At 43.0% G+C, this 288358-nt stretch overlaps 13 protein-coding genes and 1 long non-coding RNA gene across 27 annotated transcripts; 3 read left to right on the top strand and 11 right to left on the bottom strand.

Annotated features, from left to right (window-relative positions):
• Window positions 1-32386: 32386 nt before the first annotated feature.
• LOC139564314 (blood vessel epicardial substance-like) lies at window positions 32387-45581 on the bottom strand. 2 transcript variants are annotated; one of them, XM_071383737.1, is made up of 9 exons: window positions 45130-45581; window positions 44219-44495; window positions 41000-41124; window positions 40144-40331; window positions 39875-39983; window positions 39475-39642; window positions 35868-36009; window positions 35404-35451; window positions 32387-34605 (listed from the first exon to the last, which is right to left on the bottom strand). In XM_071383737.1, the coding sequence occupies exons 2-8, from the start codon at window positions 44481-44483 to the stop codon at window positions 35411-35413; spliced, it is 1038 nt and encodes a 345-aa protein (XP_071239838.1). In that variant the 5' UTR covers window positions 44484-44495; window positions 45130-45581; the 3' UTR covers window positions 32387-34605; window positions 35404-35410. The 2 variants fall into 2 exon arrangements, with proteins under 2 accessions (XP_071239838.1, XP_071239837.1); XM_071383736.1 differs by lacking the exon at window positions 35404-35451.
• A 98-nt stretch (window positions 45582-45679) lies between these two features.
• Window positions 45680-47800, bottom strand: LOC139564315 (popeye domain-containing protein 3-like). Its single transcript, XM_071383739.1, has 3 exons — window positions 47141-47800; window positions 46938-47046; window positions 45680-46378 (listed from the first exon to the last, which is right to left on the bottom strand). The coding sequence occupies exons 1-3, from the start codon at window positions 47641-47643 to the stop codon at window positions 46049-46051; spliced, it is 942 nt and encodes a 313-aa protein (XP_071239840.1). The 5' UTR covers window positions 47644-47800; the 3' UTR covers window positions 45680-46048.
• A 14637-nt stretch (window positions 47801-62437) lies between these two features.
• Window positions 62438-72788, bottom strand: LOC139564007 (syntaxin-12-like). 4 transcript variants are annotated; one of them, XM_071383129.1, is made up of 10 exons: window positions 71610-72788; window positions 69394-69548; window positions 68882-68951; window positions 66982-67075; window positions 66445-66582; window positions 66237-66283; window positions 65996-66107; window positions 65511-65583; window positions 65272-65354; window positions 62438-63103 (listed from the first exon to the last, which is right to left on the bottom strand). In XM_071383129.1, the coding sequence occupies exons 2-10, from the start codon at window positions 69491-69493 to the stop codon at window positions 63011-63013; spliced, it is 810 nt and encodes a 269-aa protein (XP_071239230.1). In that variant the 5' UTR covers window positions 69494-69548; window positions 71610-72788; the 3' UTR covers window positions 62438-63010. The 4 variants fall into 4 exon arrangements, with proteins under 4 accessions (XP_071239230.1, XP_071239229.1, XP_071239232.1 ...); XM_071383128.1 differs by lacking the exon at window positions 71610-72788 and adding an exon at window positions 70537-70681; XM_071383131.1 differs by lacking the exon at window positions 71610-72788 and adding an exon at window positions 70537-70681 and having other exon boundaries at window positions 66237-66280.
• A 305-nt stretch (window positions 72789-73093) lies between these two features.
• Window positions 73094-75919, bottom strand: LOC139564008 (tRNA selenocysteine 1-associated protein 1-like). 2 transcript variants are annotated; one of them, XM_071383132.1, is made up of 7 exons: window positions 75787-75919; window positions 75267-75364; window positions 74996-75095; window positions 74717-74769; window positions 74335-74491; window positions 74205-74238; window positions 73094-74008 (listed from the first exon to the last, which is right to left on the bottom strand). In XM_071383132.1, exons 1-7 carry the CDS (start codon window positions 75808-75810, stop codon window positions 73863-73865), a joined length of 612 nt encoding a protein of 203 aa, XP_071239233.1. In that variant the 5' UTR covers window positions 75811-75919; the 3' UTR covers window positions 73094-73862. The 2 variants fall into 2 exon arrangements, with proteins under 2 accessions (XP_071239233.1, XP_071239234.1); XM_071383133.1 differs by having other exon boundaries at window positions 75792-75898.
• Window positions 75920-76001: 82 nt separating this feature from the next.
• On the top strand, window positions 76002-84945 carry LOC139564006 (solute carrier family 25 member 32-like). 2 transcript variants are annotated; one of them, XM_071383126.1, is made up of 7 exons: window positions 76002-76651; window positions 76905-77055; window positions 79938-80023; window positions 80675-80829; window positions 82757-82870; window positions 83103-83248; window positions 83533-84945. In XM_071383126.1, the coding sequence occupies exons 1-7, from the start codon at window positions 76432-76434 to the stop codon at window positions 83654-83656; spliced, it is 996 nt and encodes a 331-aa protein (XP_071239227.1). In that variant the 5' UTR covers window positions 76002-76431; the 3' UTR covers window positions 83657-84945. The 2 variants fall into 2 exon arrangements, with proteins under 2 accessions (XP_071239227.1, XP_071239228.1); XM_071383127.1 differs by lacking the exon at window positions 76002-76651 and adding an exon at window positions 78537-78691 and having other exon boundaries at window positions 76906-77055.
• Window positions 84946-86717: 1772 nt separating this feature from the next.
• LOC139564161 (collagen triple helix repeat-containing protein 1-like) lies at window positions 86718-93666 on the bottom strand. 3 transcript variants are annotated; one of them, XM_071383395.1, is made up of 5 exons: window positions 93453-93661; window positions 92213-92296; window positions 88780-88998; window positions 88257-88473; window positions 86718-87229 (listed from the first exon to the last, which is right to left on the bottom strand). In XM_071383395.1, the coding sequence occupies exons 1-5, from the start codon at window positions 93561-93563 to the stop codon at window positions 87087-87089; spliced, it is 774 nt and encodes a 257-aa protein (XP_071239496.1). In that variant the 5' UTR covers window positions 93564-93661; the 3' UTR covers window positions 86718-87086. The 3 variants fall into 3 exon arrangements, with proteins under 3 accessions (XP_071239496.1, XP_071239498.1, XP_071239497.1); XM_071383396.1 differs by lacking the exon at window positions 86718-87229 and adding an exon at window positions 87548-87733 and having other exon boundaries at window positions 93453-93666; XM_071383397.1 differs by lacking the exon at window positions 92213-92296 and having other exon boundaries at window positions 93453-93655.
• Window positions 93667-95460: 1794 nt separating this feature from the next.
• Window positions 95461-108651, bottom strand: fzd6 (frizzled class receptor 6). Its single transcript, XM_071383394.1, has 7 exons — window positions 108505-108651; window positions 105997-106399; window positions 102125-102321; window positions 101418-101826; window positions 98915-99517; window positions 96270-96418; window positions 95461-96054 (listed from the first exon to the last, which is right to left on the bottom strand). Exons 2-7 carry the CDS (start codon window positions 106180-106182, stop codon window positions 95613-95615), a joined length of 1986 nt encoding a protein of 661 aa, XP_071239495.1. The 5' UTR covers window positions 106183-106399; window positions 108505-108651; the 3' UTR covers window positions 95461-95612.
• A 5826-nt stretch (window positions 108652-114477) lies between these two features.
• LOC139564547 (telethonin-like) lies at window positions 114478-115839 on the top strand. The gene is made up of 2 exons (XM_071384152.1): window positions 114478-114749; window positions 114973-115839. The coding sequence occupies exons 1-2, from the start codon at window positions 114598-114600 to the stop codon at window positions 115373-115375; spliced, it is 555 nt and encodes a 184-aa protein (XP_071240253.1). The 5' UTR covers window positions 114478-114597; the 3' UTR covers window positions 115376-115839.
• Window positions 115840-124997: 9158 nt separating this feature from the next.
• On the top strand, window positions 124998-143448 carry LOC139563995 (aldehyde dehydrogenase, mitochondrial-like). Its single transcript, XM_071383104.1, has 13 exons — window positions 124998-125227; window positions 125897-126001; window positions 126630-126770; window positions 136772-136851; window positions 137954-138065; window positions 139601-139729; window positions 139824-139937; window positions 140068-140170; window positions 141011-141195; window positions 141563-141727; window positions 142366-142523; window positions 142674-142788; window positions 142973-143448. Exons 1-13 carry the CDS (start codon window positions 125111-125113, stop codon window positions 143003-143005), a joined length of 1557 nt encoding a protein of 518 aa, XP_071239205.1. The 5' UTR covers window positions 124998-125110; the 3' UTR covers window positions 143006-143448.
• A 206-nt stretch (window positions 143449-143654) lies between these two features.
• LOC139564065 (taste receptor type 1 member 1-like) lies at window positions 143655-146848 on the bottom strand. The gene is made up of 6 exons (XM_071383282.1): window positions 146676-146848; window positions 146265-146565; window positions 145343-146089; window positions 145005-145217; window positions 144750-144870; window positions 143655-144577 (listed from the first exon to the last, which is right to left on the bottom strand). The coding sequence occupies exons 1-6, from the start codon at window positions 146846-146848 to the stop codon at window positions 143655-143657; spliced, it is 2478 nt and encodes an 825-aa protein (XP_071239383.1).
• Window positions 146849-150955: 4107 nt separating this feature from the next.
• LOC139563997 (uncharacterized) lies at window positions 150956-157864 on the bottom strand. The gene is made up of 4 exons (XR_011672681.1): window positions 156807-157864; window positions 156383-156488; window positions 155916-156299; window positions 150956-151121 (listed from the first exon to the last, which is right to left on the bottom strand). It is a non-coding gene; the product is annotated as an uncharacterized lncRNA (long non-coding RNA).
• Window positions 157865-158362: 498 nt separating this feature from the next.
• LOC139563993 (dual specificity tyrosine-phosphorylation-regulated kinase 1B-like) lies at window positions 158363-234248 on the bottom strand. 6 transcript variants are annotated; one of them, XM_071383103.1, is made up of 12 exons: window positions 233437-234248; window positions 230407-230473; window positions 174918-175063; window positions 172068-172187; window positions 168627-168815; window positions 167765-167912; window positions 165332-165618; window positions 164054-164200; window positions 163811-163972; window positions 162320-162638; window positions 161262-161365; window positions 158363-161094 (listed from the first exon to the last, which is right to left on the bottom strand). In XM_071383103.1, the coding sequence occupies exons 3-12, from the start codon at window positions 174978-174980 to the stop codon at window positions 160342-160344; spliced, it is 2292 nt and encodes a 763-aa protein (XP_071239204.1). In that variant the 5' UTR covers window positions 174981-175063; window positions 230407-230473; window positions 233437-234248; the 3' UTR covers window positions 158363-160341. The 6 variants fall into 6 exon arrangements, with proteins under 6 accessions (XP_071239204.1, XP_071239203.1, XP_071239199.1 ...); XM_071383102.1 differs by lacking the exon at window positions 230407-230473 and having other exon boundaries at window positions 233437-234247; XM_071383098.1 differs by lacking the exons at window positions 230407-230473; window positions 233437-234248 and adding an exon at window positions 188135-190404.
• A 1179-nt stretch (window positions 234249-235427) lies between these two features.
• Window positions 235428-239575, bottom strand: LOC139563996 (rRNA 2'-O-methyltransferase fibrillarin-like). The gene is made up of 8 exons (XM_071383105.1): window positions 239300-239575; window positions 238238-238363; window positions 237863-238000; window positions 237419-237684; window positions 237124-237256; window positions 236923-237035; window positions 236554-236699; window positions 235428-235956 (listed from the first exon to the last, which is right to left on the bottom strand). The coding sequence occupies exons 1-8, from the start codon at window positions 239307-239309 to the stop codon at window positions 235932-235934; spliced, it is 957 nt and encodes a 318-aa protein (XP_071239206.1). The 5' UTR covers window positions 239310-239575; the 3' UTR covers window positions 235428-235931.
• A 21279-nt stretch (window positions 239576-260854) lies between these two features.
• Window positions 260855-287831, bottom strand: LOC139563992 (G protein-activated inward rectifier potassium channel 4-like). The gene is made up of 5 exons (XM_071383097.1): window positions 287601-287831; window positions 287323-287455; window positions 268782-268929; window positions 267776-268655; window positions 260855-262471 (listed from the first exon to the last, which is right to left on the bottom strand). The coding sequence occupies exons 3-5, from the start codon at window positions 268869-268871 to the stop codon at window positions 262116-262118; spliced, it is 1326 nt and encodes a 441-aa protein (XP_071239198.1). The 5' UTR covers window positions 268872-268929; window positions 287323-287455; window positions 287601-287831; the 3' UTR covers window positions 260855-262115.
• Between the last annotated feature and the right edge of the window lie 527 nt (window positions 287832-288358).

Raw genomic sequence — 288358 nt, 5'->3', positions numbered from 1 at the left:
AATTGTTAAATCCACTATACGATCACAATGACTTTGATAGACATTTCAATTGTTCTTTTGTTAGTATATTATAGAACAGATCTATGGAGAATTGCTGTGGGAGTGCTATTTATATCCTGTTGACTACTTATCATTCATCCATACTGTGTGGGTCCCATGATTGCAGCTTTGGAAATAAATGAACTATCCATCCATTACTCCTTCCTGTGTTGACTCACTGACTTGAGGGAAGGGACCAGGAAGGTCACCATTGCATTGTTTCGCATAGGCGTCCAGTAATTTAGAGTTTTTTTTTTCAAAATTGACACTGATAGTACAGTGAGTTTTATATATAATGTGTGTATGGTGTATGGTGACTCCACATTTGGATGAACAGACCAACGGGACTGCAATGGGCAATCCCTTGACGGGTACCTGGAATGATGGAAGGACAATCTGAAGGTAATTATCTTTACACACAACACAGCAGTGTCCAGGCCTCCAGAGTAATCTCTCTATAGCCTGCTATATGGTGGGGAGCCGTAGCATTTACCGACGTAAACAATGCACTTGTATATGACATTATTGCATATACTGAAGTATACATTTTTTGATTGACTTTGTGTTTTTCTTTTGCTGTTTTTGTATTATGTACTTTGAGGTCACTGATACTCCACCTGATGTGGTGGAATTTGTCGAACCAGATCAGAACGCCTTCGAAGACCACCTTCAGGCATGGACTGAGAAGAATGTGGACGTTTTTGATCATGTAAAAATGATTGTTCACTGTTAATTTATTTTCTGGCCTTCCAAGAGATACAGTTGAAGTCAGAATTTTACATACACCTTAGCCAAATACATTTAAACATTTCCTGATATTTAATCAGAGTAAAAAGTCCCGGTCTTAGGTCAGTTAGGATCATCACTATATTTTAAGAATGTGAAATGTCAGAATAATAGTAGAGAGAAGGATTTATTTCAGCTTTTATTTCTTTCGTCACAGTCTCAATGGGTCAGAAGTTTACATATACTCAATTAGTATTTGGAGGCATTGAAGTTAAACATTTAAATTGTTTAACTTCTTGACGCTAGGAGGCAGAATTTTTATGTTTGGAAAAATAACGTTCCCAATGTAAACGGCCTATTTTCTCAGGTCCAGATGCTAGAATATGCATATAATTGACAGAGTAGGATAGAAAACACTCTAAAGTTTCCAAAACTGTCAAAATATTGTCTGTGAGTATAACAGAACTGATTTTGCAGGCGAAAACCTGAGGAAATCCAACCCGGAAGTGACTCTTATTTTGAAAAATCACTGTTCCATTGCCAACCAGATTCCTTTTCCTATGGCTTCCTCGGGGTGTGAACAGTCTTTAGACATAGTTTCAAGCTTTTATTCTGAAAAATGAGCGAGATTTATCAAATCGCGTCAGTGGATAGACGGATGTCCTTCCATTAGTTCATGCGCGCGACACTGATAGCTCAACATTTTCTTTCTCTCCTGTATTGAATAGTTTACAGTCCGGTTGAAATATTATCGATTACTAATGTTAAAAACAACCTGAGGATTGATTATTAAAAACGTTTGACATGTTTCTACAAACTTTACGGATACTATTTGGAATTTTCGTCAACCCTTGATGACATGCCTAAGGCTGTGGAATACTGAACATAACGCGCCAAACAAATGGAGGTTTTATGATATAAAAATAATCTTTATCGAACAAAAGGAACATTTATTGTGTAACTGGGAGTCTCGTGAGTGCAAGCATCCGAAGATCATCAAAGGTAAGCAATTAATTTTATTGCTTTTCTGGCTTTCGTGACCAATCTATATTGCTGCTAGCTGTTCGTAATGTTTTGTCTAGTGATCGATAATCTCACAAATGCTTGGATTGCTTTCGCTGTAAAGCATATTTTCAAAATCTGACACGATAGGTGGATTAACAACAAGCAAAGCTGTGTTTTGGTATATTTCACTTGTGATTTCATGAAGATAAATATTTTTAGTAATTATTTTTGAATTTGGCGCTCTGCAATTCCGCGGTTGTTTACGAAAATGATCCCGTTAAAGGGATCCATGCGCCAAGTGGTCAAACGTTTCAGGTAGCCTCCACAAGCTTCCCACAATAAGTTGGGTGAATTTTGGCCTATTCCTCCTGACCTAGCTGCTGTGACTGAGGCAGGTTTGTAGGCCTCCTTGCTCGCACACGCCTTTTCAGTTCTGCCCACAAATTTTCTATAGGATTGAGGTCAGGGTTTTGTGATGGCCACTCCAATACCTTGACTTCGTTGTCCTTAAGCCATTTTGCCACAACTTTGGAAGTATGCTTGGGGTCATTGTCCATTTGGAAGACCTATTTGCGACCAAGCTTAACTTCCTGACTGATGTCTTGAGATGTTGCTTCAATATATCCACATAATTCTCCTCCCTCATGATGCCATCTATTTTGTGAAATGCACCAGTCCCTGCTGCAGCAAAGCACCCCCACAACATGATGCTGCCACCCCCATGCTTCATGGTTGGGATGGTGTTCTACAGCTTGCAAGCCTCCCCCTTTTTCCTCCAAACATAACAATGGTCATTATGGCCAAACAGTTCTATATTTGTTTCATCAGACCAGAGGACATTTCTCCAAAAAGTACGATCTTATGTGCAGTTGCAAACCATAGTCTGGCTTTTTTATGGCGGTTTTGGAGCAGTGGCTTCTTCCTTGCTGAGCGGCCTTTCAGGTTATGTCGATATAGGACTCGTTTTACTGTGGATATAGATACTTTTGTACCTGTTTCCTCCAGCATCTTCACAAGGTCCTTTGCTGTTGTTCTGGGATTGATTTGCACTTTTCGCACCAAAGTACGTTCATCTCTAGGAGACAGAACGCGTGTCCTTCCTGAGCGGTATGATGGCTGCGTGGTCCCATAGTGTTTATACTTGCGTACTATTGTTGGTACAGATGAACGTGGTACCTTCAGGCGATTGGAAATTGCTCCCAAGGATGAATCAGACTTGTGTAGGTCTACAGTTTTTTTCTGAGGTCTTGGCTGATTTCTTTTGATATTCCCATGATGTCACGCAAAGTGGCAGTGAGTTTGAAGTTAGGCCTTGAAATACATCCACAAGTACACCTTCAATTGACTCAAATGATGTCAATTAGCCTATCAGAAGCTTCTAAGCCATGACATAATTTTATGGAATTTTCCAAGCTGTTTAAAGGACCAATCAACTTAGTGTATGTAAACTTCTGAGCCACTAGAATTTGATACAGTGAATTGTGAAATAATCTGTCTGTAAACTATTTTTGGTAAATTACTTTTGTCATGCACACAGTAGATGTTCTAATCGACTTGCCAAAACTGTAGTTAGTTCACAAGAAATTTGTGGAGTGGTTGAAAAACTAGTTTTAATGACTCCAACCTAAGTGTATGTAAACTTCTGACTTCAACTGTATATAAGATGTATTTGTAATATGAAATATAATTGTATTTATTTCTATTATCAATCAAGGTGAGACTGAACATGGACAGGGTGCATGAGAAGGAGAGCCACCTGAGAAGAATCAAGGGGACCTAGTGCTTCGACATCTGGGTGAATAACTTGGCTTGGAAGAAGGACGAAAGGAAGTTGAGACCTGGGAAAGCTTGGTGCTCTTTCGCTCCTAGCTGGGGTCAACATCCGTTAAGGTGAATATAAAAATCTCCAATGATAACTATTTACATTTGCTGCCTAGTGGTGGGCAGCATCACCAGTACCAACACTGGCCCAGGGTTTTCTTTCAATCTCAAGGCTAACCACTGGGTCACGTTAAGTAACCGTCATGTCCAGGTAGGTACTGTTAAGGTGTATGACTCCAGTGGTCATAACACCACCCTGGAGTTTCTCACAACTCATCTTTATCTTTTCCAGGGACCATCCCTTACCAACCCCACTGACATCAAAAAATAGACAGGTATATTTTCTGTCTGGCATTAACATTATTGCATGTCTAATCAAACATTTCATTTAAATCATTCAATCTGTATTTTTACATACCTGATAATCATTTAATCTGTGTGTTTGCTTTTTATGTCTGTTTCCTACCCTTTTCCCTTTACTCTGCTCCTATTCTCCAGGACCTAGGGGTTCTGCCTAACACCCAGACATGGATCCACCTGATGTTCTCCATTATCAACCACCCTCCAACTTTTCATTACATCAACTACTGTTATTGTCAAGTTGTCATTATCTGCTAAAAAAGAGCAAGAAAACTATCATACTGGGCACATAATGTGAGCTGCATAGATTAGCTAAAAACACTGGCACTGCAAACACTCAGAACAAAGATGGCAGCAACGCCTGGACAAAACAAGATTCAACAACTGAGACATAAACTGAACAAGTTCCACAGACATGTGACTAACAGAAATGGAATAATGTGTCCCTGAACAAAGGGGGGGGGGTCAAATTAAAAAATCAAAAGTAACTGTCAGTATCTGGTGTGGCCACCAGCTGCATTAAGTACTGCAGTGCATCTCCTCCTCTTGCACTTCACCAGATTTGACAGTTCTTGCTGTGAGATTTTACCCCACTCTTCCACCAAGGCACCTGCAAGTTCTCTGACATTTCTGGGGGGAATGGCCCTAGCCCTCCGATCCAACAGGTCCCAGACGTGCTCAATGGGATTGAGATCCGGGCTATTCGCTGGCCATGGCAGAACACTGACATTCCTGTCTTGCAGGAAATAACGCACAGAACGAGCAGTATGGCTGGTGACATTGTCATGCTGGAGGGTCTTGTCAGGATGAGCCTGCAGGAAGGGTACCACATGAGGGAGGAGGATGTCTTCCCTGTAAAGCACAGCATTGAGATTGCCTGCATTGACAACAAGTTCAGTCCAACGATGCTGTGACACACCGCCCCAGACCATGACGGACCCTCCACCTCCAAATTGATCCCGCTCCAGAGTACAGGCCTCGGTGTAACGCTCATTCCTTCGATGATAAACGCGAATCCGACCATCACCCCTGGTAAGACAAAACCACGACTCGTCAGTGAAGAGCATTTTTTCCAGTCCTGTCTGGTCCAGCAACGGTGGATTTGTGCACGTAGGCAACGTTGTTGCCGGTGATGTCTGGTGAGGACCTGCCTTACAACAGGCCTACAAGCCCTCAGTCCAGCCTCTCTCAGCCTATTGCGGACAGTCTGAGCACTGATGGAGGGATTGTGCGCTCCTAGTGTAACTCGGGAAGTTGTCGCCATCCTGTACCTGTCCCGCAGGTGTGATGTTCGGATGTACCGATCCTGTGCAGGTGTTGTTACACGTGGTCTGCTACTGCGAGGACGATCAGCTGTCCGTCCTGCCTCCCTGTAGCGCTGTCGTAGGTGTCTCTCAGTACGGACATTGCAATATATTGCCCTGGCCACATCTGCAGTCCTCATGCCTCCTTGCAGCATACCTAAGGCACGTTCACGCAGATGAGCAGGGACCCTGGGCATCTTTCTTTTGGTGTTTTTCCAGAGTCAGCAGAATGGCCTCTTTAGTGTCCTAAGTATTCATAACTGTGACCTTAATTGCCTACCGTCTGTAAGCTGTTAGTATCTTAACAATAATTTTTTCAGAGTTCCCAGTTGTCTTGAACGCACTGAAGTCGGAATATCAGAAATAGCCGACTTCCGAGTTGTTTTGAATGCGCCACTAGAGACCTAGACTACCCCTAACAAAGAAAAGAAAAGGGGGATACCTAGTCAGTTGTACAACAATGCATTCAACTGAAATGTGTCTTCCGCATTTAACCCTACCTCTGAATCAGAGAGGTGTGGGGGGCTGCCTTAATCGAAATCCACGTATTCGTCGCCCGGGGAACAGTGGGTTAACTGCCTTGCTCGGGCAAAATGACAAAAAAAGTTTATCATGTCGGCTTTAGGATTCGGTCTAGCAACCTTACGATTACTGGCCTAACGCTCTAACCACTAGCTTACCAAGAAGCCTATGTGTTTGTATTGATGCGAGAAATAGGCATATCTACACAGTAATGGTGGGTGCGATATCAACTAGCTTAATAATTTTTGCATTGAGAAGATAGGCCTATTTTAGCTAAATCGACAAATTAAATTGATGAACTAAACTGACACTTAAACTAACACATGTAGATGTTTTTAAGGCGTTCATGGTAAGATCATTCATAATAAACTTACATGCAAACTGGCACGTGACAGTGACACGTTACGCGATGTGAACACTGCGTCTACATGACGTGTACGTGTCACGTGACGTGAACGCGTCGGCAGTTTGACGCCTTAGAAACAAACTTGTCTCCATTGACAGTCCATGTAAATTTACATTTACATTTACATATAAGTCATTTAGCAGACGCTCTTATCCAGAGCGACTTACAAATTGGTGCATTCACCTTATGATATCCAGTGGAACAACCACTTTACAATAGTGCATCTAACTCTTTTAAGGGGGGGGGGGGGGTTAGAAGGATTACTTTATCCTATCCTAGGTATTCCTTAAAGAGGTGGGGTTTCAGGTGTCTCCGGAAGGTGGTGATTGACTCCGCTGACCTGGCGTCGTGAGGGAGTTTGTTCCACCATTGGGGTGCCAGAGCAGCGAACAGTTTTGACTGGGCTGAGCGGGAACTGTACTTCCTCAGAGGTAGGGAGGCGAGCAGGCCAGAGGTGGATGAACGCAGTGCCCTTGTTTGGGTGTAGGGCCTGATCAGAGCCTGAAGGTACGGAGGTGCCGTTCCCCTCACAGCTCCGTAGGCAAGCACCATGGTCTTGTAGCGGATGCGAGCTTCAACTGGAAGCCAGTGGAGAGAGCGGAGGAGCGGGGTGACGTGAGAGAACTTGGGAAGGTTGAACACCAGACGGGCTGCGGCGTTCTGGATGAGTTGTAGGGTTTTAATGGCACAGGCAGGGAGCCCAGCCAACAGCGAGTTGCAGTAATCCAGGCGGGAGATGACAAGTGCCTGGATTAGGACCTGCGCCACTTCCTGTGTGAGGCAGGGTCGTACTCTGCGAATGTTGTAGAGCAGGAACCTACAGGAACGGGTCACCGCCTTGATGTTGGTTGAGAACGACAGGGTGTTGTCCAGGATCACGCCAAGGTTCTTAGCACTCTGGGAGGAGGACACAATGGAGTTGTCAACCGTGATGACGAGATCATGGAACGGGCAGTCCTTCCCCGGGAGGAAGAGCAGCTCCGTCTTGCCGAGGTTCAGCTTGAGGTGGTGATCCGTCATCCACACTGATATGTCTGCCAGACATGCAGAGATGCGATTCGCCACCTGGTTATCAGAGGGGGGAAAGGAGAAGATTAATTGTGTGTCGTCTGCATAGCAATGATAGGAGAGACCATGTGAGGATATGACAGAGCCAAGTGACTTGGTGTATAGCGAGAATAGGAGAGGGCCTAGAACAGAGCCCTGGGGGACACCAGTGGTGAGAGCACGTGGTGCGGAGACAGATTCTCGCCACGCCACCTGGTAGGAGCGACCTGTCAGGTAGGACGCAATCCAAGCGTGGGCCGCGCCGGAGATGCCCAGCTCGGAGAGGGTGGAGAGGAGGATCTGATGGTTCACAGTATCAAAGGCAGCCGATAGGTCTAGAAGGATGAGAGCAGAGGCGAGAGAGTTAGCTTTAGCAGTGCGGAGCGCCTCCGTGACACAGAGAAGAGCAGTCTCAGTTGAATGACTAGTCTTGAAACCTGACTGATTTGGATCAAGAAGGTCATTCTGAGAGAGATAGCAGGAGAGCTGGCCAAGGACGGCACGTTCAAGAGTTTTGGAGAGAAAAGAAAGAAGGGATACTGGTCTGTAGTTGTTGACATCGGAGGGATCGAGTGTAGGTCTTTTCAGAAGGGGTGCAACTCTCGCTCTCTTGAAGACGGAAGGGACGTAGCCAGCGGTCAAGGATGAGTTGATGAGCGAGGTGAGGTAAGGGAGAAGGTCTCCGGAAATGGTCTGGAGAAGAGAGGAGGGGATAGGGTCAAGCGGGCAGGTTGTTGGGCGGCCGGCCGTCACAAGACGCGAGATTTCATCTGGAGAGAGAGGGGAGAAAGAGGTCAAAGCACAGGGTAGGGCAGTGTGAGCAGAACCAGCGGTGTCGTTTGACTTAGCAAACGAGGATCGGATGTCGTCGACATTCTTTTCAAAATGGTTGACGAAGTCATCCGCAGAGAGGGAGGAGGGGGGAGGAGGGGGAGGAGGATTCAGGAGGGAGGAGAAGGTGGCAAAGAGCTTCCTAGGGTTAGAGGCAGATGCTTGGAATTTAGAGTGGTAGAAAGTGGCTTTAGCAGCAGAGACAGAAGAGGAGAATGTAGAGAGGAGGGAGTGAAAGGATGCCAGGTCCGCAGGGAGGCGAGTTTTCCTCCATTTCCGCTCGGCTGCCCGGAGCCCTGTTCTGTGAGCTCGCAATGAGACGTCGAGCCACGGAGCAGGAGGGGAGGACCGAGCCGGCCTGGAGGATAGGGGACATAGAGAGTCAAAGGATGCAGAAAGGGAGGAGAGGAGGGTTGAGGAGGCAGAATCAGGAGATAGGTTGGAGAAGGTTTGAGCAGAGGGAAGAGATGATAGGATGGAAGAGGAGAGAGTAGCGGGGGAGAGAGAGCGAAGGTTGGGACGGCGCGATACCATCCGAGTAGGGGCAGTGTGGGAAGTGTTGGATGAGAGCGAGAGGGAAAAGGATACAAGGTAGTGGTCAGAGACTTGGAGGGGAGTTGCAATGAGATTAGTGGAAGAACAGCATCTAGTAAAGATGAGGTCAAGCGTATTGCCTGCCTTGTGAGTAGGAGGGGGAGGTGAGAGGGTGAGGTCAAAAGAGGAGAGGAGTGGAAAGAAGGAGGCAGAGAGGAATGAGTCAAAGGTAGACGTGGGGAGGTTAAAGTCAACCAGAACTGTGAGAGGTGAGCCATCCTCAGGAAAGGAACTTATCAGGGCGTCAAGCTCATTGATGAACTCTCCAAGGGAACCTGGAGGGCGATAAATGATAAGGATGTTAAGCTTGAAAGGGCTGGTAACTGTGACAGCATGGAATTCAAAGGAGGTGATAGACAGATGGGTCAGGGGAGAAAGAGAGAATGTCCACTTGGGAGAGATGAGGATCCCAGTGCCACCACCCCGCTGACCAGAAGCTCTCGGGGTGTGCGAGAACACGTGGGCAGACGAGGAGAGAGCAGTAGGAGTAGCAGTGTTATCAGTGGTAATCCATGTTTCCGTCAGTGCCAAGAAGTCGAGGGACTGGAGGGAAGCATAGGCTGAGATGAACTCTGCCTTGTTGGCCGCAGATCGGCAGTTCCAGAGGCTGCCGGAGACCTGGAACTCCACGTGGGTCGTGCGCGCTGGGACCACCAAATTAGAGTAGCAGCGGCCACGCGGTGTGAAGCGTTTGTATGGTCTGTGCAGAGAGGAGAGAAGAGGGATAGACAGACACATAGTTGACAGGCTACAGAAGAGGCTACGCTAATGCAAAGGAGATTGGAATGACAAGTGGACTACACGTCTCGAATGTTCAGAAAGTTAAGCTTACGTTGCAAAAAAATCTTATTGACTAAAATGATATAGTACTGCTGGCTGGTGAAATAGGCTAGCTAGCAGTGGCTGCGTTGTTGACTTTGTTTGAAAGTGTAGCTGGCTAGGTAACCTCTAACTGGCTAGGTAACCTCGACAATTACTCTAGACTACACAATTATCTTGGATACAAAGACAGCAAAGACAACTATGTAGCTAGCTAACACTACGCTAATCAAGTCGTTCCGTTGTAATGTAATAGTTTCTACAGTGCTACTATTCGGTAGGAGTTGGCTAGCTAACAGTGTTAGCTAGCAGTGTTACCTAAATTCATGCTGTTATTTTATGGAGCTAGGAAGATGTTAGGAAGATGTTAGGTGACTTGGTGAGAGGTATCAGTAGCTTCATGAGGCTTAATTCTGGCTTGAATCACCCCCCATACAGCTGGTAGCTGCAAACAGCTTACCAATAGACAAGTATCGATACAATCTACCTTCTCCATCCTTCCTCAGGAACGGATAGCCTTTCCATCAGTTGCTATATTCTCAGCGGTGAACAATCGGTAAGCTAAATTGCTGCATATGTGTTCCCCACTTCTTCCTATAGCCTAATGTTTTGCAATTAATTAACCATAAACATTATGCAAGTATGCTTTGATTTTGGACCAGGCAATGCAGAGAATTGAGGGGGTCAAATGAGCCAAAGCGGAGATTATGTTACATTAATGAAAAATGTTACATTTATTTCATGTTCTTATAGGCTTTTTAATCAATGCAATTGTTTAGCATCCAAACAATTTGTTACCGTGTGGACATTCTTACCTAAATTCTATTGAAATTCATTAGGCTATACTTTCTAAAAGGCTATATTCCGAAGATGGAGATGGTGAGGCAATAGGCAAAACAGCTGTGAAACCAAAGGCAGTACAGAATGAAAATAGGCTAAAATTGCTTCTCCAATTTAAGCGATGTCATGGCGACGTTGGCTCACCAAGAAACACGTCTAATGGTCGTCTTGAGCCGAACTGCACATGTGCCGGCTGTCAAATCAACAGCACTCCTTCGATATAGGTTGTTTTTGAAGAAAAATTAAATCCTATCAGTTTGTCACTTTCACAAGGTTGGAGTAATGACGTTTGTTTACTGAAAACATTCGCTCGAATCTAGGTTGTACCTTTTTAGATTTCGAGAAAACTAACAACTAAGGAATCATTTTTTACTTTGTTCATTCACTCATTGGCCTGGTCTGTTTGGTCTATTTCGCAAGTGTTCCCAGTAGTCTTGCGATGTTGCGCCTCTGGGTTTAGGAACTCTGTGGCAAAACTCTCCAGTCTCCATTCGCTGAGCTGAGCGGTTAACCCTTGCCAGACCACTACCTCCATAGCTTGATTAAGAGTTTCCGACTCCGGGAACGAGATGGTATCCATCCCTATTGAATTGTACAATATATATTTTTAAATAATGCATGGTCAATTTCCCTAGGTTACCCTTGGGGGAGTAATTTATTATATGCTATAGTTGATATGAATGGGAAATGGTGGACTCTGTATATTTCCACATTTCATACAGTTCATACATTTACTTTCAGTTATCTTGGGCATTCAACAACTGGTTATGAAAGTGCACCCTCTTCAATGATGTCCCAAATGCAGGAGGCTAATGTGTAGTCTAGACGCAAGACATCCTCGATGCATTCTGGGCCTAATTAATAAACATCCCTGCTCTTCTTCACAGATATCCAGGGGTTTGACCTCGCAGGGGACAACCTTAAGTAAGTGCGTCACGGTCACCATGCCTTGGATTATTCTGAAATAGGAAACTGTTAAAATCATTATGCATGCGATAAGTACGTTTTTATATGGGGGAGTGTAACTCAATCCAGTCCAATCCAATAAAAGCTTGTGTGTGTGTGCGTGCGTGCGTGCAACTATACTAAGTCCCCACAAGAATAGTAAACCAACAAAAATTTGACCAACTGTGTACATTTTGTTGGTCCCCTCAAGATAAAATGCTATTTCTAGGGGGTTTAGGGTTAAGGTTAGAGTTAGTGTTGCGGTTATAATTAGGGTTAGGAGCTAGGGTTAGTTTTAGGGTTAGGAGCTAGGGTTAAGGTTAAGGTTAGCTTTTTGGGTTAGGGATGAGGGTTAAAGTCAGGGTTAGCGTAAGAGTACAGGTTAGGGGAAAGAGAAGATAGGATTTTGAATGGGACTGAATTGTATGTCCCCACAAGGTTAGCTGCGCAAGACTATGTGTGTGTGTGTGCGACACATCTCCTTCGTAGAGTTGATCAGGCTGTTGATTGTGGCCTGTTGAATGTGGTCCCACTCCTCTTCAATGGCTCTGCGAAGTTGCTGGATATTAGTGGGAACTGGAACACGCTGTCATACATGTAGATCCAGAGCATCCTAAACATGCTCAATGGGTGACATGTCTGGTGAGTATGCAGGCATTGGAAGAAGTGGGAGATTTTCAGCTTCCAGGAATTGTGTACAGATCCTTGCGACGTGGGGCCGTGCATTATCATTCGGAAACATGAGATGATGGCGGTGGATTAATGGCACGACAATGGGCCTCAGGATCTCGTCACGGTATCTCTGTGCATTCAAATTTCCATCGATAAAATGCAATTGTGTTTGTTGTCCGCAGCTTATGCCTGCCCATACCATAACCCCATTGCCACCATGGGGAACTCTGTTCACAACGTTGACATCAGCAAACCGCTCGCCCACACAACGCCATACACTGCCAGCTGCCCGGTACATTTGAAACCGGGATTCATCTGTGAAGAACACACTTCTCCAGTGTGCCAGTAGCCATCGAAGGTGCGCATTTGCCCACTGAAGTTGGTTACGACGCCGAACTGCAGTCAGGTCAAGACCCTGGTGAGGATGACGAGCACTCAGATGAGATCCCTGAGGTTTCTGACAGTTTGTGCAGAAATTCTTGGTTGTGCAAACCCACAGTTTCATCAGCTGTCCAGGTGGCTGGTCTCATACTATCCTGCTGGTGAAGAAGCTAGATGTGGAGGTCCTGGGCTGGCGTGGTTATACGTGGTCTGCGTTTGTGAAGCCAGTTGGACGTACTGCCAAATTCTCTAAAACGACATTAATTTCTCTGGAAACAGCTCTGGTGGCATTCCAAATGCACGCTCCCTCAAAACTTGAGATATCAGAGGCATTGTGTTGTGTGACAAAACTTCTCATTTTAGAGAGGCCTTTTATTGGCCTCAGTACAAGGTGCACCTGTGTAATGATCATGCTGTTTAATATGCCACACCTGTCAGGTGGATGAATTATCTTGGCAAAAGAGAAATGCTCACTAACAGGACTGTAAACAAATGTGCCAAGAAATGTAGCTAAGTTTTTTGTTCCTATGGAACATTTCTGGGATCTTTTATTTTAGATTATGAAACATGGGACCAACACTTCACATGTTGCGTTTATATTTTTGTTCAGTATGTTTGAGACTTATTCTACCATATGGTTTAAATAGATTCATTGTTCAATATTTAATTTCCCTTTAATGTGTTTCAACATAACGTTTTTAATCTCCATAATCTAATTTATTGGGCACAATTGTGTATTTCAAAATGTGATGGACTAAAGATTTAAAGCCTAAGATATAACCTCGTTGAGCTCAACAGTTTAGCAAAGCGGTAGCCTCAGAGAACGAACAATAGTTTACACATGTACCTAAATAAAAGGTCCACAATCTTAATGTGATTCCAATTGCGCATTTCTTACATTTATTTTAAATCGAATCGTTCGTTCCCCCGTTTCACTATCTCGACCTGCTAAGGCATTGGAAGAGAACAACCCTTTAACGTTCATCTTCGCCTCCCTTCCATCAATCAATGCCCGGGCCCCTCCCAGCCACTCACTTTGCATGGGGGAAAATCCTGATTATCACCATACATCCATCATAAGTACCCCAATATCACTCCGAAAGGATCTCAGATTCTCGGAAAGGGTTACAAGATTAGGCAATACAATCGACATTTGCGCAAAGACTATATGGACGTAGAGCCCATTTTACGCATGGTTTTTCCACAAAGCTGTTCAAAAAAAGAGACATTCGATCTAAATATAATGTGTACAATCTGATTCTGATATATTTACAGTTTACATTGTAGTTTAAACAGTTAAATTGTAGTTTTCTACATTTCTTAGAGTTGTTAATAATAGTAGCAGTCTAATGATTTTTTTAAGCAACATGAACCTTGGTGGCACTCAAAAGCTAGACTGCAAAAAAGTGTTCAATGGTAGAAAATGGAATGAAACCTAATGAACTCGATAAAATGAGAGAAAGGGAGAGAAAGGGAGAGAGAGGGAGGCTCTCTGGTGGACTCGGCATTTCTGGTTGAAAATAGTTAAGAACTGATAAGTACCAATCACATTACCAATTATGCATGGATACTTTCACCTCATAACTGTGACTATACATGGTCTGATTATGTTTTACCCTCTGTCCTCACCTTTAATATCATACACACAACACACAAGGCTGAGTTTTCTGTTTCCAAATCCTCCTCAATCTTCCCAATAGGCGCCGATTCAGTTTGACGCATTTATCCCCTCATTTATGATACCTGAGAAAATAACTGCTTCGGTAACATCTGATACGGCTGCTGCCTGGTCATTCTGGCCCAATGTTCCACGCTGAGCTCCAATTCCTCTCATATTCTGCATCTTCACAAACAATTTGAAGGCGGATTGAAGTGTGAGGTGGGGTCCATCAGAGGATTCCTGCGGGAGTGTGGGCGTGTTTAGATGGTATTGGGAGTATTTCTCCCCCAATCCCCTTCATAAAGAAATCGCCTAACCTTTGCCCTGGTCAGTTTCTTGTGTTTTGAACCCTCTTTCGTTATTTATGCCATAGTCTAATTAACGGGGAATCGTTTTTATTTCAATAATTGGATGATAATATTTAATAAAAACAGGTGTTAATATACACAAATATCCTTTATGTGGCCTGTTAATGTGTACCATGCAAGGAACACATACGCCTATCTGTGAGATATTTCTGCTAACTTGATCTGTACATGGGTTTTGCTAAAAATGATAACCTACGGTAGAGAACAGCACAGGAATGTCAGGTCATGCCTGTATGATCTATGCGTTCATGTTTTGTCCTTAGTTTCCTTTTACGCGTTAGATATATATTTTGGCCAATCTGTTGTTGCCTCATACATGTCAACACAGATGAGCTTTTAAGTAATACGGATTTCCATATTTTGTGATAAATAGCCTAAACTCACTTTACCTGGTGAGTTTCAAGTTTCAACGTTTATTCGCCACTTCGCCACGCGCACATGTGTAAAACAGTAGAGTGACATTCTTAACATGAGAGCTCTTTCCCAATAACACAGTGATAACAATAATAATAATATAGATAATAATACAAATTAAAAGTTAGTTGAGAGTAATGATGGATTGTCTTTGTGAGACAAATGTGATACCTGTGAAAATAGGTTTATTTCATGCCCCAAGCATTGTGGCTGTGGTGCTCATAAATATATATTTTAGGAGTCTGACAAAGTAGTTAGGCTAATGATTTGTCCAACCCCGGAAAGACTGTACCCACCAAATTGGTTCATGTCATGTCTACTCACATAAACATTTCAAGAAGGATAGGCATATGTGTGATATGTCACAGTTACAAAGACATTCATTTTGAACAGATAATAACGAAGTAGCCTAATTCAGTGCAATAGTTACCTTGGAGTTAAATGTGATCACAGTTTTTATTGATATATACAGTACCAGTTAAACGTTTGGACACACCTACTCATTCAAGGGTTTTTCTTTATTTTTACTGTTTTCTACATTTTAGAATAATAATGAGGAAGTCAAAACTATGAAATAACACATATGGAATCATGTAGTAACCAAAAAGTGTTAAACAAATCAAAATGTATTTTATCTTTGAGATTCTTCAAAGTAGCCACCCTTTGCCTTGATGACAGCTTTGCACACTCTTGGCATTCTCTCAACCAGCTTCACCTGGACGTCCATACCCTAAACCCTACCATAATCTTAACCCCTAGCCTTAATCATAACCCTTACTAAACCCTATCCTTAACCATTACCTTAACCATTTTACATGTCAACTTCAATTGGTTAGGGACGACCTAAGGATCCCGGTTTGCACGGACCAAACAAAATATTAGCCAGAAAGCATGTAAATTGACAGAGTCACGTGAACAGAGAACGAGAAATCCATAGAAGAATATGCTGAAAATCTATGGGGGAACGCACGTTGGATTATGCACCCTAAAGTATGGTCGCTCGAATCAGAATATTCGACTGACGCAGAGGAATAAACAATATCAAGACCCGCAGAGTTTATATCAACGAAGTTTGGAGCGGAAACTTGGCAGGGAAACATGGACGAAGGTTATTCTATATTCTATGTAGCTCTGCTTAGATCTCTCTGGCGTCCCTCTTTCCTGGGAAAGGAGAGAGTACTGACTAGCCTCCGAGATGTTGTTGTGTATCTATTTCCAAGATGTTGTGTTATGTAGCCTACCGCCCACGGCGTTTGCGATGTACTTCGAGTTTTTTTGTGCGCTTTTTGCAGAGCTTTATGGGTGACAATGGACACCTGTCCTTTGCGTCAAATACAAAGTTATTTCACCTTTGTTGTTAGAAAATGAAAAGTGACGCACGTGCAGATGGAAGTTCATAGCTGATATATAAACACTTCAATATCCAAGTTGGAGTAGCCTATGATGGCTATTTATCAGATAGCAATCAAAGCAAAGCAACTGCAAGCAAATTCCATCTGCTGGCAAATTATGTAAATAACGTTTTTTTTATATGTTTTTTATGAGTTGGTTTGTTATTCTTCTATGGATTTCTCTTATTGTTATAGTAAAATCATTTTGCATTGTAAAAATGGGTGATTGATAGATGTTACTCGTCATGTTTTATAGACCCAGAAGATGGGGGAAGGGCCTCTATAAGAGGGGGTTTTCTGAGGCCAAAGAAAAGATAGGTGGTGCATGCATGGTGGTGGTCAGGTTAACCATGTGCTTAGAGGCCAACCTCACAACCAGGTTTATATTTTGGACATTATTTCACTCCTGTGTGGGCTTTGGGCTGTGTATGTTAATGCACTGCTTTCCTTCACCATCCCGTGCCATGTTGCAAGATTCCATTGACACTTTACAGACATAGTGACATAGGGACATAGTGTATGATGCGATGGGAGACTGGCTGGAGTGGATCCTTGGTTATGAATGCCCATCAGTCCATCTCATCTCACTGTGTATGGCAGGCTCCTCCTTCCTTCCAGGGCTAGGCTAATACCAGTCTTTGTTTCTTCCTGGTGTTTTTTTTCCCTCAGAAAGGGGAGAAGGAAAAAAAAGATACCTACTTGTGTTCACGTGACTTCCTCCTTACAGCGAGTCATCTATTGATAGAGGGACTGATTATAGAGAAGACTGATTTCTATGGCCAGCTGATCAAATCAAATCAAATTTATTTATATAGCCCTTCTTACATCAGCTGATATCTCAAAGTGCTGTACAGATACCCAGCCTAAAACCCCAAACAGCAAGCAATGCAGGTGTAGAAGCACGGTGGCTAGGAAAAACTCCCTAGAAAGGCCAAAATCTAGGAAGAAACCTAGAGAGGAACCAGGCTATGAGGGGTGGCCAGTCCTCTTCTGGCTGTGCCGGGTGGAGATTTTAACAGAACATGGCCAAGATGTTCAAATGTTCATAAATGACCGGCATTGTCAAATAATAATAATCACAGTAGTTGTCGAGGGTGCAGCAAGTCAGCACCTCAGGAGTAAATGTCAGTTGGCTTTTCATTTTTCATAGCCGATCATTTAGAGCAGGGGTGTCAAACTCATTCCACGGAGGGCCTAGTGTCTGCAGGTTTTTGGTTTTTCCTTTCAATAAAGCCCTAGACAACCAGGTGTGGGGAGTTCCTAACTAATTAGTGATGTTAATTCATTAATCAAGTACAAGGGAGGAGCGAAAACCCGCAGACACTCGGCCCCCCGTGGAATGAGTTTGACACCTGTGATTTAGAGTATCTCTACTGCTCCTGCTCTCTAGAGTGTTGAAAACAGCAGGTCTGGGACAGGTAGCACGTCCGGTGAACAGGTCAGGGTTCCATAGCCGCAGGCAGAACAGTTGAAAATGGAGCAGCAGCACGGCCAGGTGGACTCGGGACAGCAAGGAGTCATCATGCCAGGTAGTCCTGAGGCATGGTCCTAGGGCTCAGGTCCTCCGAAAAGATAATTAGAGAGAGCATACTTAAATTCACACAGGACACCGGATAAGACAGGATAAGTACTCCAGATATAACACACTGACCCTAGCCCCCCGACACATAAACTACTGCAGTATAAATAGTGGAGGCTGAGACAGGAGGGGTCAGGAGACACTGTGGTCCCATCCGATGATACCCCCGGACAGGGCCAAACAGGAAGGATATAACCCCACCCACTTTGCCAAAGCACAGCCCCCACACCACTAGAGGGATATCTTCAACCACCAACTTACCATCCTGAGACAAGGCCGAGTATAGCCCACAAAGATCTCCGCCACGGCACAACCCAAGGGGGGACGCCAACCCAGACAGGAAGACCACGTCAGTGACTCAACCCACTCAAGTGACGCACCCCTCCTAGGGACGGCATGAAAGAGCACCAGTAAGCCAGTGACTCAGCCCCTGTAATAGGGTTAGAGGCAGAGAATCCCAGTGGAGAGAGGGGAACCGGCCATGCAGAGACATGAATGAAATGCATATGACGACAGTGCATCTAACTGCTAACCAACACTGTTGGAGCAATGCAGTTGCAGTATGTTATCTGTCTGCGTGCTTTTGACCACTGCTTGTTTGATGTTGAATCACTGTCTCCACGGGCTTTTGAGACCACTGCAATGAATGATTTACTCACTCTTCAATTACAATTCAGATTCATTTTAACTGGGAAATATTTGGTGCATGAATCTGAGACTGATTTCTGGGAATGTTTCACAAAGTTGCGTGGATTGATATACTGTAGGTTTCCTTGCATAGCTTGAATGTGACTAACAAATGACTAACAGGATGCTTCTGTAGACAGGACTGTGGAGAGACCGCATATGGCTTTGTAGAATGACCTGAATAACTGCTTCAAGCGGGGGAATTTCTCTCTTTACACTGGGAATTTGTTGTGATCTGTTGACGATGAAACAGTTGAAGCTCAACAAACTCCTGAGGTATATTCAGGAGTTAAACTTGCTGAAGCCTGATGCAGCCTGAACTCTAGGGTTTTGTCATTTATTCATCATATCTGGCCTCGCCAACCCTCTCATTCATATCACGTTTCTCTCAATCAAGCCGTCCAGTGGCAAAAGCTTCCTCCACTATTGGAAGAGCTAGTAAACAGACCATGTGCTGGAAAAATGAAATTAAAGTACTGTATATACCCCGTACCCTTCCTCTTTCTCCTTGCTCTCTTTTTCTCTTTCCCTTCTCTTCTATGCCCTTTTTCATTCCCAAATTCTCCAGGCCACTCCCCCAACCGAAAACAGGCAAAATGGCTGCGGTGCTGGGTTGGTCTGTGGTAGCCCAGAGTGGCTCCAGCAGGGCTAACAGAGAGCTGGGCTGAGGGCTGATGGCTCAGATATGTCAGGAGGAGAACGAGGTGTCTGGAGCAGAGAATCCTGAACCTATGCTTTGACTTCTGTTGAAACGCAAATCGGTGACTACGAGTGACTCGTAGAAATATGGGCTAGATTAGTTGTTGGCCTCTGTAAAGGGTTAAGTTTCGTTGCATGTGGTTTCATTAGGATTCATGAGTTATTCAGTTTTTTTTATTCGTTGCTAGATTGAGTTATTCGTTTTTAGGGGAGGGGGTTTGTCACTGCAGTTGTTCAGACATGCAATAATTTACATTACTGTAAACAACTTTCACAGAAGTCAAATAATTCGTTTTAATCAGTAGTATTCCTTTTGTGTATTAGAAAAAAGTTATTATGTACTGTGAACTGGGGGTAAATTGGCTTAATTAAGGCTGTAGTTGAGGTAACAGTTGCTGTAAATGTATGAATTAATTTTGTAAACATTTATTTTGGACAAGATCCATGAAAATGTAATTAGATGTAAAATAGTAAAACGTGTTTATGAAAAGTTGTTTAAGAAAAGGAATAAAGCTCTAATTGAGAGATTATTAGGATATTTTGAATATATTCAAAACCTAAATTATCTGTGTTTAATTTGATAAAACATAAATAGTATTACCATGTATATACTATATATAGCTACTATTTAATGTTTATAATAAAATAATTGTGAAATAGTATTTTCTATTAGGTAATTGTGTATTTCTTTGATGGATGAATTTTCTTTCTTTTTTTTTTACTCATGAACTTCAATCAAGCAATTAATATTATTTGACACATGAATAGATCATACATACAATTATATTTAACAAATAAGGAAAGGGAACCAACTGTTTTAAAGTTTCACAAACAGTAAGATATGATTTAGGTTGTAATACATATTTTATACCTGTAAAAATTATGTTTTTGTATTTTATAATGGGACAATAGTGATGTTAATAGTAGTAATTATAATATATTTGTTATTACAAGATTATATTCAACAAATTCATTTTTTACACCAAAATCCTGTTTCACTTGCCATTAAATCATTTTAGAAACATTTAGTGATCTATATTAGCAACTGAATGCCTAAGATTCCGATGATTGAGTTCACAGATCATCATGTAAGACTGAAACTTGACTTTTCTTACTAGCACTGGCTTTGCTGATAGCTGCTTTACTGAGGAAAGTTTTACTCACTACGACTGTGAGATGTGGTTGTCTCACCCAGCTACGTTAAGATTTACATTTACATTACATTTACATTTAAGTCATTTAGCAGACGCTCTTATCCAGAGCGACTTACAAATTGGTGCATTCACCTTATGATATCCAGTGGAACAACCACTTTACAATAGTGCATCTAACTCTTTTAAGGGGGGGGTTAGAAGGATTACTTTATCCTATCCTAGGTATTCCTTAAAGAGGTGGGGTTTCAGGTGTCTCCGGAAGGTGGTGATTGACTCCGCTGACCTGGCGTCGTGAGGGAGTTTGTTCCACCATTGGGGTGCCAGAGCAGCGAACAGTTTTGACTGGGCTGAGCGGGAACTGTACTTCCTCAGAGGTAGGGAGGCGAGCAGGCCAGAGGTGGATGAACGCAGTGCCCTTGTTTGGGTGTAGGGCCTGATCAGAGCCTGAAGGTACGGAGGTGCCGTTCCCCTCACAGCTCCGTAGGCAAGCACCATGGTCTTGTAGCGGATGCAAGCTTCAACTGGAAGCCAGTGGAGAGAGCGGAGGAGCGGGGTGACGTGAGAGAACTTGGGAAAGTTGAACACCAGACGGGCTGCGGCGTTCTGGATGAGTTGTAGGGGTTTAATGGCACAGGCAGGGAGCCCAGCCAACAGCGAGTTGCAGTAATCCAGACGGGAGATGACAAGTGCCTGGATTAGGACCTGCGCCGCTTCCTGCGTGAGGCAGGGTCGTACTCTGCGAATGTTGTAGAGCATGAACCTACAGGAACGGGTCACCGCCTTGATGTTAGTTGAGAACGACAGGGTGTTGTCCAGGATCACGCCAAGGTTCTTAGCACTCTGGGAGGAGGACACAATGGAGTTGTCAACCGTGATGGCGAGATCATGGAACGGGCAGTCCTTCCCCGGGAGGAAGAGCAGCTCCGTCTTGCCGAGGTTCAGCTTGAGGTGGTGATCCGTCATCCACACTGATATGTCTGCCAGACATGCAGAGATGCGATTCACCACCTGGTTAACATGAAGATGAATGCATTAAGAAAGTATAGTGTTCTGCTGTAGTGTGCTACGGTCCATCTGAATCCTCTGGTATAGGAAGTGAGAGGTGGGTTGATTTAGTTTTACTGTGTGTGAGTAGACCATGAGATCCCTGTGTAACCTGTGTCTTCTTCTCCCTATCCTGCCCCTGTCCTATCCTCCTTCTATCCCAGAGCAAACTGCACATGGAGGGCTTTCGCAGCCTGCGGGAGGGAGAGCCACTAGAGTTTACCTTCCAGTGGTCCCCCAGGGGCCTGGAGTCTGTACAAGTCACGGGCCCCGGGAGAGGCCCCTGCTCGGGCAGTGAGAGGAGACAGAAACCCAAATCCCCGGCCCCGCCGCAGAGATGGAAGCCAAAGGGAGACCGGTGAGTGAACCATAGAATTACTAGCACAGACTTTCCTTTCAAGTCAATGTTCAGTTATGGGTGAATTCAGGGAGGGAATTGAGACTGAGACTGGCAACAGAACAGATGATGTTGGAAGGAACAGGGTAGTACTGCCGTGATCATTAGTGGTGTGTGTTTGTGTGTGCGTACATGCATGTGCGTGTGCCTGTGTATGTGAGCATTGATGTAATATATTTAGCAGTAGCTGCATATTCGTATTTACCTGTGTATGATTCAGAGGTTCTGTGTGGAGTATACCTGCTGCATTATTCACATTATGTCAAACGTTCACATTTGTAGAGGTTCTGTTTTAACAGCTGTTTCCCATCCAGATGCAATGTTTTAATGTATAGCAAATATCACTTTAGACTGAAGAGGAATTCTCAGAAACAGGCTTTCTATTTTTTACAGGATTGCCCTTTTATTCATCATTAGGTGATGTTGTATTGCATCATGTTGCGTTATGGTGGATACTAATTTTATGACCCGAGTTAGGCCTATGCTACATCAATTATCACATTTATTTAACAATGTATACTTATTTTTTGTGTAGACATTTCATCCTAATTTCCCTCCTCATTGTTATAATGTAAGAGGGATCTTTCTTCAAAGGAAGGAATAGAAATATGTTGAGGTCAGTGTGTTGACCTCTAACCCCTGACCTTTCTGGGTCAGTAACAGAGCTGCTGGTTGGATCCAAATTGGCAGATTAAAAACATTTTATTAACACTACATTCCCTTTAGTACATCCACCAGAATTTATTTTTTTATATTCTTTATATTGGTTTATTGTATTTTTTATTTCATGGATTGATGTATTACAGTGTTACACTGTTAAACTCTTGGCTCCCCGATCTTTATAAACATTGACAATATTTGAACATTTTGGAATTTACAAATAAATTGTGCCAACACCTTTCTCTTCACTTGAGTTATTAGTTGACTTGAAAGTCAAAACTCAGCTGATTTGTTGTTCTGTGCAAGTATTAGAAATGATGCAAACATAAACGTTGTGGGAATTATGTAACCATGTGTCTAAACAGTGCCTGCCTATGTGATTGATGTGTTATAAAAACATAGATTCAGCGACACTTGTGAAACCTTTACTACCAACTTGTCTTGTGAAAACTGGTTATTCACTCTTACCAGCTAGAATGGGAGTCTATGTGGTGGGGGTTGGGGAGTGGAGGAGGGGGTATTGGTAGGTAAACTCCCAAGCAAGCGAACTAGCCTGGATGAAACCTAAATTCCAATGCCCTTCCCCCTCTCCTCTCCTTCCCTCTCCCCCCTCGCATGTTCTAATTGAAGATGCCACCGAGAGGGACCCCCTGCAAGCCTCCAGCTCAGTCATGCGAAACTCTTTGTTTCCATCTGAAAGAGTTAAAGCTGCAATATGTAACTTTTTGAGTGACCGACCTGAAATGTAGCCTTATAACATCTGACTGCAAGTTAATAATGTCGTAATGAGCCTATCTGTTTATGACCTGATATCTAATGATCACGTCTATTGCAAATGAATTGGTATGATTTGCTCTTATATTAACCAGTTAATTGAATAGCTTCCTTTTTGATTCAGTAAAACAGACCATGTGACAGCCTGGAGTGACACGCCTTAGTTCCCTGTGTGGAACCCTGCTTTGTTTCGCCTTGTCATCACTGTTTCGCCTTGTCATTGTTTCCGCCTGTGAGCAGCGTCTTGGTTATTTATTGCAGGCCTTAGGCCTGTTGTAGACATACTTAATTTCTATATACATTTGGCAGTAAGCTATACATATCAGCATGTTGGCAACTGTTATTAAAGCGCATTTTAGCAGGGAAAATAATTATCTATTCATCTATTTATTTTATTTGTCATCTCTTGATGAGACCACATATGAGAAGTATTGTATATGCATTGGTCGCTTTAAATGTTTTCTGTTAGGTTCAGTATTGGTGTATTCTGTGGTGTATTCTATGCATATTCTATGGTGTATTCTATGTGAAATGCTGCCATCTAAAGGATACATTTGGACCAACAGATTTTGGGTAAATATAATTAAACCAATCTAGTAAGCATGTTATAATTGGATTTGTACCATAATGCATTACATTCTAGAGAAAATTTAATGATATCCCATATAAGAAGTTCTAGGTTTTATTCTTTGAATTCAGAATAAATACGCCCTGAAGTTGAAAGAAATGTATTGTTTGTGAATTGGAATGTGACAAGGATCTCCACTCTCTGTCTCAGATGCTATAACTGTGGAGGACTAGACCACCATGCCAAAGAGTGTGGCCTACCGCCCCAGCCAAAGAAGTGCCACTACTGCCAGAGCGCGACGCACATGGTGGCCCACTGTCCTCACCGCCCCCCCGGCCCCTTGTCTCCTGGCCCTGCCAAAGCCACTCAGGGAAGACGCACTACTGTGGACCAGTACCCCTCTACCTCCTCCACCACCCCCTACAGCCCCAGTCCCAGGCAGGGAAACAGGCACTCCCAGCCCTCTCAGGACAGTTCCTCCCCCCTCAGCAAGTCCTCCAGAAAGTCCTCCAGCTCTCCGGAAGACCCGGCACAGATCCAGAGGAGATCTGGAGGGCACCACAGGTTGAAACAATCCTGATCCACAACCACCATGGACGGATGCCACCTGTTAGTATTACCTCTGGTCCAATAAAACCCCCTTCCTTCAGTCTGATCAGTCTCCTCCTCACACAGACACATCCTGAGCTACCTCTGGGGCAACCTCAAGCAGATCCACATTTCTAACCAAATGGACAGTAAAGTATCTATTTTACTTCCCCAATCCCTCCCAGACTCTCCCTCTACCAAACGCTGTACATCTTAGCTACCTCCTGGGCCAACTCAATCCATCTCCACATAGATAGACCTATAATCTTAGTTACCTCGTGGGCCAACTCAATCCATCTCCACATAGATAGACCTATAATCTTAGTTACCTCCTGGGCCAACTCAATCCATCTCCACATAGATAGACCTACACTCTTAGTTACCTCGTGGGCCAACTCAATCCATCTCCACATAGATAGACCTACACTCTTAGTTACCTCCTGGGCCAACTCAATCCATCTCCACATAGATAGACCTATAATCTTAGCTACCTCTTGGGACAGATTCAGCCTCATCTACCTCAGATTGGTAGCACAGGAATGGTCAGTCACCCTTGTGTTTCCATTGCTCAGTCAGGTTCATTGACATCCGCTCTACTATCAATTGCAATAAGAAGACAACTGGGAATGGGACTGACACACAAACAGCCAAAGCAATCTTGTTATTTCTTTTTTGATAATTTACCTGATCTGAACCCTATTGTCCCAAAGCTCAGTCTGTTCAAATTCTCTGTGCGTTTTTCATCAGACGGTAGTCAGACACCCAAACCCAATCATACCTCTTAGGCCCGGTTTGCCGAACAAAGATTAAACCTAGTCTTAGACTAAAACGCCCCTTCAATGGAGAATCGTGATCGTCATTGAACTAGCTTTTTAGTCCAGGACTAGACTAGATCTGTCTCTGGGAAACTGTTTCTAACTAAACCAATGCTAATATGATCATTTGTCTGTTAAGGGCAGTGAAGAAGTAGTATACCTGCCTCCATATGGTCTCATTCATCCTCATCAATAAGAATACTCAATGTAAATATTAAGATGTATGTTGAATGCATTTATAAGGAGACATGGTTTATGTTTCTTTTAACTTTACTCACACCATATCATGACCATACAGTACTCTCTCCCACAGGGTACGGCTGCACTGACTGACTGTGAAAGGGAATTCTCAGTGTGTCAGCGGAGCAGTCACTTCTTAATGTGTGTTGACAAATCAAACTTAATCTAATCGAATGACCTTAGTAGGAAGTGTAATATGACAAATAATCAATGGGGTGAAATGTTTGCCTTCAATCTTTTGACTGTGTGACTGAAGGGCATGATACTGCATGAAACAAAGCCCAGATATGTTGTATAATGCAGCTATGAATTAACGTCTAGGCTCTACTATGTTTACTGACAGTGAATACATGTTATACTCATAGATCGTATATATAATCAAACATTAGCACAAACCAAACTAGATCCCTGGAGGACTCAAATGTTATATTTTCTCACAGGAGGAAGAATGTTCAGGGAACTTACCAAAAAGTTTACTTTTCGTTTTGAGGGGAATCATCATTATAGAACTAAATGTGTTTTTGTTTTAAGCAAACCATGTGATATCGATATAGTGTTCAACTCTATAGACTTATGTACTGATATTAGTAACTACCTCTGAGTTCTAGGTATACATACTGTTATTATGTCCATGTTACATTGTAAACAGACATGTCCACACCTGTCTGAACCTGTGTGTTATTGTAAGTGCATACCACCATCTAGTGGTCAGTTCTGGTAATTTATATTCTGTTTACATTATGGTTTCTGTTTGTCTTAGCATTCCTTGGTCACATCACTAAGACAAAGGACCAAACTGAAATCGTACACACAGGCCTATTTCACTGAGTGTACAAAACATTAAGAACACTCTCCTAATATTGAGTTGCACCCCCCTTCCTCCCTTTTGTCCTCAGAACAGCCTCAATTCGTCAGGGCATGGACTCTACAAGGTGTCGAAAGCGTTCCACTGGGATGCTGGCCGATGTTGATGCCGATGTTTCCCACTGTTGTCAAGTGGCTGGGTGTCCTTTTGGTGGTGAACCATTCTTGATACACACGGGAATCTGTTGAGCGTGGGAAACCTAGCAGCGTTGCAGTTCTTGACAGAGGTGCACCTGGCACCTACTACCATACCCCATTTCAAAGGCACTTAACTTTGTCTTGCCCATTCACCCTCTGAATGGCACACATACACAATTTAAAAAATATATATATATATTAAAAAATATATATATATATTTCATCTTTATTTAACCAGGTAGGCTAGTTGAGAACAAGTTCTCATTTGCAACTGCGACCTGGCCAAGATAAAGCATAGCAATTCGACACATACAACACAGTTACACATGGAATAAACAAAACATACAGTCAAATAATACAGTAGAAAAATAAGTATATACAATGTGAGCAAATGAGGTGAGATAAGGGAGGTAAAGGCAAAAAAGGCCATGGTGGCGAGGTAAATAGAATATAGCAAGTAAAACACTGGAATGGTAGATTTGGAATGTGCAAAGTAGAAATAATGGGGTGCAAAGGAGCAAAATAAATAAATAAATACAGTAGGGGAAGAGGTAGTTGTTTGGGCAAAATTATAGATGGGCTATGTACAGGTGCAGTAATCTGTGAGCTGCTCTGACAGCTGGTGCTTAAAGCTAGTGAGGGAGATAAGTGTTTCCAGCTTCAGAGATTTTTGCAGTTCGTTCCAGTCATTGGCAGCAGGGAACTGGAAGGAAAGATGACCAAAGGAGGAATTGGCTTTGGGGGTGACCAGTGAGATATGCGTGCTACGAGTGGGTGCTGCTATAGTGACCAGTGAGCTGAGATAAGGCGGGGCTTTACCTAGCAGAGACTTGTAGATAACCTGTAGCCAGTGGGTTTGGCGACGAGTATGAAGCGAGGGCCAACCAAAGAGAGCATACAGGTCGCAATGGTGGGTAGTGTATGGGGCTTTGGTGACAAAACGGATGGCACTATGATAGACTGCATCCAGTTTGTTGAGTAGAGTGTTGGAGGCTATTTTATAGGTGACATCACCGAAGTCGAGGATCGGTAGGATGGTCAGTTTTACGAGGGTATGTTTGGCAGCATGAGTGAAGGATGCTTTGTTGCGATATAAGACGCCGATTCTAGATGTAATTTTGGATTGGAGATGCTTAATGTGAGTCTGGAAGGAGAGTTTACAGTCTATCCAGACACCTAGGTATTTGTAGGTGTCCACATATTCTAAGTCAGAACCGTCCAGAGTAGTGATGCTGGACGGGCGAGCAGGTGCGGGCAGCGATCGGTTGAATAGCATGCATTTAGTTTTACTTGCGTTTAAGAGCAGTTGGAGGCCACGGAAGGAGAGTTGTATGGCATTGAAGCTCGTCTGGAGGTTAGTTAACACAGTGTCCAAAGAGGGGCTAGAAGTATACAGAATAGTGTCGTCGTGTATCAGAAAATCACCAGCAGCAAGAGCAACATCATTGATGTATACAGAGAAGAGAGTCGGCCCGAGGCTTGAACCCTGTGGCACCCCCATAGAGACTGCCAGAGGTCCGGACAACAGGCCCTCCGATTTGACACACTGAACTCTATCAGAGAAGTAGTTGGTAAACCAGGCAAGGCAATAATTTGAGAAACCAAGGCTGTCGAGTCTGCCAATAAGAATGTGGTGATTGCCAGAGTCAAAAGCCTTGGCCAGGTTGATGAATACGGCTGCGCAGTAATGTCTCTTATCGATGGTGGTTATGTCGTTTAGGACCTTGAGCCTGGCTGAGGTGCACCCATGACCAGCTCTGAAACCAGATTGCATAGCGGAGAAGGTACGGTGGGATTCAAAATGGTCGGTAATCTGTTTGTTAACTTGGCTTTCGAAGACCTTAGAAAGACAGAGTAGGATAGATATAGGTCTGTAGCAGTTTGGGTCTAGAGTGTCACCCCCTTTGAAGAGGGGGATGACCGCGGCAGCTTTCCAATCTTTGGGAATCTCAGACGATTCGAAAGAGAGGTTGAACAGGCTAGTAATAGGGGTTGCAACAATTTCGGCAGATAATTTTAGAAAGAGAGGGTCCAGATTGTCTAGCCCGGCTGATTTGTAGGGGTCCAGATTTTGCAGCTCTTTCAGAACATCAGCTATCTTGATTTGGGTGAAGGAGAAATGGGGAGGCTTGGGCAAATTGCTATGGGGGGGTGCAGGGCTGTTGACCGGGGTAGGGGTAGCCGTAGAGAAATGCTTATTGAAATTCTCAATTATAGTGGATTTATCGGTGGTGACAGTGTTTCCTAGCCTCAGAGCAGTGGGCAGCTGGGAGGAGGTGCTCTTATTCTCCATGGACTTTACAGTGTCCCAGAACTTTTTGGAGTTAGTACTACAGGATGCAAATTTCTGTTTGAAAAAGCTAGCCTTCGCTTTCCTAACTGCCTGTGTATGTTTGTTCCTATCTTCCCTGAAAAGTTGCATATCACGGGGGCTATTCGATGCTAATGCAGAACGCCACAGGATGTTTTTGTGCTGGTCAAGGGCAGACAGATCTGGAGTGAACCAAGGACTATATCTATTCCTAGTTCTACATTTTTTGAATGGGGCATGCTTATTTAAGATGGTGAGGAAGGCACTTTTAAAGAATAGCCAGGCATCATCTACTGACGGGATGAGGTCAATGTCATTCCAGGATACCCCGGCCAGGTCGATTAGAAAGGCCTGCTCGCAGAAGTGTTTTCGGGAGCGTTTGACAGTGATGAGGAGTGGTCGTTTGTTTGCAGACCCATTACGGATGCAGGCAATGAGGCAGTGATCGCTGAGATCTTGATTGAAAACAGCAGAGGTGTATTTGGAGGGCGAGTTAGTTAGGATGACATCTATGAGGGTGCCCGTGTTTACGGATTTGGAGTTGTACCTGGTAGGTTCATTGATAATTTGTGTGAGATTGAGGGCATCGCGCTTAGATTGTAGGATGGCCGGGGTGTTAAGCATGTCCCAGTTTAGGTCACCTAGTAGCACGAGCTCAGAAGATAGATGGGGGGCAATCAATTCACATATGGTATCGAGGGCACAGCTGGGGGCAGAGGGAGGTCTATAGCAAGTGGCAACAGTGAGAGACTTGTTTCTGGAAAGGTGCATTTTTAGAAGTAGAAGCTCGAATTGTTTGGGTACAGACTTGAATAGTAATACAGAACTCTGCAGGCTATCTTTGCAGTAGATTGCAACACCGCCCCCTTTAGCAGTTCTATCTTGGCGGAAAATGTTATAGTTGACGATTTCAGGGTTTTTGGTGGTTTTCCTTAGCTAGGATTCAGACACGGCTAAGACATCCGAGTTGGCAGAGTGTGCTAAAGCAGTGAGTAAAATAAACTTAGGGAGTAGGCTTCTAATGTTGACATGCATGAAACCAAGGCTTTTACGGTTACAGAAGTCAACAAATGAGAGCACCTGGGGAGTGGGGCTAGGCACTGCAGGAAATTGATTAACTTCTACATCACCAGAGGAACAGAGGAGAAGTAGGATAAGGGTACGGCTAAATGTTATACGAACTGACCGTCTAGCACGTTCGGAACAGAGAGTAAAAGGAGCAGGTTTCTGGGCTCGATAGCATATATTCAAGGCATAGTGTACAGACAAAGGTAAGGTAGGATGTGAGTACATTGGAGGTAAACCTAGGCATTGAGTAATGATGAGAGATAGTCTCTAGAGACGTTTAAACCAGGTGATGTCATCGCATATGTAGGAGGCGGAACATGGTTGGTTAAGGCATATTGAGCAGGGCTAGAGGCTACAGTGAAATAAGACAGTAATCACTAACCAGGACAGTAATGGACGAGGCATATTGATATTAGAGAGAGGCATGCGTAGCCAAGTGAACATATGGGTCCAGTGAGTGGTAGGGCTGACTGGGGACACGGCGATTCAGACAGTTAGCAGGCCGATGCTAACAAGCTAACAGTTAGTAGGCCGGGGCTAAACAAGCTAGCAGTTAGCAGACCGGGTTAGCAAGCAAGCCGTTAGAAGGGGCTAGCAGTTAGCAGACCGGGGCAGGCAAGTTAGCCTTTGGGGGACGTCGCGATGGTAACTAGCAGGTTAGCAGAATGGGCCTTCAGCGGGCGTCGCGCCTGAGGGGCCTGTTGGAGTCCTCGGGCAGATTGTCGGTATTCCAGTCGTAGAGGATCGGCGGGGTTCCGTGCCCCGTACCGGCAGTAGAAGGGGTCCGGATATTGTAGCCCAGGAGTGGGCTTCGGTGGTAGCACAGGAGCCCTGGCAGGGCTAGCTTCAGGCTAATTGGTGCTTGCTCCGGGATGGAAACGCTAGCCAGGAGTGGTCACCCGGGATTGCGGTTAGCTAGTTGCGAAGATCCAGATGAAAAATGTTCAGAGTTTGCGGTAGGAATCCGGGCATATGGAGAGAAATAGGTCCGTTATGCTCTGGTTTGTGTCACGTTGTTCGAACTGGCGAGAGCTTTCCGAGCTAAAGGTTAATTACCGCTAGCAATGGTTTACTAACTGTTAGCTGGCTAGCTTCAGTTGAGGGATTCGAGATCCGAAGTAAATATAAATACTTTAGAAAAAATTTGATCCACGCCACATTGGGTGAGGCGGGTTGCAGGAGAGTATTTAGAAGTTGAAGTTTAGGAAAATATTTTTAAAAGATGTAAAAATATATATACAAGGGACAGGACAAAGACGTGTCAATCCATGTCTCAATTGTCTCAAGGCTTAAAAATCCTTATTTAACCTGTCTCCTTCCCTTCATCTACACTGAATGAAGTGGATTTAACAGGTGACATCAATAAGGGATCATAGCTTTCATCTTGATTCACCTGGTCAGTCTATGTCATGGAAAGAACAGGAGTTCCTAATGTTTTGCACACTCAGTGTAGTTGTAATTTCGGCACTATCCTAAATTATGAATTTCTCCTTAGATTCAAACAACGATGGTTATGTAAGAAATGTTCATAATGTTTTTTACTGTCATCAAATCATTGCTGGACATATGGAACTGTGGTTTCTGTCAAACTCATCTGACAACAAAATGTATGATTTAGTCATATTTTTGTTTATATGACAACTTTAACGCCTCAGTGAATTATGTGTTGTATCCTCTCTGTTATGTGTGATCCTCGGAGATTGATGGAACTACTGATATTGTTTTAACCTTGTATGGATCATATCATCTAATCATGTGTATTAATGATCAATTCATAACAGATAAGCAACAGTGAATCACTACCTCATGGTTATGTAACAGGGTAGCAGTCCATTTCAATTCAGTCAAGTCCATTTGGCCCTGTGGATACAGACTGAACCAAAGCACTTATTGTGGAGATAAATGCCTCAAAGACAACGCAGAAAGCACTGTTGTGTAGCCCACATCCAGTACATATTGTGATGTGATGGACTCACGTTTTTGTTAAATTGTATTAAACAATCAAGTGTTCCTCCAAAGCAGAAGATTGTCTTAACGTCTCAAAAGAGCACTGCTATGTTTTATTGTTTTCCTGTTGGCCTGAATGAATGAATTTTATTCAATTCATTCATTGTATTCAACACCTTTTTTTTTTTGTTACATCAATCATGGTTTGTCTGAGATATTCAAAAGGTTTATTTGACTGAAATAATAAAACCTGTTGCTTACATCTTCTTTTGGTCTGGTTGATCTTTCAGGGATGTGATGGTTTTAACCACGTGTCAAACTCATTCCACGGAGGGCCGAGTTTCTGTTTGGCTCCTCGTACTTGATTGATGAATTAAGGTCACTAATTAGTAAAGAACTCCCCTCACTTGGTTGTCTGGGTCTTAATTGGGAGGAAAACCAAAACATGCCCTCCATGGAATGAGTTTGAACATTGACCTGGTTTTAACAGTGACAGTAGTTCAGACTGAGAAAAGAAACCGGTAGTACTCATGATAGCTCCTAGAGGGCGCTATAGGATAAAAAGCAGAGGTCTACGAGCTATCCATCATTCTTTTTCAAGTGTTCCCTTTGAGTAATTAATATAAGGTAACTATCATGGCATAAAAAAGTGATCCCAAACTTGTGTACTTATCACTGTGAAAAAAACAGCACAACAGCCTCAAATGGTTAGCATTGACCAGGAGGTTTAACTTGTTAAATCTTTACATTCATCAAAACACAACACTGCAGAAGCTCAGTGCATAAATAAGAGAATTAATCACACAATATGTCGCACAATGAGTAAAAGGTTTAAAAGAAACCTTCCTCAAAGGTTGTGCTTACACTAAAATGTTTTGGTTGTGACACGTGATACTTTTTGAACACTCATTGAGTATAAGAGCCAAGCAAAGGCATTGTACTACATCCAATCAAACCGGATTTAAAAAAGTACAACAGCTACAAACTCACAATAATACCAAACACTACAAGACAAAGTAAGATGCCAAAATGTACAGTTCTGTTTTCCAGCTACAGTGGAGAGAACAAGTATTTGATACACTGCCGATTTTGCAGGTTTTCCTACTTACAAAGCATGTAGAGGTCTGTAATTTTTATCATAGGTACACTTCAACTATGAGAGATGGAATCTAAAACAAAAATCAAAAAATCACATTGTATGATTTTTAAGTAATTCATTTGCATTTTATTGCATGACAAGTATTTGATACATCAGAAAAGCAGAACTTAATATTTGGTACAGAAACCTTTGTTTGCAATTACAGAGATCATACGTTTCCTGTAGTTCTTGACCAGGTTTGCACACACTGCAGCAGGGATTTTGGCCCACTCCTCCATACAGATCTTCTCCAGATCCTTCAGGTTTCGGGGCTGTCGCTGGGTAATACAGACTTTCAGCTCCCTCCAAAGATTTTCTATTGGGTTCAGGTCTGGAGACTGGCTAGGCCACTCCAGGACCTTGAGATGCTTCTTACGGAGCCACTCCTTAGTTGCCCTGGCTGTGTGTTTCGGGTCGTTGTCATGCTGGAAGACCCAGCCACGACCCATCTTCAATGCTCTTACTGAGGGAAGGAGGTTGTTGGCCAAGATCTCGCGATACATGGCCCCATCCATCCTCCCCTCAATACGGTGCAGTTGTCCTGTCCCCTTTGCAGAAAAGCATCCCCAAAGAATGATGTTTCCACCTCCATGCTTCACGGTTGGGATGGTGTTCTTGGGGTTGTACTCATCCTTCTTCTTCCTCCAAACACGCCGAGTGGAGTTTAGACCAAAAAGCTCTATTTTTGTCTCATCAGACCACACGACCTTCTCCCATTCCTCCTCTGGATCATCCAGATGGTAATTGGCAAACTTCAGACGGGCCTGGACATGCGCTGGCTTGAGCAGGGGGACCTTGCGTGCGCTGCAGGAAATTAATCCATGACGGCGTAGTGTGTTACTAATGGTTTTCTTTGAGACTGTGGTCCCAGCTCTCTTCAGGTCATTGACCAGGTCCTGCCGTGTAGTTCTGGGCTGATCCCTCACCTTCCTCATGATCATTGATGCCCCACGAGGTGAGATCTTGCATGGAGCCCCAGACCGAGGGTGATTGACCGTCATCTTGAACTTCTTCCATTTTCTAATAATTGCGCCAACAGTTGTTGCCTTCTCACCAAGCTACTTGCCTATTGTCCTGTAGCCCATCCCAGCCTTGTGCAGGTCTACAATTTTATCCCTGATGTCCTTACACAGCTCTCTGGTCTTTGCCATTGTGGAGAGGTTGGAGTCTGTTGACAGGTGTCTTTTATACAGGCAACGAGTTCAAACAGGTGCAGTTAATACAGGTAATGAGTGGAGAACAGGAGGGCTTCTTAAAGAAAATCTAACAGGTCTGTGAGAGCCGGAATTCTTACTGGTTGGTAGGTGATCAAATACTTATGTCATGCAATAAAATGCAAATTAATTACTTAAAAATCCTACAATGTGATTTTCAGGATTTTTGTTTTAGATTCCGTCTCACAGTTGAAGTGTACCTATGATAAAAAATTACAGACCTCTACATGCTTTGTAAGTAGGAAAACCTGCAAAATCGGCAGTGTATCAAATACTTGTTCTCCCCACTGTATATGTAGATAGATATTTTGATCATGTAAAAGCCTTTTTCAAGCTATTGTTTAAGTTATTCTACCATAACTAACCAGGGTCTGTATCAGATTACAGGATAGGTCGGTGGTCAGTACTGTTGTTGTAGGATAATGTCACATCTCCTTACACTTCCTCTATGGCTGTCGAGTGGGTGTGGCGTTTCTTAACAGGAGAGTCTGGCTTGGACTCTATAAAGACGTCGTCTTCTATTTTTTCTTCAATGGGCTTCATCGTTTTGGATGTCTTGGAGGCAGGAGATTTTTCTGGAAAGAAGGACACAACGGTTAGCGTGGGAATAGAGGTGTGTGTGTGTGTTTTTATGTAACTGTGTGTGTTTTCATATGGCCACAGACGAACGCACCATAAAGGTGACACAAACAAGGTTATCATAGGTCACAAATTCCACAAGCCTTCATTCTGACTCATATGACAATACTTTAAAAACAAAACAGAATCACAACCACACATTTGACAGAATACACAGATAGGCCCTAATTTCACATACTCTATGTTTGTGTTGGAAACGGGGGGAAGACAGTGTGAAGTTAAATCAACATGGTAAGAAAACAAAATCATTCTGAATCCTTTTCCAGACATATCACTCACATTTGCAATTCAACCCCTACATTTGATATGGACATTACAACAGGATAATGTAGAAGCTATTGAGGTTAAAGAGTGTCTTGTATGTGTAAATACTGAACATGTTCCAGTAGGAGCTGTACAGCAGCACTATTACTACAGGATGGATGATATGAATGAATGCTGTCCTACTCTTAAACACTGAACTTTGAAGATGTTAAAAGGACAAACCAGGTTACCGGGTATCACTCGTTTTAGAACAGGCAACATAGTGCAGAGCTGTAGGGTTAAATATTTAGGGTTGGGTTTGAGGGAATGAACTAGCCCGAGTCCCAGATCTGTTTCAACTGTCTTGCCAACTCCTATGTCATTGTCATGCCAAATGATAGTTGGCAAGACAGCACAAACAGATCTGGGACTCAGGCATTAGGAAGGTGAATTTGAGGGCAGGGGGAGGGAGAGAAAAGAGATAGTCTTACACCCCCTTCAGGGCAAGGTGTGATCTGAGAGAGTGGGTTGATTCACAGCTAGAGGAGGAGGAGGAGGAGGAGGGGGAGGAGGAGGGGACAGGAGAAACAATGTCAGAGAACAACTAACTAGAACACAACACCTAGTAAACAATGTTGTCAGATTGGAGCTAAACCCCTAATAAACCAGGATTTAGTGTCTGTTAACATCATACACCAGAGAGGATATGAGGGCTAAACGACGAAGACGGACTCAACCGCGGATACCCATAATGCCTCATGATTTGAGTAAATTAAGTGACTGTTTAACAGCTACTATTGACCTGGCAAAGATCCACCGTGAATCGAAACTTTGTCACTATTAAAAGGTGGCATGATAGTGTCAGTCCTTTTCAGACTCAATAGCTATTCAGGTTGTTGGACACTGACAGATGGGCCAATAGTATCACAGCTTGATGGGAGGTGGTGAGACTTACGATGTGAGGATCCACTGGAGCCTCCACGGTGGATCTGGTTCAGGATGTCGTCGGTGTCACTGGTGCTGCCCATGCTGTTCCTCATCTGCATCATAGAGACCTGGGAGCACAGGCTGGGCTGACGCTCCATCTTCTTCGCTGCCTGTTCATGTAAACATTGTCATCGTTATCGTCATCATTGTTATCATCGGTGTCACCACCACCATCATCATCATAATCATAATCTATGTTATTTCTGCCCCCAGCTGTACCCTGGACACCATATGTGAATTGATTGCCCTCCATCTATCTTCAGAGCTCGTGCTGTTAGGTTACCTAAACTGGGACATGCTTAACACCTCAGCCATCCTACAATCTAAACTTGATGCCCTCAATCTCACACAAATTATCAATGATCCTACCAGGTACAACCCCAAATCCGTAAGCGCGGGCACCCTCATAGATATCATCCTAACCAACCTGCCCTCCAAATACACCTCTGCTGTCTTCAACCAGGATCTCAGCAATCACTGCCTCATCGCCTGTGTCCGTAATGGGTCTGCGGTCAAACGACCACCCCTCATCACTGTCCCTAAAACACTTCAGCGAGCAGGCCTTTCTAATCGACCTAGCCTGGGTATCCTGGAAGGATATTGACCTCATTCCGTCAGTAGAGGATGCCTGGTTATTCTTTAAAAGTGCTTTCCTCGCCATCTTAACAAAGCATGCCCCATTCAAAAAATGTAGAACCAGGAACATATATAGCCCTTGCTTCACTCCAGACCTGACTGCCCTTGACCAGCACAAAAACATCCTGTGGCGTACTGCATTAGCATCAAATAGCCCCCGTGATATGCAACTTTTCAGTGACGTTAGCAACCAATATACACAGGCAGTTAGGAAAGCAAAGGCTAGCTTTTTCAAACAGAAATGTACATCCTGTAGCATTAACTCCAAAAAGTTCTGGGACACTGTAAAGTCCATGGAGAATAAGAGCACCTCCTCCCAGCTTCCCACTGCACTGAGGCTAGGAAACACTGTCACCACCGATAAATCCACGATAATTGAGAATTTCAATAAGCATTTCTCTACGGCTGGCCATGCTTTCCACCTGGCTACCCCTACCCCGGTCAACAGCCCTGCACCCCCCACAGCAACTTGCCCAAGCCTCCCCATTTCTCCTTCACCCAAATCCAGATAGCTGATGTTCTGAAACATCTGCAAAATCTGGACCCCGACAAATAAGCCGGGCTAGACAATCTGGACCCTCTCTTTCTAAAATTATCCGCCAAAATTGTTGCAACCTCTATTACTAGCCTGTTCAACCTCTCTTTCGAATCGTCTGAGATTCCCAAAGATTGGAAAGCTGCCGCGTTCATCCCCCTCTTCAAAGGGGGTGACACTCTAGACCCAAACTGCTACAGACCTATATCTATCCTACCCTGCCTTCCTAAGGTCTTCGAAAGCCAAGTTAACAAACAGATCACGACCATTTCGAATCCCACCGTACCTTCTCCGCTATGCAATCTGGTTTCCGTGCTGATCATGGGTGCACCTCAGCCACACTCAAGGTCCTAAACGATATCATAACCGCCATCGATAAGAGACAATACTGTGCAGCTATATTCATCGACCTGGCCAAGGCTTTCGACTCTGTCAATCACCACATTCTTATCGGCAGACTCAACAGCCTTGGTTTCTCAAATGACTGCCTCGCCTGCTTCACCAACTACTTCTCAGACAGAGTTCAGTGTGTCAAATTGGATCAAATTGGAAGGCCTGTTGTCCGGGCCTCTGGCAGTCTCTATGGGGGTGCCACAGGGTTCAATTCTCGGGCCGACTCTCTTCTCTGTATACATCAATGATGTCGCTCTTGCTGCTGGTGATTCTCTGATCTAACCTCCAGACGAGCTTCAATGCCATACAACTCTCCTTCTGTGGACTCCAACTGCTCTTAAATGCAAGTAAAACTAAATGCATGCTCTTCAACCGATCGCTGCCCGCACCTGCCCGCCCGTCCAGCATCACTACTCTGGACGGTTCTGACTTAGAATATGTGGACACCTACAAATACCTAGGTGTCTGGATAGACTGTAAACTCTCCTTCCAGACTCACATTAAGCATCTCCAATCCAAAATTAAATCTAGAATCGGCTTCCTATTTCGCAACAAATCATCCTTCACTCATGCTGCCAAACATACCCTCGTAAAACTGACTATCCTACCGATCCCTGACTTCAGCGATGTCCTTTACAAAATAGCCTCCAACACTCTACTCAGCAAATTGGATGCAGTCTATCACAGTGCCATCCGTTTTGTCACCAAAGCCCCATATACTACCCACCACTGTGACCTGTATGCTCTCGTTGGCTGGCCCTCGCTTCCAGGTCATCTATAAGTCTTTGCTAGGTAAAGCCCCGCCTTATCTCAGCTCACTGGTCACCATAGCAGCACCCACCCGTAGCACGCGCTCCAGCAGGTATATTTCACTGGTCACCCCCAAAGCCAATTCCTACATTGGCCACCTTTCCTTCCAGTTTTCTGCTGCCAAATACTGGAACGAACTGCAAAAATCACTGAAGCTGGAGACTCATATCTCCCTCACTAACTTTAAGCATCAGCTGTCAGAGCAGCACACAGATCACCTGTACATAGCCCATCTGTAAATAGCCCATCCAACTACCTCATCCCCATACTGTTATTTATTTTATTTTGCTCCTTTGCACCCCAGTATTTCTACTTGCACATTCATCTTCTGCAAATCTATCACTCCAGTGTTTAATTGCTGTATTGTAATTATTTCGCCACTATGGCCTATTTATTGCCTTACCTCCCTTATCCTACCTCATTTGCACACACTGTATATAGACTGTGTCGCTCTGCTTTGCTTTATCTTGGCCAGGGCGCAGTTGTAAATGAAAACTTGTTCTCAACTTGCCTACCTGGTTAAATAAAGGTGAAAAAATAATAATAATTTAATCTAAGGAGACAATTCTTAATTCTTAACTTAGGAAGGTTAATGACCAAATCACAATTACACTGTGTACAAAGTGTACAAAACATTAGGAACTGCTGCTCTTTCCATAACATAGACTGACCAGGTGAATCCAGGTGAAAGCTATGATCCCTTATTGATGTCACCTGTTAAATCCACTTCAATCATTGTAGATAAAGGGGATACAGGTTAAAGAAGGATTTTTAAGACTTGAGACAGTTGAGACATGTATTGTGTATGTATGCCAGTCAGAGGGTGAATGGACAATACAAAAGATTTAAGTACCTTTGAACAGGGTATGGTGCCAGGTGCACCGGTGTGAAGAATTGCAACGCAGCTGGGTTTTTCACACTCAACAGTTTCCCATGTGTATCAAGAATGGTCCACCACCCAAAGGACATCCAGCCAACTTGACACAACTGTGAGAAGCATTGGAGGCAACATGGGCCAGCATCCCTGTGGAACGCTTTCGACACCTAGAGTCCATGCCCCGACAAATTGAGACTATTCTGAGGGCAAAGGGGGGTGCAACTCAACATTAGGAAGGTGTTCCTAATGTTTTGTACATTACGTGCATGTTTGTAGAAAATAGAAACTACAGTCTCTCAGTTTCTGAACAGTGACTAAACCCACCTTGTCACTGAGAGTGGGGTCGTTGAGCGAGTACAGCTTGTTGGTGATGTCTTTGCCAATGAGGTACCTGAACACCTCGTTCAGGAAGGAGTCAGACTCCAGGAAGTAGGAGAGCCTCTCTCTGGACCAACACAGGAATTTACAATTCTCCTCCGCCATGATGGTCACCTGTAAATTAATCAAGAAGTCACAGGTTGTCATGGTATCAAACCTGCCCTATCATGACCTAATCATGCCAACAGTACTTGTGTTGTTTGGTCTACCCAGTATGGATACACTATGAACTGGAATATGGCTAAGTGGTAAATTGGGTTATATACTGTATATATATATATAAAAGAAATAAAATAAATAAAAAAAATTAAAAATTATACATTCAATAATCTGAGTGTCTAGTTACCTGGAATTTTTCTCCTCTGTTCATCTGGGTTGATCTGAACTCAGGGGAGTCGATGAAGGCGTTCGTGTAGATGTTATGGAGGAAATGACCTCGATATGACACCTTCATTCTGTCGCACAAAAACGTATAGTCAACATGGATGACCATGGACGGATCAAATGCACACAGATAATGTTAAACCTTATTTTCTCAAACACCATTCATGGGAAACCGGGGATGGAATGACATGGTAGATATGTGACAGGGAGATGTCTCAGAGTGATACCTACTTTCCTTTAAGGAGGATACTGAGGCGCTCATCCACAGAGGTCTTGTCCTCGGCAGCATACACCTGTCCCTTCTTCAGGCTCTGGATGGTGCAGAATTGGCCCGTCAGTCTCTGGAACAGGGCCTCGCGCACGTGAAGAGGCTCAAACATCCGCTTGTACACTGACTTCAGCTCCCTGTCAATCTTAATCTGACAGAAGACATAGCACGGTTACAGCTCATTGTCTATAGCTGATAGAGTGGAATATAAAGTGTTATGATGGATGATTGACGTGACTTGAGCTAGGCTCCTGATTCAGGGTGGATAACCACAGGGCGTAACATAAAGGACCAGGCATTAAGTATATTTTAGGGTCTTTAATAAAATATCACCACAGCAGCCATCATAAAGTGAGAGCCACCAAGTTCTACTCATCCTTGATATTGAATTGATAGGACACAATTCACTCATGTATGTCATTCAGTGTTAGTAGATGGAGGGAGGAGTGGAGACATGGGAGTGAAGAGGACAGCAGTATAGATGTAAACATAACTTCCTTTCTTGTTATGAGGAGAGGTGGTCCCATTCTGTCAGTTATGTGAAGGCCCTCTACACACTGGAAGTCCCCTGGTTGCAGCAGTGCATTTGAAAGACCTGCATCTCATTTAGGTAGAGAGAGACAGAGTGGCCCCAACCCCAGGGGGATGTGACTCTGTCTCACCGCTGAGAGACACAATGGAAAACTAATCTCCAAAAGTCCTCATCAAAATAACTGTTCCAGGCAACTTGTATCTACTCTAAGCTGTATGTATGTACTGTATATAAATGGACCACAATCAACCTCTAACTGGACTGTGTTGGGTTGGGGCAGAACTCACAGGTCTGCGTTTGTAGACCAGGTAGAAGAAGTGCATGAAGTTGACCAGCAGGAAGACCACGTTCCACACCATGACATCCAGATTACACCGGTACAGCGTTGCCCAGGTGATGAACAGAGAGCTTCCTGTCAGGGACAGGAACAGGAAGTAATAAAGCACACTTCAGTTGTTATTGGTTGAGTTATATCCTCATATTGCCCTATAACGGTACATTTTTAAACTAGTTTGAGAAAACTCCAGTAGGCAGCTGTACTACCACCAACATAGTGGTCATATGATATGATATCATTCCACTCTACTCAGTCCCTTTCCCAGTTGTACTACCACCAACATAGTGGTCATATGATGTGATATCATTCCACTGTACTCAGTCCCTTTCCCAGTTGTACTACCACCAACATAGTGGTCATATGATGTGATATCATTCCACTCTACTCAGTGTCTTTCCCAGTTGTACTACCACCAACATAGTAGTCATATTATATGATATCATTCCACTCTGCTCAGTCCCTTTCCCAGTTGTACTACCACCAACATAGTGGTCATATGATACGATATCATTCCTCTCTACTCAGTGTCTTCCCCAGTTGTACTACCACCAACATAGTGGTCATATTATATGATATCATTCCACTCTACTCAGTGTCTTTCCCAGTTGTACTACCACCAACATAGTGGTCATATGATATGATTTCATTCCACTCTACTCAGTGTCTTTCCCAGTTGTACTACCACCAACATAGTGGTCATATTATATGATATCATTCCACTCTACTCAGTCCCTTTCCCAGTTGTACTACCACCAACATAGTGGTCATATTATATGATATCATTCCACTCTACTCAGTCCCTTTCCCAGTTGTACTACCACCAACATAGTGGTCATATTATATGATATCATTCCACTCTACTCAGTCCCTTTCCCAGTTGTACTACCACCAACATAGTGGTCATATTATATGATATCATTCCACTCTGCTCAGTGTCTTTCCCAGCTGTACTACCACCAACATAGTGGTCATATTATATGATATCATTCCACTCTACTCAGTGTCTTTCCCAGCTGTACTACCACCAACATAGTGGTCATATGATGTGATATCATTCCACTCTACTCAGTGTCTTTCCCAGTTGTACTACCACCAACATAGTGGTCATATGATATGATATCATTCCACTCTACTCAGTCCCTTTCCCAGTTGTACTACCACCAACATAGTGGTCATATTATATGATATCATTCCACTCTACTCAGTCCCTTTCCCAGTTGTACTACCACCAACATAGTGGTCATATTATATGATATCATTCCACTCTACTCAGTGTCTTCCCCAGTTGTACTACCACCAACATAGTGGTCATATTATATGATATCATTCCACTCTACTCAGTGTCTTCCCCAGTTGTACTACCACCAACATAGTGGTCATATGATATGATATCATTCCACTCTACTCAGTGTCTTTCCCAGTTGTACTACCACCAACATAGTGGTCATATGATGTGATATCATTCCACTGTACTCAGTCCCTTTCCCAGTTGTACTACCACCAACATAGTGGTCATATGATACGATATCATTCCTCTCTACTCAGTGTCTTTCCCAGTTGTACTACCACCAACATAGTGGTCATATTATATGATATCATTCCACTCTACTCAGTGTCTTTCCCAGTTGTACTACCACCAACATAGTGGTCATATTATATGATATCATTCCACTCTACTCAGTGTCTTTCCCAGTTGTACTACCACCAACATAGTGGTCATATTATATGATATCATTCCACTCTACTCAGTGTCTTTCCCAGTTGTACTACCACCAACATAGTGGTCATATTATATGATATCATTCCACTCTACTCAGTGTCTTTCCCAGTTGTACTACCACCAACATAGTGGTCATATTATATGATATCATTCCACTCTACTCAGTGTCTTTCCCAGTTGTACTACCACCAACATAGTGGTCATATTATATGATATCATTCCACTCTACTCAGTGTCTTTCCCAGTTGTACTACCACCAACATAGTGGTCATATGATATGATATCATTCCACTCTACTCAGTGTCTTTCCCAGTTGTACTACCACCAACATAGTGGTCATATGATATGATATCATTCCACTCTACTCAGTGTCTTTCCCAGTTGTACTACCACCAACATAGTGGTCATATTATATGATATCATTCCACTCTACTCAGTGTCTTTCCCAGTTGTACTACCACCAACATAGTGGTCATATTATATGATATCATTCCACTCTACTCAGTGTCTTTCCCAGTTGTACTACCACCAACATAGTGGTCATATTATATGATATCATTCCACTCTACTCAGTGTCTTTCCCAGTTGTACTACCACCAACATAGTGGTCATATGATATGATATCATTCCACTCTACTCAGTGTCTTTCCCAGTTGTACTACCACCAACATAGTGGTCATATGATATGATATCATTCCACTCTACTCAGTCCCTTTCCCAGTTGTACTACCACCAACATAGTGGTCATATGATCTGATATCATTCCACTCTACTCAGTGTCTTTCCCAGTTGTACTACCACCAACATAGTGGTCATATTATATGATATCATTGCACTCTACTCAGTGTCTTTCCCAGTTGTACTACCACCAACATAGTGGTCATATGATATGATATCATTCCTCTCTACTCAGTCCCTTTCCCAGTTGTACTACCACCAACATAGTGGTCATATTATATGATATCATTCCACTCTACTCAGTGTCTTTCCCAGTTGTACTACCACCAACATAGTGGTCATATTATATGATATCATTCCACTCTACTCAGTGTCTTTCCCAGTTGTACTACCACCAACATAGTGGTCATATGATATGATATCATTCCACTCTACTCAGTCCCTTTCCCAGCTGTACTACCACCAACATAGTGGTCATATTATATGATATCATTCCACTGTACTCAGTCCCTTTCCCAGCTGTACTACCACAACAACTCCCCCTTCCCCAGGAAGTGTGGACTCGTACACTCACTATAGTGTTTCTATCATATTTCTAACAGCAATTCAATGCATATGAATCCTTGAGATGGAGTGAACAAGTGGATACTTTGAAGAGAAGGGAGAGATACTGTGGTGGTAGAACTGGTAATGAAACTGAAAAGTGTGTAATGCAATCGTATCATGACCACTGACTGTAATCTGGGCCAGCAGAGGCCAGTATGGACCCACCTGTCATCAGCATGAGGCGCAGCAGGATCATGTGCAGGGTCAGGGTGGTGGGGATGACCAGGCCCAGGAGGAGAGACAGGTTCCCCAGGTGGAAGAGCAGGTGGTGGGCCTCCTCCCACTCCTCACAGGAGGTTATGTTGGGCTCCAGGGTGGTCATCACCGGACCTCCACCTCCAGCCCCGAGTACAGACCCAGGGACTGCCGACCGCAGGGGGGCCAGGGTGGTGTAGAACAGGCTACTGGTCATCTCTGGAGAGGTAGACATCCTGATCCTCACCTAGAGAGAGGTGGGGAGGGTGTTGTGGTTGTTTATGTACTGCTTATGAATGGGGTATGTACATGTTATGAATGTATTATTATGTTGGTACCTTTCAAGTTAAGTGTTACAGGATTGATGGTAGAAACAGCAGTGTACATCAGTTTGTCACTATCACAATCTCAATATCCTCAGGTTTCAATAGATTTTCATAACAGATTACTGTATTTCCAAATGTTTTATTTTATGTAGTAATGCATTAGAATAACTTTTGAGATGCTTATAGGCCTACTGACACTGTCAACATAATACTTGATTCATCAACTAACTGATTTAATACTGTAAATAGCCTGGGAATTCATCATACCGATCATACAGCACTGGAGTGACATTGAAAGGTTTCACTTTAAGGGAAATATCAACCTCAACTGGGTTTTGAGCGGATCTCGTGACTAACGCGCAACAATATTTGATATAGATTGTGAATTGGAAATGGAAAAAGTGCGAAATGAGTCGGCTACAATACTCTGCTTGTAGAAAATTAACGTGACCCACCGGCAGACGTCTTAAGAAATAGCCTCATTTGTTTGAGCGGTAACTTTCCTTTCACCACTCAGTCAGAGTAAGATAACAGAAAATTGGAGATGTAACTTACCAATCTGACAACAATCGATCAAACGCGTCGCTGGACAGGATAATGAATAGAAAACAATGGACACGTAATGAGGAGCTATAAATGTATGTCCTCGCGAGCTGGGGGACTGCACAATGTGAGTCGCGCATTCCAGTGAACTGACAGGCATTGACTAAAATGGGCAAGAGGCGAGGGGGCAGCAGTCAACACTACCCCGCCGCTGCGCACCAGCAAAGTCCGGGCACGCCAACAGGGGGAGGTAAAACGTCCCTTTAACTGAAAATATAGCCTAGCAGCCAGCAACTCCTAGAAAATAATATTATGAAGCCAGTCGAGTGAATCGTGTTGTGTTTCGAGATGTTGGTAAACCTAATTGAACAGTGCTCCTTCCCCCTCCAGAGGTGACATGAGCTGCGTGATGAGGTTGACAAGAGCAGATATTAATGAGATCAGCACCAAGGTCAGCGCGAGAAAGTGATTGACACTCACCTGTAGGCTGCTCTACAGAAATTCACAGTCCCCGAGGAAAATGTTGTAGCAATAATGAAAGTTATTCGAGATACAATACGTATAGGGTTACATTGCATTGTTAATAATTGTTTATGATTAAACACAAATATTGACCAAAAAAACTCAGTAAGGCATTGAACATACAGTCTCAATTTAAGACAGGCAGGTAGTAAAGTGCACTATAAAACATAAGCAGGAATCAGGGGTAACATTTCACTGGTATTTTGATGCAGAGAAAATCTCTCTCACACTCCCACACACATGTCTCGCAAACCAAGTGGAGGGTTACTTGATGTGCTACAATGTATTCTATGTTGATGCGTAAATTACATAGCTTATGCCCCATCTATAGCCTAAGCACTTGAGGATAACAAACAGACAAAAACAACATCCATTAATGAAAAACAAACATTAAAAAGTTCCGTTCCAGTCACGAGACAGTCTCTTTCGGTGCTGTTATAGTTATAGGGACACGGGCACGGTGTCCATGGTCATATTGCGCTGGGACTCGTAGGAACGCATCTGTCCGGTCTAATTCAGGCAACGGGGGCACGTGACAGTAGGTGGGTAACCGGAGATCATATCGGAACCCGCGGCTGTCGAAAGCCTTGTCGTTGAGGGAGTACAGCTTGTCCGCGATGTCATTCCGCACCACGAGTGCAAAGACCTTGGCGATGTAGCGGTGTTTGGCAAAGAGTAGGTACAGTTTCTTACGTCTCCAAGAAACGTACCTACAGCAATTATCTGCACGCAGGGTCACCTGGGGAAAGAAAACACTAACGCTTATACACTGAGTATACCAAACATTAAGAACACCTTAATATTGAGTTGCACCCACACAGGGATGTTGGCCAATGTTGACTCCAATGCTTCCCACAGTTGTGTCAATTTGGCTAGATGTCTTTTGGGTGTTGGACCATTATTGATACCCACAGGAAACAGTTAAGCGTGAAAAACCCAGCACCTTGCAGTTCTTGACACAACCCCGCCCGACACTTACTCCCATACCCCATTTCAAAGGCACTTCAATCTTCTGTATTTCCCATTCACCTTCTGAATAGCACACATACACAATACATGTCTCAATTGTCTCAAGGCTTAAAAATCCTTATTTAAGTTGTCTCTTCCCCTTCATCTACACTGATTGAAGTGGATTTAACAAGTGACATCAATAGGGGATCATACAGTAGCTTTCACCTGGATTCACCTGGTCAGTCTATGTCATGGCAAGAGCAGGTGTTCTTAATGTTTTGTATACTCAGTGTATATGCCAGACACATTAGCCAAAATGTGCTTTAGTCGATCAGTTTACTATTTACCTGGAAAAGTCCCTCCTCTGACGGCCGGAGAGAGTCCCATTCAGGTGAATCGAGAAACTGGAAAGGATAGATGTAATGTAAAAACTCTCCATTTACTGTCACACGAATTCTGTAAAAAAAAGAAAAGTGGGACATTAGGCGATTGTACATGACATAACATCAAATACAGTTGTATAAAATGTCAAAGTGAAGTTCAAATGCACCTGCCGGACAGAAGAACAGACAGCTTATCAATAGCAGTCTTGCCCTCCATGGCAAAACAGTGGTCTTTCTCTATAGTGTGGATGTCCCCTTCACAACAGGCGACTATCTTGCCGAAGTGGGTGAGCGACACCCCCAGCTTTTTGAACAGGTAGCTGTACAGATCTTGAAACTCCTTTTCGAAAGTAACGTTCCTCAGCCGGTAGGCGACATGCACAACTTGAACTGCACATACCCCAAAGAGAGCGAAATTCCACAAAAAGGTGTCGGTGGTGCACGCGTCCGACCATGACCAAATGGTTGTGCAGAAGAAACCGAGCGTCAGAAAGGTAAACAAGTAGAGGAGCCCATAGAACCCGCTCCCTCCCATGAACCTCAAAACAAGGAAGATACTGGCGAGGTGGAAGATGGCCACCTCGGATCCCCCCTTCCATTCTTCGCACAACGGGTGCACGACAGCCGCCGTTAAGTTTTCAGGAGGTGGGAAAAATTCTGGCACCTCCATTGTCGCGCACGTCACTTTTCCGAAAACTGAGAGGTGGTAAGAGAAAACGAATAAGTTTTCACGGAGACTTCCACCCTAACATTTAATTTGATTATATCACCTCTTAAATATGACCCGGGTATCGGGACGGGGGTGGCTAAGTAGTCTACTGCTCCCCTTGGTCCTGACATCCTACTGATTAAAGCTCTGTCGGGCTCAACCAAACCATATCTTCTATGCACATGACGTCTAGGATATATCCAATAATTGAAATGCGATATTGAGATATAAGATGTACGGATATCAAATTACCCATTCAACAAATGACAAATGACATTACACAACACCACCAAGTAGGCCTAACATGTTCACCTTTCAATGAAAATCTCAGATAATTCTCAAACTCACCAAACATATACTGTGATGATGGTGTTATGAATTTGCCTGATTAAGAGAAGATTGTGATGATGAATGATAAGCCTCCAAGGTCTCTGACAGAAGGTGGTCTCCAACAACTCAGTAGGGCTGTAACACTTCCTCTACTTGTTTCTTGTTCTGCTACAGGTGTAAAGGTGAGTAGGATGGACCCTGCTATAGGTGTAAAGGTGAGTAGGATGGACCCTGCTATAGGTGTAAAGGTGAGTAGGATGGACCCTGCTATAGGTGTAAAGGTGAGTAGGGTGGACCCTGCTATAGGTGTAAAGGTGAGTAGGGTGGACCCTGCTATAGGTGTAAAGGTGAGTAGGGTGGACCCTGTTATAGGTGTAAAGGTGAGTAGGGTGGACCCTGCTATAGGTGTAAAGGTGAGTAGGATGGACCCTGCTATAGGTGTAAAGGTGAGTAGGGTGGACCCTGCTATAGGTGTAAAGGTGAGTAGGGTGGACCCTGCTATAGGTGTAAAGGTGAGTAGGATGGACCCTGCTATAGGTGTAAAGGTGAGTAGGATGGACCCTGCTATAGGTGTAAAGGTGAGTAGGATGGACCCTGCTATAGGTGTAAAGGTGAGTAGGATGGACCCTGCTATAGGTGTAAAGGTGAGTAGGGTGGACCCTGCTATAGGTGTAAAGGTGAGTAGGGTGGACCCTGCTATAAGTGTCAAGGTGAGTAGGATGGACCCTGCTATAGGTGTACAGGTGGGTAGGGTGGACCCTGCTATAGTTGTAAAGGTGAGTAAGATGGACCCTGCTATAGGTGTAAAGGTGAGTAGGATGGACCCTGCTATAGGTGTAAAGGTGAGTAGGATGGACCCTGCTATAGGTGTAAAGGTGAGTAGGATGGACCCTGCTATAGGTGTAAAGGTGAGTAGGATGGACCCTGCTATAGGTGTAAAGGTGAGTAGGATGGACCCTGCTATAGGTGTAAAGGTGAGTAGGATGGACCCTGCTATAGGTGTAAAGGTGAGTAGGATGGACCCTGCTGTAGGTGTAAAGGTGAGTAGGATGGACCCTGCTATAGGTGTAAAGGTGAGTAGGATGGACCCTGCTATAGGTGTAAAGGTGAGTAGGATGGACCCTGCTATAGGTGTAAAGGTGAGTAGGATGGACCCTGCTATAGGTGTAAAGGTGAGTAGGATGGACCCTGGGGGGATGAAACAGCTCAACTCTAATGAGTGGTCGTGTATGTGTGTGTGTCTGTGTGTCTGTCTGTGTGTGTCTGTGTGTCTTTCCCACTCCTTCATCTCTCTGTTTTCAGACCAGGACATCATAAATCACAGTGGTAGACTAGCAGTAGGGAGACAGCAGTGATCTATCTGGGCTAAAATAACCCACTGCAGTTTCCCCTGGTGAGCTGCTGCTACCTGACCAGACAGTCAAGGTGACATTGAGAATCACAGAGCTGCAGAGGACTGAAAACTCAGGCGGTGTGAAATATTTAGGACATGCTGCAATCACATGCAGAGATCCCCTGGGTCCAAATCCTTCAGTATGTCAGACAGACAGAGAGCTAGATACATCCTCTGTGTTTGTGTCAGTGCTCTCTGTGTTTGTACGAGTGCTTTCTCTCTCTCTCTCTCTCTCAAATCAAATCAAATTGTATTTGTCACATACACATGGTTAGCAGATGTTAATGTGAGTGTAGCGAAATGCTTGTGCTTCTAGTTCCGACAATGCAGTAATAACCAACAAGTAATCTAACCTAACAATTCCACAACTACTACCTTATACACACAAGTGTAAAGGGATAAAGAATATGTACATAAAGATATATGAATGAGTGATGATACAGAACGGCATAGGCAAGATGCAGTAGATGGTATAGAGTACAGTATATACATATGAGATGAGTAATGTAGGGTATATAAACATAAAGGGGCATAGTTTAAAGTGGCTAGTGATACATGTATTACATAAGATGGCAAGATGCAGTAGATGATATAGAGTACAGTATATACATATACATATGAGATGAGTAATGTAGGGTATGTAAACATTATATTAAGTGGCATTGTTTAAAGTGGCTAGTGTAACGGCTTTCTTCCACGGGTGAAGGAGAGGACCAAAGTGCAGCGCGGCTAGTGTTCAACATGTTTAATAAAGAACAAGTGAAACACTACAAACAACAATACAAAATAACAAATGTGCAAAAACCGAGACAGACCTATCTGGTGCAGACAAACACAGAGACAGGAAACAAACACCCACAAAATCCCAAAACCAAACAAGCCTCCTATATATGATTCTCAATCAGGGACAACGATTACCAGCTGCCTCTGATTGAGAACCATATTAGGCTGGACACAGAAACAGACAAACTAGACACACAACATAGAATTCCCACCCAGCTCACGTCCTGACCAACACTAAACAAGCAAAACACATAATAACTCTGGTCAGGACGTTACAGCTAGTGATACATTTTTACATAATTTCCATCAATTCCCATTATTAATGTGGCTGGAGTTGAGTCAGTATGTTGGCAGCGGCAACTAAATGTTAGTGGTGGCTGTTTAACAGTCTGATGGCCTTGAGATAGAAGCTGTTTTTCAGTCTCTCGGTCCCTGCTTTGATGCACCTGTACTGACCTCGCCTTCTGGATGATAGCGGGGTGAACAGGCAGTGGCTCGGGTGGTTGTTGTCCTTGATGATCTTTATGGCCTTCCTGTGACATCGGGTGGTGTAGGTGTCCTGGAGGGCAGGTAGTTTGCCCCCGGTGATGCGTTGTGCAGACCTCACTACCCTCTGGAGAGCCTTACGGTTGTGGGCGGAGCAGTTGCCGTACCAGGCGGTGATATAGCCCGACAGGATGCTCTCGATTGTGCATCTGTAGAAGTTTGTGAGTGCTTTTGGTGACAAGCCGAATTTCTTCAGCCTCCTGAGGTTGAAGAGGCGCTGCGGCGCCTTCTTCACAACGCTGTCTGTGTGGGTGGACCAATTCAGTTTGTCCGTGATGTGTACACCGAGGAACTTAAAACTTTCCACCTTCTCCACTACTGTCCCATCGATGTGGATAGGGGGGTGCTCCCTCTGCTGTTTCCTGAAGTCCACAATCATCTCCTTTGTTTTGTTGACGTTGAGCGTGAGGTTATTTTCCTGACACCACACTCCGAGGGCCCTCACCTCCTCCCTGTAGGCCGTCTCGTCGTTGTTGGTAATCAAGCCTACCACTGTAGTGTCGTCCGCAAACTTGATGATTGAGTTGGAGGCGTGCATGGCCACGCAGTCGTGGGTGAACAGGGAGTACAGGAGAGGGCTCAGAACGCACCCTTGTGGGGACCCAGTGTTGAGGATCAGCGGGGTGGAGATGTTGTTACCTACCCTCACCACCTGGGGGCGGCCCGTCAGGAAGTCCAGGACCCAGTTGCACAGGGCGGGGTCGAGACCCAGGGTCTCGAGCTTGATGACGAGTTTGGAGGGTACTATGGTGTTAAATGCTGAGCTGTAGTCGATGAACAGCATTCTCACATAGGTATTCCTCTTGTCCAGATGGGTTAGGGCAGTGTGCAGTGTGGTTGCGATTGCGTCGTCTGTGGACCTATTGGGTCGGTAAGCAAATTGGAGTGGGTCTAGGGTGTCAGGTAGGGTGGAGGTGATATGGTCCTTGACTAGTCTCTCAAAGCACTTCATGATGACGGAAGTGAGGGCTATGGGGCGGTAGTCGTTTAGCTCAGTTACCGTAGCTTTCTTGGGAACAGGAACAATGGTGGCCCTCTTGAAGCATATGGGAACAGCAGACTGGGATAAGGATTGATTGAATATGTCCTTAAACACACCAGCCAGCTGGTCTGCGCATGCTCTGAGGACGCGGCTGGGAATGCCGTCTGGGCCTGCAGCCTTGCGAGGGTTAACACGTTTAAATGTTTTACTCACCTCAGCTGCAGTGAAGGAGAGCCCGCAGGTTTTGGTAGCGGGCCGTATCAGTGGCACTGTATTGTCCTCAAAGCGAGCAAAAAGGTTATTTAGTCTGTCTGGGAGCAAGACATCCTGGTCCGCGACGGGGCTGGTTTTCTTTTTGTAATCCGTGATTGACTGTAGACCCTGCCACATACCTCTTGTGTCTGAGCTGTTGAATTGCGACTCTACTTTGTCTCTATACTGGCACTTAGCTTGTTTGATTGCCTTGCGGAGGGAATAGCTACACTGTTTGTATTCGGTCATGTTTCCGGTCACCTTGCCCTGGTTAAAAGCAGTGGTTCGCGCTTTCAGTTTCACGTGAATGCTGCCATCAATCCACGGTTTCTGGTTTGGGAATGTTTTAATCGTTGCTGTGGGAACGACATCGTCAATGCACTTTCTAATGAAGTCGCTCACCGAATCAGCGTATTCGTCAATGTTGTTGTTGGACGCAATGCGGAACATATCCCAATCCACGTGATCGAAGCAGTCTTGAAGTGTGGAATCAGATTGGTCGGACCAGCGTTGAACAGACCTGAGCGCGGGAGCTTGCTGTTTTAGTTTCTGTTTGTAGGCTGGAAGCAACAAAATGGCGTCGTGGTCAGTTTTTCCGAAAGGAGGGCGGGGGAGGGGCTTATATGCGTCGCGGGAGTTAGTATAACAATGATCCAAGGTTTTACCAGCCCTGGTAGCACAATCGATATGCTGATAGAATTTAGGGAGTTTTGTTTTCAGATTAGCCTTGTTAAAATCCCCAGCTACGATGAATGCAGCCTCAGGGTGTGTGGTGTTCCAGTTTACATAGAGTCAGATAAAGTTCGTTCAGGGCCATCGATGTGTCTGCTTGGGGGGGAATATATACGGCTGTGATTATAATCGAAGAGAATTTCCTTGGTAGATAATGCGGTCGACATTTGATTGTGAGGAATTCTAAATCAGGTGAACAGAATGACTTGAGTTGCTGTATGATCACACCACGTCTCGTTAATCATAAGGTATACACCCCCGCCCCTCTTCTTACCAGAAAGATGTTTGTTTCTGTCGGCGCGATGCGTGAAGAAACCAGCTGGCTGCACCGACTCCGTTAGCGTCTCTCGAGTGAGCCATGTTTCCGTGAAGCAAAGAACGTTACAGTCTCTGATGTCTCTCTGGAATGTTACCCTTGCTCGGATTTCATCAACCTTGTTGTCAAGAGACTGGACATTGGCGAGTAGTATGCTAGGGAGTGGAGCGCGATGTGCCCGTCTCCGAAGCCTGACCAGAAGACCGCTTCGTTTGCCCCTTTTACAGCGTCGTTGTTTAGGGTCGCCGGCTGGGATCAGATCCATTGTACTGGGTGGAAGGCAAAACACAGGATCCGCTTCGGGAGAGTCATATTCCTGGTTGTAATGATGGTGAGTTGACGTTGCTCTTATACTCAGTAGTTCCTCCCGACTGTATGTAATGAAACCTAAGATTACCTGGGGTACCAATGTAAGAAATAACACATAAAAAAACAAAATACTGCATAGTTTCCTAGGAACGCGAAGCGAGGCGGCCATCTCTGTCGGCGCCGGAAGTCTCTCTCTCTTTCTCTCTCTCTCTCTCTCTCTCTCTCTCTCTCTCTCTCTCTCTCTCTCTCTCTCTCTCTCATTCGCTCTCTCTCTCAGCCCTCCACCTCTCGCTCTCTCTCAGAGGAATTCTTGCCCTCTTTTCAAACCGAAGGTTACCACAGCTGTCTATGGGAGATGGGGAAACAGTAAGGGACAGTCTGAAGGTATGTAGTGGTGTCACGTTCCTGACCTATTGTTCCTTTTTCTTTTATTTATTTAGTTGGTCAGGGCGTGAGTTGGGGTGGGTTGTTTTTGTGTGTTTTGTCTAGTCTATGGGGTGTTGTATGTGTATGGGGCAGAGTAGAGTATAGTTGTCTAGTTATGTCTATGGCTGCCTGGATTGGTTCTCAATCAGAGACAGCTGTCATTCATTGTCTCTGATTGGGAGCCATATTTAAGGCAGCCATAGGCAGTAGGCTTGGGTCGGTAGTTGTCTATGTCTGTGTCTATGTTGCATGTTTTTGCACTTAGTCATTTATAGCTTCACGTTCGTCTATTTGTTGTTTTGTTTAGTTTTTCTTCTTCTAAATAAAGAGAAGATGTATTTTTCACACGCTGCGCCTTGGTCCTCTCTCTCTCCCTTTGACGATCGTGACAAGTGGTGGAATCGGACCCTGGCTTCAGCTGTTGTGAGTGACTTGATGCTAGGAGTGGTTATCCCCCTTCCCACACTCCAGTCTAAGGTTAACATTGGTGTTGCACCACGGGCCCCTCAGAACACTAAACATACACGCTCACCAACACACTACCCTGGTTATCAAACTCAATCTCACTCATTTTAGGCGTTGGTACATTTTAGGCGACAGAGCCAATGTTTATATTGTAGAGCAAATATTGGAGCAGTGTTGATCCCCGGGACACACTCCAGTCTGAGATGAACATAACCCATACTTAAGCAGTACAACATTAGAGGTGCTGGTGTGCACCGGACCAATTCAAGCACTGTGTGTACGTGAGTGTGAAACTACATTTAAACACAGGGAGCATGTGATGTAGATTGTGCCAGCTACCAGTAGCCTGCCAGCTATACAAAGACTATCATAAACCCAACCTGTCTATAAATAGGACTATACCCTCCACACGCTAGTGTGTGTGTGTGTGTGTGTGTGTGTGTGTGTGTGTGTGTGTGTGTGTGTGTGTGTGTGTGTGTGTGTGTGTGTGTGTGTGTGTGTGTGTGTGTGTGTGTGTTTGACAAATGGTGGACCTTCTCCCTCATTAATTTAGAGAAGGATGGTCTTAATTGGGCCATGGCATTAAACAACCTTGGCAGAGAGAGGGGAGAGAAGTATCTATCCCTTCGGTCTTCATCTGAGAAAGAGAGAGAAAGAAAGAGAGAGAGACAGGTAGTCAGAGACAGATAGAGAGAAAGAGAGACAGGCAGTCAGAGACAGATAGAGAGAAAGAGAGAGGGGGAGAGAAGAGAGAGAGAGCAGGTGGGTATGAAAAATGCCAATTAGTATGAGCATGTAGGGATATCTGGATGTCTGGTACTAGCTTTGCTTAGGAGAAAATATGTCAGACAAATACACCCACCCCTACACACACTCCACACACACAGACACAGAGACAAACGCGCGCACACACACAACACTGGTGAACTCAAACCGAGGCGTAATGAATCTCTTTCAGAGAATTCTCAGCACTGTCATTAGTGTTATTTTTAGAGACTCCCCAGATAGAGGCCCTGGACCTTGGATTGACTGAGGAAACCACACACACTGTACGCCGACTCTAATGACTCTACTCATGCAAATATACACTGGTGTATTTTGTCATGCACACACACACACACACACACACACACACACACCATGATTGACAAGATAAGTCCGACAAGTGACAGGCTTGTGATAGTGTCCCATTACTCTCCATTAGATGCAGCCATTAACTACAAGCCCATAACTATTAACCTCACACTCACATACATACATACCACACATACTCTCCTGTGTCCCTTTCTTCATCTGGGAGTCTGGACGATGAACTCAATTATTTCCTCATTAACTGACAGGCGAGACGGAGATTTGCTATGATTGACCCCTGTTTCCATGGAACTGATAGTTTTCCATTCCTGCATACAAATGAGTCAGACTGTCCTGGGATGCACAAACACACATGCACACACACACACACATACACACGCTCGCACGCACACACACACACTGTCCCAGGAGGCAGTCCAGCTCTACAAATGCAGGGTGACAGGCCTGCTGCATCATGATAGGGGAACACAGAGCTACAGGAAGGGGACAGAACTGGGGGCATGTAAGGAGGGGTGGGGGACAGGTAGATTTGTGCGGTTAGTAGATGGCACAGACAGATACATGGACTGAGCTGGGGTGGGGGTGAACGGCAGATCAGACGAAGAAAGTGGTGTGGGTTTGTTTGTCTCTGAAAGCCTTATATTGCAACGAGGCTATGACAGTATTGATTTACAATTATATTATGGCACATATTCTATGAAGGAAGAGAATATTGTGTTTAATTTAAATCATGAACACACGCTATTACACACGTACATTGTAATATTGTTTTATGGTGGTATTATACATTTTGTATTGTAGATATGTAGTGATGTAATAATGTTATATGTTTAATGTGTAATGTAAGTGCCTTAATGTGTTTGGACCCCAGGAAGAGTAGCTGCTGCCTTGGCAGGAACTAATGGGGATCCCTAATAAATACAAATGAAGTAATGTAACTACAGGTACCAGCAAAATATTGATAGGCTACCAGAGCCCAGATTATACAGGAGGACTGAGATTGTCCTGGGAGTGGATCTAGAGACATTTTAATTTGTCATTACCTCAAAAAGAGCTATTTATTAGCCTACTTTGATTTCCTGTTGCAGAGAGAATCTGTTGCATCTCGTAGTGGAGAAGAGAAAACAGGCCATCCTCCTCCTCCTCGTTGTCTTCATCCTGTACGTGTCCATCAGAGCAGCAGATCAGCCTCGCCAAAATGTTTCTGGGTCTATACAACGCACAGACATGCGCGCACGCACACACACGCACACACACACAACAGGGAAAGGGAAAAGGAGAAAAGGGGACTGGCCTCTGATAAAAGAGAATATGGAAAACGAAGTGCCTCCTTTCATTCCTCTCGTATAATGAGAGAGACTCAGACGGGGGATACTTATCTGGCCTTTTCTCTCTCTGTGCTCCAGAGACATTCATTTGTTCATTCTTTCTGACGAACAAGAGACTCTTCTGTTTTTTTGGACTTGAAGAAAAAGAGAAAAGGTGAGCGGTGTCTTCGAGTATGGCACCTGTCAAAACTCTGAGTATGGCTCCTCCACTCTTAGAAAAAAAGTAGTTACCTAGAAACTAAAAGGGTTCTTCCGCTGTCCCCATAGTAGAACCCTTTGAAGAACCATTTTTGGTTTCAGGTAGAACCCTTTTAGGTTCCATTAGGATCCTTTCCACGGAGGGTTCTACGTGGAACAAAAAAGGGTTCTCCCCGGATCATAAAAGAGATCTCTTATGGGGACAGCCAAAGAACCCTTTTGGAACCTTTTAAAAAAAAAGAGTGTATAAACACAAACACACACACACACACACACACACACACACACACACACACACACACACACACACACACACACACACACACACAAACACTCTTTCCAGAGTTCAAAGCTCCAGTCACACACATCACTCTGAATATGTCCCCAACATAAAATACTGGCATTAAAAACATCCCAACTAGCTTCACAGAGTTGGTAGCTAGCTAGAGCCATTGGTTCTGCTTTGCAAGTCATACTCAGTAAATTCTCCATCTCTCCCACACACACTCATGTGAACACATGTCCAGGAGCAGAGGAGAGGGTCTTCATTTCCTTGTCTTCTTCATTAGTCAGTGTAACTGTAGGTCCCACTCCAGTAATCAGGAAGCTGCTTGCATAGTCACAGCTAGGAGGACCAGGAAGGTGTGTGTCTAACACAAGAGGACTGACTCACTGGCTCTCTCTACATTGTCTAAAAGTCTGTTCTCTCCTCGCCTCCTCCATTGCACTGATTTGAAAGACCTGACCACGTTAAAGCCGGCCTAATGATGAGCTTCCACCATATTGTTTCCACTTAGCAAATCTATCCCAATCAGTGTAGATGAAGGGGAGGAGAAGAGGGGAGGGCAGTTTGATAAACCATTGAGCCAAAGTGGCAGGTGACGGAGACAGAGAGCGGGGGAGGAATGACAGATAGATAATCTCTTGGTGATGAGTACCACTTATAGCACCACAGCTACAGTTGAAGTTGGAAGTTTACATACACCTTAGCCAAATACATTTAAACTCAGTTTTTCACAATTCCGGACATTTAATCCTAGTAAAAATCCCCTGTCTTAGGTCAGTTAGGATCACCACTTTATATTAAGAATGTGAAATGTCAGAATAATAGTAGAGAGAATGATTTATTTCAGGTTTTATTTCTTTCATCACATTCCCAGTGGGTCAGAAGTTTACATACACTCAATTAGTATTTGGTAGCATTGCCTTTAAATTGTTTAACTTGGGTCAAAGCTTCCCACAATAAGTTCGGTGAATTTTGGCCCATTCCTCCTGACAAAGCTGGTGTAACAGAGTCGGGTTTGTAGGCCTCCTTGCTCGCACACGCTTTTTCAGTTCTGCCCACAAATTTTCTATAGGATTGAGGTCAGGGCTTTGTGATGGCCACTCCAATACCTTGACTTTGTTGTCCTTAAGCCATTTTGCCACAACTTTGGAGGTATGCTTGGGGTCATTGTCCATTTGGAAGACCCATTTGCGACCAAGCTTTAACTTCCTGACTAATGTTTTGAGATGTTGCTTCAATATATCCACATACTTTTCCTCCCTCATGATGCCATCTATTTTGTGAAGTGCACCAGTCCCTCCTGCAGCAAAGCACCCCCACAACATGATGCTGCCACCCCCGTGCTTCACAGTTGGGATGGTATTCTTCAGCTTGCAAGCCTCCCCCTTTTTCCTCCAAACATAATGATGGTCATTATGGCCAAACAGTTCTGTTTTTGCTTCATCAGACCAGAGGACATTTCTCCAAAAAGTAGGATCTTTGTCCACACGTGCAGTTGCAAACCGTAGTCTGGCTTTTATATGGCGGTTTTGGAGCAGTGGCTTCTTCCTTGCTGAGCGGCCTTTCAGGTTATGTCCATATAGGACTTGTTTTACTGTGGATATAGATACTTTTGTACCTGTTTCCTCCAGCATCTTCACAAGGTCCTTTGCTGTTGTTCTGGGATTGATTTGCACTTTTTGCACCAAAGTACATTCATCTCTAGGAGACAGAACGCGTCTCCTTCCTGAGCGGTATGATGGCTGTGTGGTCCCATGGTGTTTATACTTGCGTATTATTGTTTGTACAGATGAACGTGGCACCTTCAGGCATTTGGAAATTGCTCCCAAGGATGAACCAGACTTGTGGAGGTCTACAATTTTTTTCTGAGTTTTTGGCTGGTTTCTTTTGATTTTCCCATGATGTCAAGCAAAGAGGCACTGAGTTTGAAGGTAGGCCTTGAAATACATCCACAGGTACACCTCCAATTGACTCAAATGATGTCAATTAGCCTATCAGAAGCTTCTAAAGCCATAACATAATTTTATGGAATTTTCCAAGCTGTTTAAAGGCACAGTCAACTTAGTGTATGTAAACTTCTGACCCACTGGAATTGTGATACAGTGAATTATAAGTTAAATAATCTGTCTGTAAACAATTGTTGGAAAAATTACTTGTGTCATGCACAAAGTAGATGTCCTGACTGACTTGCCAAAACTATAGTTTGTTAACAAATTTGTGGAGTGGTTGAAAAACGAGTTTTAATGACTCCAACCTAAGTGTATGTAAACTTCCAACTTCAACTGTATCTTCCAATGGTACAACTGCTGTCGGCATCTAAAGATGATCCAATTTGAATAAACGCTTGGATTTCACTTATTATTGATATCTACATAGCGCATTGATGTGAATCACACTGCTTCTCTCTCATTTAGCTATTTGCGCCTTACTGATTGTGGTTGTTGTGGATGGCTGTTCACAAATCAAAATGTGTATTTGAACCAATGGTTGAATTCAAGACGTTTAAGCTGCCTATCATTCACTGTTTTTGAAACCAGGGGACTGCGTTCTTGCAACAGTTGCATAGTGTGGATCCAAGCCTATGGAATGAAAGTGGGGCTTTTATTACTCAATCTAATTCATGCTGATAAAGAAAATTAGTCCATAGGCCTAATGTACACATGCTCAAACTTGCACACTTTTGATAGACTTAAAGTGGCAATCTGTTGCTACATAAATTTTTTGATTTATCAATAATTTTTATATCATGGATGGTCAGTCTTTGCATCCATAGCTCTGTCTATTAATCCCCGAGCGGTTACATTTCTGCAGGCCCATCCCTCAGCTTTTTACCAAAACAGAGGCGGGGCAACCGTTTTGTTATTGTTTCATCTGTGGATTTGCCCTTTAAACAGCTGCATCTTATCAAGATATCAGTGTCACCAACAAAAAGGTAAACAATAGTCCTATAGCAAATGCAGCATATGGCATTCATTTTTCACAGGTAAATAGCACTTTTCAGTGGTGCTCAAAGCATGCTGTTCCATGAGCGCAGCATTTATTTTTCAACTCAAATCAATGAGCCCAATCGGTCCTCCATGACAGCAAAATCATAAACGACACAGTAGGGCTGGCTAATAAGTCCTTAGTTTTGGGGTCATGCTCAGGTAAAATAATTAGGCTAATCTATACTTCCATATTTCAATGTCCTATTCTTGAAGAGTAAGGGGTATAACATTTATTGGAATGACTAGAATTCTGATATACTTTGGTTTTTAAATGTAAAGCTATAATTTCATCATATGTAGTAGAAAGCGATGGGTTAGAAGAAGCCTACATAACCAACCCATAAATAGGGCTAGGCGTCCTGCCAGTGGGACACCTGTCGACAACTTCTGGTGAAATTGGAGGCCGCACAATTCAAATAAATAATCATGAAAATTATGGATATTAAACATCTAGGTACATACAACTGTCTTATATTGGTTAAAAGCTTCAATTATTGTTAATCTAACTGCATTGTCCGATTTACAATAGGCTTTACAGCGAAAGCATGCCATGCGATTGTTTGAGGACGGTGCCCCACATCAAAATATTTTTCAACCAGCGCAGGCTTCATAAAATCACAAATAGCGATTAAATATTCACTTACTTTTTAAAAATCTTCCTCTGATTTGCAATCCAAAGTGTCCCAGCTACAACATGCACGATTGTTTTGTTAGATAAAATCCTTCTTTATATCCCAAAAAGTCAATTTAGTTGGCGCCATCGATTTGAGTAATCCACTCGTTCAACAGGGGAGAAAGGAATCCAAAAAGCTACCGCTGACTTGTTAAAACAAGTCAAAATATGTTTCTATATAAACCTCAGGTACCCTAAAATGTAATTAAACTATAATATTTCATACGGAAAGAAGTATGTTCAATAGGAAAGTAAAATTAGCAGGTGCGTGTCCTCTTCGTCGCACGAGCACAGACTGATTTCCAACTCTGACTCCCAGTACTAAAACTCAAAATTCTTCCTCATTTGGTAAGAAACAAGCCTGAAACCTTGAACAAAGACTGTTGACATCTAGTGGAAGCCATAGGAATCACAATATGTGAGCTGGAATTGCATATGCCCCATAGCTTTCCATTGTTAGAGCATGGTCTCTCAAAATAAAAAAAATTCTGGTTGGTTTATCTTTGGATTTTCTCCTACCATATCAATTGTGTTATAGTGTAATACATTATCTTTAACATTTCTACAAACGTCAAAGTGTTTTCTATCCAATGGTACCAATTATATACATATCCTAGTAACAGGCAGTTTACTTTGGGCACGTCAGTCAGACAGGAAGTGGAGAAAAATAGACCCTAGCCTGAAGAAGTTTGAAATTAAATTTAACATCCATTTATGGCCAGCTATGTAAACTTTAACATTGATTTATCCTGAAATAGATGTAATTTTTGTCTTCTTCTAATGCGTCTTAAGGGGAAAGTAATCTAAAGTAACGGAATGTTATCAGATTACATTACTGAGTTTGGGTAATCCAAAAGTTGTGTTACTGATTACAATTTTGGACAGATAACTAGTAACGGATTACATTTAGAAAGTAACCTACCCAACCCTGACGGTAACTATACCTCTCATCTTTCCATTACAGGGAGTAACTCCAGGTCCACAGGTGAAGGGTTTGTGGCGTGCACCTGTAGGTGTAAAAATTATTTTAATAATGACAGTTGCCGAGTGGAGAATGTATCTTATAGACCTAGGAGAGTCTGGGGAACTATTGGTCGCCCTATCCCCTGAGTTAGCTGTCTTGCTGAGTGGTTTTTAATACATGTTTCCCCCACCCTGGCGACCATTGACTGTAAGGCTGGTGCCGCAGCTGGAATCAGCAGGGCACTAGGATTGGGACAAGACCTGGAAAGGCAACACCCGTAGGTAATAGACCTGGAGCAGGGGTAAACTAGCCTAGCTCACTAATCACAAGGGAGAGGTATGAGTCGAGCATGACAGTCTCCACAATAACCGTCATCACCGCTTCAAATCACCATGACAGTACCATGGGAAATGATCTCTAACCTTGTGCATATTTAGCAGGACAGTGTCTTATAAACATATGGTAAACATGTTTTATTAAGGTACCAATATGTTAACCAACCTACCACACATCATCAATACTACTGCAAAATTGCAAGACTACTACGCTCTTTAGTATATCTTGACTTGTTAAATAGCTAATTAAAGCATTGTAGACTACATGGTTCTTGTGTCACCTTATACGTTTACCTCATAATACCGGCATAACAGCGCCATCTTGTGGAACGTACATAGCCATGCGTGACACAGTCGGGACTCTTTGCACAGTTGATTTTATTAATGAAAGTGAGCATAATAATAATAATCATCATAATAATCATAGTAATAATACAAACATTTTGTTTGTTGTTTGTGTGCTATCAAAGGAATCCTTATCGCAACTACACCATGTCCTTGTCGTAATACTATAGACTATAAGACATCTGGAAGAGAATCAGACATTCACAACATGAAGAGAGAGGCAGAAAATAAACCATATCAAACCGTACCCATGGCATTTATATACATACAAACTTGTGCAACATTGCATTAGATCAGACATATTCTGACACAGTAATGTATGTAATGATGACAGAGATGATTTGCATTTCTGACATGGAAGTAAGTGCAGGGCTGTGTTAGAACAGTTAGTATATAATATATACAGATAGGGAAGAGAATTTATACAATCTATTCCTTACGCCTCTGTCTATATCTTGCTTGAAAGCACGCACACCCGTGCCCCCACACACACACATTCACTCACTCAGACTTTCCATTGGAAGCCATTCTAGGCTGTCAGTGCGATGTGCCATTAAAATCCTTCCCCGGTACTCTTCCTGTCCTCTCATTTGATGGCCTGCCAGATGATGATAGCCAGGACGGTGACCACCAGAGACACCACCATGGCCAGCATACACATCCTCTTACGGGACTTCCTCTACAGGGGGAGGGAGCACAAACAGGCCGTGATTTGTGACTGGAAATAATCATATGTTCTTAACTGACTCGCCTGGTTAAATGAAGGACGCTGATCATCGACAGAGTGTTCGGACTTATCTACAAATCAAACACGGCCCATGTTGTGATGGTGTTGATACCTGGTAGTAGGGCTGACACAATCGTCGTATAATTGTGTAACCGACAAGTATGGACAATAACCAAAACTAATGTTAGAATGGTCTTAATACGTTCATTTTAGGAGGGGGGATTCAACTTTATTTTCATGTAGAAATAGTTTACCCAATAGCAGTTTTTCATTACATGAAGAGGGTAAAGTTATTTTACAAGCAGAACGGCACGTTTGGGAGGAAAACCTTCCTTTCCAAAAGTTCCAAATGGTCAAAACCCTTAGTTTTTGAGACAAGGGTGTCATGATGTTGGCTTGATGGGGGAGGTTTATGACCCCCATAAATACCTTCCCCCCTGTTTCTCTCTCTCTACTCTATAGAGTTGACTCTTGAAAAAGCCCTTTGTTAACATAGAGATTCTGGGGACATCAAAAGGTGGGAAACGGAAACATATTTCGGTAATCCAACCAGTTCAAAATATGCGTTGGGACTTAATGAATATGATGTCAGTTCAGTTGGCGTCTGAGGCATGATTACTGATGACAGGATGACATAAACTGTATCTTGGAAAGTCAACACATTCTAGTTATCAGATTCACATGGAATTGTTGTGCAATGTAAATGTTTAAATATTAAACTATTTGTGAAAAGATTAAATGTAATTTTAGCTTCTTAAATGAGAGAACGGTTTATCATAGAGAAACTATGCTCAACTCAGTGGCCCCGCCCATGTGAACAGACACTGGTTGTAAACTATGAAACACGGCCCTCTCTCCCAATCCTATATAAGCCCCTTTACAAAAATGTAACTTCCTGTTCCAAGGACGTGCGGACTGGCAGTCCCCACGTTGAAAGGACAAAGACCACCTACAGAACTAAGCCAACATCAGCAAGAACCTAACGCAATTGGCATCGAATTTCAATGTGAAGTTGACGACCTACATGCCGGAAGGATGAATTTCGACTATACCAGCCAGAACATAGCATGAGCTTAAAGTATGACCACTTGGTGTGAACTTTGAACTCTTATTCATTAAAGAAGTGCTACCCCCTCCGCCCGCTAAACGTGGGCTAGGAGAGGACGGACAGAGTATCCATTCTACCACGCTCCAGTTCACCACTAGACAGTCTTCAGAGGACCAGAGATCCATGCTGGACAACCCGGCCTACGATCTACGACCAATCTACCAAAGCGCAGCTCAGAGTAAATATTTATTGCATTTTCCTTTTTCAAATGGGCGGTAATTTAGAATGCATAAGACACTGTATTTACGATAGCATAGCTTCTCCCTTTGTTACTCAGTCTTCCAGCTCTTTCACTCAAACCCAAATCCCCTCTCTGTGTGTAACCAGCTGTCATATCTGTTCCGTCCGCTAGGGACGTTTTCCTTCATGACATAATTTGTAATCAATGTATGATACATTCTGTGCATATGTAATTCTGTGTGATTATTTAGGTATTTAGTAAATAAATGATTAAACCAAATGTTGTATTGCTGATTCAACTTGTTAGCCAGGGTTCGTGAAGATAACCAAGAATTTACAACTTTCAGATTAGACTGAAATAAGGTGACGATTAAATATTGACTGCTACTGATGTAAACGATTACTAGGTCTTTAAGAGTTTATTCGGAAGATAATAGCTCTATAAACATTATTTCGTGGTGCCCCAACTTTCTAGTTAATTATCTTCCGGATTAGCTTAATCAGGTAATATTAATTACAGAGAAATTATTTTATAGAATAGCATGTCATATCACTTAATCCGGCATAGCCAAAGACACGACAGGGGTATCACCAAAGCCGTGTTGTATTCATTAGGTATAAAAACAACATTAGGTATATTCTCCGTTAGTCAGCACCTCTACACTAAATAATTTTCTCTGGGTGTGCGCCAGCTCATGCTTTTTATTAGATTAGTATTCATTAGGTATGATATAGCTAATTTTCAAAGATGCATTATAAGCTCAAACATTATTAAACAAAAATGACATTTATGACAATAATGGTGGTCATTCCATGATTGTCACAGCCCTACCTGGTAGTAGGCGGCCCTTTGGAGCTGTCCGGTCCCTCTGTCTACATGGACCTCTGCACTCTCCACGTTAGCCTCAATGCTGTCTGTGAAACAGAGAGGAGACTCAGTGAAGGGCAGGGTCACAGGAGCCAGGACTGATACAGTATCAGATGTAATTCTAAACCATCACAGACAGCAACCTTCAGAACCAGCATGATATCAAACCAGATAGGGAGAAAATCCATTTCATGTCTACTAACCGATCATCTCTCCCTGGTCGTGGATCATCACAGCCAGGTCCTTAAAGATCTGGTTTACATCCATGATGTCAGACTGGAGGGAGAGGAGGAGAAAATCACCATCAGGGTTAGTTAGGCTGATGTCCAAATCGAACCCTACCCCCTACCTGTCAGATTTACAGGAGTGGCTATACTCGGGAATAGGGGCTAAGGGCCAGGCTATAGGACAGGCTCTGTGTAATGGCTGGAATGGAATAAATGGAACGGTATCAAACATGTGGTTTCCATATGTTTGACGTGTTTGATACCGTTCCATTTATTCCATTCCAGCCATTACACAGAGCCCATCCTCCTATAGCTCCTCCCACCAGCCTCCACTGACTAGAGAGTTTGGGCAAAGGGTTGATTTGGAGTTGAACAATATGCCAAATGACTAAAATGTAAATGTAATATGGCTCTGTGATTCCTGTATGGAATGTGAGTGGAGCTGGTAGCTGGGTGAGTACCTCTAGCTGCCTGATGTTGGTCTCCCTCTCCTTGATGACCTCCAGGTCCTCCTCTGTGACCTCTGGCTCCTCCAGCTGCTGGGTCTGACTCTGACTCCAGTCATCATCATCTCTACACACACACACACCAAACACACACACGAACGGACACAGACACACACAAACACACACCTTTGTTACCACTTAAGATTTTTATTCTAACAGAATATTTGATAGGATTCTACCTCCACTGTGTACCTACTTTTCAAATGTCACAAGTTGTTCATCGACGTTCCCCTCATCTTCCTGCTGAAATAAAAACAAACCCATCATTGAAACACTCTCATTCACATTGCATTACACTAATCAGTCATCATACTGTAATATGACAATGCATTTCTAATAACACTATTGGTGAGTGACTATGACAGACGGCTAATTCTAGGCCAATGAGAAAGCAGGGTGTTTACTGTGAGGCGGGACCCGGACCGGGCCCTGGCCACTGATTCCCTCTCCTTCTCGGCCGCCCGTCGCTGGACTGCCTGGAAGTTGTTGAGCGCTGCAGAGAAGTCACTCATCAGTCGGTCCTTCTGGATCTTCTGCTGTCTCTGGAAGGATCAATCACACAATACAGTAAAAGTAGATTAGAGTAGAGTAGAGTACAGCAAAGTAGAGTATAGCAAAGTAGAGCAGAGTACAGCAGAATAGAGTAGAGAAGAGCAGAGCAGAATAGATTCAGTAGAATATACTGTATGGTGAGATGTCCTCGCCAGAGTTAGATATGATTTACACATTTGGGTTGTTAGATAAGATGATATACTGTATCAGGAAACAGAACACAAGAATATCGACATACAGTTAGTTGAAATGTTAGCGTTAGTAGGACTTTGATGTAGCCTGGTCCCAGATATGCTTACACAAACAGATCTCGGACCAGTCCATAGATGTGGAATTCTTCCTTAGAACTATAGAAATATACAGTATCTATGCATATAACTCCCACTCACCTGTTCAGAGGGAGGGAGAGGCATGGAGCCCAGATCTTTCAGGTGTCTGTTGGTCTCTTTGGCCAGCTGGTTGGTGTAGTGCTGTACCTGTTGGCTGTGAGTAGCAAACACACAAACATACAGTTGAAGTCGGAAGTTTACATACACCTTAGCCAAATACATTTGAACTCAGTTATTTTTTTTACAATTCCTGACATTTAATCAGAGTAAAAAGTCCCGTTCTTAGGATCACCACTTTATTTTAAGAATGTGAAATGTCAGAATAATAGTAGAGAGAATGATTTATTTCAGCTTTAATTTCTTTCATCACATTCCCAGTGGGTCAGAAGTTTACATACACTCAATTAGTATTTGGTAGCATTGCCTTTAAATTGTTTAACTTGGGTGAAACGTTTCGGGTAGCCTCCACAAGCTTCCCACAATAAGTTGGGTGAATTTTGGCCCATTCCACCTGACAGAGCTGGTGTAACAGAGTCGGGTTTGTAGGCCTCCTTGCTCGCAAACGCTTTTTCAGTTCTGCCCACAAAGTTTCTATAGGATTGAGGTCAGGGCTTTGTGATGGCCACTTCAATAGCTTGACTTTGTTGTCCTTAAGCCATTTTGCCACAACTTTGGAAGTATACTTGGGGTCATTGTCCATTTGGAAGACCCATCTGCGATCAAGCTTTAACTTCCTGACTAATGTTTTGAGATGGTGCTTCAATATATCCACATAATTTTCCTCCCTCATGATGCCATCTATTTTGTGAAGTGCACCAGTCCCTCCTTCAGCAAAGCACCCCCACAACATGATGCTGCCACCCCCGTGCTTCACAGCTGGGATGGTGTTCTTCGGCTTGCAAGCCTCCCCCTTTTTCCTCCAAACATAACAATGGTCATTATGGCCAAACAGTTCTATTTTTGTTTCATCAGACCAGAGGACATTTCTCCAAAAAGTAGGATCTTTGTCCCCACGTGCAGTTGCAAAACGTAGTCTGGCTTTTATATGGCGGTTTTGGAGCAGTGGCTTCTTCCTTGCTGAGCGGCCTTTCAGGTTATGTCGATATAGGACTCGTTTTCCTATGGATATAGATACTTCTCTACCTGTTTCCTCCAGCAACGTCACAAGGTCCTTTGCTGTTGTTCTGGGATTGATTTGCACTTTTCACACCAAAGTACATTCATCTCTAGAAGACAGAACGCGTCTCCTTCCTGAGCGGTATGACGGCTGCGTGGTCCCATGGTGATTATACTTGCGTACTATTGTTTGTACAGATGAACGTGGTACCTTCAAGCGTTTGGAAATTGCTCCCAAGGATGAACCAGACTTGTGGAGGTCTACAATTTTTTTTTCTGAGGTTTTGGCTGATTTCTTTTGATTTTCCCATGATGTCAAGCAAAGAGGCACTGAGTTTGAAGGTAGTCCTTGAAATACATCCACAGGTACACCTCCAATTGACTCAAATGATGTCAATTAGCTTATCAGAAGCTTCTAAAGCCATGACATAATTTTCTGGAATTTTCCAAGCTGTTTAAAGGCACAGTCAACTTAGTGTATGTAAACTTCTGACCCACTGGAATTGTGATACAGTGAATTATAAGTGAAATAATCTGTCTGTAAACAATTGTTGGAAAAATTACTTGTGTCATGCACAAAGTAGATGTCCTAACCGACTTGCCAAAACTATAGTTTGTTAACATGAGATTTGTGGAGTGGTTGAAAAACGAGTTTTAATGACTCCAACCTAAGTGTATGTAAACTTCCGACTTCAACTGTATATATTTCATTAGTGATGCTCTTGCTGTCCCCATCAGTGGTGGAAAAGACTAACTGTTGATGCAGTCAGTTAGTGTTAGTAGTTACTTAGTTACTGAGTAGTAGTCAGTAGTAGTAGTCAGCATTAGTGTCAGTAGTACTCACAGTCTGTCCTGCAGCTCTGGGGTCTCTTGTCTCGTCCCCATCTGGTACAGCATGTTTTTGATTTGCCCAGCTGTATAGCAAAACAAAAACTGTGAAGTGAGCTGAACTAAGAGAAGGGGGAACGGAGAAAGCAGGATAGAACAACTCTTCTCTCTCTTTATCCCTCTCTCTCTCTCTAAATAGAGCACTATATACTGTAGGCAGACTCAGGCTATTCTTGTCTCAGAAGGTCCTCTTTTTGACTTCAGTCATCTTCTCTGCCTAATATTAGTTAATTCCAGAGGAGATCAGAAGTAGGTGGAAGACACAAATAAACCCAAAACATCAAGCCTCCTAGACTTATTTGTGATAGTAAATTGTCCAAAGTGTGGGTGTCTGGTGTTAGGGTAGGTTATAGAATAGAATGTGCCTACTTTAATATACCATATAGGGAAATGTGCATTGCAACAAGGTGTCACTCGCAGCAGTAGAACACTGCGTTCTGTCACTGTCTTGTTCATTTCACCACTCACTGTTCTGTGTGATTTTCTGGATGTTGACACTGCATGTCTGGGTGAGGTTGCTGAAGTCTCGCGGCTGCGAGTGATAGCTGTCTGTTCTCCCGTATGACATCCTTGCTCCTGGCGTCTGTCACACTCCGTAGTGGGAACTGAATTGTTGGACACACCTGTCATACAGTCACATATAGCAGCCTTCAAATATTCAAACAAGCACCATTATCAGATTGCATATAATATCATCACTTGAAGCTACATAAGACTAAGTAAGGATTGAAAGACAGAAATAGTTGTGGTTTATCCTCCATCCGACCACATGGGTGGGCTATAATATATCGACAACTTACAGTGCACATTGCCGCATAGGCTAGGCCACATTTCGTCATGAACGCAGGTTGTTTACAATCGGAGCGAAGGTTCGGCAGGCACCCGGGCCGACTGTAGGCTGGCTATCCATGTGCACATAACAAAAATACCCGTCTACTTGGCGCGCTACTTCATTATAATGGCCCAGATAACAGTAGTTTACTGTTGCAAAAAAATATCCCAGAAATTGTATTTAGCGGGTCAACCATGACCAAGATATGAGGTCACGTTATCATGTTAACTGATTATTAATTAGACAATTCTGTGGGCTGCTCATTTCATGATTGTAGGCTATAGTATAGCCCAATTGAACATGAATGACTATTTAAGAATATCCTCGGTCTAACACTATTATTCAACCATAACATCTGAAATCTCGGCAAAAAATATAAAGTGACAGCGACAAGCCTGCATAACATTCAACAATTTTTATAGAGAGCCCTAAGTCAGTCTGACATGCTCATATAGGCTATTGGGTTCAATGGGTTGTAAAGCCTATAGGCTACTAGCATAATTAAAATCGAAAGGCAGAAGACAAGCAATTCAACTTAATTAAGAAAACAGCTACACTTTGCATCGGGTTAGAAACAATTGTAACCAGTTCCATATTATGTGTTGAACGCGGTAGATACAACGTAGCCTATCCAGCTGAATCACTGACAGTTAGGGGCACTGGCAGTCGCAACGTAACCTACTTTCTGGGTGATTTTACCAGTGTAGACAATCAATATAAATATGTTTTCTACTTACATCTGTAAAATGGTTGATACAATATTATGATAAAACTCTTACTTTTCAATGGGATTGCAGTATAATGCGTCGTTTCCAGTTTATGTCTCTGTGTTATGAGATTTCTTTAAGACCGAGCCCATAATGCGACGTCACAGTATTTCAGCGTGCGCATGTCATTGTGTCAAACTCGCTACTCTGCTCTTATTCTGAGGCAGCAGACAAAAACTCATAAACTGAAACATACTAGATCTGTACTACATAAGTAAAATAGCCACTTCGAGTTAAGTGTATCCCTATAGAAAAGTAACTCATTTTATGAATTCTGATTTGTTTATGTTAGGTTATAGGCTACTTTCTCTGTTGATGAGAGATTCGTATCTCTGATATGAGGGTTGGGATATGATTGGAGTGCAGCTCAATCTGCAGGTTCATTATTATCAAGCCACTATGAGCAACATCCGTCATTCAGTCCTAAAATCTAGGTCAACATAACTAACGATAGAATAACTAAGCCTTTTGGTTTAATAGAGACCAGCAGTAGTAGGCTGCCCTGTGCCTGTCCCTTGACTTTCACACTGCTTCTTATAATGGATCCCAAAGGCTGCTGCACTGAGCAGCACTCACATGACCAGCCGGTGTCAGGTCCATTAGTAGGGCATGAACAGATTGAGTGGGTAGGATGTTGCAACATGGTCTCAGAGCATTTCGTATTATTCTGTACGTAAATCCGTGACATTCCATTTAATCAAAATGCAAGCCGAGATCTACCGCTGACTTTTTAAATCATGACTTAAAAAACGTAAGCCTATGCAACATTAACCAATTAAAAACAGTACTGTAGCAATGAGGTTTGTGCAGTAGGCTATAGGCCCAATACATTATCACTGCGTATGGGCTAGAGAAAGAGGACAGTCTTCCAGCTGATGGCGAAACTCAAATTCATGTTGTTACTCCTATGTCCAGAGAAAGTGAAATATTTCTTGATATTAAAATAGACAAGTTGATCGGAACACTTCGCTATACTCATTCATTGCAGCTGCAGTACTGTTTGTAGGGAGAACGCACATTTAATGGCTTATAGCGGTTTTGAACAGTGTTGACAGTGCTGAATAACAACTTAAACATGAACTTACACATAAAAACAGCACCTCTTTGCTGTATTCGTTGTCTCTCTCTAGTCATGGTTTTAAAAGTTTTTCATTCTCAGTATCAATTTTGCTGTGCGTTTGATGCTTCTTTATTCCAGTCTATGGCTCGAGGAACTGTGCAGACACAGTAATCTGAGCCATCTCATTGGCCAGCTGTAGGCCTATAGATGCACTTGAGTTGTTCTCTGGGTCTGCCGGGTAGGCGGAGTTCTACCTTCAGACACATGAAATGGTTAAACATGGGAACACTTTGCCTTCCCGGTGCTAGGGCAACAGAGCAAAACAAAAACTAGGAACGCAATGCTTTATCGTTGGTTTTTTTACAGAAATGTTTGGTGATCGACTAGGAATGCCTTGGAGATCGACTGTTTGGTGACCACTGATTTAGTATATGTTACGTTTCATATGGTATGTATTAATTTGTTGATGTCCATCATCAGGTTCGTAAGTTACCAATTGAAAAACGTACAATATGTTGCAAATTTGCAAAACGTATGATATGTTACAAATTCCAATTTGTTGTGGCTAACGCTAATGTTAACTAGCTCTGGGGGTTAAGGTTTGGAGAAGGGTTAGCTAAAAGGATTAAGGTTAGGGGAAGGGTTAAGTAAAGGGGTTAGGGTTGGGGGAAGTGTTAGCTAACATGCTAAGTAGTTGCTAAAATGCAAAAAATGTCCATATTGATATTCGACCTCGCAACCTTCGGGCTGCTAGACGTTCACATGATCCACCCATCCCGACCGACTGACCAACCTACTTTTGTTTTTGCCATAAGAAACCTATGTAAACATACCAAACGAAACATAACATACTCATTTTAGTGTTCTGGATATACGTATACTATATTACATTGAGTCTATGAGAACAGTCTGCAACGATACTCTCTCTCTGGTGCTGGGTGTGTGGAATGATTGAGGTAGCCAGATGCAAACTGAATGGCTGTTTTACTATTGTTTCAGGATTCTGATTCCAGCCTATAATTGAGGATTTTAGGAAGGACTACTTTCCCCTCAATTAATTACTGGGCATCTGGTGAATTTAAACTAGTAAAATATGGATTTTCAAGTGCATGGAGCAAAAACATATATCATAGTTTTTGTGCTTCTCTACTCTGTTATTACAAGAGCAGGTTTGTAGTTAATCTTTTCAAATAGAGTAACAGATTATTTTAGGGCCACATTTTAATACATGTCGGTCTTAGAGCATCAATGTCACAAGTATTTATCGTCAAAAGCAAGAAATATGAACACTGGTGATTTGAGCTGGTAGATACTGATATTCTTTGCTGCAGTCAGCATGTGGTCTCGGAGCTAATTAACACTGAACAAGCTGATCTGATACTGTACTTCTACTACAGTAGTATGAGGTGATCTGTAGACTAGCCATAAAGAATACCATCATATCCTGCTATACAGGACATCACATTTGACATTGATGAAACAGTTACACTTTATAATAACTCTGAAGAATAAGGATTCATAACCTATTTATTAAAGTATTTCATTATATATATATTTTTTTAAAGCATTTATATTAATTTATTAAGCATTTATAATGTATTATTCATGTAAGTTATTATAAAGTGAATACACGCGCCTCCACATTGTCTTCTGTTGACGAATATTTACATAAAGCAGAATCAACAATTCTGTCTGTACCACAGCTTTCAAATTATAACATGGAGGAGAAAGGTTTAAAACACCTACTACACAGTCTTCCACTCCACAATAAGAAGCAAGTGACCCTAGATAGATAATCAATAGGTTGAATAGGGTGTCGAATAGGGATTATATTTCAATCTTATTCTATTTTCCAGTGTGGACAATAAATATGAAAAGGGTAGCTATGTGAGGGAGGGAAAAGACAGGCTCAAACTAGCACCGCGGTCCTTGAAGATATGATTACAAAGACATCAAGCACCGAAACAAACCTGTTCATTGGGCAAATGGAACCAAACCAGTGCCCAATAACCCCAAAGAAATTAGTGGGGGTGAGCAATAAAAATTCAAACATGAGGGGGGCATCCTTTCAGTCACTGGAGCTGGGTTCACACGAATCATACACTGTGGTCTGTTCGCTTAGCCCATTGCAAGTGTACGAGACACTGAAGACCAGCTACTCTTGGCAGGCAGGACGAGATGCCTTTGAACCTTCACACTGGGCTGTTCCAAACAATCCACATCAAGAGGTTGAGAGAGTCCGACTGTTGCTGTCTGTCGACCAGGGGGTCTGCTAGCTCTACTGTGCCTTGGATGGTGCAGCAGCAGTAGGACCAGGAGGCTCCAGGGCAGGCCAGTGGCAGTCTATGAGGGCATCATACAGCTCCTCACTCTCCTCCATGTACTGCCTGTTGGCTGCCACCACATCCAGTACCACCATTGGGTCTGCAGGAGGCACACACACAAGGCACACAGTAAGATCACACAGACAAAGGGGCACAGCACGAGAGCCATGAAGATCAGACAGACTGGACAGTTTGTAGGCTATACTCCTGGCCTGGGTTCAATACATTATGTCAAATTCTTAAGCCGCTTTTTTGTACAATGAAGATTGAGAAATGAAAGAAAACAGAGCACTCACACTCCAGCCCATCATCTTCAGTCTCCCCATAACCCTAAAACAAAGAGACAGGTCTTTACTCACAACATGGTACCGCTTATGTATATGTAAAGAGCGATAGAGTAGAGGGTGGGTGGGTGGGAGAACACACCTGGTTGCTATAGTCATAGTGGTTGTAGTTGTAACCTCCGTAGCTGCCTGTGTTCTGGTCATACCCCCAGTTGGAGTAGTAGTCAGGGTACTGTTGGTAGTACTGGCTGTTGTTGTACGAGTATGGCTGATTGTACCTGTTGTCTGAGTAACCACCTCTGTTTTACAGGAAAGAAAACCTTTATGAATAAACATCATATTTATTAAAAATCAATATGCTATTAATAATGAGTAATGAATGAAAAGCGTGGATTATTTGGGAACATACCAAACGAATGGAGTAAAAGTGTCTTCCTTCATCTACACACAACTACCTTCACTACTGTATGAAAGGAGGCTGTTAGTCCCTGGACAAAGTAAGTTCAGTGGCATGCAGTACATACCTGCTCTCTCCTTGTCTTCCATACGTGGCACGGTTTAGTTTGAACCTCTTCGGCTGTAGAAAAGAGAGTGTTTTGTTCAGAATGGATTATTCCAGACGTTATTTATCTCTAATAAAGTTAATGGGTATATCAAGAGTTCACCATATGCCCTATACATATCCAATCCTCTCAGAGTGCCTGAGATAGGTGAAGGAGGTATGGGTCGATTCGAGATTGGAAATCAATGTGGAATCATTAAGTGGTGTGTGTGTGTGGTGTGTGTGTGTGGTGGCCCTGTACCGGTGTGGTTCCAGGGAGAGGCTTCCCATTGACTTTCCTGAGACACCTCTCAGCAGTGGCCTCGTCCGCCAGCTCAACAAAGCAATAGCCTGCCGCACCCCTACACAAAGTGGAGAAGGACCAAAACATGTACGTGTCGTGTTTGTGCGATTTCTTCTGTTGTTGAATAGTGATAGTAATATACAGTGGCTACTAGACATTCCCAAAGACAAAAAAAAGTATATCAGTCATAACCTTTCTATTGCAGTAGCCTAATGTTCTCCCGTCTTACCAGTTCATTTTGTTCCGGATGATTCTCACCCCCACCACAAGCTCTCCCATGGTGGCGAATGCACGAGAGATGAACTTCTCATCCATGTAAGGCTCTAGCTACAGGGGATGAGAGAAAAACACTAAGTTGAACAGAAAACCTCTACTCTAGCTAGCTACCTACACTCTGTAACTTACACTCTGTAACTTAATGTAGCTAGCTAGCTACATTCAACTTAACATATTCTCAAACATTCAGGGTCACTGACTTGGTGTGGTCTTTATCACCTGGAAATGACAGGCTTCATGAGACTAGAGGCTCTTTAGGGCTTGTCAGTGAGCAAGAACTAGTTAACGTTGGCCAAATAATGAAAATGCCTGAGGGTGCATCTATTAGCTAACGAGCTAGTTTCTCGCATGGTGGTCGCACTGAGGGTTGGTAACACTAGCTATCCTAAAGTGGGAGTCACACAAGAGCTAGGATATGCTAATGCTAGTTTTCTATGCATGCAACGTTATTATAATAACATATCAGGACTTACATTACCCATCCATAAGCAACTCATTTTGTTTACAATTTCAGATCACCAACGTAAGTGCAGCTTCATAACACACGCTGCGACTGTTGCAAATCTACAGACTGCCATCTAGAGGATTTGTGGTTGGGGGTGTGCTGTTCATTGTTGCATTATGGGATAGTAAAGTCCTCCACATTGCGTCACATTTCCTAAAACATATTGGTGCGTTCAAGACAACTGGGAACTCGGAAAGAGCGGCAGTCATATTCAAGTTGGAAAGTCGGAGTTCAAGCAAGGGGCCCGAGTTCCCGGCTTGGAATTCTGAGTTGGATAACCGTTCAAAAGATTTTTCTCAAGCGGAGCTCGTTCCCAGTTGTCTTGAACTTACTGAAGTCGGAAACCTCCAGTTGGTTTGAACGCGGCATAACTGCTGCGAACGAGTCATTGGAAAGGTCGTGCCAGACAGAAATGTAGCTTGTCCACATGACAAAAACGTGGGTCACTAAAACGTTTTAAAATATGATGTGATTACTTCAAGTATGTGCCTTTTGGATTCCGGGATTAGATTTTACTGTAGCATGATACCGTACGCGTTCTGTTGAATAACATCTGAATAATCAAGTAGCTGACGTTAACTTCTAGCTAAATTCACAGAATAACTAGCTAAACATGAGTCCTGTTGCTTCAAATCAAGAGACAGCTGCAACAGGACTTCCTGCTCCTGGTTCTTCGGGATCCCCTGGAAGTAGCACACCTTTCTCCATAACTGAATATATCCAGCAAGTCTACAGCCATGTCAAAATAGAGAATTTGGTTGCAGGACTCAGTGGAGGAGTCGTGTCAACACTGGTGCTTCACCCTCTTGACCTTGTCAAAATCAGGTTTGCAGGTAACGTATGTCAATGTGTGGTTCTAAAACTCTTAGCTACAAGTTGTTTATTTGTCCGGACTAAAAAGGATTTGCAGCAGCTAGCTAACTTCTACATTTGACAGGTGTAAGATTGGGAACCTGCAAATGATGCAATCAGCACATGGTAATAACATAGTAGTAGCTAGCTACCTGGCTATAACTTGCATGGACAGTTGATGTTCTGTTGACTCTGACAGTGTATATTTTCCCCTGCCTTGTACTTTCTCTGCAGTGAGTGATGGACTGGACTTGAGACCAAAATATAATGGCATTATCCATTGTTTGAGAAATGTGTGGCAGCAGGAGGGGGTTCGTGGACTCTACCAAGGAGTCACCCCAAACATCTGGGGTGCTGGGGCATCATGGGGACTCTACTTTTTCTTGTAGGTATAACCAGAAGAAGTAAAACTGGTCTACTTTCTCTGGGATAATAACTTTACAATATTACGCTAGATGACATGACAGCATGCATGCATCAGCTGACATTTATTTTTTATTTTAGTAGTCAATCCCAGGTTGTTGTTTTTTTACTTCAAGGCGACAATATTGTAGAATAATAGTGAAGACATCAAAACTATGAAATAACACCCATGAAATCATGCAGTAACCAAAAAAGTGTTAAACAAATCAAAATATATTTTATATTTGAGATGCTTCAAAGTAGCCACCCTTTGCCTTGATGACAGCTTTGCACACTCTTGTCATTCTCTCAACCACCTTCATGAGGTAGTCACCTGGAATGCATTTCAATTAACAAGTGTGCCATGTTAAAAGTTAAGTTGTGAAATTTCTTTCCTTAATGTGTTTGAGCCAATCAGTTGTGTTGTGACAAGGTAGGGGTGGTATACAGAAGATAGCCCTATTTGGTAAAAGACCAAGTCCATATTATGCATATTATGGCAAGAACAGCTCAAATAAACAAAGAGAAATGACAGTCCATCATTACTTTAAGACATGAAGGTCAGTGAATCCTGATAATGTCAAGAACTTTGAAAGTTTTTTCAAGTGCAGTCGCAAAAACCATCAAGTGCTATGATGAAACCCAGAATTACCTCTGCTGCAGAGGATAAGTTAATTAGCGTTAACTGCACCTCAGATTGCAACCCAAATAAGTGCTTCACAGAGTTCAAGTAACAGACACATCTCAACATCAACTGTTCAGAGGAGACTGTGTGAATCAGACCTTCATGGTCAAATTGCTGCAAAGAAACCACTACTAAACCACTACTAAAGTGGAACCACTACTTCAAGGTCTCAAAGCGAGTGACGTCACCGATTGAAACGCTATTAGCGCGCACCACCGCTAACTAGCTAGCCATTTCACATCGGTTACACTGGTTGAGAGAATGCCAAAAGTGTGCAAAGCACACGGCAAAGGTGGCTAATTTGAAGAATCACAAAGATAAAATATATTTTGATTTGTTCAACACTTTTTTTGGGTTACTACAGTACATGATTCCATATGTGTTATTTCAACATATATGTTATTTCATTCCATATGTGTTATTTCACTAAAGGACACCAATAAGAAGAAGAGACTTGCTTGGGCCAAGAAACACAAGCAATGGACATTAGACCGGTGGAAATCTGTCCTTTGGTCTGATGAGTCCAAATTTTAGATTTTTGGTTCCAACCGCCGTGTCTTTGTGAGACGCAGAGTAGGTGAACGGATGATCTCCGCATGTGGTTCCCACCGTGATTCATGGAGGAGAGGTGTTATGGTGTGGGGGTGCTTTGCTGGTGACACTGTGATTTATTTAGAATTCAAGGCACAATTAACCAGCATGGCTTCCACAGCATTCTGCAGCGATATGCCATCCCATCTGGTTTGCGCTTAGTGGGACAATTATTTGTTTTTCAACAGGACAAGGACCCCAAACACACCTCCAGGCTGTTTAAGGGCTATTTGACCGAGAAGGAGAGTGATGGAGTGCTGCATCAGATGACCTGGCCTTCACAATCACCCGACCTCAACCCAATTGAGATTGTTTGGGATGAGTTGGACCGCAGAGTTAACAGGTAACAAGTGCTCAGCATATGTTTGAACTCCTTCAAGACTGTTGGAAAAGCATTCCTCATGAAGCTGGTGTAACAGTATAACTTTACATCCGTCCCCTCGGCGCGAACCAGGGACCCTCTGCACACATCAACAACAGTCACCCACGAAGCATCGTTACCCATCGCTCCACAAAAGCCGCGGCCCTTGCAGAGCAAGGGGAACCACTACTTCAAGGTCTCAAAGCGAGTGACGTCACCGATTGGAAACGCTATTAGCGCGCACCACCGCTAACTAGCTAGCCATTTTACATCGGTTACACTGGTTGAGAGAATGCCAAAAGTGTGCAAAGCACACGGCAAAGGTGGCTAATTTGAAGAATCTCAAAGATAAAATATATTTTGATTTGTTCAACACTTTTTTTTGGTTACTACAGTACATGATTCCATATGTGTTATTTCATAGTTTTGATGTATTCACTATTATTCTACAATTTATAAAATAGTAAAAATAAAGAAAAACCCTAAAATTAGTAGGTGTGTCCAAACCTTTGACTGGTACTGTATATATTTTTAATAATATCATATTTGAGTACTAACAGTCAAATAATAGCTAGACAGTCAGGGAGAATCTATTATTATTTATTTTTTATATCGCATTCAGGGCACATGTCTTGATTCTGTTATAAGTGAGTAGGTGTGTCCAAAATTTTGACTTGTATTGTGTATATATAGCATGCTTTCTATCTGGTTTTGGTTCTTTAAGTTGACACTGAAACAGTTTTTCTGTCCTGAAAATGACCACGGCCTGCCTAAGAATTTCCTTTACAGAAAAAAACCTGTAATTAGCTCCAATGACTGTAATTCCATATTAAAGTGGTAGTTTGAGACTTCCCCAGAGTCGGTTGAACAGGAACAGCTAGCATGCTAACGGTTCGTGTAGACTTCAAGTCATTACGCTAATTCTAGTTGGCATTGGCTTGTGAAACTACCTCTAACTTCCTTCATACTGGACACAGAGACATAAAATTTGTATACACAATGGTATTCTGTTGCAGTTAGCGATATTCATAATATAATTATTTTTCACATGATGGCGGATATCCTGTAGCCCAGTTTGAAACCCTCTGATCTATCCAATCAAATATGAACTCATAACTTAACATGACTGTTGACAATAGCACTTTTAAATAGCAATGGTAGCTTCGGGATTTGTCTATTGAAGTGTCCAATTAATTTTCTGTTCTGTCTGTTTTAACTTACCCCACAGTTACAATGCCATCAAGGCGTACACTAAGGAAGGCCGTCATTCTGAACTGAGTGCCACAGAACACCTGCTGTCAGCCACCCAAGCAGGTTAGTACTGCCTCTGTCTAGACCTCAGGGACACACACACTGATGGTGGCGTGAGGTCAATACAATGTCTATAACCACAACTTCGAAGGTCAACACTGTTTGATCTATCCCCATAGGACCAGTGTGGGTGGGTCCATGCTTTCATTCCAATCAAACAGTTACCGTTACACACCTAAATAAACATATCATAGTCTGCTCCACTAGTCCAGACTTTGATTAGTTGAATCAGGCGTGTGACTGACTGGTTGGAACAAAATATTTGACTCTGACTAAGAAAAAAGTACATATGTATACAGTTACTGGTCAATTTGCTGACATTTTATCATTTTTCTGGCTATATACAGTCATGTGATTTACCCTAATCATGTTAGAGAGTTCAGTGGAATAAACTAATCCAACTGCACTCACTGACAGACAATGGTAAAGGGAAGAAAGACACTGACTGCCCTGTATCATGTTCTACCAACCTCAAGTGATTTTAATTCAACATAATGAGATAGGGATGTCTTCACCAGCTCCATGCTTCACAGGCTCCATGTAGTGTAGCGTAGAGCTTGTAGTTTGGTTTAATTCATGTTGTGTGTGGGTGGGTGGGTGTGTGGGTGGGTGTGTGTTAGCTCAGAAACTCACTTCTGTTTCCTCCGTCTCCAGGTGTATTGACTCTCACCCTAACCAACCCTATCTGGGTGACTAAGACTCGCCTGGTGCTGCAGTATAACGCTGATCCCACCAGGAAACAGTATAAAGGGATGATAGATGCACTGGTGAAGATCTACCGGCATGAGGGGATACCTGGACTGTACAGGGTGAGGCTCAGTATAACCCAGGTTTTGTCATCTGTATGTATGATGGCTGTATCCTGAATAGAGGCTATTAGGACTCTTGTCTGCTTAGAAGTCAAGTCCAGGTCCAGTGAATGTGCAGGACATGTGAATGGTGTCATATGTAAACATGTTTTCTCCTTATGATCCCTCACAGCCTAAAATTAGGCATTGTACCATAAAACTTCAATTAAACGCTGAGTCTCAAATAGCTGTCCTTTTTAATAGCCGGGCATCGGCAAACATTTCAGCAAGTAAACGCCTGTTTCAAATAAACAGTTTCAAATAAACGCCTGTTTCAAATAAACACACAAATGAATTGTTTACGAGGTTACCATGGACAAAGCTCTGATATTCCCACAATCAACATTTTTTTTTTTTATTCTGTCATTGTTGCTAGCCATGGCGCCACCAAAAAGAAAACACGAGATGAAATGGAGCTCTCCATGGAGCTGATGGGTGAAATTGGGGTATGATTTGGCAGCCTTGTCTTTGCAAGTCTGATCTACAATGGATTTGTTATTATAATGTTTATACTGGTCACAATAAACAGTGTGGTAGTCTTTTCAACTTTTCATTGTGCAAAAGTTGTGTGCGTTAACGAAATAGCCGCCTGGCTCTAATAGAAGCCTGTCTCTAATAAGCACAGATTGTGTTCAGTGATTGAAGAAAATAAACGCCCCTGCTATTAAAGATGCACTATGCAGAAATTGCTCCACCATTTCCTGGTTGCTCAAATTCGAATAGTTAGCCTCATTTCATTTTACAAGCAAGTATAGTGTAGTGTAGAGAATCATTCTACCATCTAACCCGCTGTGAAATAGCTTTTCCATACCCAAACATTGTTTTTTCAGATGTTTGAGCTGGTGTTCAAAACCGAAAGTAAAAGAGGCAAAAACAAAACTTAAGAACCAGAATCATAGAAATAGCCACATAGAACAGATCTGCCACTTCTTAGACTTTCTTTCAATGAGTGACATACCTATAATTCACATTTCTAAGTTTTACGTATGTACTGTAGTTGCATAAGATTTAATGCATGTTTTATAGACTACCACTATGGGGCAGTACCTCCATTTTTCATTTGAGCAATTTAGCACACTCTTATCCAGAGGGATATACATTTAGTGCATTCATCTTAATTAAGATAGCTAGGTGAGACAACCACATTTCACAGTCATTGGTGGAAAAAGTACCAAATTGTCATACTTCAGTAAAAGTAAAGATACATTAATAGGAAACGACTCAAGTAAAAGTGAAAGTCACCCATTAAAATACTACTTGAGTAAAATTCTAAGTATCTGGTTTTAAATATACTTAAGTATCAAAGTAAATGTAATTGCTAAAATATACTTAAGTATCAAAAGTAAAATTCCTTATATTAAGCAAACCAGGCGGCACCAAACCAGTACAGATACCTAAAAAAACTACTTAAGTTGTACTTTAAAGTATTTTTACTTAACTACTTTACACAGCTGTTCACAGTCATAGTAATAAGTACATTTTTTCCTCAATAAAGTAGTTATCAGCAAAGTCAGTGTTAGTAGGAGTAGATCATGCACATGGCAGGGCTGATCAATGACAGTCCTCTAGGGCTAAAACACTTCTGGTTGTCATCTTCTCCTAATAAGGGACTAATTCAGACCTGGGAGACCAGTTGAGTGCAATTAACTACCAGGTAGAAACAAAAACAGAAGTGTTTCGGACCTCCAGGACCGGAATTGAACAGCCTGGGTAGTCGATAGGATAAATTGTCTTTCAAGATATTAGTGTTTTTATATCAGCTATAAGTATTTTTCAATATTATAAATACCATGATCATATCAATTGGATTTGGAAGATAGTATATAACATTTCATTTAAAAGTTTATTTGTCAGGTACAGATAATGACCCCAGTGTTTAATCCTCCAGGGGTATGTTCCTGGTTTATTTGGCACATCACACGGGGCATTGCAGTTCATGGCCTATGAGGAGCTGAAGAGAGACTACAACAAATACAAGAAAATGCCTTCAGAAGCTAAACTGGTGAGTGCAGACTGCAGAGTGAGGAAACATTAAGACTTCTATAACCACACCTACTTTTAATGACTCAACTATATGCGGAATAAACCTTTAAAGTACTTATAAAGAAAACCCACATACATCTAAGTGTTGCAGGATTTCTGGAAGAATTACTGTAATGCTTATTAAAGAAGTGACTCTCAGGCATCATTCCTCCAACCTCTCTCTCTCTCCCACTCTCTCTCCGTCTAACCAGAATGCATTGGAATACATCACAATGGCAGCTCTATCCAAAATATTTGCTGTGGCTACCACATACCCTTACCAGGTGGTGCGGGCTCGCCTGCAGGACCAGCATAATAAGTACAATGGAGTCCTGGATGTGGTCAGGAGGACATGGAGGTAGGCCAAGACCACACTATTGGATTACTGTACATACAGGGAAAACAGCTAGTTTTAGGTTAACTAGCCAAAACTTGGTATAATTGACTATTAAGTGGGCATATAACCATGTTCATGGGATTTGGTAACATAACAGTGTGAAGCAACTAAGATCTGCAGCTTCAAACTCTTAACTCGACAGAGAGCCACAAGAAAGCTTGCTAACGCCCATACCAATACTGCCATTTCAGTCAGTTTTTTTCTCCCCCATAGTGACTACTGTGTTTCTTTTGGCCCCTCCACAGGAATGAGGGAGCTGTAGGTTTCTATAAAGGCATGGTGCCCAACCTGATCCGTGTCACCCCAGCATGCTGTATCACCTTTGTGGTCTATGAGAACATGTCTCGCTTCCTGATGGGCCAGAAGTGAGGAGGACTAAGGAGACAGCCATGGAAGGACCACAAATAGGAAGGGACTCAAGACAGTGTATGTGGTGCTAGATAAGATAAGCCATGAACTGAAGTCTCCAGAACTGTCACAGCAGGTAACTGGACAACTGGAGCGGACATATCACCTGGATACACTTCTGGCAGCCGAGTCAAAACAACCATAAAGTAACTCCTAAAGCATGTGGTGGAATTAGATCTTATTACCACTATGAAAAACCAGGACTCGCGTCTATCGTATGCAATTGAGGCTTGGCATTCTCAGAGACATGATGTTGACAATGCTGGTAATTAAAGACTGGTCTCTCTGTCTCTTGGATGCATCACAGAAGAACAGACCTCACTGGAGGTACTGTACAGGATGTGGGTGTGAAACATCAAAGAAAAAATCAACCATTCTTTCAATGCTGCTGGCTGTGGTGTGTGTGTGTTAAAGAGCATACCTGCTATTTTCAGGGTACTAATGTACCCCCAATTTGTTTTAATTTAACTTATTGGCATCATACTGTAGTGCATGTAAACCTTCATGTTGATTATGTCATAGGAAATGATCACAGAAGACTGATTGCACTGTTCAACATCTTTGAAATATTGTTAATTTCAGAAGTCTTCATCTGAAATATCAGTGTTGAATTGGCATTAGTCCATTTCTTTCAGGTAAAATATTCTATTCAAGTTTCAACCTTTGTTGCTTTTGTATTTGTTAGCTTTTTTTTGTTTCAGATTACATTTTACAGCTGTTCTGTGTTCACGTGTCATTTAGAAAAAGGGATCAGCACATGCATTTCTTTATGATTTCACCTGGTGTTATGATTTTTATGAATAATGACTAAATGATGTATACATTTAACGTAGAACTATAACTAACAGAATTCTACCCTGTCACTGTATGATTGTATGACATTTATTAGAATCATAAATCTATAAATCTGATTTGTGTAGTTTTAGTCAGAATTAGAACAAGGACTTTTTGTTCCTTTTTAGTATGTAAGCAGGGTGCAAGTGTGAAACAAATGATAAGAGGAGCTATCGACAGACAAGCTGTACTACTGTGTTCCTTACAGGACATTCTGTCCCCACCCAGGGAGGGGAGAGACCTTGGGCTTGTAGTAGATTGTATAACAGGTGGCAGACAATGTATGAGAAGGAGAAGACTTGTGAACTATATTGTCATTGTCTTAGAGGGACAGTTATGACGAAATGAGAGGTATATAAACCAATGTACATGTAAGGATGGGCAGAGCTCTCGTAAATAAACATGCTGACTATGTAGACTGGCCTCTGTCTGTTTCATTTTAATAAGAACCTTACAAATTCTTAGTAACAGACAGAGTATGTTAATTGAAGTTCAGTTTATGAACATTGAGAACAAAATTCTCGTAACACTTGCCCATGATGTATTTATCAGAGTTATTGACGTCACAATAAGCCAGATTTGAGTCATTTACATTGTGGTGCTGAAACTTGAAGCAGAAGCCGCGGCACAATTGGAAATGGATAGCTCATGGTGCTGAAAGTAGGCAAATTCCAGTAGGCACAGTCTTCATTTTAGACTTTACTGACAACAAGAGGGCTTTGTGTTGGAGCATATTTATTCCTATTTAAGAAATAAGAGATAGGTCTACCTGTTTGACAGACGAAATTAGGCTGTAGGCTGCTATATCCATAGATTTGTCTGTCGTAAATAAACATGCTGACTATGGTAGACTGGCCTCTGTCTGTTTCATTTTAATAAGAACCTTACAAATTCTTAGTAACAGACAGAGTATGTTAATTGAAGTTCAGTTTATGAACATTGAGAACAAAATTCTCATAACACTTGGTCATACAAATGTCGCGTCCTGACCTTCGAGAGCCACTTTATTTCTCTATTTGGTTAGGTCAGGGTGTGATTTGGGTGGGCATTCTAGTTTTTCTATTTCTTTGTTGGCCGGGTATGGTTCCCAATCAGGCAGCTGTCTATCGTTGTCTCTGATTGGGGATCATACTTAGGCAGCCTTTTTTCCACCTTTAGTTTGTGGGATCTTGATTTTGTATAGTTGCTGTGTAGCCTGTAGAACTTTACGTTCGTTTTGTATTTTGTTGTTTTTCAGTGTTCATTTTAATAAAAGTAAGATGTTCGCCACCTTTGATCGATCCCAGTCCTTGTGGTAAAAAGTATGTGGGTAAAACAAAGCGCGAATTAAAAGTACATATCTCAGAGCATCGTAGCACCATTAGGTGCAAAAACTTGACTTACCCAGTTGCGGCCCACTTTTTGGAGGCATGCCACTCGATTTCGTCTCTGCGTTATATTGGCATCGAACATGTCACCCTCCCTAGGAGAGGGGGTGATCTTGATAATTTATTGTTAAAACGAGAGGCTGTCTGGATCTTTAACTTAAAGACCCTTGCTCACTTCGGTCTCAACGTAGACTTTGATCTGAAGCCATTCTTGTGATTATTGTGACTTTGCCATTGTAATTGTTTGTGGGCTTGTGTAGTCTAAAATGAATCTATGATCGTATGCTATCCATTTGTTTTTTGTATGCTGTTCTTTGTATGTCATTTTAATATTTGAGAATTAACCAATGATATTAGGCCACTCTTGGCCATGATTACAGACACCTGTGTGTCTTTTGACACTATATAAACGAGTCATCCCGCAGTGTTTGTGATTATACCCTGATGAAGACAGCTTGGCTGTCGAAACGTTGGTAATTACATTTTATGCATCTGAGCTCCTAGAGTGTGCAGCTCTCCTTTATTTTCAAGTCGCCTACCACGCTGCACCTTGGTCTCCTCATTCAAACGACGAGCGTAACAACAAAGCAATTTTCAAAGAATGTTCTTCTCTGATAGGAAAATACTTGGTAGATTTTCTTTAGCTTCAGATTAAATTTAACAGCTATGCTGTGTTCACTTGTCACTTGAAAAAACTATGTCTAAATGCATTTAAATGCATCTAAATCTAAATGCATTTCTTTATGAATTCACAAATGTTAAAAATATATATTCTCTGATAGGAAAACATGTTATAGTGTAATGAGTAACACAATGCTTGATTCATACAAAATATTACTTTATTGACAGTAATTCATTTAAAAATGTAAGGACTTCAACAGATTACAAGCGCAGCCAAAATCTTGCCTTATTAAACAGGAATGGGACTAATGAGGAATAAATCTAATTTCAGGTGGCCAATAAACTAGACCCTACCTATGTATGTGCTGTAGTACAAAATATTCAAGTGAACATCAGTGATACTGTAGTAGGCTTTAGCCACAACTGAAGTTGTCTGATTGGCCAGAGGACATTGTCAAAGACTAGGAACCCATCCAGAAACTAAACTGATATGTAGTCAAAGGCTTCAGAAGGACTGTTAGGGGTTCTTTCTCTATGGGGCCTGGTCCCATCACTTAATAAAGACGGCCTCATTTGGGCAGCTCCTCTATGAAGACCCTGGATACGGAGTTCCACCCTGTAGATGCGTCTCCTCTGGGGTAGTCAGCACAGGTCCCCACCCAGATAGCCACGTCCACCAGGCCTGCCCGGATCCCCTCACACAACCCTTCAACTGGGACAAGACGAGAGGAATACACAGGTCATAGATCCTCTCACACAACCCTTCAACTGGGACAAGACAAGAGGAATACACAGGTCATAGATCCCCTCACACAACCCTTCAACTGGGACAAGACAAGAGGAATACACAGGTCATAGATCCTCTCACACAACCCTTCAACTGGGACAAGACGAGAGGAATACACAGGTCATAGATCCTCTCACACAACCCTTCAACTGGGACAAGACAAGAGGAATACACAGGTCATAGATGCCCTCACACAACCCTTCAACTGAGACAAGACAAGAGGAATACACAGGTCATAGATCCTCTCACACAAACCCTCAACTGGGACAAGACAAGAGGAATACACAGGTCATAGATCCTCTCACACAACCCTTCAACTGGGACAAGACAAGAGGAATACACAGGTCATAGATCCCCTCACACAACCCTTCAACTGAGACAAGACAAGAGGAATACACAGGTCATAGATCCCCTCACACAACCCTTCAACTGGGACAAGACAAGAGGAATACACAGGTCATAGATCCCCTCACACAACCCTTAGACTGGGACAAGACAAGAGAAGTTACTCTAAATTCAGGTAAAGTGTCACTGAGAGAAAAACTAAAGTAATTGAGGTTTATTTTCAAGACAACTTCCTGAGTTACATTGAACACCCACACTGCCGTATGTGTGCCAAGACGAGGGCTGTTAATTGCTTTGTTTTGGTCTTGCTACACTGGTGAACTTGGCAGCTAAAGAAGAAAAACTATGGAGTAGGCATGCGTATGCCAAATGTCTTGCTTCACAGTGGAATTTAAACAGTAATAGTAGAGATATTATTAATATTTTAAGGCTACAATAAATTTCACATTTGAGATATATAAGCAAAATACCACCACAAACAAATAGCTACCACTAGCTACACTATCTCAGTTTAGCTCCGTTCCACTTACCGGATGAGCTATACATGTTGGTGGTATAATCTGTAACCAGATGAGGTTCTGTATATAGTGAGTGTAAGGTTGATTACCAGATGAGGTTCTGTGTATGTTGATGGTGGAGTTGAGCTCAGGGCTGCCTTGGTCGAGGTAGATGATGAACTCGATGGGCAGAGGTCCTGTACACTCAGCTCCGTTGAAGGTGAAGTACCAACGCTGGCAGCAGGCTGTCTTACACTTCAGCCTCAGGGAGCCGCTGAAGAGCACACGCAGGGCACTGTCTGAACGCAGCTTGGTGAATGTACAGTCCTACAGGGAGACACGAGAGGTGGAGAGGAAATCCTAACACTAGCATCCAATGATAGCATCTTCAATGTTTTATGTTTTGTATTCATGTCTCGTTTCAATTCAGTGTGAATAATAGAATGTTGTTACTAGTAATTACACTGTTAGTACACAGGCTTAAGAGCAAATGAAAATAACATGTTAACAAATGTTTTTCTCTAAACAAACACAATCAACCTTATTATGGATGATCAATATAGTAATAATGCTGATGTAACTATATTACTCCGTGCCCCAGATCCTGTCTAATGAGCATTGCCTGCTACTTACAGCTATCTTGCCCAGGTCGATCCCATAGTTGAGTGAGTTCCAGGCACACTGCTTGTAGTTGGGTTTCCATGGCTCCTCAAACACCTCACTCACACACTCTCCTTTCTCCCCCTTGATGCCATCGCGCCCCGGGATGCCAGGGGTCCCAGGGATGCCATTGGTGCCAGGGTTACCCTCCCTGCCAGGGGTACCAGCCGGACCCTGGGGGCAGCTGTTGTACTGGAGAATGAGAGAGGGAGGGAGAGAGGAAGAGGTGGAGGGAGAGAGAGAGAGAGACACTGTTATAATGGGGAACAAGAAGGAGAGACAGACTGTTCTAATAACCACACTAATAACATACCACCTAGAGTTAAGAAATACCAGGTTGTCATCTAAGCATCATATGAACTACATCAAATGTATGTGCCCACATTCATGACAATGAACATCTAGACCTGTAATGGATAATGGTGGACACAGACGTCAGTTCAATGTCTAGTTTTTATGTACAGTTGATTGAGTTGTCAACTAACGTGAATTCAACCTGAAATCAACAGAAATGTGAACCTTGTCATGGATTTAGGTTAAAAGTTGGGTGAAAAAATTCCTTTACGTTGATGACTTTTTGCAAATCCAATCAGTTTTCCACGTTGATTCAACTTCATCACATTGATTTTTGTTTGTTTAAATGATGTGGAAGCAACATTGATTCAACCAGTTTGTGTCCAGGGGGACTTGACTCCCAATCACAAAAGTGCAAAAGAAGATGTCAAATGTCTGAGCCATTTGTGACCAAATTAAGTGAGTGATAGAGTGAATGAAGCAGGAATTCAGAGTGTAAATCTGTGTTCCTGTGTTTGTGGTCAGTCAGTGACTTGAGACAGACAGACCATCATGATTCAATGTCCAGTTCTGTTTTGTTTAAACAGATGCTCCCTCTTACTCACAGTGACTCAAAGACATACAGACAGGCTGGCTGGCCAAAGTAACCATACCACACACACACACAGAGAAACCATGCTTCTCTAACACGACTGTTTATCGCAAGACTCTCATACTTAGATATACTTGGTGAATCTGCAACTGAGTAGATGTAAATGGGGGGGAAATCAGGAATAATTTTTCTGTGCTGTTGTCTGATGTACTAGGCCTAGAGTCCAGTATTTAACATTCAAACTTGTGATACTCTTAGTTAAGCACATTGTATCAGAATAAATAATGTAGCATTGTTCTCAGATCAAGAACATTCACTTAAAGGATATAAAAGGACATAGGAAAAAGTTAGCCAGTGCTCAATGGAGTCATTAGTAACCGTTGAGAATCGTCTAGGAATTAGTCATGCAGCTGTGCTGTGCTAGGTTGTGCTGTGCTGTGCAAAGACTGAGTCTTCTATAACAAAAAAGAAACCAAAGACGTCAGCTTATATTACAGTGAACTGGTTATTTCAAGAACTTGTTCTAACTTGAGCTGATATTGTTCATATTACTTTTAGACAATGAGCATTTCAGGAATGCAAAAATCAAATATAAAATGGGGTAGGCTATGGAATTACATGCCGTATTTAAATTCCAGCTGTCAAGACACAAATGGTATACTGAGCAATATACCAGGCCTGAAGAGACCTGGGCCAGGTTTCCCAAAAGCATCTTAAGACTAAGTTCATTGTTAGAACCTTCGTAGGAGTATCGTTATATCTCCGAGCTGTTTCCCAAAACCATCGTTATTAACGTTGCACTTGAAAACACTCGAGATCTTGCCCTCCCACGTCACTTTATACACAGAAGATCTCTGCTAAACATAGAATCACATCTGTCTCTGTGAGCATGAAAACTTCAGAACAAAGTTGACTAGAAATTCAAAGCTGCCAATGTCCTTGCAATTGATACAAACTAGCGACCTATAAAAATATGTTTCAAATGAGAGATGGCCGAATTAAAATATAAACAGTAAGCTATAGGCCTATTTCAATCATATTGAAATACATTTCATGTTCAATAAATGTAGTTATATTTTGCTGTCTTTAATTTGTCTCAACATATTTTATGATGTGTAGCCTAACATGTGCACAATGATCTGCCAAATCAGTGATTTAGTGCAATTCTATCATTAGAATAATACCACTCAATATTTCCAGCCATCTGTGATAATATCGTTCTGCCACTGAACAAGGAAGTTAACCCACTGTTCCTAGGCCGTCATTGTAAATAAGAATGTGTTCTTAACTGACTTGCCCAGTTAAATAAATGTAAAATAAAAAATAAATACAAATATCTCTCTAGGTCTAGGAGCTGATCCGTCGTCAGTATTGTGAAATAAGTATAATGTTAAAGAAAGATTTTGATGGAGAAAGCTGATCCAAGAGCAGCACTCGCTTTCTTTCGATCCTAACAGTATCAACACATGCTCCAACGATACACAGCGACAATTCTCTCTGCATGGTGTTTAGGAAAACGCCTGATATATCTTCGGCTTTTGTAGGAAAGATGCATCGTTAAAACACTCGCAAGCCTACATTCCATCGCTATTGGAAAACCGGACACGGGTCTGTTTTTGCCATTAAGTGACTATGGTGGAGCCACCTAGGGGGTCTGCTCTGACTGGGGGAGTGATGTGTCTGGGTCCCGCAGCTTACCAAACAAAGTACCAGGGTCATGCTGTTGAAATGACAGATTGTGACTTTAAGATAAACCAAGTATTCTCCTATAAAAGCACTTGAGCACATGTATGGGATTTGGGATGCACAATACAGTAGCCTATAAGTGACAATATGTAAATGCCTCTGTGACTATAAATATATTTGAATGTGGTTATTATCCTTTATTAATATATGCCATTTAGCAGACACTTTTATCCATACATTACTTGTGGGTGGTCCCGGGACTCCAACCCACAATCCTGGCATTGCAAGCGCCATTCTCTATCAACTGAGCCAAACAGGACTGGATCCAATATCATTATAAGACCACCGTTGAGGGAACGTCTCAGACGTTTATTAGGGTTTGATTTGTTTCTGGAGAGAATTCAAAAGCCATGAAAGGCACCTCTGTTCCGCTCAGCTACACAGCTGACTTTCCTATTAACTAATCCGAAACGTGCTGAACAAACTGCAGTAGCCCACTGTATAATATAAAGTGTTTATACTTTACACACACAAACATACTTCTGCTGTGATAATAGAGAAAGTGACTGTTATTGTAACTGTGGACTAACATTGAGAAATCCCCAACACACCATACATTAAGTTTGGACTCAATTAGGTTTTACACAGATCCAAACTTTTCAAACGAGCTGGACAAAAAGAAGACCCAACATAGAGAAAAAAGTGACGTCTCAGCAAACCGTGTGCAGACTTCAAACCAGGGTGAGAGCATGCTGCTACAGACATACAGAATACACAGTAACGTTACAGTGGCAATAAAAAAACGACATGCTCTGGAAAGGATGAGATTATTACCATGTTGTTCAAATAAGAGGTTATTGAATCGGATTCAGCAGAGATTCTGGTGCAGTTTGGTTTGTCTGCATCGTTTCCAGTACACTAGACAGATAATTTACATTTACATTTTAGTCATTTAGCAGACGCTCTTATCCAGAGCGACTTACAGTAGAGTGCATACATTTTATTACATTTTTTTACATACTGAGACAAGGATATCCCTACCGGCCAAGAGCAGACACTCTTATCCAGAGCGACTTACAGTAGAGTGCATACATTTTTACATACTGAGACAAGGATATCCCTACCGGCCAAACCCTCCCTACCGGCCAAACCCTCCCTAACCCGGACGACGCTATGCCAATTGTGCGTCGCCCCACGGATCTCCCGGTTGCGGCCGGCTGCGACAGAGCCTGGGCGCGAACCCAGCCCAGCCTGGGCGCGAACCCAGAGACTCTGGTGCCCTAGACCACTGCGCCACCCGGGAGTCCATAATAACAAGATGCTGTTCATCAAATCACATTACTCAGTTATTACCATGCAGTCCTTTACTGCTGGTCAGATGTATGCACTAGGACTACACCAAAGCAAACACCCACTAGTTTACAGTAGGCTAAACCTACTGGGCAAAAACTGGTTGAAACAACGTCGTTTCCACGTAATTCCAATGTGACGAGTTGAATCAACGTGAAAAACTAATTGAATTTGCAAAAAGTCATCAACATAATGACATTTCGTCTTTTTTTCACCCAAATCCAATGACATGGTGACATGTTTTGTTGAATTCACGTTAGTTGACAACTCAACCAAATGTAAATCAAAACTAGAAGTTGAGCTGACGTCTGTGCCCAGTGAACAAACAATGAACCAGCCAGACCCCTCATGACTTCTGTCTGGGTCTTTGTTATTCTTCTGCATGCTGGACCTTTGCCAACTTCTTGTTTGCATCAGTTATGCCCAATATGCCATATAATATTGAAAGAACATTAGCGAGTGGCCACTGGTCAACGTGGCACCAATCATCCATAGCCCATTCAAAATGATGGTACTGTAGATATAGAACTGAAAATCACTAAAAAAATAAAATATGTTTGAAAAAAACGTTTGATATTTTAAAGGATGAAATAATGAAAGAAAATTGCAAAAATTAAAGGCTTAAACTTTGGTTAAATGAATCGGGATGAGATTCTGTCGTTTTCGGGACTTTGAGGGCTGTGCAGCTTTAACCCAAAATAGTTTATTTTAGATGTTTTTTTACCTTTTCGTATTCAACATCCTTCCTGTCAAGTGCCTTTCTCAATTTCTCTGCTCCGTGGAAAGGTAGAATCACGCAGGTGAGGAGCAGCAGACGAGTTAGAGCTGATACCATCTTTTATTTTCCCAAAAGATCGAGAGAGACCACAGCACTTCCCTGCTGCTCTGCTGCGCCGTATTTCAAGTGAGTGGGGGTGGGGGAAGTTTAGAGCGCGCCTATGCTCTGCCTATAAATGTGTTCTCACATAGCGTATGATTTATGAGTTTTTGCCACTAAAGTTTGTCAAATGTCTGGACCTACTCAGAATTTGTCATGGGCGGGAAATAAAATGTTATTTGAAAATATAAATTATCTTAATGTGAGCCTACTGCGTGTCAATTGGTCTGGAAGTGGAACATGTGTTAACCACATGGTCACTTGTTCAAGACCCGTTTAGGCTATTTGTTCCCCCTCAATTGCTTCACAACAAACGGCTCCAGCGAATTTTGAACTTTTACTGTTGAAAAGCGATATCTCAAGTATAAATAACGTAAAGTGCACACACTAAAGGGAGATTATTTTGTTGTTGCTGAGCAAAAGAGTGCTTTTTACTCACAACTGAAAACTTCAAGGAGTTGGTGTGATGGGAATCGGTGATGTCATCGGCCTCCCACCTTGCTTGAGGAATAATAGAGGAGCAATAAAGAACAAAAGAGGAAATGTCTTCAGCGTTAGAGATTGAATAGAGCCCAACATCTTGATTATGCTTCAGCTTGTTTACAGTTGTTGTGGGCTGCCCTGTGCCCCAATTGTGGGCTGCCCGGTGCCCCACCACTAATAACAGATTGGGAAAATGGAACTATGTAATTTCTCATATATTGTAGACCCACATCAAGGTATAGAATCAGTTATATGTGGGTATTCTAGTCTGTTACTTCATGAAATTGGGAAGAACTCAATGGCATACTCCTTGTGTCCGCTCGCCTCACCTCATTGGGGACACTGCCCTATGTAGGGTGCCGTCTTTCGGATGGGACGTTAAAACGGGTGCCCTGACTCTCTGTGGTCACTAAAGATCCCATGGCACCTATCGTAAGAGTAGAGGTGTTAACCCCGGTGGTTAAATACCCAATCTGTCCCTCATACCATCACGGTCACCTAATCAGCCCCAGCTTACAATTGGCTCATTCATCCCCCTCCTCTCCCCTGTAACTATTCCCCAGGTCGTTGCTGTAAATGAGATTGTGTTCTCAGTCAATTTACCAGGTCAAATAAAAATAAACATTCTCAAACCCATTGGATGAGAAAGTCAGAGCTCCCTCCCCTCTGATCTTCTCCTCCAATGGGTTTTGAGGAGGCGTATTTAATTGAGATCTTCTTTAAGTATTTTTCCTGTAGACTAGCTGATGATGATTATGTTGATGACTACAAACAATTATAGGTTATGTCTATTGGTGCTTTCAAGACAACTGGAACCCAGAAAAGAACGAGGTCAAATCATGATGTCAGTTATTTTCAGGTCGCAAAGTCTGAGCTCTAGAAAGACAGAGTTTCTGACTTGGAATTCCGAGTTGGATGAACGTTGAAAAAGATTTTTCCCAGTCGGAGCTAGTTTTTTCCCGTCTTGAACGCACTGAAGTCAGAAGTCTGCAAGTTACGAGTTCCCAGTTGTTTTGATCGCGGAATTTAACACAAACATGACAACATGGTTCACTATGTGTATGGGCGATACAAAACTAGGTATCCATTCATGAGACAAATTTAATTTAATTTTATTCAATAATCTTTTATTAAAAGGAAATATAACTGATACAAAATATATATCAAATAGTACATACAACATAAGACTACAAAAGTTCACAAAAATGTACAGGGAATTTAAAATATATTTAAAACATCTATAGCCTAAACAAGTCTATATGCAATCAAGGATGAGTAGTGGTTATATTATTCATGCAATAAAATGCAAATTAATTACTTAAAAATCATACAATGGGATTTTCTGGATTTTTGTTTTAGATTCCGTCTCTCACAGTTGAAGTGTACCTATGATAAAAATGACAGACCTCTACATGCTTTGTAAGTAGGAAAACCTGCAAAATCGGCAGTGTATCAAATACTTGTTCTCCCCACTGTATGTATAGGTCAGAGAGTACTTGGGCAAAAGGGTGAAAGTATCTGTCTTTACCTTCCCTCTGGGACTCTGTGGAAGCTCTCTGAGCGGCTGCTAACCTTGCTGGAGCTGCCCTTCTTACTACGTCTCTCTGCCCCCTCTCTCCCCCCAGACAGGGCCTGTCCACTGGGCTGCTTCTCCCTGTCCCTCTCCCCCAGCCTGGAGCCACGGGTGGAGCTGCCTCTCTCCAGCTGCTCCCTGGCAGAGGCCTCAGATGAGCCCCTGGCCTCAGAGAAAGAAGCCTGACCCCGGATGACCTCATGGTTGACCACTGCTGAGGTGCCGTGGTTGCCTGTGGCTGAGGCACCGGTGCTGGTGCCCATGGACTTGGAGATGACCTTGAGTTTGTGGGAGCCGGGGTTGTAGTGGTTCTTCTTGTGCTGGACACGGCTGTTGTGTTTGAGGAAGAACTCACAGGACTCCTGGAGAACTCTACGGCTCTCACTAATGGGGCTGGATAGAGAAATATAATTAGAACACAGTAGAATTATATCTATCTGCAATCTGTAAATGTTGCATACTGTAAAACTCAAGTTGCTTCCCAAATGGAACCCTATTCCTTATATAATGCACTACTTTTGCACTAGGGTGCCATTTGGGATACAATCCATGGAAGAATATGATTTGTTTCAGCAGTTGAGAGACAGGCATTAGTGAAATGTCCTTACTCTTTCTTCCTGGTCCTGTTGAAGAAGAAGGCCCATTCTGAGCAGGTCTTCTTGCTGCTGACCCAGAACACAGCTGAGATCCCAACCACCAGGGTCATCAGGTATTTAATCAGGAATAGGGACAGGTCCGGGCGACCAGACTCTGTAGTCTGAAACACAACATTACAGTGTTATAAACTGTATTATAAACCGGGTGGTTTGAGCCCTGAATGCTGATTGGCTGAAAGCCGTGGTACATCACGTGTATGACATAAAAATACTTTTTACTGTTCTAATTACGTTGGTAACCAGTTTATAATAGCAATAAGGCACCTCGGGGGTTTGTGGTATATGGCCAAGCCATTAGCCGTGGAATATTAGCCATATACACTACCGGTCAAAGGGTTTTAGAACACCTACTCATTCAAGGGTTTGTCTTTATTTTGACTATTTTCTACATTGTAGAATAATAGTGAAGATATCAAAACTATGAAATAACACATATGGAATCATGTAGTAACCAAACAACTGTTAAACAAATCAAAACATATTTCATATTTGAGATTCTTCAAATAGCCACCCTTTGCCTGGATGACAGCTTTGTACACTCTTGGCATTTTATCAACCAGCTTCATGAGGTAATCACCTGGAATGCATTTCAATTAACAGGTGTGCCTTGTTTAAAGTTAATTTGTGGAATGTCTTTCCTTCTTAATGTGTTTGAGCAAATCAGTTGTGTTGTGACAAGGTAGGGGTGGTATACAGAAGATAGCCCTATGTGGTAAAAGACCAAGTCCATATTATGGCAATAACAGCTCAAATAAGCAAAGAGAAACGACAGTATATCATACCTTTAAGACATGAAGGTCAGTCAATACAGAAAATGTCAAGAACTTTAAAAGTTTCTTCAAGTGCAGTCGCAAAAACCATCAAGCGCTATGATGAAACTGGCTCTCATGAGGACCGCCACAGGAATGGAAGACCCAGAGTTACCTCTGCTGCAGAGGATAAGTTCATTAGTTCCAGCCTCAGAAATTGCAGCCCAAATAAATGCTTTACAGAGTTCAAGTAACAGACATCTCAACATCAACTGTTCAGAGGAGACCTGTGAATCAGGCCTTCATGGTCAAATTGCTGCACATAAACCACTACTAAAGGACACCAATAAGAAGAAGAGACTTGTTTGGGCCAAGAAACACAAGCAATGGACATTAGACCGGTGTAAATATGTCCTTTGGTCTGGAGTCCAAATTAGAGATTTTTGGTTCCAACCGCCGTGTCTTTGTGAGACGCAGAGTAGGTGAACGGATGATCTCCGCATGTGGTTCCCACCGTGATTCATGGAGGAGAGGTGTTATGGTGTGGGGGTGCTTTGCTGGTGACACTGTGATTTATTTAGAATTCAAGGCACACTTAACCAGCATGGCTTCCACAGCATTCTGCAATTATACGCCATCCCATCTGGTTTTGGCTTAGCGGGACTACAATTTGTTTTTCAACAGGACAATGACCCAACACAACTCAAGGCTGTGTAAGGGCTATTTTACCAAGAAGGAGAGTGATGGAGTGCTGCATCAGATGACCTGGCCTCCACAATCTCCCGACCTCAACCAAATTGAGATGGTTTGGGATGAGTCGGACCGCAGAGTTAAGGAAAAGCAGCTAACAAGTGCTCAGCATATGTGGGAACTCCTTCAAGACTGTTGGAAAAGCATTCCAGGTGAAGCTGGTTGAGAGAATTTACATTTGAGTAATTTAGCAGATGCTCTTATCCAGAGAGACGTACATTCCTCTTAAGATAGCTAGGTGGGACAACCACATATCACAGTAAGTACACTTTTTCTCAATAAAGTAGCTATCAGCAAAGCTAGAAAGAGGGTGGGGGGGGTCAAGTGCAATTTTGTTGTTTCAGGAATATTTTATTATTATCCCTTTTGGGAGTATTTTTTTAAGATACTCTATGAAGAGGTAGGGTTTCAGATGCTTTCCGAAGATGGAAAGGGACTCTGCTGTCAGGGGGAAGCTGGTTCCACCCTTGGGGAGCCAGGACAAAGAAGAGCTTGGACTGGGCTGAGCAGGAGCTGCCCTTCAATAGGGGTGAGATGGCCAAGAGACCAGAGGTGGCAGAACAGAGTGCTCGGGTTGGGGTGTAGGGCTTGAGCATAGGTAGGGAGAGGCAGTGCTCCGTAGGCAAGCACCATGGTCTTGTAGTGAATGCAAGCTTCGACTGGAAGCCGGTGGAGTGTGCTGAGGAGCAGGGTGACATGGGAGAACTTGAGAAAGTTTTAAAACCAGGTGGGCTGCAGCATTCTGAATAAGTTGCAGGGATTTGATGGCACAAGTGGGAAACCCAGCCAGCAGCGAGTTGCAGTAGTCCAGACGGGAGAGGACAAGTGCCTGGATTCGAACCTGCGCCACTTCCTGTGTGAGGTAGGGTCATACTCTACGGATGTTGTACCACACCCCCTCGTGCCTTATTGCTTAATGAGACCATTTCCATTTAAACATCTGCCAAATATAATCATACATTTTACTGTGGCTGAAAGAAGGCATAAGAAGAGCAATGATTTTTAACATCTATTAATGTTAGATTAATTTTGCAGTGGTATATCTTCATAGAGATATCAAATTATTATGAAAATGTTCTAGTGCTGAGCGTGTGTTACCTTGTGTGAGCAGGGAATGCTGTACTCCTGGCAACGGTCATTGATCCAGGTGTTTTCCCAGGTGGAGCGCTGGCTCTGTTCATATATATAACACCCCTGCAGAGTGACCAGGGGCACCAGGTACAGACCACTGAACACTCCAATACGGATCATAAACTTCTTCAGCTTCTCCTGGTTCCTCTCATCGTGCTGGATCACCTGACGCACGTTGTTGAGCGACACGATCCCAGCCAGGAGCAGAGACAGCCCCACCACCACCCCGATACACAGCGGCGCCAGCACAAAGTACCGCAGCGCATCCAGATCATAGAGCCCCACGAAGCACACCCCGCTGATGTTATCTCCCTCCACCTTGTTGAGAGCCAGTAGCATGACAGTTAGTGCTCCGGGGATCCCCCAAGCGGCAGAGTGGAACCACACCGCCTTCTTCTCGATGGCCTCGCAGCTCCACTTGGGCCCGGCGGCCAGGAACCAGGTGATGGTGAGGATGACCCACCAGACGATACCGGCCAGGGAGAAGAAGTAGAGTAGCATGAAGAGTAACGTACAGCCTTTACTCTGGGAGCCCAGCACTACCGTGTCCATGGCAGCCGGGTGCACCGCCTGGAATGAATTAATGAATAAATAGATTAACGAATGAATGACTACTTTTATGTCCCATAGAGAAGTTTGCTAGGAAAATAAGTATACCTGGCATACATATAAAACATCACAATATATAGTTACATGACTTCAGATATCGTCATAAAACATACATCACAAGACATGGGCTGTATCCCAATGGCAACCTATTCCTTACATACAGTGGATTTGGAAAGTACTCATACCCCTTCACTTTTTCTACATTTTGTTACGTTACAGCCTTATTCTAAAATTGACTAAATTCATTTTGTCCCTCAATCTACACACAATATCCCATAATGACGAAGCGAAAACAGGTTGATATTTTTGCACATTTATTAAAAATTAAAAACAGAAATACATTATTTACATAAGTATTCAGACCCTTTGCTATGAGACTAGAAATTGAGCTCAGGTGCATCCTGTTTCCATTGATCCTCCTTGAGATGTTTCTACAACTTGATTGGAGTCCACCTGTGGTAAATTCAAATTGATTGGACATCATTTGGAAAGGCATAGAACTGTCTATATAAGGTCCCACAGTTGACAGTGCATGTCAGAGCAAAAACCAAGCCATGAGGTCAAAGGAATTGTCCGTAGAGTTCCTGAGACAGGATTGTGTCGAGGCACAGATCTGGAGAAGGGTACCAAAACATTTCTGCAGCATTGAAGGTCCCCAAGAATACAGTGGCCTCCATCATTCTTAAATTGAAGAAGTTTGGAACCACCAAGACTCTTCCTAGGGCTGGCCGCCCAGCCAAACTGAGCAATCGGGGTAGAAGGGCCTTGGTAAGAGAGTTGACCAAGAACCTGATGGTCACTCTGACAGAGCTCCAGCATTCCTCTGTGGAGATGGGAGAACCTTCCAGAAGGACAACCATCTCTGCAGCACTCCACCAATCAGGCCTTTATGGTAGAGTGGCCAGACGGACGCCACTCCTCAGTAAAAGGCACATGACAGCCCGCTTGGAATTTGCCAGGGGGCACCTAAAGGACTCTCATACTATGACTAACAAGATTCTCTGGTCTGATGAAACCAAAATTTACCTCTTTGACCTGAATGCCAAGCGTCATGTCTGGAGGAAACCTGGCACCATCCCTACAGTGAAGCATGGTGGTGGCAGGATCATTCTGTGGAGATGTTTTTCAGCGACAGGGACTGGGAGACTAGTCAAGATCGAGGAAAAGATTAACAGAACAAAGTACAGAGTGATCCTTGATGAAAACCTGCTCCAGAGCGCTCAAGACCTCAGACTGGGGCAAAGGTTCACCTTCCAACAGGACAATGACCCTAAGCACACAGCCAAGACAATGCAGGAGTGGCTTTGGGACAAGTCTCTGAATGTCCGTGAGTGGCCTAGCCAGAGTCCGGACTTGAACCCGATCGAACATCTCTGGAGACCTGAAAATAGCAGTGCAACGACACACCTCATCCAACTTGACAGAGCTTGAGAGGATCTGCAGAGAACAATGGAAGAAACTCCCCAAATACAGGTGTGCCAAGCTTGTAGCATCATACAGTCTAAAGGCTGTAATCACTGCCAAAGGTTCTTCAACAAAGTACTGAGTAAAGGGTCTGAAAACGTATGTAAATGTGATATTTGTATTATTATTTTTAATACATTTGCCCCCCATAAAATGTAAAACTGTTTTTGCTTCATCATTATGGGGTATTGTGTGTAGATTGATGAGGATAAAAACAATTAAATACATTTTTGAATAAGACTAATGTAACAAAATGTAGACAAAGTGGTCTGAATACTTTCCGAATGCACTGTAGTACAATACTTTAAACCAGGGTCCATAGGGCTCTGGGGGCTGGTCTAAAGGAGTGCACAATACAGGGGATTGGTTGCCATTTCAGACACAGACATACACAGACCTTGTTGCAGGATGCATTGTTCCCCAGCAGGAAGCCGATGAAGTAGATGAGCGACACGAAGCTGTAGCACACGGCGTAGAAGATGATTGGCCGTTCGGGGTAGCGGAAGCGTTTGACGTCGATGAGGAAGGTGAGAAAGGTGAAGAGCGTGGCGCAGAGGCAGACGATGGAGCATACCCCGATGAAGGTCTTGGCGAACTCGATCTCATGGGGCTTGAAGTACATGTTGGCGCAAGGGGGAGCGCAGTCCCCGGCACCCAGGAACGTGGATCCCTGGCCGGGTCGGGTCTTCAGCTGAAGGGGGCACCAGAAGCCCATGTCCCTCTTGGCAGACAGAGAGGTCTTGGGTGTGGTCAGTCTGGTTGGTGGCAGGACTGAGCCATCTGGAGAGTAGAGGCAATCTTCCAATCTAGAGGAGAAAATGTAGGGTGAAGAATCAAAACCATAACTAAATGAATACCAATTCAAAACGTAGTGCTGATAAATGTAATAACTGGTCAACTGGCTGTTAGCAAGCAGTTTATAAACGCTTACTATTTGGTCATCTGAAAAAAGTCAGGCATGTGCCTTTTCATCTATACAACTTGGCACAGTACAACACGCCTATGTATGTAACAGATGTTGTGGCTCAGTGAACCTCGCACACGTGATGTGTAACCTGGCCTGAGACCTGGAGAATTGAGTTCAACTCAGTCAGTCACATTTACCTGTCGCACTGCAGCTCCGGAGGCCAGGTGATGCCGAAGGTGCCGATGTCCTTCCTGCAGTCTGACCTCACTTTCTCACACAGGTCACGACATGGCCGGATCACTTTGGTGTCCTCAGTGCATGCTGGGATAAAGGCCTGACACAGGAAGTGATGTACATCCGGAGAGCAGCGCAGGTTGACCAGCGGCATGAAGGGCTATGGAGACAGAGGGAGGGACGGGGGAGGGGGAGTGAAATAGAAAGAGAGAGAGAAAGAGGGAGAGAGATAGACATAGATCCATTCAGATTTTTATGGTTCAAGAAATACTAGGGTTGCAAAATTCCAGTATCTTTCCCTCAATTCAAAGGTTTTCCAGAAGTCCTGGTTGTAGTTTCTGGATTTCTGTCCTAATTTTGGGAAAACCTGGGAAAGTTACTGGAATTTTGCTACCCGAGTAAATACTAGTACCATGTTCCTGTAGCTGTACCTGTAAGGGTGGAGCTGAACAAATGGTCAGGCATGTTTTTAATCCAATAACCAATATTGATTTCAACTAGATTCATCTAGACATCACAACAGTTTGTAATTAAAAAGTCAGTCAACGTGAGGTTAATACTGTCACTCATGGCCACAATACAGTCCATGCAGTTCCCTTGCCATGGGCAGATCCATAAATAAAATAGTTTTATTTTCCTGTACACGTGACTTGGTTGGAAAAGCTAAAAAGGCTACAGTACATAAGGCTGTACTGCACTGTATTATGGTGCCACACAAAGGGTTCCTTTCACAGGCTGTCTCAGTTTCAACAGGTTTGAGTAGAGGGGGGTGGGGGTCGGCATCAGTAAATGACTCTGGGACTATTTGGAAACCAGGAGTCAAGAGGGATGTTGACTGGAATGGACAGAACTGTTGGGTTTCTGCTCAGTACCCATTCCATCACACTAAAGCTGCTGCTCTGATCTAACAACCGGTAAACAGTTCACAGTGATTTCTACCAAAGTATGAAAACATATCTTTCCAAAGCATGAATGGTGATTTTTGGCATTGTTGAGTCACGCTTAACAGAGTTTTTCCAAATAAACAGATCTTGTCGAAGTAACGACCATATCACAAAAGCTTAAGATACCATCTGTAACGACTGCCACAAATCATTGCCAAAACAATTATAACTGGATCCTTCAAAGGTTACAGACTGTATCATGTGGCCATCTTAATCTAAGGGCCACTTGGTTTGGATCAGATACGCCATGTTATCAAACATTCCTGTTCAGTTTACAAATGCAGTTATGCAGAAAGAACTATGACTGCTGGAGGCAGTAAATCCAGCCGATGTTTACACTGTATAAGCAACATTTCCCCATCAATCCAACCATCAACACAGGGCCAATCTAACAACTACACTATTCAACATTCTCTCCCTGATGGTTTCTCCAGCCTCAGGCTGGCTGCAGCCCAGATCTAGATGGGGCCTGGGGAACTGGCTCTCCGACTGTATGAGTCCTTGTTTCACTTCTTTAGAGGTTCCAAACTACATCTCAAAGAGCTCTTCTTAGTCTGCCGTTTCTTGTATTTTTCTGTGGAGCCACTGTAAATAGGAATACATTTAGAGTGTATTGGAATTGGGGCCTCTGTATATCCTCATTCAAAAAGCTTGATCCCTCTACTGTGGATTTCCACACAAGGTCCCTTGACTATGGATAACAATGACTCAATTAACCTTTTACTGCAGTTGTAATGGTCTGGGTGTAGCTGGTGCAGAGGAGTCAGGTGCAGGACAGCAGACATGAGTAACACAAGTTACTTTACTCAAATATTCCAATAACATGTTGTAATATCGAGCCCACAATAACGGACCGAACATACATAAAACAATCAGGCACAAAAACCATGGGGAAAACAGAGGGTTAAATAATGAACATGTAATTGGGGAATTGAAACCAGGTGTGTAAAACAAAGACAAAACAAATAGAAAATGAAAAGTGGATCGGCGATGGCTAGAAGGCCGGTGACGTCGACCGCCGAACGCCGCCTGAACAAGGAGAGGGACCGACTTTGGCGGAAGTCGTGAAAGCAGTGGGCTAAATCAGGGTCACACAGAGTGTTTCTTGGTAGTCTTAAACAAATATACACCTCACACACATGGTTATGGGCTTTAAAAAAAGAAAACACCTGTACCATGTCCGAAATATAGTTGAAATGTATTAAATAAAAATGTTGCATCCTAATATTACACTTTATATACATCACAGAAGACTGAAATATAACAAAACCGTTTGACATAGAAACACCAGATTACTGGCAGTTATTTTTTTTTAATGTTTATTAATTATTAAATTATGAAAATATGAATAACATTTCACCCATAAACTTCCCTTTTCGTCCTCATGCTAGCTACCAGTAGCAACAGCAGCCATTATGGAATGAACAACAAGGGAGCTGATTGGCTGACACTACCATTCCAAAATGGCTGCGGTGGCTACTGCTAGCTAGCATGAGGACGAAAAGGGAAGTTTTTGGGGAAAACTAGCAGTATTTCAATCTTCTTGATGTATCAGTGTGGTGGGGAAACTAGCAGTATTTCAATCTTCTCAATGCATCAGTGTGGATAAAGGTAACATTTGGAGTACAATTTCAAAGCAAAAAGAGAACATTCACACGGTAGTGCCTCCTCTATTGAAGTTCAGGTATCTCCCATCCCTGCATTGAGGTACCTTTTCCAACCCATATCTCACACCAGCTCCACGGTGTCTTAATGGAACCATGATTGCGTTCCGAACTATGTCCTGCTCTGTGTAAAAAAGCATAACGGTAGGGTCGGTCTCTTATGGCAAAGATGGCTGGTAGCCCTATGCGGGACTGCTGGCATCGAAACCCCCCCACTGGGGGAAAGGAGTTCCAATGGCGGGCCTTAAGGCTATTATAACTGGTGGTGGTGGGGAGGTGGATGGTTGTTGAAAAATGTTGCTGAAAAACAGCAAGTGAGAGAACGAGGGTAAGTTGACATATAAATACCTCCTTAGATTTACACCCATTGGTTGAGAGAGGAAGGTGATCATTGCAAAAGTGAGTCCATGGGCAAGCGTGAGGAATGTGTATTATTGTGCCGTGCTTATAGGCTATAAGGTAAATAGGTGAATGACGTTCCACACATGGCTAATAGGAAAGAGAAGAAACAGGACGCTATGCTGACGATGATACGTTTGTATTCACTCCCAGGATGCCAGTAGAATAGGAAACAAAAGTGAATTATGTTATGCTGACTGGATGAAGTTAAACGAGCATGCAGTCTTCTGATTGAACTTTCGTAAACTACATTACATGTAACTGAACACTCCAGCTACAGCGAGAGCGGATGGAAGACCTTTGAAAATGCTAAGACACAAGCTTCAATACTCAGCTATCAAATTAAACTATCTGTCACATGCGGCGAATACAACAAGTGTAGACCTTACATTGAAATGCTTACTTACAAGCCCTTAACCAACAGTGCTGTTCAAGAAGTTAAGGAAATATTTTTCCATTAAAAAGACTGCATTTCCTCTACATCTTAGCAAGTTCATAGAGAATGGTTTGAAAAATAGTTATTTTAATACACAATTATCCTTTTGCACCTGTTGGATTCAAGGCAAACATATGAAAAAAAGCTATTACATATGTACCATCTTAATTTGATCATCCTGCAGCAGGATAAATTCCCTGTGATGCAGGTCATTTAAAACATGTTGGGTATTTGAGGTTTAAAAAGGCTTCTGTAGTTGGTAATTTCTTCTTTGACATTTTAGACTTGATTTCCCCTTAAGAAAAATGTATCAAAACCCTACAAAAATGTCCCCTCTATGCTCCAAGTCTGATGGGAAATCTAAGGGTTTTATCACAGTGAGAAACACTCACCTCCATCCTGCTGGCTGCTATGTCCTGGTCATAGTGCTCCATCATGTTGGGGAAGAATGTCATGTTGTAGAGCATCCCCAGGCAGCGATGCACCTTGATGGGTTCACAGGTGAACAGACTGTGGGCGTGGCAGCTCCTCGCCCCTATCAGTGCCAGGCACACCCAGACCAGCCTGGATATCATCATGGTGGCAGCCGGTTGCTAGGCTAAACTCTTTGTGTATAAACAGCTCTATTTGGTTCAGTGGAGGGATAACTTTATTTTGGGGCCCAAATCACTCTTCATCCACATTCCTCTAGGCTTGCTGGGGTCTTATCCATGGAGACAAAAGGAGTAATGACAGGTAAAACATTCCCATCAGCCACCACATCATCGGCACGGTGGCATGTTCGGAAATCCCAAGCTTTAAAAAAGAACAGAGTATAATTTATCTGGTATGTTTTGAAGGGCTAGTATGGAGTTTGGTTCCAAAGCATTAAAAGGTCGTGTGCAGCAGTTTTTTTCTCAATATCAAATCATTTCTAGTTACAACTAAGTACCTTACTGTGATTGTTTTCAATTAAAGTGGTCCCTCCCCCCAAAAATGAAATGGCTAGCTAGTTAGCGGTGGTGCGCGCTAATAGCCTTTCAATCGGTGACGCCACTTGCTCTGAGACCTTGAAGTAGTGGTTCCCCTTGCTCTGCAAGGGCCGCAGCTTTTGTGGAGCGATGGGTAACGATGCTTCGTGGGCGACTGTTGTTGATGTGTGTACAGGGTCCCTGGTTCGCGCCCGGGTCGGGGCGAGGGGACGGACTAAAGTTAAACTGTTACATTGGTGCCGTGACCCGGATCACTGGTTGCTGCGGAAAAGGAGGAGGTCGAAAGGGGGATGAGTGTAACGGATGTGAAATGGCTAGCTAGTTAGCGGTGGTGCGCGCTAATAGCCTTTCAATCGGTGACGTCACTTGCTCTGAGACCTTGAAGTAGTGGTTCCCCTTGCTCTGCAAGGGCCGCGGCTTTTGTGGAGCGATGGCTAACGATGCTTCATGGGTGACTGTTGTTGATGTGTGCAGAGGGTCCCTGGTTCGCGAGGGGACGGACTAAAGTTAAACTGTTACATTAGCAAAGATATTTGGTTGGACTGTCTGGGAGTGGTCTCACTCCTGAAATAACTAAAAACTAGCTGTTATTGGCAGAGAGGTTTTGAACTCTCTTTCTTATTGGTCTATTAACTAATTGATATCACCAGGCAGGCCAAAACACCATCCCAGAAAAACAGGCTGAAATTTCAGGTGGCGTTTTCAAACAGCTCTTACACTAAAAGGGCATTATCATCATTTTCACAATTTCACAGTATTATTCCAATCTCATTGTGTGGAAATATGTATAAAACACAGGAAATCACGTTTTTTCACTGCATTGGGCCTTGAATGTCAATATTTTTAACACCTTAGTGATAAAATTTACAAAGTCATTGTAAATAATAATTTGTTCTTAACTGACTTGCCTAGTTAAATAAAGGTTACACACAGATAATTAATATTGATCTGAGTGGATTATTGCTAGTGAGAAATACATCTGTCCAGTCTCTTCTGCAGTGGATTATGTGGTGGAATTGCACACTGAATTGCAAACTAATTCAATAACAGCATCAGCTTGTTGATACAGGCTTAAAGCTTTAAGTGTCTTGTGAAGTCTGGTACGTAACAATGTCTGATTGGAGCATGCCACGCCATCTAATCTCACACAGGTAATCATTCACAGAAAGCACTGTCTGGAATGCATGCAGTTTGCATTCAATAAGTGTATAATTTGCTGTACTGCAGAAGATAAATCACATATTTCCCTTTTTAATCTGCTGCAATAGTCCTATGCACTTTTGTATGTTTTTTTATTTGTTGTTTTGTTTATGTTTACATGTATGTGTGTTTGAGCTGTGGAGAGAATTGGTTTAACAATAAACAAATCAATCAAAACTGATTTTATTATTATTATTATGATTTTACCAAACAATCTAATGTTTTGCTGCTGTATCGATTTGCATATAGCGAACCACGTGACTTTTTCTATCATGTTCAGTAGCTTGGAATAGTTGAGCCAACAAAAAACATATTCGATCCCCAAATTAGGCTACTAACAAAAATAGCACTGAGAAAAGGCTATTGAATAGTGAAATGGTTTGACTTGGTTACAATTCACGTACCTCCAGTCAAATTATTTAAAAAAACATCGATTTTTCATTTTTAAAGTAAAAAACAACTACTTCAGAATAAACCCTATTATCAAACGTTTAAGAAAATTACACTGCAGTTACATGGAATACTTAGAATATGAATATACAGTTCCTTTCTTCATGTTTTTCCCAAATTGGCATTCGGAAACTCCATTTGTTCCCCATGTCTGGCAGCCAACTTCGGGAAGTGCGACTAGTAAATATCCCTGTCTCAGTGCCTTGGAAAGGGCCTCGATAAGTTTCGAATGTAACATCTATTTAGACAAGGACAGAAAAGTCACACAATTACACTTACCCTTTCGTTATTAGTTTTTCCTAAATAAAGGGCATCGTTCCATTGCAATCCTTTCGGATTTTGCGACAATGTTTCCAGCGACTTTGAACTATCCCCCGCCTTCTTCCTTTCAGCTCCACATCCTGTCTGACTCCGTGTTCGATACAACACCCATATACAGTACAGTAACAATCCGGGGAAATACTGGCCGTTGTTATATGCAAGTGCTATTATCAAGCGTAGACAGTGTAGCCACAAACATTATGTATTTTATAGTGGTACTATTCAAAGTAGATGGATAGTCCTCCATCTCAGATAATACATGCATCATAACGCTGTATCAACTTTGTACAATTTAGTGATGATTTTTGTTAAATTATTATATTTTTCACTGTAAGGGGAGAATTCAAGTTATACATTAAAGATACAAAATTCACATAAAAAGGCTGCAGATGAAATGTCACAAAGAAATGCTGATCATGGTTCTATTATGTGATTGACTGGGTTCGCCAGCAGATGGCAGTAATGGTTCTACAAAGCATAGGCCTACAGTGTATCATATTGTAGCCAATTTTGGGGACAAAAAACGGTAACAAAAATCTAAATGTCATGCATAGGACTTAGCCATCATCTTCATCTTGATGTCTGGAAACATCTTGACACATACAGTTGAGAAGTCTTGAGTTGAGACACTTAGCGACTAGATAGTAGGCCTATCGGGTTATAAAAACAAATGAGAGGCAGTGCACTACAGTAACTGAAGTCGTGTTGAGGGGGTCACATGTCATCAACACAATAATAGCCTACAATCTCGGCTGCATTCTATACCTTCTAATTTTGGTCAAAGGTGCTGCCCATTCCTTTTTTCTCAACTGTCTCAACTGGGGGGGATTGGGTCTGGCAGCATAGCACTTGACTTGCCTTCAGAAAAGAAAGATTTACTAGAAAACCTTTAACTTGATAAACACTTATATTCACGCTGTCCCATCAGCAGCTGTTTCTTTCACACAAGTAGCCTCCATCATGTACCCATACGTGGACGACCACTGCATCCTGATGGTACAGAATTAAAGATGCCTGTCTACTCAAACTTCTTGCTCTGGCGAAACGATACGCCACGCCCAATGACGTTGGTTTGTAGGAACAATGGAGCGGAATAATTCAGTTTGTCATCGGGCAAACATTAAAGTGATGCTCCAGAACTTTTGGATAATTTCAGACAGTAGTTTTGAATGTAGTGCTCACAAAGCAAAACGGGTACACATTTTTTTGTTTACTATGTAATCCAATGGTGTACTTTGTCATTAACAGTTACATGTTTACATTTTTGCAATTCGTATGAAATGTTTTGAATTCACTTCGTACAATATGTTAACAAATGTATTGTGCTTAAGATCCCGGACTGCATCTTTAACTTAATCACACATGTATTTCACTCTTCTGATTATCCCACTGGATCGTGTCTTGGACTTTATGTCCTGTTTTCCCCGTCTATGTCCATCAACCCTATCATGTTTCCTCACCATTCAGACCTAATTGAAATGTCTTAATCAGCGATATCAGACACTTAAAGATATAGAAAGTCATGTCAGAAGCTAGCAGATTCATTACTTACCAGCAACAGCTGCAAATTCCAATAAAGCATAAAGTTTTGAAGTTTACTTTCTATGTCGAACAACACTATCATGAATCTAGCAAATAATTGTTGTGGGGCAGAGTGACGTATTTATTTTGTTTCATAGCACAAATGTTTATTAGCACGTTTCTCACATTGGCTTTAGCAACACCCTGGCAAGTGCAGGGGTTTGCCTAGCAACATCTGCCTCAGATGGAGTCAGTCTGCATAGCACGATACACTCCCATGATTTGTGAATCAGTTTGAATCAGTTCAGACCGAACAGCTAACGCCACAGCCGACAGCTAAAATTACTTTGAAAAAATACGATTTTTGCTATCAGGGTGAAGTATCTAGCAAAATAACTACATTATGGCTTTCACTAATCATAAACTATTTACATATAATAGAAATGTCAGTACATTTGTGGACACAATTCTTACTTAGCCTACTCAACCTTGAATTAGTCTTGATACCATACCTGGAGGGTGATTCATCATATTTTATATGTTATAAAGTTATAAAAAGCATTATCCGAGGAAAGGAAACAGATACATATTTTAGATTCAATCAGAAGTAACATTATGCTCTGTTGTTGTTGTTTGAAATCAACCTTTGCTCATTTACTTTCAGTGCCATGATAACTCTGCATCATAAATATTTTCCTTGGGAACTGATGGATTCAACAGAGCAGGCTGTTCTCATTGGGATGAATCCAAGATAACTGTCATTGCCCAATACCAGCTTACTGAGTTTCAGCCTCACGGCTAGAGGGTAATGCCAAGAACCCACGCCATAGCCTGTGACAGCTTGTTCATTTAATTTTCCATGTGAAGTTGGGCTGAAGAATTGCTGATGTATTTGAAGTACTAAGCTTTGTGACACCAATGTAGCTTCCTGGAGCAATGCATGATAACAGCGGCAGCACCTCTTGCTGACAATGGCATGTGGCACTGAATTATGACATAATCAACTTTGACTGTTCTGTTCCTAAATCATCGACAGTACATTTTCAATGCTGGAAAGAGAGAAAGTTTGTATGAGGTACAGTGGCTTGCGAAAGTATTCACCCCCTTGGCATTTTTCCTATTTTGTTGCCTTACAACCTGGAATTAAAATAGATTTTTGGGGGGTTGTATCATTTGATTTACACAACATGCCTAGCACTTTGAAGATGCAAAATACTTTTTATTGTGAAACAAACAAGAAACAACACAAAAAAAGCAGAAAACTTGAGCATGCATAACTATTCACCCCCCAGAAGTCAATACTTTGTAAAGCCATCTTTTGCAGCAATTACAGCTGCAAGTCTCTTGGGGTATGTCTCTATACGCTTGGCACATCTAGCCACTGGAATCTTTGCCCATTCTTCAAGGCAAAACTGCTCAAGCTCCTTCAAGTTGGATGGGTTCCGCTGGTGTACAGCAAGACATACCACAAATTTTAAATTGGATTGAGGTCTGGACTTTGACTAGGCCATTCCAAGACATTTAAATGTTCTCGGGTTGATGAGAGGTATTGGGTTTGCACCAAACATAGCATTTTCCTTGATGGCCAAAAAGCTAAATTTTAGCCTAATCTGACCAGGGTACCTTCTTCTATATGTTTGGGGAGTCTCCCACATGCCTTTTGGCGAACGCCAAATGTGTTTGCTTATTTCTTTCTTTAAGCAATGTCTTTTTTTATGGCCACTCTGTCGTAAAGCCCAGCTCTGTGGAGTGCACGGCTTAAAGTGGTCCTATGGACAGATATTCCAATCTCCACTGTGGAGCTTTGCAGCTCCTTCAGAGTTATCTTTGGTCTCTTTGTTGCCCCTCTGATTAATGCCCTCCTTGCCTGGTCCATGAGTTTTGATGGGCGGCCCTCTCTTGGCAGGTTTGTTGTGGTGCCGTATTCTTTACGTTTTTTAATAATGGATTTAATGGTGGGATGTTCAAAGTTTTAGATATTTTTTTATAACCCTAACCCTGATCTGTACTTCTCAACAACTTTGTCCCTGACGTGTCTGGAGAGCTCCTTGATCTTCATGGTGCCGCTTGTTTAGTGGTGTTGCAGACTCTGGGACCTTTCAGAACAGGTGTATATATACTGAGATCATGTGACACTTAGATTGCACACAGGTGGACTTTATTTAACTAATTATGTGACTTCTGAAGGTAATTGGTTGCACCAGATCTTATTTGGGGGCTTCATAGCAAAGGGGTGAATACATATTCAGTTTTTAATTTTTTCTATTTTTTATAAACAAGTTCTTTTTTTCATTTCACTATACCAATTTGGACTATTTTGTGTATGTCCATTACATGAAATCCAAATAAAAGTCCATTTAAATTACAGGTTGTAATGCAACAAAATAGGAAAAACGCCAAGGGGGATGAATACTTTTGCAAGGCACTGTATGCAGAGAATGTCAGTTCAGGGAGACATCTTCAATCTTCCATCACTGCATCAATCATTGCTCACATGCCTACCCGCTGAACTCATGGCATAAAGCTGTTTCGTCATAGTGTCCTTTCAGTGAGACAGAAAGGGGCTGGCTGGGACATAGCTTCAGAAAGTGGCTGGGGCTGGGGAATAGCTGCCGAGGTTGACAATCAGGGTGTCTGTTTCTGAGGCTGTGTTGATCTGGCAATGACTCTAAAATCTGACCATGCACCTTACAGAATGACCCCAAATAATTTCCCCAGCGGGCACTTGATGTTCCTCAATCTTAAAGAGGCCATTATACTGTCTCATAGACCCATCAGCCATGATTTATCAATGTATACTGAACAAAAATATATACGCAACATGTAAAGTGTGTTTCATGAGCTGAAATAAAAAATATGCACAAAAGTTTATTTTTCTCAGTCTATGCACAAATTTGTTTACATCCTTGCATTTCTCCTTTGCCAAGATAATACATCCACCTGATAGGTGTGGCATGTCAAGAAGCTGATTAAACAGCATGATCATTACACAGGTGCACCTTATGCTGGGGACAATAAAAGGCCACAAACAAATGTGCAGTTTTGTCACACAACACAATGCCACAGATGTCTCAAGTTTTGAGGGAGCGTGCAATTGGCATGCTGACTGCAGGAATATCTACCAAAGCTGTTTCCAGAAAATGTAATGTTAATTTCTCTACCACAAGCCACCTCCAACGTCGGTTTAGAGAATTTGGCAGTATGCCCAACCGGCCTCACAACCACAGACCATGTGTAACCACACCAACCCAGGACCTCCACATCCGGTTTGCACCCCTGCCCAGTCATGTGAAATCCATAGATTAGGGCCTAATTTATTTATTTAAATTGACTGATTTCCCTATATGAGCTGTAACTGTATATTTTTGTTCAGTGTAGTTTGATTGGTGTTTGTATTCCTCCCTAAAACTATGATCAGAAGAAAATGATCACATATAAATAGTCAGTTCTTAGTTTCGATGATTAATCTACCGTGTTGTTATTAAAATGGTGTTAAGCAAAGATCCCATTTAACAGAAAGGAACTATATACACAACAGCTTGCTTGTGAGACCCACAGTTGGTCTATGACAAATGTGGCATAACATATTGTTTGTCCAAAGTGATGATTGGTGATCAGTGAAGACACACATAAACTTGTACAATTCTCTGTTTTCTTTAGAAAATTATCTAGATAGCATGTATGGCATCGCTAAAAAGGCCTTGATGTTGAAAATATCTTAAATATATTCTTTACTACTCAAATCTGGTCAATCTGTTCAGTGACAAAATCAGTATTGTTAAAGGACAATGTAAAGAGAGGTCCATCTATTGCAAAACTTCCAGATGGTGTGCTAGCATTTCCAGGATCCATACCTCTACATCATCACATGGAATTATTGTACAGATATAACTACAGGGCAACCCTTACTGAGGAATACCTGGGTAATCTGTCCACTAATACATGCACTGATGATGAAAACTTTGACGCATGATACAAGAACAATGGACTCCGAACATTACTCTATACATTCAGATGAAGATCAAAATGTTCCCTGTACTTTGGCTCTGACATTTGGGTGAAAGATTAAATACAATGTAAACTATGTGCTCAACTCTGGTACCAGAGGTCATATTACCTTGAGAAATATCCTGAAGCATTTAGCCTATGAGGTATCTGAGAAGTCTGAGGCGCATGACTGACCTTTAACCTCTTTGTGTGGTTAATACAATGCTAATACAACTCAATGAAATTAAATTGGTGTTTGTCACTCTTTCAACTGGTCGCCTTCCTCACAGGACAGCTGTGAACCAACCTGAAACGCCAACCAACCTGAGCCAACCACGGTGACAGCATTGGCAATGTTATGATGTAGTAGGGTAAAAATAGAACCTTAACATTATAAGAGGCTCTGGAGAACCACAGTACAACACACAACCTCACACACAGACCAACTGTCCTTCATCTCCAGCCAAAAGCAAGTCCCAGAGAAGCCTATAGATTAGCACATCTAACAGGTAGTCAGTCAACTCTCTCATCTATCTCTCCACTATGCTCTACACACACAAGATTAACAGTCTAAACAGTGGGGATGTGTATCTGGTAAATGTCCACTGCGATGTAAAGGAGAAGGACCAGGAGAAGAATGAGTCCTACCAGGCCACTTGGCTGGACTTGGTGATGGAAACGAGACCAGAACAACAGTATGTATATTAGCATGATAGATAGTTTAATCAAATTTAGCTTTTAATCACTGTTCCAGCCGAGTGCTGTTGTTCATGTTCAATGTGTGCCACAAATTCATTATCATCATTCACTAAATTAACACATTTTCACAAAGATTATATTGGTCTTACTAATCACGTGTCTAAGAACAGCATGACACTTTCAAACTGCTCTTTAAAAAATGCTATTGCTTGATTCCAGGACCACATTGTTTGAGAACGACTCCTCGAGAAAGGAGACCTACAAGCAGAAACAGGTGGCTCGTTTCTTGGTCCAGAGAAACCCCAGTCAGAGAATCAAGATGGGCACAAGGGGTGGAATGCTGAAGGAGTACCAGCTGCCATACAAGAACGCCCTCCGTGTGCCCATCTTCACTCCCAACAAAGCCGCCTCGCCCAAAGACCTGTACAGATCTCCCTCTCCTTCAGAGTACAAGTCTATCATGGAGTTTGAGACGATCGCCAAAGGAGTATGTTCAGATAAACAGGAGATTTTCGAAATCACTAAGGACTTGCCTAAAGTCTCCCAACCTATCCGTGTTAACTTCAGGGCATCTAGTCTTATATCCCCAACACGTGACTTTTCACACTCCTTCAGGGGTTGAAAGGGAAAAATGAATGTAGGACGTTGGAGGTAAAATCAGAGGAAATGATATCAGCAATGTGTAAATGGGCAAAGGGAAAGGTGAAGGGAATTATTAATTTCTTTATAAAAGAGACTTTTAATTTTAACATCATTCTGGCTGTGGAAGTTGTGTTGAGGGAGCTGTTAACATGTGGAAAGGATAAAGTGAATTGACAACATTTTCTGGATCAGTATCATAGACATCATGGTCAGTATATTCAACCTAGGAAAGTTTTTTATTGGCAAACCTCATGTAGGACCTCTAAGGTATTGTCATGGACATTAGCTGGTGCTGCGATACAAGGAAACAGAAGCTCATGTCTCCATCTAGTGGTGAAGCATCAAGATGGAAATGAATATGCCTTTCCTATACCTACATGTAACATTTTGACTGGTGTACTGTGATGTGATCTGTAATGTAATAAATACATCAAATAATACAAATGAATCCAAACAAAGGATTTATTTATGGGATCTCATCCCCCACCCATTCAGTATGTATTTTCACAGGTGTGTTCATTTAATTTCATTCACAGACAGACTTAACTATAGTTGACATCAATAACAAAATTCTAAAGGTTCTGTGTAATAGAGCCCCACGGTGGAGGTGTTATAATACCCATAAAACATAGCGGTCAAACAGGGAAATGGTTCCAATCGTTTTCCCACCATTTTTCCCATAGGGAAATATGGGCTGTGTTTCATGTAGGCTTACCCTGGCAAGACATTTTGAAAACCATGTAAATATCTCTTGGACAAGTTTACTTTTATCAATATATTCGGCATTATTTACTCTCAGTTTCGAAAATACTAATCATCATCAAAAGTAGACATCATGCAAGACTGCAAATCCCTGCAAGCTCCTGCAGGTCATATCTAGCTGACACCTTTTCTAACAGGTATTGTGCCAATTTAAAACTTGCACAAGACAGTTGACAAAATTGTCAATTTAAAGAAATGTAGCCAATTTATTAATTACTACATTTAGCTAACATTAGATAGTTAATCCAGAGATTATTACCTTTGCCTCAAATGGGGCTTGTCCAAATTATCATGGTATTTGTAGTTCTTTATGGTAGCCACATTAGCAGCTAATTAGCATTCATTTTTGGGGGGGGAAGTATATACGGGCAAATATATTGATAAAAGTCACCTTTACATGGTTGTCAAAACGTCACGTATGCCTACGGGAAAAATGAATGGTTGAAAAACTATTGAAACCATTTCCCTTTTTGACCACTAGGTTTTATGGGTATTATGACTCATACTGTGGTACTCTATACTAATTCATTTCTGTGGTAATGTTGTATTTGATAATGCAGTTAAACATCTCTGCCACAAGGTGGCATCATGAACATACAGTTGCTACAGAAAAACAGCTTGGTGTCACATAGTATACACTGAGTGTACAAAACAGTAGGAACACCTGTCCTTCCATGACAGACTGACCAGGTGAATCGAGGTGACAGCTATGATCGCTTATTGATGTCAGTTGATAAATCAACTTCAATCCGTTTAGATGAAAGTGAGGAAACAGGTTAAACAAGAATTTTTAAGCCTTAAGACAATTGAGACATGGATTGTGTATGTGTGTCATTCAGAGGGTGAAAGGGCAAGACAAAATATTTAAGTGCCTTTGAACTGGGTATGGTAGTACACTGCTGGGTTTTTCACGCTCAACAGTTTCCTGTGTGTATCAAGAATGGTCCACCACCCAAAGGACATCCAGCCAGCTTGACACAACTGTGGGAAGCATTGGAGTCAACATGGGCCAGCATCCCTGTGGAACGCTTTCAACACCTTGTAGAGTCCATGCCTTGACGAATTGAGGCTGTTCTGAGGGCAAAAGGGGGTGTAACTCAATATTAGAAAGGTGTTCCTAATGTTTGTACACTCAGTGTAGTTGCCCCACTATGCAGAGCACTGCTGTCAAAATCAGGTCAAATCAATCAAATCTAATACATGTCACAAGAGGAATAAAATACAAAATAATGAAGCTATATACAGGGAATACCAGAAACATTACACTGTGCGTGGGTACGAGGTATTTGCATGTATGTACATAAAGGCAGGGGTAAAGTGACTAGGCATCACAGTAGCAGAAGCTGAATGATCTCTAGAGGTCCCGTCCACGGTCCTCCTAGTTCAAGTTCAGTTCCAGTTCCACACCTCTGTCCCACCTTCCCACATAGGAACATTGGGCACCCCGGGCTACTGCTTCAGCCTAGAACCAGCACCCTTGTCTGGGATGGGGTGAAACAACATGTTCCTGTCCGTAGATACAGCAGATAGAGGATTACTATGCCTCAAGGATTACCATACCTAGCCGAATGTAGTACTAAGGTTTATTAAATATTGGCAGGGGGCGCTGTTTTGAAGCTACCGCGGAGCCATTTTAATGTTATAAAATGTATTTATTAATGTCTACATTTGTTTTTGACAAGTATATTCTATTACAGACACCATAATGCATACTTTTAAATTATATTAAGTGAACTGAACCAGAAAATTCTAAATCAAAATATTAAAAAATATTCCTGAAAGCATTTTTAAAATTTATTTTTACAAATGTTACTGTCCCCACTACAACAAAGAAATACTTAAATACATGTAATTTTGACCTTCAATTTTTTTTTTAAATATAGTACAATTCCATTCATTCCTATGGAGTACTGCTCCTTCTGGGGAGTACCAATATGGCAGCCAATAGCTTCAAAGCCTCTCATTGGCCACTACATAGCATTAGGACGTGAATGGTCTGCCTACCCATGTGAGAGACGCAGACTCGGTCTCAACCTTTAAGTCTTTACTGAAGACTTATCTCTTCAGTGGGTCATATGATTGAGTGTAGTCTGGCCCACGAGTGTGAAGGTGAACGGAATGGCTCTGGAGCAACGAACCGCCCTTGCTGTCTCTGCCTGGCCGGTTCCCCTCTCTCCACTGGGATTCTCTGCCTCTAACCCTATTACAGGGGCTGAGTCACTGGCTTACTGGTGCTCTTTCATGCCGTCCCTAGGAGGGGTGCGTCACTTGAGTGGGTTGAGTCACTGACGTGATCTTCCTGTCTGGGTTGGCGCCCCCCCTTGGGTTGTGCCGTGGCGGAGATCTTTGTAGGCTATACTCGGCCTTGTCTCAGGATGGTAAGTTGATGGTTGAAGATATCCCTCTAGTGGTGTGGGGGCTGTGCTTTGGCAAAGTGGGTGGGGTTATATCCTTCCTGTTTGGCCCTGTCCGGGGGTATCATCGGATGGGGCCACAGTGTCTCCTGACCCCTCCTGTCTCAGCCTCCAGTATTTATGCTGCAGTAGTTTATGTGTCGGGGGCTGGGGTCAGTTTGCTATATCTGGAGTACTTCTCCTGTCTTTGCTATATCTGGAGTACTTCTCCTGTCTTATCCGGTGTCCTGTGTGAATTTAAGTATGCTCTCTCTAATTCTCTCTTTCTCTCTCTCGGAGGACCTGAGCCCTAGGACCATGCCTCAGGACGACCTGGCATGATGACTCCTTGCTGTCCCCAGTCCACCTGGCCATGCTGCTGCTCCAGTTTCAACTGTTCTGCCTGTGGCTATGGAACCCTGACCTGTTCACCGGACATGCTACCTGTCCCAGACCTGCTGTTTTCAACTCTCTAGAGACCGCATGAGCGGTAGAGATACTCTTAATGATCGGCTATGAAAAGCCAACTGACATTTACTCCTGAGGTGCTGACTTGCTGCACCTTCGACAACTACTGTGATTATTATTATTTGACCATGCTGGTCATTTATGAACATTTGAACATCTTGGCCATGTTCTGTTATAATCTCCACCCGGCACAGCCAGAAGAGGACTGGCCACCCCTCATAGCCTGGTTCCTCTCTAGGTTTCTTCCTAGGTTTTGGCCTTTCTAGGGAGTTTTTCCTAGCCACCATGCTTCTACACCTGCATTGCTTGCTGTTTGGGGTTTTAGGCTGGGTTTCTGTACAGCACTATAATATATCAGCTGATGTACGAAGGGCTATATAAATACATTTGATTTGATTTGATTAGCAATTCAGGGTTTATACACATATTGTCTACTAAGGCCTTGCTGATCACACAGCCACACAATGAGTCTCAACAGAGCTTTGCAGGTTTTTTTCAGGAAGCGGATAAAGCATGGGCAGACACACCTGCCTTATCTATCCTTATCTAACTCGCTTTATTGGGCTGGCAGGCCAGAACCTGTTTCATGGGTAAACATTTGTCTCTTTTGAACAGTCTGACGTTATACCCCACTATTAAAAAGGCACTGCCTCTGAAATATGGCTGCACAGTTCTCTAGTCATGGTTCACATGGTTCATATTCACTAATCGATGGGTTGGTTGTTTAGCAACAAAACTGACGTGTGCTCAACTATGGGACAAAAAAGATGGGATTGGCTTAGAATTTTCACAGCATGTAAACACATTTTAGTCTCCAATTTTTATTGAAAACAAATAGGCATACATTTGCACAATGACCACTATTTGTCTCTCAAAACATACACTACTGTTCAAAAGTTTGGGGTCACTAAGAAATGTCCATTAAAATAACATCAAATTGATCAGAAATACAGTGTAGACATTGTTGATGTTGTAAATGACTATTGTAGATGGAAACGGCTGATTCTTAATGGAATATCTACATAGGCGTACAGAGGCCCATTATCAGTAACCATCACTCCTGTGTTCCAATGGCATGTTGTGTTAGCTAATCCAAGTTGATCATTTTAAAAGGCTAATTGGTCATTAGAAAACCCTTTTGCAATTATGTCAGCACAGCTGAAAACTGTTGTCCTGATTAAAGAAGCAATAAAAATGGCCTTCTTTAGACTAGTTGAGTATCTAGAGCATCAGCATCAGCAGACACTCTAATGTACTTGTCCTCTTGCTCAGTTGTGCACCGGGGCCTCCCACTCCTCTTTCTATTCTGGTTAGTGCCAGTTTGCGCTGTTCTGTGAAGGGAGTAGTACACAGCATTGTACGAGATCTTCAATTTCTTGGCAATTTCTCGCATGGAAAAGCCTTCATTTCTCAGAACAAGAATAGACTGACGAGTTTCAGGAGAAAGATCTTTGTTTCTAGCCATTTTGAGCCTGTAATCAAACCCAGAAATGCTGATGCTCCAGATACTCAACTAGTCTAAAGAAGGACAGTTTTATTGCTTCTTTAATCAGGACTTACAGTTTTCAGCTGCGCTGACATAATTGCAGAAGCGTTTTCTAGTGATCAATTAACCTTTTAAAATGATAAACTTGGATTAGCTAACACAACGTGCCATTGGAACACAAAAGTGATGGTTGCTGATAATGGGCCTCTGTACGCCTATGTAGATATTCCATAAAAAATCTGCCGTTTCCAGCTACAATAGTAATTTACAACATCAACAATGCCTACACTGTATTTCTGATCAATTTGATGTTATTTTAATGGGCAAGGACATTTCTAAGTGATTCCAAACTTTTGAACGGTAGTGTAGTTACAGTTGTTAGCTAGCTAGCTCATTTTAGCCATATTAGCATTGACATGAAGCCAGTCAAACCACCTTAAAACAAGATATGGTATCAAAATGAAACTAGCTGAAATGACCCACTTACAATTCCCAAAGGGCAGTTTCTAGTCATTGTTGCTAACCATCTGGCCATCCATAATCACAACAACTCATGGACTTCTGCACCATTAAGGGAGTGAACATGTACATTGTTTTTGTGAAGTTATCAGCTAACCAATCTATAGGCTATTTAGTGTGGTCTCAATCAAATGGTCCATAGTCTATAGCCTATAGGCTACAAAGAGCAGTTATATTTCTAAGATAGCTGCTGGGATGGTGTAAATACAACTAGGCTGTATTACACACTGCAATGGATATTCCAACCCTGAGTCCCGGCCTGCCTCCTATAATAAGGGTTACATGGAGAAAATCTTACCTCTCTGAAATGAAAATGGATGGCCCTCCCTTCAGCAAAATATATTTACCTAAACCCTTGTTTTATTTTCTTCAAAATCATCAGCTAACAAGGGGTGGGCCTGTGCTTTTTGCCATTTTCTTTAATAAAAGGTAGGCTTATGGCATACCCTCTCATATCCCCTCAATTCGAGTCTTGGTTTTAACTTAACAGCCCTTCACTGACACGGAGGTAGGCTGTTTAAAGAGTGCATGGTGGGTGGAGGAATTGACAGACAAATCTATGGATATAGCAGCCTACAGCCTAATTTCGTCTGTCAAACAGGTAGACCTATCTCTTATTTCTTAAATAGGAATAAATATGCTCCAACACAAAGCCCTCTTGTTGTCAGTAAAGTCTAAAATGAAGACTGTGCCTACTGGAATTTGCCTACTTTCAGCACCATGAGCTATCCATTTCCAATTGTGCCGCGGCTTCTGCTTCAAGTTTCAGCACCACAATGTAAATGACTCAAATCTGGCTTATTGTGACGTCAATAACTCTGATAAATACATCATGGGCAAGTGTTACGAGAATTTTGTTCTCAATGTTCATAAACTGAACTTCAATTAACATACTCTGTCTGTTACTAAGAATGTGTAAGGTTCTTATTAAAATGAAACAGACAGAGGCCAGTCTACATAGTCAGCATGTTTATTTACGAGAGCTCTGCCCATCCTTACATGTACATTGGTTTATATACCTCTCATTTCGTCATAACTGTCCCTCTAAGACAATGACAATATAGTTCACAAGTCTTCTCCTTCTCATACATTGTCTGCCACCTGTTATACAATCTACTACAAGCCCAAGGTCTCTCCCCTCCCTGGGTGGGGACAGAATGTCCTGTAAGGAACACAGTAGTACAGCTTGTCTGTCGATAGCTCCTCTTATCATTTGTTTCACACTTGCACCCTGCTTACATACTAAAAAGGAACAAAAAGTCCTTGTTCTAATTCTGACTAAAACTACACACATCAGATTTATAGATTTATGATTCTAATAAATGTCATACAATCATACAGTGACAGGGTAGAATTCTGTTAGTTATAGTTCTACGTTAAATGTATACATCATTTAGTCATTATTCATATAAATCATAACAGCAAGAGACATTTGTTTTAAATAAAATAAATTATAGTAGTAGCAAGCTATCAAAGTTGACCTCTGGTCTTCCTTCTCATCTTTGTGTTCTCCTCAAACTGAACAGAACATAGTCTATAGGCTAGTCCACGAGCAAGATAGTGCACTTTTTAGACTAGGCCTAATCAAAAATGTATTTTCTGAAGAAGCCTTTCAATCTCCTTCTGAACTGCCACCTTAGGCCTACACAGCACAGCCATTGGTTAGGCAGGACACAAAAAAAAATTTGAGCAGGAAAAGCAGAGCAGGCCGGGACTCAGGGTTGGAATATCCATTGCAGTGTGTAATACAGCCTAGTTGTATTTACACCATCCCAGCAGCTGTCTTAGAAATATAACTGCTCTTTGTAGCCTATAGGCTATAGACTATGGACCATTTGATTGAGACCACACTAAATAGCCTATAGATTGGTTAGCTGACAACTTCACAAAAACAATGTCCCTTAATGGGGCAGAAGTTTGTGAGTTGTTGTGGTTCCTCGATGGCCAGACAGCTAGCAACAATGAAAAAAAACTGCCATGTGGGGAATCGTAAGTGGCTCGTTTCAGCTAGTTTCATCTTGTTCTTGATACCATATCTTGTTTTGAGGTGTTTTGACTGATTTCCTGTCAATGCTAATATGGCTATAATTCGCTAGCTAGCTAACCAACAACTGTAATGATGTATTTGAGAGACAACAAGTGCTCATTGTGCAAATGTATTTGTTTTCAATCAACATTGGAGACTATATATAGTTTACATGTTGTCACCAATCTAAGCCAACCCTGTTTTGCCCTATAGTTGCGCATGCGTCCTTGATATTGCATGACCAGCTAAGAATCAGAAGTGAGGGGCTGCACTTGGCACACATTGATAGGCTACATATAACCTAATAAGCAACTAATTCTAAAACACTGAGAAATATTGAAATGTAATCGATTTCAAATGACATGACCCTCCCCTGGACTAGATTTAAAAAATACTAAACCCTCCCCTTGACTGAAATTGAAAAAGCATGACCCTCCCCTATTTTCCTATAAGTAAACATTCTGTAAATTCTGATCCATCCCTAACCTGCCCATTGTTTTCGTGACATTGTCAGCTAACCCAGCTGTAGCCCAAAGGCCGGCAGGTGGCGATATTGAGTCGTTTCATCTTACCATCCAAAGGGAATGCATGCAGCCGGTAAAACACTTGTATCCCCCGTGGACCGCTTCATACATTAAACATTCATCATTCAGAATGCAAAGTTGTCAATTTCCTCCTTAACTCGATTTAATGGTGAGAAGGTGGAAAAAAACAGGGAAAATAAGCATACTTTCTTGATGAAACACCATTTTCCACCACTATGCTATAGAGCGGCTAATGCTTCTTCATGATGTTGCGCCAGCCTTCAGTCAGGGGTAAACAACAGACCGCTGCAACCTGATTAGCTAAACGCCATATGCAACATCTGGGACTAGCATTCCTAGGAATTATAGCCACTCTAGTGTGGTGGAGGACGGTAAAATTAAACAATTCAATATCACCGGCCTTTGCACTATGGCCGATGTAGGCGATAGGCTACTTTTCTGTGGAATGAGCAGTGGTGGAAAAGTACCATATTGTCAAACTTTAGTAAAAGTAAAGATACATGAATATTAAATGACTCAAGTAAAAGTGAGTCACCCAGTAAAATTCTACTTGAGTAAAAGTATAAAAGTATTTTGTTTTAAATATACAGTACTTAAGTATACAAAAGTAAATGTAATTGCTAAAATATACTTAAGTATCAAAAGTAAAAGAAAAAGTATAAATAATTTCAAACTCCTTATATTAAGCAAACCAGATGGCACAATATTCGTTTTTTATTTATTTTTATTTATTGATAGCCAAGGGCACACTCCTACACTCAGGCATCATTTACAAATGATGAATTTGTGTTTAGTGAGTCCACCAGATCAGAGGCAGGAGATGACGAGGGATGTTCTCTTGATAAGTGTGTAAAATGGACCATTTTCATGTCCTGCTAAGCATTCAAAATGTAACGAATACTTTTGGGTGTCAGCTAAAATGTATGGAGTAAAAAGTACATTATTGTCTTTAGGAATGTATTGAAGTAAAAGTAAAATTGTCAAAAAGATAAACAGTAAAGTACAGCCCCCCCAACGGCAACAAAAATATATAATTATACTTAAGTAGCACTTTAAAGTATTTTTACTTAGGTACTTTACACCACTGGAAATGAGGACGTGCATAACCTGTCTGCTTGTTTTTGGTCATGATTTCTTGTGTTGAAAATGTGCCTTCATTTACAATATTGCTTTGTAAATGTTTCCCTTACCTTGGTTGAATAGTTTATTTTGGGTGTTGGGGAGGCTGTTGCAAAGATGATCTGAAGTATTGTAACAAAATGTGTTTTTGAGGTCTGTTTGACATTTTTTATTTTATTTATCTAATGTTTTCCACCAATGTTTTCCTCTTTGCGAATTTGAGATGTACCGATGCAGGCGCTATAGCCTGCATTTCACTTTGTAAACGTAATCTAAGGAAGGCTCTACTGCGCATGCTCATTGGGGCGGGTGACAGATGACGATCGACTTCACTGTACAATACTTTGTGAAAGCCCGCTCTCCTGGTTGACATACACGTTTGTGTTGAAGAAGCACGATGCTCCGAATTGTGTTATCCAGAACTTTGCCTCGAATCTCTGGCATTTCGAATTGTCAGTATTCTGCGGCCGCCATCCCGGTACCAAGCGCACAGCCCGAAGTCCATTACAACAAGGTAAGCGATAAGCATTCACAACAGAGTAGCTATTATCATTGTTGCACACGACTGAAATGATCGGTTTAGTGTATTTCTGCCATGTGCAATTCATTGCAAGGCAACTAGGCTTACGTGAGAATTGCAATATCTTTTGGACTAGATGCATTTTTTAAATTGTTGCTTGACTAGCTAGCCTACTTGTTGATAACTCTTGTTGACATTAAAACACTTGACCTGATTGAACTTTGTGAGAACGTACTTATCCGATACATTAGGTCAACTGAATTACATATACACTAGATAATTGTTGGGTATGATGGTGTTATGCAAAACTGTAATGTGACAGACAGCCAGAAACCTTCCTGGGTTGCATTAATACAACGTTTGCTAGAGTTGAAAGACCAGCTTGTACATAGACAGCCACAACACATGTACATGCATGTGTTTCTGTTCAATTGTTTTGGGGGAATTTATAAAGAGACTTCTATACAACTGCAATATTATGTCAGAGACAGTATCTTACAATACTGCACAAATAAAAACTGAAGGGAATTAATGGGATGTAACTGGACAATACAGTGTTTATACTGGCTCCCAATTTATTTTCGGTCTATTGGATCAAAGAGTTGTGATAACATCTGTAATCTAAACATAGAGCCTAATCAAATCCCCTCTGTCTCATTACAGCTGTTCATCAATAACGAGTGGCAGGATGCCGTCAGCAAGAGGTCCTTCCCCACCATCAACCCAGCCACAGGAGAGGTCATCTGTCAGGTGGCTGAGGCAGACAAGGTCAGTGGCTGGAACTGCCTTGAAACCTGGCTCTGTTCTGTCTAATTACAAGACTTACATCCTCGGTTCCTTGGAGTAATCACTGATCCAATATAATTGGATTGGTGAACGCAGGGGTTCCACTAGCCTACATAGCTTGGACCTATGCAGTCGTAATGACTGTCTCAAGGAAGAGAGGAAGGAAGACGGCATTTTCAAAGCATTTGAACAGGCCCCTCACTGTTTCTGTATTCAACAACACTACATCCTTGGCGTGCTAAGACAACGAAGTTGCCTGAAGCAGAAACATGACAATTAGGTGTGGTCGGAGGACGAGAGGGTAAAATAACCATGGGGAAACGTTAACCGTAACAACAGGTGTAATTAGAGCACAATCTTGCAGGGGCCAGGTGTGACCATCTTTTTTGTGTTATTACACTGTCGTAATTGAATTACTTGATAAGTAATTTTTTTAAATGATGTCTGATGATCTAAGGGTGAAACGTTGTTGTAAATTAATATCACCTACGAGCATGAGCAGCAGTGTGCGGCGTTGTCATTTCTATTTTCCATTTTTTAAATTATATGATCTAATATTTATTTTAATCTCCCTCTGTTTTCCCCCTGGCCTCCTTCTCCCTCTTTCCAGGCAGATGTGGACAAGGCTGTGAAGGCTGCCAGGGAGGCCTTCAGGTTTGGGTCACCATGGCGACGCATGGACGCGTCGGACCGCGGGCTGCTCCTGAGTCGACTGGCAGACGCAATCGAGAGGGACACAGCCTACCTAGCGGTCAGTGACGCTGTCCCATTACTGCTGGTCAATGGAAATGATTAACCTGAAGTGGTGTTATGAGTGGCTAATTAGATGCACAACATTCCTGGTCTGGCACTCATGCCAAAGAAAGCAAAGTTGTTGGGGTTGTATTAGAGTTTACTTGTGTGGCACTGGCACAAATGTTACCTTCCAGTGGTGGAAACATTTTACCCAGAAATATTATCTTCAAAAAATGTATGTTCATATAGATTTATTTGGCTTGTAAACAGCAGAACCATATTTTGCAGAGTCACTGTGTTAGTCCTGTATTCTACAGGTTGCTGACCTAAGCAGCACCCGCACTGAAGCCACATGGTAGAGATAGAGACGCAGGGTCACGGCTAGGTCACATGATCAACACTGAGAAACTGCAGTGGAAGTGGTGTAAAATAATTCCTTAGTGCTGCTCTTCCAAGACATACACAAAGCATATTTGTTGATGTTATGTTACAGGTTTTGCTTGTTTGGTGAAAGTAATAGGGGAAAGGCTATTGTGGTGAAAGGGTTTCTCTGGGCTTGTTTTGATAAAAGAATGAACGGCCTCAGCACAGGACGCTGCCCCACTTTGCCTGGTAATTGAGGCCCTGCTAAAATCTGATTTTCTTTTGTTCACGCAAGGGATTGGTTCTTGGAGAGAGAAACAAGCTGCTTAGTGTGTGTGTGTGGGGGGGGGGGGGGTGTGTGTATTCTAAGAGAGTAGGATTGTTAGTACAGTATTTAGATTGGACTTGATTAACTACTGTCAGATTTGCTTATCAAGGGTGCAAGGTCCATCAGGTCTGGAAATAGCACTGATTCTGTCCACTGAACCGGCTCCACCTACATGTTAAATATGGATATGGTGTGTATGTGAGAGGGAGTCTGTCCAGAGCCAAGCCAGTGACTCGTTAGTACTTGTAAGACTGGCTAATCTGTTCAAGTATGTACAGTCCAATGTGCTCAACATGAACTGTATGTGCCTGTAAATGTTGTATATAGATACATTTTGCAGTGTGTGTTATGTTGACCACATATACTCTTGTGTTCCCATTTGCCAAGCCAAATAAATGGTGCGTGGACGACGATAATCTTTGATTCACTCTTGACGATGAGCCAATTAATTCCCTGGGGTTTGTCTTGCTTGTGCAACGGTCTCTGTTTTTCAAAATATTGGATTCTAATGTGACCTAACTAAAGTGAGGGTTACTGGTGTTTAACTGGACTCTGAACTGATTAATACCCTGTAGCAGAAAATAGTCCCTGTAATTTGATATGACATTGTTATAGTATAACATCTGTTTAGCCCATTAGCAGCATGTTACAGAGCCTATCTCTAAATACATACTGTATGCTTCTGTGTACAACACTGATTTTCCATTAGCTTTTTCTAGGAAGGTATAGCAATCTGGCATTTTTCTTTAATTCAACATTTTTTATGGGGTAGATCAGCTTTAACATTGCAGATGGCTTCCAGCAATGTAATTGTCTGCATTGTTTCCAATCCCCCATATATTCAGAAAGTTTTCAGACCCATTGACTTTTTTCACATTTTGTTACGTTACAGACTTATTCTAAAATGGATTTTAAAAACTGATCTCTTCAATCTACACACAGTACTCCATAATGAAAAAGCAAAAACAGGTTTTTAGAAATGTTTGCAAATATATTAACAATAAAAAAAATGAAATATAAAATTAAAAAAAATATTTAATTTGCAATCAATTTGCAAACATTTCTAAAAACATGTTTTCACTTCGTCATTAAGGGGTAGTTTGTGTAGAGGGGTGAAAAAAACCATTTAATCCATTGAATTCAGGCTGTAATACAATAACATGTGGAATAAGTCAAGGGGTATGAATACATTCTGAAGGTACTGTGCATTCAGAATGTATTCAGACCTCTTTAATTCTTCAACATTTTGTTAAGTTTTTGTAACATTTTGTTACGTTTTTGTAACATTTTGTTACGTCTAAAATTGATTAAAACGTTTTTTTCACTTTTTTTATTTATTTTTTATTTCACCTTTATTTAACCAGGTAGGCTAGTTGAGAACAAGTTCTCATTTGCAACTGCGACCTGGCCAAGATAAAGCATAGCAGTGTGAACAGACAACACAGAGTTACACATGGAGTAAACAATAAACAAGTCAATAACATGGTAGAAAAAAAGAGAATCTATATACAATGTGTGCAAAAGGCATGAGGTAGGCAATAAATCGAATAATTACAATTTAGCAGATTAACACTGGAGTGATAAATCATCAGATGATCATGTGCAAGAAGAGATACTGGTGTGCAAAAGAGCAGAAAAGTAAATAAATAAAAGCAGTATGGGGGGTGAGGTAGGTATATTGGGTGGGTAGTTTACAGATGGACTATGTACAGCTGCAGCGATCGGTTAGCTGCTCGGATAGCAGATTTTTAAAGTTGTTGAGGGAGATAAAAGTCTCCAACTTCAGAGATTTTTGCAATTCGTTCCAGTCGCAGGCAGCAGAGAACTGGAAGGAAAGGCGTCCAAATGAGGTTTTAGCTTTAGGGATGATCAGTGAGATACACCTGCTGGAGCGCGTGCTGCGGGTGGGTGTAGCCATCGTGACCAGTGAACTGAGATAAGGCGGCACTTTACCTAGCATAGCCTTGTAGATGACCTGGAGCCAGTGGGTCTGACGACGAACATGTAGCGAGGGCCAGCCGACTAGGGCATACAGGTCGCAGTGGTGGGTCGTATAAGGTGCTTTAGTAACAAAACGAATGGCACTGTGATAAACTGCATCCAGTTTGCTGAGTAGAGTGTTGGAAGCTATTTTGTAGATGACATCGCCGAAATCGAGGATCGGTAGGATAGTCAGTTTTACTAGGGGAAGTTTGGCGGCGTGAGTGAAGGAGGCTTTGTTGCGGAATAGAAAGCCGATTCTTGATTTGATTTTGGATTGGAGATGTTTGATATGAGTCTGGAAGGAGAGTTTGCAGTCTAGCCAGACACCTAGGTACTTATAGATGTCCACATATTCTAGGTCGGAACCATCCAGGGTGGTGATGCTAGTCGGGCGTGCGGGTGCAGGCAGCGAACGGTTGAAAAGCATGCATTTGGTTTTACTAGCGTTTAAGAGCAGTTGGAGGCCACGGAAGGAGTGTTGTATGGCATTGAAGCTCGTTTGGAGGTTAGATAGCACAGTGTCCAAGGAAGGGCCGGAAGTATATAGAATGGTGTCGTCTGCGTAGAGGTGGATCAGGGAATCGCCCGCAGCAAGAGCAACATCATTGATGTATACAGAGAAAAGAGTCGGCCCGAGAATTGAACCCTGTGGTACCCCCATAGAGACTGCCAGAGGACCGGACAACATGCCCTCCGATTTGACACACTGAACTCTGTCTGCAAAGTAGTTGGTGAACCAGGCAAGGCAGTCATTAGAAAAACCGAGGCTACTGAGTCTGCCGATAAGAATATGGTGATTGACAGAGTCGAAAGCCTTGGCCAGGTCGATGAAGACGGCTGCACAGTAATGTCTTTTATCGATGGCGGTTATGATGTCGTTTAGTACCTTGAGCGTGGCTGAGGTGCACCCGTGACCGGCTCGGAAACCGGATTGCACAGCGGAGAAGGTACGGTGGGATTCGAGATGGTCAGTGATCTGTTTGTTGACTTGGCTTTCGAAGACCTTAGATAGGCAGGGCAGGATGGATATAGGTCTGTAACAGTTTGGGTCCAGGGTGTCTCCCCCTTTGAAGAGGGGGATGACCGCGGCAGCTTTCCAATCCTTGGGGATCTCAGATGATACGAAGGAGAGGTTGAACAGGCTGGTAATAGGGGGTGCGACAATGGCGGCGGACAGTTTCAGAAATAGGGGGTCCAGATTGTCAAGCCCAGCTGATTTGTATGGGTCCAGGTTTTCCAGCTCTTTCAGAACATCTGCTATCTGGATTTGGGTAAAGGAGAAGCTGGGGAGGCTTGGGCGAGTAGCAGCGGGGGGGGCGGGGCTGTTGGCCAAGGTTGGAGTCGCCAGGAGGAAGGCATGGCCAGCCATTGAGAAATGCTTGTTGAAGTCTTCGATTATCACGGATTTATCGGTGGTGACCGTGTTACCTAGCCTCAGTGCAGTGGGCAGCTGGGAGGAGGTGCTCTTGTTCTCCATGGACTTTACAGTATCCCAGAACTTTTTGGAGTTAGAGCTACAGGATGCGAATTTCTGCTTGAAAAAGCTGGCCTTTGCTTTCCTGACTGACTGCGTGTATTGGTTCCTGACTTCCCTGAACAGTTGCATATCGCGGGGGCTCTTCGATGCTATTGCAGTTCGCCACAGGATGTTTTTGTGCTGGTCGAGGGCAGTCAGGTCTGGAGTGAACCAAGGGCTATATCTGTTCTTGGTTCTGCATTTTTTGAACGGAGCATGCTTGTCTAATATGGTGAGGAAGTAACATTTAAAGAATGACCAGGCATCCTCAACTGACGGGATGAGGTCAATATCCTTCCAGGGTACCCGGGCCAGGTCGATTAGAAAGGCCTGCTCGCAGAAGTGTTTTAGGGAGCGTTTGACAGTGATGAGGGGTGGTCGTTTGACCGCGGACCCGTGGTGGAAACAGGCAATGAGGCAGTGATCGCTGAGATCTTGATTGAAGACAGCAGAGGTGTATTTGGAGGGCAGGTTGGTCAGGATAATGTCTATTAGGGTGCCCATGTTTACGGATTTAGGGTTGTACCTGGTGGGTTCCTTGATGATTTGTGTGAGATTGAGGGCATCAAGCTTGGATTGTAGGACTGCCGGGGTGTTAAGCATATCCCAGTTTAGGTCACCTAACAGAACAAACTCTGAAGCTAGATGGGGAGCGATCAATTCACAGATGGTGTCCAGGGCACAGCTGGGAGCTGAGGGGGGTCGGTAGCAGGCGGCAACAGTGAGAGTCTTATTTCTGGAGAGATTAATTTTTAAAATTAGAAGTTCGAACTGTTTGGGCATAGACCTGGAAAGTATGACAGAACTTTGCAGGCTATCTCTGCAGTAGATTGCAACTCCTCCCCCTTTGGCAGTTCTATCTTGACGGAAAGTGTTATAGTTGGGTATGGAAATCTCAGAATTTTTTGTGGCCTTCCTAAGCCAGGATTCGGACACGGCAAGGACATCAGGATTGGCAGAGTGTGCTAAAGCGGTGAGTAAGGCAAACTTAGGGAGGAGGCTTCTGATGTTGACATGCATGAGGCCAAGGCTTTTTTGATCGCAGAAGTCAACAAATGAGGGTGACTGGGGACATGCAGGGCCTGGGTTTACCTCCACATCACCCGAGGAACAGAGGAGTAGTAGGATGAGGGTGCGGCTAAAGGCTATCAAAACTGGTCGCCTAGAGCGTTGGGGACAAAGAATAAAAGGAGCAGATTTATGGGCGTGGTAGAATAGATTCTGGGCATAATGTGCAGACAGGGGTATGGAGGGGCGCGGGTACAGCGGAGGCAAGCCCAGGCACTGGGTGATGATAAGAGAGGTTGTATCTCTGGACATGCTGGTCTCAATGGGTGAGGTCACCGCATGTGTGGGGGGTGGGACAAAGGGGGTATCAGAGGTACGGAGAGTGGAACTACAGGGTCCATTGCAAACCAAAACAATGATAATGAAAACTAGCCTGAACAACAGTATGCAAGGCATATTGATATTTGAGAGAGACATACAATAAGGCATAAAGTGATTGCAGGTCTTGATTGGGAGAGCTAGCTAAAACAACAGGTAAGATAACAGCAGCAATAACAGGGTGCTAGTCTAACACAGCAACAACAGGTAAAAATGGCGACGACTAGGCAGAGAGGGTCGGATTAACTACACACAGATCCTGAGTTAAAGCACAGAGCCGACAGATAAAACACAAATAAACAGAATGGAGTACCGTGAATTAATGGACAGTCAAGCATGCATCAGCTATGTAGCCAAGTGATCATAGTGTCCAGGGGGCAGCCGTAGATGGAGCAGGGAGGCCTCCACTAAGCTAGCACGCGGCGTTTAAAGTTAGTAGCCAGGGGGGTGGTCTGCTCAGACGGAGGGGGTCTGCTCAGACGTGGTCGTGTCGACAGAGAATCCAAGCCAGATGGCGATGGCGAAAGAGAGGTTGTGAATTGTAGAATTGTGTTTGCTAACTGGTGCTAGCTTCGTGGCAGTGGCGCTAGCTGCGCTAGCCGCAAGCTAGCTGTGAGGATCAGAAGCAGTGGCTCAGGGATTACGGCAGGAATCCGGCGTTGTTGTCGAGAGACAGTCCGATGCTGGTAAATTGGTGAGTAATATCCAGGCTAATAACAGGGCTGGTGTCTGTGCAGAAGGTAAAAGCTACTAGCAGCGGCAAAAAAAATGGCTAAATTAGCTTGTAGCTGGTATTGTAGCCCAAGAATTCGCTGGTAGACCTCTTCAGCTAGCCGGCAGATGGGCCTAGCTCGAGGCTAGCTCAAGGCTAACTGGTGCTTGCTTCGGGACAGAGGTGTTAGCCAGTAGTAGCCACTCGGTTGCAGCTAGCTAGCTGTGACTTGTCAATCTACACACAATACCTCATAATGACAAAGCAAAAACAGGTCAAATTTTTTTTTTTTGCAAATGTAGTTCAAATAAAAAGAGCTGAAATATCACATTCCCTTTACTCAGTACTTTGTTGAAGCACCTTCGGCAGCGATTACAGCCTCAAGTCTTTTTGTGTATGACGCTACAAGCTTGGCACACCTGTATTTGGGGAGTTTCTCCCATTCTTCCCTGCAATCATCTCAAGCTCTGTCAGGTTGGATAGGGTGCGTCACTGCACAGTTATTTTCAGGTTATTTGTTAGATTGGGTTCAAGTTCGGGCTCTGGCTGGGCCACTCAAGGAAATTCAGAGACTTGTGCCAAAGCCACTCCTGTGTTGTCTTGGCTGTGTGCTTAGGGTCGTTGTCCTGTTGGAAGGTGAACCTTCACCCCAGTCTGAGGTCCTGAGCGCTCTGGAGCAGGTTTTCATCAAGGATCTCTCTGTACTTTGCTCCGTTCATCTTTCCCTCGATCCTGATTAGTCTCCCAGTGAAAAACATCCCCACAGCATGATGCTGCCACCACCATGCTTCACCGTAGGGATGGTGTCAGGTTTCCTCCAGATGTGATGCTTGGGATTCAGGCCAAAGAGTTCAATCTTGGTTTCATCAGACCAGATAATCTTATTTGTAATGGTCTGAGAGTTCTTTAGGTGCCTTTTGGAAAACTCCAAGCGAGCTGTCATATGCCGACAGACAAGTTCCTTATTTTTCCCCACTTGCCTCTTCCATTTTTGCAGTAATGCTGCAATTAGTTGGTTGTAATTTTGTGTAGAGCAGACATTTCTATATATTTTTGTTAGCTGCATGTGTGACAACTCCACCAGTCCTATTTATGATATAATTTACAAAGATTATTCCTATTTTTTTTTTATATAGTCAATATATTTATATATTATCAATTAGTATATTTTAGTTTAACCATAATATTATTTGTATTTTTTCCCCCTGTATTTTCTGGTGGATTCAACTGAAATTGCAACCAAGTTTCTATGGCTTGTTTTTAAAAAAGCGATATTTTGGAGATTATTTCATTTTCAAATAACCGAAAGAGAGGTTGTAATCTGAATAAATGGGAAAAGGCCATTCTTGAACATGGGGTGAGACATTCTTACTAATCTGCTAGAGAACCAGTTTGTATTCAGTTTAACTCTTGTATGAATGTAGTCTTTAGTGAGAGGTCTAATGCTTTGATATTTAATAATTTCTGCCCTTCGAATTCATATTCACTATATAAATAGGCCCTTTTAATTTTGTCTGGCTTGCCGTTCCAAATAAAATTGAATATTCTTTGCTCATGTAATTTAAAAAACAAGTCGCTAGGTGTAGGTAAGCCCATAAGCATATACAGTTGAAGTCAGAAGTTTACATACACTTTGGTTGGAGTCATTAAAACTATTTCTTTCAACCATTCCACAAATTTCTTGTTAACAAACTATAGTTTTGGCAAGTTGGTTAGGACATCTACTTTGTGCATGACACAGGTAATTTTTCTAACAATTGTTTACAGACAGATTATTTCACTTATAATTCACTGTATCACAATTCCAGTGGGTCAGAAGTCTATATACACTAAGTTGACTGTGCCTTTAAACAGCTTGGAAAATTCCAGAAAATGATGTCATGGCTTTAGAAGCTTCTGATAGGCTAATTGACATCATTTGAGTCAATTGGAGGTGTATCTGTGGATGTATTTCAAGGACTACCTTCAAACTCAGTGCCTCTTTGCTTGACATCATGGGAAAATCTAAAGAAATCAGCCAAGACCTCTGAAAAAAAATGGTAGACCTCCACAAGTCTGGTTCATCCTTGGGAGCAATTTCCAAACACCTGAAGGTACCACATTCATCTGTACAAACAATAGTATGCAAGTATAAACACCATGGGACCATGCAGCCGTCATACAGCTCAGGAAAGAGACACGTTCTGTCCCCTAGAGATGAACGTACTTTGGTGCGAAAAGTGCAAATCAATCCCAGAACAACAGCAAAGGACCTTGTGAAGATGCTGGAGGAAACAGATACAAAAGTATCTATATCCACAGTAAAACAAGGCCTATATCGACATAACCTGAAAGGCCGCTCGGCAAGGAAGAAGCTACTGCTCCAAAACCACCATTAAAAAAGACAGACTACGGTTTGCAACTGCACATGGGGACAAAGATCGTACTTTTTGGAGAAATGTCCTCTGGTCTGATGAAACAAAAATAGAACTGTTTGGCCATAATGACCGTCGTTATGTTTGGAGGAAAAAGGGGGAGGTTTGCAAATTGAAGAACACCATCCCAACTGTGAAGTACGGGGGTGGCAGCATCATGTTGTGGGGGTGCTTTGCTGTGGGAGGGACTGGTGCACTTCACAAAATAGATGTCATCATGAGGCAGGAAAATTATGTGGATATATTGAAACATCTCAAGACATCAGTCAGGAAGTTAAAGCTTGGTCGGAAATGGGTCTTCCAAATGGACAATGATCCCAAGCATACTTCCAAAGTTGTGGCAAAATGGCTTAAGGACAACAAAGTCAAGGTATTGGAGTGGCCATCACAAAGCCCTGACCTCAATCCTATAGAAACTTTGTGGGCAGAACTGAAAAAGCATGTGCGAGCAAGGAGGCTTACAAACCTGACTTAGTTACACCAGCTCTGTCAGGAGGAATGGGCCAAAATTCACCCAACTTATTGTGGGAAGCTTGTGAAATGCTACCCGAAATGTTTGACCCAAGGTAAACAATTTAAAGGCAATGCTACCAAATACTAATTGAGTGTATGTAAACTTCTGACCCACTGGGAATGTGATGAAAGAAATAAAAGCTGAAATAAGTCATTCTCTCTACTATTATTCTGACATTTCACATTCTTAAAATAAAGTGGTGACCCAAATTGACCAAAGACGGACTTTTTACTCGGATTAAATGTCAGGAATTGTGAAATACTGACTTTAAATGTATTTGGCTAAGGTGTATGTAAACTTCCGACTTCAACTGTAGGTAAACTGGGATATGATTCAAGAGTTTATCAGGTTGATTTTTCCACAAATAGACAGGTATTTTCCTCTCCATGGTAGCAAGATCTTATCTATTTTTGCAAACTTTCTGTTAAAATGTATTGTAGTGAGATAATTTTTTTCTTTTGGAATATGTCCACATCACCGTCAGACTATTTTATTGGTAAACTATACGGTAATGTAAAAGTTGTATTTTTTTTGTTAGTGATCCAATACGTAATATAGTACAATTATCATCATTTGGTTTTAATCCAGAGAGGTTAGCAAAAGTATCTAGATCCTCTGAGGCTGTGGAGGGATCCAAATTGTGGTTTTAAAAGAAAACATGAATCATCAGCGTACAACGACACCTTTTGTCTGACAGTGTTACGTATTACAGAATACAGCCTTGCTACTATCTGTCCTCAATCAAACTTCATTAATTAGGCCATGGCGGAACTCTGACACTTTGACCTTATTTTGCCATAGGAACTGGAGACCCTGGACAATGGGAAGCCCTATGCCGTGTCCTACAGCGTGGACGTGCCCATGGTGGTCAAGTGCCTCAGGTCAGTCACAGTAATAAAAATTGCAGGGTGTATGTGTGAGAGCAGTGAAATGAACGCATGCATTAAATCCTTGGGGGGGGGGATCAGGCTTTCAGCTCCACTGCCGACAGCCTTTGGAATGCCCCCCGGGATCACCCGAAGGCACCACAGACTCTGGGCTCCTTTAAAACGGGCCTAAAAACCTTTCTCTTTAGGAAGGCTTTCTGTTGATAGCTGTGCTCCTTGGTGACCTTGTCCTTTGTTGTGTCAGCTGTGTTCTTTGTGTCAGTTGCCTTTTAAATGTTATCCCCTTTTCTCCCCAATTTTCGTGGTATCCAATCGCTAGTAATTACTATCTTGTCTCATCGCTACAACTCCCGTACGGGCTCGGGAGAGACGAAGGTCGAAAGCAATGCGTCCTCCGAAGCACAGTGCTTCGGAGGCTTTACAAATGTAATTTATTATTATTATTACTTTCTGCAAACCAACATGTATGAGTTGTCATAAATCTTAAGTGCCAGATGTGGCATTATGCTATATGGTTGAATGTTTGTTACATTTCAAGTGTGTGTGTGAAGTTGTAGGGCGAGGCAGAGACAGAATGGTGGGAAAGAGAGGGGGGAAAAGAGAGTGAGACTGACTGACTGTGAATTAGTTCTTAGAAGAATGTGACTGCAGACTGCCAAACCTCCCTTATTTGATTGGCTTGCACCCATCACCATGACCTACACTGCTTACTGTATACTCACTGTGGATCTAATCACTATCTCAATCTACTGCAAGTCTGCTTGTTTACCTTTTAATAGATTGGAAATAGACTCATTTACAGTTTCTTTCTTTGAAAAAATTTCCCTCTACTCTTGATATCTGAAACTATAGTTTCTGCCGTTCTATTTCATAATAAACATTTATACATGGTAGCCCTACTGAGTCTAGTGTCCTCCTGGTATTTACTGAATATGGAATGTAGTGAGTACTTAAAGCAGTTGAGAAATATTGACACTCCCCATATCCCTTTTGATGTATTTGAAAGGTGTAATATTTTGGAGGATTCTTGAGTCCAAGTGTTTACTGTCTGTCTGTGTGTGCATGTGTGTGCATGTGTGTGCATGTGTGTGCACAGGTACTATGCAGGCTGGGCAGATAAGTGGGAGGGGAAGACCATTCCCATTGATGGAGACTTCTTCTGCTACACCCGCCATGAGCCCATCGGTGTGTGTGGCCAGATCATCCCGGTGAGTGAGTGAAGGAGCTGTTCAGTGGTTAGGAATGGACCTCCTTGATGAATCTTAAACCGTTTAGGGGTTAGGAATGGACCTCCTTGATGAATCTTAAACCGTTTAGGGGTTAGGAATGGACCTCCTTGATGAATCTTAAACCGTTTAGGGGTTAGGAATGGAACTCCTTGATGAATCTTAAACCGTTTAGGGGTTAGGAATGGACCTCCTTGATGAATCTTAAACAACATTCTCAATATACTTCCTCAATAGTTCATATTCAGATTTGGTATTTTCAACCAGCTAACCTGTCACTAGTGTATTTAAAAAAAAATAATAATAATTAAAAAAGAATTTCACCTTTATTTGACCAGTGGAACTTCCCTCTGCTGATGCAGTTGAGAACAAGTTCTTATTTACAACTGCGACCTGGCCAAGATAAAGCAAAGCAGTGCGACACAAACAACACAGAGTTACACATGGGATCAACAAACGTACAGTCAATAACACAATAGAAAAATCTATATACAGTGTGTGCAAATGTAGTAAGATTAGGAAGGTAAGGTAATAAATAGGCCATAGTGGCGAAATAATTACAATTTAGCATTAACACTGGAGTGATATATGAGCAGAAGATGAATGTGCAAGTAGAGATACTGGGGTGCAAAGGAGCAAAAAAAAAAATAACAATATGGGGATGAGGTAGTTGGGTGGGCTTTTTACAGATGGGCTGTGTACTGGTGCAATTCTCGGTAAGCTGCTCTGACAGCTGATGCTTAAAGTTAGTGAGGGAGATATAAGACTCCAGCTTCAGTGATTTTTGCAATTCGTTCCAGTCACTGACAGCAGAGAACTGGAAGGAAAGGTGGCCAAAGGAGGAGTTGGCTTTGGGGATGACCAGTGAAATATACCTGCTGGAGCGCGTGCTACGGGTGGGTGCTGCTATGTTGACCAGTGAGCTGAGATAAGGCGGGGCTTTACCTAGCAAAGACTTATAGATGACCTGGAGCCAGTGGGTTTGGCGACGAATATGAAGCGAGGGCCAGCCAACGAGAGCATACAGGTCGCAGTGTTGGGTAGTATATGGGGCTTTGGTGACAAAACGGATGGCACTGTGATCGACTACATCCAATTTGCTGAGTAGAGTGTTGGAGGCTATTTTGTAAATGACCAGCGTTGCCATTTTGTGGCCCCTTTCCTCTTGCCTGTGAGAGCAGGTGTGTTTGCTCTGTCTGTCATGGTGAAAGAGACTGGGAGTGGAGAGGAATTAAGAGCAGGCAGAGCTGTTTCAGTGAGCTGGCTTCAGTCCCACCAGTCTCATGGTGAAAGAGACTGGGAGGAGGGAGAGGGGTAATTTAAGGCGACACCCTGCCTCCAAAACCTGGTAGGGCTGCAAGGCTGTGTTGTGTAAATATAGTGGCAGCCTGGACTTTAATGTGTTGAGTGCATGCATGGATTTATGTCTGTGTACTTTGCACGTGTTTATGCACACGTTTGACATGGGCTGTCTTCACTCTACCGTTCACTCTCTTCCTCTCTCTATCTTCCCTCAGTGGAACTTCCCTCTGCTGATGCAGGCATGGAAGCTGGGGCCAGCTCTGGCTACAGGCAACACTGTGGTGATGAAGGTGGCTGAGCAGACCCCCCTCACTGCCCTGTATGTGGCCAGTCTCATCAAGGAGGTTGGTACACTAATACACTAATACACACATAACACACAAACACACCCTCCTTACCACACTTCTTAAGCCCCCCCCCCCCCCCCCTCTCTCTCAGGTTGGTTTCCCTCCAGGTGTGGTGAACATCCTGCCTGGTATGGGTCCATCTGCTGGTTCTGCCATCGCCTCCCACATGGATGTGGATAAGGTGGCTTTCACAGGATCTACTGAGGTAAGACAGACCGCCCATACTTTAGGCATCTCAAAGAACTGAGTCACTGCTTTCAAATGGCCAATGTTTATTAGTGTGTGTATGAGAATGAGCCTTGTGCTGTCTAAGCAGCTCCATGCTCTGTGTCCAGGTAGGTCACCTGATCCAGCAGGCATCTGGCTCCAGCAACCTGAAGAAGGTCACTCTGGAGCTGGGAGGAAAGAGCCCCAACATAATCATGTCTGATGCCAACAGTGAGTATGGCTCAAGGCAACTTTACTTTTGGGATGGGCATCCAGTTAGAAATATGTCAAAAATGGGAACACTTAATTTGGACAGTCTGCTACAGATTATTTAGCAATATCTTAAGCAAAGCGTGGTGTCCGTTTTTATTTATGAAATATCAATTGCAGCAGGCATCTGCTACTTTTACAACGGACATCTACCAGAGGAGGCTGATGGAATGAGCTATAGGAGGACGGGCTCATTGTAATGACTGGAATGGAATCAATGGAACGGTGTCAAAAATGTTTTCCATATGTTTGACGTGTTTGATACCGTTCTGTTTATTTCATTCCAGCATTACAATGAGCCCGTCCTCCTATAGTACCTCCTCTGAAATCTACTAAGGCGTGTGCATGTTTGCCTGTGTGTCTTTATTTGTTTGATTGCGATTGCTGTGTCTGACTTGGCCGATATGTTTCGACTTGAGGTTCAGCAGTAAATACACCTTCCGCTTCAAGTCAAAACCTTGCTCAGCTATAATGTTTGCACCGCAGTGACAAATGCAGGATATGGCCAGAAAGCGTACCTCAATCCAGGGATGGAAGATGTCACTGTACTCCTAATTATCCCATTATTCGACATGGAAAATCAAGAAGATTGAAATACTGCTAGTTTTTTAAACTGCCTTTTTCATCAGCATGCTAGGCTAGCTAATGCTAAAGCAGCCCATTGGATTCCACAACTCTTCCGGCAGCTACTCACCCCAAGGCCAGGTGTCAATTTCATGGAGTCCAATGCTGCAAAACGTCAAGTGGAAACATATCGGCTATGTATGACTGTGTTCTCTCTCTCTCTCTCTCTTTCTGCAGTGGCGGAGGCGGTGGAACAGTCCCACTTTGCCCTGTTCTTTAACCAGGGCCAGTGCTGCTGTGCCGGCTCCCGTACATACGTGCAGGACACCATCTATGATGAGTTTATGGAGCGCAGTGTGGAGCGGGCCAAGAGCAGGGTGGTGGGAGACCCCTTCAACTTGAAGACTGAGCAGGGACCGCAGGTTAGAAATACTGCATGGTGCACAAACACACACCTAGACGAGTAGAGTAGGAGTTGAAGACACACACCCAGACGAGTGGAGTAGGAGTTGAAGACGCACACCCAGACGAGTAGAGTAGGAGTTGAAGACACACACCCAAACATAAGACACTGGATAAAAATAGAAGAGCTGCACACTCTATTGTACTGAAATAACTGTGGTACCAGCATTTCCAAATGCAGAGCCTTTATCAGAAAACAACTACAAGAACGCACTTGCATGCATACATATACACAAGTACATGTAGTCTGGTTTGGTTTATAGCTCTCTTCCTAACACATTAATAAGACACCCACTTACGAGCACTGTAAAACGGTTCCCTATCTAGGTGGATGAGGAACAGTTCAAGAAGATTCTGGGCTACATCAGCAGTGGGAAGCGTGAGGGGGCCAAGCTGATGTGCGGGGGAGGGGTGGCTGCAGACCGTGGCTACTTCATCCAACCAACCATTTTTGGAGATGTCCAGGACGGCATGACCATCGCCCGTGAGGAGGTACAGCATGGCATTTATTATTAACAACTCACTCTTCATGAAACTGGCTGTCAAGATTCACCATTTTGGCTCTTGGGGCTGCCTTGACAGCATCCCCCTACTGGCTATACCATGAAAATGAAAAGCCTGTATATTTTGGTTGTCTAAAGTATATTTGTGTGGCTATTCTGAAGCTAGAATCCTTAGTTGCTACATTCATTTTTGAACTTGTAAATTAATGATATATATCCATTGATTCTTAAAGAATAGAATGTATAAATGCCTCATGAGCTTAGTTCATACCCTGTCATACCCCATCAGAACCTACAATATAAGCTTGTTTTACCCCAGTGTTTGTAAACAACAAATGTAAACAAACAATGTATAGCCTCAAAACATGGTTAAAACTATACATTGGATATCACGGATGGTCAGTCCTTGATGTCTATGTACCGTCTATGAATTTGAGTGGTTACATTTTTACATCCCTTAGCTTTTTAGCGAAACTGTGGCGAGGAGAACACTTGTTTCAATTAAGTATTCTAGCTCAAAGGAAAGTAGCCAGACAAGATCATACATGTGTCTCTTCAGAGAACAGATCTCTTTAGGTTAGATTCTTTAAATGAATTTCTCCTCTATAACACTTTGTCTGTGTTCAGATCTTTGGGCCGGTGATGCAGATCCTGAAGTTTAAGACTCTGGAGGAGGTGGTTGAGAGAGCCAACGACACAAAGTACGGCCTGGCAGCTGCTGTCTTCACCAAAGACATCGACAAGGCCCACTACATCTCTAGCGGACTTCGCGCCGGCACTGTCTGGTACGCTGATTTCTAGCTTACTTTATTTTACAATATGTCCATCAAATTGTCCATTTCTTTCCGTAGTATTAAGGTCCAGAGGTTGGTTGAAGTTGACCCATTTATAATCCGCTAATTGTGTATGTGGTTTGTCCATTTCTTTCTCCTAAGGATTAATTGCTATGATGTGTTTGGAGCACAAGCCCCCTTCGGTGGCTACAAATATTCTGGTAACGGTCGTGAGCTGGGAGAATATGGCCTGGACAACTACACTGAAGTGAAAACGGTAAAGACCCCATAACCACCACAATACTGTAGGATAAAATGTTCAGGCCCCAATACGTAAATGTATGAACGCTGTTGCCACGTTACATACGTAATAAACAGCAACATCTCACAAGCAGCTGTATGTATGTTCACAAAATGTGTTAATGTCAAAGTTTCAAAACATATTTTATTCTTTACCTCAGGTAACAATCAAGGTCCCTCAGAAAAACTCATAAAGACGTCTGAACTCTGCCTCCAATCAAGGAAACTAACTGACCATAGTAAGGCTCTATGGGACTAAATCAGCCTTTATTTTGTTTATCACAGAGTCCTCAGTTATTCAGTTGGACTTCAGTGTTACTTAGCCTCTGTACTCATCTCTAACTTCATGCAAAGAATTTCCAAACAAGATGAGAAAACAATTACAGACATGGTACTGTTTACAACCAGCTTGTACAGCCTTGTTTACAACCAGCTTGTACAGCCTTGTCAAACTTCAACAGCTTATTTTAAGCACTTCATAGCCATAATATTTCATAAGACTTATTTCAGTCATTATGTTCATCCTGTTTTAATATGCTGAATCCCTGCTACAATGCAGAGTAGTTTTGTACTCTTGTAGAGTGAAAGTGTGAACTTTGAAAGGATTTTGGATAATAAATGCACTTGATACACGCTATTACTTGCTTTGAACTTACTGTCATCTGATTGGACAAACATTAATTGCAAAAGTGTTTTATTAATAGGCAAACAATTAAAATGCTTTTAAGGAGGAAAACGGTATGGGATTACAATATATTGATATAGACTGAAAAGAAACAAATCACAAAACACAGTAGTGGCAGTTCTAGTGCCACACAAGTCATATGTCTCAACATCTGTACATTATCTAGGTTGACGTGTGTAACTCTGGATTGCAGTTTGAAAATAGGCTGCTGTATTATGCTCAGGTGTAACGATAATGATATAGCATTTAGGGAAGAAGTAACCAAAGAGTATACCATACAGACTGCACAGCACAGAGAAAGGATTGACGGAGAGTGTGTGCTTTCCTTTGGTAGACAGGTGCACCGTCAGAGAGATGACCCAAGAGATGAAGAAGATAAGCAAGCTGAAAGTGATAGATTTACCCTCGTTGTAGTTTTTGGGCAGGTCAGTTCCCATGTAGGCAAAACTAAAGCATGCAATACCCAGCAAAGCGGCGAACAGTACTATCACATAAAAGATGGGGATGACTCCATATGTGCAATCCAAAATTACCTCGCTATACAATGTTATCTGATTGGGCCTGGGTCCTTCAATGGCTATCCACAAAATGCACAGAAACAGCATTATGACAGTGGTTGTGATAATAGTGATCCACTGACCACCATGCTTGACCCAGAAATCATAAGCTTTGGGCAGTTTGGCGGCCATTTTGAAGATACAGACAATCTGGAAGGAGCGAACAGCGAGACAGGACAGGCATGCCACATAGAAGACTATAAACACAGAATTGCGTAAGGTGCAGATGGCCTCTGTGGGTTTGCCAATGTAGAGGAAGACGCTGGAGGAGGACATGGACAAGCAACACAACATGAAGAAGCAGAGCCTCCCACCGGCTGACTTTACTACAGGGGTGTCATTCTTATAAAGGAACAGAACCAAGATGGCCATTGAGATGAGGATGATGGAGCTGGCCTGGAACATCAGAAAAATAGCCAACGGAGCATCAGAATGCAGATACTCTATAGAGCGCTTAGTGCATGAGGTACTGCCAATCCTGGCCCACTCATCCTTTTGGCATGCTATGCAGCTGTAGGGATCGGCTGTTGGGAGAGGAAGGGAAGAGAAAGTCTGGGTGACAGATTCTAATATGTGTACAGATAACAATTTTTGTCATGTGATTCATAGGTAATAAATGGTGCCAGGTGTTCTTTCTGACCGATTGACCTGTCAAGGAAAAACTCCAGGCAAAAACAAAGTCATGTTGCTCAGTACCTGTGTGGTTGATGTGCTTTCCATCAGAGCAGATCTCACAGTCAAAACAGCAGGTGTGGAAGCCAGTTTGAACTCTTCTGGAGCCAGATTTACACTCACTAGAACACTGCAGAACTGGAGCCTGCAAGAAGTAGGAACAGCTTAAAATATCACTGTGGAAAAGACCAGCATAAGTGATCACTAATTTGAATACCACGCAGTGTTTTGATGGTGTGTAATGTATACTTGCATGCTTTTGAAGAATGTAGTACTAACCTTTGTGCCCTCAAACCAATGTATGAGAGTTTCATTAATATGGAAGCTTGGTGTGGGGTTGGTAAGGTATGAGCCAATGTCCACATTAGAACATGTTTTATTTTTGCAGTCCCAGTGTACAATGTCGTAATGAGCCGGTGGGTCCCCGTTCTCATCAAACTCTATACTTTGATTGTCCAATTTGAATTTGACCTGTTTTAGTGCCTCCGTGACCTGGGAATGCAAGACAAAATGGTCAAATAAAAGATGGTGTCAATTATTAACCATATTATTAACCATATTTTTGGTGATGTGGTTGACCATAAGGCTTCATGTTGAAGGAGATGCAGCTCAGTTACCATGTAAGGATAAGCAATGATTTCTGAGTTGGCACAGTTCCGTGTCCCACACCGCAAAGCATTGTGGAGTGCATGAGCCACAGCATACACTGCAGAGTAGATGACAAAGCTGTATGTCGGGTCCTCTCCAATAATTGTCTGGGCACTGGTGGAGTTGCAGTCAGAGCAAATCTGACCACATCTTTCCTTCAAGTCCATGTCAGTGCATGCATTCTCATGTCTGGATTTTACTGTGTTGTTAATGAACTCATCAAATCCTCTCAGGTCCTTGTGCCTCTGTACAGTGACACCTAAGACCGTCCCTATCCTCTCAATCTGACTCTTCTTGATCAACTCTTGGTTCATGGACCATGTCTCACTAGCGATCCATATCTTCTCCTTCACTCTGAGATCTATGGCCTTTTGGATGAAAGGAATGACAAACTCCACATTGGCAAAGACTACAATAACCTGGACATTGAACATGGCTATGTTGTTGAATAGACGCCCTATTAAAGATTGGTTTTGGGGAATGGTGTCTTGGTATGCCAAACAGATGTTAGCTGGTCTAATCTCATCCTGAAAAACTGCCAAGGCGTCTCTGCTGTAGTCATTGTCACCACCGATGAAAGCCACCCAGTTCCAGTTAAACTGTTGGAGTATACGGACTATAGACTCCACCTGATATTTGTCACTGGGAATGGTTCGGAAAAAGGAGGGAAATCTGTTTTTGGAGCTCAGTTTGACACTTGATGCCCCATGAGTCACCTGTTGAAGTAAAACACAAAACGATAATGCTTTTTGAGAACAAGGATTGTTACAGTACAGGTACATTTATATTGCAGTGTTCTACAGACCCATTCCTGAAGAGTACAAACACAAGGCAGCTACTGTATAAATAGCACCATCATGAGGTTATATTGTGCCATAAAATACTACTTACCATTGGAATCATCTCAGACATGTACAGAGGGGCGACACTGATGGTTTGGCTGCTTCCAAACGGGCCAGTGACTGAGATGACTTTAGGTCTGTAGTTTGTACCGTTCCACACGGGGATGGCTCCTCTTCTCTTTTGGGTCAGAAAGTCCAGAGCAGCCCCATAACTGAGCAAGTCTGAGCAGTAGTCAAAAATCTCATAGCCCAGGCTGATGCCAGGCAACAGCAATGTGGAGTTGTTGATCTCTTCAATAGCAAACCTCATGACTTGAATCTGCTGGTAGCTTGCTGAGGAAAATTTAAACCTGGAATGTAGAAGGTTGCATAGTTTTACTGTCAATGTGTGCAACAAAAAAAGTTTGACCTTTACAGTATTGTTTTTTTCCCCCAGGGGTGAAAGCAGACTTTGACTTACCTGTGACATTGAAGCACCTCAGGTTTTCTGTTTTCAGTGTCAGTCGCTGTACCAGTCACTCCATACTTCTCATGCAGCTGGAATAGTCCTCCCAGAATGTAGTCTCCATCCAGGCTGAGTTGTGGTAAAGAGGAGCATGTGTCACTTTGTTTCATCAGGTGAAATGACGCCATCACCACAAGAAACAACATTGTAGGTTTCTAAGTAAGAGTGAGTTGTTAGAGCAGAGGCTGAAATGCTCTCCATCTACTGAGGTGACTGATACCAATCATCTTTCACTCTGTTTTACATGTTGCGTTACTTCCTTGTTTTTGTTCCGTGCTTCTGATACCTGGATAACCACATCCACCTTTCCATGGTCAGGCTATTATGGAAACATGTCTTGAGGTTTATGAAAATATCTGTCATATCTGTCAGGTCTTTCACATATCCCTTTATACAAAATAATTTGACATTTCCACCAGAGGAGGCTGGTGGGAGGAGCTATAGGAGGACGGGCGCATTAATGGATGGAATGCGGTGTGTGGGTAAAATCGCTGGGGAAGCCAAGCCAGAATAAATAGCCATATTACAATCTATGTGTTGTGATAATTCATAGTTCATATGCCTTGAAACCGTGATACATAGGCCTAAGGCTGAGACAATAAGAAGACACAGTGGCAGAATAAATTCAACCACGCCTTTGTTTCTTCACAAAACCAGAGAGCAACCTGTCTGGTGAAAGTCCACAAAGCATATTGCATGTACCAATCAGTTACATGACCTACAGCATGGTCAAGCAATTTAATGTTTCCGACATTTTAGGACCACTAAAGAACTATTGATTTAGAACCACTGAGCGTTACTGCAGGTCCCAAAGAAAACAGGAGCTGCCTCCACTATTCCAGCACCATTTCACCTTTAACATCATCAAATCACCTCTGCTTAGTCTAATACAGTGACAACTAAAAGATACCAAAAACAATTTAGTCCAATAAACATAAGATAAATATGATGTAGTCATGCGCGTTTGTGCAAATAGAAAAAACATGTTGACCATACTTGTAGAGAATGCCAATGCCATTCTCTCTTTCACATTTATAAAACGGTCTATCACTCTGTCATACAGTACACTTTCATTTTTTGTCCTAGGCTACCTGGCTAAAATGCTTGCTCGCCTAATTTCATTTCATGGGCAATGTTAGCTAGTTAACATTAGCCTTCTACATCTAGCTACATATTGAACTTCCATCCTCTCTGGCCAGGGGCACAATGTATGAATTTATGGTTGGATCAGAATCATTGGCCAGTACAGAGAATGAATTAAAACCACAAGTCCAAATCCCTATCATCCATAGCTAATTTAGGAAAGGGACAATTTTAGATAACTAGCTAACCACCAGAGGACAATACAATGAGATGCACAACCAGCTTCTGTCAATGTTTGCTCTCGATGCAATGTGATTGGAGTGAAGCCAAATCCAAACTGTCTTCCCTTGACACTTTTTGTGTGCGCCAGGACCATTCACAGTTGATCTACACTGATTGGCTATTATTTTATACAAAAGGCTCACTGGCTTGCCTTGCATTCAATGCTACTGGCGGCATCAATGTCATACTCTTTTGAACCAAACAGCACTATGCAATTTACATATGTTCATCATTTGCATCTGAAAGACACTGTTCATGCACCACTTGTTGCCATCCCCACAAAATAGCTTGAAAACAGAGTTTTACATCAGTCCTGCCTAGGGTTTCATGTAGTGACCAAAGTGGCTCCGATAGACATGGCAGCTCTGTTTCTAGCTCCTAATGCTAAATATGTGTATGCGACCAATACAATTTGAACGGGAGGGGTATATTACTGGTAACTTTCGAAGTTTACCAACCAGCATTTGGGTAATTTCAAGTTTCTTTTGAATTTTTATTCACAGGACATCTGGTGGTATTTTGTGGTACTTCAGATTATCACAGGAGTCTAATTATCTCTGTCCCTCTTCATGGCCTTATTTATCACATGTAAAATATATGAATTAATCAGATAACATGATCCTAAATATGAACCATCAACTTAGGGAATACCATTTGTTTTAATATGAGGATTTCAGCATTAAATATACTTTATTTTTTACAAACTTATCTTTGTTAAAGTTTTCGCACCAAACTGGTGGCAGTTGTGAAAAGTCAAGTTGGAAGAGTTGCAGAGTTTATTGAAAATAATGCCATCTTTTAGATTGTTTCATTAATTAGGTTATTTTCTAATTAACCATATGGTCTATCCACTAGAAACTCATCGACCCAATGCCATTTTTGTGTGTAAAATAGTTATGGCATTCTCTGAAAGGTACATGTTTACATCTTCAATATACATCCCCACAAAAATGCATCCTTCAAATGCCCAGCTACCATAAACATTCAGAGCATTGTTCATTGCTTATAACAAAGGTAATTTAATATTCAATAATACAAGGACACTTAGGTGTAATTCTTATGAAATATTTTATTTAAAGTTAATTCATGTCAATGTTCCAATAGGAACAGAAGTTTCCACCACAGCAAGCTTGTCCTGAAAAGAAATAGATAAATTTTTAAAATGGCTGGTATGACAAACACTTGAAATGATTGCAACTTAAACTGACATTAAAACTCTAAAGTAGGCAGCATTGAAACATTCACTAGACTATGAAAACCTCCCCAGCTCTTCCTCTAGAGCTGGGAATACTGTGACGGTTAAGGAGGTAGCTCAGTGGAACATGTCAAGTGAGTTGAGTTGTCACCATGAATGCTAAGGTGTCAAAGAAAGCTAAGGAGCAGGTTGCTGGGATAGAAGGGTCAAAGGTTGAGAGAGTGGGGGTTGGACAGATGCCTTTGGTGGACGAAGCGGCAGCGTTTCTGCAGGGGTACATGGAGCCTGCCGAGTGGAGAGAAGATTACCAAGGACCAGCTCACGAGCTGCCACCTCTATCATCTCCTTCTCAGCCTGTTTGTCCTCAATCGGCTCCTCCACACCCTCTTCTTTTCTGGCTACCACCCCCTCCTCTCCTATAACTGTCCCTTCCTGCACCTCCTCTACCTTATTCATAACAGCAACTGACATGTTTTTCTCCTCCTCCCAAGGAGCGACTGACAAGCTTTTAAACTTCACCTTCTCCACTCTATAAGTGACTGCCAAGGTCTCCTCCACCCTTTTCTCACTGTCTGGCTGTCTCTCCTCAGCCCGAATGGGCAAACTCTTCTCCCTGTCCTCCAACACTCTCCAGGGTTTACTGGTGATCAGGCTTTTCACTGAAGGATACTTCAAGGCTGGCCCTGGTTACATCAGGCAGAACCACAGGTTACAGATCAGCATCAGCATCATCTAAGATGAATTAGAGAAAAGAGGTGGTCCAGCATTAACTGTGTTGTATACTTACAAAACTCTGACACGTCACAGACAGAATCACAGCAGGAGCACACAGAGGGAGGGCCATACAGCTCCTCCCACCTAACAAGAAATAACAACCAGGGGTGTAATCATTAGTCCAAAACGTTTTGCAACGGAGATTGGAGTAAACAAACGGAAAACATTTTGCAACAAACAAGAGTTTCTATTGGACAAATTCAGGTAGGTCACTCACTGTTTCATTAGCTTTTGTTTGGTTTCTAGTGAATAAACCCCTGGTTAACCAGTGCAAAAAACAATGTAGCATGAAATAACTGAATTACTTAATGTTTTCATTATTATCATCAGTGTCCTACACATTGATCATGACCAGTCTATGTAACTTGTGATGTAATTCTTGAGCAAATTATTGTGATCGACAGTGGTGTAAAGTAAAAAATACTTTGAGGTACAACCCTTTTGGGGAGATCTGTACTTTACTATTTATATTGACTTTTTATTTTACTAGTTATTCCTAAAGAAAATGCACTTTTTAATCCCATACATGTTCCCTGACACCCAAAAGTACTGGTTACATTTCGAATGCTTAGCAGGACAGAATATGTTCCAATTCACAGACTTATCAAGAGAACTCACGGGTCATCACTACTGTCTGATCTTGCAGACTTACTAAACACATTCTTTGTTTGTAAATGTCTGAGTATTGGTGTGCCCCTGGCTACCTATAAATAAATAAGAAAATAGTGCCGTCTGGTTTGCATATACAAGGAATTTGAGAAGATTTATAGCATTTACTTTTGATATTTAAGTAGATTTCAAATAAAATACTTTTAGATTTTTACTCAAGTAGTATTTTACTGGGTGGCTTACTTTTACTTGTTAAAGGTATCTTTACTTTTAATCAAGTATGACAATTGGGTACTTTTCCCACCACTGGATATAGAAATAGATGAGATTGGTCGAGGTTACTGTTGGAATCTCAAAAAGACAGTTTACCTTCCCACTGCTCTATTGTACGTGCAGGACTTGGCGCTCCGCTTTGAAGTGAATTTCATGACAGTCATAGTACAGTGCAGGTAGAGACGCTGTGGAACAGAGTATGATACAGTGGGGAGAACAAGTATTTGATACATTGCCGATTTTGCAGGTTTTCCTACTTACAAAGCATGTAGAGGTCTGTAATTTTTATCATAGGTACACTTCAACTGTGAGAGACGGAATCTAAAACAAAAATCCAGAAAATCACATTGTATGATTTTTAAGTAATTTATTTGCATTTTATTGCATGACATAAGTATTTGATCACCTACCAACCAGTAAAAATTCCGGCTCTCACAGACCTGTGAGTTTCTTTAAGAAGCCCTCCTGTTCTCCACTCAATACCTGTATTAACTGCACCTGTTTGAACTCGTTACCTGTATAAAAGACACCTGTCCACACACTCAATCAAACAAACTCCAACCTCTCCACAATGGCCAAGACCAGAGAGCTGTGTAAGGACATCAGGGATAAAATTGTAGACCTGCACAAGGCTAGGATGGGCTACAGGACAATAGGCAAGCAGCTTGGTGAGAAGGCAACAACTGTTGGCGCAATTATTAGAAAATGGAAGAAGTTCAAGATGACGGTCAATCACCCTCGGTCTGGGGCTCCATGCAAGATCTCACCTCGTGGGGCATCAATGATCATGAGGAAGGTGAGGGATCAGCCCAGAACTACACGGCAGGACCTGGTCAATGACCTGAAGAGAGCTGGGACCACAGTCTCAAAGAAAACCATTAGTAACACACTACGCCGTCATGGATTAAAATCCTGCAAGGTCCCCCTGCTCAAGCCAGCGCATGTCAAGGCCCGTCTGAAGTTTGCCAATGACCATCTGGATGATCCAGAGGAGGAATGGGAGAAGGTCATGTGGTCTGATGAGACAAAAATAGAGCTTTTTGGTCTAAACTCCACTTGCCGTGTTTGGAGGAAGAAGAAGGATGAGTACAACCCCAAGAACACCATCCCAACCGTGAAGCATCATTCTTTGGGGATGCTTTTCTGCAAAGGGGACAGGACGACTGCACTGTATTGAGGGGAGGATGGATGGGGCCATGTATCGCGAGATCTTGGCCAACAATCTCCATCCCTCAAGTAAGAGCATTGAAGATGGGTCGTGGCTGGGTCTTCCAGCATGACCACACAGCCAGGGCAACTAAGGAGTGGCTCCGTAAGAAGCATCTCAAGGTCCTGGAGTGGCCTAGCCAGTCTCCAGACCTGAACCCAATAGAACATCTTTGGAGGGAGCTGAAAGTCCGTATTACCCAGCGACAGCCCCGAAACCTGAAGGATCTGGAGAAGGTCTGTATGGAGGAGTGGGCCAAAATCCCTGCTGCAGTGTGTGCAAACCTGGTCAAGAACTACAGGAAACGTATGATCTCTGTAATTGCAAACAAAGGTTTCTGTACCAAATATTAAGTTCTGCTTTTCTGATGTATCAAATACTTATGTCATGCAATAAAATGCAAATAAATTACTTAAAAATCATACAATGTGATTTTCTGGATTTTTGTTTTAGATTCCGTCTCTCACAGTTGAAGTGTACCTATGATAAAAAATTACAGACCTCTACATGCTTTGTAAGTAGGAAAACCTGCAAAATCAGCAGTCTATCAAATACTTGTTCTCCCCATTGTACACTGCTCAACAAAAATAAAGGGAACACTTAAACAACACAATGTAACTCCAAGTCAATCACACTTCTGTGAAATCAAACTGTCCACTTAGGAAGCAACACTGATTGACAATAAATTTCACATGCTGTTGTGCAAATGGAATAGACAAAAGGTGGAAATTATAGGCAATTAGCAAGACACCCCCAAAAAAGGAGTGATTCTGCAGGTGGTGACCACAGACAACTTCTCGTTCCTATGCTTCCTGGCTGATGTTTTGGTCACTTTTGAATGCTGGCGGTGCTCTCACTCTAGTGGTAGCATGAGACGGAGTCTACAACCCACACAAGTGGCTCAGGTAGTGCAGTTCATCCAGAATGGCACATCAATGCGAGCTGTGGCAAAAAGGTTTGCTGTGTCTGTCAGCGTAGTGTCCAGAGCATGGAGGCGCTACCAGGAGACAGGCCAGTACATCAGGAGACGTGGAGGAGGCCGTAGGAGGGCAACAACCCAGCAGCAGGACCGCTACCTCCGCCTTTGTGCAAGAAGGTGCACTGCCAGAGTCCTGCAAAATGACCTCCAGCAGGCCACAAATGTGCATGTGTCTGCTCAAACGGTCAGAAACAGACTCCATGAGGGTGGTATGAGGGCCCGACGTCCACAGGTGGGGGTTGTGCTTACAGCCCAGCACCGTGCAGGACGTTTGGCATTTGCCAGAGAACACCAATATTGGCAAATTCGCCACTGGCGCCCTGTGCTCTTCACAAATGAAAGCAGGTTCACACTGAGCACATGTGACAGACGTGACAGAGTCTGGAGACGCCGTGGAGAACGTTCTGCTGCCTGCAACATCCTCCAGCATGACCGGTTTGGCGGTGGGTCAGTCATGGTGTGGGGTGGCATTTCTTTGTGGGGCCGCACAGCCCACCATGTGCTCGCCAGAGGTAGCCTGACTGCCATTAGGTACCGAGATGAGATCCTCAGACCCCTTGTGAGACCATATGCTGACACATGCACATTTGTGGCCTGCTGGAGGTCATTTTGCAGGGCTCTGGCAGTGCACCTCCTTGCACAAAGGCGGAGGTAGCGGTCCTGCTGCTGGGTTGTTGCCCTCCTACGGCCTCCTCCACGTCTCCTGATGTACTGGCCTGTCTCCTGGTAGCGCCTCCATGCTCTGGACACTACGCTGACAGACACAGCAAACCTTTTTGCCACAGCTCGCATTGATGTGCCATCCTGGATGAACTGCACTACCTGAGCCACTTGTGTGGGTTGTAGACTCCGTCTCATGCTACCACTAGAGTGAGAGCACCGCCAGCATTCAAAAGTGACCAAAACATCAGCCAGGAAGCATAGGAACTGAGAAGTTGTCTGTGGTCACCACCTGCAGAATCACTCCTTTTTTGGGGGTGTCTTGCTAATTGCCTATAATTTCCACCTTTTGTCTATTCCATTTGCACAACAGCATGTGAAATTTATTGTCAATCAGTGTTGCTTCCTAAGTGGACAGTTTGATTTCATAGAAGTGTGATTGACTTGGAGTTACATTGTGTTGTTTAAGTGTTCCCTTCATTTTTTTGAGCAGTGTATATATATATACACTGCTCCAAAAAATAAAGGGAACACTAAAATAACACATCCTAGATCTGAATGAATGAACTATTCTTATTAAATACTTTTCTTTACATAGTTGAATGTGCTGACAACAAAATCACACAAAAATTATCAATGGAAATCAAATGTATCAACCCATGGAGGTATGGATTTGGAGTCACACTCAAAATTAAAGTGGAAAACCACACTACAGGCTGATCCAACTTTGATGTAATGTCCTTAAAACAAGTCAAAATGAGGCTCCGTAGTGTGTGTGGCCTCCACGTGCCTGTATGACCTCCCTACAACGCCTGGGCATGCTCCTGATGAGGTGGCGGATGGTCTCATGAGGGATCTCCTCCCAGACCTGGACTAAAGCATCCGCCAACTCCTGGACAGTCTGTGGTGCAACGTGGCGTTGGTGGATGGAGTGAGACATGATGTCCCAGATGTGCTCAATTGGATTCAGGTCTGGGGAACGGGCGGGCCAGTCCATAGCATCAATGCCTTCCTCTTGCAGGAACTGCTGACACACTCCAGCCACATGAGGTCTAGCATTGTCTTGCGTTAGGAGGAACCCAGGGCCAACCGCACCAGCATATGGTCTCACAAGGGGTCTGAGGATCTCATCTCGGTACCTAATGGCAGTCAGGCTACCTCTGGCGAGCCCATGGAGGGCTGTGCGGCCCCCCAAAGAAATGCCACCCCACACCATGACTGACCCACCGCCAAACCGGTCATGCTGGAGGATGTTGCAGGCAGCAGAACGTTCTCCACGGCGTCTCCAGACTGCCACGTCTGTCACATGTGCTCAGTGTGAACCTGCTTTCATCTGTGAAGAGCACAGGGCGCCAGTGGCGAATTTGCCAATCTTGGTGTTCTCTGGCAAATGCCAAACGTCCTGCACGGTGTTGGGCTGTAAGCACAACCCCCACCTGTGGACGTCGGGCCCTCATACCACCCTCATGGAGTCTGTTTCTGACCGTTTGAGCAGACACATGCACATTTGTGGCCTGCTGGAGGTCATTTTGCAGGGCTCTGGCAGTGCTCCTCCTTGCACAAAGGCGGAGGTAGCGGTCCTGCTGCTGGGTTGTTGCCCTCCTACGGCCTCCTCCACGTCTCCTGATGTACTGGCCTGTCTCCTGGTAGCGCCTCCATGCTCTGGACACTACGCTGAGACACAGCAAACCTTCTTGCCACAACTCGCATTGATGTGCCATCCTGGATGAGCTGCACTACCTGAGCCACTTGTGTGGGTTGTAGACTCCGTCTCATGCTACCACTAGAGTGAAAGCACCGCCAGCATTCAAAAGTGACCAAAACATCAGCCAGGAAGCATAGGAACTGAGAAGTGGTCTGTGGTCACCACCTGCAGAACCACTCCTTTATTGTGGGTGTCTTGCTAATTGCCTATAAGTTCCACCTGTTGTCTATTCCATTTGCACAACAGCATGTGAAATTTGTCAATCAGTGTTGCTTCCTAAGTGGACAGTTTGATTTCACAGAAGTGTGATTGACTTGGAGTTACATTGTGTTGTTTAAGTGTTCCCTTTATTTTTTTGAGCAGTGTATATCCCCCTATTCACTGGTGTTGTGGAAACATTTGTGTGCCATAAAAGGATATAGCCCAACCTTGGCAGTGATTTGGGGGAAACAGGAAAGCATCCACAGTGCATCCACAGCAGAACATTTGACTCTGGAGAAGAACTGGGACTGACTACCTTTCCGCTTGCTGTCCACCATACATCTAAAAACACATACACGTGGATATACCCACCACTAGAATTGATTGATACAAATGCTATATCTACATCAGTGTGTGAGAATTTAAGTGTTTGATTACCCAAAGTTGTGAATGACTTCAAGGCGAGGTGTGGCATTTGGGTCCTTGGATGTTGTAACAAAGCAGGAATCAACAAACACACTCATCTTTGGGGACAAAAGCAGCGTAGGCTTTGAAGTACATTGGCTCCTCAAGCATGTAGCCCTCTTCTGACGACAATTGTTCCCATTGCTCTGTATTTGGAGAACGATTTGCCCCTCATTCTCTGCCCCTTAAATCAACTTGCAAACTCTTGTAATGGGACATGTTTACTTACCATTGCATGCAGTGAGCCTAAAGATGTGTTTGCCATTCATACTCTTCAAGAGATTGCGGTCATGCATCTCAGGTACATAGCCAACTTTGTAGGAGTAGTGGAATCTCTTAAGGAAATGGATGGTAAACAGCAAAAAACACTCATCACACAGTAGTAAGACTGAAGTATAAATGCCTACTGTAGGCTAGTCTAGTGGGCACTACACCAGTTATACAGTATATGCACTGAATGGGGAGGTTGAGAGGTATGGCTCTTTTCACTGGCCCTTGTGGTTCTGGAGAAAAGCGAAGTGAGCTGGAGTACACCAGCTGGCCATTCATGGTCTGGAAGTCATTAACAGAATAAAGAGTACATATTTCAGGGTCAGTTTAAGAGTGTGCTCCTATTGGATAGTGAGGACAAAATGTATCCCAACACATCTTACCGTTTGAGTACTGCCACAGTCATTCAATCATAATGGAAGTAAAAGAAAAGTGGGGTGACCCGGGTGACAGGGCAAGTGCCCAGGAAGAGCATGGAGGCCAGACAGCTAAACCTAAGCTGACCTCTGTTGATGCGCACGGATATCTTGTTGTACCCGCACCACACCTCCACTCCACGCGGATTACGCACGGGAGAGAAGTGGTTACGCTCTGGGCTATTTTGTGGCAGAAACAAGAGGTTGGTCAAGATACTGGGGAAACGTATTTTCTCGGCGACTGGTCTGAACAAGTCCCTATCGACGACGGGAACCGCAGAGTGCTGGAACATGGGAAGGAAGTAGTATGGTGGTTCTGACCGCTGGGCACCGATGGCATCGTCTTCCCCTATCCGAGGCCTGATCACCTCACGCACTGGTACATTGCCCGGGAGGTGCGGCTCCGAAAATTGGTAGTCTTGATGCACTTGACCCTCCCATCTGTCAACATTAAAATCAGCTTCCGCTGATACTTGTGTGAATGGAAAGGCAGAAAAAATCGATGCAAACAGACAAAACATCCACGCAACTTGCGCCATGTTCAACGTGACCAAAGCCGCAGAAATAAATAATAAAACTCTGTAGTCCAGAGCGCCTCGTGGGCACACTGTTGTTAGCAAACTAGTGACCATTTAAATATTAATCTTGTAGGCGCTTGATAATTGCGCTCACCTGGTTTTGGCGCAACAATTACGCACTTGGCACACACGGCGACGTTTGTTGCATGTAGGCTACTGGGCGTAGATGATCCATTAATGATTCGCGTCATTATATTTGCAATGATATATAAAAACGTATTTTGCATTGCCTACTATGTTACAATGTAAGCTTGAGTATGTAATTCACTTATCTATCCACCAGATGCCAGTATAAACTGTGCTCTCAATTTTACTCAGTGACTTGGGTGAATACAACACTTGACCTTCACCTATTATTAATATTCAATAACTCTCAACTAGGAAGACCGCAAATGTGTTGATGAACATGAGTCAAACGGTCCTAAATTGGTTCTAATTGCATGTAGTTTTATGGTATAGGTAACCATACTGCCCCCCCCTCCCACCCACCACCACCACCACCACACACACACGGAGGATTGTGCCAACGTAAGCTGCGACCAAAGATACAGCTAAGGGCATAGAGTAGGCCATCAGGGTAACAAGAACCTGTCTTTAACACTTTTAGTAGCACCTTTTCATCAATCGTTACCTCCAGGAAGAAACTGGTTCAAATACAGTGGAGAAACTATGTGTACTCAGTGTAACCGTTTGATAGTAAACCACCAATCGATGTATATAGCTGTAATGCTATGTTTACACTTTACTCAGAGCTGCCTGCTACTGTACATGGGCAACAATAAAATATTGTCACAAGAGTGCAAGACTATCCAAACAATGAGACTGATTCCTAATAAGTTCATTAGTAGCAACACCAACTTTGTGGTTCTTCATGGACATCATCCCCACCACACCCAACCAACACCAGTTACACTCAGGTACAACAACAAAAAAGAATGAAATAACTTGAGGTCAAACGCAAATCTCAGATTTATTATGCCATGTCAGTGATCACTTTGCTTGCCACATCAACAGTTTGTCTTTGTGGTAGGCCTGCTACTGTATGCACATTGCTCAGATGAGGGTCTGTCGACTGAAAGCTGTGATTTGCATTTGACCTTTGTGTGCAAAAGTATACTCTTTATTCTTATATATCCAACTTTATTCTTACCTAGGTTCCCCATTCAGGCCCCGCCCAGTGGCTGACTTAAACTAAGAGTGTTTTAATACCACCTTTAACTGTTACATTTAGTCAATGCCCAACTTTCACCAGCAGGAAGAAGGCAACCAAACAAAAAACAGAAGAAAACAGGTTAATTTTTACCTTTTCTTTTTCTTGTTAAATAGTAATAAATACATGAGATGCAGTGGTTTATTTTTCCATTTTTTCTGAAGCAGGAGGGTTAAAAAGTTTATTTTTATTTATTTATCTGTCTGTTTGTTTTCTTTAGCAGCAATCCGAACATGGTTGAAAGTGGAGATAGCAGCCGAGAGAGTAGTTCACTTTTTTTTTTACTTGATGGCAAACAGCACTCACAGAGTGTCGTGAAGGAGGGAGGGAAGGGGAGAAAAAAGACAGGAGAAAGAAAAAAGAGGCCAGAGAAGTCGAGTCATGGGGGCTGTAGGGGTAAGGAGGGCATGAAAGTGTCCCCTCATAAGTATGTACTCTTCCCTCCTGCTATATATTGCCCCCCTCCCTTCCAACAGAAAAATGGGGCAGAGAGGAGAAAGAAAAGAGCGAGAGATCGAGACAGAGTGAGCAAGATTTGGCTTAGCATATCCAGAGTTAATCCAACCCAAAATGTGTGTTACGTTTCTGTAGTTTACGGTCCAAAACAAAAGTGAGTAAGGAAAGAGAGAGAGAAAGAGGGTGAAAGATTCTGGTTAGATGTTGAAGTAGAAGGCAGACTATTTTCTTTTTAAACAACAGGGAAGCATTTTGGTTTTCCTTGTGGCAAAATGTTTAGTTGTTTTTTGTTCTTCTTGAATCACTTCCTCCTTTTGTGTAGAAGTTCTGTTCCCCCTCTCCTCTTGAAAGCGTCTCACTTCGTCAAATGTTTCAGCCTCCTCATCGTATAGTTTCTCACTGTGTGGTGACTACGGTTTTTGTCATTTGCTTCATTTTATTTCTATGATCGGTTTCATAGTTTAAGATATATAAGCCAGTGTCAAGCGAGAGAATAATTTTTTTAAAACAAAAGTGTGTGTGTTTCGGGGGTGAGATATACTGAACTAAAAAACAAACTAAAAAGACCCTAGTTTGTTTGTTTTTCTGTGTATGCGCAAGTGTTTTCTGTCCATCAGCAAATAAAACTAAACCTGTATAAATTTAAATAAAAATGAATAAATAAACCACCTCTCAATTTAGCGCTCTTCCGATCTCCCCATTTACCCTCCTCCTCGTGTAGTGATGTTTAATAAATAAAACATGTACAATTAAACCTAGACTTCAAAAAATAGATTTTAAAAATAGCATAAGGGTATTCTCTCGTGCCTCCCTCTTCTTAACCAACAATTACCACTTTTCAAACCATTCATTTACCTTTGCGGTCTTCATTCCAAAAAACAACCCAAACAACAAAAATCTCGCTGCAAACCTTTCCTTAAATCACATAAAATCAAATAATATAATAATAACAATAAAAACAAACTTATCTGAAACTTTCCATTCCAACTACTGAGCCCCGTTTCTTACCTTCAACAAAAGAAAAACAAAGAAACTGAAAAAAGGATAAAAATGGTTTCAAAGCCTCTCTTACTCTCCCTCGACCTTCTCCCATGCAAAACAAAACTAAATTCCTTTGATATTTCACAAGTTTATCTCTGTAACTGTATGTGTGGCCGTATTTGTTTCAAACTCAAGTGTGTATAATGTGTATGCGTGTTGAAATTGTAATGTTGTCGTTGTTAAAATTGTATGGCTTTTGGAATTTGTTCAAGATTTATCAAGAGTTGGCCGCATTCTGACCACCACCGCCTCCACTGCCGCACACACCCATCATGGTGGACTCCTCAGAGTCCGGCCTCCCCCCGCTGCCCCCTACTCCCCTGGGTGGGGGCCCCCCGGTGAGCATCCCGCCCCCGACCACGCTACCCTGGGGAGGGTTGTTATTGTTGTTACTGCCCGGGTAGCATGGGGGGATGTATCCAAGCCCGGAGGCAGCGACCAAGCTGTCCTGAGAGGCTGGGGGCTGGGCCAACTGTTGCTGGGAGCCGGCGGGGGGCGGCTGGGGGGCCATGACCGTCCTAGTCCGAAAGGCAGAGAGGCCCAGGTGGAGGTTGGAGGAGCCGTACTGGCTGGAGTCCAAGCTGGATGGGGGCGGCATGATGGAAGACTGACCCAGATGGTGGTGGTGTGTGAGGCTGAGCTCGATGCTATCCGGCATCTGTGGGGAGGAGATGGGCATCAGGGGCTGGCCCTGTGAAGCCTGGCCCTGGGGCTGGTTCCCCTGTCCAGTCTGCCGCAGGCCCCGCCCGTTGCCGTGGTGACCGCCGTAGATGGGGTGCGGGTGGTGTGGTTCCATCATGCCCCCGACGCCGCCGCCTCCCAGGAAGTGGCGCGAGTGCTGCGTGGCCGCCGGCTTGTGCAGCAGCAGCTGGGGGTATGGGGGGTCGCCGACGCTACTGCCGCTGTTGGACAGGGGACCCATGCCCCCCTCTCCACCCGGCCAGAGGCGTAGCTGCTGCTGAGATGGAGCCTTGGCAGTGGGGGGGAGGAAGAGAGGTCATCGTTAGAAACAGAGAATGCAGAATCTACAGTACATCATACAAATGTCAGTTCCAGCTGGTATAGAGGAAGAACATGTTGTTCCATGTGATGAGATCTGAGACATCAGAGTGAGGTCAGATTTAAACCTCTGCTCACCTGTGGACTCTGCATCTCGTAGTCTGAGTGAGTAACTGCACTGTTGTAGTACCGGTTACTGTACCGGTAATTCCGGTTGTCATTGGAAGAACCGCTAGATCCACCTGGACAGAGGGAGTAGGGGAAGAGAGAGGGAGTAGGGGAAGAGAGAGGGAGTAGAGGGAGAGTAGGGGAGTAGAGGGAGAGTAGGGGAGTAGAGGGAGAGTAGGGGAGGAGAGGGAGAGTAGGGGAGTAGAGGGAGAGTAGGGGAGTAGAGGGAGAGTAGGGGAGGAGAGGGAGAGTAGGGGAGGAGAGGGAGAGTAGGGGAGTAGAGGGAGAGTAGGGGAGTAGGGGGAGAGTAGGGGAGGAGAGGGAGAGTAGGGGAGTAGAGGGAGAGTAGGGGAGGAGAGGGGGAGGAGAGGGAGAGTAGGGGAGGAGAGGGGGAAAAGACACTCGGTCAGTCAGAATACACAATAGTTGTGTTACGTCAACATACTGACAGTCCATCACTGCTGGGACCATAACCTGTTGCTGAGCTGCTGAACATGGTGCTGTAGCTAAGGTGAGAAGCTGTTGCCATGGTGAATGGGAGCTGTAGCTGTGGCAGAGGAGAGGCCGCTGAGGCTGAGCTGTTGCTATGGTGACGGTGTGCTGCAGGCTGTAGGGACTGAGCTGCGGCTGAAGTGACTAGGAGCTTGTTTCTATGGAGACTGTGTGGCTGTTGCAGAGAGCGAGGGGCTGTAGGGGCTGGCTGAGATGTAACATTGAACCACCATCACTATGACGCAGTAGACTGCAGTGTTCCCCCGAAGACTATGTAGGTGGGAGGGATCTCCCAGACAAGATCCTTTACAATACTAACCAACATGGCTTCAACGGACTTTCAATAGCTCTCAATCTAAGGAATCTTGGTGTTTTTTACAAACATAGGGGAGAATTATCTGGGGGAAACACTGCAGTGGGAATATGGGATCAAACAAGCTGCCAATGTTTAGTTTGCTCTTTTGAGGTTTGACCTCTGCAGATGTTTCCCGATGCAGTGGACTGTGACTTATGGTAAGGGTATACTGTATACTAACTGCTGTGTCCCGTACCGGAGCTGGAGACGGAGCTGGTGGTGGAGGTGGAGTGGCTGTGGTCCATGGCCGGGCTGGTGGAGGTGGAGCTGCTGGTGTTGGTGCCCTCGTCCGTCGTCTTCTTGAAGAAGTTGTGCTGCAGCGCGTAGAAGGGTGTGATGCGCGTCTTGGGGTCGTAGTCCAGCATGCGCAGGATCAGGTCCTTGAACTTCAGGTAGTCGCAGGGAGCGTGCCCCTGCTCTCCGCCCCGCCTCCCGCCAGGACCCCCGGTCTCCACCCCCAAGATCTCATGGAGCCGCCGCGTCGCAGGAGGCTTGTACTCCTGAATAGGGAGATAGAGGGAGTGAGAGAAGGGGGAGAACGGAGATTATGGATGTGGGGAGGTGCAGAGAAACACTGTTGAATTCTCATTTTCTTCGAGGCAGTTTTAGTGACTTTTAGTTATTATTATGGTTGAATTTCACACATGCAAGCATGCATGTTGTTATGACGGTGAAATGGTTGATGGTCAGTAGAATGCATATTATGAATGGATAGACTTACTATTCGGTCTACTTTATTTACATAACACCAAGCCAGTGATGAGAAGCTGGAATGAATGAGACCTCCAACATGTATCCTTACATGGTCTCCCTTCTAAAGACCATCAGCTCCTAGTCCTAAAACTAACAATAAGTTGTCTTATCCTGCACTATATCATTCACTTAACCCCTAATCGTCTAGTGAAAATACATGCCAACACCCATAGGTGTACACCCGTGCTCACACACCCACCCAGGTGTGCCTGCCTCTGGGGTGAGATGGCTGATCCCCCACCATCTCCAATCCCTTTTGGACAAAGTTAATTAACATCTGATCCAAACCTTTCTCCCCCTCTTTCTCTCACCTCCAACGTAACCCAGGCATCTCCCTTTGTTCAACCTTTCACCTGCCTCCACTGCTCCTTCATCTCATCCCTCTATCTTATTAAGGGCTATGTAATGCTTCTGATACACACAGAATAATGGAACGATAAGGACCTTTTTAGACAATTAGAGAAAGCTATATGACGAGGAGTTTACGGTTTAGATGATGATGACTGGAGGAAGATGCTGAGGACTCAGATCTCCTTCCTAAGAGTGGGAGTTTAGGTTAGAAATGAGAAAAGGGAGAAAATACCTCTTTTGCACAAACTACTTTCCAATATCAAGCTAACCCTCCACCCCTTCCTTCTCCACCTCGGTTTTCTACCCATCTCTCTTTCTCCATCTACGGGTGAATGGTTAATACAAGTAAGAGGTTTGTTGAGAAGTTGCCTCTAACCACTGACACTTGGGTCAAATATCTTTCAATCCCCCTAGCAGTTAAGTTTAGGTTTGGGGGTAAGAGCAAGGTAATCTGATTCAAGATCTGTGGGGTGACAGGGGAACTTGAACCTACTGCATTGTGAGTGACAGGAGGGATGTGGTTCGGAGATGAGATGAGAAGATTAAGTAAGAGCAGAGTTTTACTCACGGAGGCCGAGGGGTAAAGTACCTTCTTTATGTCCTTGTTCTTCTTGACAGTCCACAGACCGTCGGACAGCTTGTCAAAGTACTTCCGTGCTTTGGGAGCCTGATCCAGCATGTGGTTGGGAGGGACCCCCAGTACCTCCACTATCTTATTCATCTGATCCACCTGGAGAGAGAGAAACAACAGGACAGGTCAGGGGCAAATTCGGCATCGACACCCAATGCTGTGTGTGTTCTCACAGCCTACCTCGTTGGAGCCGCTGAAGAGGGGTTCTCCCGTGTGCATCTCCACCAGGATGCAGCCCAGGGACCACATGTCAATGGCCAGGTCGTAGGGCATGCCCAGCAACACCTCCGGAGATCTGTAGAACCGACTCTGGATGTACTGGTAGATCTGTGGTGGAGGGACAGATTGGGGTGATATAAGAAATACAAATAGGTAGAAAAAAGAAGAAGAGAGACGAGGGGAGAAAATGTGATGACAAAAGATAGAGGTATTAGCTCCAGTATGTTGGTTACAGCAGAAAGGAGCTGTGGCCCTTTAGTAACATTTCTAATCTAAATTAGAGCACACTCACTGGTGGAGGGAGACAGGATGGTGGTGGAAGTGGTGCAGTGACACCATTTATCCACACGGGGCAGGCCAAGCTGAGTAGAAATATCTAAACTGGGTGCAGCATCGCCGCTGGGATTCTATACTTGAGCACTGTAGTGAGGCCCATTTCCTCATCTTCCCAAGAGTCCTCAAAGATGTGCTGTGAATGCCAGTTCCTATTCAACCTGGCAACGGCCTCCCTCCATAGCTTCCCTCTCCATGTCTATTTACCCTCTGCAGAAAACTGAGCTCATTCTCTTTTGAAACGGCAGAGACGGAATCATCTGTGGGCTATTCTCTCCCTCATCCATCCATCCATCCATCTACCCCACCCTTCTCTTCTCCCTCTTCCTGAGATATCCAGAGGCATTAGCAGACAAATAATACAATGTTTTAGAAAAGGTTAGTATACATTGAACGTTTATCTGGTTTACAAAAAGCTGTCTCATTCATTCTACCTCTACCATTCCCTCCCTTCCCCTGCGTCTCTATCGCTCTCTATCCCCCCCAATAGCTCCCTCCTCCCTCCCTGCTCCAATGTTCTTCTCTACCCAACAACCCCCCCGCTAGCATCTAAAGGGGATATAGCATGCATTAAGGGCCTACTATATAAACCACATTCGACTGCTGATGTATGCATTGGTTTAGGTCGATCTTAAATATAATACACAGCAGCATGCAGATACCCAGAACAATTCACATAGGATCCATTGGGAGTGGTGAACTGCAGTGCACTGATTTCAGGAGTGGACTGTGTATATTGATGTGCTTGGTAAGGTGTAGTCCTTCCTCCCCTTGCTTCTCCCTCTCTCCTAACCCAAAGGTGTTCTCTCCTCAACACCCCCCCCCCTGACCCCCACCCAGCACATGCATTGGGTTCATTAGGGTCTTCTATATCTCTGTGCTTGGTTAGTCAGCTAGTCTCCTCACCCTCTGGCCTAGTTGACAGGAGCTGCCGAAGTCCACGATCTTGATGGCGCTGCGCTTGGGGTTGCACAGCAGGATGTTCTCGGGCTTGAGGTCGCAGTGGATGATGCTGAGCTCGGGCGTGGCCAGGAACAGCAGCGCCGTGCACAGCTGCTGGGCAAACTTCCTGGTCAGGTTGAGAGAGACGCCGCGGAAGTTGGTGTTGCGCAGGAGGTCATACAGGTTGTAGGAGAGTAGCTCGAACACCAGGCACAGGTGGTTCCGGAACATGAAGTGCCTCTTCAGGTGGACTAGAGGCGGAGAGGAGGGAAGAGGAGGGAGGTTAGTAGGGGAAGCGGTATACTGCAGTAACCTATCTGGGTGCACTGCTCTACATGGGTAGTGGTTGAGGTGACTTCCAGAGTGACAGTGTGCCCTTGGAGTGGAGAGCAAGGTGCTTTGACCACATGGAAAACAGCTCGGCCATATAAATGACATCTATTATTATACTATTGTGTGTCAATCACCTCGCTCAGCGCTATAGGAGCTTAGTGAGGTAGAGGTGATTCTGTGACAGGTTTATCATTGCAAAGGCTATTTGGATTGATAAATACAGTGGGGAGAACAAGTATTTGATACACTGCTGATTTTGCAGGTTTTCCTACTTACAAAGCATCTAGAGGTCTGTCATTTTTATCATAGGTACACTTCAACTGTGAGAGACGGAATCTAAAACAAAAATCCAGAAAACCACATTGTATGATTTTTAAGTAATTAATTAGCATTTTATTGCATGACATAAGTATTTCATCACCTACCTACCTACCTCACAGACCTGTTAGTTTTTCTTTAAGAAGCCCTCCTGTTCTCCACTCATTACCTGTATTAACTGCACCTGTTTGAACTCGTTACCTGTATAAAAGACAACTGTCCACACACTCAATCAAACAGACTCCAACCTCTCCACAATGGCCAAGACCAGAGAGCTGTGTAAGGACATCAGGGATAAAATTGTAGACCTGCACAAGGCTGGGATGGGCTACAGGACAATAGGCAAGCAGCTTGGTGAGAAGGAAACAACTGTTGGCGCAAATATTAGAAAATGGAAGAAGTTCAAGCTGACGGTCAATCACCTTCTCGGTCTGGGGCTCCATGCAAGATCTCACCTCGTGGGGCATCAATGATCATGAGGAAGGTGAGGGATCAGCCCAGAACTACACGGCAGGACCTGGTCAATGACCTGAAGAGAGCTGGGACCACAGTCTCAAAGAAAACCATTAATAACACACTACGCCGTCATGGATTAAAATCCTGCAGCGCACGCAAGGTCCCCCTGCTCAAGCCAGCGCATATCCAGCCCCATCTGAAGTTTGCCAATGACCATCTGGATGATCCAGAGGAGGAATGGGAGAAGGTCATGTGGTCTGATGAGACAAAAATAGAGCTTTTTGGTCTAAACTCCACTCGCCGTGTTTGGAGGAAGAAGAAGGATGAGTACAACCCCAAGAACACCATCCCAATCGTGAAGCATCATTCTTTGGGGATGCTTTTCTGCAAAGGGGACAGGACGACTGCACCGTATTGAGGGGAGGATGGATGGGGCCATGTATCGCGAGATCTTGGCCAACAACCTCCTTCCCTCAGTAAGAGCATTGAAGATGGGTCGTGGCTGGGTCTTCCAGCATGACCACACAGCCAGGGTAACTAAGGAGTGGCTCCGTAAGAAGCATCTCAAGGTCCTGGAGTGGCCTAGCCAGTCTCCAGACCTGAACCCAATAGAACATCTTTGGAGGGAGCTGAAAGTCCGTATTGCCTAGCGACAGCCCCGAAACCTGAAGGATCTGGAGAAGGTCTGTATGGAGGAGTGGGCCAAAATCCCTGCTGCAGTGTGTGCAAACCTGGTCAAGAACTACAGGAAACGTATGATCTCTGTAATTGCAAACAAAGGTGTCTGTACCAAATATTAAGTTCTGCTTTTCTGATGTATCAAATACTTATGTCATGCAATAAAATGCAAATTAATTACTTAAAAATCATACAATGTGATTTTCTGGATTTTAGATTCCGTCTCTCACAGTTGAAGTGTACCTATGATAAAAATTACAGACCTCTACATGCTTTGTAAGTAGGAAAACCTGCAAAATCGGCAGTGTATCAAATACTATTTCTCCCGACTGTATGTAGCATGATACTTATACATAGGGATATATGAGAAGTAGGGCGTTGGTCTATATTTCAATTGAGACGTTAAATGTGGAGCAGGTTGCATGTGACGTCAAAGAGGCACAGTATCAATTAATTTTAGTAGATGGTATACAATGCAAAAGTGTTAGATCGTAAGTGGGGCTTAAAGCAGTGTGTGTGTGTGTGTGTGTGTGTGTGTGTGTGTGTGTGTGTGTGTGTGTGTGTGTGTGTGTGTGTGTGTGTGTGTGTGTGTGTGTGTGTGCGCGTCCTCACCTATGTAGTACTTCATCTCGGTGTCATGTTTGTTCATGAGCTCCAGCAGTCGCAGCTCTATCTGGGCCTGGTTCAGGAAGGCTTTCTTGTTCTTGATGATCTTGATGGCCACCCACTCCTGCTCGTGGTGGTCATATGCTTTCACCACCTGCGGGATGGCAAAGGTCACAGGTCAGACAGGCAGCCATGTTGATTGTAGCATTTGCAGGTGGTAGGGGCCACGGCAAAGCTCCTTCACCAAACAAAAAATACAGTCATTATCCCTCTCCTCTGACACGTTTATTCTCCTCACGTCTGTAGACATACTTCATTCACCCCATGCAACTCTTCACCTTAAACTTTGGAAGTGTTTCTCATCTCTTTTCTTCCATCCTCTTCTTTCTCCCTCCTCCCCCTGACCATCCTCCCCCCACCCCCTGACTTATCCTCCACCCTGACCTATCCTCCCCCCTGACCTATCTTCCCCACACCCCCTGATCTATCCTACCCCCTGACCTATCCTCCCCACACCCCCTGACCTATCCTCCCCCCACCACCTGACCTATCCTCCCCCCTGACCTATCCTCCCCACACCTCCTGACCTATCCTCCCCCCTGACCTATCCTCCCCACACCCCCTTACCGATCCTTCACCCTGACCTATCCTCCCCCTACCCCCTGACCTATCCTCCCCCTCCCCCCTGACCTATCCTCCCCACACCCCCTGACCTATCCTTCACCCTGACCTATCCTCCCCCCAACTCCTGACCTATCCTCCACCCTGACCTATCCTCCACCTACCCCCTCCCCTGACCTATCCTCCCCTATACCCTCTTTCCACTGACCTGCCCTCTCTATACCTTCTGTTCCCCATGTCCACTGACCTGCCCGAAGGAGCCCTTGCCGATGAGCGAGTCAATCTCGTAGCGGTCCAGCCACTTCTCCCCGTTCTTGACGATGTAGTCGTAGTTGTCGTCGTCGTAGCCATCGTTGTACACCTTCCGCTCCTTCTTAGTGCTCGAGTCCTCCGGGGGTACCTGCTGGGCACGCCGCTTCTTCTTCGTGTAGTACACCTGGACACGGAGGAAAGGAGATGAAGAGAGGAAGGGAAGGGCGGGAAAAGAGAAAGAGGGGTAAGTCACCAATGTTTCTCATTTTGCCACACTACTGTTTGGATAGATCTCGGAGGACCAAACCAATGATACAACTGATATCCTTCACTAGTACATCAGTTTATGCTAATGCGGTTACATACAGTGGGGAGAACAAGTATTTGATACACTGCCGATTTTGCAGGTTTTCCTACTTACAAAGCATGTAGAGGTCTGTAATTTTTATCATAGGTACACTTCAACTATGAGAGACGGAATCTAAAACAAAAATCCAGAAAATCACATTGTATGATTTTTAAGTAATTAATTTGCATTTTATTGCATGACATAAGTATTTGATACATCAGAAAAGCAGAACTTAATATTTGGTACAGAAACCTTTGTTTGCAATTACAGAGATCATACGTTTCCTGTAGTTCTTGACCAGGTTTGCACACACTGCAGCAGGGATTTTGGCCCACTCCTCCTTACAGATCTTCTCCAGATCCTTCAGGTTTCGGGGCTGTCGCTGGGCAATACGGACTTTCAGCTCCCTCCAAAGATGTTCTATTGGGTTCAGGTCTGGAGACTGGCTAGGCCACTCCAGGACCTTGAGATGCTTCTTACGGAGCCACTCCTTAGTTGCCATGGCTGTGTGCTTCGTGTCGTTGTCATGCTGGAAGACCCAGCCACGACCCATCTTCAATGCTCTTACTGAGGGAAGGAGGTTGTTGGCCAAGATCTCGCGATACATGGCCCCATCCATCCTCCCCTCAATACGGTGCAGTCGTCCTGTCCCCTTTGCAGAAAAGCATCCCCAAAGAATGATGTTTCCACCTCCATGCTTCACGGTTGGGATGGTGTTCTTGGGGTTGTACTCATACTTCTTCTTCCTCCAAACACGGCGAGTGGAGTTAGACCAAAAAGCTCTATTTTTGTCTCATCAGACCACATGACCTTCTCCCATTCCTCCTCTGGATCATCCAGATGGTCATTGGCAAACTTCAGACAGGCCTGGACATGCACTGGCTTAAGCAGGGGGACCTTGCGTGCGCTGCAGGATTTTAATCCATGACGGCGTAGTGTGTTACTAATGGTTTTCTTTGAGACTGTGGTCCCAGCTCTCTTCAGGTCATTGACCAGGTCCTGCCGTGTAGTTCTGGGCTGATCCCTCTTCTTCCTCATGATCATTGATGTCCCACGAGGTGAAATCTTGCATGGAGCCCCAGACTGAGGGTGATTGACCGTCATCTTGAACTTCTTCCATTTTCTAATAATTGCGCCAACAGTTGTTTCCTTCTCACCAAGCTGCTTGCCTATTGTCCTGTAGCCCATCCCAGCCTTGTGCAGGTCTACAATTTTATCCCTGATGTCCTTACACAGCTCTCTGGTCTTGGCCATTGTGGAGGTTGGAATCTGTTTGATTGAGTGTGTGGACAGGTGTCTTTTATACAGGTAACGAGTTCAAACAGGTGCAGTTAATACAGGTAATGAGTGGAGAACAGGAGGGCTTCTTAAAGAAAAACTAACAGGTCTGTGAGAGCCGGAATTCTTACTGGTTGGTAGGTGATCAAATACTTATGTCATGCAATAAAATGCAAATCAATTATTTAAAAATCATACAATGTGATTTTCTGGATTTTTGTTTTAGATTCCGTCTCTCACAGTTGAAGTGTACCTATGATAAAAATTACAGACCTCTACATGCTTTGTAAGTAGGAAAACCTGCAAAATCGGCAGTGTATCAAATACTTGTTCTCCCCACTGTATACCTAGGGTTGCAAAACTCTGGTAACTTTCCAACCGGGATTTCTGGAAAACCAGCGACATTTGGGAAAGCAACCAGAAATGTGCAACCCTACATCTAATGAAGAGGGCACGACAAAGCCTATTCCCCCTCAGGAAACTAAAAAGATTTGGCATGGGTCCTGAGATCCTCAAAAGGTTCTACAGCTGCAACATCGAGAGCATCCTGACCGGTTGTATCACTGCCTGGTACGGCAATTGTTCGGCCTCCGACCGCAAGGCACTTCAGAGGGTGTTGTGTACGGCCCAGTACATCACTGGGGCAAAGCTGCCTGCCATCCAGGACCTCTACAACAGGCGGTGTCAGAGGAAGGCCCTGAAAATTGTCAAAGACCCCAGCCACCCCAGTTATAGACTGTTCTCTCTACTACCGCATGGCAAGCGGTACCGGAGTGCCAAGTCTCGGACAAAAAGGCTTCTCAACAGTTTTTACCCCCAAGCCATAAGACTCCTGAACAGGTAACCAAATGGTTACCCGGACTATTTGCATCGTGTGCCCCCCCAACCCCTCTTTTACGCTGCCTCTACTCTCTGTTTATCTTATATGCATAGTCACTTTAACTATACATTCATGTACATACTACCTCAACTGGCCTGACCAACCAGTGCTCCCGCACATTGGCTAACCGGGCTATCTGCATTGTGTCCCACTACCCGCCAAGCCCTCTTTTTACGCTACTGCTACTCTCTGTTCATCATATATGCATAGTCACTTTAACCATATCTACATGTACATACTACCTCAATAAGCCTGACTAACCGGTGTCTGTATATAGCCTTGCTACTCTTATTTTCAAATGTCTTTTTACTATTGTTTTATTTCTTTACTTACCTACACACATACTTTTTTTTCTTCTCCGCACTATTGGTTAGAGCCTGTAAGTAAGCATTTCACTGTAAGGTCTACACCTGTTGTATTCGGCGCACGTGACAAATAAACTTTGATTTGATTTGTTTATACAAGGGGTGTAAAACAAATTTTGCCCTGGAGGCCTCATTCGGTCTTCAACGAGGTCCAGAGGTCCGCACTGAAAATTGGTTATACTTCCTCGCCGTCCATTTTGCAAAACAATTTCCTCTATCCATAGTTTTGGGAATTTCTGATGTTCCCTGACTTGCTAGCTTTCATTTAAGCGATAAGCGAGCTGGACAGTCAAGAAACGATATGAATGTAGGTCATATCATTTCTACACAGTTTTGATTTGTTTTTTTTCTTCATTTGAAAGTATATTGAGTCCCCCCCCACAAAAATATTGAAAAAATAAATACAAATAAAAACATATCTATTTTACTCAAACAACCCGCGAACCGGATAAGCTGTGAAGTGATGTTTCCTGCAGGAGTCATGATCGCTAGGAAACATCACCTAACTGCAGCAGCAGAGTCCTGTAGGACCTGATGGCTGGCTGACACACACACTCCACTCACCTCATTGATGTGCTTGTAAGTCTTGATCAGATCGACAGAGAGTTTTCTCAGCGGTGCGCTGGCGGGATCTCTAAAACTTGGAGGGATCCTCCTCTGCAGTATGGTCGCATCAGACAGCACCTGGAAGGGACAGATGGTGAGGGGAGCCCCAAAACTTGCCAAGACATTCCTGCAGTATACTAACTAGCGGATATTAGAACTAAAGTAAATAAAGGTCACTATACAATGTGAGTGGAAGGAGTAACTTCCAATGACATAACTGTGCATGTTTGAGTTAACCTATGTATACAGGCAACACTGTTGCCTAGCCACAGAACAGTCTATCAGTGATGGTGGTTGTAGTTGCTTGTCAATAGAGTACAGCACCAGTCAAAAGTTTGGACACACCATCTCATTCAAGGGGTTTTCTTTATTTTTTACTATTTTCTACATTGTAGAATAATAGTGAAGACATCCAAACTATCAAATAACACATATGGAATCATATAGTAACCAAAAAAGTGTTCAACAAATCAAAATATATTTTATATTTGAGATTCTTCAAAGTAGCCACACTTTGCCTTGATGACATTTCTGCACACTATTGGCATTCTCTCAACCAGCTTCATGAGGTACTCACCTGGAATGCATTTCAATTAACAGGTGTACCCTGTTAAAAGTTCATTTGAGGGCCTCCCGGGTGGCGCAGTGGTCTAGAGCACTGCATCGCAGTGCTAGCTGCGCCACCAGAGTCTCTGGGTTCGCGCCCAGGCTCTGTCGCAGCCGGCCGCGACCGGGAGGTCCGTGGGGCGACGCACAATTGGCATAGCGTCGTCCGGGTTAGGGAGGGTTTGGCCGGTAGGGATATCCTTGTCTCATCGCGCTCCAGCGACTCCTGTGGCGCGCTAACCGAGGGGGGCGGGTGCACGGTGTTTCCTCCGACACATTGGTGCGGCTGGCTTCCGGGTTGGAGGCGCGCTGTGTTAAGAAGCAGTGCGGCTTGGTTGGGTTGTGCTTCGGAGGACGCATGGCTTTCGACCTTCGTCTCTCCCGAGAGAGTTGTAGCGATGAGACAAGATAGTAATTACTAGCGATTGGATACCACGAAAATTGGGGAGAAAAGGGGATAACATTTATTTAAAAAAAATATATATATAAAAAAAAAAAGTTCATTTGTGGAATTTCGTTCCTTCATCATTATGCGTTTGAGCCATATATATATATTTTTTGTGTTGTGACAAGGTAGGGGTGGTATACAGAAGATAGCCCTATTTGGTAAAAGATCAAGACCATAAAATGGCAAGAACAGCTCAAATAAGCAAAGAGAAACGACAGTCCATCATTACTTTAGGGTCTCTAGGGTAGGGGGCAGCATTCGGAATTTTGGATGAAATGCATGCCCAAATTAAACTGCCTGCTTCTCGGGCCCAGAAGATATGATATGCATATAACTGGTAGATTTGGATAGAAAACACTCTAAAGTTTCCAAAACTGTTAAAATAGTGTCTGTGAGTATAACAGAACTCTGATGTACCCTGATGAAGGTTGATGTACCCTGATGAAGACAGCTTGCCTGTCGAAACGTTGGTAAATTAAATATTTTTGCATCTGAGCTCCTAGAGTGTGCGGCTCTCCTTTATTTTTATACTTTCACCGTAAAGCATTTTTTAAACCTGACACCGTGGTTGGATTCACAAGAAGTTAATCTTTAAACCTATGTGAAATATGTTTTGTTTTCTGAATTTTTATAATGAGTATTTCTGTATTTGAATTTGGCGCACAGCAGTTTCACTGGCTGTTGAAGAGGTGGGACGCTAACGTCTCACGTATCCAAGAGAGGTTAAGACATGAAGGTCAAATTTGGTCTGATGAGTCCAAATTTGAGATTTTTGGTTCCAACCGCCGTGTCTTTGTGAGACGCAGAGTAGGTGAAAGGATGATCTCCACATGTGTGGTTCCCACCATGAAGCATGGAGGAGGTAGTGTGATGGTGCTTTGCTGGTAACACTGTTGATGATTTATTTCGAATTCAAGGCACCATTAACCAGCATGTCTACCACAGCATTCTGCAGCGATACGCCATCCCATCTGGTTTGCACTTAGGGGGACTATCATTTGTTTTTCAACAGGACAATGACCCAAAACACACCTCCTGGCTGTTTAAGGGCTATTTGACCAAGAAGGAGAGTGATGGAGTGCTGCATCAGATGACCTGGCCTCCACAATCACCCAACCTCAACCCAGTTGAAATGATTTGGGATGGGTTGGACCGCAGAGTGAAGGAAAAGCAGCCAACAAGTGCTCAGCATATGTGGGAACTCCTTCAAGACTGTTGGAAAAGCATTCCTCATGAAGCTGGTTGAGAGAATGAATGCTAAGAGTGTGCAAAGCGGTCATTAAAGCAAAGGGTGGCTACTTTGAAGCATCTCAAACATATTTTGATTTGTTTAACACATTTTTGGTTACTACATGATTCCATATGTGTTATTTCATAATTTAATATTTTCACTATTGTTCTACAATGTTGAAAATAGTAAAAATAAAGAAAAACCTTTGAATGAGTGTGTGTCCAAACTTTTGACTGGTACCGTACGTGATGCTGACGTGTTTGAGGTTGTGGATGTATATTACAATCCGACAGGTAGGTAAGCTTCTCATTATGTCCATTCAGTATGTGATGCTAATACCTATGTGCACGTGATGAATTGTGGGTGTGTATAGCGTCAGTATAAGGGTGTGTGTGTATAGCATCAGGGTGTGTGTGTGTGTGCGTGTATATATAGCGTCAGTATAAGGTCAGTTCCTAAACAGAGTATTATTCTAAACAGAGCATTAGAGGAGTGTCCTGTGAGGGCGTTAGCCGCTGGGTACCTGCTGCTGTTCAGCCATGGAGTGGATGTTGCTGAAGGAGGGGTGGCTGTGCTGGCTCGACATGGTTGGCTCAGCGGGGGAGAAGCCCAAGGCGGCAGGCTGGCAGAGGGTAGAGGAGGGGGGCTTGCATCCTGAGCTGCTTCCACCTTCGCAGGATAGACGGAGAGATGGAGGGAAGGGGGAGAAAGGACGAGACAGAGAGGGAAAGGTTTTTAGAAACAATACATCGACATGAAGCTTCCTAACTCATCATACATACACTGGCACTGCCATGGGTGTGGGCATGAGCACTGCACTGCAGAGGAAAAGCACACATGTGCTCTCTCACACACCCTTCTTGGCTGTTCTTTGAAGTCACACACATACACCCTATCAAGGATGTAGAGCAAGAGGGTGGGGTGGCTACTTAGTAGGGTACCACTCCACAGGGCCATTTAGCTCCCTGTCAGAAAGATCATACAAATAATGGTGGCGTGAAATATCTCTATGCAAGAGGGTGTCCCGTTTCAGCAGAATCAGCATTAGCGCAGGTCAACCTGACAAAGCCGGTGTGTCTGTGAGTGTGTCTGTAAGTGAGAGTGTGCGTGTGCGTGTGTGTGTGTGTGACGGAGAGAAAGATATGAGACCTTTGTGGAGGTCAGTAGTCCACATTGTCACGCCTCAAAACCAGGAGGACATTTCCAAGCAGAACTTTCTCTCCAACTCCTGCTTTTATATGAAAAAACAAAAGGAGAGGTGGCTTCTCACAAGATATAGAAGATGGAACTGAATGTTGTGAGCACTAAAATCTTCTGATTGTATCAAGGTAGCTAGCAAAGATGGACAATGTGGGTTAGAACTTCAATGGGACAAACCACTGTGTGACAAGACTGTTGCATCATCCTTCCCCAAAAAATAACGAGTCATTGTTTAGTGTGCTGCTTTGCGTTGTCATTAAGTTCCACCAGACTTGTTTTTCTGTCAGAATCCCAGGTTCAACTTGACTGAGATTCTCTGCAGTTTTGAGACGTTGCTTTGCCTGCAGTCGAGCTAAAATGGCTGGAACACAACAGGCTTGGTAAGATCAGTCCGGTGTGGTGTTGACAGCGCCGCACGCTCAAGCCTGATGTCCACCAATGCCAAGACACAGCAGTTTGGACCGCTGGCTCCTGGGTAAACCCTGGCCTCCGCAGAATTTTGACCTCTCTCACTCACTTAGCTAGAGGGGGGCTGGTCGCTTGCACAAAACAAAAAACATCCGCCAGTGGCTCAGCAAACCGGCCTGGAAACTCATTCCACTGGCATTAAACACATACGGAGTCAGACTACACTTTGACCTAGTTGTGGATGGTAGAATGTTTACAACAAGACATTCATCTTGGTTGTTCTAGGTTAAAGTTTGAATAAAAGTTTAAGTTTAGACCAGGGTTTCCGTTAACCTGTGATAGACGGCTTTTGGCAGATATTTGTTTTGAAAAGCGGTGAATAAAATTGGCGCCGGCCAAAACAACGCAAAATAATGATTTTTAGCCTATTCATTGATGGAAATACCAGTCGATGGAAATACACTTGACTGGTCATGCTTATCGGTCTATAGGTTAATTTGCATAATTTCGTGGAATTAAATTGGCGCATATACAGTATATTCGTTATGTATCATATTTATCACACACGTACAGCGTACAGATACAGAATGGAAAATCTGTCAGACAACATCTCAAACAGCAGATGCATAGGAAACGAAAAGCAAGCTTCATCAGTGTGTCACACACCATTTTGCAATGAGCTGGAGAAAGTACGCATTTTGAAAACATATACTTAATTGTTTGAAACATGAACATTTTACTACATATGAGGCATGTCTTACCTTGCCTCAAAGTAGCCTAGCCAAAATCAGACCATATTCGAGATAATTATTTACAGCAACTTTTCTTTCATTGTCCAGTAGCCAAAGCACAATACTAGTCCTATTAGCAACCCGCGCTAGTTGTTGCACATTAGATCTCCCTCTTTCTAAATTTCTAACAGATATTTCCATCTCTGTCACATGAAACCACTCGCAGTATGGTTTGCTAACGGTGTTTTCCCACGAATTGCATTATGGAACGAACATTCGCGCGTAGCCTACTACCTTATGCGCATTGCTGGGCTTATAATGTGAACTAATATTTTATCAACATTTGAAGCTAAGCGTTTTGATCGGTTGCATCACTCATTTTCATGTAGCCTAGACCTACTGGTTGTATGAATTTGGGATCTATCGTTCCACAACTGTCCCAGAGTCTGTTTGGAATGGGCTATTTCTTTCTCGACAAGCTGACCAATAGAACATGTAAACTTTTCCACTATGGGGATAGTAGATTGACAGGCTAGTGATGTTGCTGTTCGTTACTCTTCTTGTTGGCTGAGGAAAAGTAAACGTGCAGTTATTCTAACATCTTCAAAGTGCACGTCAGAATTCAGTAAGGACGCACATCGTTGTATCCTCAACTTGCATGTTCTGTTAATATGAATTACCATAATGTAAAATGTGATTTCTGTCATTCTGAGCACTGTGGGTGGACGCCCTAATCAGGTTATGCATCCAATACATATGGGTCCGGTAAATCTCTCAAATGTCCAGTAAATAAAAAATGCTGCCGGTCAAATGTCAAAAGACAGGGAAATAATGTCCCTTAACTTATACAGTCTGTCCGTCCCCAACTCTGTTCTTCCCTCCAGATGCGAGGAAGATTAAACAGAGAACATGGGGCTCTCCAATGACCTTACACTACTGAACAGTACCAACAGCATGTCCTGTTCAACGGTTTGGTTACTTTTAGTGCAAACCCTTTCAATACATCTTACAGTGCAATGTCCTAAATTGCTGATGAAAACCTTGACCACCGTGCTAGTGTCCTGCAAAACCAACAGATTAATTGCATGTCTCCGGTAAAGTGCAGAAAGAAGAATATGAAAAAAGGGGGTATATAAAATTGATGAGATATTTCACAGCCAATGCTTTTATCACTGGCTTTTAAAGTGAGGAGTAACGGGGGTGAAATTTATCAACGACACATTACAACTTGAAATAGCCCGCCGATCAATGGCCGTAGTTTAAACAAAGTGCAAAACAGCACGTCTGAGCACCATCAGTCCTGAGGGGTGACTGCACGCATTCCATCCAATGATAGGATGAGTCCCAACACCGGCATCAGGAGTGGGCTGAGAGGGAAGGAGGAAACATTACATACGTGACTCATCTCAAACTGCTTTCTGTCTCAGCACAGATACAGAGAGAAACACTCGGACACAAATATTTATAACATTTCTTATTGCTGTTGCATTGTCGAGAAGGAACCTGCAAGTAAGCACCTTATTGAACAATGTACGTCATGTGTATCCTGTACATACGACTAATAAAACTTGAAAACACACACAGTATGTCTCCGGTACACTAATAATTCAATATTAAACTGATTATGGCAGTAGGCGGATAATGCAATTGTCATGTAAACACCTTACTCTGCTCATCTTAAAACACCTGGTTTTCTGACCAATCTTTTTAATTATTAGGACATGTGAACACCGTCATTCCAACGGTGTCTTTGATCTGCGCATGTGCTAGCACCAGCAGGGCGAGCCTCCCTCTGTAGCCTGAGTGAAGTGTGTTTGAAACAACAATATATGCGTTTTAGAAGTCGTTTTCACATACAAACTTTGTCCAAACTCTAAATGAAATATGCTCGCTGTGGTAGAACATTTATTTCCAGGAAGCCTGATCTCAGATGTGTCCATGTAAACAGGATTATTATGGAAATCCTTCTTCTTGCAAAGCATGTAAACAGTTTAATCAAACTATTATATTAATCTGACTATCCACAATAATCGCATTATTGTGTGCATGTAACCGCACTCACACCAGACCTGTATCCAGAGCTTACAGTGTTACAGTTAATCAGCCTTTCAGATCAATACGACAATGTTCTACAGCAAAGACTGTTTAATAAATCTCCATCAGCATTGGCCATGCATTGTGAGAGGTTAACAATACAACACAGTTTAAATGGTCAAACTAAATAGGACAGCTGCACCTGCAATGTTGTGGTTTTATGCTACAGTAATGACTGTAGATGCACTGGGATCAGAATTGCGAAGAAAACTGTAAAAAACCGGTCTACAAAAAACAGAAGAGAAATTTCACAACGCAAGGAAACTGCTGTTGTTATGAGAGGCCTTGTTCTGCCCTGGCCTCAGTTGGGAGGGATATGACGATAGTTATGAGGGCTATCTGCCGAGCACTGAGAAATGTCACACTGTGCCTTTAAATGCTGAAGTGAACACATTGAGAACTTCCTGAGTGTGACACCCCCTTCCTCTCTGGCTGCTCATTGGCTGCTAGTATCCAAGGGCTGGGCAGAGAGGTCTCTATAAATAAACCTGGTAGCTTGTGCTGTATCAGCAACCCTTCCCACAATGCCGCTCTCACCCTCCCTCTTCCTCCTCTATTTCTCTCTGCCTGTTACCTCTTTCTCTCTCCCCCAGTCTCTCTCACCCAACCGGCCAAAGCACTCACACAAATGTTGTCTCTAATGGGGCTGGATATTAATAAAATATAGTAGGTAAGGGCACACAGCCATCTATAGACAGACACACAGGTGTACTGCACAGGGTAGAATTCATACTCACTTATGCAAGTGTCAAATCAGACTGAGTTAAATATATACAGACAGGGGTGTCTGAAGTAATCATTTGCAGCAATTAACCGTGCATGGACCATGAGGTATCCCACCACACCCCTCTACAGCTGACCAAAACAGCTGCCAATCAGTGTGTCACCATAGCAACAGACCAGCCCACTATCTGTCTCTAAGGAACAGGAAGGAAATGGTGTGGGGGAGATGTAAGGCCAACAGCTGAATTCACCGTCCCTCCCCCCGCCCCTGTCCGTGTCAGCCCCTCTTATACCCTGTTAGGGTAACGGGAGTAGTGGTGCCACCAAGCCAAAGTTGGACACAGGGCAAAAGGCGGGGGGGGGGGGGATAGGGAATGATGGAAGGAAGGGATAGAGTGTAGGTAAAGGTCAATAGAAAGTTTCAAAGAACTGTCTCTGAGCTGACCTCGTGCAGGGTGCAGACCCAGCGAGGGCAAGGGAGTGTGGCAGGGGAAGCTAAGCTCATGCCCTCGTGGCGCCCACTGTGTCTGGGCCAGGTCAGGTCACTGCGGACACTCATGCTCCTCTCTCCCGGCACAGCCGGCTCGCTGGCACTGAGGGACAGGCACAGCTGAGACACAAATACTGCGCACTCTGACACTGCGCTTTCAGGCCCAGACTGTTAAAGAGGGGGTGTGAGAGCGAGGGAGAAATAGAATGTGTGTATGCAAGACTGGCTGCTTGTACATCATGAATATGACATTCCATCTGTCAAGTTCTATGTCATAATGTACCTGTGTGTCCCTCCACATGAAACCTCTTTAGTTGTCCAGAATCTCAGTATGTCCCTCAGTGTAAAGGCTCTGGACCTTCACTGTACTGACCCTGACCATTAGCTACTTCTCAAAAGTCAAATGTCATACTCTTGCTTCCACATGCCGGGCAACAATCCAATCAGGACACAGCGGTAATGTCCGCTTCCAGCCTGCACTGCCCAACATGATTGGTGCATCAGATCATTGTCATGACATGACTGGCTTGTACATCTGGTCATTGTCAATCACTGGACTGAAAATACAACCACCTTGGCTTCGGATACAATCCAACAGGATGAAGACAGGCCGGAGGGAAGTACCTAACATCATATGACCGATCACAGTAGTTTGATAAAGGAGGAAGTTCTGGGCATTCACTGGAAGTGTGAGCCATCCTATGAAGTGAACTGACTGACGATTAGGTCTTATAAACTGAGTCCAGGTCAGGAAAAACTCCTTGTTCTCCTGGTGACAATCTCCACCTGCCAATGCCCAGACACCAGCTAAACCTCCTCATATCACTGGCCTGCTCACAGCGCCGGCTGGCGGGCAGCAACAGAGTGCTTTATTTATTTGAGAGCAGCCAATACTCTTCCTCATTTCCTCTTGACCACCCACACACTGACTGTGCATAACACGTCTAGCAGCAAGGAGCGGAGGGGGGAAGGGGGGCTGGTAGGATTCTCAGGAAGTGAGAGATGTCATCCCCGTGTCTGGCAGTGTGAGTCAAAGTGGAGGAGGAGGAAACAAGATTATTCATCAGAACAGGAGCGGGAGTGATGTCCCACCTCACACGCCCCAGTGATCCACAGAAACCTAAGTGCGTCCCTTGAGTGGAGGCGTCTGTGTTTGGGTATAGCAGTGGAGGCCAGTTGAGAGGGAGGAGGGGTCCAACATGCAGCCACCCAAAAGGTCTCTGAAGACCAGCCACAGTGTCAAACAGAACACTACATAAAAGACAATGATAAATCCTCTACTGCTTCAAGTAACAGGTACATGACTCAAAAGTCCCCATGAGGTGTAATTTCTCAGTGTCATCAAACTAGAGTTTCCATGCCAGCTTCCCCATACCTGGTCACCCCCTCGTACCGACCCCTCTACCCCAACACCCCCGCTATGCCCCCAATGAACTTTAGACAGTCAGCCCCCCAAAGCTGAGTCAGACTGAAAGCTATAAATAACAACCATCTGGGTCGACCTCTTTCATCAAACAGTGACACTGTTAAATTGAGCGCTCACACAGTACATACAAATATAACTAAATCCTCTCCCAAATGTAATGGGAGAGGAGGGCCGACGACAGCCCTGGTACAGGACGATTTGTGGCCGTGGTACTTTCTGGGCTCTGGCTCGACAACTTCTACTACAGAGAGAGAGAGCTGGTATGGATGAGGATGAGCTTAGTACCCAACGCTTGATGTATTGTTTTTTATATTATGTTTCTCTTCCTGCTGGCCAATCCAAATGCCCATCTTGTCAGCAACGACTGAAGCTAATCTGCTGCCTGAAACCCCTGATGGCACAACAGGAGGTATCAAACACACACAAAGTTGTGCAAGCTTTCCCATGCCTCTCGGGTCAGGTGGGCATGTTTGGCATCGTTGCCAAAAACGTAGCAACTTACAGCATCTAAACCACTCCCTTAACCAACAAGTTTCAAATGTGACCCAAAGGACCTTAGGTTCTCATCCCCCTTTGAGAAGGGCTTGTTCACATCTTAGGACGGCTGCAGGTTCTCCTCAGCTCTGGACTAACTCATTAGACTGACCAGCTCTAATCGATCTCAGTGTGACCAAGCTCCTTTGGTGGGCAGCAGCCTGGGCATGTCAGCTCCTGTAGAGGCAGCAGCTATCCATCTAGTCCTGCCTGCCAACAGGAGGTCAGTCTGATTCTTCAGGTGGAGGAAGCAGAGAGGGAAGAGTCACAACTCACCACTGAGGTGTGAACTTACATACAGCCTCGCAAACTGCCTATTTTACTTATGAAAGAACAAGAGAAACACAGAGAGGAGGAGGAGAGAGTCAGAGAGAGAGCGAGAGAAGCAGGGGAGAGTTTGCTTGCTAAATGTTTTATGTGCTTTCCGTGATGGAAGTGGCTGTGTCAGCGTGGATACTGTGAGTGATGCGCAGCAGGGGAGAGGCCGGGGGAGGAGGGGTGCAGAGTGTGGTGGGGGTTGTCTGCCAGGAGATGTGGGATGGCTGGGGCTGCAGGTACAGGCTACAAGCACACTGAGCTCTGCTTCTGCTGCACAATAACATGTTTTCCTTTCAAGCTTGCATCATCAAAGGGGGTGTTGGGGAGGTTGAGAGGTCGAAGGGGTGGTAAACTAACACAATGTATAACTTAAAATTAAACCAAATTGTTTGCACTCATGACTATTGCATTCAATTACATTTTCAGACAACTTAGAAGCAAAGCAAATACTTCATGAATGTATTGTATTGTTACAAATCAACCTGCAAGGTTGCTAACCAACTAGCCTGCTAACGTTAGCCCTACTAGCCTGCTAAAGTTAGCCCTACCAGGCTGCTAACGTTATCTTAGCACTACGAGTCAGCCAGTTGCTATTAACAACTGGCTTATAGCTACATTAAAGTAAACCAAAGTTTTATAAACACATAACGCCATCTAACCAGTTATCAAAGAATGTTAGCTATTTGCAGTTATCTTATCCAGCAAGCTAACTAGACAGCTAACGTTAGAGAACATGCCTTAAAGTTGACAAAAACAAAAAGGAGAACAGACAAGCCCACTGCACGAAGGCACTAGAGCCTGCCGTGTCCATTGCCGTACATGCCCCATCTACTTCTTGTTTACATCATACTTCCTGTGATTGGTGGATTGTAGGTCACCACCGCCAACACATGGTCTGGAATTGAATTAAGTGCTAGCATGTCTACTGGCTAACATTAGCCAGTTTAAGATAGCTACTGCGCAAGCATACAAACTCAGTAGCACAGCATAGATCCTCAAAATGACTGAGAAATAGTGCATTCTGGGTAGTTTAGAAGCTATCCAGGAATAAGGTAATAAATACGTAATAACCCAAAAACATAACTATGTTTGTACTTGTAGGTAACCATGACTCCAACTAAGTTACTATGTCTTTGACCACACTGTGTTACATTGGTGAGTAAAAACTCATGCTTCCTACCCTTTAACGTATTTAACTAGTGTGAAGCGAAACACCACCACAACACAAATCACCTCAACCCCCCCCCCCCACAAACACTTAGCCTACGTACTCGCCTCCCTAACAATCTCTAGTCCACACAACCCTATTGCTTCATCACCACAGTCTAAAAGTCACAGCCACAGAAAAGGACAAACTTACTTTCCCTCTTAGCTACAGTCTGAGGGAGATGGAGGGGTGAAGCCTAAAGGGCCATTTTGACAGACTTGGGAGCGTTGCAGAGGTCCCCCCTAACCCTGTATACCAGCTCCTCCCAGCTAAGCTACAACAACAAGGATATTCAATCCAGACTGATTTATTGGATGGTGCATTTGTTTACCTCCACATGACACCAACTTCCACATGAATCACATTCCACAGAGGGGGACAATCTCAAGGGACAGCAGCTTATAGAGCACCACTCCACCACCATCTCCTCTACACCAGAGGAGGCTGGTGGGAGGAGCTATAGGAGGAGAGGCTCATTGTAACAGGCACCTGCCACTAACTGTAACCACACCAAACACAACACAGTCCAACAGGCAATACTGTCTGGGGATCTTGTTAAAAACACAGCAATCAAGAGCATTGATTGCATCACTTCAGTCACATTCTTGGAGGGGGGAATGAATGATAACTTCAGTATCTTGTTTACTGGAAAATCAGAAGGATAAACATGACTCAACCACAGTAAGCAAAGGGACGAGACGTTTCACCTTTAGACCATAAATTAGTGCAGGAAACAAACAAGATGAAGGGAGGGAAAGGAGCAAAGGGCAGCGGTGAGGTCGTGGTGTTTGTGTGACTGCTTCAGATACCTCTGCTTTCAGTCTCACAGTCCAAACTCAACTAACAGAGGGTCTAACCTGAGATTTGTTTTCTTTCCCCAGCTCTAATATGGCCCTCGCCTTCTCCCTCTTGTTCTTCTACTTCAGGAAAAGAAGCTCCCACCATGCCTTTACCTTTGGCCTTAGGCCTAACTATTATCATATCTTCAACATTTCCAGACAGAAAATAAATGAACCAGACAGAGTCACACTCTTTCTCAAGCATGTTACATTTCTCTCCAGCATCTTTCAGACAGTTAAATCAAATGTTATTTGTCACATGCTTCGTAAACAACAGGTGTAGACTAACAGTGAAATGCTTACCCAGTTACTCAGGGCCCTAAAACTAAGTCAGTAACCTACACACGTCCGCTCAGCCCGCACCACACTGTGAGGACAGAAATAGGCAGCAGAGAACGAGTCAGTTGGATACTCAGATAAAAATAACTTAAATTAAAAAGGGGGATATAGCTGAAAAGTCACCCAGATATGTGGGTATAAAGACTGCATTTTCCCCTCATGTTTCACAGAGTCTGATACCTCTTAAAGTCCAGAGAGGAGCTTCGAGTTACAATTGACAACTACAGCTGTGCGTTGATTTACAATTAGCCTGCTAAATCGCTGTTACTAGGAAGTGATAATGGCAACATTAAAAGTTATGCACTCAGCTGTAAACGTGGACTCGAAGTGTCACCATCTCCCTACCCCACTCCAATAGAGATAGCAGTATTAGGAGTGAGGTCTGGCCAGTGAGAAATACTTATGGTTGAGGGGAGGCGGGGTGACTAAATAACTTTCCAACTGCCAAAATGTTCTGGCCACCAACTTAGGTAATCACCAAGTCAAGTTATTTCAGTGCATGATAAGTTTTATTTCTGATCAAGCAGAAGCCTTGTTTAATATCTACTAGACTTCTACCAACCATGCTATGACAGACAACAGTAGGTGAGCTAAGTTTCAATGTAACCCCCAGACACCGTGCCCACTTCAGTGGCGGCTCACTGTGTCATGAGAGGGAGTCTCTCAGCAGGGGGATGGGACGACAGGCCAGCGAGGGACACAGACAGTCCGTTCCTGAGCCAAGCTGCAATCCAATTTAAGGCTTATGGGGGCGAATCTGCATTAATCTACTGTACACTAAGCAAGGTGAATCCGTCAGCTATTCAACAAGTGTCCTCCTCGTGCTTCACTTTTCAATCCAACCTTTCTCGTGGCCTCTCACCCACATGCCGATAACTCGCTTAAGTTTGATGGGAAACTCCTGAGATAAACGGCACCATGGAAAGCTGTGACCTTAAAATAAGCGCTACAATGTCAAGCTTCAAGGGCACAGCCAAGGACAACGTGCATGACTGACTGATTGACTGTCTGAACAATGGAGGTGTCAGTGCCTCCCTGCTACCATGCTGGACCAGCTGGTCAGACTGGGATCAGTGGGGGGTGGTGGCTGGTGTGGTCGTCCTCATAAAAGCTTTAGATTGCTTGTTTGAAAACATTTTTAAAAATGGGCCAATTAAGTCATTTATATCTAAAGAGCATTAAGTGGATAAACGATTGACGGATAATTGAATTCCCTTCTTGAGCCAATGCCGGAACTGGGCAAGAATGGGAAACCCTTACACAAATAAATAATAAAATGAAAGTATAAACAGAAGAGCATTACAAAAACTGGAAAATGGTCTCCCTAACTCAGTATTCATTCATGCCTTCATCTACCCCATCCCAACTCTCCCTCCACTTCCACATTTATTCTTCCGTCCATTGAATAGGCATCACCATCTCCACAAGCTGCTTCCTGTACTAACACAGACCTGGCTGTTCACTGCCTGAATATCACCACACTAAGGTATCTTTGTCATTAATAAAACAGGCTACATCCTCTGTAATAACACAACAATAAGCCTGGTGTTCAAAAGTAGTTCGAACCCCTGCACCTGTAGGTCCAGGTGTTGCTTTTGATTGACCTGTATTGATCCAGCAGGTCCAGACAGTGATAATCCATCTATAACAGGTAGATACTGTGAAACGTGACAGAACATAAGATGTGCAATTCCCCAGGGGCAGGGATTCCGTGAAGCACTTGACTTATACAGCAACAACATAAATCTATCATGCTACTCGTAAAATAAACTGTGAATTGCCCAAATGTCAAATATTATGTAACCCTGTGAAACTTTAAGGGAATCTCTACAACAGAGGTGATACAAACATAACCTGAGAATTAAAAATAATATGCATCAGGCCCCTAGAAAAGGATAGGACACATGGAGGTGGAGGGGCCCCATCACGGGCTTTGAGGTTTAACACTCAGATCAATAAAGTTGTTTTGCAACCTCACCCACACACACACACACACACACAGTGGAACTCCCAGCTTCGCTAGTATTTCCCAGCTGCCATGGTAAAACACACTGAAGTGTGAACCACATGACTCTTACAAGTAGAGCACAGCTGTGCAGAACATAAAAGGCATGTGTCCATCCATGGAAACACTAGGACCAAAAGATCAATGGACTGCAGTAGTAACACCTGGGCAACAGTACCCTTGAAAGGGAATGAATTTATTCCCACAATTGTTTGAACAAGTGGCTGGAGACAATTGTGGGAAAGGAGAAGGGGAAAGGGGGTTGGGGTCTCCGAGATGGAACTCCTCTAGGTGGGGTTTGCTTGAGTTTTTGTGATGAGCATTTCTGGGAATCCCCGGCCCTATTAAAATAAACCTAAAACAACTTAAAATGATGGAGCATAAAGGTGTATGTAACACAGCTATTGTTGAGGTAGGTGTTTAAAAATGGTTTTATCCAACCTGAGTTCAAAAATGAACAGGTTGATTCTGTAATTACATCATTGTTATGCCAGTAACAAAACATTACAATATTTGTATTAGTTCCATTCTACTACGTTAAAACATGTGTACGCTATTCCACCGAAGCGCTCTACAACAATGATGAAAACTGTACTTGATGCATCCATGAGAACAGTAGTAGGACACCGACCAATGGAGCGCTGCAGCTTCAAGTTTAATCCTCCGACTCTTATGGAAAGAATTGATAGGTCTTTCCCCGATTCTCTCGTACTCCTCTCATTACGTCATCACTATAATGCTTGCTTCTTTTTTGTTTTTTACAATTACAATGGCACACAGTTTTGTGATTGTTCATGACTTTGAGGAGGATGATAAGTGCCACAGTGTCATCAACACCACAGATCGCAGAAACTATGCATGAACAACGCTCAAGTGACAACTACGCAAAAACAACGCTCAAGTCAAAACTATGCATGAACAATCGTCAAGTCAGAAAGTCACAAACTGCTTCAGCTCACAACACCGAACATTTACAAGCATTGAACCAACCAAGAGAAACCAGGAAGCTGGTGCCATAGGCAGACACATCTTGATCCAACTCATGCTATAACGAACATCGGTCTTATCAGTTTGTGTCATACAGAATGAACATGTAAGGATACACAATACTCATATCTCAACTAAGAGAATTGAGGATATCACATGCTACAAAAGTTCCATGACAACATCCCACAGAGGTGGTGAACCTTTTGGAAGAGAGGAGGGGGTCTCACAGAGAACTACACAGGTGATGCAATAACAACGTACTTTACCACTTATAATTCCACACTCATTATTCAAGTATGACAAATAACTATCTTTGCTTAGATTGATCCACTAAAAGATTACAACATGTGCTTAGTGAGAGAGTGAGTGAGAGTGTGTGTCTGTTTGTTCAACTGTGAGTGTGTATACTCATTCACAAACCAACAATATTTGTACTAACTTTTTGTCGGTTTCCGTAGTAGGTGTGACTGAGTTGGTAAGTAGCGACTTTGCTCTGGGTTGTTGATCCAGGATTCGGTCGGCAAGTTTGCGACCATTCTGTTAGAAGGCTGCGACTTCTCCTCCACTGACGAAGTGATCACCATCTGAAACTCTTGTGTGTTGGGCCGCTGTATCCCAGAAATCAAGTCAAAGTTTATAATTTGGGGATTCCAAATATTACTTTGGAAAACTATGAGGATGCATCAAGTGTAGAGTGAAGGGGTAATCCCCGCCTCAGAACTCTTCAGAAATCTCTGTAATCCAGCAATATACATCCAACAACAATAAAACTCAGGTTTGAACCGGAAAGGCAGGTATATAAGGGTTTCACACAAAAATATTTCTTTGTCAACAATTCAATCCTGAAGTGGTGGAGACATTAGGAACCAACGAAACTAAAAAGGCACCATTAACTTGTTTCCAAAAAAGTTTCACGTCGTCTTTCCTCTGTATTCTTTATTACTATGTTTCTCTAAGGCAATGAACTGGGTTTCAGGCAACAATGCTTATTTATTTCTGACATAAAAATATAATATAATTATTTAAACTACATATTCTTATATAATTCATAGCTATTTCTTATTTAATATATATATATATGCTTCTCTGTGTATATGGGGAAGAAAATATTTGGTTACTCAAGTTTGCTTCTTATAAGTGCAGTTTCTCATGCATTGTTCCATGTTCCGTGCTGAAAAAAATGTTTAATTCCAGTCAAAGATACAAAGAAGATACAGTCAGAAAGTTGAGCAGGGTGAGATGTATATCTTGGAGCTTGACTGAGACAGGACCCCCACTCGAATTTCCAGTTTTGATAATTCAGCAGCTGACAATGGAACCAGAGCTAAAGCTGGAAGTGTTGGTGAGCTGAGGGTGGGGGTCTCAATTTCCAACTACCACCATTTACCCCATCACTCTAAAAATAGCCTTTGCCTCTTAGATTCCTTGTAAGTATCCTATTGTGAACTAATCAGTCAAAAAATAAGCAGGTGAAAGCAATCGAAAACATCTGTGCTGTTTTCTTTCCCAGACTTCAACCTGGTGGTTTAATCCAGTGACACAAAAAGTACAGTTCAGAGAGATAAATCATCCACAGTAAAAGCTTTTTGTCTTTGTCTCCTTCACCAGATGCATAAACATGAAAATCTACCCTTCCCCCTTAAAGGAACTAGCGAAGTCCGCAGTTAACTGGTGACCTTAAGCGCTGCCAGGTCGAAAGGGTGGGAGGAGAGGGACACGGAACTAAAAACACGAGTGACAACAACCTTTAGCTTGTGAAAAATGTTATTATGTGCAGGAAGAAGAAATAAACACGTGCATGCAAAAATAAATATAACAAAGCAAAGTCCTCATGTGCAAGTAAGTGTATTCCAAGGCACAACAAAAGTAAACCGTATTCAGTGTCAGTTTCTTGCTCTCTATTCCAAAGCCTCTGATCTAGGGAGTCAATGCGAATCTGATTAAAAAAAAGTGAATATTCAATTTTGATTTGATGTGCCAGAGACGCGTCCTCATACGCAGCAACAATGTATCCTTCTCTCTCGCCAGTTCCGAAAGGCTGTTCGTTAACTACAGAATGTCAAATACTTGAATATAATATTTATAGCAATAGATCCGGTCCGCACTCTCACAGATAATATGTTTCTTTTAATTGACGTCTCTCGTCTGACAAGACATTGACGACGGTACAATATTCCGGTTTTGGAGTGACGACAGTACAATATTCCGGTTTTGGAGTCTGTTCGTCAGTTTTGATTCAAAAACTGTAGCGACTGCTCAACAAAAAATAAAGTGGGTTTCCGGAAGTGAGTCTTGATCCCCGCGAAAGTAAAATAAAAACGTGCCTTTAAAACAAAACCCAATACTCCGTAGATCCAAATTATCAAAAGCAATAGACTTTTCAACACTGTCACCTCCCTCTCAACACTGTCTTCTACGCAGTCGTTCGCTGCCAGTCAGTTCGGAGCTTCTGTATGTGTCTGGATGCTCTCTCCTCACGCTCCTGTCGCCTTTGATACCTCCAGGTCAAACAGTTAACTGTATTTTCATTCAATCCTCTGATTTTTCTCGCAGGATATTCACCTCCGAGGTGGTGTTCTTCCCGGGTAGCATTAACTCATATTCGCCCCTCTCCCGTTATTACTCCCCGTGCTGGCTACCCTTTCTGGCCGGCTCCACACCCTGCGATGCGGATTGTTCCAACAGCTATTCGAACGCAGGGGGGCTGTGGAGATACACTCCGATAGCAGCGGAGTTGACGCAGCTCCATGCACATTAATGTTTAAAACTCTTAAATTATCGGGGCTACCTAGAATCAAAGTACAGCAAGGAGACATTACGCATGGTTTTATTTGCCTGTTTATGTGAAATTACACGCGGGGTACTTGAAATATTGTAACACACACAGCTACATGATGTCAACCCTGAGACTTTTCGCATCCCCCCTTTTCGAGAGTAGTTGCGCCACCAAGTTGCTCCTCTCCATTTATAGTAACAGGCAGATATATATACACACTTTACACATATATATATATATATACACACACACACACACACACACACACACACACATATATATATACACATTATATATATATATATATATATACACACATACATATATATATCTATATACACACACACACACATATACACGTATATATATATATACACACACATATATACATACATATACATATACACACACATATATACACATACAGACATATAAATAAATATATACACACACACATACAGTGTATATATATCTGCCTGTTACTATAAATGGAGAGGAGCAAAAGGGGGGATGCAATGTCTCAGGGTTGACATCATGTAGCTGTGTGTGTTACAATATTTCGGGGTGGCAGGTAGCCTAGTGGTTAGATCGTTGGGCCAGTAACTGAAAGGTTCCTAGATCAAATCTCTGAGTTGACAAGGAAATAATCTGTCGTTCTGCCCCGGAACAAGGCAGTTAACCCACTGTTCCTAGGCCGTCATTGTAAATATGAATTTGTTCTTAACTGACTTGCCTAGTTAAATAAAGTTTAAATAGATCAATATATATATTGATCTACACACAGTTATTTAAACTTTATTTAACTAGGCAAGTCAGTTAAGAATATATATATCAATATATATATTGATCTACACACAGTTATTTAAACTTTATTTAACTAGGCAAGTCAGTATATATATATATATTGATCTACATATATATATATATATATATATATATATATATATATATATATATATATATATATATATATATATATATATTGATCTACACACACACACACACAGAGAGAAAGAGCGAGAGAGAGAAAAGGACTACATCGATGGGGCATGCCCAAATAAAATCCCTTACCACTATTCACACAATATCTGAAAATGACAACCGCAACAATATTCCTGAACGAGATACTAGTATACATGCTGTGGCAAAAACTTGCCAGCTCATCTCAATCTATAACAAAATAATGAGTCTGATGGAGCATAAGGAAAATATACAAGTGATTTATAACTAATTATTAAGGTATTGGATAAAGTCAAAGTTACCTTAGAATCAGTAATGTAATCAGTTAAGTAAAGCAAGCATTTTGTGACACTATATTTGAGTCAACTTGAATCTGTAGCCTATTTATGACTTTATCTTTCAGAAGTTTATTACAAGTCATGATAATGACAAAAGTTGCTTCCTGTTCCTCAGGTTTATTCAGAAAATAATTACTAAGACAGCTATTTGTTTGCTGTCCTTCACCATGTCTATTTCTGCAAGCTTCATTTCGTTCTACCAGTCCTTGAGAATGATTTCACCTTTTCTGTGCTAAAGCACGCACACTGGCAAAACCCTTCCCCTTCTCTTATTGCTTTCCACTGCCACTACTCTCCGCTCTTCCTGACGCGCCTTCACCGATCGTGAGCACCACACTCCCCACCCCCAGTGTGCGCGTTCGCAGGCTCTGTTGCTATCCGACTCCACGGCAGCTCGAGCGTGATTGGTCAGACGACGTCCCTTCAGCTGCATGAATTGGTCAACTTGGATATCTGGGCGGAGATAGAAAATGAGGCTGCCCTGTCCTCTTGCCTCCTCGTCGTCGCCAAACGCATCGCGGAGGCAGAAAGACGTGCCCGCTGAAACAGTTAAAGACCTCAGGTAGACAGACAGGGGAAGGGGGTAAGACCACTAGAAATGCGACCAAAGGTGTAGCTCATGAAGTCATGCAAAAAAGGAAGCTATAACAGTTTCCTACAGAACAGTTTCCTATAGAAAAGTTCAAACAATACTTTAAACTTCCCATAAATAGCATGCATAACTGGAATAGGGCACAAAAAAACACAAAATGAGAATGTCTAATGCCAGCACAGGGACATCTGCCAGGTGACCGTTCACATCTAATTAAAATATTCTGTCCAGTACTTGCCTGCAAGTCACACAAACTAGGATAATGTAAGCAAAACAGGCAATAACATGATTTAGGATATCTGAAAACACTGGCAATCTGATCAAACTGAGTAACTTTTTTGGAACATCAACTAAATATACTTTGTTTCTTCTTCAGATCAAATACAGGAAGAAAATAAACCCCTGTGACACCAATGAATGGCAATGGGGTAAATTATTATCTATATGATAATAAGTAATGTTGTGATAATTTAGCCTTGGTATTTTTGAAAGCTCTGAAAATAATTCCCTGTGACATGTGGAACCGAAACAGCATTGTCTGTTCTCAAGGAGATTGAATGTTGTGAATCCCTGCGTGTTCATGTTGGGTATTCGTTTCTCTATTCTCCCCCAAAAGAACAGAAACTGGAGAGATGGGAGGGGATGTACAAAACGAGGTTAACCATGCCGTCATTCATCCTCCACGGTAGCCAGTGAATGTGCGTGTTCCCCCTTCAGAAAAACTTGAACTTCACTGCAGACAGCTACTGTCGTCATGCAAGGATTGGGATAGATTTCAGCACACAACTTTATCAAACTGCGAGCTGGAGATATTTGAAATAGCTATGCAGCACATGTCACTTCCATTAGAGAGCACTGTTGATGCAAAAACTAAACCCCAATTACAGGTTATAGGTTAGCGACGTTACTGAGGTGGTGGGTGACATGGGAGTGGGGTTGTGGGTGCTCACACCCAAAATAAATGTACAATTTGCATGCAGGACAAGGACATTAGAATGACTTTTGCAATAGCACCTGCAGTTGCACTGTGTATGCATTTGCTATGTTCTGGGGCTGACTGGCAATTTAAAAAGTCGCAGGGTATTGCTATATTTCTCAATTATGAATGTTCTCTAGACCACAAATTAGGATGTAAACAGTCACCAACAACAATTATTCAATGTTCTGAACATTAAAAAAAAAACTGTGTTACCAGAAACATACAAATGATGAGAAAAATAACAATAGGTAGCCTTAACAAAACATTTAATATATATTAGAATAAATAACAAGTATGTCCCCAAATGTGTGTAAACTGCAATACAACTTAATTCCAAAATGCCAGGGACTTTGACAATCTGATCTGGAGACACAACAGCTTCTCCATCTTTGTTCCAAAATATGACACAACAAATATGAATAGCAACATTATACTAAACTTGGTTGAGCAATTAGCCAGCAAATTCAGTCCCCTTTCTCCTTAGCGCCGAACAGAGGCACAGCAAGGCACATACAGTCCAAACCGAACTGGTGCAGCCTCCTTGTGTCATTAACACTATTTTGATTGTATACGCACAAATGTATAGATAAATGTGTACGTGTATTATGTGAGCTGATTCTCAGGAGGGAGTGTGACTCCGTTCCAATAAATCACGTTTGCAAAGCACCCAGACACCCGAGATTAAAAACGCAAGGCGAAGACTCCGGGACTCACGTGCCTTGCAGCAAAATTCCACCCGGCAACTACACACTGTACCATGGTAACAGCCCTGCCATTGGTCCCGGGTGCGTTTTGAAATGACCAATGGGAGGACCGGCAGCGGGTGATGCGTGTTGCTAGGTAAACATGATGCAGTGGGAAGATACGGTAGTCGAACTCTACAGAAGAAGCTACGAGCGCCAGAGGAACGGAGGGGTAACACAGCAGCGAATTACAATTACACTGCGGGGAGGTTGCCGGGGTTGCGTTTCAGCTCAGCTAAAGCTTGGGAAGATGTTTTATAAGGTGTGTGTATACTGTAGAACTAAATGTCCTTTAATTTCAGCGATAAGTAGACCCAGAGACAAGCACTGATTTCACCCATCATAATCATTACCCATTCTCACCTAGCGAAGGGATGGATGGAATCCTTACCAACAACGAATCACATGCTTCTCTGCTGTATTTTCAACCTCCATATCTACAGACAGAATATCCAAATATATATCATAGCTCTCATGGCCGACCAGTGAAATCCTAACAACTAAATAAGGTTACATGGCGCCATGTGACGCCAAGGTCTCCACCTTTAAAAAAAAAAAAAAAAAAAGGCACCAACCTTTTTACTAACCTTTGAAATGGAATAAAATTAACCAATAATACAATTTACTTTGTAAAAACATTGAAAATTATGCAACAGAAAGTGATGTAAAATGCTTGATTTATTAAAGTTATCTAGAACTTGCAGTATGTTACAGTTGTTACATCAAGCTGCAACTGCTAAAAGTAACACACTGACAAACAGTTTCAAATATCAAACTTTGACTTGAGTGAAACAAAGTAAATCCAAATATACATCTATGCATCATCCTGTTACAACATGCCCCTCTGATCATCACAACAGCTCAAGGACCTCTGGGAGGAATGGGAAATGTGGCAGAATTTCTGTTCATGACTAGAAGGGATCCAGCTTTTGTCAAATTAACATCAGATTTGACTTTTAATAGCAGGTTAGGAGAATTAGGTTAAGGTTATGAAAAGATTTAGGGTTAACTAAAATGCAAAAAATATATACTTACATTAATTTGACAAAAGCTGGATCCTTTCTAGCCATGACCCATAATTCCACCCGGCAACTACAGGCGTTTACAAAACAGACGCAAGGCATGTCATAGGTGATGAGCATGAGCATGTGTTATGTTTCCCAGTGGGCTATATAGTGTACAGGAAAGGTTGGAGTTACATGTGACAAAAATGGCCTAATGTTGCTACTGCCACGAGAGTTCTGCCAAGAAACCCAAGAGCAAGCAGAGAGTCAAGTTGAACACTGAAAGAAGTTTGAGGCGCTTCCTCCATAAATAGGACCCGGGAGGTCCCTGCAAGGACAGGTGGTTTCCTGCAAGGACAGGTGTAGGATTGTACAAAGGGGAGGCAAATACTCGGGCCATGCCGGGAATACTGGACAAACAGATTGAGCAATCTAGACAATATTAGTGTCATAAAGTTATGACATTTTTCCCCTTGCGAGTAACCATGCAGAGTTACAAATGAAATTCAATACAGAAAGAATTTCAGGAAGTCCAATAATCTCATCAAATCAAATTTTATTTGTCACATGCACCGAATACAACAAGTGTAGACTTTACTGTGAAAAGCTTACTTACAAGCCCTTAACCAACAGTGCAGTTCAAGAAGAGTTTAGAAAATATTTACCAAATAGACTAAAAGTAAAAAATAAGAATAAAAGGTAACACAATAAGAATAACAAGGCTATATACAGGTGGTCCCGGTACCGAGTCAAGTTTGCGGGGGTTAAAGATTAGATGAGGTAATTTGTACATGTAGGTAGGTGACGTGACTATGCATAGATAATAAACAACGAGTAGCAGCAGTGTACAAAAGGGGGGAGGGGGCAAATGTAAATAGTCCAGTGGCGATTTTATTAATTGTTCAGCAGTCTTGTGGCTTGGGGGTAGAAGCTGTTGAGGAGCCTTTTGGTCCTAGACTTGGCGCTCCGCTACCGCTTGCCGTGCAGTAACAGAGAAAACAGTCTATAACTTGGGTGACTGGAGTCTGACAATTTTATGGGCTTCCTCTGACACTGCCCATTATATAGGTTCTGGATGGCAGGAAGTTTGGCTCCAGTGATGTACTGGGCCGTACGCACTACCCTCTGTAGCGCCTTACGGTCAGATGCCGAGCATTTTCCATACCAGGCGGGTATGCTATATTTTTGTTATGTGATGCTTATAAATGATAACTGTTGAATAGAAAAGAGGAAATCACTTTTTTGCATGATCACTTTAAAAAAAGGAAAATCTTTCTTGTCAAACATCTCCTTCAATGTCTGCTAATGACACCTAGAGGTCCCCATTTTCCTGTATGAAACCGCTGAACATGACTGAGGTATAAATGTGTTCTGCTCAGAGTTACCATCAATTCCATGTCAATTCTAATAAATAAATTCAGGACAGCAAATTCTAATTTTTATCCCAATTTCATTAATAATACTTCTCTATAATTTAATTTTACGCTATTTTAATTCCCAAATTTATTTTGGCTCCCTATTTATTGAGAAAAAAATGTTTTGCCAGAAACTTGTAACCTGTTCTCATGCAGGAGCAGGTCCACCGTCATTTGTGTGCATTACTGTGTCTGTATTAAAGGGGGAGGGATAATGGCACAGAGAGAGGTCTTACGCGGCATCACTATGCACGTGTCTTTGCGCTTATGCCGACCCTTTTCTGGAGAGAGACAGTAGAGAATCCCCACTGTTAATCCCTGATGAGGCTCCCCCTCCCCCTGCTCGACCTTTCACCTGAAAAGCACACATTCATTCCAGCACGGACAGACAGACAGATGGGGCTAATCGCACATACCACCAAACTGTGTCACACAGAGACCCAAAAGCGTTAGACAGGATGCACATCTATTGTACATAACACAATGTTGTCTCTGCATGCGTGTGGACATTTCCAATGTTGCACTATGTCATGGTTTACAATGCCGAGATTAAAGGTAATTTTTTTCTTAAGCGGTCAGGGAGAGTTTATTTTGAGATCAGGTTTCTGTTTGGGATATACCCATAAGAGGCAATGGCACAGTTCCAGTTGTGACAGTCTGTCTGTGTGCAAAAAAATACCCTCCTGCTCTTCCATTTAAATTAACAGCATACATTTCGCATTCAAATACAGACATAAAACAAAATATTTTTTAATCAACTGATGGTAGTAAGAGGAATTGGAACTTAGGCTTTGTGACAGCACCGGGCTGACTCTAGGACCAGGATAAACATCCAGAAGTAGATTAAGGGGTGTGATGCAGGCCAAACGTTGTGATAATTGAGGAGGGTCTGGTGGTCCCTCCTTTGCTGCCCCCAGTGGCCAACCTTAACTATTACAACAAACCACTGGCTGGGTACTGCCAGAGGAGGAACTAGCACCAACCAAGCAACTGCACTGTGTTATAGGGGAGCAACTCACTCCAGTGCAAAGTGCAATTAAATACTACATGGATGTTGCTAGGATCACATCACACAATGCTTTTTTAAATGTAGGGCAACATTTTCTAGATTCAGTGTCAAGTATAGAGAAACTCCTTTTTACCATCAGCTCCGGCTTCAATATTAATTTATAACCCCTAAAATAGCTGCAGTTTATACTGTCAGGATGGATTTGGAGAGGGATAGGCAGGCAGACACATTTCACAGTCATCATTAACATTATTAGAAACGGCTCCGGCAGTATGACTTGCCAGAAGACAAACCCATTACAAAATCTATTGGAACACAGAACACATACCACCACAGCCAGGACTAGACCTTGTACTGACTATCTAACTGAAATAGCATAACAATAATTAGCAGATTTTCTGAAACAAGCTTGAGTTATTTTTAGCCCAGTTTGGAGAGTCAAATCTACCTTCTCTCCATCCTAGATCCATTACAATATCTATGCATAATGATGAAGAAACAGTGACATAACATTGACTGAAATTAATAAATTGTAGCCTAAGTACCGGTCGTAGACAGTGACTCAATTCTGATAGGGGAGTGAGGAGGGCATTATATATAGTAGGCGGTGGTCTCTCCCAAAACCCCCAGCTGAACACCACAAGATTAGCTGTTATCAATGAACAGCAGTGGAAGATTTCTTTATATAAATGTAAACATCTGTCTTAAAGGGATACTGAGAGATTCTGGCATTATACCCTTTTTATGTCTCTGCGTGCAATAAGAAGGAAGTTAGCGTTAGTTTCGCAAGCCATTGCTAACTAGCGTTAGCGCAATTACCGGAAGTCTACAGGTACGGTAGCATTGCTACAAAAAAAAGTACAGGAAGGATGGACAGACAGACAAGGACAGCTGCAGCATCTATTCAAATGTCTAAACTGAGACATAAAAACAATAAGAAACTCAATTTTCCATCCAGCAAGCAACCGATCCAGTTTAAAGCTGCAATATACAACTTTTTGGGCGACCTGACTAAATTGACATAGAAATTGTGCTTGTTTAATTATTTGTTACTTACATGTATTTTTTTTTTTTTTACTTAACACGTTTTTCTTCTTAACTTCTTAAAGCATTGTTGGTTAATAAGGGCTTGTAAGTAAGCATTTCACTGTAAGGTCTACACCTGTTGTATTCGGCGCATGTGACAAATAACATTTTATTTGAAATGTGAGATAGATCTGTCATTCTCCATTGAAAGCAAGTCTAAGAAGTGGTATATCTTTTCTATGTGGGCTATTTCTAAGCCTACAGTTCTAAAGTAATTTTTTGCGTCTTTTACTTTCAGTTTTGTACACCAGCTTCAAACAGCTGAAAATACAATATTTTTGGTTATTGAAAATATATCTAACAGTGGTTTAGATTAGGGATGCACGATATATCTGTGAACATATCGGAATCGTCCGATATTAGCTAAAAATGCCAACATCGGTATCGGCCGATGTCTAGTTTAACGCCGATGTGAAAAACTGACGTGCATACCTATATAATGTAGGTACATGACGTAATGACGCCACGTAAAGCTTTGCAGTACACAGCATTCCTAACCTAGCCCACAATGTCTGCTGTGTGGATCGAGCAGTCAACAAGTCGAACAGTCATTTGAAAGAGTAAGACCATTTCAGCGAGACAACTCAAAGGCGAACTCCATTAACGCCAAGATAATGGAATTCATTGCCCTTGACAATCAACCGTTCTCTGGCGTGGGTGATGTTGGCTTTCTTGACCGATCGAGCACCGGTACACACTAACGTTACCAAGTGCGCTATTGTTCAGATGTTGCCCTACCGAAGTTACACAGTAATAGCGTCACTGCTATTAGTTTCACAACATACTATGGAACGCCATTTGGGTCTTTGCGTGTCAAAAAAGATAGACATCAAATAACACTATTTGACACGTTAACTTCTTATGGCTGGGGGACGCTATTTTCACGTTCGGATGAAAAGCGTGCCCAGAGTAAACTGCCTCCTACTCAGGCCCAGAAGTTAACATATGCATATTATTAGTAGTTTTGGATAGAAAACACTCAGAAGTTTCTAAAACTGTTTGAATGATGTCTGTGAGTATAACAGAACTCATATGGCAGGCAGAAATCTGAGAAAAAATCCAACCAGGAAGTGGGAAATCTGAGATTTGTAGGTTTTCAAGTCTTTGCCTATCCAAGATACAGTGTAAATTTGGTCCGACTGCACTTCCTAAGGCTTCCACTAGATGTCAACAGTCTTTAGAACCTTGTTTCAAGCTTCTACTGGGAAGGGGGGAGCGAATAAGAGCTGTTTGAACCAGGTGTCTGGCAGAATGCCATGAGCTAAGTCAGGCGCGCGGCCGTGAGAGCGAGCTCTGTTCCTTTTCATTTCTAAAGACAAAGGAATTGTCCGGTTGAAACATTATTGAAGATTTATGATAAAAACATCCTAAAGATTGATTCTATACATCGTTTGACATGTTTCTACGAACTGTAACATAACTTTTTTGACTTTTCGTCTGGACATAGTGCTCGCAGGGTTGTGCATTTGGATTACTGGACTAAACGCGCGAACGAAAAGGAGGTATTTGGACATAAATTATAGACTTTATCGAACAAAACAAACATTTATTGTGGAACTGGGATTCCTGGGAGTGCATTCCGATGAAGATCATCAAAGTGAATATTTATAATGCTATTTCTGACTTTTGTTGACTCCACAACATGGCGGGTATCTGTATGGCTTGTTTTGGTGCCTGAGTGCTGTACTCAGATTATTGCATGGTGTGCTTTTGCCATAAAGCTTTTTTGAAATCTGACACAGCGGCTGCATTAAGGAGAAGTATATCTTTAATTCTATGCATCACACTTGTATATTTTATCAACATTTATGATGAGTATTCCTGTAAATTGATGTGGCTCTCTGCAAAATCACCGGATGTTTTGGAGGCAAAACATTACTGAACATAACGCGCCAGTGTAAACTGAGATTTTTGGATATAAATATGAACTTTATCGAATAAAACATACATGTATTGTGTAACATGAAGTCCTATGAGTGCCATCTGATGAAGATCATCAAAGGTTAGTGATTAATTTTATCTCTATTTCTGCTTTTTGTGTCTCCTCTCTTTGGCTAGAAAAATGGCTGTGTTTTTCTGTGACTAGGCGCTGACCTAACATAATCAGATGGTGTGCTTTCGTCGTAAAGCCTTTTTGAAATCGGACACCGTGGTGGGATTAACAACAAGTTTATCTTTAAAATGGGGAATTTTAATTATGAGATTTCTGTTGTTTGAATTTGGCGCCCTGCACTTTCACTGGCTGTTGTCAAATCGATCCCGTTAACGGGATTTCAGCCGTAAGAAGTTAAATAAGCTTTTCATTTGACACATCAAATAACACCGTTCTATTATAGAATGTTGTCTGTTCTGAATTTGCACTTGAAAGCCAAGCACCACCACTATCAGTATCACTGTCAAAGCTGTATAAAAAAAAGTCTGCAAACAAGCAAACACCGGCCACGAACGATGTGTTTAAAATACCGCGTTGGTAATAAAGCATTACGTTTGACCGCAACTTCTGGGGTAGCTAGCTAGTTTTAGCTCGGTACCTAGCTAGCACCAATACAACCAGCCTAAAATAAATGACCAGTAGAAACTGCAGTCATTTTCACTATTCTTAGCAATGATGTAGGAATCCTTGTATTAACAAATAATTAACAAATTATTGTCTTTTGTTGATTTTATATAACAACATTCCAACGTCATTTAGCATGATCTATTCAATTATGGCATAATTCTACTATTTGTATTCATTTGCATCACTGTCAATGACACACTTTTATTTTGAAGCCTAACCGCAAAGTACACTATTGTGGCTAATCCTTATTGTGGCTAGCTTCACATAGATGAGTCCAACCACCATTAATCCTTCCGTGGCCTCCAACTGCTCTTAAATGCTAGTAAACGAAATGCATGCTCTTCAACCGGTTGCTGCCTGCACCCGCTCGACTAGCATCACTACTCTGGACGGTTCTGACTTAGAATATGCGGACAAATATAAATACCTAGGTGTCTGGCTAGACTGTAAACTCTCCTACCAGACTCGCATTAAGCATCTCCAATCCATAATTAAATCTTGAATCGGCTTCCTACTTCGCAACAAAGCCTCCTTCACTCGTGTTGCCAAACATACCCTCGTAAATCTGACTATCCTACCGATCCTTGACTTTGGCGATGTCATTTACAAAATAGCCTCCAACACTCTACTGAGTAAATTGGATGCAGTCGATCACAGTGCCATCCGTTTTGTCACCAAAGCCCCATATACTACCCACCACCATGACCTGTATGCTCTCGTTAGCTGGTCCTCGCTACATATTTGTCGCCAAACCCACTGGCTTCAGGTCATCTATAAGTCTTTGCTAGGTAAAACTCCGCCTTATCTCAGGTCACTGGTCACCATAGCAACACCCACCCGTAGCACATGCTACAGCAATTATATCTCACTGGTCATACCCAAAGCCAACACCTCCTTTGGCCGCCTTTCCTTCCACTTCTCTGCTGCCAATGACTGGAACGAATTGCAAAAATCACTGAAGTTGGAGACTTATATCTCCCTCCCTAACTTTAAGCGTCAGCTGTCAGAGCAGCTTACCAATCGCTGCAGCTGTACACAGTCCATCTGTAAATAGCCCATCCAACCAACTACCTACCTCATCCCCATATTTGTTTTTGTTTTTCTGCTCTTTTGCACAGCAGTATTTCTACTTACACATCTTCATCTGCACATATATCACTCCAGTGTAAATTGCTAAATTGTAATTACTTCGCCACTATTGGCCTATTTATTGCCTTACCTCCTTACTACATTTGCTCACCCTGTATACAGATTTTTCTATTGTGTTATTGACTGTACGTTTGTTTATCCCATGTGTAACTCTGTGTTGTTGTTTTTGTCTCACTGCTTTGCTTTATCTTGGCCAGGTTGCAGTTGTAAATGAGAACTTGTTCTCAACTGGCCTGCCTGGTTAAATAAAGGTGAAATCTAAAAAACTAAATAATAAGAACTGTCTTATAAATTAAGGTTATTTTAGATGACACCTATCTATATAGTTAGCTAGCTAACTATAACTATTGAAACAGATGTTGTTTTGCTCTGTTTTTGGTAACGAACATTGTTTGCATCCATGAGCTAGCTAGCTTTTTTTATGACCAGCACTGTAGGTGCGCGAGACAAGTTTACCAACATCATAGCATACGTATCGACGAATCATAACATATGAAATACGAGTGATAGTTATTACACATTGATTACACTATGTAAAAAAATGTAGGAACGCATTAAATTAGTATGTGACGTGCAGTCATATTCAGGTCCTGATTGGTCAACAAGCTTATTGTTATTTGCTGTGTATCTTTTAAGACATGCAAAGACCCAAACGGCGTTCCATAGAAATCCTGGTTGAGAATGAAACGACTGAACAACGAAACAGCACAGCAAGTAAGTGAAAGAAATAGGTTTTGATTATGTTTTACTGGTAATGGGGACATGCGTAAATGCCAACAAAATAACTTTTTGGTCAGTGTGGTGTGTGTGTGTGTAACCTTTCTTTAACTAGGCAAGTCAGTTATGAACAAATTCTTATTTACAATGACGGCCTACCCCTTCCAAACCCAGACGACGCTGGGCCAATTGTGCGCCGCCCTATGGGACTCACAATCACGGCCAGATGTGAATATCGGTGCATCACTAGTTTAGATGGTACAATGATTCTCTACACTTGTTTGGGTCACAAACTGAATTTAGACAAACTATTAGAATTTTAGCGACCAGGAAATAGCAGAGCGATTTCTGCACATTGCACCTTTAAACCAATGACAAAAATGCACTGGAGGGCAGAGGCCCTCTTAAGGCCCTAGAAGTACAGTCTCAAATGTGGTGGTCTTTTCCTCACAGGAGCCCAACCCTGTGCAGGAGCATTTCATTAGGGTCTTCCTCTCATGTCCAGTGTTTCACACCAGGCACATCTGAGTATTGAATAACGTTTCATTAACTTCAGGCACACGGGTTAACAGGCCAGTGTGGGTTAATTGACATGGATCTTTCACAGATGTGGCCTCTTCCTGCAGAGGGAGCGGTTGTGGGGGATGTAGTCAAATACAAATACAATCAATACTAACTACTTATCACATTCGTTGGGTAATAATTGCCTCACTTAGAAGGATCCAGCCAGCCCAGCGCTGCGTCGGCACTAGGATACCAGGTTGCCCTGTAACTGACACAGCACCGGACATGAGACTACTTACACAGACAAAATGGGTAAAGATGGATCACGGTTTATAAATAGCTGCACAATTTAATTCCAACTGACACCTTAGGAATAAAGGAAAGTCCCCAAGAGAAAATCTGACTGAAATTTAAAGGATCATGCTTGACAGTCCGTCGATAACAAGGAACGCGTCGCTCCTGTGGTTACTGGTTTGCCTCACAAAAGCACGTTTTGCTTTGCGTTATGAGTGAAGAGTGCTGTCATCAAGTTTATCTGAAGAGTTCTGACTTCAGTGACTCAGCTAGTAGCAGTGAAAAAAACTTTGTGAGATGTGTTACAGCACAAAGAGCACCAGAGTTGAAAACCCTAAAAACAGAAGGTAGCTGATGTTGGCTTAAGGGTTAAACAGGCTTTTATTAGGGGAACCTGCACCTACCATTCATTCTATTCAAATCCACAGTGGTAGAGCTGTAGCCTGCAAAGTACCTAAAATAACAATTTCCAATCTCCTTTTAAAGTCCCCTCCCAGTCTTCACTGTAAAATATATATATCCCTCCCCCTCTTGGTCACTGTTCCTTTCCTATTCACCATATACTGCACATATGATGTGATTAAGCTTCTGTTAAGCCAGCTATAATCTCTAGAAGCTCTGGCTATTTAATTCTTGCTGTGCCAGTTTAGAGCTGGCATGGTGGCTGGCAAAGGGTATGTGCAGGCATGCAGGCGCACAGACAGTCACTTTGGCTGTCATTGTTGAAGCTGGGAGCAGTCTCACACTCCCACAGAGACAACAGGGCCTTTCACTTACAAGCATACACACGCACAAACAAACACACGTATGCGAGCACAAATGGCCTTGTCATGGGAGCACACGCAAAGGTGTACAAGCGCAGGACGGCAAAAGGGACAAAATATATAAATATTCACAATCATTAACACAGACGGATAGCCATTGCCTAGAGTCTACTGGGCAGACCGACGAGCTAACAAATTAATTTATTTGGATGACACTTTTAATCCAAAGCCACTTACATTTTGTGGAACCCATTTCTGTAGTAGGGGTTTATCTCTAGGACAATCCGGGTAAAGTGCTGGGTGTTGCCTTGGGGCAGACCAACCGGAGGGGGCACATCCACCACCCCCTTTCCCCAGCCTACCCCGCACCTGGAAATTCCAAACACTGCTTCCTGACACTCCCACATAATGCTACCTCTTAGGGCCCTGTTCCAATAGTTCAGCTGCAGGTATCGGCTCAGCTGCAGGTATCGGGTCTCTGCAGATGAGCTGAGTAATTAAAGGGAGCTCTATTAAGGTTATTGAGATGCAGCCCCCTTATTCCTAGAGGTAATCACAGATCTATATGTGATTGGATAAGAGAGAGCTTTCACCACTCCATACCATCGCAGATCTGTGTTTACTTCAAGGAAGAGATTAAGGAATGGTGCTCTATGTCCGTAGTCAAACTGGATCTGAGTGGTCTGGCTGATCTACTGGTCACTCCTGTGTCCAAACAAGGGATCTTTGTGGCAGGTGGGTGGGATGGGCGGCTCGGACTGGCGGCAAGTTTTGGACCCTGCCACTGTTTGCCAGTGTCATATGGATGCATTCGGGTATGTGGGCACATGGAGGTGTGTGCGGGGGGTGGACATATGTCAAGGCAGGTTGGCATGTGTCTGCTTGTCATGGGCTCAGCGCATGCATGGACATGGGCTCAGCGCATGCATGGACATGGGCTCAGTATGCTCGAGGGTAATGTGGCTCCTCAGGTGTCTGAACATCTTTTTGGTATGGATAATTGTTTGTGAGTGGATCTCTATGGCTGTGTTCACACATCGAGCTGATCTTTTTCACTAATTGGTCTTTTGACCAATCAAATCAGCTCTGAAAAATAGCTGAGGTGAAAAGATTTGATTTGGTTGGTCGAAAGACCAATTAGTGGGAAAAATATCAGAATTAGTCTGCCTGTATAAATGCAGCCTTAGTGTTTGAAGGGACGCAATTATGAATATATGACTTGGGTCTTTGTGTTGCACGAACGGTATACTGAAACTTCTGTACTTTTTTGATACTAGAAAATGAAAAACAGGTCGGTACTAGAATTTGTGTTACTTTCGATACTTCTGTCAAATGTGTCTGATGGACTAAGCCTGTCTATGAGCGCAGCCGACACTGTGCCTGCTCCACTTACTCATAGCTAGCCTGCACTGGGAGTCTGAGCTGCAACCATAGCCGAGTGAAGTAGTGGTGCTGCAGCACTCCTGATAAATTGAAATAATTTTGCCAAAATTAAGCTATAAACAATTTCCCCAAAAAAATATTTTACTAGTCGGGAAAGGCCACAATTTGGGCAGCACGCGTGCCAAATATTCACTGAGTATACCAAACATTAGGAACACCTTCCTAATATTGATTTGCATGCACCCCCCTTTGCCCTCAGATCAGTCTCAATTCATCGGGGCATGGACTCCACAAAAGTGTCAAAAGCGTTCCAAAGATTTGCTGGCCCATTGTTGACGCCAATGCTTCCCCCAGTTGTATCAAGTTGGCTAGATGTCCTTTGGGTGGTGGACCATTCTTGATACACACAGCAAAACTGTTGAATGTGGAAAAACCCATCAGGGTTGCAGTTCTTGACACAGGTGCACCTGGCACCTACTATCATACCCCGTTCAAAAGGCACTTACATATTTTGTCTTGCTCATTCACCCTCTGAATGGCACACATACACAATCCATGTCTCAAATGTCAAAAAAAATATTTCTTTAGCCTGTCTCCTCCCCTTCATCTACACAGAATGAAGTGGATTAAACAAGTGACATCAATAAGGGATCATAGCTTTCAGCTAGATTCACCTGGTCAGTCTGTCATGGAAAGAGCACGTGTCCTTAATGTTTTGTAAACTCAGTGTAGAACAGCTTGTTGCATTGTGGTCATAGAGATAATCCATAGAAGGATTTAGAAAGCTCTAACCCTGGCACTTTGTGTGTCGGACTGCGTGCACCTGACTTGAATGGGAACATATTTTTATGGATGGTTGCAGCTGTCAGTTTGCCTTTCACAAATTTCAAAATACAATTGCGAGAAAAACATAGGCCTACCGTTTGTAAAGCAAATGCCTACTGCTGAAAAGAGAAGACTGATCTGTCTGTGGAAGCTAACCATTTTTTTCTCAACAACTTTTCAGCTAGTCAGAGCGAACAGCAGTTTTTCAAAGTAGCTTATCTTGAGATATTGGCACGAGTGCATCGGCCATCTCCGGTGAGTTGCCTACACTTAATCTTTGGGTGTGTCACTGGAAAGTTTATTTTGTAGCCTAATGAATAATTCAATGCATGCACACACTACTATTGAATATGCATTCACCTGTATTGTGGATAGGCCTAGGCTACATATTGATTTACCCAGTTTATCAATAGAGATGTACCATTCAAATAAGTGATTACCATTATGTAATGAGATTGGTGAAAACAAAGTAAAATTTTATGATTGTATAATTGATTCATTAATACATACATGGCTATCTCTGAAAGAATTTTGATGTAAAAAAATGCAAATGTACTGATATTGAAATCAAAAGATGCCCAACGATTGAATAAAGCAGTAGCTGAGTTTGTCTGGATCAAGTGCTATTCTGTGGTATCATTTTGGTATTGAGTATTGTGATACTAAACCTGGTATCGAAGTCACAATTCTAGTATCTTAACAACACTACTCTACTCCGCATTGATGTTGGCCAATTTATGAATTGTAATAGGGTCGTTCCACCTCAAAAAGCACAAGAAAGAGAATTTTGACACTCACCATCTCAGATTGTGCTGAAATTGTTTCTGTAATTAGAAACAGATAGAATTAGCATTCCTGAAACATTTTGTTGAAATATAATTTGATTTGAGAAATTAGATGTATAGATTGCATCCAAATTGGCCATTTTAATTCATAGGATTAATATCTTCAATAAATATAGTACCGAACATTTGATTTGGACCATAATTCTTCCTAATAATGAGTAAGAAATGAGGAATCCAATAAAATGATCAAAAGCCACCGGCAGACCCCCCCACACCAAATCCACCCCAACAACTAGTTCTCCACAATTCCAGAACAATCTGGGATGGTGGGTGTCATGGCTTGCTGAAATGACATGGAAAAAATACATGTCTTTCCTGCAAATCTTTTGGGTCAAACATGGTCAAATGCAATGATATACATTACCAGTCAAAAGTTTGGATACACCTACTCATTCAAGGGTTTTTCTTTATTTCTACTATTGTAGAATAATGGTGAAGACATCAGAACTATGAAATAACACATATGGAATCATGTAGTAACCAAAAAACGTGTTCAACAAATCAAAATATATTTTAGATTTGAGATTCTTCAAAGTAGCCACCCTTTGCCTTGATGACAGCTTTGCACACTCTTGGCATTCTCTCAACCAGCATCATGAGGTAGTCACCTGGAATGCATTTCAATTAACATGTGTGCCTTGTTAAGAGTTCATTTGTGGAATTTCTTTCCTTCTAAATGCATTTGAGCCAATCAGTTGTGTTGTGACAAGGCAGGGGTGGTATACAAAAAAATAGCCCTATTTGGTAAAAGACCAAGTCCATATTATGGCAAGAACAGCTCAAATAAGCAAACAGAAACGACAGTCCATCATTAGTTTAAGACATGAAGGTCAGTCAATACGGAAAATTTCAAGAACTTTGAAAGTTTCTTCAAATGAAGTCGCAAAAACCATCAAGCGCTATGATGAAACTGGCTATCATGAAGACCGCCACAGGAAAGGAAGACCCAGAGTTACCTCTGCTGTAGAGGATAAGTTCATTTGCGTTAACTGTACCTCAGATTGCAGCCGAAATAAATGCTTCAGAGTAAAAGTAACAGACAACATCAACTGTTCAGAGGAGACTGTGTGAATCAGGCCTTCATGGTCGAATTGCTGCAAAGAAACCACTACTAAAGGACACAAATAATAAGAAGAGACTTGCTTGGGCCAAGAAACACGAGCAATGGACATTAGACCGGTGGAAATCTGTCCTTTGGTCAGATGAGCCCAAATTGGAGATTTTCTTTGTTAAACGCAGAATAGGTGAACGGATGATCTCCGCATGTGTGGCTCCCACCGTGAAGCATGGAGGAGGTGTGATGGTGCTTGCTGGTGTTCACTGTCAGTGATTTATTTAGAATTCAAGGCACACTTAACAAGCATGGCTACCATAGCATTATACAGCGATACGCCATCCCATCTGGTTTGCACTTAGGGGGACTATCATTTGTTTTTCAACAATAAAATGAGTCAACACACACCTCCAGGCTGTATAAGGGCTATTTGACCAAGAAGGAGAGTGACGACGGAGTGCTGCATCAGATGACCTGGCCTCCACAATTACCTGACCTCAACCAAATTGAGATTGTTTGGGATGAGTTGGACCGCAGAGAAGGAAAAGCAGCCAACAAGTGCTCAGCATGTGGGAACTCCTTCAAGACTGTTAGAAAAGCATTACAGGTGAAGCTGGTTGAGAGAACGCCAAGAATGTGCAAAGCTGTCATCAAGGCAAAGGGTGGCTACTTTGAAGAATCAAAATTATATTTTTATTTGTTTAACACTTTTTCGGTTACTACATGATTCCATGTGTGTTATTTCATAGTTCTACAATGTAGAAAATAGTAAAATTAAAGAAAAATCCTTGAATGAGTAGGTGTGTCCAAACTTCTGGTACTCTATATGTATTCACTAGATGACTTAGAGGTTGTTCTGATGACTTAGAGGTTGTTCCGCCATATTGATACTCCTCATAAGGCAAAGACTCCGTAGGAATGTGAATTTACCGTACTTCAATGCAATGTTTCAAGGACAGAAATACATGAATTTAAGTATTTATTTGTTGTAGTGGGGACGGCAACATACAAACTCAAAAAATATTTATTGAGAAATTATTGACTTCTGTTCAGTTAATACAATATTATGTATCGTTTAAAAAAGTATGCATTACAGTGTTTGTAATGGGGGAAAAAGTTGATTGAAATGAATACATGTAGCTCACCCCTCTACCCTACAAAGCAACACAATGTTAATTACTAGAATGTAAAGCTGGAGAAGTTAATGCAGGATCCCATAATGTTTTAAATATTGTTGACCAATTTAAGATCAATCTGATGTAAATTTACTCCCCCACGAAGGCAGTAAAAAGAAATCGCAATAGAGTCAAGATCAATGAATTACTCAGTGCAATAAACCTAGGAACTGGTTCACTGGTGGCCTTACTAGGCTGGCTGCTAACATTAACTACATCCATTGTCACAATTTTTGTTCAATAACAGCAGTTAAATTGTACACATGTATCACCACTTTATCAATGCTTAATAACATCAACAATGGGTTATTGCTTTGTAAGCTAGCTAGCACACCATTAGCCGTTAACTAGCTAGCTAATGTAATTTAGCTAAACCACGAACACATGCGTTACTATGGTTACACAGGACCACAAGCTGTCAGGAGTAGTCTCTCAAAGTAGACCAACAATTACATTTTCTACACTAATAATTTCAATACTTACATATGAAAGGTCTTCCCACATCCCTAGAATTGGGGCTGGCTGCATCCATATGCAGCCAATATCCATATGGGTATTTTAATGTGGAGATATCGTTTTCTCCGATTCACTCCCATTACGCAAAGCCTCGAAAGGAGGAGTATGAATATGGCGGCCTGGTGGCTTCAAAGGCTCTTATTGGCCAAGACATACCGTCAACTATCCAGGGTTTATATACGTCATTGGTCAAATGTTTGAATAGGCCATATGTCACACAGGTTCACACACATCATAGGCTCTTCTACCCTCTCCTAAGCCCCTATTACTTTGTCCCTGAAAAAAGTTGGTATCCTCTCCTCGTATCCGTTCTATCGAACCCTTTTAAATTACTGTAGCCTGATGCTTTTATTTCAGGGATCACAAAGGATGTGAGGAAAGCAGACTATTTACCAGTTTGGGGACACAGACCCTGGGTTGGCCTGAAAGGGATCAGGGTATCTTTCTGTTCCTCGACTGGGTCTTCTGGGTCTTCTCACATGTGTCAACCTGGGTGTGGAAAGGTGGCCACGCTGGTCACGTCTGTGTTTGAGAGCATCATGATGAAATAATAGAGGCCCACTCCATCCGTGGCTGTCTCTGTGTGGCATGTTTTCAGTGTAAAGCTTCTCTTCTCTTCCCCCAGTGCTGACCCACTTTCTGCTCCCTGTGAGGAGAGTGACCCAGCCAGCATCGTCCCTGATACAGATCCTATACACTCTCCGGACTGCTCACAGTGCACATCCTATCCTATAGTCATACTACGCCACAGCAAACAGCCCTTATAGACACTAAACACATTGCCACCCTGTTCCATAAGTCAAATTACATCACAGTGATGTCTTCAGCGCCTGAAGAGCCAGGCTGTGAGAGGGAGAAACAGAGAGAGAGAGCGAGACAGAGAGAGGGCGAGGCAAAGAGAGAGAGAAAGACAGAGAGAGACTGCAGACTTGTCAATGGTCACTGATACATCCCTACCACCACTCACTAGAGCTAAAGTGAAGCGCCAGGAACCACACAGTCACCATCAGCGACATCCCATTTAGAGCTATTGAGGAATAAGCAGGTGTCACACTAAATAGCTTCCCCCCCTCTTACAACTATTGCGTGGCCAGGGAGACGCACCATTTTTACTATGTAGATTACGATACTTCTGCTGACAATACAGTCCTCTTTTGGGGGGAAATGAGCAATGCTACTTTACATGCGAGGGGATGGCCTCAATGATTTACCTTGATAGTGACGTAAGACCCCTCAGTGCAGGAATCAGTTCATCTCAGAAAGGTCACAATGCCACACCTGTCAGTGGCACCATGCACAACTGCTCTGTAAATGTCCTGCTAAGAGAAGACTCATTACATCCACAGTTACACCATTCAATTCTTTCAAACCCCCTTGTGCCAAGTTAAATGGGATGCTTGCTTTTCCTGAGTCCTAACACAGACATTTTTCCTGATACACAGAAGGGTACAGTGTGTCCACAGAAATCAATCCATTCTACTTTTTTCTCTTCTCTCCACAAGAGGGCTGGGAGGGAGCCCTAGCAACAGCACAACCCCCACTGCTGTCCACCACCCGTAGCATTAGTGTCCCAACATCATGCAGGCAGGGATCTGCAGACTGGAGGGGGAGAGGGATGAGTTGCATAAGTCACAAACATGGGGAAGCGTGAGTGGGGATGTTAGGGGGATGGGTAAAAGACAGAGTGAGGGGTATAGAGAGTAGAGCCCGGTCTTACCCCAGCCTGGTGAACTGAAACCTGAACCCAGGCCCGGTCCTACATCACAGAAATGTATTAAGCCCGAACCCGGGGGAAAAAGCCTGATTTATAGAACTGTATATTGATTTAAAACTGGTGTTGAGAACAATGCAGCGGAGGCGGGAGGCAGCTGAGTGAGGAGATGAAATGGCCCTCATCTTAGAAAAGCGAGGAGGAAAACTCACTGTAGTTATGAGCAACTGAATGATGGAAAATATTGGAATAAAGTAGGCTAATGCAATTGAAGACAATGCATGTATCAAACTGTTGCTTATACAGAAACTCCCAAAGTCATATCCAACCATTACACACATTTTAAAGTAATAACTGTGTGTGGCCAACAAGATTATAATTTCTACACTGTTTTGATTGGGACAGTGCATCACGCTGCTTTGAGACAAGCGTGGGGACTCGTCTCGATAAATCAATCAATGTCAGACTTTTTTCTTTTCACTGAATCTTTGGATATCTGGTTACAATTAGGCTGGGAAAATGTTAGCTAAATTGAGGTGTGCTGATGATCATCTTTATTCTAGTTTGCTAATATAGGCCTATCACTGATCAGAACATTTTGATAGCATTTTACGTAGGGATGCATCGATTCCTCTGACGAAGGCCCTACAAATGGTCAAAGACCCCAGCCATAGACTGTTCTCCCTACTACCGCATGGCAAGTGGTACCAGAGTTCCAAGTCTAGGACAAAAAGGCTTCAACAGTTTTTACCCCCAAGCCATAAGACTCCTGAACAGGTAATCAAATGGCTACCCAGACTATTTGCACTGTGTGCCCCCCCCAAACCCCTCTTTTACGCTGCTGCTACTCTCTGTTTTTCATATATGCATAGTCACTTTAACTATACATTCATGTACATACTACCTAAATTGGCCCGACCAACCAGTGCTCCGGCACATTGGCTAACCGGGCTCTGAATTGTGTCCCGCCACCCACCAAACCCTCTTTTACGCTACTGCTACTCTCTGTTCATCATATATGCATAGTCACTTTAACCATATCTACATGTACATACTACCTCAATCAGCCCGACTAACTGGTGTGTGTATGTAGTCTCGCTACTTTTATAGCCTCGCTACTGTTATTTTTCACTGTCTTTTGACTGTTGTTTTTATTTCTTTACTTACCTATTGTTCACCTAATACCTTTTTTGCACTATTGGTTAGAGCCTGTAAGTTAGCAATTCACTGTTGTATTCGGCACACGTGACAAATACACTTTGATTTGCATCTCAGTGCAAGAGGCGTCACTACAGTCCCTGGTTCGAATCCAGGCTGTATCACATCTGACCGTGATTGGGAGTCCCATAGGGAGGCGCACAATTGGCCAGCGTCATCCGGGTCTGGCCGTCATTGTAAATAAGAATTTGTTCTTAACTGACTTGCCTAACATTTAACATTTAACATTTAAGTCATTTAGCAGACGCTCTTATCCAGAGCGACTTACAAATTGGTGCATTCACCTTATGATATCCAGTGGAACAACCACTTTACAATAGTGCATCTAACTCTTTTAAGGGGGGGGGGTTAGAAGGATTACTTTATCCTATCCTAGGTATTCCTTAAAGAGGTGGGGTTTCAGGTGTCTCCGGAAGGTGGTGATTGACTCCGCTGACCTGGCGTCGTGAGGGAATTTGGCGTTAATGGATTTCGCCTTTGAGTTGTCTCGCTGAAATTTTATAGCTTGCCTAGTTAGAAGGTTACACACACACACAGTTATTTTGTTGGCATTTACGCATGTCCCCATTACCAGTAAAACATATTCAAAACCTATTTATTTCACTTACTTGCTGTGCTGTTTCGTTGTTCATTTGTTCATTCTCAACCAGGATTTCATCATACATGTCAAGCGGTGAAGTTTCAGCTCCGTCTGTCCGTGGCCTCTTCCTCGGTGTGCACTGTCACTGTGTCCATTTCCATCTTGTCCAGCTGTGTGTAACATTTCACGTAAACCGTGCTTCTGGTCTGCATCGAAGTAGCGGTCCTTGTACCTAGCATCGAGCATGGTGGCGACACAGTTAAGAGGCTCAGAGAGAATGCCACCTAATCGCTTGTTCACAGCCTGGAGTACTTTTGAACGGTTTTAACCCCCGGTCTGTGTCGGGAGTTTTTGTTGAGTAGGCATTTCAATGCCATGACAGAGGGTATCACGTCTGATGCAGACGCAGTTGATTAGCTTATTTCTTGAGTCAATTGTTCAAATGGCGCTAGGAGTGTGTTCATGTTTCCAAGTTACAAACATGTTCTCAAATGCCATTGAAATGGCAGCAGCAGCAGTATGAGAACCAGCACATTCTTGAGCATGCAATACAGCTTTCCTCAGTACGAAATCTTCATCGACCCACTGTGCTGTCAGACTCAGCATGCTCATCGGGCTGACATCGTCAGTCGTGAAGCTAATAGCAGTGACGCCCATAGCAAGTAGCTCATAGATGTACGTTTCAACAATACTGTGTAACTCCGGTAGGGCAACATCTGAAAAATAGTGTGTACCGGGGCTCGACCAGTTGGCGAAAGCCAACATCATCCACGACAGAGGACGGTTGATTGTCAAGGGCAATGAATTCCATAATCTTGGCGTTAATGGATTTCGCCTTTGAGTTGTCTCGCTGAAATTTTATAACTCTTTCATACGACTGCTCGACTTGAACTTGTTTAGTTAGTGGAAGTGCACTTAGTATTTTTATGATTTTGTTCTGTGTAGCGCTGTATTTTTTGTGGCGTTATTACGTCATCTACTTATGTTATATAGGTATCCACGTCAGCTTTGACATCGGTTTTGCACATCAGCGTTAAACGAGACATCGAGCCGATGCCGATGTTGGCATTTTTAGCTAATATCGTCCGATTCCGATATGCTCACCGATATATCGTGCATCCCTCATTTTATGTAGCTTAACAAGTAGATTTTGTTCTTCACTCGCATAGTAGCAGCCTGTCCTACTCCCAAACAAAAGCCTGTGACTTGTCTGACAATCAATCTATGTGATTTGGTTTAACTAATTGATCTCTACATGGCTGGGCAAACAAGTGGAGGTGGTAGCTCATTTTTTCATTTGTTCATCTATCACTGATCAGAAACATTTAGTATTCAATTATGTAGCATAAATCAAGTGCATTAACCATTTTCTTTTGAAAATAAAATAAAACGTGAGCTTTTAATAATTAAACAATAAATGGATTTTCTGCCAAACATGAATGCATGTTTTATTCCAAAATAACTGCATGAAGCCTATGCCTGATTCGGAAAACATTTATCAGTTTTGGGTCTACTTTCGATAGTTTACAAGGTCCAGCAAGGCACAGTAGCAGGGCAGTCATAGGGTGTAATTTCTTAGGATGTATCGGTGTTAACAGATGCCATTGGAATATGGGTTTCTCCTAATTCTGAGATGCGCTGCCAGTCATGGTCTTGTGGATCATCATTCTCCCGAGTACACTCCAGCATATTCGTAATGCAATTTGAAACATTGAAATCCCCAGAAAAATTTGTTTCATCATGGCCAGAGTTCTCTAGCCCAGACAATATTGGAATCCTGGTGCCGCTAGTGGCTGCAGCTGCTGAGAGAGCGCAGTAGTAAAAGGTATGCAGACACACAGAATTATTATTTAAATGTTTTATTTTACACAGCACGGCAAGCCCGAAACCCGGTGGGCCAAATCAATTCTCAAAATTTGAGGCTGAATGAAAACAAAGAGAGAGGGGTAGAGAAACAGAGCTGAGGGTGGAATAAGAAAGGAAGAGGTAGAAAGGTGGAGGGAGGTGGGAGCGAGAGCAAGCTGAAGAAGGTAGGGGAGAAAGGAAAAGAGGGTGAGTGAGATGAGGTAGATATAGAGAGTGGGATAGAAGGGCACAAGGAGAGACGTTAAGAGAGAGTAAGAGGTAAGAGATACTCCATGGAATGAAGAGGGTTCACTCTTGTGGAGTTTGCCCTTAAACAGGACCTGACCTGCGTCAGTGAAACACCCTGCTGTGGGAGATGTGAATGGACAATATTCACAACAAGCAAGCTACTGTGTGAATGGATACTTCCTTAGCAACAGCATTAAAGTGATAGTAACAAAACAAGTAGGCCTACTACCTATAGTCAAACGGACCACCTGATACCCCTTCCTCTCTCGTAAACTTTCCCCATAGACAATGTGATAGCGGTACACAGACGGTGCTTCGAGGGTCATCTCTGATGAAAGATGTGTTTGTTGCATGCTGGGAGTTTTAACTCTAGCTATAACTTATGGGTCTCAATATTCAGACGGCTGGTCAAAGGAGACATCATGGATTTTATGTAATATTCTAATTCTGGATAGCAAGGACCTGGGCATTCACACACAGTGCATTCGGAAAATATTCAGACCCCTGCACTTTTTCTACATTTTGTTATGTTACAGCCTTATTCTAAAATTGATTAAATGTATTATTTTCATCAACAATGTACATACAATACACGATAACAAAGCAAAGACTGGTTATTTTTATTTGCAAATGTATAAAAATAAATTATAAAATATAATATCCCAATTATATAAGTATTCAGACCCGCTTTACTTTACTAACCTCAAGTATTCTTGGGTATGACGCTACAAGCTTGGCACACCTGTATTTCTCCCATTCGTCTCTACAGATCCTCTCAAGCTCTGTCAGGTTGGATGGGGAGCGTTGCTGCACAGCCATTTTCAGGTCTCTCCAGAGATGTTCGATCAGGTTAAAGTTTGGGCTCTGGTTGGGCCACTCAAGGACATTCAGAGACTTGTCCCAAAGCCACTCCTGCATTGGCTGTGTGCTTAGGATCATTGTCTTGTTGGAAGGTGAACCGTTGCCCCAGTCTGAGGTCCTGAGTGCTCTGGAGCAGGTTTTCATCAAGGATCTCTCTGTACTTTGCTCTATTCATCTTTCCCTCGATCCTGACTAGTCTCCCTGCCACTGAAAAACATCCCCACACCGTAGGGATGGTATTGACCAGGTGATGAGCAATGCCTGATTTCCTCCAGACTTGACACTCAGGACAAAGAGTTCAATCTTGGTTTCATCAGACCAGAGAATCTTGTTTCTGATGATCCGAGAGTTCTTTAGGTGCCTTTTGGCTTTCGTCTGGCCACTCTACCATAAAGGCCTGATTGGTGGAGTGCTACAGAGATGGTTGTCCTTCTGGAAGGTTCTCCCATCTCCACAGAGGAACTCTGGGGCTCTGTCAGAGTGACCATCAGGTTCTTGGTCACCTCCCTGACCAAAGCCCTTCTCCCCCGATTGCTCAGTTTGGCCGGGCAGCCAGCTCTAGGAAGAGTCTTGGTGGTTCCAAACTTCTTCCATTTAAGAATGATGGAGGCCGCTGTGTTCTTGGGGACCTTCAATGCTGCAGAAAGTTTTTGGTACCCTTCCCCAGATCTATGCCTCGACACAAGCCTCTACAGACAATTCCATCAAACTCATGGCTTGGTTTTTGCTCTGACATGCACTGTCAACTGTGGGACCTTATATAGACAGGTGTGTGCCTTTCCAAATCATGTTCAATCGAATTTACCACAGGTGGACTCCAATCATATTGTAGAACGATCTCAAGGATGATCAATGGAAACAGGATGCAACTGAGCTCAATTTCATGTCTCATAGCAAAGGGTCTGAATACTTATGTAAATAAGGTATATTTTTTAAATAAATTAGCAAAAATGTATAAGAACCTGTTTTCTTTTTGTCATTATGGGTATTGTATGTAGATTGATGAGGAACATTTTTATGTAATCCATTTTAGAACAAGGCTGTAACGTAACAAAATTTGGGAAAGGTGAAGGGGTCTGAATACTTTCCGAATGCACTGTAAGAGTACAAGAGCAATATCTGAACCTGCGGGGATAAGAGGCCACAATCCTGTCCTTCATACACCAACCTATCATTAACTAATACAGTACAGTGCATTCCACAAGTGCCCAGTCATCCACAGCAGCAATACATTCCAGGTAAACCATCAAAGTAAAGAAGTTATGGCTCAATCAAATCTGCAATGGTGTATTTAGCCTACACATTAGCTGTTTTGTAGACACAGCTTTTTTGTAGATGGGAATTACCACGGTAAAGGAATTACACTTTGACTCAGATGTTTAATTCTAAAATGTATGCTAACCAAAAAAAACATTTCAAAGTTTAACAAACCATACAACTATGCATAAGGACTACTTTGAACAATTTAAAATAAAATTTCACTAAAACGCATTTACTGGAAGAACCGTGCAGATGCAATTTTCAAATTTTCTTTTTTTACCTTTCTGTTTTTGTGTGACTATGTTTTCCAAAAACTCAGAATTAAGAACCAATGATGTCTGCAGAAAGAATGGGTGTCAGCTATGACATGACCCCTTGAGTTTGAAAAAAATATACATTTTGGTTATTGAAATACAGTGGGTAAAGTGGATTTACATCATGTGTCCTTGACCTGTAATATTCAGAAGTGCATAATTATGGATATGAATATCATTCTATTCATGGCAGGGGTCACGTTATAGTTCAGAAATAAGCATTTTCAAAACGCAGACCATAAAAACAATCTGTGTTTTAAACCATTTCACCTACGTTTTATATTGAAAGTCAGTGTTTTTTTTGCTTCAACAGAGTGATCAGGGGCGTGTTTTCCTATAGTTTTTCTTCACAGAAATACATTAGTTCAAAACATTCTGCTGAAAATTAAGCTCTTTTCTTCAGATGACAACAGAAGTGCAACGCTATTACATTCTGACCACACCGCTCGCGTCGCGTGCACTGCAAAATAAATTTAAAACATGCGTTATTCAATTATTGCACCCACACTGCTCGGGTGCGCCAACGAGCGTCTGCGTTGCCAAGTGCTAAAATAGAAGAAAGTTCTATTTGTGACTCTCAAAGCGGTGCAAGTCCTGCCTCTCCCATCTCCTCATTGGTTTATAGAAGCAGATACCCACGTGCCATCTCCTCATTGGTTATACCCACGTGGGTGATTGAAAGATCTGAGTTCGGTCGGTCGTCATGGTAACAATGAAAGTTAGATACCAATCGCTATATAAAGTCCAAAGAAGAAAAGACCTGGAAGGAGGAGAGATGACTAGAAACGATTCGGTTGAACATTTTGTGTGGATTAATTGTCGGCGTAGAGGACCTTGTGCATTTCAGGTAAAGTAACAACTCAACGTTTATATCCCAGGACAAATTAGCTAGCAACAGCAAGCTAGCTAAATAGGTCAAATTAGCTAATAACGGCAAGCTAGCTAGCTAAATTGCCATAAATGTTTAATGTTTTTAGACCTGTCCACAAATTAATCCAATTGGTTCAGAGTTTGTTTTGATATTTTAACCTGCGTGTCGTAATCGCGTTTGGTGCGCCGGCCGGTTTGGTACGGTGTTAGGATAGCAGCCACACAAGTAAATGAGCGTACAATGAAAAAGCAAGGTTTCTTTTGCAAAAACTATGCATGGTCATAATATTTCTAATGTTAATCATAGAAATAATGTAGCCAGATACATTCTAATGTTTTGTTTGAAGTTAATCTTGCATTTTACTGGAGAAAAGTAGGCTACACCGAGAAAAGTACCGGAGAAAAATTGCTACACACCAGCTAGAGCGCAGTCTGCTGATTGAAGTTCGTGACTTCACATCCGAGTGGAAAAGTGCAACTGAAGCACAAAATTAGTCTGATGCTGAGCAGAAATGACAATAAGCATATTAGATCTGTGTTTATAAAACACAGCAAGAAAAAAATATATAAAAAATGTTCTGCGTGAAAAATCAGAATTGAGCGTTAACACTGAACCCCTGCATGGGGATGTATCCTGAATAGATACACAAAGGTAGAAATATGCAATATCCCTCTTTTGCATATTATTGTAATGAGTTCCGGCCCTAAACAAGGCCACATATGTTTTGTCCGGACCAGAACAAATCTGAAACAATCATAGATTTCTATGCTTCGCAAGTTTGGACGTTACAGTACAGCAAAGTAGAGCACACTAGAGTACAGTAGAGTTTATAGTAGTGTGCGCTATTGTACTATACTGTACAGTAGTGTACTTTTCTTTCCTGCTTTCTACTGTGCTGTCCAAACTCAGATTTGGTTTGGCCAGGGAGGCCAAATTTCAACTACTTTTCAACGTCGATGGACATCCGGTATTTGTCGGTGATGAGTGGGCGAGGATGCTTGTTACAGTAGATGGAAACATGGTAGGTGTCAGTAAGGGCTGGGAGAGGTGACATCTGGAGAGACAGAGAGAAGAGACAGAGAGAGAGAGTGCAAGGGAAGGGTTGTCCAGACTGTTTTCACAGTCTTGCGTTGATCACCAGACGACAGAAAGATAAAATGACTGTTCTGAGCTGAGCTGAATAACAGTATGCCAGTGGAAGGGAGAACAGTAGCAGGTGACCCAACTGTGGTTTGGTGCCGTGAACTTTAATTATCCTTCCTCAAGAGGGAGATAAATTTGAAAATATCTTACACAGATGTAATTCCGTTACCAAAAACGCACAAGGCAAGGTTTCTTAAATTCACAGAAGGTAAATAATTTCTCCAAAACAAAATATAAGTGCTGATATTAATTAATTAAATAATGGTTAAATAAAATATAAGTTGGCAGGGGTCTTTACTTTCACATTGTGTTTTGATGCATTTCCAATACCTTTTAAGACTTTCTGATAGATATTGTTGAAGACCCATTTTCCGTCTATTTGACCAGAAATCAAAGCCTTTGCGTATCCCTAATTTTTAGGGTGGAATATGGTTGAAAAATGTATATATGCCTTACTTTCTAAAAAGTAGACTCAGCTTTCATTTGAAATGCTCCTATGAACTTCACATGTTAATGCTCACGGGTCCTTTTATATGGAAATGACCATATACTTTCAGTTTTCAGTTTAGGTGAGTACAGGGTTGGTAGTTTGTAAACAAACAATGTAAACATTGCTTTGGTGGGTTTGATTGAATTCCAAGCCTTGGGTCACATGGAAATGTACAAAAGTTACAGCAGAACAGTCATTAACCAATCCATCAGTCAAGTTTTGTGTCTCTGTACGCTCTCCCCTCCCCGTCATAAGACAAATCTATAAAGCTCATCATATATAAAATATGCATAATGAAGAGATGTTTTTATTCATAGGAGGATAATCTAGTACAGTACAGGCACGGATCAAGGCTTGCTTAAGTGATGAAGTAGTAAGGTCTATTTTAAGAGCTGCTGTCCCTCTTCCCTCCCCCACACTGACATACAGTAGCTACCTACACTTTCTTATCTTGACATGCTATAATGTTGTCGTCTTTCTCCTTGAAAACACCTTTCCACTTAACTTGATTCATCTCCTTATTTATTTTCTTCCTCTGTTACCTTGCTTTTCAGTGTCTCTCTGTCTCCTCCATCAGCTCCCTCTCAGCTGAGTTAAGCAGGTCAGCAGACTGCCGAGCAAAAAGCAGCACCAAGGAGAGCAGCCGCTCACTGCAAACACACACACAGAAACATGCATTTCTCACACACCCACCCACCTCTCTCACACCGTTCTGCATCTTCCTGGTGCATCAATAACATGTTCACTAGGTTTGGGCGGTATCCAGATTGTCATACACTACATGACCAAAAGTATTATTCCAAAATCATGGGCATTAATATGGAGTTGCTGCTATAACAGCCTCCACTTTTCTGGGAAGGCTTTCCACTAGATGTTGGAACATTGCTGCGGGGACTTGCTTCCATTCAGCCACAAGAGTATTAGTGAGGTGGGGCACAGATGTTGGGCGATTAGGCCTGGCTCGCAGTTGGCGTTCCAAATCATCCCAGGGTGGCAGTTAGCCTAGTGGTTAGAGCTTTGGGCCTATAACTGAAAGGTTGCTGGTTCAAATCTCAGACCCACCAAACTTTACAGTTGGCACTATGCATTGTGGCAGGTAGCATTCTCCTGGCATCCCCCAAACCCAGATTCGCCAGATGGTGAAGCGCGATTCATCCCTCCAGAGAACACATTTCCACTGCTCCAGAGTCCAATGCCGGCGAGCTTTACACCACTCCAGCCGACGCTTGGCATTGCACATTGTAGTTTTAGGCTTCTCTGCGGCTTCACAGCCATAGAAAACCATTTCTTGAAGCTCCCGACGAACAGTTATTATGCTGACGTTGCTTCCAGAGGCAGTTTGGAACTCGGTAGTGAGTGTTGCAACCAAGGACAGACGATTTTTACGAGCTATGGGCTTCAGCACTTGGCGGTCCCGTTCTGTGTTTTTTTGTGGACTACCACTTCGCGGCTGAGCCGGTGTTGCTCCTAGACGTTTCCACTTCACAATAACAGCACTTACAGTTGACCGGGGCAGCTTTAGCAGGGCAGAAATTTGACCAACTGACATGTTGGAAATGTGGTATCCTTTGACGGTACCACATTGAAAGTCACTGAGCTCTTCAGTACTGGCCATTCTACTACTGTTTGTCTATGGAGATTGCATGGCTGTGTGCTCTATTTTATAGACCTGTCAGTAATGGGTGTGGCTGAAATAGCCCAAATCCACTAATTTGAAGGTTTGTTCACATACTTTTGTATATATAGTGTACCTTCACACTGACCGTGTGCCATGTAATTCGGTAATATCGGCACTGAACACAAAGGCCGCTGTTTTCAAACCACACTGATAGCATTGCTAACCTTCGGATTACAGACTAACATGTAAAATCCCATAGAGAATGCTATCGAGCGCATTGCGAACATTTTGTACAGTTTCTGACCTAAACTATACAAGTAACTAAAAAATTATAGTCACCGTTTGCTGAAAGCACAAATCAAATTTTTGCCAGCAAGGCTCTTAAACCAGAAGGGGATTCTCTGCTGTTACCAAGCGAATGCTTGATTTTGGAAGACACTAACTAGCTACTAAATAGCAAACCAAATGCACAACTGCAGAGCATTTAGCACATTTTAGACAGTTAGCTTAATAGTTAAAAGATATCTGGCTAGCAAACATTTAGTTGTGAATTCCATACTGTAATTAGATCACCTGGCGCATGCTGCACAACAGTGAGTGACTCACAAGGCTTCAGTCTCTAGTTATTGTGTGCTTGTAAACAAACACCACGTGACACGTGACTGGGGACTACCATAATCTTCATAATAACATGACAGGTGAAATGAAGAACGCAATGATCTTTCTCTAATGTATTGCACAAGTTGACTGCAGGTATTTACTTAAAAAACGTATAAATAAATAAATAGTTAACGGTATTGAAAAACAATCCCGTGGCTTTTTCCACAGGATGGTTTTTCAGCAACATGGAAGTAGACCACAGAGCCTCTGACAAAGTTGGTTATAACATAAGTAAACAAGCACCCGTTACGGACTGAAAAGTGTCATGATTAGGGCCCTAGCCAGGAGGTCACGTTCATTTTGTCCGCCCTAGTCATAGTGATGTTAAACGTTTTCTAACCATAAATCTGATCAACATTCAAAGTGAATACTAACCTAAAAACTAACCAGCCATAATTTACCTGTTCAGTTGGGAGGGAGCTGTGCTACAGAACAACTAGCATCTGTGGTTGTCCACAAGATCCAATGATTACAGAGTCCACCTTACACTTAGAGTGATTATGGACTGCTCTGGCAACAACATAAAAGTCTGGCCCTCTCAGAGTGACAGTGAGATATTGACTGTGATGAGTGGATTTGCTCCCTCAAGTCCAGAGTTCTTCCATCCTGGTTAGTAGGAACCAAAGGTGTGCAGGCTTTTGTTCCAGATGAGTACTAACACATTAAAATAAAAAAAGGTTTTGGTGATATATTGATTAGTTGAGTCAGTTGTGTTAGTGCTGGGCTTAAGCATTCAGACCCAGGGTTGAACAACATTTAATTTCTCCAGTCCACTACCTCCAGTACAGGCAAATGGACAGACTGGAGCCCCAGACCAGCCAGGCTTAGCCCAGCAGTGACTCACCTCAGGGAGGGCACACACCCAGGGCCCTGTCCACCACACCGTCAGCTCTCCAACAGGCCCAGCACTGTTCAGAAAGGCCACTGTGCCTACCACTACACAAACAAGGGCAGGGGAACATGGCGTCATGCTTAATAAACCACTCATAAATAAAACACAAACACTAAATCAACCACCCCAATGACCCCATGGACACCCATATATAGTGTAAATACACCTACATACTGAAAATGACCCAGCACCTCCTCAAGAGACAACTTACTGAAATTGTGGAGGGAAGCAGTGACCTGTGGCAGGGTGGTAAGCTTTTTGGAATTTATTCAGGATTCATGAAGACAATCAACAGATCTGCAACAATCCACAGTAGTAGGCCTACATACAGTTCTCAAGGAGCTATAATATAAATCAAAACTGTTCATTACGGAACAAGTTTAGGATAACAACCACTAACCATTTCACCTTATATCCCTGGCTGGCAGGTCACATGTATGATGATGGTTAAAGGCTCCCCTCTTCATCCCCTAGTCAGGGGCCAGGGCTGAGCACTCCTCTACCTGCCAGCCAGTGGTGAAGGAGCCAGTGTAGTGTGTTGCCTTTCATTAGTAATTTATGAGCCATTCGAAGAGCAGAGAAAAGTGCATTAAAGGGGACAGGAAACTAACAGGGGCAGGGCAAGAGAAAGTGAGAATTAGCCTGGCGTGGTCCTTTCTGGAAGTTACTAATCAAAAACACTGATCTGGGGTCAGGTGTCCTATTCCTCGAACTGCACAAACACCTCTGGTACGATGCTACCAAACTGATCAGTAAACAGGTGGCTTTCCTTCGGTACAGATGAATGAAAGAGGATGGCAGACAGACAGGAAGGGAGATCTGTGAATGAGTGAATGAATGAAGTACAAAAGCAGCTCTGCATTTTAAGGTTAAGCTTGGGCAGGGTAAACTGATCCTAGATCTGCGCCTAAAGTTATATATTCTGCCTGATTACATTTTGGTTCTCTCCCCAAAATCCCCTTTCTCCGTTTTGTTTTTCCAGGTTTCCATTTCCCCCAATATTTTCAGGTTTTTACTATCAAAATCACCTTTTTTTAATAGAAAAACTACTAAATTGGATTTTCTATGTACACAAAAATGCTTAAATCACACCAGGAAAAGTTTGAGAAATGTTTATTTAATTCCAGTGCACACCTAGAATGAGGCTGTTTAGTGTGTTTTGTAGCACACGTGATGGTGAAGTTTGCAAAAACAAATATCCACTCGATTGATGCAAATAATCATGATCTTATTCTGCCAGGTAAGCATAGGCTACTTTGTAGTTAACATTTAATTGAGAATGTTTTTGGGAAAACCTTTATCTACCAGAAGACTTTTCATTAGCATCATCGCTAATGGCTACACAAAGTGGAGCGTACCGCACATACACAAACGGGGAATTCTTGTTGCCTCCTCAGAAAGTTGCAGGAAATACGAATCACTATTGCATTCTGTTTATGTCTTCTGATAAACTTGGGCTAATTAATACATTTAGTTGATTCCCTACTAAGTTCAATAAATGTTTTAATATTGTTGAATTCCGTTTTAAAAAGTGTAAGTAACAAACGCAACCACATGTAACATATGGATTTGCATTAGTTATTTATTCTATAAAACCAATCAGAATTCCGAAGAATGCCCAAGTCATGTCGGGAAAAGATTTTTCCGGGGGGTGATGTAATATGGAGGACCCGGCAAGCCAGCCTATTCCCTAGAATTTAAACTCCAAAAGAAATACAGTAATTTCAAATGAAACCAATCATTTGCACTCATGACTTTTAGTTTCAATTACATTTTCAGCCAATTTACAACCAAATACTTTAGGAATTTGTTACAAATCAACTTGCAAGGTTGCTAGCCAACTAGCCTGCTAACGTTAGCTCTACTAGCCTGATAACGTTAGCCCTACATGCCTGCGAATGTTACGTTAGCACTACATGAGTCTGCCAGTTGATATTAACACCAAGCTTACAGCTACATTAAAGTAAACCAAAGTTTTGGAAATACATAACACCATCTAACCACTACATAACACCATCTAATTCTTATCAAAGAGGGTTAGATATATGGAGTAATCTTAGCTAAACATTAGCTGGCTGGCTGGCTAGCTAGCTATTAGCCTAGCCAACCACCAGGGTTATGGTCGGCAAGCTAGAACAACACAGCTAAAACATAATCACAAAGCAAAGAGAGCAGAGACGTACAGATTGATGGCTGGGGACCATGGTAAACTATTTTACCAGAGTGTGCAAAGCTGTCATCAAGGCAAAGAGTGGCTACTTTAAAGAATCTCAAAAATAAAATATATTTAGATTTGTTTAACACTATTTTGGTTACTAAACTCAGCAAAAAAAGAAATGCACCTTTTTCAGGACCCTGTCTTTCAAAGATAATTCGTAAAAATCCAAATAACTTCACAGATCTTCATTGTAAAGGGTTTAAACACTGTTTTCCATGCTTGTTCAACAAATCATAAACAATTAATGAACATGCACCTGTGGAACGGTCGTTAACTTCCTATGGCTGCAGGGGCAGTATTGAGTAGCTTGGATGAAAGGTGCACGGAGGTGCCCAGAATAAACGGCCTGCTCCTCAGTCATAGTTGCTAATATATGCATATTATTATTAGTATTGGATAGTAAACACTCTGAAGTTTCTAAAACTGTTTGAATTATGTCTGTGAGTATAACAGAACTCATATGGCAGGCAGAAACCTGAGAAAAAATCCAAACAGGAAGTGGAAATTCTGAGGCTGGTCGATTTTCAACCAAGATCCAAATGAAATCACAGCGAGATATGGGTGAGTTTGCACTTCCTACGGCTTCCACTAGATGTCAACAGTCTGTAGAACCTTGTCTGATGCCTCTACTGTGAAGGGGGGACAAATGAGAGGGGAATTAGTCAGGTCTGCCATGACCTGACCATTCTTTGACCATGCGCGTTCACATGAGAGGGAGCTCTGTTCCATCGCTCATCTGAAGTCAATGTAATTCTCCGGTTGGAACGTTATTCAAGATTTATGTTAAAAACATTCTAAAGATTGATTCAATACATCGTTTGACATGTTTCTATTGACTGTTACGGAACTTTTGGACATTTCGTCAGCTTTTAGTAAACGCGCTTCCTGACGTTGGATTTGTTTACCAAACACGCTACAAAAATAGCTATTTGGACATAAATGATGGACATTACCGAACAAAACAAACATTTCTTGTGGAAGTGGGAGTCCTGGGTGTGCATTCCGACAAAGATCAGCAAAGGTAAGTGAAGATTTATAATGCTTTTTATAAGTTTTGTTGACTGCACAATTTGGCGGTTAACTGTATGGCTTGCTTTGTGGCTGAACGCTGTGTTCAGATTATTGAATATTGTGTTTTGCCGTAAAGCTTTTTGAAATCTGACACAGCGGTTACATTAAGAACAAGTGTATCTTTAATTCTATGTAAAACATGTATCTTTCATCAAAGTTTATGATGAGTATTTTTCTGTTATTTGACGTGGCGCTCTGCAATTTCTCCGGATATTTTGGAAGCATTTCTGAACATGGCGCCAATCTAAACTGAGGTTTTTGGATATAAATATGAACTTAAATCGAACAAGACATATATGTATTTTGTAACATGAAGTCCTATGAGTGTCATCTGATGAAGATCATCAAAGGTTAGTGATTCATTTTATGTCTATTTGTGCTTTTTGTGACTCCTTTCTTTGGCTGGAAAAATGGCTGAATTTTTCTGTGAGTTGGTGGTGACCTAACATAATCGTTTGTGGTGCTTTCGCTGAAAAGCCTATTTGAAATCGGACACTTTTGGTGGGATTAACAACAAGATTACCTTTAAAATGGTATAAGATACATGTATGTTTGAGGAATTTTAATTATGAGATTTCTGTTGTTTGAATTTGGCGCCCTGCACTTTCACTGGCTGTTGTCATATCATCCCGTTAATGGGATTGCAGCCATAAGATTAAGACACTAAACAGCTTACAGACAGTAGGCAATTAAGGTCACAGTTATGAAAACTTAGGACACCGAAGAGGCCTTTCTACGGACTCTGAAAAACACCAAAAGAAAGATGCCCAGGGTCCCTGCCCATCTGTGTGAATGTGCCTTAGGCATGCTGCAAGGAGGCATGAGGACTGCAGATGTGGCCAGGGCAATAAATTGCAATGTCCGTACTGTGAGACGCCTAAGACAGCGCTACAGGGAGACAGGACGGACAGCCGATCGTCCTCGCAGTGGCAGACCACGTGTAACAACACCTGCACAGGATCGGAACATCCGAACAGCACACGTGCGGGACAGGTAGAGGATGGCAACAACAACTGCCCGAGATACACCAGGAATGCACAATCCCTCCATCAGTGCTCAGACTGTCCACAATAAGCTGAGAGAGGCTGGACTGAGGGCTTGTAGGCCTGTTGTAAGGCAGGTCCTCACCAGACATCACCGGCAACAACGTCACCTATGGGCACAAACCCACCGTCGCTGGACCAGTCAGGACTGGCAAAAAGTGCTCTTCACTGACGATTTGCGGTTTTGTCTCACCAGGGGTGATGGTCGGATTCGCGTTTATTGTCGAAGGAATGAGCGTTACACCGAGGCCTGTACTCTGGAGCGGGATCGATTTGGAGGTGGAGTCCATCATGGTCTGGGGCGGTGTGTCACAGCTTCATCGGACTGAGCTTGTTGTCATTGCAGGCAATCTCAACACAGTCGTTACAGGGAAGACATCCTCCTCCTTCATATGTGGTACCCTTCCTGCAGGCTCATCCTGACATGACCCTCCAGCGTGACAATGCCACCAGCCATACTGCTCGTTCTGTGCGTGATTTCCTGCAAGACAGGAATGTCAGGGTTCTGCCATGGCCAGCGAAGAGCCCGGATCTCAATCCCATTGAGCACGTCTGGGACCTGTTGGATCGCAGGGTGAGGGCTAGGGCCATTCCCCCCAGAAATGTCTGGGAACTTGCAGGTGCCTTGGTGGAAGAGTGGGGTAACATCTCACCGAAAGAACTGGCAAATCTGGTGCAGTCCATGAGGAGATGCACTGCATTACTTAATGCAGCTGGTGGCCACACCAGATACGGACTGTTACTTTTGATTTTGACCCCCCCTTTGTTCAGGGACACATTATTCCATTTCTGTTAGTCACATGTCTGTGAAACTTGTTCAGTTTATGTCTCAGTTGTTGAATCTTATGTTCATACAAATATTTACATGTTAAATTTGCTGAGAATAAACGCAGTTGACAGAGAGAGGGTGTGTTAATATGTGTTAATTCATAGTTTTGATGTCTTCACTATCATTCTACAACGTAGAAAATAGTTTTAAAAAATTAAGAAAAACCTTGGAATGGGTAGATGTGTCCCAAACTTTTGACTGGTACTGTATAGTAACCACCAATCAACTACTCAGTGGCCTTGTCTGCAGCTGTCAATTAACCTAGAAGAGACGCACTAGTTTTCAAACAGACTGAGCATTTCCACTTCAGTTACTGGTCTGTACCACAAGGCTGGGCTTTAATTCTGACTTGGTGGGTATCATGATTGATTTATAGATGACAACCCTCACCTCAGTTCATGAAATATACTTTGATTCACATCTGTTCAAGAAAAAAGGTATCCTGAAAAGGAGGATATGGGTTAAATGGAAAGAGAGAAGAGGGGGAGAGAGAGGAAAGGTTGTCGGTTTCTTGAAGCTTGCCTGGTTGCTCCTGGCAACAGCAAGGGGAGAAATTGGAACTGTGGGATTACAGTTGTGTCCTTCGGTTTTTTAGATGCTGGGCTTTCCCCAATAGTTATCGTTCAAAACAAGATATATATTTTTTTTTGTATGCTAATCACTGTAGTTTTTAATACATAAGTTGATTCCTCTTTGAATCATTATATGTAATTATAATCGCTATGCTCGCTCGCTTAAATGACTGATGACAAATGTACATACGATGCCATTGATCGAATCCATTCCAAGCATTCCTCCATTGCAAATTGATCTAGCCATTCACTTGATGCAGATTTTACTGACTGACCTAGCATATGGAATGTCCTTTGCCTTCTCTCACATTCAACATTTTCCAGTTTCCATAACATTACCTTAGAGGTTCTGAGAGTTATAAACACAATTCTAAGAACACAAAGCTGATCAGATGTTGAATTGGCTGAAGGAGAGGTTTAGTAGCCAACTATGTGGTTACATTGTGCAGGTAGCCCAGTCTTGAAACTCAAACTTCACTGAGACACATGCCAGTCAAGGTGGGGTGGTAATGAACCAAAGGTTGCAAGCATATAGTCTGTAACCAAGAGAGCATCATTGAACGTACTGGTACACTCACCAGTGTGTCCCCCAGATTGTATCTTCAGATGGACACTGAAGGCCCCAAAATCAGTATCCAGTGGCACCTAAAAACAAAATTTCCGATAGAAACTAATCAAAGATAAGATACAGGGCAGCATTTCTAGGCTGAGATGAGGGTGATATTAGGGGAAACACTGCACGTGGGCAACTTGAGTACTGATGAGGTAGTGAGGTTGCTCTGCATCAGGAAATGGGTTCATTCAGAGCCAGATCAAAATCAAATGTACTTTTAGAGGGCTGAGAAGTGGGGTGGGGTTGTCCTCTCAGAGAGTGGAGACACTGAGGGCAAAGTCACATTGGGACTGCTGGACAGGAATAGAATAGGGAGGGGAAAAGGCGTGTTGGGCAGGTTTAATAAGGAACTGACAGGCTGCAGTTCAATCAACATTGGTCCGAGTAGCGTTCCAGGCCCTACTAAAGCCCAAGTGCAAACTTTCACTCTAGAGTAAACTCACTGAACCTGTTTCCTTCCAGTCCCTCTCTAACACACTTTAAGGGCTTGTGCTCAAAGGGGACTGCCTCGAAAACCGTGGGCTATGGACTGTGCCTTCTCTGTAACAGGCAAGACACTGCTTACGCTGTAAATCAAGTTTTCCACCGTGTAAACACTAGGCGCGGGAGGTGGGGGACTATGAACTTGTGTGCGAGTGGGTGTCCCCTGCTTCCCCTCCCTAAGCTATCAAACTCAGGTGTAAATCAATAGATGAATGGGGAAGGCCCCCTCAAGTGGTCTCTCCAAAGACAAACAAGCGATAGGTTACCTCACCAGTGCCAGTTTCACCAGAAAAAGAGCATGGGAAGGGAGTGGGGGTCCAAGCTGCTACCTGGGTTAAAGTTACTAGATTCAAGTAAGAGTCCAAATTACAGACAGCCACCCCCACCATCATCATGATCGCTACTAGGCTTCATGACACGCACACACACTCGCCGACTTGCACCTGCAAACGCCAGCACAAACTTTTCACACATGCTCACCGGTAAAACAGTGGCATGCCCTTTGACTGGACCAAGTGCTCATGAGCTCTAATACATATTTGCAACATGACCGGAAAGTCATCCTTGCAGTTGAGCATCTCATCATCCTGGAATCACACTCCCACACCCAGCTTGACTGACACATAAAACAGCACCTCTTCACACAGTCAGTATTTTGGTGACCAGTCAACACCAACTTGCTGCACTTCACAGTTATGTCAAGGTTCAATACAATGAAGTTAGTCAGTCAGTCAGTCCATTCACAACAGCGTGTCACTCCGCTACCAGTACCAAAATAAATCTCGAACAGAGCTTTTCTCTCACCCCAAATTGAGAGGGAAAGAGAACTAGAGAGGAGGTTGTACAGGCCTACAACATGAAGCTATGGTATGGAGCGATGTAATACACACTCAAGTTGGTCTTTCAATATCTTGGCAAGAGAATGTATCACAACTGTGTATTCAGCAAAGCTTCTGACCAAATAAATGTGTCATTGTGACATGCAGTCAAATGCTCATAATGTGGTTCAGAATGCTAAATGGAAATCATCCATGCAACTTGGAAATACAGCATTTACTGAGAATTATCTATTTTAATGCTCCAAATGTATGAGGACATGGAACACTACAAGAAAGAATCATGACTCAGTAACTTAGAGACAATGTCAAACTGCACCCAACCTTTCACCTAAAAACTAACGAGGGAATGATTTTTCTGGTTAGGGTTAACAAACATGATGGACGTGGATGAGGGATACATTCATTGAGATCAAAATACCACAAATTCTGATGGCATACAAATCTTAACGACATATGCATTAACGTGTAATAACGGTTTCACTTCGATGCAGTGGTAACAGTAAGAGAATGAAGCCAACATGGTAAGGACAGAGGAAAGTGAATCCATTTTGAACCGGCATTTCTACTTCAGCACCACAGCAAGGGCTTGCTCATAATGCTACATGGAAATCAAGGGTGTAGGCACCGAGATTTATCCAGGGTATGACTTTGCGACAAAGGTTATTCAAAATGGAAAATATACTCCAACAAATACACAATAACAGACTGCTTTTCATAGTCTTAGGTGGCAATTTCATCAGAAACTGCATGTCACTCCCAATTGACACACGTGTTAACGTATGAAGATCCAAGGGTTGTAATGTCATTCTTCATACCGAAATCAAAACATATATAATTATGACATTATTTAACGTATCGTTTTTTCTTGAATCACCATCCACAGCCTTCATCAGAGTTTACAATTCCCTTCCTCACTGTCTTGCTGTGAATTCTAAAATGCAGCGATGCAGGCTTTTGGGCATTCTCTTCAAAATATTTGCATTAGCTAGTTAAAGGAAACACTGCAGATAAAATTAGGCCGGAGTGATTTAGAATATGACATCCGTCATTTCTCAATTTTACCCCAAGTAGAAACAGTGGCTGTGTGATGCATTGAAAAGGGAGGATATCCCAGTCATACATCAAATCGTAATAAGTCCATGATGAGGCATGCTCATCGACAGATTACATGGCCAACACTGCCCATACTAAATATTGAGACTACTGGGCAGGGTGACTTTTGATTATCCTACTTCATTCGTACATTGCAGCTGAGAATGTGATTTCTAAAAGATGTTAAAGGATAGTCTGAACTAGCCTCGGATACATTGTAGCTGTCTATCGCAGTTTTCCATCATGGCGAATCACAACCAACGTTGATGATCTACATTGCAAGGCATCACTACGGGGAAAATGTAGCTACTAGCTAAATTGTCCACAACGTGTACGAATCGATAAATAATGTTACAAGCCAAGTGAATGTCCTGTACAATTAACTAGCACCCATGTGATTGAAATTGGCATATTGATGCTGAGGTTGGAGGACATGGGAGGGTACGGAAGGTGCTGTTTGTATGGATGTCAGTTTATCATCATGGTCTTCTTCAAACACATAACGACTGATGACAAAAACGGCATCTTCACAACAAATGAGTTAAAACCCAGTGAGTGAATAAACCAAGCTTATCTCTTACCTCAGGCGGAGGTTCGTTTCCAGTTTCCCGGAGCAGCCATTATCAGCATTCCCTCTCTCCCTCCGTCCTAGCCTCCACCACAGGTACCGGGCAAAATAAGAACCGGCAAACCAATCCCCCCCACCCCCAAACTGTCACCCCTCTGATGGGAGAGATATCCTAATAACAAGGGTAGTGTCGTTTTTGCAATAAATCCCCGTCAAAACTCGGGTCTTCAGTGAGGTTAGTCTCCAAAGCGCAGTCCAGCAAGAGCGCAGGATGAACTCGGAGGTTCGGAACGGTCCGCCCGGCGCAGTGCAAGCTAGCTAATTGAGCAGTTCACAGGTAACAGATGTGGTACCGCTTGGGGTAGCATGGCAATGGCTAGGTTGTCATCCAAAATAGACCGTATCTCGCCGTTGATGGTTGATTCTTTCGTGGCCCGTTTTCCCTCAGGAAACCATGTAGCAAACTGGCAACGTTGGGGTTTATCGTAGCTGCTGAGTCTGGGAGGTTAGCTAACGTTAGCAGGCTAACTAACTAGCTAGCATTCACTGTAACAGTTACTACTAATAGCCAACTACGTGTTGCATGTTGTGGTGAACGGAAAGGTGGAGGGGATGAGTGTTTAAATAAAAAAATTACGATTAAAATAAAAGTGGGGTATTTCCGTTGCACCGCTATAACTAGCGATGTGCATTCGCAAGGGACCCCCCCTCTCTGCCCGTTAATCTCGATCACACCACTAGCTATCGCTTAGACGAGGGTCTTCACGAAAAGCGCGCCCTCTACACGAAGCTCGTTCCCGCTTGTTTGAGTTGCATTCCCCCTACAAAATGGCCGCCAAAACAAACCTGCGACAGTCAAACTAGCTACTACCATTGGTGTGAAATTAAACATCACATGGAACGCCTGTTCATAATCTAACGCAGCGGTAATACATTTTTATACAAACTGCCTCGGCATTTAAACGGGTTTTAAATGTGATTTTAGGGTAAGGTAGTTACCAAGCCAACATAGCTAGCAAGCTCGTGCATGTTGCCTCAACAGCAGTAAGCCTTGACGTTATCACCAATACTGTTAGCACCAATACTGTTAGCACCTTAGCGAACAAACTAGCTAAATTAGTATTTAGATTCACGGACATACTGTTACATATGTTCTTAATATTGGTAAATTAGAAATAGCACCCAATTCAAACATTATGTGCTTAACTCGCATGACTGTAAAACGTTACCTAATTTTCTGAAGAACTATCGGCACCTAACTAGTTAACATCAATTCATAATATCGCATCAGCTAACCATCAATCATGTTCAAATTACCCGCCTCTTTCGCGCGTTTTGACGAAAACCACTGACCAATCTGTATGGTCATTCACTCACTTAAAATGGCGGCGGTCACCACTGGGATGAAAACTGTCGTGGCGTGTAGGTTCTGTTTTAGTATTACTATAGCAGTTAGAAACCGTCATTTGGTAACGGTGAATACAATTTCGTTATTACTCAGAAGCGCGTTCACATGCAGTTTACCCATATCAAACTACAAGAACAAAAATAAACGCCACAGTACATTTTAATTAGTTGATAAATTAACTGAAATTAATTCAGCCCTAATCTATGGATTTCACAGGACTGAGCAGGGGCACAGCCATGGGTGGGTTTAGGCCCACCCATTAGGGAGCCAGGCCCAGCTAATCAGAACATGTTTCCCAACAAAGGGGCTTTATTACAGACAGATATGCTCCTCAGCTGATCCCCGCAGATGAAGCCGGGTATAGAGGTCCTGGGTACACGCGGTCTGTAGTTGTGAGGCTGGACATACCGCTAAATTCTCTAAAACATTGAGGCAGCTTATGGTAGAGAAATGACCATTCAATACCCTGGCAACAGCACGCTCCACCTCAACTTGCTCTTATATTTCTGTTCAGTATAGTTCTGAGTGACCATTACTTATGTCATGACAACATTGTTTCCCTGACCAGGTCTTAAAGCACAGGACTAAATAAAATATACAATCACATACTGTTTTAATAAAAAAGGTCAAGGTACAATATCACATTTAAGTCAAAGTGAAACATACATAGGTGTAAACCATAGTCTTGTTTTAACATCAAGGAGAAAATAATTATTTGACTTCAATGATAAAGTGAAACAGTTCTTTAAAAGCATTAGATTAAATGAATGTGAATATTAAACAAATGTGAATATTAAACAAATAACTAAATTAAATCAATATATCAGGCTTTCCCTCTGTACAGTACTTTACATGGCACTGCAGAGTTAATTAGCAAAGTTAATTCCACCCCGACACCCTCTCCCCAGACAAAACAACGTACGTACTTCTAAACCGTCCAAGCTCTGGAGACAGGAATACTAAAATGGTCAGTTTGGATATGGGTGTAAGAATGTGGGGGTCTCTAATCAGTGCCTTGCTAAATCCCAGTGCTGAGCACCCCCCATGGCAGAAGTGGGTCCACAGAAAAAGTCACTATGCCACAGCTGCTACAGGCCAGTTCACTTCTTATTCTTGGGAGCAGGTCTGTAGGAAGGAATATTTGATGAATTCATATTATAAAGACAAAATACATTCTACAGGGTGGTCATGTTAGAATTCTCAAAATGCAGACCATAAACAAAAATCTGCATTTAAACCATTTCATCTGCGTTTTATATTTAAATTGAGTTTTGTTTGTTGCTTCAAGTGACCAGGGGAATGTAACTATAGTTTTCCATCACAGCTTAATTCATTAGACAGCCACATTAGCAGCCACACAAGTAAATGTGCTTTCAATGAAAAAGCGACGTATTTTTAGCAATGTTTATCATAGAAATAATGTAGCCAGCTACATTTCCTAATGTTTTGCTTGACGTTTATCTTGCATTTTACCAGAGAAAGGTAGGTTACGCCGAGGAAAGTACCAGAAAAAAGTAGATACACATCAGCCAGAACGCTGTCTGAATATGCCCCGTTTGTCATCCGAGCGGAAAAGTGCAACGGACACAAAATTAGTTCGAGCAGAAAATTGCAATAAGCAGTATTTTAGATCAATGTTTACAAAACGCAGCAAGATACTTGTTACGCGTTATTCTTTCATTAACATGACCTGTGTATATTTAGAAACAAGCATTTCCTCACCTGTAGATTCCTACTACGATGGCGTGATCTCTCTCATAAGGCTCCAATGTCAGCTGCTCCTGGGGCTTCATGTTTTCCGAGCCCATCTTCTTCACCTCCGCCGCAAACACAGCCTCCGGTGCTGCCGTTGAATCAATGCAGTTTGCCTGGAGGGAGACAAGACAAACGTACTTTAATCCCACTGCAACTGAGGCACTGGCCCCCAGTAACAGCAATCTAGGTTGCTCCTAAAATCAAACGCTTTGCAGTTCAAATGCAAAATGGTCAACGTCTAATATGTTAGTTTGCCTGCTTAAGTAAGAATACTATTCCAGAAGATGGCACCACATACTCTGAATAACACAGCTTTTTGAACAGTCAATGTTTTACCTTGATTGAGATGACAAAGTGCCCTCCGTTCTTAAGGAAATTGTGAGCGTTGAGTGCAACAATTCTGGTCTGATCAGGCTGGGCCACATCAGCGAAGATAACATCTACCATGCCTGCACAAAGAGGGTACAGCCAGAGTTTGTAAAATATACATAAACTACCACAGTATTTTTGCATCAGTGTAAGATTTTGATGACTTACCAACAAGCATGCGGTATTTGTGTGGATGCCGGGCATCCTCAATGATGGGAATGATGTTGGTTCTCTTTTTGGCAACATTGAGCAGATCACGTCCTGACCTGTGAGAGAACTCTACAGCATACACAAGACCCTCCTGCAAAACAGAGAGGAAAAGTCTCATTACATGTACAGGGGTCAAAGGAATGAAGGACCACACTTCATTGTGATAGAAGTTAATTGTTCTAAACAAGACCATTATCGAGTAGCCCAACTAAACCAATGACAGTTCTGATTATGTGGGAAAAAATATACTCACAGGTCCAACGATGTCTGACACGTGGGACACTGTCGTCCCTGATGCGGCACCCAGGTACATGACCTTCGAGCCAGGTTTGATGTGGATCTGATCAACTCCTCCCAAGATGGCTGCTGCCAGCTTTGACCGGAAAGGGTTCCACGCTCTGTACTCAATCTTCGTTTCCCCTTCCTCGACATTCATCCTTTTTTCTCCATACACAGACTCTCCAATCACCATGTTCTTTGTCACCAGGGCATCTTCCTTACCACGGCAGATGAACACTCCTGAGGGCGGGAAAATGGAGAAGTGTGAAATTACAACACTTCAATATATTGGAACGTTTACAGTTCAGAAGAAACATTTTGCATAGAGTGGGTGCTGCTGAACAACACAAACAATAGTGCAACTACAAGCCTCTGCTGGAGACAGCTTGTATTGCACAGCTCCAACTTTTCCACTCACCTTCATGTCTATGAGGCTCCACAGTGACTTTCCTGCCCGCCCCGAAGCCGCCACGTCCACCTCTACCCCTGGGGGTGCCACGACCACCTCCACGGCCTCTGAAGCCACCCTCGCCGCTTGGAGACCTAAATCCACCTCCTGTAACAGGGAAATAACACATAATGTCCAGTTCTTGCCCAAATTAACCACGTGCAGTAAACAACTTTCATCAATGGCAATTGCAAGAAACTTGACGTGTTAAGTCACATTAGGTTGTCTTGTGACTTCAAATATGTGATAATGCTCGTCAGTCAGGTAAACTTATACAAGACGGAACAGACATGTACCTATAACCTAAAAAACATGTCAAATAAAATCTAGCTATGTTTGACTTACCACCACCTCTGCCTCTGAATCCTCCTCGTCCGCCTCTATCTCCAAAACCCCCCCGTCCACCACCTCTGTCTCCAAAGCTTCCTCTTCCCCGGAAGCCTCCTCGATCACCACCCCTGGGGCTGAATCCTAAAAGAAATCAAGATTATGGGGTGAAAAATGGACATCAACATTCAAATGTGTATGGCACATGACATGGTGCCAGGGCCTGGTGCAAACAAATGAATGAGATGCTTCAGATTGATGATACATGTTATAGTATAGATTACTTCTAGAATCATAGATCCCAACTACTAATGTATGCTTATTTGTCTTAAAGCCATGATAGCTGCAAGCTAAATACACGTTAATTTCACCACCGGTGATGGAATTGATACCCTAATAGCGGTTCAAAGGGCTACAAAGAACTTGGAAATGGAATAGGATATTCCATATGTCTCGGTGTTAAGTTTGCCAGCAAACTAGAAGACTTAGTGGTAAACCAAAGATAATGGGTAAACAGCATGACATGGCCGGCAATGAATATAGCTAATGCAATTAGCTAGCTAGTGACCTGGTTACCAATGCTAGCATGTTGCGAGCACATGTGCCAATAACATTAGACCGATATTTGGCTAGGCACTCAAATCAAAAACACGTTCAGGCAAAATAACAAGAATAGGTGTGTTGTGTGCGAATAATAACTACCTAGGTTGCTTGAAAGCTAATTAGCTAACGTTAGTGCGTATGAACACGTGTTTAGTTTGTGCCATGCGGGCCGTACCATTGCGAAAATGTGCCTTAAATCACAGAAGAAGCAGACAGTGCAAATACTTTAATATTAATGATCAATAATGAAATTGAACACAAACACGTCGTACGTGTAACTGTATAGTTAGCTAACGTTACATGCACTATTTACTTGTTGTCCAAGTTGTGTGAGAGAAATCATGGCTAACGTTACTGCTCGCAAAACCAGCCCGGAAGATTAAACTTCACAATAATATTTGGCCTTTATAATAGTAAGACTTTTACGGGCATTTAAATGATGTATCCCCGTCTACTCAATTGGTGAAATAAACTTACCTGGTGTCATATTTGGTCAATTGCTGTGCTCTCAATCTAAAACAGCTCGAATTTGTTTTGCTCGGTCTTCTCTATCTTCTTCTTCTACACACGCAGCACACACTACCTACCAATGTGGCCATGCGTCATCAGACTCCTCCTTCCCCTGATGCACCACGGTCTGAATGCTCATCTTTATCAAGGGTGTCAAGACTTTCGGAGTTTCTAGTCTTGAGCCCAAGACCGTAGAGTTAAAAAATACTGCCTGCAGTCCTGACGGATCATAAAGTCATATGGCTGACTAAGAATGTGCAGTAATGATGATACGAAATACTCTATTGGGAACTGCTGAAATTTAAAATCTGCTCAGCCTGTACTACTTAAGGGAAACGGCTTGGTTTAAGAATATGTGAGGTAGCTGAGCTCTCTAAGAAGCTTGATCTTAATTAGAAAGCTAAATTTAATGATTTACAGAATCAACTAGATATATTTTATATCGAAAAAGCTAGAGGAGCCTCTGTAAGATCCAGAAAACAATGGCTTGAAAAGACGAAAAGGACAGCAGATACTTTCTTTTGGAAAAGAGGAGAGGGAACTCAACACACTCCGGAAATGTACGATTAATGGGGATAGAGTTATCAGACTTTACCACCAAGTTAAGAGAATCTTTACTCCTTCGATAACAGTTTGAGTGACTAAGGATTTCCTTGATTTTATAGAGAATGTTAACTCAGTGAAGAATCCAATAGGTCTTGATGTCAAGATTTATCCATTATGGACATCCAATATGGGGTTGCCCAATTAAAAAATCTACAGGTTGAGATGGATTAACCTCTGAATTTTACAAAACTTTCTCGGACAAAATAGCAAAATTTTTACTTGAACACTGAGGTTATAAAAGGAGAACCACCTGCCTCTCGAAGCAAGGGGTTATTACTCTTATAACTAAACCACACAAGGATCTCTTAATTATTCGTGTCCAATCACACTCCTAGAACGAATACAAAATTATAGCCTCAATCTTTGCGAAAAGGTTCAAATTGTGCTTGAATGATCTGATTGCTGAATGTCAATCAGGGTTTATGAAAGGGCACCATATATCTAATAATCTGAGGCTGGTGTTAGATTTGCTTGAGTACTGTGATCTAGTGGATGACTTCCCTGTTGGATTGTCAGAAAGCATTTGATACTGTAAGTCACAATTTTATCTTTGATTATCTTAAGCATTAAGTTTGGTAATTTTTTAGTTGTTGATGCTATTATAACTTTATAATGGTGGCAATAGCTGTATCAAACTGTCATGGAACATCCTCAAGGTAAACCTTCAGGATTGGTGGGTCCCCTGCGGGACGGTTGAGCTAACGTAGGCTAATGCGATAAGCATGAAGTTGTAAGTAACAAGAACATTTCCCAGGACAGACATATCTGATATTAGCAGAAAGCTTAAATTCTTGTTAATCTAACTGCACTGTCCAGTTTGATGATGAACTAGCTATTACAGTGAACGAATACCATGCTATTGTTTGAGGAGAGTGCACAGTTTTGAACATGAAGTTATTAATAAACAAATTATGCACATCAAATCAAATGTATTTATATAGCCCTTCGTACATCAGCTGATATCTCAAAGTGCTGTACAGAAACCCAGCCTAAAACCCCAAACAGCAAGCAATGCAGGTGTAGAAGCACGGTGGCTAGGAAAAACTCCCTAGAAAGGCCAAAACCTAGGAAGAAACCTAGAGGAACCAGGCTATGAGGGGTGGCCAGTCCTCTTCTGGCTGTGCCGGGTGGAGATTGTAACAGAACATGGCCAAGATGTTCAAATGTTCATAAATGACCAGCATGGTCAAATAATAATAATCACAGTAGTTGTCGAGGGTGCAGCAAGTCAGCACCTCAGGAGTAAATGTCAGTTGGCTTTTCATAGCCGATCATTAAGAGCATCTCTACCGCTCCTGCGGTCTCTAGAGAGTTGAAAACAGCAGGTCTGGGACAGGTAGCACGTCCGGTGAACAGGTCAGGGTTCCATAGCCGCAGGCAGAACCGTTGAAAATGGAGCAGCAGCACGGCCAAGTGGACTGGGGACAGCAAGGAGTCATCATGCCAGGTAGTCCTGAGGCATGGTCCTAGGGCTCAGGTCCTCCGAGAGAGAGAAAGAAAGAGAGAAAGAGAATTAGAGAGAGCATACTTAAATTCACACAGGACACCGGATAAGACAGGAGAAGCACTCCAGATATAACAAACTGACCCTAGCCCCCCGACACAAACTACTGCAGCATAAATACTGGAGGCTGAGACAGGAGGGGTCAGGAGACACTGTGGCCCCATCCAATGATACCCCCGGACAGGGCCAAACAGGAAGGATATAACCCCACCCACTTTGCCAAAGCACAGCCCCCACACCACTAGAGGGATATCTTCAACCACCAACTTACCATCCTGAGACAAGGCCGAGTATAGCCCACAAAGATCTCCGCCACGGCACAACCCAAGGGGGGGCGCCAACCCAGACAGGAAGATCACGTCAGTGACTCAACCCACTCAAGTGACGCACCCCTCCTAGGGACGGCATGAAAGAGCACCAGTAAGCCAGTGACTCAGCCCCTGTAATAGGGTTAGAGGCTGAGAATCCCAGTGGAGAGAGGGGAACCGGCCAGGCAGAGACAGCAAGGGCGGTTCGTTGCTCCAGAGCCTTTCCGTTCACCTTCACACTCCTGGGCCAGACTACACTCAATCATATGACCCACTGAAGAGATGAGTCTTCAGTAAATACTTAAAAGTTGAGACCGAGTCTGCGTCTCTCACATGGGTAGGCAGACCATTCCATAAAAATTGAGATCTATAGGAGAAAGCCCTGCCTCCAGATGTTTGCTTAGAAATTTTATGGACAATTAGGAGGCCTGCGTCTTGTGACCGTAGCGTACGTATAGGTATGTACGGCAGGAGCAAATCGGAAAGATAGGTAGGAGCAAGCCCATATAATGCTTTGTAGTTTAGCAGTAAAACCTTGACATTTGGGCAGTCTTGATACAAAATTGTGAACAGAATGGCAATGGTTCATTGGATCAGTCTGAAACGTTGCACATACACTGCTGCCATCTAGTGGCCAAAATCTAAATTTAACCTGGGCTGGAATAATACATTATGGCCTTTCTCATGCATTTCAAAGATGGTACAAAAAAAATTGTTTCTTTCTTTGTATTATCTTTTACCAGATCTAATGTCTTATATTCTCCTACATTCCTTTCACATTTACACAAACTTCAAAGTGTTTCCTTTCAAATGGTACCAAGAATATGCATACCCTTGCTTCAGAGCCTGAGCTACAGGCAGCTAGATTTGTGCATGTCATTTTAGGTGAAAATTGAAGGGAAAAAAGGGCAGATCCTTAAGGTTTTAACATTTACAAAGGAATACAACAAAGTTGTCCAATCACCTTTTTCATTAGTGTGGAAGGACCACCAGAGGGCAGGCTGGGCTCACGGATAGTAGCCCAACAAGGCATGGGAGACAAGGTAACCAGAGGCAATCAAGCACAGCTGACGGTACTAATGAGATATTCTCCTTCCCCTATAAGAGAGAGTATGGAACCAGCAGAGAAGGGATAAATACTATCTCTGGAAGATGGCCACCGAGACAGAGGAGCTATCCATGAATAACCACTAAGACGGTGACAATCCCGTGATTTTTGTTGTAGTTTAAAGATAATCGTATTGTGTTCCTGTTTGATCTGGAGAAGAAGATGAATGTTTTTTCCTTGGGAGATTTTCTTTGATTATGTTGAAGTGTTTGTGGTGACCAAATGCCCTCAATAGAGAACTGTGTTCAATCAAGAAAACCTACTCCTGACTCGTTTGTTCCACCTTTCCGCTTTAGAGTGACGCCCAATTACTTGGTCCGCTCACATTAGTGTCTCAAACATTATGCTCTTTAGTTTATCAAAGTCAATTTGAAGGCATGACATTCTAGGCCAGAGATCAAGATATTCCCAACTGGCACATGACGCCTCACTTTTTTGGGAAAAATGTGTCACAAACTAGATTAGCACTGGATATTGTGAAGCAGTTCTCCAAAATGTAAATAGTCCGGTTGGCCATTTGATTAGTTGTTCAGCAGTTTTGTGGCTTGGGGGAAGAAGCTGTTACGGAGCCTTTTGTCCTAGACTTGGCGCTCTGGTTCCGCTTGCCGTGCGGTAGCAGAGAGAACAGTCTATGACTTGGGTGACTGGAGTCTGACAATTTTTTGGGCCTTCCTCTGACACCACCTAGTATATAGGTGGATGTCGGGAAGCTTGTCGCCAGTGATGTACTGGGCCGTACACACTACCCTCTGTAGCGCCTTATGGTCAGATGCCGAGCAGTTGTCATACCAGGTGGGGATGCAACCGGTCAGGATGCTCTCGATGGTGCAGCTGTAAAACCTTTTGTGGATCTGGGGACCCATGCCAAATCTTTTCAGTCTCCTGAGGTGGAAAAGGTATTGCCGAGCCCTCTTCACAACTGTCTTGGTGTGTTTGGAGCATGATAGTTTGTTGGTGATGTGGACGCCAAGGAACTTGAAACTCTCGACCCGCTCCACTTCAGTCCCGTCGATATTAATGGCAGCCTGTTCCTATCGTCCACAATCAGCTCCTTTGTCTTGCTCACAGAGAGAGAGGTTGTTTGGTATTATATCTTTCCAAATGTGAGATGTTTGTTCTGAAAGGAGCTGTCAATCCATCAGATTAACATCTCTGAAAAATAAACTATAACCTACCTCAGTGTAAAGATCACCAAAAATCTTAAGGCTGTGAATGATCTTAATATCATGTTACAGGCAAAATGACAGGTCAAGGGGAGGCAGAGGTCAGTAATCCAGATCAGAGTCCACGAGGTACAGAACGGTAGGCAGTCTCGGGGTCAGGGCAGGCAGAGGTCAATAATCCAGAGTGGTGTGACAAGGTGCAGAACAGCAGGCAGAATGGGGGAAAACAGGAACTAGAAAAAGACAGGCGCAAGGGGAAAAAACTGGTAGACTTAAAGAACAAAACAAACTAGCAGCAGAGAACACAGGTATAAATACACTGGGGGTAATGGGGAAGATGGGCGACACCTGGAGGGGGGTGCAGACAAGTACAAAGACAGGTGAAACAGATCAGAAACACTTCATTTGAATCCTGTAACTGAATCTATCAAAAATAAATTCTCCTCATGGATAGGGAGGGATTTAAATCTTCGAGGGAGGGTGCTTTTACCCAAAGCTGAGGGGCTATCTCGTTCATGCTATCTTTTTTCCCTAATCCACCTTAGATAGGCTATTGTACAACTTCATATGGAAAAGTGGGATAAAATCTTTACTTCAGAATAATGCATATTTTGGAACATCTATTGTAAGTGATATCCAGGTGAATGGCATAGGTTTACTAGATAAGAAATTCAGCAATCGTTTATTAAGAGATATTTTCTTCAGGAATTCTATTCCTTTTGCTATATTTTGTTGGGCTTCATCGTATGATGTAAACTGGCGTCGTGCTTGGCTCACTCCACACAAATTGGTTTAAACTGAAATGGGTCTTCCGCATTTAACCCAACCCCTCCGAATCGACATCCACGACACCCGGGGAACAGTGGGTTAACTGCCTTGCTCAGGGGCAGAATGACAGATTTTTACTTTGTCAGCTCGGGGATTCCATCCAGCAACCTTTCGGTTACTGGCAAGACGCTTTAACCACTAGGCTACCTGCGCCCCTCAAAAGGAGATCTTCTTTAAGATTGTCCATAGATTCTGCCTGTGTAATAGCTTGATTTCTAAATATATACCTGATGTTACCAATGAATGCAGTTTTTGTGAACTAGAAACTGAATCTATTGAACACTTATTTTGTAATTGTTTACATAGTGAGGTGTTCTGGACTGAAGTGAAACTATATCTTGGGAACAAAATGCATACAACCATTGAAATATCTAAGTTTGACATTATTTTACTACACAGACTCCAGAATTGAACGTCAGTATGTCATAAATCTCTTTATTTTACTAGAAACATTTTTCATGCGCGAATCAAAATGTATTAAGAAAAATTTTCTTTTTAATTTAAAAAAATCTGATTTGCAAAACTATCTGGAATCCTTAAAACGAATGCAAAACAAAATGTCGAAATAAATGTATTCGCTACATGTCTGTATTTAATTTGGTATAATGTGGATTTGTATTATTATTAGTAATATTTTTTCCTTATTTCTTTGTGTACTCCCTCTGGCTCTTCTGTTTTTTTGTGTTTTGCATGTTACTGTTTAATAAATTTAAAAAATGAATATATACAAATTCGAACCCCACTATATAACTTTGACCAAGAAAAAAAACAAGAACACATAAAATAATGTATCTTTCGTCTCTCTGTGTTTCATAATTTTCCTTCAATTCGCAAGAGGCTGGCTGAATGTATCTCATCGGAGAAAGCATCTGAGTGAGCGAAACAGCGCCCCTCTGTCTCTCTACGTGTAGCCCACCTATCTGATGCTGTCTGGTCCAAACGAGTATGACATTGTTGCCGAATGTAGCATTAAATGCAAGGGAAGCCAGCAAGCATTTGGCCTCCCTTGATAAATAAAGTTGAACAAATTAGCTAATCAGTGTTGAGCTAAACTGTGAATGGTCCTGGTGCACCTAAAAAAAAGTGTCAAGGGAAGCCAGCTTGGATTTTGGTGTCACCTATCAAATCACATTTATTTATTTTTTATTTAACCAGGTAGGCTAGTTGAGAGCAAGTTCTCATTTACAACTGCAACCTGGCCAAGATAAAGTAAGGCAGTGCAACAAAAACAACACAGAGTTACACATGGGATCAACAAACGTACAGTCAATAACACAATAGAAAAATCTATTTATAGTGTGTGCAAATATAGAAGATTAGGGAGGTAAGGCATAGAGGTGAAATAATTACAATTTAGCATTAACACTGGAGTGATAGATGTGCAGATGATGATGTGCAAGTAGAGATACTGGGGTGCAAAAGAGCAAAAAGATAAATAACAATATGGGGATGAGGTAGTTGGGTGTGCTATTTACAGATTGGCTGTGTACAGGTGCAATTCTCGGTTTGCTGCTCTGACAGCTGATGCTTAAAGTTAGAGAGGGAGATATACGTCTCCAGCTTCAGTGATTTTTGCAATTTGTTCCAGTCATTGACAGCAGAGAACTGGAAGGAAAGGCGGCCAAAGGAGGTGTTGGCTTTGGGGATGACCCGTGAGATATACCTGCTGGAGCGCGTGCTACGGGTGGGTGTTGCTATGGTGACCAGTGATCTGAGATAAGGCGGGGCTTTACCTAGCAAAGACTTATAGATGACCTGGATCCAGTGGGTTTGGCGACGAATATGTAGCGAGGGCCAGCCAACGAGAGCGTACAGGTCGCAGTGGTGGGTAGTATATGGGGCTTTGGTGACAAAACGGATGGCACTGTGAAAGATTACATACAGTTTGCTGAGTAGAGTGTTGGAGGATATTTTGTAAATTACATCGCCAAAGTCAAGGATCGGTAGGATGATCAGTTTTACAAGGGTATGTTTGGCAGCATGAGTGAAGGAGGCTTTGTTGTGAAATAGGAAGTCGATTCTAGATTTAATTTTTTGGATTGGAGATGCTTAATGTGAGTCTGGAAGGAGAGTTTACAGTCTAACCAGACACCTACGTATTTGTAGTTGTCCACATATTCCAAGTCAGAACCACCCAGAGTAGTGATGCTAGTCGGGCGTGTGCGGGTGCGGGCAGCAATCGGTTGAAGAGCATGCATTTAGTTTTACTAGCATTTTATAGCAATTGGAGGCCACAGAAGGAGTGTTGTATGGCATTGAAGCTCGTTTGGAGGTTAGTTAACACAGTGTCCAAAGAAGGGCCAGATGTGTACAGAAATGCATACAGTGCATTCGGAAAGTATTCAGACCTTTTGACTTTTTCCACATTTGGTTACATTACAGCCTTATTCTAAAATTGACAAAATAATTATTTCCCTCATCAATCTACACACAAAAACATGTTTTTAGAAATACAGTAGAGTACAGTAAAGCACACTTCTATAAACTCTACTGTGCTGTACTCTACTGTACTCTAGTGTGCTCTACTTTGCTGTACTGTAATGTCCAAACTTGCGATGCATAGACGTCTATGATTGTTTCAGATTTGTTCTGGTCCGGACAAAACATATGTGGCCTTGTTTAGGGGCGGAGCTCATTACTATAATATGCAAAAGTAGGATATTGCTTATTTCTACCTTTGTGTACCTATTCAGGATACATCCCCATGCAGGGGTCGCGTTAACGCTGAAAAAAATACAAAACGCATAAGAAATATCTTTCTGCGTTTTGTAAATGCAAATCTAATATGCTTTTATTGTAATTTTTGCTCAGCATCAGACTAATTTGTTGCTTCAGTTGCACTTCTCCACTTGGATGAGAATTTAGGAAAGGGCATTCTATTAGCTCTAACTGGTGTGTAGCAACTTTTTTCCAGTACTTTTCTCGGTGTAGCCTACTTTTCTACAGTAAAATGCTAGATTAACTTCAAACAAAACATTAGGAAATGTAGCTGGCTACATTCTTTCTATGATAAGCATTAGAAATATTATGGCCATGCATAGTTTTTGCAACAAAAAAATGTGCTTTTTCATTCTAAGCTAATGTTAGCCAAGTAGAGTTGCGCTTCTGTTGTCATCTGATGAAAATCAAGCTATTTTCTGCAGAATGTGTTGCACTGATGTATTTTCTGTAAAGGAAAACGATAGAGCTGCATGCCCCTGATCTCTCTATTGAAGCAAATATAAAACGTAGGTGAAATGGTTTAAAAAGCAGATTTTATTTATGGTTTGCGTTTTGAAAATGCAGATTTCTGAACTATAACGTGACCCCTGCCATGAATAAAATGATATTCATATCCATATTTTCTGAATATTACAGGTAAGGGACTCATGATGGAAATCCACTTCATCTACTGTAGTTCAAAAACCAATATATATATTTGTTTAACTCTTTGGTGTGATGTCATAGCTGACACCCCATTCTTAATGCAGACATCTTTGAATCTTAATTCTGCGTTTATGGAAAACATGGTCGCATAAAAAATATATATATATTTTTAATTCTGTTACCAAACTTTGCATCTGCACAGTTCTTCCATTAAATGTGTCTTTGTGAAATTGTATTTTATTTCTTCAAAGTAGTTCTTAGTTGTATGGTTTTTGTTTGGCATACATTTTAAAGTGAAAAATCTGAGTCAAAGCGTAATTCCGTTACCGTGGAAATTCCCATCTACAAAAAAAGCTAATGTGTCTTCAAAAAGCTAATGTGTAGGCTAAATACACTATTGCAGATTTGATTGAATTGAGCCACAACTTATTTACTTTGAAGGTTAACTTGGAATGCATTGCTGCTGTGGATGACTTGCCACTTGTGGAATACACTGTATTGTATTAATTAATGATAGGTTGGTGTATGAAGGACAGGATTGTGGCCTCTTATCCCCGCAAGTTCACATATTGCATTCGGAAAGTATTCAGACCCCTTCACCTTTCCTGAATTTTGTTACGTCACAACCTTGTTTTAAAATGGATTACATAAAAATGTTCCTCATCAATCTACATACCCCATAATGACAAAACGAAACAGGTTTTTAGAATTTTTTGCTAATTTATAAAAAATAAAAAAAGATACCTTATTTACATAAGTATTCAGACCCTTTGCTATGAGACTCGAAATTGAGCTCAGGTGCATCCTGTTTCCATTGATCATCCTTGAGATGTTTCCACAACTTGATTGGAGTCCACCTGTGGTAAATTTAATTGATTTGGAAAGGCACACACCTGTGTGGGTCCCACAGTTGACAGTGCATGTCAGAGCAAAAACCAAGTCATGAGGTTGATGGAATTGTCCTTAGAGGCTTGTGTCGAGGCACAGATCTGGGGAAGGGTACCAAAAACTTTCTGCAGCATTGAAGGTCCCCAAGAACACAGCGGCCTCCATCATTCTTAAATAGAAGAAGTTTGGAACCACCAAGACTCTTCCTAGAGCTGGCCGCCCGGCCAAACTGAGCAATCGGGGGAGCAGGGCCTTGGTCAGGGAGGTGACCAAGAACCCGTTGGTCACTCTGATAGAGCCCCAGAGTTCCTCTGTGGAGATGGGAGAACCTTCCAGAAGGACAACCATCTCTGCAGCGCTCCACCAATCAGGCCTTTATGGTAGAGTGGCCAGACGGAAGCCACTCCTAAGAGAAAGGCACATGACAGCCTGCTTGGAGTTTGCCAAAAGGCACCTAAAGGACTCTCAGACCATGAGAAACAAGATTCTCTGATCTGATGAAACCAAGATTGAACTCTTTGGCCTGAATGCCAAGCGTCACTTCTGGAGGAAACCTGGCACCATTGCTACAGTGAAGAATGGTGGTGGCAGCACCATGCTGTAGGAAAGTTCTTCAGGGACTGGGAGACTAGTCAGGATTGAGGGAAAGATGAACGGAGCAACGTACAGAGAGATCCTTGATGAAAACCTGCTCCAGAGCGCTCAGGACCTCAGACTGGGGAGAAGGTTCACCTTTTAACAGGACAACGAGCCTAAGCACACAGCCAAGACAACGCAGGTGTGGCTTCGGGACAAGTCTCTGAATGTCCTTGAGTGCCCAGTCAGAGCCCGGACTTGAACCTGATTTAACATCTGTGGAGAGACCTGAAAATAGCTGTGCAGCAACGCTCCCCATCCAACCTGACAGAGCTTGAGAGGAACTGCAGAGAAGAACGGGAGAAACTCCCCAAATACAGAGGTACTAAGCTTGTAGTGTCATACCCAAGAAGACATGAGGCTGTAGTCGCTGCAAAAAGGTACTTCACAAAGTACTGAGTAAAGGGTCTGAAAACTTATGTAAATGTGATTTTTCCATTATTTTGATACATTTGCAAAAATTTCTAAAAAGCTGTTTTTGCTTTGTCATTATATGGTATTGTGTGTAGACTGATGAGGGGGGGAAACTATTTAATCCATTTTAGAATAAGGCTGCAACATAATGTGGAAAAAGTGTGTCTAAATACTGTCCGAATGCACTGTACAGAAAGAACTTGAATTGTTGCAGCTGATTGTATTGCTGTCCTTTGGTGGCTAGCTAGCTACCTAAAATTGTCCCTTTCCTAAATTAGCCATGGATAGAGATAGGGATTTGGACTTGTGGTTTTACTTAATTGTCCCTACTGGCCAATGATTATAACAGCGTTTCTGATTCAACCATTAATACATACATTGTTGTGCTCCTGGCCTGAGAGGATGGAAGTTCAATATGTAGCTAGATGTAAAAGGCTAATGTTAACTAGCTAACGTTGCCCATGAATGAAAGTTAGGCTAGCGAGCAAACATTTTAGCTAGGTAGCTTAGGACAACAAAAAATGAAAGCGTGTACTGTATGACAGAGTGATAGACCGTTTGGTCAACATGAAAGAGAGGAGGATGGCATTGGCGTTTCTCTACAAGTAGGGTCAACATGATTTTTCTACTTGCACTAACGCGCATGCACATATACCTACACACGCACACAGAAATCAGAACCATTGACAGCCAATTCATATGTAGCTTGTGCTGATTGGATTAAATTGTTTTTGGTATCTTTTAGTTGTCACTTTATTAGACTAAGCAGAGGTGATTTGATGATTTTGAAATGTTTAAGTTTAAATGGTGCTGGTATAGTGGAGGCAGCTCCTGTTTTCTTTGCGACTTGCAGTAACCCTCTTTGGTTCTGAATCAATAGTTGTTTAGTGGTCCAAAAATGTTGTAAACATTAACTTGCTTGACCATACTGTAGGTCATGTAACTGTCTGTTAAGTGCTTTGTGGACTTCACCGGGCAGAGGTTGCTCTCCGGTTTTGTAATAAAACAAATGTGTGGTTTAATTTATTCTGCCACTGTGTCTTCTTATTTTCTCTGCCTTTAGGCCTATATATCGGAGGTCTGAAGGCATAGGAATTAGCTGGTTATAGAGCAAACAATGCAATTATCACAACACATAAGTTGTAATATGCCTTTTTTGTGGGGCTTCCCCAGTGATTTTACCCACACCCCGCTGCTGATTTTATCCCAATGTAATCAAGGTTTGGAAATGGAATCATGGAGAGGCCAGAGATAGCCAGACTAGTAATTTGGCCTAAGGAACAGAAGTTGGGCTTTGGAGAAATGCCATCAGTGCATGCTCTGCAAGCAATGAAAGCGTGGCAAGAGCGTGCGTGGTGAAAAGATAGACGGGGTTATGTACAGCGAGGAAGAAGGAGAAGAGCCGAATGTAGTGGGAAGATGTGTGTTTATTAAGAATTGGGCCAAGTACAAACCCTATTCTACTGACTCTGATGGCTCAGAAATTGAACCTGAGGAGCGTGAGGATGAATTACCTGTGGTGGCAGGTGTGATGAAGACCTCAGAGTCTCGCCCCTATGGTCATCCAAATGATGATTCGGACCCAGTGGGAGAGACATTTTTGGAGATAATGGATCCCTGCCTTTTGGCTGATCCATATGTAGTCTCAGGCTGGGTAGAAAATAGGTTGGGTACTGTTAAATTGGTGAAGGTAGCTCGAAGTGGATTTGTGATTATTTTCTGTATTTCTTCTATCCAGAGGGAGCGTCACGTGATTAGGGACAAGATCTGTGACTTGCTTTGCTCTCCGGAGCAGTGCCCCTTTGAAAGGAGTAATTACTGGGGTGATGTAAAGTGTTGAGGTGGAGCAACTGAAATGGAAAATTCCCTGTGGCTGTGACGCCTGCCGTTTTGTGTGACGCAGACCCGGTGGCAAGCGTGGTGAAACTGAGAAGACACTGTCTGTCCTTTTGAGTTTTGAAGCAGAGTCTTCACCTGACAAAGTCATGTTAGGATATATCAGTTACCCAGTGAGAGCTTTTGTGCCAAATCCACTAAGGTGTTTCAGATGCCAAGCTTATGGTCATATTGTAGCAGTGTGTAGGAGGGAGATTCAGAGATGTGTGAAGAAGGGCATGGGACAAAGTAATGTGTAGTATCGGTGGAAAAAACTGTGTCAATTATGGGGGTGCCCATGTTGCTGGGGTTCAGAAGTGACCGGTGTGAGAGAGACAGGTTGAGATTGCCAGGGTCAGGGTAGAACAGAAGGTGTCATATGCTGAGGCAGTGAAGAGAGTAGAGGATGATGGGTTAAGGGTGAGTAGTAGGCCTAGGCCAGTACAGAGTGATACGAATTTGTGCTTCAGTAAAGTTAACTTCTTAGCATTCATTGCCATGGTTATCAATTGTACCTCAGAAATGGAACGTAAATCACAGAAACATTATTTTGTGGTGGCAGTTGCGGAGAAGTACTTGGGTGTACAATGTTATACATGTTATACAATGTTATACAAAGTTATAGTTACAAGGTGTTTTGAATGAAAGAGTCCCGTCCTTTCAAGCCATCGGCCTGGTGTAGGATCAGTTAGGGTCAAAGTAGTGGAATGGGGTGGTGATTTGTATATATTTATGAAATAGTGGTATATGCTGTAGGTCGAGGGTTAGTTGGTTGCAATTCTTTCCCTTTCCCCCTCCTTTTACATTTTTCTATCACAAAATGTAACTGGATTGAACACACACTACTGCACAGTAGGCGGCAGCATGCACAAACAAAATGTGCAAACTCCATGATACCAAAGAATAAGAATAAGTAATCAAGATTTTAAATGTTTTTGTCAAATACTATAATTGTTTGAGCTTCTTGCGGTCAATTTGCTGTGTACAAATGATTTATAATAATGTTCCAGCCCCCCGACCATCCACTCAAATCATCCCGCGGTTGAATGTAGTTGGTGACCCCTGCCATAGGGACTATGGTGACGACATACAAGATATCGAAAAGTTGTTCTCCATGGATATTCAATTGCATTTAGTGTCAATTCTAGTGATCCAACTGAATTTTTTCTTTAAGATTATATGCATTTTTAGACACTACACGTAGGCCACTGGCTTCTGATTTAGCTCTGTGTGAAGGAGCCTATCCTAGGCTTTCCCCTTTTGACTACAATGCATTAGAGTTATTGAATCTTTCTTTTGATTTAGCTGAGGGGAACTGATCAAAGTGTGAAACGCTCTACCTTAAACAACTGATCCTTGATTCTGATACGGTTTTGGAAACCTTGAACACTCAACTTAATTATCACCCCCAAAAAACGTTACAAATGGACTGGAAAAGATACACTGGCTACTGTTCGATGTTTTACCACAGATTTCCAAGGTTTTTTGTGTAGCACAGCTTCAAGCCAAGGCAAAATACCTCTGTGGGATTCTGTGTTAAAACAGCAGACAGTAAGTGTATCTGTCACTCCTACTCCTACTCCTGCTCCCTCCCTCTGGCTCTCAACGTCGCCTGTCTACTAACCACTGGTCCTGGCAACCCACATTGTGCACACCTGGCAATCATCATTGCACACACCTGCTCCCCATCGTTAAGCACACCTGGACTTCATCACCACCCTGATTACGCTCCCTTCATATAACCCTTACCAACCTCAGTCATCAGGCAGCATTGGTTCTGGTTTCATGTTTAGACGAGTCTCTTGATTTGTAACACATCATCATCATTAAACTCACCATCTGCTTCCTGGCTCCCAGGAGTCACATTAGAGGTCAGAAATCTGCATTTTCAAAACGCAGACCATCAATAAATCTGCATTTTTCCCCCACCTGATCATAGAGTGATCAGGGGTGTGCAACTATAGTTCTCCTTCACAGAAAATGCATTAGTGCATCACATTCAGCAGAAAATAGCTTAATTTTCATCAGATGACAACAGAAGTGAAATGCTATTTGGCTAGCAGCGACAAGTAAATGAACTTACAATTAAAAGGCAAGGTTTTTTGTTGTTGCAAAAACTATGCATAGCCATTATATTTCTAATGTTAATCATAGAAAGAATGTAGCCAGATACATTTCCTAATGTTTTGTTTGAAGTTAATCTTGCATTTCACCAGAGAAAAGTAGGCTACACCGAGGAAATACGTTAGTGAATTCTCATCCGACTGGAGAAATGCAAGTCAATCACAGTATTTGTCTGATGCCAAGCAGAAATTACAATAAGCATTTTAGCAAGATATTTCTTGCTTAAAAAAGGCAGAATTCTGCACTAATGTGACACCTGAAAACTATTTTGGTGTGCTATGAAAGTATAATTTCAGAGGTTTCCAAATGCATATTGCATGCAAGGATTACGAGGGCGTGTAGTATATGGCCAATATACCATGGCTAAGTGCTGTTCTTACGCATGACAACGCGGTGTGCCTGGATACAGCCCTTTGGTAAAACACCACAAACCCCAGAGGTGCCTTATTGCTATTATAAACTGGTTACCAATGTAATTAGAGCAGTAAAAATTAATATTTTGTCATACCCGTGGTATACCACAGCTGTCTTTAATGGGTGCATGTCGGTGGCAGGGAAGTCAGGCGCAGGAAAACGAACTTGGTATAAACAGAGTCGTTTAATAAGTGCTCATAAAACTCCAAAAACCAAAATATACAAAGAATCATATAAGTGGGTACAAAACCCGTCGCACACCGATACATGACTTGCACATAACATACAATAAAACAGTCTCCGACAAGGACATGAGGGGAAACAGAGGGTTGAATACACAACATGTAATTGATGGGATTGGAACCAGGTGTGAAGGAAGACAAGACAAAACCAATGGAAAATGAAAAATGGATGAGAGGGACCGACTTCGGCGGAAGTCGTGACAGTACCCCCCCTGTCGGAACCGAGCTCGGGGACGACCCGGAGGGCGAGGCGCAGGGCGATCCGGATGGAGACGGTGGAAAACTCGCTGCATAGAAGGATCCAACACGTCCTCCACCGGAACCCAGTATCTCTCATCCGGACTATACCCCTCCCAGTCCACGAGGTACTGAATGTCCCTCGCCCGACGTCTCGAATCCAGTATGGAACGAATGGAGTACGCCGGGGCCCCCTCGATGTCCAGAGGGGGCGGAGAAACCTCCCGCACCTCAGACTCCTGGAGCGGGCCAGCCACCACCGGCCTGAGGAGAGACACATGGAACGAGGGGTTAATGAGGTAATTGGGGGGAAGCTGTAACCTGTAGCTGTAACATACCTCGTTCACTCTCCTCAAGACTTTAAATGGCCCCACAAACCGCGGACCCAGCTTCCGACAGGGCAGGCGGAGGGGCAGGTTTCGGGTCAAGAGCCAGACCCGGTCCCCTGGTGCGAACACCGGGGCCTCACTGCGGTGACGGTCTGCGCCAACTTTCTGGCGCGCTGAAGATGGACATGGGCAGCGTCCCATGTTTCTTCCGTGCACCGGAACCAGTCGTCCACCGCAGGAGCCTCGGTCTGACTCTGATGCCAAGGAGCCAGAACTGGCTGATACCCCAATACACACTGGAAGGGAGAAAGGTTAGTGGAGGAGTGGCGGAGCGAGTTCTGTGCCATCTCTGCCCAGGGCACGAACGCTGCCCACTCCCTCGGCCGGTCCTGGCAATAAGACCTCAGAAACCTACCCACATCCTGGTTAACTCTCTCCATCTCAGTCAAGGACCATATCACCTCCACCCTACCGGACACCCTAGACCCACTCCAATTTGCTTACCGACCCAATAGGTCCACAGACGACGCAATCGCAACCACACTGCACACTGCCCTAACCCATCTGGACAAGAGGAATACCCATGTGAGAATGCTGTTCATCGATTACAGCTCAGCATTTAACACCATAGTACCCTCCAAACTCGTCATCAAGCTCGAGACCCTGGGTCTCGACCCCGCCCTGTGCAACTGGGTCCTGGACTTCCTGACGGGCCGCCCCCAGGTGGTGAGGGTAGGTAACAACATCTCCACCCCGCTGATCCTCAACACTGGGGCCCCACAAGGGTGCGTTCTGAGCCCTCTCCTGTACTCCCTGTTCACCCACGACTGCGTGGCCATGCACGCCTCCAACTCAATCATCAAGTTTGCGGATGACACTACAGTGGTAGGCTTGATTACCAACAACGACGAGACGGCCTACAGGGAGGAGGTGAGGGCCCTCGGAGTGTGGTGTCAGGAAAATAACCTCACACTCAACGTCAACAAAACAAAGGAGATGATTGTGGACTTCAGGAAACAGCAGAGGGAGCACCCCCCTATCCACATCGACGGGTCAGTAGTGGAGAAGGTGGAAAGTTTTAAGTTCCTCGGTGTACACATCACGGACAAACTGAATTGGTCCACCCACACAGACAGCGTTGTGAAGAAGGCGCAGCAGCGCCTCTTCAACCTCAGGAGGCTGAAGAAATTCGGCTTGTCACCAAAAGCACTCACAAACTTCTACAGATGCACAATCGAGAGCATCCTGTCGGGCTGTATCACCGCCTGGTACGGCAACTGCTCCGCCCACAACCGTAAGGCTCTCCAGAGGGTAGTGAGGTCTGCAGAACGCATCACCGGGGGCAAACTACCTGCCCTCCAGGACACCTACACCACCCGATGTCACAGGAAGGCCATAAAGATCATCAAGGACAACAACCACCCAAGCCACTGCCTGTTCACCCCGCTATCATCCAGAAGGCGAGGTCAGTACAGGTGCATCAAAGCAGGGACCGAGAGACTGAAAAACAGCTTCTATCTCAAGGCCATCAGACTGTTAAACAGCCACCACTAACATTTAGCGGCCGCTGCCAACATACTGACTCAACTCCAGCCACTTTAAAAATGGGAATTGATGGAAATTATGTAAAAATGTACCACTAGCCACTTTAAACAATGCCACTTAATATAATGTTTACATACCCTACATTACCCATCTCATATGTATATACTGTACTCTATATCATCTACTGCATCTTGCCATCTTTATGTAATACATGTACCACTAGCCACTTTAAACTATGCCACTTTATGTTTACATACCCTACAGTACTCATCTCATATGTATATACCGTACTCTATACCATCTACTGCATCTTGCCATGCCGTTCTGTACCACCACTCATTCATATATCTTTATGTACATATTCTTTATCCCTTTACACTTGTGTGTGTGTATAAGGTAGTAGTTGTGGAATTGTTAGGTTAGATTACTTGTTGGTTATTACTGCATTGTCGGAACTAGAAGCACAAGCATTTCGCTACACTCGCATTAACATCTGCTAACCATGTGTATGTGACTAATAAAATTTGATTTGATTTGATTTGATCTGCCCGTTACTCTCGGGGTGAAAACCCGAGGTAAGGCTGACCGAGACCCCCAGACGTTCCATGAACGCCCTCCAGACCCTCGACGTGAACTGGGGACCCCGATCAGACACTATATCCTCAGTGCCGGAAGACGTGTGTAAATAGAGCCTCCGCAGTCTGTAGGGCCGTAGGGACCCTGTTACCCTGTGAAGGAAAAAGATCAGTCAGGAAATCCACCGACAGGTGCGACCATGGCCGTTGTGGAACGGGTAAGGGTTGTAACTTACCTCTGGGCAGGTGTCTAGGAGCCTTGCACTGGGCGCACACCGAGCAGGAGGAAACATAAACCCTCACGTCCTTAGCTAAAGTGGGCCACCAGTACTTCCCACTAAGGAGGGTGACGTATGGGCCCAATAGATTAGCCGGTCACGGACAGCAGACGGAACGTACTGATGCCCAGCCGGACACTGAAGGGGAGCGGGCTCTGCACGCAACGCCTGCTCAATGTCCGCGTCCAGCTCCCACACTACTGGTGCCACCAGGCAAGAGGCCGGGAGTATGGGAGTGGGATCCATGGGCCGCTCCTCTGTGTCATACAGCCGGGACAATGCATCTGCCTTAACGTTCTGGGAGCCTGGTCTGTAGGAAAGAGTAAATATAAAACGGGTGAAAAACATAGCCCACCTTGCCTGGCGAGGGTTCAGTCTCCTCACCGCCCAGATGTACTCCAGATTGCGGTGGTCAGTCCAGATGAGAAAAGGGTGTTTAGCCCCCTCAAGCCAATGTCTCCACGCCTTCAAAGCCTTGATGACAGCCAACAGCTCCCGGTCCCCCACATCATAGTTTCGCTCCGCCGGGCTGAGCTTCTTTGAGAAAAAGGCACAGGGACGGAGCTTCGGTGGCGTACCCGAGCGCTGAGAGAGCACGGCTCCGATCCCAGCCTCGGACGCGTCCACCTCCACTATGAACGCCAAAGAGGGATCCAGATGGGCCAACACGGGAGCCGAGGTAAACAGAGCCCTCAGGTGACTAAAAGCCCTCTCCGCCTCAGCTGACCACTGCAAGAGTACCGGGCCCCCCTTCAGCAGTGAGGTAATGGGAGCCGCCACCTGACCAAAACCCCGGTTAAACCTCCGGTAGTAGTTGGCAAACTAACTAAAGAACCGCTGCACCTCCTTTACCGTGGTGGGAGTCGGCCAATTACACACAGCTGCAATGCGGTCACTCTCCATCTCCACCCCTGAAGTGGAAATGCGATACCCTAGGAAGGGACTGTTGGAAGAACAGGCATTTCTCAGTCTTGACGTACAGGTCATGCTCCAACAGGCGACCAAGCACTCTGCGCACCAGGGACACATGCTCAGCGCGTGTAGCGGAGTATATCAAAATGTCATCAATATACACCACTACACCCTGCCAGTGCAGGTCCCTGAAAATCTCATCTACAAAGGCTTGGAAGACTGATGGCGCATTCATCAACCCGTACGGCATGACGAGGTACTCATAGTGCCCAGAGGTGGTACTGAAAGCCGTCTTCCACTTGTCTCCCTCTCGGATACGCACCAGGTTGTAAGCGCTCCTGAGATCTAGTTTGGTGAAGAAGCGCACCCCGTGCATTGACTATTGCTGTGGCTATGAGCGGTAGCGGGTAACTATACCTCACAGTGATCTGATTCAGACCCGATAGTCAATACACGGGTGCAGACCCCCCCCCCCCCCCCTCCTTCTTCTTCACAAAAAAATAAACTCGAGGAGGCGGGTGAAGTGCAGGACCGAATGTACCCCTGACGCAGGGATTCGGAGACATATGTTTCCATAGTCTCCGTCTCCGCCTGTGAACAAGGAGAGGGACCGACTTCGGCGGAAGTCGTGACACTGTCAGACCGTGGTATACCACGGGGATCGAATCACTCAGGGTTCGAATCACTCAGTTTATAATAAAGGTTATACAACAGGTGGGTCTAATCCTGAATACTGATTGGTTAAAACCTCATTCCAGCCGGTGTCTATTCCACAAATACCACCAGCTAAATCTATGACGTTAAAATGGCTATTTACTCTGTTCCTCTCTCTAACTGCGCAATCCACTGTCTCAACCCAGCCAGGCAATTTATAAACTCTCCACTATAAAAAGCATCTAGACATTATCTCACATTTCTTTTAGACTAACATTTAGTTTTCAACAGCAGAGATTTGTATTAACCTTGCTGTCTGACATTTGCAAATAAAATTCAATAATTCCATTCGATGTCACATGCACAGTAATGAACGTGTTGGGATGAGACAGACAGGCAGGCAGCTTTTCTTAGCCAGTCGAAATCATGAATCAGCATAATGTTTTATGGATGTATACAAATAAATATCAATAGAAAACAGGTCAAACGAAACTAAGTGCAGCTCGTTTGCAGTCTGTCCAGCTTCAGTTTGAAGAGATTGTGTTAGCTGTGTGGTTGGCTAGCTCACCTGAACAACAGTGTCCTGATGAGAGAGCACATTTTCTATGTCAGGTGAAATCGCACATCATTAGCTCATTGTTATGGATGTATCCAAATAAATGGCATTATCATGGCTGTGGTGGTCTACGCCACTCGGCTTCGCCTCGTACACATTGCCCGCAATGTGGTCAATGGTTCAAATGAGAACCCAAGAGGGCTGGGTATGGTCCCTTGGGTTTTCTAGAGCTACCTCTGTCCTGGACTACATGACAACAATGTGTATAACATGTAGTATGCCTGTCACCTTAGCGATCACATGTAGGACTTTGATTGTGTATGATTTGATTTAAGTATAATTTGATTTCTATGCGATTTGATGGTATTATGTCATTTTGAGTTTTGCTTTCAGTGGCAGTGCAGTATTCCTTGTTTACAATTAGAATGGGTGCAGTATTAAGGGGCCCCTGCTGCTTCATTATGATAAACACACCTTTCACCATACTTGCCAATATCACAATTTGCTTGTGTTTGGTGGTTTTACGCCTTGTCTGATGATTAATGACTGACTTATATATGATTGCATAACAAAATTGGACTGATTATTCATTCCCTTCATATTTTTCTTACTTGATCAGGCTTGGAAGAAGTTGGAGAGACCCGAGAGGACCAGCTTGTGCTTGTCATGACGTTCTACAGCCAGTAGAGGGAAATCTTCACCAAGGTAAGACTCAATATGGCACAACTGACTCTAAAAACCTATCAACCTATCTGTGTCGATGTAAAATGAAAAAATAAACAAATAAGGCTTCAATCATTTCAATTTCCATGATAAGCACTCAATTATTTTTTAGGTTGTTGGCAACGCCCACTAATAGCAAACCCTTCCAAAATGCCTTGAACAGGATCATTTGTGAAGCCAACAAAATGGTGCAAGAAATCCAAACCATAACTTTAAACAATTAATTCAAAGACAAAGGCCTTTCAAACTTAGTCATTTAAGATTTGAATACAAGGTAAATATTCATTCACGAAAATTAACACATGTAAGAAAAACGTGTGTGGGCCTCCCGGGTGGCGCAGTGGTCTAGAGCACTGCATCGCAGTGCTATGCTGCGCCACCAGAGTCTGGGTTCGCGCCCAGGCTCTGTCGCAGCCGGCCGCGACCGGGAGGTCCGTGGGGCGACGCACAATTGGCTTAGCGTCGTCCGGGTTAGGGAGGGTTTGGCCGGTAGGGATATCCTTGTCTCATCGCGCTCCAGCGACTCCTGTGGCGGGCCGGGCGCAGTGCGCGCTAACCGAGGGGGCGGGTGCACGGTGTTTCCTCCGACACATTGGTGCGGCTGGCTTCCGGGTTGGAGGCGCGCTGTGTTAAGAAGCAGTGCGGCTAGGTTGGGTTGTGCTTCGGAGGACGCATGACTTTCGACCTTCGTCTCTCCCGAGCCCGTACGGGAGTTGTAGCGATGAGACAAGATAGTAATTACTAGCGATTGGATACCACGAAAAATTGGGGAGAAAAGGGGATAAAATTTTAAAACAAAAAGAAAAAAAAGAAAGAAAAAAAAAGAAAAACGTGTGTATCAAAATACTTGAAATGGAAGGGCATTTGGCCAGGCCTCCTTTAATTCATCCTCTTTCACAGTCATTCTTACACACATCTAGTCTAGTACAAATTATTCAATAATTTACATCCCATTACTTGAAACTTTTAAAATCATATTCACCAAGTGACCACCCCTCATAGCCTGGTTCCTCTCTAGGTTTCTTCTTAGGTTTTGGCCTTTCTAGGGAGTTTTTCCCAGCCACCGTGCTTCTACACCTGCATTGCTTGCTGTTTGGGGTTTTAGGCTGGGTTTCTGTACAGCACTTCGAGATATTAGCTGATGTACGAAGGGCTATATAAAATAAACTTGATTGATTGACCAAGTTATCCAAGTTGTTTTAGATCAGAATATTGGCACTAAATGCTGTAATAAAAAATTATGAGTCCGAGTGAAGACATACTTTTGGTCCCTCTAATAGCAGTCAAAAACTAAAGGATATCATTCATCAGTTGATGAAGTTTGATATCAAAGCAATTTGAGACATTGAGTCACTTGCACAAGTACTTCTTGCCTATCTTCATGATGTTGAGGTTTTGAAATCTTGCCTCTGGTAGCCTCTGTTCCATGTATGGACTTGTTTTAAACCAGTGAGCAGCATCATCTGATGACATGGTCTGTGTTTTCACCAATGCACACTCATTCATGCCCATCATCCATCCTGTTAGCATCTCCATTGCTAACGTTATCCCCCTCTCCATCCCCTATCGCCTCCACCTCTTCCTCCCCTCTGTCTTCCTCCTTCTCTGGGTGTGGTGGGGGTGGCTCCAGGACTGGAGGTGGGGACTGGGGAGGTAGGGGGATAGCCTCTCCCTTCTTGGCCAGCTCAGCCAGCTCTCGGGCAGAGGAGGTGGGGGTCGGGGTAGGGTAGGTGTGGTGGAAGGATTCATAGTCCACCTCGTAGAAGCCCTCCTCTAGGGAGAGCACAGGGGTGAAGCGCTCCCCCCACATGACCTCTGAGTCTAGGTAGGAGCTGCGCGCCTGGCATGTCATTCCTGGTGGGTGAGAGAGGGGGGAGGGAGACAGACATTACTGACATGAAATAGAGGATAGGAACTTGAAACGACTGTGTGATTGGGTATAATCCAAATGTTTTGTTTTTTAAAGCCCTTGTCATGGAACTATACTAAGACCTGGACTCAAGCTGCGTCGTTGTGATTTGTGGATCTAATTAAGATTCACTATGCTTTGTCTTCTTGACTTTAAATGAGCTGTACTACTTTCATTGAACAAACATTTTTGGAAATAGGCTGAAGAGTGGTTCTAATACAGAGATGTGCATCTTCTCTTTCAATCACACACATGTACACACATCAAACACACAGATGCAGAAACACACACAGATAAACACACACACACCTTTCTGAATATTTATACGTGGATTGCCTATAAATAGCTTGTGAGCATTTTCATCCGATGCTCAAATGAACCTTGAAGAGCCACATCAATTACAGTACATATTATCCACAGGAATGCTGAAACAAACCGACTGACCATGCACAGCCAGCACCAGGGGTATATCAAAGCAGACAGACCAATGTACACACACACACACACACACACACACACACAGATATTAAGAGAAGTTAGGGGTTGCGGGTTGGATGATTCACAACCTTGTGATGTATCAACAGTTCTTTTTTTCAGCAGCCATAATGTAAATATATATACCTTAATTTGCATTTCACCTGCAGCAAATGTATTAAATTATAATGATATAGCTGTAATTCTTTGAATGTAAACAGCAAGCTGAATTAATAAAAAAATACTGGCAATTCAATGGTATCATGTATACAGTGGGATACCTACATACTGTGCCTGATGATGATGATTTTTAATATACAATCAACATACCAATTAGCCTACGTATTTTCATGAAGCATTTAGAAAAACGAAACAAAGCCTTTGAGCAGCGTATGAATAAGAGATAAAAGCAACTGTCACCCCTTCTGCCGCTCGACATCGCCGGTCTACGAACCACCGGTCCTGGCAACCCACATTATGCACACCTGACAACCATCATTACGCACACCTGCTCCCCATCGTTATGTACACCTGGACTTCAGTACTTTGATTACTTCCCTTTTATTTAGCCCTCAGTCTTCAGGCAGTCTTGGTTTTCATGCCCAGTACGCTGCTCTTGTTTTGTATATCGTCATGTTCTTCCTTATTAAACTCACCAACTGCACTTGCTTCCTGACTCCCTGCATCTGTGTTGCAGAAGCTCCCATTCTTTAAGCACCTGAGAGATTAACAGCAAACTCGTTCCTACTTCAGGCAAATCCCACTTCAAGGCCTGATTGGGTTTGATCCCGAGGGAAAAGAGCAAAACAACAAACTGTTGTCGATTGATTAAAAAAAATTCAATAAAGCATCAGCTTTTAGTTTGTCCCTTGACTAAACCGTCAATATTGACATGGGATACTGAGGAAAAAAACAGCCCTTGCTGTGCGATGGATCAAACATTATCCCTCTGTAAAACCAAAGTCTATATATTGAGTAGAATATCAAAAACAAATCTGAAGCAATAACACCCACACGGTCTGCATCCTCATAAACAAAATCGAAGCTAAATTGCCTGCAGTATGCCTTTGAGCAGTAGTTCAGTTCACTGCCACCGCCAACTCCTGGACCGAGAATCATTGACAGTGGGTGGGATGGGAAAAGGGAATTGGGTCATTCCATGAAGAGTGCCTTTTGCGTCCCTTTGATATTTTAAGTAGAAATTGTGCACCAATATTGAATTTTAAAAGCATGTTATATTAAATTGGAAAGCAGCTGCGGTCATCCCCCTCTTCAAAGGGGGGGACACTCTTGACCCAAACTGCTACAGACCTATATCTATCCTATCCTGCCTTTCTAAGGTCTTCGAAAGCCACGTCAACAAACAGATTACCGACCATTTCGAATCCTACCACACCTTCTCCGCTATGCAATCTGGTTTCAGAGCTGGTCATGGGTGCACCTCAGCCATGCTCAAGGTCCTAAACAATATCTTAACCGCCATCGATAAGAAACAATACTGTGCAGCCGTATTCATTGACCTGGCCAAGGCTTTCGACTCTGTCAATCACCACATCCTCATCGGCAGACTCGATAGCCTTGGTTTCTCAAATGATTGCCTCGCCTGGTTCACCAACTACTTCTCTGATAGAGTTCAGTGTGTCAAATCGGAGGGCCTGTTGTCCGGGCCTCTGGCAGTCTCTATGGGGGTACCACAGGGTTCAATTCTTGGGCCGACCCTCTTCTCTGTATACATCAATGATGTCGCTCTTGCTGCTGGTGAGTCTCTGATCCACCTCTAAGCAGATGACACCATTCTTTATACTTCTGGCCCTTCTTTGGACACTGTGTTAACAACCCTCCAGATGAGCTTCAATGCCATACAACTCTCCTTCCGTGGCCTCCAACTGCTCTTAAATACAAGTAAAACTAAATGCATGCTCTTCAACCGATCGCTGCCTGCACCTGCCCGCCCGTCCAGCATCACTACTCTGGATGGTTCTGACTTAGAATATGTGGACAACTACAAATACCTAGGTGTCTGGTTAGACTGTAAACTCTCTTCCAGACTCACATCAAACATCTCCAATCCAAAGTTAAATCTAGAATTGGCTTCCTATTTCGCAACAAAGCATCCTTCACTCATGCTGCCAAACATACCCTCGTAAAACTGACCATCCTACCGATCCTCGACTTCGGCGATGTCATTTACAAAATAGCCTCCAATACCCTACTCAATAAATTGGATGCAGTCTATCAAGGTGCCATCCGTTTTGTCACCAAAGCCCCATATACTGCCCACCACTGCGACCTGTACGCTCTCGTTGGCTGGCCCTCGCTTCATTCTTGTCGCCAAACCCACTGGCTCCAGGTCATCTACAAGACCCTGCTAGGTAAAGTCCCCCCTTATCTCAGCTCGCTGGTCACCATAGCACCCACCTGTAGCACACACTCCAGCAGGTATATCTCTCTGGTCACCCCCAAAACCAATTCCTCCTTTGGCCGCCTCTCCTTCCAGTTCTCTGCTGCCAATGACTGGAACGAACTACAAAAATCTCTGTAACTGGAAACACTTATCACCCTCACTAGCTTTAAGCACCAGCTGTCAGAGCAGCTCACAGATTACTGCACCTGTACATAGCCCATCTAATTTAGCCCAAACAACTACCTCTTCCCCTACTGTATTTATTTATTTATTTTGCTCCTTTGCACCCCATTATTTCTATTTCTACTTTGCACATTCTTCCACTGCAAATCTACCATTCCAGTGTTTTACTTGCTATATTGTATTTACTTCGCCACCATGGCCTTTTTTGCCTTTACCTCCCTTATCTTACCTCATTTGCTTACATTGTATATAGACTTATTTTTCTACTGTATTATTGACTGTATGTTTGTTTTACTCCATGTGTAACTTTGTGCTGTTGTATGTGTCAAACTGCTTTGCTTTATCTTGGCCAGGTCACAATTGTAAATGAGAACTTGTTCTCAACTTGCCTACCTGGTTAAATAAAGGGGAAATAAAAAAAATTAAAATTAAAAAATGAAGTGCCCTTTAAATAGACTATATGGATAATTTAATAAATCCACATTTTAATATGACTAAAGGCTTGCTAAAGTGCCAAAATCCAAAATCTGTCAACCCTGTCACTTCTAGGAAGATTTGAACCTACTTAACCCCAAAATGTCTCCAAGTTTCACCATCATTATAAAGCCCTAGTTATTTTTGATTTGACAAAGATTATTATTTATTTCATATGATTAGTGATTAATTTACGTCTGTCCTGCATTTTAAGGTCAACCCTGTTACCTGAACTGAACTCTCATTTTAATATGGTGAAACTATTCCTTTTTAAACAGAAACATTGAACATCTAATTGTCAAATCCTAGAGTAAAAGCAGGTGAGCTGGTTCTAATCTTCTTGGCCATTTTCTGGTGTTTTGTGGTGGAAAACTGAAAGGATCGAACATAACACGTCAACCGTGTTACCCATAGATAGACAGGCTAGAAATGTTTTAACAATTTTTTGTTGTTGTGAAGCTTGCATTCAATTGCCACTCCCTGTTGCACACAAGCTTAATTCCCCCTGTCACAGGGGGATTTATGGCTGATTTAAGAAGAAATCGTCAACCTCTCACGTTGGTATAAAGAGATTCAGGAGACAGACGCAGGAATGCGTAATAGTTTTTTTTATTGTACCCAAATTACGGCGTGCAGTGTAAAGGCACCGGGACGAAGACCAAACAAACACGTAACAAAACACAGGGTAGAAACCCAAAACAAAAGAGCGAGGAGTACCTCGAATAAATAGCACACTCGAACAATGATTTAACACACGGGACGAGACCTGTAATCATCTGTGCAATCCACAAGGGCACGAAAGCCCAAAACACACAGCACAGATACTCACACGCACCAACGGACATTGTAACAATAATCGACCCCACCATGGTGAACAAAGGGCACATATATACAAATAGTGGGAATAGGGGCCAGGTGTGCGCAATGAAAGTTCCAGAGGGATCCGTGACACAACCTTGCTATGTTCAACTCTGTTACTTTATTTGGCACTTAATAGGCACTTACTATAGTGTATATATATATTTTTTTATCCTCTTGAGATGGAAAAACAAGTTTTTTATTAAATTGAACATGTGCTCTTTATGACCGAATTAGGTGAAATCAAACATTTCTTTTGACCAAGTTACACTTCACAAAGGGCACCAAATTTGTATAACGACCCAATTCTATCACCATTCCGACCTGAATTCCCTCAACGTCTTCTGCTCGTTTAATTTCCCAGAGGCTGTGCTATTGACAGGTCTGGGATTCTCTCACAAACACGGGCTTCCCTGGAGTCCCTCCTGCTTCTCACAGGAGCCAGAGGACCCTAATAGAGGATATTAGCATACAGGACAATGCTGTGGCCATTTACGACAGTGTAATTGCAGTCCTTGTCAAGTGCATTCACAGCCAACGTTAATTGGTGATACCCTGCAAGTCTCAAGTGATTCCTGTCGACTGCATCCTCTTTATCCCACCAAGTGAATGAATGCTTATAAACAGGGTCACACAAACTTGCATTTGATTCTCATATTATACGTTAAATTAACTGTAATTATAGTGTTATTAATGTTATTTTAATAATACTTTTCTACATCATTATGATTACATTAAAAATCTCTCCAGGTAGAAGTTTGTTGGCACAGATCTAGGATCAGCTTACCCTCCACCAGAATGAATCTTCATCATTAGGCAGGAAATGCAAATCTGACCTTAAATTAGAAGAACCCACCTGTGGCTTCCACCATGCCCTCCAGGATGACCACTACCTCAAACTCCTCTCGCTCCAGCTGTTCCTGTGAGATCTCCCAGAAGGGACTGCACTCGTTGAACTCGTGACAGATGATGAGTGGCGACACCAGGAAGAGCCTGTCGTCCCCCGTATCGAAGCCCACATTGATATCCGTCTGATTGAGAGGGATAAACTCCCCTTCCTTGGTCTGCTTGGAGTGGATCAGCTTGGCCCGGATGGAGGCCTCCACGATGTGTGAGTTCCTCAGGTCTCCTACTCTGAACATTAAACACAGCTTGCTGTCCCTCACAGAGATCACCGCCTTGTGGGAGAACATGAGTGTCTCGGCTCGCTTCTTGGGCTGGGAGATCTTGACGAACATGCATCCCACCATGAAGGCATTGACGATGGAGCCCAGGATGGCCTGGACTAAAAGCAGGAGAATCCCCTCTGGGCATTTATCAGTGATGACCCGGTAGCCGTAGCCAATGGTGGTCTCCGTCTCGATGGAGAAGAGAAAGGCGGAGACGAAGCCGTTGAGGTTGTTGACGCAGGGGATCCAGTCTCCGTCATCGGTGTGGTCCAGGTCTCCGCGGATGTAGGCGATGAGCCACCAGATGAGACCGAAGAACACCCAGGTGGTTGTGTAGACCAGGGTGAACACCAGCAGGTTAAAGCGCCACTTCAGGTCCACCAGGGTAGTGAAGATGTCTGTCATGTAGCGGTATTTCTCGCGCACGTTGCCGTGATGCACGTTGCACTTGCCGTCCTTCTCCACGTAGCGCTGGCGCCGTTTTCTCAGGGTACCTCCTGAACGTTTGGAACCTTTACCGCCCCCACCTTGCCTGCCGCCCACCATCATGGTCCGGTCTGTGGGCACCTGTGTGTTGTTTGTGTGAGAGAAAGAAAGAAATAAAGAAATAAAGAAAGAAGAGGGTTAATGACTGTGTGATTTAACAAAGTAAGTTATTGCTAAATTGATGACTTCCATCAAAACTTCCGTCACCTTGTTTTTGGGGGTATCCCATCTTGGTTTTAACAGCTTTTGGTCCTGTTTCTCCACATCCTGTCCAAAACGCCCTTTGAAGCAATTCATGGCCTCGAAGCGTTGGGCCACAGTCGCTGTTTCTGGCCCCAAACAGTACGCTTTCTAGCTGGAAAACAAAAGCATATTTACATTAAAGATTATTCAAAGTCCACTGTGTAGCGGACTAGCGACAAACCTGTGACATTTCATGTCAAACTGAAATGAGGTGTGGTGGTTTTTTAGTAATACCAGAAATTCATCATAAAATATAGAAGCCTACGTAAGCTTTTATGAACAGCTCTCCAGATCAACTCATTATTGCTGTTCACCTCTGTCAGCCTGGGCAGACGAGGCTCAGAGACATGGTTCATTTCTGCCATTGATCAGCAACAGCAGACACCCTCAAGCCAAACAGAGAACACACCAGTAATTAATCATGCTCAGAACCACTTCACAGTTTTAAATCCCATCTTCCCACATACACACTGGGGCACAAACACTGGCGCGCACGCACGCACACACACAGACCATGAGCCTCTCTTTTCCACAGCTAACTATGTGACTCCTGGCTCACTGTAGAAAGGATAAAGTGAAACCCTTTTAAGTGAATCTGCCTCATTATGCCATTTGTCATCCTCCCAAATCTCTCCAGTCAATGCAGATCTATCCACCACCGCGGTGTGTGACTTGCAACATTCTAAAGATGAGATCGACTGAACTTCAGATGGGTTGTAGCCTACTGGAGATGTAGATTGCATGATCAGCAACCTAAGACACATCTCAGTTAGTTGCACTGCGACTTGCAATGTCTGCCACCAGCAAAACAACTCAGCTTCCTCATTTGTCGTTATGTAGATTCCAGAGCTGATTACTGGTAACTGAAGGGAGTATAACAGATGTAATGTAAGAGGGAGTGAGCTTCAGGGTTACTCAGATAGTCCAAGGATACTGCTCCATGGCCATGTGCTCCTTTGTATTGACAGGAGTTCAAAGCTCCTAGTTCGTCTTCCGTGGTCAGTGTGGGGGGCAGGGGAGGGGACAGGGCAGAAAGCCACACTCTCCCTCCCTCAGCAACACTCTCACAATCTCACTCACCTCATGTCAGCTCGTTGCACTTCTGTTGTTATAAAGGTCTACAAGCAGCGTTTAAGATAAACGAATGACAAGTGAGTATGCGTGTCCGTGTGTGTATGTATGTGTGTACCAGTGTAGGCTCCTCAGAGGAGGAAGGGGAAGACCATCTTACTCAGTGAATTTCAGAATTTAAAAAAAATAATGAAACATTAAAAAAGGTATCCTTTTAGACAAAACTATACTAAATATATTCACGTCACCAAATACCTGATTAAAACACACTGTTTTGCAATGAAGGGCTACAGTGTTCTCAGCAACACACTTTAGGCTATTACTATTGTCACGTTCGTTATAGCGATGAGACCAAAGCGCAGCGTGATTTGAATACATCTTCTTTAATGAAGAACGAATACAGAACGAACTATACAAAAACAACAAAACGAACGTGAAGCTATAAAATAATAGTGCTGACACAGGCAACTAACCATAGACAGGACAAAAAACATATATCACCCTTGTCACACCCTGACCTAACCAACAATAATAAAGAAAACAAAGAATACTAAGGTCAGGGCGTGACAACTATGGTGTAGCCAGAGGACAGCTATTCCCCATCCTCCTCTGGCAACATTGACTTCAATACAAAACCTAGGAGGCTCGAAGGCCTCACCCCCTTCCATAGACCTACATGGTAATTATGACCACTTCCGGAGGACATCCTCCAACCAATCAAAGCTTTTGCAATATGAACAGACATGTTGTCCATCAAATCATAGGATTAGGATCAGAGAACGAACCTAATGTGTTGTATTGGGGTTGTGCCACAGAGCATTACGGGGGTTCTATGTGTTGAGAATCTTGGTGAGTTGGTGACATATTGGATAGAGATTGACAGTGAAGAGTAATAGTTGAGCATTTTTAGGATATTATTCCATTCAAATTAGTTTTTTCAAACTACAGGAGATAGAGGAGGTAGATTATATGTTGTTTTCTTGGTTTTAGAACTTTATTTTTGTGTGGAGTTAGTGCAATTTATTTAAATTTGCCTTGCTAACTTTAGTAGCAAGTACTAACGTTGCTCCCGAGTGGCGCAGTGGTCTAAGGCACTGCATCTCAGTGCTAGAGGCGTCACTACAGACCCTGGTTCGATATTGGGCTGTATCACAACCGGCCGTGATTCGGAGTCCCATAGGGCGGCGCACAATTGTCCCAGCGTTGTCTGGGTTAGATTTGGCCGGGGTAGACCGTCATTGTGTTGGGCCAGTAACCGAAAGGTTGCTGGATCGAAACCCCGAGCTGACAAGAAAAAAATCTGCCCCTGAACAAGGCAGTTAACCCACTGTTCCCCGGTAGGCCGTCATTGTAAATAAGAATTGTTCTTAATTAACTTGCCTAGTTAAAAAAAGGTTAAATAAAAAAATGAAAATACTCTGATCTGGTATTTAGGCTATTATCAAAGGTGATAACACAATCACTCCGGACAGACACAAGCAAAAACTCATTACATAAATGTTGCAGCAGCCTAGGCTACACCTAAACATTAGAGATTTGACATGCTGTATGGGATGAACATTTAATTTTTTTCAGTCTGATCAACTGTAGGCTACTAATAATAGCAGGTGCATACAGCCTATGCGCCCTGTCCCGTGGTCCCGTGTGGCTCAGTTGGTAGAGCATGGCGCTTGCAACGCCAGGGTTGTGGGTTCATTCCCCACGGGGGGACCAGGATGAATATGTATGAACTTTCCAATTTGTAAGTCGCTCTGGATAAGAGCGTCTGCTAAATGACTTAAATGTAAATGGTCAGGGTAAACAAATTGGTAATGTTATGTATATATAGCCCATTTGTTTGTCAGAAGAAAATGTGAATGTGATCAAATTTGGTTTATATTCAAACTTGGGCTGACTATGCTGCCTATACCTTTTCAATCCAAAATGATTAACTGGAATGAATCAATCAACATAATAGTGATGACATAGACTGTGAGTACATTTTTAATGAGGCCTACAGTTGCAAACATGCATAAAGAAAAGCTCAGCCCTGTGAGTTATATTGTCTATCAGTTGTTGTCTCTGTGTCTGCGTAGAGGAAATCCCCCTGTTAGTCTAGTCTAAGTATAATTAATATGAACAAGTACAAGGTTGCTGCAGTTTGACAGTGTTTTCTTCATGAGTTTTTTAAAACCATGTGACCTGATTAGAAAAACTGGTCCCATCATAGCCCATATAAAACCTTTTTACAATAGTCCTGTAGCACAGCCTGGTCTCATAGACTAGATGTAATCACTGTCATACCCTATAGGGTCCAGGCCCCAGGGAGAACCATCTTTCCAAGGGCTTTATTGGGGCTTTATTCAGGAATGTTTCTTGGGCTACTTTGTGTCAAATGGGCGAGATGCACAGTCTGTGTTTGACTTTGTGAATTCATGGAGAAACTTGTTGTCCAAACCTATGATGGCGCAGCTGTAATGGAATGCATCTGCTATTTGCATTTACAGCTAAGTCCCCTTCTGTTCCCTGATGAAGAGGTGATGACCACTCCACTACCAGTCAACTCTCTCCTGACATGAACTGAAGCCACGTCTCATGTGTCCGCTCATCCACTGGCACATTGAATGTTTCCTCTCCAAGGACTGTGAGTAGCCCTGTCAATTTTCTCTCATTACTGTATGTAGATTCAATCACATACACAAACACAATCACATTATTAAACATCAATGATTTTACTCATTGCTTGGACTAACTCATTCTTAGCTATTTTGTCTAACTGTGTAGTGTATTGTGTTATTGTTTTTTGTCTTCCCATGTCAAATCCTGTCCTGCCCTCAGCGGAAGAGTTGAGCTCGTCTCCAACACCATCTATCCATGATGAGCCTGTCCTGCACTGAAGCCTATGAACACCTCAACCCCTGTCCGGCACTGAAGGCTCTGAACACCTCAACCCCTGTCCGGCACTGAAGGCTCTGAACACCTCAACCCCTGTCCGGCACTGAAGGCTCTGTTCACCTCAACCCCTGTCCGGCACTGAAGGCTCTGAACACCTCAACCCCTGTCCGGCACTGAAGGCTCTGTTCACCTCAACCCCTGTCCGGCACTGAAGGCTCTGTTCACCTCAACCCCTGTCCGGCACTGAAGGCTCTGAACACCTCAACCCCTGTCCGGCACTGAAGGCTCTGAACACCTCAACCCGTCCTGCACTGAAGGCTCTGAACACCTCAACCCCTGTCCTGCACTGAAGGCTCTGAACACCTCAACCCCTGTCCGGCACTGAAGTCAAGCCTCTGATCAACTCATGCCTCATACCCTCATTCAATCGCTGCTGTGATCCCTTTCTAAACAGAGTGGAAGTAGCCCTCTCATTCCCACCCTTCTCAACTCTCTCAGCTCAGCAGTGTCATAGCTTAAAACATGTTTACAGGGCACAGAGCTTCTGGAACAAAACACCCAACACTTGAAATAAATAGATCTTAATTATAGAGTAGAGTGGCAAAGTAATGGTCGGGGGGCACATTGAAGGTGAAACGCTCAAGTCATCTTTCTTTTGAGCCATACTGCCCCCGTTCTATAAACTACCAGCCAGCATTTATAATGGGCAAATAATTCATCATTACCAACACCACCTAATCTCAGCATATTTCTCTAATGACCCCTATTTGACAGCAGAGATTCATTAAGTCCCTGAGTTTAGATGTTGAGATGAAAACATTCTCTGCCACACACACACTCCCGATTAAACTTCTTTGAAGTTATACGCTTAAAAGGATCAGCCTCTATTCCCCATGCTCTGTCCAGTGGTAGAATACTGGCAGTAGGTGTGGGTGTGATGAGGAGTTGCCTGTTAGTCAGCAGGAAATGTGTGAAAGCTGAAAGCCATATTAACGATGCAGGTCTCTGTGGGGTACGTGGGGGGAGGACAGGCAGAGACAGACGGAACACGCTGGGAGGCCACAAATCAGCCACTGATCCATCTAGAGGTGGGCTCGCCTGACGAGAGAAGATTAAAGAGACAAGGGGACAACATGCTGCATACAATATGACTGGGAGGAGAGACGTTAGCCAAGGACTGGCAGGGGAGGGAGAGCAAGGGAATGAGGGAGGGGGACAAGAAAACAAACAGAGAGAATGAAGTAAATAAAGAGATATAGGAAAGGGAAATGAGGTAGAAAAACAAATGAGGAGTGAAAATGAGGAAAGAGAGAGGGACAGAGAGTAAGGAGTAGTGTTGGACAGGGCAAAAGGCAAGGATGATAGTGTAGATTGGCGAGCAGATCGGTCGAGTAGAGGGTTTCAGGAAGGGAGATAATGAGAGAGACAGTAAAGAATAGTTTAATTGGGCCAGAAAGAGAGATTGAGAGAAGGGGTTAATGGTTTGAAAGGAAATCACAGGTGTGGTTAAAAAGGTCAGAGAGGAGAGGCTAGAGGGAAGATGATGACTAGTTGTAGAGGCTGGAGCAGCCAGGTGTGAAGTGAATCGGTGAGTGCTAGGCCTAGTGTTGACACCAGTACCACTACTGCTAGTAGTAGTGGCCATGTCTGTCACGTTCCTGACCTATTGTTCCTTTTTCTTTTATTTATTTAGTTGGTCAGGGCGTGAGTTGGGGTGGGTTGTTTTTGTGTGTTTTGTCTAGTCTATGGGGTGTTGTATGTGTATGGGGCAGAGTATAGTTGTCTAGTTATGTCTATGGCTGCCTGGATTGGTTCTCAATCAGAGACAGCTGTCATTCATTGTCTCTGATTGGGAGCCATATTTAAGGCAGCCATAGGCAGTAGGCTTTTGTGGGTAGTTGTCTATGTCTGTGTCTATGTTGCATGTTTTTGCACTTAGTCATTTATAGCTTCACGTTCGTCTATTTGTTGTTTTGTTTAGTTTTTCTTCTTCTAAATAAAGAGAAGATGTATTTTTCACGCGCTGCGCCTTGGTCCTCTCTCTCTTATCAAGACGGTCGTGACAATGTCTGTGTGTGTTTTTACAGGCTTCTCTCCAAGTTTGCATTCTGATCACAGTAGCTTCCCCAGAGGCTCAGTCAACCAACATGGCTTAATCTTAAAGACAGGACTGACCTCAGTGCAGAGTAGCCAGGCAGCATCTGCTTCCTCAGCACAGCTCTACTGGCACAGCATGTTACAGCACTAATGCCACCCAGAATAAAGAATAGTTGTCAGGGATAAGGGATGGAGGCCAGCCTGCTGGGATGAAATGTCATGTCACCAGTATGAGGAAAAGATTAAGTCTCATTCTCTGTGTCGCCTTTGTGAGAATCTTGTCGAGAGCACCAGTGATTCTCTACTTTTTTCTTCTTATTTTCGCACTCCATTTATCACTCTCCCCTGCTCCTCAGTCTCTTTCCCTAGTCACTTTACTCATTTCATCTGGGTTCCCATTTTGGCTCAGGATGATGAGGGTATAATGGCCTCATTGAAGACTAATGCTTTATAATGAAATGACCTGTCCAGTACAAACTGAGAGCCAGACAGACAGAGAGAGAGACAGACAGACTTGCCAGGACAGAGAGAGGATGCTTGAGTTCACTCCCCTCAGCCATTAAATTACATAGCCAAAGAGAACAGCAGTTGGGAGAGAGAATTGGTAGACGGGAATTAAAGAATACTGCAAGAAAGAAGAAGTGAAAAGAAAGAGAATGGAGTGGAGATAATTAGGAAGTGGTGAGGCTGAAATGAGAGCCAGGCAGACTCACTGCATTCCCATTTCACACTGTAGTCTACACAACATCTTTAAAGGCTTTGTACCACACTTAAACACTCTGCCCTTGAGAGAACTTTATCTTAGGGTGGCAGAGAATGAGTTGTAATGGCTATTTTCGGATGCCGAGCAGTTGCCATACAAGGCGGTGATGCAACCAGTCAGGATGCTCTCGATGGTGCAGCTGTCAAACTTTTTGTGGATCTGGGGACCCATGCCAAATTTTTTCAGTCTCCTGAGAGGGAAAAGTTGTTGTCGTGCCCTCTTCACAACTTTTTTGGTGTGTTTGGACCATGATAGTTTGTTGGTGATGTGGACACCAAGGAACTTGAAACTCTCGACCCACTCCACTACAACCCTGTCGATGTGAATGGGGGCATGCTCGGCCCTACTTTTCTTGTAGTCCACAATCATCTCCTTTGTCTTGCTCACGTTGAGGGAGAGGTTGTTGTCCTGGCACCACACTGCCAGGTCTCTGACCTCCTCCCTATTGGCTGTCTCATCGTTGTCTGTGATCAGGCCTACCACCGTTGTGTCGTCAGCAAACTTAATGATGGTGTTGGAGTCATGCTTGGCCATGCAGTCGTGGGTGAACAGGGAGTACAGGAGGGGACTAAGCACGCACCCCTGAGGGGCCCCCGTGTTGAGGATCAGCGTGGCAGATGTGTTGTTGCCTACTCTTACCACCTGGAGGGCGGCTCCTCAGGAAGTCCAAGATCCAGTTGCAGACGGAGGTGTTTAGTACCAGGGTCCTTAGCTTAGTGATGAGCTTTGTGGGCACTATGGTGTTGAACGCTGAGCTGTAGTCAATGAATAGTATTCTCACATAGGTGAATATTTTGTCCAGGTGGGAAAGGGCAGTGTGGAGTGTGATTGAGTCATCTGTGGATCTATTGGGGCGGTATGCAATTTGGAGTGGGTCTACGGTTTCCGGGATGATGGTGTTGATGTGAGCCATGACCAGCCTTTCAAAGCACTTTATGGCTATAGACGTGAGTGCTACGGGGTGGTAGTCATTTAGGCAGGTTACCTTCACTTTCTTGGGCACAGCAACTATGGTGGTCTACTTGAAACATGTAGGTATTACTGACTCGGTCAGAGAGAGGTTGAAAATGTCAGTGAAGACACTTGCCGGTTGGTCCGTGCATGCTCTGAGTACACATCCTGGTAATCCGTCTGGCACTGTGGCCTTGTGAATGTTGACCTGTTTAAAGGTCTTGCTCACATCAGCTACGGAGATCTTGATCACAAAGTCGCCCAGAACAGCTGGTGCTCTCATGGATGCTTCAGTGTTGCTTTCCTTGAAGCGAGCATAAAAGGCATTTATCCCGTCTGGTAGGCTCGCCTCACTGGGCAGTTCGCGGCTGGGTTTCCCTTTGTAGTCCTGCCACATCCTACGAGCGCCAGAGCCGGTGTCATAGGAGTCAATCTTAGTCCTGTATTGATGCTTTGCCTGTTTGATGGTTTGCCTGAGGGCATAGCGGGATTTCTTTAAGCGTCCGGATTAGTGTCCCGCTCCTTGAAAGCCGTTAGATGAATCCCGGAACATATTCCAATCTGTGCTAGCAAAACAGTCCTGTACAATAGCATCCGCGTCATCTGATCACTTCCGTATTGAGCGAGTCACTGGTACTTCTTGCTTTAGGTTTTGCTTGTAAGCAGGAATCAGGAGGATAGAATTATGGTTAGATCTTCCAAATGGAGGGCGAGGGAGAGCTTTGTACGCGTCTCTGTGTGTGGAGTAAAGGTGGTCTACAGTTTTTTTCCCTATGTTTGCACATGTGACATGTTGGTAGAAATGAGGTGAAATGGATTTAAGCTGGCCTGCATTTAAATCACTAGCCACTAGGAGCGCTGCTTCTGGATGAGCATTTTCTTGTTTGCTATTGGCCTTACAGCTCATTGAGTGCTGTCTTAGCGCCAACGCCGGTTTGTGGTGGTAAATAGACAGCTACGAAAAATATAGATGAAAACTCTCTTGGTAGATAGTGTGGTCTACAGCTTATCATGAGGTACTATACCTCAGGCGAGCAACACCTCGAGACTACCTTAATATTAGACATCGCGCACCAGCTGTTATTGACTGCCTGGTGATGCCACCAGGCACACCAAAACTCCCTCCCACCAAAACAGGCTGACATTTCAGGCTGTCTATTCAAACAGCTGTTAAGGTAAAAGTGCATTATCATTATTTTCACAATTTCAGTATTATTCCAACCTCTTAGTATGGAAATATATATAAAACACAGGAAAGTACGGTTTTGACTGCAGTGGGCCTTTAAAGAGACTTCCTGGCTATGATTTAAGCATGTATCACAGTAAGCCTTTGTCTCATATACAGTATCAGTCAAAAGTTTGGACACCTACTCACTCAAGGGTTTTTCTTTATTTTTTACTATTTTCTACATTGTAGAATAATAGTGAAGACATCAAAACTATGAAATTACACATGGAATCATGTCGTAACCAAAAAAGTGTTAAAGAAATCGAAATATATTTTAGATTTTAGAATCTTCAAAGTAGCCACCCTTTGACAGCTTTTCACATTCTTGGCATTCTCTCAACCAGCTTTATGAGGAATGTTTTTCCAACAGTCTTGAAGGAGTTCCCACATATGCTGAGCACTTGTTAGCTGCTTTTCCTTCACTCTGCGGTCCAACTCATCCCAAACCATCTCAATTGGGTTGAGGTCAGGTGATTGTGGAGGCCAGGTCATCTGACGCAGCACTCCATTACTTTCCTTGATCAAATAGTCCTTACACAGTCTGGAGGTGTGTTTTCGGTCATTGTCCTGTTGAAAAACAAATGATAGTCCCGCTAAGCGCAAACTAGATGGGATGGCATATCTCTGTAGAATGCTGTTGTAGCAATGCTGGTTAAGTGTGACTTGAATTCAAAATAAATCACAGATTGTTTCACCAGCAAAGCACCCTCACACCTCCTCCTCCATGCTTCACGGTGGGAACCACACATGCGGAGCTCATCCGTTCACCTACTCTGCGTCTCACAAAGAGACGGCAGTTGGAACCAAAAATCTCAAATTTGGACTCATCAGCACTAAGGACAGATTTCCACAGGTCTAATGTCCATTGCACGTGTTTCTTGGACAAGCAAGTCTCTTCTTCTTATTGCTGTCCTTTAGTAGTGGTTTATTTGCAGCAATTCGACCATGAAGGCCTGATTCACGCAGTCTCCTCGGAACAGTTGATGTTGAGATGTGTCTGTTACTTGAACTCTGTGAAGCATTTATTTGGGCTGCAATCTGAGATGCAGTAACTCTAATGAACTTATCCTCTGCAGCAGAGGTAACTCTAGGTCTTCCTTTCCTGTGGCGGTCCTCATGAGAGCCAGTTTCATCATAGCGATTGATGGTTTTTGCGACTGCACTTCAAGAAACTTTCAAAGTTCTTTAAATTTTCCTGACTTTTTTGGTTACTACGTGATTCCATATGTGTTATTTCATAGTTTTGATGTCGTCGCTATTATTCTACAATGTAGAAAATAAAAATAAAGAAAAGCCCTGGAATGAGTAGTTGTGTCCAAACTTTTGACCGGTGCTGTACATCATTACTGATGAATACTGACAGTAAAGCCCCCCTGGATGTTACATATTTCAAATATACATACTGCAACATACATTTGTTTCTCCATAAAAGGCCAACAGACCATGATTCAACCCGCTCCATACATCTGCCATTGACAGTAGTGCGTGACACACTGACTAATTTAGGGTTACAAAAGTCCTGGAATTTTCAATAAATTCCCTGGTTTTCCCAAAATCCTGGTCGGAGGATTCCCGGAATCAGGAAAGAATAAGCAGGAAATCCAGAATCCTCCAACATGGATTTCTGGAAAACCAGGGAATTTATTGAAAGTTCCCATAATTTTGCAACCCTAGTCCCAGTCACATCATGGTAGATTGGCTTTAGTTTGGACCGAGGGGGTCAGGTTCAGGGCAGCGGGTCTCCAGGGGCTTTGCTCAACATATTTGGCCTCCTCAAATATACCGCACGCCCCCTTGTTATTGCCCCAGGGCATGGGATGTAATGGTCAGCTACGAATGCACTACAGAGAATACTAATGAGGGTTCAGAAGGGATGTTTTTTTTGTGCAGGAAGATGGTTGATACCTGAGAGCGATTTACTGCTCTAGAATTGGCACTTGTTTCAAACCCACTACGGGAGCTTCTTTTACAATAAACAATCCTGGTGTTCCCTTGGGTAAATAAGCACGGTACCGTGGGATGTTCTGTCGCTTCCCGCGTTTAGTATCTTTAATTAAAGCCTCAGGTTAGGTTCTGTCCTGTTTTAGTCTTATGGCTTTTCAAAGGGCTTCATGATGAAGGGATGTTAATTTGCTGAATGGTTGCATAACAACTGAGAGAAGCTGGGTAACATGAGAGAGCTTCAGAAACACTGCTATTCTTACTGTATACTTATTGCCAGGTCTTAGTGACAGATCAGTCACTTTTACGACAAGGTATGGGTCCCCTCTATGGCTGTTTCATATAGGACAAATTCTGGGTAAATTGGCTTGTAACTTTTGGCCAATACCAAAAAGTCAGAGCAGAGCAAGGAAATCCCATTAGTTGCTTCGCAAGCCAGTGTGATGGAGGTATCACATTGACTTCACACATTGACTTCTTTACTGTTACCATTCTGGCCCAATGTGTTTCGGAAGGGTCTCCTGTGAGGACGGTGTCTGTTTTTCTTTTTATTACCTTAAGAGAAGGCCACAACAGCCACCAATGTACAAACCTCTGCCATCCATAGGATGATAAATAATTTAAATCCATTTTTCCTCTCCGGAATGCCAATGTAACTCCCTTGGACTATAACTCAGAGACACAAGAGCCCAACTATGTTGTGTAGATGGCCTCTCATCTACACAACATAGTTACTGGCGGTACGGTGTGTATGCTCTAGTGAAGTTCATAGCCGCCATGGAGGTTAGACAAGGCCATAAAGCTTTGCAAGCTCCGATTCCCATAACTGAGAGAATCCAGGTTTCGCCTAAGTTAAGGAAGGGTAGCAAATCAGTCATGACATACAGTTTGAGAGGAGCACTCCAGGAAGTTTGGGGTTTCTAAGTTGCCTGTAAACTGTGAGTGTTACCGGGGGAGCTTGTCTGAGCTGTTTCCCTTCCATGCCATCATTCTAACTGTCTGTATAATGCTACAGATAAAATGAAACACTAATAGATGTAGAAATCAAATACACTTCCTCCGCACACAGAATACAAATTGACAGAATTTAATGGCATAAACTTATTTGCTCTTCACAGAGATTGTGTCGTAAACCACTTTTGACATTAATTTGAGGGCAATTTGAAAGTGAAAAGGACAACTCAATACGTGATCCTCTCCTCCGCCAACGCACGGTACTCTGCTGAGTGCGGCTGATACTGGGCTGTGGTGGCTGAGCATGAGCAGGAAGCTAGAGCAGCACCTCTGTATTCTTAATCAAATCACTGTCATTGCCAACACCTATAGCCCCTAATATTCTCCCAATCTCTCCCTCACTGCCTCGTTTCCATCCCAATGAACTCAAATTGACAAGTTCAGGCAGATGAGGGACACAAGCAAACCCTTTAATTTATGTTAGGGAAATAGAAAGCCAGCCAGCGATAGGTTGAATGATGATGGGATAAGGAGGTGGGAGAGAGAGAATGTTTAAACCTTGAATGGAACAAATGTTCTCTCTGGAAGGGCAATAGTAAAGGGCTTACATGTGTTACATATATATACTGTACGTTACAGGAGAAGGTCAATTTGGGAAATATATACGTATATACGTATAGGTTAAGTTTAGAATCACAAAAAGTGTATGCAGAGATTTGTAGCTAACAGCATTAATGGAAAGTAAATATGAAAAATATATTATGAGGTTACGGCTGTTGGTGAACTGAACAATGTCCAAAGCCAAACCTGGCAGGCTGACATGGTTAGAGTCAGATGCTTCATGCCCCTGACATGGTAATAGTCAGAGGAGTCATGCCCATAGGGGACACAGTGGCACGTGGCTCTCAGATCACATTCCTTTCAATCTTTTACCCAGATTTTAGCAGAGACGCAGAGAAGCATATTTTGTTTCTTTAAAAAAATAACCCCCAGTCAGGAAGATACAGTTTAAGAGGTATGCTTAGATATGCAGGAAAATTTATTTTAAATAGAATTAAGCAGAATGATTATGCCTCTAGATTGCAGGAAAAAGCTGTTTTAGGAGTTTGAAAAATGAAAAATTCTCCAACTGGTGTTAACATAATATTATAAACCGGATAGTTTGGCTCCTGAATGCTGATTGGCTGAGGGTGGTATGACAAAAACATTATTTTTACTGTTCTAATAACGTTGGTAACCAGTTTCTAATAGCAATAAGGCACCTCAGGGGTTTGTGGTATATGGCAACTCCGCATTGCGTCATGCGTAAGAACAGCCCTTAGCCATGGTATATTGGCCATATACCACAAACCCTCATGCCTTATTGCTTAATTATACCATGGCATTGTTAAATACTTGTTTCTGATTGGCTTGAAGGGCATTCTAGAGCGTGCATTATTTCCCTATAACGCACAGCACATTTGCACGGTAGAATTCAATGGCTATAGTTAATTCTTACATAGTCTATGTTTGAGCTGCTTTTGAAAGCAATGGTTGAAACGAAAACATTTTCGGCATTGTTGAATTGGATTTTCATAATGGCATGCTAGGGCTAGCTAAACTAGCAAGTCTGTTTGTTTGGTCACCATGGCAACTACTGTAGTAATCTAGTAAATTTGCTCCCTACTTCAGTGGATGGTGAAGGGATAATAAACTCGGGGCGCTATATGTTTTCTGGAAAAGAATCCAACTCCACAGAAGGTCAGTTCCAGTCTGCTAGTGCGTCATGACTTGTGGAACACTTTCCACATACTTCATTATTTTCCATAGAACGCATAGCCCCTCAATTGATTACCCCAATAGAATACAAATCATAATGCTGTAAAACAAAGACACAAAACAAATTGATTGGAAAGGTATACATCCCTAGAATAAAACAGAGGCTATTTCTGCACTGGCCAGAAAATATTATGACTGAAATGGCCTTGAAGAAACAACAGAAACTTAACATTTTCAGAGCTCATATATACTTCTTGGGAGTTTCCTAATGCATTTTAGCTGAAAGTTCTTGATAGAATTATTAAACGGCAGTCCTACAATCTAAGCTAGATGCCCTCAATCTCACACAAATCATCAAGGAACCCACCATGTACAACCCTAAATCCGTAAACATGGGCACCCTCATAGACATTATCCTGACCAACTTGCCCTCCAAATACACCTCTGCTGTCTTCAATCAGGATCTCAGCGATCACTGCCTCATTATCTGTATCCGCTACGGGTCCGCGGTCAAACGACCACCCCTCATCACTGTCAAACGCTCCCTAAAACACTTCTGCGAGCAGGCCTTTCTATTGACCTGGCCCGGGAAACCTGGAAGGATATTGACCTCGTCCCGTCAGTTGAGGATGCCTGGTCATTCTTTAAAAGTAACTTCCTCACCATCTTAGATAAGCATGCCCCATTCAAAAAATGCAGAACTAAGAACAGATATAGCCCTTGGTTCACTCCAGACCTGACTGCCCTCGACCAGCACAAAAACATCCTGTGGCAGACTGCAATAGTATCGAATAGTCCCCGTGATATGCAACTGTTCAGGGAAGTCAGGAACCAATACACGCAGTCAGTCAGGAAAGCAAAGGCTAGCTTTTTCAAGCAGAAATTTGCATCCTGTAGCTCTAACTCCAAAAAGTTCTGGGACACTGTAAAGTCCATGGAGAACAAGAGCACCTCCTCCCAGCTGCCCACTGCACTGAGGCTAGGTAACACGTTCACCACCGATAAATCCATGATAATCAAAAACTTCAACAAGCATTTCTCAACGGCTGGCTATGTCTTCCACCTGGCTACTCCAACCTCGGCCAACAGCTCCCCCCCCCCCCCCCCCCCCCCCCACCGCAGCTACTCGCCCAAGCGTCCCCAGCTTCTCCTTTACCCAAATCCAGATAGCAGATGTTCTGAAAGAGCTGCAAAACCTGGACCCATACAAATCAGCTGGGCTTGACAATCTAGATCCTCTATTTCTGAAACTATCCGCCGCCATTGTCGCAACCCCTATTACCAGCCTGTTCAACCTCTCTTTCATATCGTCTGAGATCCCCAAGGATTGGGAAGCTGCCGCGGTCATCCCCCTCTTCAAAGGGGGAGACACCCTGGACCCAAACTGTTACAGACCTATATCCATCCTGCCCTGCAGGATGATCTAAGGTCTTCGAAAGCCAAGTTAATAAACAGATCACTGACCATCTCGAATCCCACCGTACCTTCTCCGCTGTGCAATCCGGTTTCCGAGCCGGTCACGGGTGCACCTCAGCCATGCTCAAGGTACTAAATGATATCATAACCGCCATCGATAAAAGACAGTACTGTGCAGCCGTATTCATCGACCTGGCCAAGGCTTTCGACTCTGTCAATCACCATATTCTTATCGGCAGACTCAGTAGCCTCGGTTTTTCTGATGACTGCCTTGCCTGGTTCACCAACTACTTTGCAAACAGAGTTCAGTGTGTCAAATCGGAGGGCATGTTGTCCGGTCCTCTGGCAGTCTCTATGGGGGTACCACAGGGTTCAATTCTCAGGCCAACTCTTTTCTCTGTATATATCAATGATGTTGCTCTTGCTGTGGGCGATTCCCTGATCCACCTCTACGCAGACGACACCATTCTGTATACTTCTGGCCCTTCCTTGGACACTGTGCTATCTAACCTCCAAACGAGCTTCAATGCCATACAACACTCCTTCCGTGGCCTCCAACTGCTCTTAAACACTAGTAAAACCAAATGCATGGTTTTCAACCATTCGCTGCCTGCACCCGCCCGCCCGACTAGCATCACCACCCTGGACGGTTCCGACCTAGAATATGTGGACATCTATAAATACCTAGGTGTCTGGCTTGACTGTAAACTCTCCTTCCAGAATCATATTAAACATCTCCAATCCAAAATCAAATCAAGAATCGGCTTTCTATTTCGCAACAAAGCCTCCTTCACTCACGCCGCCAAACTTACCCTAGTAAAACTGACTATTATACCGATCCTCGACTTCGGCGATGTAATCTACAAAATAGCTTCCAATACTCTACTCAGCAAACTAGATGCAGTCTGTCATAGTGCCATCCGTTTTGTTACTAAAACACCTTATACCACCCACCACTGCGACCTGTATGCTCTAGTCGGCTGGCCCTCGCTACATATTCGTCGCCAGACCCACTGGCTCCAGGTCATCTATAAGTCCATTCTAGGTAAAGCTCCGCCTTATCTCAGTTCACTGGTCACAATAACAACACCCACCCGTAGCACGCGCTCCAGCAGGTATATCTCACTGATCATCCCAAAAGCCAACACCTCATTTGGCCGCCTTTCCTTCCAGTTCTCTGCTGCCTGTGACTGGAACGAATTGCAAAAATCACTGAAGTTGGGAGACTTTTATTTCCCTCACCAACTTTAAACATCTGCTATCTGAGCAGCTAACCGATCGCTGCAGCTGTACATAGTCCATCTGTAAACAGCCCACCAAATTTACCTACCTCATCCCCTTACTGTTTTTATTTATTTACTTTTCTGCTCTTTTGCACACCAGTATCTCTACTTGCACATGATCATCTGATGATTTATCACTCCAGTGTTAATCTGCTAAATTGTAATTATTCGCTCCTATGGCCTATTTATTGCCTACCTCCTCATGCCTTTTGCACACAATGTATATAGACTCATTTCCCCCCCCTACTGTGTTATTGACTTGTTTATTGTTTACTCCATGTGTAACTGTGTTGTTGTCTGTTCACACTGCTATGCTTTATCTTGGCCAGGTCGCAGTTGTAAATGAGAACTTGTTCTCAACTAGCCTACCTGGTTAAATAAAGGTGAAATAAAATAAAAAACTTTTAAAAAACACATTCATTTTTGGAATATCATATCTTATGAACTAAAACAGTATATTAAACGTAGTTAAAACATACAGAAAATAAGTTCTCGCAATATGTTCAAGGTTAATTTCATAAATTACTCATAATACATCAAGACTTTAAATTCAACCCATTACAAAGCCTTGGTAGATGAACACCCCACTGACCTTAGGGTCATCTTCAGAGCCATGAATAGTGGTTAAGCTGGGTAGGCAGTGTAACCATTTAGCAATTCCCAGACATATTTAACATTCAAGAACAAATCTAAACCATTCCATCTGACGCCCATATGCTACTCCAATGGTTTCATGATATCAAATTTGCTGTCATCAAATCTGAAGCATGTCAATTGCTCTTGAGCAGCCATGACCTCCTTTTAGAATTTCAAGAATACTTTATGTAAAAAATATAACCAATTTGACAACGTGTGAATAGTTATAGAAAATCTATTCTAAACATATTTGACATGGATTACAGGATGTGTTGAACACACAGCGCCCAGGGCATAGTCGCAGTTGACTGTTAGTTCTGGAATTATTATTTATTCAGAATGTGAATCGTTGATGACGAACAGCAGCAAGGCGCGTTAATAATGGGGTAAGAAATAATGCACGAATACTTCACATGCTGTGCAGGTAAGAAGAGTGGGGCTGTTTTAAATTGTAGCTTACAAGTGGGTCCTGAGTAGGCTAAAGAATTGAACTAGCTGTCAAAATTCTAGGCGAGCGTGAAACGCGTTGGAGCATAACATGCTGACCAGACCGGACACATTGCATTGCAAAATAAATGTAGAAATCCATGTTATTCAATTATTGCGCCAACGAGCGTCTGCGAGCGTCTGCTTACCAAGGGCTAAATATAAGTCATTCCTATTTCTGACGCAGATCGCGCTGCAAGTCCTGCCTCTCTAGCTAAATTGCCATACATGTTTAATGCTTTTCGACCTGTCACCAAATGAATGTCATTGGTTCAGAGTTTGTTTTGATATTTTAACATGCGTGGTGATCGCGTTTGGTGTAGGGGGACAAAATACATTTATGCAAGATAACGCACGATGGCGCACGCTGAAAAACAACATGAAAACAGGGCGATAACGCAACACACTAAAAGCTGTCGAGAGAATAAAAACGGGAGGGGAGAAGAGAGAGAGAGCGGGGAAGAGAGTGAAAGAAAGAGCGTAGACAAATTGGGGATGGATGAATGAGGATAAGAAAATAAATACACTATAAATGAACAATGTATTACAATGTTTTAAATTGTTCATTGGCGTCAACATTGTATCTGTAATTAGTCAAATTTTATACCCAAATTTAAGTGGATTTCTTTCGCAATCATTTGTTAAAATGTTTTATGCTAGGCTTCCAGTTGCCTACTAGTTACTGTTCAAATGTATTCCCTTTAAGAGCCTAACTGATTGACATGGTTAGGTTAGCTCACATTACCCGCTGATTTGAATTAAAACCACAAAAAATGGAAACCTCAATAAACGAAGTTGTCCGCATGTTGACTTTATCTAGTTTAATAGACACATAGCCTAACAACCCGGCGTCATAAAGGCTACGCAAAACTGATGCAAATAAAGTTTGTCCCCCTAACAGACCCCGAGCATACATGAACCCAGTTTGGTTGCCTAATAGCCTTGTCTGTTCAGTCATATAGGCTACTACGGACACATATACAGCGTTGTCAGGGTTACTAATGTATAAGCATTTAATAATTAGGTAGTTTTAATAAAATACCTCACCTCGGTTCTACAACGCTGCTTGGTTCGACACGTCTGCAAGAGCTCTGACCAGTACCTGTCAAAGGTAGGTTACATCAAACACGACCACCGAGCGCGCCGCCAGTGCGTGTCCACATATCAACACATCTTATTCCTGTAAATTGACAGAAAACGGAATTAATAAAAATAATAAATTGCATTTACTATCACTATAGTAGTTTGGAATTAACACTTCTGGTTATTTTGGCACGGTGGTTATCCATGAGTGGGGCAAGGCATCCTGTTTACGCTGTGCTTACCTTCTTTCCGAACTGGATTTGAGAGTCCCATGATCGCTGCCATAGCAGATCAGGTGGCGGTTTTAAAACAGTAGGTAAGACCACAACAGTAAACTGCCACTTTTTTTGTTCCTCCTGTAGCCCAGCCTGGTCTCATAGACTAGACTAGACGTAACAGCCAGCTGTAACCTACAGTTCATTGTGCTCGAAGGAACGGACTAGACTTGCCACTCCTACGCGTAATGCAAAACTCCCCTCCCCCTCATCCGCCTCATGTACTTTACAGACTACTGCTTCCGTGCTGTGCTCAGTGCTCAGTATGATAACATTACTATTCGGCTTTGACTGCCCTCTGCACGGTGGCATCAGTTGTCCCATTTGATTCCGTGCAAACCATTCTCTCTGATCTACATTCATTAAAAGTAATCATTTTATCTCAGCGGGAATGCTAAGATTACCTTCTGAAAAATGATAGACAATAAGAAATGGAGAGGTAGGTGACTGCATGACCTATCTATGAGTCATTATAAGATAAATTACATTGTATCAGCCATAAATGTGTGAGCCACTCTTGCATGATGAAAAACTTTGGCTGAGACCAAAAACTTGCTTTAACTCCCCAAGCTAATGACTATCGCCTGGGCACAGCACAGACCTCAGTTCAACCTCTAGTTTTGATTTACATTTGGTTGAGTTGTCAACTAACCTGAATTCAACTTGAAGTCAACAAAAAAAGGTCACCATGTCATTAGATTTAGGTTAAATGTTGTGTGAAAAAA

The sequence above is a fragment of the Salvelinus alpinus genome, chromosome 35, assembly GCF_045679555.1.
Source record: "Salvelinus alpinus chromosome 35, SLU_Salpinus.1, whole genome shotgun sequence".
Taxonomy (NCBI): Eukaryota; Metazoa; Chordata; class Actinopteri; order Salmoniformes; family Salmonidae; genus Salvelinus; species Salvelinus alpinus.
This window is presented reverse-complemented; position numbering and strand designations above follow the sequence as displayed.

Bases quoted from the DNA above. Each gene is read 5' to 3' on its own strand.
- LOC139564008 (XM_071383132.1), bottom strand. From the start codon at position 75,810: ATGAGTTGCTTATGGATGGGTAAT. The intron at 75,365-75,786 runs GTAAGTCCTGAT...CATCCCCTGTAG, and splicing joins GTTGCTTATGGATGGGTAAT to CTAGAGCCTTACATGGATGA. The intron at 74,492-74,716 runs GTATGTACTGCA...CCTGTAAAACAG, and splicing joins GGAAGACAAGGAGAGAGCAG to AGGTGGTTACTCAGACAACA.
- fzd6 (XM_071383394.1), bottom strand. From the start codon at position 106,182: ATGATGATATCCAGGCTGGTCTGGGTGTGCCTGGCACTGATAGGGGCG. The intron at 102,322-105,996 runs GTGAGTGTTTCT...CTGTCTCCATAG, and splicing joins TAGCAGCCAGCAGGATGGAG to CCCTTCATGCCGCTGGTCAA. The intron at 96,419-98,914 runs GTAACACACGCT...GTTGTGTTTCAG, and splicing joins GCATTCCCTGCTCACACAAG to ACTACAGAGTCTGGTCGCCC.
- LOC139564007 (XM_071383129.1), bottom strand. From the start codon at position 69,493: ATGTCATACGGGAGAACAGACAGCTATCACTCGCAGCCGCGAGACTTC. The intron at 68,952-69,393 runs GTGAGTGGTGAA...TTTGCTATACAG, and splicing joins CCAGAAAATCACACAGAACA to CTGGGCAAATCAAAAACATG. The intron at 65,584-65,995 runs GTACTCACCCAG...CTCTCCCTCCAG, and splicing joins CCAACATCAGGCAGCTAGAG to TCTGACATCATGGATGTAAA.
- LOC139563993 (XM_071383098.1), bottom strand. From the start codon at position 188,279: ATGGTGATCACTTCGTCAGTGGAGGAGAAGTCGCAGCCTTCTAACAGA. The intron at 172,188-174,917 runs GTACCCAGCGGC...TGTCCCTTCCAG, and splicing joins CCATGGCTGAACAGCAGCAG to GTGCTGTCTGATGCGACCAT. The intron at 165,619-167,764 runs GTGAGGACGCGC...CTCCGCCTCTAG, and splicing joins CGAGATGAAGTACTACATAG to TCCACCTGAAGAGGCACTTC.
- LOC139564161 (XM_071383395.1), bottom strand. From the start codon at position 93,563: ATGGTATCAGCTCTAACTCGTCTGCTGCTCCTCACCTGCGTGATTCTA. The intron at 88,999-92,212 runs GTAATAATCTCA...CTCATTCTCCAG, and splicing joins CCTCTTATTTGAACAACATG to TACAACAGCTGCCCCCAGGG. The intron at 87,230-88,256 runs GTAATCAACCTT...GTCTTGTCCCAG, and splicing joins CATACACAGAACCTCATCTG to TTGAAGGGTTGTGTGAGGGG.
- LOC139563996 (XM_071383105.1), bottom strand. The intron at 237,036-237,123 runs GTAAGTCATCAA...CTCTTTGTGCAG, and splicing joins CAAATACCGCATGCTTGTTG to GCATGGTAGATGTTATCTTC. The intron at 235,957-236,553 runs GTGAGGAAATGC...TCCTTCCTACAG, and splicing joins ATCGTAGTAGGAATCTACAG to ACCTGCTCCCAAGAATAAGA.
- LOC139564547 (XM_071384152.1), top strand. From the start codon at position 114,598: ATGCTCTACACACACAAGATTAACAGTCTAAACAGTGGGGATGTGTAT. The intron at 114,750-114,972 runs GTATGTATATTA...GCTTGATTCCAG, and splicing joins GAAACGAGACCAGAACAACA to GACCACATTGTTTGAGAACG.
- LOC139563995 (XM_071383104.1), top strand. From the start codon at position 125,111: ATGCTCCGAATTGTGTTATCCAGAACTTTGCCTCGAATCTCTGGCATT. The intron at 141,728-142,365 runs GTACAGCATGGC...GTCTGTGTTCAG, and splicing joins TGACCATCGCCCGTGAGGAG to ATCTTTGGGCCGGTGATGCA. The intron at 142,789-142,972 runs GTAAAGACCCCA...TCTTTACCTCAG, and splicing joins ACTACACTGAAGTGAAAACG to GTAACAATCAAGGTCCCTCA.
- LOC139564315 (XM_071383739.1), bottom strand. From the start codon at position 47,643: ATGGAGGTGCCAGAATTTTTCCCACCTCCTGAAAACTTAACGGCGGCT. The intron at 47,047-47,140 runs GTGCATTTGAAC...TTTTTTTTACAG, and splicing joins TCTGTTCTTCTGTCCGGCAG to AATTCGTGTGACAGTAAATG. The intron at 46,379-46,937 runs GTAAATAGTAAA...TTCTTTCCCCAG, and splicing joins CAGAGGAGGGACTTTTCCAG to GTGACCCTGCGTGCAGATAA.
- LOC139564006 (XM_071383126.1), top strand. From the start codon at position 76,432: ATGAGTCCTGTTGCTTCAAATCAAGAGACAGCTGCAACAGGACTTCCT. The intron at 77,056-79,937 runs GTAGGTATAACC...CTTACCCCACAG, and splicing joins TGGGGACTCTACTTTTTCTT to TTACAATGCCATCAAGGCGT. The intron at 80,830-82,756 runs GTGAGGCTCAGT...TTAATCCTCCAG, and splicing joins GGATACCTGGACTGTACAGG to GGGTATGTTCCTGGTTTATT.
- LOC139563992 (XM_071383097.1), bottom strand. From the start codon at position 268,871: ATGAATTGCTTCAAAGGGCGTTTTGGACAGGATGTGGAGAAACAGGAC. The intron at 268,656-268,781 runs GTGACGGAAGTT...AACAACACACAG, and splicing joins GGGATACCCCCAAAAACAAG to GTGCCCACAGACCGGACCAT. The intron at 262,472-267,775 runs GTGGGTTCTTCT...CTCACCCACCAG, and splicing joins GGGCATGGTGGAAGCCACAG to GAATGACATGCCAGGCGCGC.
- LOC139564314 (XM_071383736.1), bottom strand. From the start codon at position 44,483: ATGTCTACCTCTCCAGAGATGACCAGTAGCCTGTTCTACACCACCCTG. The intron at 39,643-39,874 runs GTAACTAGACAC...ATTAATTTACAG, and splicing joins ACAGAGGAGAAAAATTCCAG to GTGACCATCATGGCGGAGGA. The intron at 34,606-35,867 runs GTAAGTCTCACC...CCTTCTTTCCAG, and splicing joins CTCCAGTGGATCCTCACATC to AAAAATCTCCTGCCTCCAAG.
- LOC139564065 (XM_071383282.1), bottom strand. From the start codon at position 146,848: ATGGCGTCATTTCACCTGATGAAACAAAGTGACACATGCTCCTCTTTA. The intron at 145,218-145,342 runs GTAACTGAGCTG...TTGCATTCCCAG, and splicing joins TCATTGCTTATCCTTACATG to GTCACGGAGGCACTAAAACA. The intron at 144,871-145,004 runs GTTAGTACTACA...TACTTCTTGCAG, and splicing joins ATTGGTTTGAGGGCACAAAG to GCTCCAGTTCTGCAGTGTTC.